General features: G+C 45.3%; 4 protein-coding genes, 2 long non-coding RNA genes, 1 other non-coding gene and 1 pseudogene across 17 annotated transcripts; 3 read left to right on the top strand and 5 right to left on the bottom strand.

Annotated features, from left to right (window-relative positions):
* Positions 1-814: 814 nt before the first annotated feature.
* LOC131818931 (uncharacterized) lies at positions 815-1,614 on the bottom strand. Its single transcript, XR_009348979.1, has 2 exons — positions 1,487-1,614; positions 815-1,349 (listed from the first exon to the last, which is right to left on the bottom strand). It is a non-coding gene; the product is annotated as an uncharacterized LOC131818931 (long non-coding RNA).
* A 24,087-nt stretch (positions 1,615-25,701) lies between these two features.
* Positions 25,702-29,529, bottom strand: SOWAHB (sosondowah ankyrin repeat domain family member B). The gene has a single exon (XM_059158839.1). It carries the CDS (start codon positions 29,367-29,369, stop codon positions 27,069-27,071), a length of 2,301 nt encoding a protein of 766 aa, XP_059014822.1. The 5' UTR covers positions 29,370-29,529; the 3' UTR covers positions 25,702-27,068.
* A 29,157-nt stretch (positions 29,530-58,686) lies between these two features.
* SEPTIN11 (septin 11) lies at positions 58,687-147,455 on the top strand. Of its 8 annotated transcripts, none has more exons than XR_009350044.1 (11): positions 96,617-96,694; positions 102,884-102,998; positions 112,554-112,749; positions 119,715-119,901; positions 123,456-123,617; positions 127,994-128,090; positions 129,310-129,478; positions 137,811-137,943; positions 139,279-139,466; positions 142,691-144,782; positions 147,293-147,455. XR_009350044.1 is itself a non-coding variant. In XM_059158183.1 (11 exons), the coding sequence occupies exons 1-10, from the start codon at positions 96,632-96,634 to the stop codon at positions 144,737-144,739; spliced, it is 1,335 nt and encodes a 444-aa protein (XP_059014166.1). In that variant the 5' UTR covers positions 96,617-96,631; the 3' UTR covers positions 144,740-144,782; positions 147,293-147,455. The 8 variants fall into 8 exon arrangements, 7 of the variants coding, with proteins under 7 accessions (XP_059014496.1, XP_059014166.1, XP_059014446.1 ...); XM_059158183.1 differs by having other exon boundaries at positions 144,715-144,782; XM_059158513.1 differs by lacking the exons at positions 96,617-96,694; positions 147,293-147,455 and adding an exon at positions 58,687-58,854 and having other exon boundaries at positions 144,715-146,235.
* Positions 147,456-152,467: 5,012 nt separating this feature from the next.
* CCNI (cyclin I) lies at positions 152,468-182,521 on the bottom strand. Of its 4 annotated transcripts, none has more exons than XM_059158621.1 (7): positions 181,998-182,521; positions 174,734-174,890; positions 162,481-162,609; positions 159,599-159,673; positions 159,303-159,443; positions 158,801-159,031; positions 152,468-154,028 (listed from the first exon to the last, which is right to left on the bottom strand). In XM_059158621.1, the coding sequence occupies exons 2-7, from the start codon at positions 174,845-174,847 to the stop codon at positions 153,579-153,581; spliced, it is 1,140 nt and encodes a 379-aa protein (XP_059014604.1). In that variant the 5' UTR covers positions 174,848-174,890; positions 181,998-182,521; the 3' UTR covers positions 152,468-153,578. The 4 variants fall into 4 exon arrangements, with proteins under 4 accessions (XP_059014604.1, XP_059014689.1, XP_059014756.1 ...); XM_059158706.1 differs by lacking the exon at positions 181,998-182,521 and adding an exon at positions 180,858-181,088; XM_059158773.1 differs by lacking the exon at positions 162,481-162,609.
* Positions 182,522-182,671: 150 nt separating this feature from the next.
* On the top strand, positions 182,672-207,209 carry LOC131822476 (uncharacterized). Its single transcript, XR_009350284.1, has 4 exons — positions 182,672-183,255; positions 195,336-195,455; positions 203,265-203,457; positions 205,187-207,209. It is a non-coding gene; the product is annotated as an uncharacterized LOC131822476 (long non-coding RNA).
* On the bottom strand, positions 207,028-207,134 carry LOC131822928 (U6 spliceosomal RNA). Its single transcript, XR_009350401.1, has one exon. It is a non-coding gene; the product is annotated as a U6 spliceosomal RNA (small nuclear RNA).
* Positions 207,210-252,904: 45,695 nt separating the features above from the next.
* CCNG2 (cyclin G2) lies at positions 252,905-261,854 on the top strand. The gene is made up of 8 exons (XM_059157997.1): positions 252,905-253,002; positions 253,909-254,046; positions 254,697-254,834; positions 256,274-256,524; positions 256,712-256,790; positions 256,880-256,978; positions 259,090-259,295; positions 260,423-261,854. Exons 2-8 carry the CDS (start codon positions 253,909-253,911, stop codon positions 260,541-260,543), a joined length of 1,032 nt encoding a protein of 343 aa, XP_059013980.1. The 5' UTR covers positions 252,905-253,002; the 3' UTR covers positions 260,544-261,854.
* Positions 261,855-286,859: 25,005 nt separating this feature from the next.
* The window catches only part of LOC131819490 (keratinocyte-associated protein 2-like), a 431-nt pseudogene continuing 35 nt past the window's right edge, over positions 286,860-287,255 (bottom strand).

Below are 287,255 nucleotides of genomic sequence, written 5' to 3'. Positions count from 1 at the left end.
AGGACATGGGGCGGCTTCTGAGGGAGAACCATTCTGGGAGAGCTAAGACGCGCCCTGAGACGGCCTGATCACTCTGCGGCCGTGGCAGGTCCAGAGAAAGGTCCGAGACACGCCGGAAGAGGCCCAGCGTTGGCAGCTGGCCTGGGGACAGGAGAAGCTACCGAAGCCAGGCTGCATCATGGGGCTAGCGCCGGTGAATTGCAGCACATATGCTGACATTCTCACCAGAAAGTAAACTTCACGGAGGACAGAGTGTTGTCTTTTTTGCTCATGAATTTATCCCAAAGGTAAGAAAAAAAATGCCCAGTGGCTCATAGGCACTCAGTAAGGATTTGTTGAATGGATTCATTAAATGGAAAGAATCATCAGGGAACTATGCGTTCAACAATTACGTATTAAACACTCCGTGCGTGTGTGTTGCCCAGTCAGGAGAGAGGCAGAGACTCAAGGAAGGATTACAAAACGAACTTTCCACTTGGAGAAGCTGCCACACACACACACCAGAAGCCCAAGAAGTCGGCAGCGGGGCAGACCACAGGTGCGCTGGGGGTTCAGAGGAGGGAGGACCGCCTCCATGTTGGATGAGGAGGGAAGACCATGGAGAGGAGGAGAGGAGAGAGATTTGGGAGAGGTCTTGCCGGATGCTGTAGTAGGGCCCTAGGGCTGCTGTATCAAATTACCACAACAGAAATTCCTTTCTCTCACATTTCTGGAGCCCAGAAGTCTGAAATCCAGGTGTCCGCAGGGCACCCCTTCCAAGGTCCCCGGGAGAGAAATCTTCCTTGTCTCTTCCAAGTTCTGGTGGCTCCTGGTGTTTCTTGGCTTGCCGCCACCAGCTCCAGTGTCGGCCTCTGTCTTCCCACGACCTTCTTTCCTGTGTCACTTTAGTTTTCTTTTTTTTTTTTTTTTTCTGTCTCTTATAAGGACATTCTGACGGGGGTGAGGGCTTGCCCTAAACCAGTGTGATCTCATTTCAAGCCTTATCGTAATAACATCTGCAAAGACCCTATTTCCACAACGCAGAGTACTAACCACTATACGATCACGGCTGCAAAGACCCTATTTCCAAATAAGGTCTTTTCCTGAGGTTCCATGACATGAATTTTTGGGTGACACTCTTCAAACCACTACAAATAGGTAAGACAACAATGGTGACACATACAAACAAACACAACTCAAAGGGTATGTGTTTGAGACCAGGATTGCCCCAGAACAACATTCTTTCAAAGACTCAAAGCTGTCTGAAGCAAACTCCAGAGGAACTCCCGATGCGTACACAGACACACAGAAAACTTCAAATTGTAGGGCTCCCCGGAGATATGTAATCTTCTGAGCTGAATTTCCAAAAACTAAAAACACACATCGAAGGCATAAAATGAGAAATTTTGCTTCAAAGTTAAATTTGGGCTTGACATGGGCTCCTTACTATTTAGAAAGATCAAACAGTTGGAAGCAGGAAGTCTGGGTTGGATTCCTGGTTTCTTACCTGACTACACGTCCCCGTGCCTTGTTTTCTCATCAGCGCGTTAGAGGATACGATGAAGGACACGGGTGAACTTCCAGGCGGAGGAGAGGCGCAGGGCAAGGCATGTGGGAAGGAGTGCGGAGACCGGGGTCTCCAGGGGACTGTGTTCACCCATCTGGAAGCTCCTGGAACTCCACGCTTTGGGGATTTTTATGAAAACTTCATCACGTAGGCACAATTAATCATTAATTCCATTTCCAGCCCTTCTCTGGAGAATGCGGGCTGGGGCTGAAAATTCCCAGCGTCTAGTCGTGGCGGGGTCTTTCTGGGGGCCAGCTCCCACCCAGGGTCCTGGCCAGAGTCGCCTCGCTAGAACAAAGGCGCTGCTATCACCCAGGACATTCCAAGGGCTTTAGGAACGGGGGTCAAAGACCAGGATTAGAACAAAAGATGCTCCTGGTGCTCTTATCACTTAGGAATTACAATGGTTTTACGAGTTCTGTGCCAGAAACTGGGGACAGAGACCAATATAGAAATATTTTCTATTATCTCACAGAGCGGTGTAAAGATGAAAGGAAATAATGAGTGTAGAGTGTTTAGACTAGGACCTGGCATGGAGAAACTGTTCAATAACTGTTAATGCATTATTTTAAGATGCTGATAGCCGCGGAAAATGAATTTGATGAGGCACTGGAGAGAGTGATGAAGCGAGAGACTTAAGAGAACAACAGCCAAGCGAGAGATTGTTTACATTCAAGAAGAAAAAATAATTTACGTTTCCCAGAACCTGGCCTATATTCCTACCAACTCTAAGATCTACAGTGGCCATTCTGGGGAACGTCTGGGAATCCCCAAAACCCCTTTAGGGAGTCTAGGAGGCCTTTTTCACTCTCTTTCTCTCAGGAGGCTGCTGTGGAGTTTTCTAGAGACTTTATGTGATATCGCACCCGACCCGACGCAGAAGCAGATGTGAGAATCCTATTGCCTTTTATTTAGCCAGACATTAAAGATACTTGCAAAAAATATGAAACAGTGATACTTATATCATCAAAAATTTTTAAAGATATTTATATTAACATATACATTTATGTTTAATGTATAAATGAATGAATCAAGCACCTAAAATGTTGAAGATTTCTGTTGTAATTCCAGATATAGTAAATATCAGTAGCTATAACCCACTACACAAACGCTATTTGGAATCCTCAATAATTCTTAATAGTATAAAAGGTCCTAAAGCTAAAAAGTTGGAAAACCTGTGCTCTAAAGGAGGCCATGACAAGCCGTTGCCCCAGAAACTCGGCAACGTACCAGGCAATCACTGCAGTGGGCTCTGAGTCTATATGCAGAGGTTACTACCCCATCTGCATGACTCTGAGGAATTTTACAGGGAGAACAATGTGGAATCGAAGTTTCTATTTTATATGATTTCCTTTCCATCCGAGCCATTGTTCCACTAAGGACAGCAACCCGTCGGTCGCCAAAGCCAGTGATGGACTCGGGAGAGTTCAAGCAAGGAGGAACAGGAAGGCTCACACTGAAAAGTCCGACTCGGACAGGCATGTGTGCTGCGGGGCTTCAGCTCAAGCTCGGCTGCTTTCACACCCTTCCTTGCTTCCTTCGTGCGGGAGCTGCCCGTTCCGTCTACAGCAAGATGAAGCCCACTCAAGCCTTTGCTCGAAAGTTAGGTCCCATCTTTGCTTTTTGTTTTTGCTACGGTTCCGCAACTGCTAACATTCCTTTCCATGATATACATGATCGTATTTTACACCAGGTGACCCTATCCTAACCAGCCACAGCAGGTGACCTGGGACTGGACACCCTTCATCCAAGGGTAGCCAGTCCACGGCTGATCGATGACGGGCCTGTTCTGCTGTGATGATGGCCTCCTTTTCCTGTTTTGTTTTGTTTTTTAATTTTAGCTAAGTCACATTAATTAATTAATTAATGTATGAATTTGAGAGAGAGTAGCACAAGTAGAGGAGTAGGGGCAGAGGGAGTAGGAGAAAGACTCTGCCCTGAGCGTGGAGCCTGACGCAGGGCTCGATCTCACAGCCCAGAGATCGTGACCTGAGCCAAAATCAAGATTTGGAGGTACTCAGCTTGGGAGGCAGCCAGGAGTGAGATGACTTCGTCCCATCATTTTGTTCCTCAGAAGCCCGAGCATGAAAATAAATGTTTTTGTTTGTTTGTTTGTTTGTTTGTTTTTAAATAAAAGGTAAGTACTAGAATGAGGTTAACTTTGAAGCAGATTCCACTCTCCCTGCTCCAGAGGAAGGTAGAAGGTGGTGAGGGGCCATGGGGAGCTGAAGGACGGGGAGCTCGGGGTCTGAGGCTGGAAGGCTGCACGGGAGGGACAGACACACGAAGCCCCGCAGTCCAAAATCTGCACCTGCTCCGCGCCGGACTCCAACGCCGGACACGTGCTCGCACGGAACAGCCGCAGGAGGTGGTGAAAGCCTTTATAAACTCCAGCTCCTACTTAGTCTCAGTGAAGACGGCAAATTTCAGCCTGGAGGCCCCCAGCCCCGGGCATCCCCTTGCGGATGTGACCCGCGGGCTGCCCGAGCCCCAGCCAGAAACCGGGGTGCCAGCCTCAGTGAGGAACGTTCGTTACCATCGACAGAGCACATCACTCATCCTCCAAGAAGCTGCAGCCGCACTTTGCTTGTCCTCCTTCCTGGAAAGAACTCAACGACTTGGGCCAGCTTGACGGGGCTAGTAGGTGTGGGTTTGTCCTCCCAGGAAAGGGTTCGCCCCCCTCTCGGGACTCACAGGGAAGCCTTAGCTCCTGCTGTCTCTCACTCCCGGCCACTGCCTTTCAGGTTGGGACCCACAGGAGACCCAAGACAAGCTTTATTTTGCTCTGTAGCCGTCTATCCCTATCTACCAAACTACACGTTGGCCCATTGACTTGGTTTTCCGCCTCCCTCTACTAGAACGTAAGTTGTGTATGAGGGCGTGATTTTAGTCTGTTTTGTTCCTGGGCCTAAAACGGTGCCTGGTTCTTAGTAGGCCCTCAGTATGTATTTGTTGGAAGGTTGAACAAATGGGTTTGGTTTTATCTCTGACGAGCTGGGAGAGGGGAGGGTAGAATGGGCTGAAGCTTGCGGAGCCGAAGGACACAAGAGAGTGATGGGTTCTCGAATACTCGAAGAAGATGATTATTTAAGGAAATAAGAGATACCCCGGGCAAAGGGGCGATGGGAACCAAAGTTCAGCCGTTTCAAGGCCCTAATGCAGTTGGAGAAACAAGACATGAAAACGGAAGGGGGGTGGTGAACAGGAACCCAGGAAGGGAGGTTCCAGAACCAGGATGGAACCGCAGAGCCCTGAGATCGGACAGAAGGTCAGAGGTGAGCAGGAGGGAAAGGGTGCGGCAGACGAGTCAGCAGAATCACACCTGACCAACCAAATTCTGCTTCCTACTGGTTTTCCCTTATAAAAGTAGGACTTTAAAAACTGGTTTTTGGTTTTGCTTTTTAACTTACATTGAAAAGTAGCGAGTTATTGGTATTAGATAAATGAGCACAGGAGCTTCTAAGTGATCTGGAAATACAAGATAGGTGAACTCGTAACGTGAGCCATTTCCCCCATGTTTTGTGCCATAAAACTTGACAAATTCATAACCATTGTGAGGCCTAGTTTGGATCTCAGAGTATTGTTTTACATATATTTCACTTTTTAAATTTTAAAACAATTACAGAAAAGTAGTAAAACAAAACAACAAAAAAAAAGAATTTTGGTACATCAGTTCCCCCAAATATTAACATTTACCGTGTTTATCTCACTGTTCTCTCTCTGTACACTTTTTAAGGAACCACTTGAGAGTAAGTGGTAGATATGATGTTCCTTCCTCCCTAATTGTTTCTGTGTGTACTTCCCAAAAACAAGGACATTTTTTGGACATAACCACCGTAAAATGATCAAAATTAAGTAATTAACTTAGATTTGCTACTGTATTTTAACTTTATACAAATGTTGCCAACTGTCCCACTCATCTTTTATAGCATCTTGAAGGAAGGGGCTGGGCTTTGACCCCTGCTGTGGTGTCACGGGCCGGGAGCAGCTCCGCACGAAGACCATAGCAGATCCGGACGGTTGGGCTGTCACCGAATTCTCATGCTGCAGTGGGAGACTGTGTCGTGAGTTTCCATGCCTGCCCAGAGCATCTTGTAACCAGATGAGGAAGGCCAAGAGCATCCCCAGAGGTCCATCCTGAACAGGGTTGGACTGTTGAACCCACGCCCGAAACTACATACCTCTGGACCTCTTGCTGGGCAAGAAAGTATGGTCATCTCCCCTTATCTCTGGGGATACATTCCAAGACTCCCAGTGAAAGTCCAGAACCACAGGTAGTACCAAATCCATATACATACTAGGTCTTTTCCTATATCTATCTATGTATCTATCTTTATGAAAAAATATATCTATTTATGAAAAGCAAAACTACAATACAAAGCCAAAAAGCAAAACTACAATAAGAGGGAATGACTGAAAATCCCTATGCATGTAAGCCGCTGTCAGTTAAGTTATTTGTTATTTATAGCCAAAAGCAGTCCTGACTGACATAACCCTATAGAAGTGGAAATACCAGATCTTTACAGCTATACGTGGAGAGGTGTGTCTACACACACACACACACACACACACACACACACACACACTGCTCTCAAGAAAAAAACTAATGAATGAACTACGTAAGATGTGAGTGCACCTGTTTCCTCTCAGCGTACCCAATATCTTCATACCCCTTTGATTTATTTTGATGACTTTTTAGGCATGACGCCTTTCTTGAACAATTCTCGCAGGATCACACGATGTTAGAAGAAACCTGAGTGACTATCTCCTCTAAACTCCTTCACAGTACATATACTTTCAAGAAATGTGTTTACAAGTAACAAAAGCAGTCACAGGACGGGGAGGAGGGATGTAGCAGCAGGTGGTGGGAGCAGCTGAACCCCAGCGACAGCACTCCAGGGATCCCAAGCCAAAAACTAAGGTCGTGCTTGTCAGTTGTTCGTGCACATTTTCCTACAATCCTCGCTATAGGCAGAGTCAATAAGCTCTTTGTTTCACTGATAATAGTAACTTTAAAGACATTTCTACTGATAAAAGTCCAGTATGTTGTTTTATCAATATAGTGTAATGCAGACAAGCAAATTCTTTGCTGTCAGCCTCCAGCGAGGTTACTGAAGGCTTTGCCACTTGCTAAGGGTGTCACCTTGGACAGATAAATGATTGGTCCTTTCTTTGTCTTAGTTTCTTCACCTATAAAATGGGAATGCTATAATGGCCCTATCTTTTAAGGTTGTTGGGAGAAATAAAGGAATTAACATGTGTAAACACTTAGAACAGGTTGGCTATTATTACAGAGTGGTAGTTTAAGCCGTATGCACTAGTTATGTCACTTGCAATGAACAGATATTATTACGTTATCCTGGCGATCATTGGCCTTGGGCTGTCCATCACAAAGGTAATGAACTTTGGCTTGTGTCTTCTGCTGGGCCTGACGGAGTACCAGCCTCCAGGCCTCTCCATTGTTGGCAGGAGGCCAGACCTCAGATCTTTGTACTTTGGGACCTTTGAACCTGAAATTGCAACAAAGGCAGGCCAGTTTATTTGGGGAGGTTTTATTCATGTTGCCATGGAAATTGATCCCTTTTCCAGCCTTCTGTCCACACCCTCCAAGGCAGAGTCATAGCTCCTTAATAGACTTTTGTAAGACACCAGCAGATGCCTCAGAAGCATCTAGAACACCCAAACCAGGGCCGGCCAAAGGCTTTCTGTGAAGTCCCTTTAACAATCCATGCAGATTCTTCTCGAGAATTCATGAAATATTGTAACTCCCTATTAATAAGCGGAACTATGTCTATACCCGTATCTGTATTTTCAAAAGGGAAACGTGTGTAATCTAAGTGTCCACGCCCAGCTGAGGTGAAGTTCATGTATGAAGGCAACAGAAATAAATTCTTGGTTATTCACAGGCTCAGACAATCTACTACCTTCATACCGTTTCTGAAGAAATTACTCCAAGGCATACTCAGCAAACTGAGAAATAAACTAAACTTCAGAGTAGAAAGATCACGGCGTAAAAAGGACGAGTGACAAATGTTGAGACCAGTAAATTAAGGCCAACGAATGTCATTTTACCTCAAAGGAAACCGTGCATTAGTTATACAGACTATTTGTGCAAAGACTTGCACTTTATAGGTTGAGTGGAAGCAAGGAATAGTAGCTTTTGGAAACTTAGTTTAGCAGCTATAGATTTCTGAGAAAATCTCCCAGTCCACTTTCTGCAGCCTACAGCTAACTATTTAAACAGAATTTTTGAAAAGCCAAATAAGCTCTTTACTTACATGTACTAAGTTGGGGCTAATAATGCTTCATTTTTTTTTTTTTTTCAAGTAGTCTTCACACTCTCAACATGGGGTTTGAACTCATGACCCCAAGATCGAAAGTTGCATGTTCTACTGACTGAGACAGTCAGGCGTTCCAATAATGCTTTAATTCTAAATAAAATTTTATTTTTAGCCTATGGCTTTGGGACAGATTATCCGTCTTTCTCTACTCTCTGTAAAAATAATACGTATGATGAGGAATAAGTTGTACCAAAAGAACCGTTATTCCCACTGCCCAGTCTTTTGGGAGACCAAGTAACATGACGGAACTAGGCAGTCAAGTCAGGTCAGGGAGTCCATCCTGAGTCTGCAAACTATGAGCTGTGTAATCGCGGACAGATCACTTCAGTGCTCTTTGTTTCAAATTCCTGACTTAGCCCTCATTCTGTAGCAACAGGAGACAAAGGAGCTTTCCCAGTTCTCTCTAATCTGGACTCAAGTGGGAGAGGAAATTCTCACTACTCAATCCTTTTTAAAGTGACAAATTGTTTGAGCAATCTTTCAGAATATGAGATGAATTCACATGCCGGGAAAGGTCAGAAAACTAAGATTGACATGAGCTAGAATGTAGAGAACTTACATCGTCCCTGACGAGGGGTTAGCAACTGTACTCATGTTCGTACAATTTTCTGTAGTTTTTTTGGTGGGCCTGTGTGTGTGTACAATTTGATCTTTACTATTCTCTGAAGAAAGAAATGTCTCCTTTTTTCCTTTTCAAATGAAGGAACAGAGACTCAGAGAAATTAGCTATTTGCACAAAAATAAATGGCAAGGGGTGTGGCTCAGCTGGTTGAGCTCAGTTTCAGTTGAGCAGCTCAGGTCGAGATCTCAGGGTTGTGAGATCAAGCCCGTGCATCGGCTATGGATCAAGCCCGATCCATAAGCAATGGTTTCTTAAATATAACACCAAAAGTGGGGCACCTGGGTGGCTCAGTGGGTTAAAGCATCTGCCTTTGGCTCGGGTCGTGATCCCAGAGTCCTGGGATCGAGCCCCACATTGGGCTCTTTGCTCAGCGGGGAGCCTGCTTCCTCCTCTCTCTCTTTGCCTGCCTCTCTGCCTACTTGCCTACTACTGTCTGTCAGATAAATAAATAAAATCTTTTATATATATATATGTATATATATATATTTTTATACATATATACAATATAATATATATATTATATACATATATACAATATATATATATATAACACCAAAAGCATAGCAACAAAGAAAAAATAAATTATACCTCATCAAAATTTAGAACTTATGTGTTACAAATGACACTACCAGGAGTGAAAAGATAATCCACAGAATGGGAGAAGATATTTTCCAATGATATATCTGATAAGAGACTAATATCAAGGATATATAAAGAACATACACAATGTAGTAATAAAACGACCAATAACCCAATTTAAAAATGGGCAAAGCATGAATAAATACTTTTCAAAGAATATAAACAAATCTCCAATAAGCATACCAAAGGATGTTCGACATTGCTAATTGTTAGGGAAATGCAAACCAAAACCACAACTGGATACACTTCTACCCACAAGTGTGGTTATAATAAAAACGACAGACAATAACCAGTGTTGGTGAGGAAGGACATGGAGAACCTGGAACTCTAACACCCTGCTGGTGGGAATATGAAGTGCTTCAGTGACTTTGGAAAGTAATCGGGAGTTTAAAAATACCAAATGTTGGGGCGCCTGGGGGGCTCAGTGGGTTAAGCCTCTGCCTTTGGCTCAGGTCATGATCCCAGGGTCCTGGGATCGAGTCCCACATCAGGCTCTCTGCTCAGCAGGGAGACTTCTTCCCTTCCTCTCTCTCTGCCTGCCTCTCTGCCTACTTGTGATCTCTGTCTATCAAATAAATAAATAAAAATCTTTAAAAAAAAATACCAAATGTTGAGTTACCCCCTTACTTAGCATTCTACTTCTTTTTTTAAAAGATTATTTATTTATGTGTTTATTTGACAGAAAGAGATTAGACAGAGGCAGAGAGGCAGGCAGAGAGAGAGGGGAAGCAGGCTCCCCATTGAGCAGAGAGCCCAATGCAGGACTTGATCCACTTCTAATTATAACCTTCCCCTCCAAGAAAATTAAAGATATGTTCACACAACTTGTGCATGAACATTCAGAACGTTATTTATAACAGCAAAAAACAAAAATAGTCCAAATGTCCATCAACTGATGAACGGATAAACAAAATGTCATTTATTTATTCAAGGAATATTACTCAGCCATGAACAAGAATGGAACACCGATGCACGCTACAGCATGGAGGACCTTGAACTCACGATGCTAAGTAAAAGATCCAGACACAAAAGGCCAGATACCACATGATTTCCTTCATTTGCAGTTTCCAGAGCAGAGTCATCCACACGGACTGAAGGTAGGTCGGTAACTGGCTAGAGGAAGAGGGAGGCTGCGAGGAAACAGGAGTCATGGCTCACACGGATGGTCATTCTTTATTTTAAAGATTTTATTTATTTTTATGACAGAGACAGATCACAAGTAGGTAGAGAGGCAGAGAGAGAGAGAGGGAAGCAGGCTCCCTGCTGAACAGAGAGCTGGACTCAGGGCTCGATCCCAGGACCCTGAGATCATGACCTGAGCCGAAGACAGCGGCTTAACCCACTGAGCCACCCAGGCGCCCCACGGATGGTCATTCTTTTGGGAAGGACAAAGGTGTTTGGAAGTAAGAGAGTGGTCATGGTTACGCCGTCCTATGAAGACTTAAAGCCACTAAATTGTATCCTTTCAGAAGATGAATTGTGGGTGACACAGGGAATTCTTAAATCACTATACAGATGCCTGAAATGAATCTAACGCTGTATGTTAACCCTACCAGAATTAAAATTTTGAAAATTCATTTCTTAAAAAAAGATGAAGTGTATAATATATGAATTATGTCTCAATAAATTTTTAAATTAAAAAAAAAAGGGAGGTGAAGCCAAGAAGCAGGTACTCCAGCTGTGAGATCAAGGGCCTCTGCTCCTCTGCACCAAGGGAAACGTGTTCGCCATCCCGAGATACTGTTAATGAAGATGGACCAAAAGGAAGGGGATCGCTCTTCTTCCTGGGTGGCAAGGGTGAGCAGTTGCAAGACAGTTCATGGTCCTTCCGTGGTCCTCTTAGAGTCTCACGACCCCCAGGACCGCACAGGGTAAGCTCTTAACCTGCTGATTGTGTAAATAAAGGAGGTCTTTGGCTCTGTACTAGAACAGTCTCATTTTGGAGGGTATGTTTAACGAATTCTTGGTAACCGTCACCCTTTCCTCCCTAGGAATGCTTAGGAAAAAGGAGAAAAACATCAAGAAGTGGAGTAAATTGGTGGTTTTTATATAGAAAAGAAATTGGGGCACCTGGGTGGCTCAGTGGGTTAAAGCCTCTGCCTTCAGCTCAGGTCATGTCCCGAGGTCCTGCGATCTAGCCCCACACTGGGCTCTCTGCTCAGCGGGAAGCCTGCCTCCTCCTCTGTCTCTCTCTCTCTGCCTACTTGTGATCTCTGTCAAATAAATAAATAAAATCTTTAAAAAAAAAAAAAGCAAAAAAAAAAAAAAAAAAAAAGAAAGAAATTGGATTGAAAATCTCCCAGGGTATGCGGCATATCTGGTTTATTCTAAACTACTCTCTGAGAAAAGTTCTTCCCTTGCTTCCAGGCACAACACAACGACTGGTTTTATGGAGTTTCTGAAAAGAAACTCAGCCTAAGCTATGTTTGCATGAGGCACTACTCTGCCCATAATCAAAATAGGCTTCTAGGGGCACCGGGGGTGACTTGGTTTGTCTGAGCATCTGCCTTCAGCTGAGGTCAAGATCTTAGGGTTCTGGGATGGAGCTCTGCATCCGGCTCCCTGCTGGGAAGGGGTGGAGCCTGCTTCTCCCCCTGCCTGTGGGTGGGCTTGTGCTCTCTCACTCCCTCTGACAAATACATAAAATCTTTAAAAAAATACATGCTTCTTTCCTTTTTAATGTTAATATTGAACAAATTATATATATATATGAAATATACCATAATTCTTTAAAGTGAAACTCTGAACCAAAAAATAATGAAAATAATAACTAAGGATAAAAGTTTGTTTTATACAGTGTGGAGATTCCTCAAGAGAAAACAAATAGAACTTCCCTATGACCCTGCAATTGCACTCCTGGGTATTTACCCCAAAGATACAGATGTCGTGAAAAGAAGGGCCATCTGTACCCCAATGTTTATAGCAGCAATGGCCACAGTCACCAAACTGTGGAAAGAACCAAGATGCCCTTCAACGGACGGATGGATAAGGAAGATGTGGTCCATCTACACTATGGAGTATGATGCCTCCATCAGAAAGGATGAATACCCAACTTTTGTAGCAACATGGACGGGACTGGAAGAGATGATGCTGAGTGAAATCAGTCAAGCAGAGAGAGTCAATTACCATATGGTTTCACTTATTTGTGGAGCATAACAAATAGCATGGAGGACATGGGGAGTTAGAGAGGAGAAGGGAGTTGGGGGAAATTGGAAGGGGAGGTGAACCATGAGAGACTATGGACTCTGAGAAACAATCTGAGGGGTTTGAAGAGGCGGGAGGTGGGAGGTCGGGGTACCAGGTGGTGGGTATTATCGAGGGCACGGATTGCATGGAGCACTGGGTGTGGTGAAAAAATAATGAATACTGTTACTCTGAAAATAAATTTTAAAAAAAAGTTTGTTCCATAGTAAGGACCTTTCTACTTTTATATGGAAATTCCGAATCTTTGCATTCTTCTAGGGGAAAATGGGGTGGGGGGAAAACTTCTTAGCTTATTTTTTATTTGAAGGGTTAATATGTGAAGACATTTAATTCAGTGTATGTGTTGGATGTCCTCTATGTTCAAAGAACTGTGCTGAGCATGGTAGAAGCTGTAGGAACATGCTAAGGACATGGTAGGCTTCAGCATCAAGGAGATGAGGGTCTCGGTGCTGCAGTGAGGCCTTCTCTGATCATGGCACAGAGAAATGTGAACCTCCAGCCGGCCTCTCCTAGTGTAGTTCCGTAAGACACTACCGTTGGAGACTGTATGTGCCTTGAGAGAGCCCAGCCAGGTGTCCATGTGACATGACCGAGTGGCGTGGCTGCTGTGACATGACCGAGTCGGTGGCTGCGTCGCTCATGGTCTCTCCCACTCTAGATTTCTGGAGCATTTATTGTCATCGTACAAAAGGAAACAGGAGCTTGACAACCTGCGGGTAAAACAACCTCTTTGTCTCCTTCCTTTGTAGCTTGAAGATCAGCGGAAAACACACGCCCCCGGGTCGGGTCACCACCGCACTGAGTGTCTTCCGAAGGCATCTTCGTGTCTTCGGGATAAAGGCAAACCCCCTAGCAGATCTGGAGCCTCCAAAACCGCTTCCTGTTCCTCGCTGAGAACTCTACGCTCATCCTCTGTGTTCGGGGCCCCCTGTAATTCAGAGCTGCTTTCAGGTTCTCCAAAGTGGCAGGCTCTTGCCTCAGATTTTGCTTTTTTTTTTTTTTTTTTTTTTTTTTTTTTTTTTTTTAAAGATTTATTTATTTATTTATTTGACAGAGAGAAATCACAAGTAGGCAGAGAGGCAGGCAGAGAGAGAGAGAGGAGGAAGCAGGCTCCCTGCTGAGCAGAGAGCCCGATGCGGGACTCGATCCCAGGACCCTGAGATCATGACCTGAGCCGAAGGCAGCGGCCTAACCACTGAGCCACCCAGGCGCCCCACAGATTTTGCTTTTTAATGTAAAAAACATTGATGTAAAATTCTTACAACGTAAAATTCATCACCTTAGGGGCACCTCAGTGGCTCAGTCCTTAAGCGTCTGCCTTCGGCTCAGGTCATGATCTCAGGGTCGTGGGATGGAGCCCCGCATCAGGCTCTCTGCTCAGCAGGAGGCCTGCTTCTCCCTCTCCCACTCCCCCTGCTTGTGTTCCTTCTCTCACTGTCTCTCTCTGTGTCAAATAAATAAAATCTTAAAAAAAAAAAAAAAAAACCTCATCACTTTAACCATTCTAAAGTGTGTAATTCGTGTTAGGCAACTGTCCCCACGACCTAATATTTCCATCAGCTCCAAAAGAAACCGCCCACGCACCCACTGGCAGCCACGCCCCAGTCTTTTCTACCCCCAACCCCACGACTGCGAATCTACTCCCCATCTCTGTGGAGTTACCTGCTCTGGACCCTTCGTGGACATGAAACCAAACAGCGTGTGGCCTTGTGTGTCTGGCTTGTTTCCCTTAGCATCGTGTTTTCAAGGTTCAGCCAGGTCATAGCATGTATCAATACGTCTTTCCTTTTTATGACTGGATAACATTCTATCGTGCAAATGCACCACATTTCATTTTTCCATTTACCTGTTGGTGGACATGTGGGCTAGTCTGGCTATTTTATGGATAACGCTGTCTTGAGTACTTGTGGGCAGGCTTTCGTGGGGACACCTGACTTCGTTGTCTTGCATCCATACCTAGGAATGCAATTGCTACATCACATGGTGACTTGGACGGGTGGCTCTTTAAGGAACTGGGCAACGATTTTCTCTCCAGGATGTTTGTCTTGTCCCTGGGATTATTTCAAATGTGTCATCCCTTTGTCTGGTGTTTTCAGCCTTTCACGTCCCAGCTTAGACATGACTTCCTTAAAGAAGCCTTCCCTGGGGCGCCTGGGTGGCTCAGTGGGATAAAGCCTCTGCCTTCAGCTCAGGTCATGATCCCAGGGTCCTGGGATCGAGCCCCACATCAGGCTCTCTGCTCAGCTGAGAGCCTGCTTCCTCCTCTCTCTCTCTGCCTGCCTCTCTGCCTACTTGTGATCTCTGTCTGTCAAATAAATAAATTAAAAAAAAAAAATCTTAAAAAAAAAAAAGAAGCCTTCCCTGACCACTTCACCTGAAACAAGATATCCCTGAAATCTGAGGTAGAGAACACTGTTCTAGGACTCACCATATTACTTCGTATTTGCTTGTTTCTCTGTCTTCACCAGCACATTCCAAGTCTCTGGATTCTGTTAGGAGGGGATATGTGTATTGTATTCTCTAGAAGTCTAGGAGGCACGCAGTCCACAGTGAGAAATGGTTACATTGAAAACTCACAGCATATTTTCCATTCTAAGCAACAAAAGCTGAGGTTGCATGACTCTTCCACTACAAAAAAGGTCTACATAGGGGCTCCTGGGTGGCTCAGTTGGTTAAGTGATTGCCTTCGGCTCAGGTCATGATCCCGGAGTCCTGGGATCAAGTCCCACATCAGGCCCCCAGCTCCATGGGGGTCTGCTTCTCCCTCTGACCTCCCCTCTCATGCTCTCTCACTCTGTCTCTCTCTCAAATAAATAAATACATTTTTTTAAAAAGTCTACATAAATGGATTTATGGAGCTATCATTGGAGAATGATAATTAATGAATTATAATATATATGTATACATAAATATATAAATATATATATATATATACCACTAATGTTCATAACTAATTATTTTGGTAGCTGGTTTTCCTTGAAGTGTTCAAGAATAAAGTTTAGGGACCCTCTGTTATGCCCAGATTGAAATTGCATTAATTGGTACGAATGTATCAAAAAAACAATTCCTGCTTTTTGAGCAAGTAATTTTATTTCTGAAAATTCTAAGGAAATAATTCTAAATGCAGAAAATGTTTTATGCATAAAAGCACTGACTGAAGAATTATTTATAAATAAAATTTAAAATTAAAAAAGTTAATTTTTAAAAATTTAAAGTTTTAAAAATTGGAAACAATTTCCTTCGATAGCCAATAGAGGAATAGCTACAAGGTCTACAGATATTTAAAATAATGTTCAAGAAGAATCTAGAATAATGTAGCAATTGTATTCTACTGTAACTACAACTATTTAAAGAGGAGGAGAACTCCGAACCTATAGTAAGAAATGTATTAAAATGCGAAATGGTATGGTTTATGTGGTAAGACAATATATAATTTTTCCCTTTTATTTCATTTTTTAAATTTTTTAGAAGATTTTATTTATTTATTTGACAGAGATCACAAGTAGGCAGAGAGACAAGCAGAGAGAGAGGAAGGGAAGCAGGCTCCCTGCTGAGCAGAGAGCCCGATGTGAGGCTCGATCCCAGGACCCTGAGATCATGACCTGAGCTGAAGGCAGAGGCTTTAACTCACTGAGCCACCCAGGCACCCCCATTTTCTAAATTTTAAATGTGATCCTTAAAGACTAAAGCTAAAGACTAAAACGTACATCTCTGATGAGGGTTTTGTTTAGGACTTCCGTGTTGAGAGTACAGGGATAAAGATTTCTGTGCATTATGCGATGCTGTAGGGCAACCGATAAATCAGAAAACACTTAGTCGTAATCAACTAAGAAAACTCTAAGATTCCCAGAAATATTGGTAGCCTTATCTAAACTTTTCCACATTCCTAATTAGTATACAACGTCCGAGGAACAGAGCAGAAGTCCGTCCTCAAACTTCCGTGAGCAGAATAATGAGCAGACCCCCCGGATTCAATGAGATTCCCGGGTGCTGGCCCCAGAGATTCGGAGATTGGAGTTCAGGCACCTGCCATGTTTCTCTAACAAGGAAAGGACGGATACAAACGAGCCAGGGACTACATGCTATGAAAAATGTGCTTTCCATCATCTTCCAAGGTCTTGACCTAGTACCTTTTTTTTTTTTTTTTTAAAGATTTTAAGAGAGAGTGCAAGTGGGGAGAGGAGCAGAGGAAGAAGCAGAGAATCTCAAACAGACTCCCCGTCCAGCCCAGAGCCCAATGCGGGGCTCATCTCATGTCCTCGACATCACAACCCCAGCTGACACCAACAGTGGGAAACCCAACAGACCAAGCCACCCAGGGGCCTCCGATCTACTTCTAATTCGGAAGTGGCCCATTGTAATGAACTATGCTATGGAGGATAAATTCTGCAAAATTCGCCAACCTATGGCAGAGTTGACCTCTGCAACCCCAGGATGGAAGTTTTACAGAGCACTTCACATCAGTTTGCTTGCTCTCAGGAAAAAATAGAAAATAGGAAAAAAAAGGGCAAGAAAATGCTTTTGCTTTAAATTTGAACCAGTGTCTCATGTCTTGCCACTTTGGGATAATAACAGGTGAGCAGTCACTTATATTGTTTCTGAATTGGCCCCTCTGATAGGTCCATTAATATAAAAAACTACAGAAGGGCGCCTGAGTGGCTCAGTCTGTTAAGCGTTTGCCTTTGGCTCAGGTCGCGATCCCAGGAGCCCCACATTAGGCTCCTGGCTTAGCAGGGAACCTGCTTCTCCCTCTCCTTCTGCCTGCTGCTCCCCCCGCCTGTGCTCTCTCTCTCTCTCTGATAAATAAATAAAATCTTTAAAAAAACAAACAGGCTAAAGAATCACTCTGAACTTCCATTCCTCATTTCAAGAGCCTCTGCTCTTCAGTCACGTTGCCCAGGGACTTTAGATAAAGTGACGATATCTCATCGGCGGCTCAGGGGGACCTTATCATCTTAAAACTTGGAGAGTCTGGCTGTCTGGCGAGGACTGGTCTCCCAGGGATGCCCTAACCGTGAGAAAATAGGACATCAGTGCATTCCGTGTGATCACAGTCCCAGCATTTGCCACATACATGCCCAACAGCTTGGATTCTGTGCTGGGAGGAAAAGCAGATCTTTGCTGGAAGCTTTCACCTGATTCTAAAGGGAGTTTTGTTCCCTTTGTAGCCCACCCAGCGTTCTACTTCTCTATCAGGCCTGGAAGAAAAGCACAGTGATTGCTCAAGGGTCACGAAGTAAAGCTTGTAAGGAAAAAAACTGCTTCAACAAACCCTTCAACTGTTGTGCTGCTATCATTGTCACACTAGATAATTGAACTTCTTCCTCATTTCTCCCTTTGCTTCTTACCTCGGGTTAAGGGGCTGGTGCCGTGTGTACCTCTACCTCTTCGCCTCTCCAGAGAGCATCTCTGTGAAATTGGTAGGACGGGGGAGCTGTTGGAGCAGGAGACTGTGGAGTCTTTGGAAAACCACCAGCAGAGGGGCCCGGGGCTCAAGATACCCCTTTAAAACTCAAGGGCTGCTGGGATAGACTTCCCGAAGGCACTTGCACCTTTATTCACCTGACCAGGAAACAGCCTGTGGACATCCTTGACTACCTTGTGCATTTCCTTGCTGCGGGGAGCCTGGATTTTGCCTAGTAACAACCCATTTGAGATTCCCATTGGCTGTGACTGACCTTATTTAGTGATATTGACAACACCCCCTTGTTCCATTGAAGGGATAACTATCGGTGGGCATTTAGATTAGAGGTAGTTCAAGAAAGGGATGGTCAGTAATATATTTAACGTTCTAGCTTGAAATAATTTCAAACTTAGAGAAAAGTGGCAAGAACTAAACAAAGAACTATCTACCCTTTACTCCTGTTCCTCAAATGTTAACATTTTATTATCTCTGCTCTGTACTTCCCTTCCTATCTAGTAATAGACTCATTAAGAACAACTTTAGATTTACAGAAAAATTGAGGAGCTAGTACATATGGCCTCCCCCCCACACACACAGTTCTCCTATTAGAAACATTTTACACAGGCATAGTACATTTGTTACAATTAATGAACCAACATTGAGAGTATATTGCTATTAACTGAAGTTTTACTCAGAGTTCCCTCATCTTTACCCTCTGGCTGGTGTCACTTTAACTTGATTCAATCTTTCTGAAATATGAGCTGGTAAATGTATCAAAAAACATGAAATTGCACCTGGGAAAATAGCCAAGGAATAAAAGAATCTCATAGTTATTTTTTACAAAGGTCAGTACTATTTATAAAAGTAAGAAATGACCCAAATGTCAAAGAGTAGGGGGATATCTAAGCAAACGATCATATATCAACATAGTAATATACTTCTGGCTATCCAAAATGTAAACTAAATTGCATTTGTTCTGAAAATTGTTTTAATATATGGAATATGCTGTTAAGAAAAACAGTGCAAAGCAAAATACAGTATATAAGCTGGTTAGAATTAGGCAACCCAAAGTTCAAAGGGAATGTAAGGATTGGAAATTATTAGAATTTACTCTAATTTATTACTCCATAGATTCTGTGACTATGTCTGAATTGCTTTTAAAATTTATTATTAAAAAATACAACGATAGCAATTTTTATCTTCAGAAAATGCTTTAAGTAAAAGATCTTGAATAAGATATACTCTAGAAGATAAGAATATGGCTAGACTCCCTTCTGCATCCTGATGTTGAGTGATAAAGTAGTTCCAAAATATTCCCTCGAACTTTCAGGAAAAATAAAGATAAAACTAGACCAGTGCTACTGGTAGATCTAGTCCATTTTGCGTTATAACCAAGTATAGTCAACGTTCTTCAACCTTATCTGTCCCACACCCGTCTCGTGTCTGCCCCACAAGCAAACAGAAAAGGTACAGGTGGGGAGGTGGGCCGTCACAGCTGGGAGTTCGCGCCCGGCTCCCTTCCGTGGGTGGCACCAGCGACCAGCTTCCCGGAGGCGGGGCCTCTTGCCTGACAGCTCCCGCACCCAGAACAATGGGCAAGGAAGCTGGGCAAAAACTAAAGAAAATCATTGCTTCTACTTACAACTAGAGGACTGTTTTGTCTTTAAAACGACTTCTAAAATAATTTAACACTTAATACATTTGGGATATGCCCCAAAACTGCCAGAGAAAGGAAGTGACCCTGATGCAAAAGCCTGGTCTGCAGATGCATTTTAACCTGTCCCACATTCAGCCGTCTGAAGACATAAACTTCTCTTTATCTGGAACTCAATATTTAATGCCCAACTCAAATGGAAAAACAACAATACCTTAAGTAATAAAACAAGCTGGAAACTACTATGCATAGCATGGTTTCGTTTTTGTTGTAAATTCTGGAAGGATACACACAAAATACTATCAGTAATTACCTTAAGGTAGAGAAATGAGGGCAGCTTTTGTTTTCTTCTTTTCTTCTCTTTACCTGTGTTATTTGATCTTTTTTGCAATAAACATGTATTATTTGTATAACTTTTAAATGCCTTAACATATGCAAATAGATGTAAAACTTATAAAACTCCACCTTTTGTCAACTGACTTTTGTTCCTTGCACCCAAAATGCAGCTATAATCGATTTTCAGAATGATGAACACAAAGCACTTAAAGATCCGCATGGCTTTTTGAAACACATAAATCACTTTCTGCTTAGTTTTAGACTGAATATATTTAATTAGAATTCAATTATCTTAAACTATTAATCATCTAAAGCATATGTGAAAAACCTTATTAACTAGGATAATTTGTTAGTGAAAGCAATCTATTTCCCAAACCTACCAGATAATGGGAATATTTATTGTGGTGCCATCCCACATCATGAAATACTGCTTCACGGATGCCTCCTCATCAAATGTTTCTATTTCCATTTATGAACACCAACACTCCATTACTTCAAAGCCATTTTCCATCATAAGCCAAAATCTAGATGCTGTGGCTTTACATTTATAGAGGATAGGATTTCCTCAACTTTTCTCAACTCCTAGAAAACGAATAAAGGCATAAGGAGTTTCGAATTGAAGAAAATACCCCACAAAAACCTCCAAAAGCAGAACTGGAGTCGGAGAGGTGCCACAATACAGAGGAAACCATGAACTATGGCCGAGTAAGACCATCTGGGCCCACAGTGCGGGATGGCCAGGTGACACTGGCCCACAGTGCAGGATGGCCAGGTGACACCCGCCCACCTGTTCTGCGCTCTGCTCTTCCAGGTGCCCTTGCGGAGGCTTTGAGCGGAAAACACCTGGACGCGAGAGACCACAAGAAGGTGTAAGGTGACCCGCATGTCAGAGAGAGTTATGGTCAGGTAGCACCTACTACAACTTCTGCCCCCAGAAATGTGTCTTTGTCCTGTGCTTAGAGAATTAATCCTTTTTTCAAAAAATCACAGGCTGTTGAGGATTAGGATTTAGTCTCTGGATTGGCTGCTTCATGCAGACGCTTTCCTTTACTAACACTCTGGAAGATGTCTTTTTTTTTTTTTTTTTGAAGATTTTATTTATTTATTTGACAGATCACAAGTAGGCAGAGAGGCAGGCAGAGAGAGAGAGGAGGAAGCAGGCTCCCCGCTGAGCAGAGAGCCTGATGCGGGACTTGATCCCACGACCCTGAGATCATGACCTGAGCCAAAGGCATAGGCTTAACCCACTGAGCCACCCAGGCACCCCTTGAAGTTCATTTTAATTAGAAACTCCAAATACTCTGATCTAGACACCCTTATGTGATTCGGCAAGCCTAGGTCCTTGTACCATTAAGGAAATGGGTCTATTTCTGGCCTAATTCCCACTGATCTCAGCACGACCTTGGCTGGCTCCATCTCTTAGGCAATGAGACCCCTCCTGGGATGGTGGTAAGTCGCTTGTTCAGTACATTCGTGTCCCTGCAGACCCACCTTACTCGACAGCAAAAGACAGGGGCTCACTAGAAAGCTAAATAGATTTGAGGACATAAGTAACCAAAGTCTCCAAGTCCCGTAAGATTAATGATTATGGTTTCAGATGAAGTAATAGCATTGAAATACCTACTAGAAACTGCTAGATTTGGGACTGTTTACTCATCTGAAGAAACAGAACACAGAGAAGGATTAGACCCTCTCAAAAAAGTGTGCACTTTGGCCCCAACATCATTTTCTTGCTTAATTGAGGCATAATTTACAGATAGTTAATACCTTTTTTTTTTTTTTTGAAACCCAACTCTTAAAAGTAGAAAAGAGGAATCAGATTTGGAGGTAGGAATCAAAAAGTACTATTTTTCAGATCAAAGAGAAGGACTAGTTTGATATGTCAGTATTTTTTTTTTTTTTAAGATTGTAAGTAATCTCTATATGCAATGTGGGGCTCGAACATGCAGCCCCGAGAGCAAGAGTTGGGTGCTGTACCAACTGAGTTGGCCAGGGGCCCCAATGTCAATGATTTTTTTTTTTTAAGATTTTATTTATTTATTTGACAGAGAGAGATGACAAGTAGGCAGAGAGGCAGGCAGAGAGAGAGAGGAGGAAGCAGGCTCACCACTGAGCAGAGAGCCTGATGTGGGACTCGACCCTAGGACCCTGAGATCATGACCTAAGCCGAAGGCAGCGGCTTAACCCACTGAGCCACCCAGGTGCCCCAACGTCAATGATTTTTAATCCATTTCAGTGAGACTTTATTTTGACCAAGTTAGTGGGATTCTGATAAAGTTTACTGCGTAGCTGAATGAGATATTTAAATTTTCAAATGATGGTGGCTTCACACAGCCACACACTCAACTCCCCATAAACCTCCCCTCCTTAGAGCTTTGCCTGGGTTTTTAGTTCCAGGCCAGAACAGAGCTGCTAATTTGGTAAGTGTTAGTTTATGTGACTTCAATTAGATATAATTGTTTAATGACACATCATAATAGCTAATGATCATTACACACGAGGGGTAGTTAAGTAGATGTTTTCATCAGAAATGAGAAATGCAAGCGTCTTTTTAATGTAAGAGTATAAGGAAAAATGTTTGATTAGCAAATCTTGTTCTTGTAGAATCTTTTTAATCAACTAGAGGACTTTTTTGTCTTCAGCATCGATGGAAATTTAAAGTGAACAGTATATTGTAAATGGTGTTTAAAATAGTTAACAGCTAACTTACTCAAGATTTGCTATGTGCCAGGTATTTTCTAAGGGTTTTGTATTAATTTACTTGATCACCCCCAAAAAACCCAAAACCCCAAACCCAAACCCAAACCCAAAACCAAACCATCTTAAAAACGAGAAAACTGAAGTTGAAGGTCTTGTCCAAGCCAGGACAGGAACCCGAGGCAACCTAGCTTCATTGTCATGAGGTTTAAGTACTACACTTTCCTATGCATTCATTACACATTTTTAATCTTTTGCTTGATGTGAACAAGTATGGACTCTGCCATAAGTGAACACATATGGACTCTGCCATGCTACCCAGCCTGTAGGGAGTTTTACACTCTTAGCGTCACCAGGAACCTAGACCCTCATCATAGTAATGAAATGGTGTAAGCACTGGACCAGGGCATTATACAGACGGAAGAAAATTGAGCCTGTTGGATCTTACCTAATTCTTTCTAATTCTTATCAACCACATCTGTGTCTCCAACTAGAATTTGCTTTGCTCGTTGCAGACTGCCGGTCTAATCCACCTTATCCAGATGCTCGAGTCAACATTCCTAATAGTTCCAATATGAAACCGAGACACCATAATAAACCAATCTCTGCTTCTCGCTTGTCTCCCTTACTACGCAAGAATGGCTCACGTCAGCCTACATCTGTCATTCCCGGCAGTCAGCTGTCAATGATTCCCCTCTGCCTGGGTCAGTGGTTCGCAAACTTGTGCGGGTTTTTACTGTGGTGATGGTTGTGAAAATACTAAAAACCACAGAACCGTTGTGTATTAAATAGGTCAGTTGTAGGGTATGTGAATTGTATCTCAATAGTATTTCTACAAATTTACAATCAAAAGCATCTGGAAATCTTGGCATACTATGTGTAACATCCTGAAATGCTGAACCATAAGCAATTTTATGAGTAGGAAATAAGAGTGTGGTATATACCATATATATTTGCTAGATTGAAATTCACTACTTTACAACTCTGTCTACAAAAAAGGCAAATGGTTGAGTTACAATTATCAACAGCTTCTGATGTTGCCTTTCATGGTAAATTGCCATTTTTACATTATTGTATTGCCTTCCACTACTTCCTAGCAAAGAAGCATTAACACCACTGAAGATGTAAGAAAAATGTGAAAGGGAAACTTGTAAACTGACTACATCCTGTGTACTACATTGAAATCTATTTTTATCTTCATATTAAGGCTTTAGGAAAGCATCTATACTTGCCGTAAGACTAAGGTTTTCTGGAAGAGTTTTGACAATTCATGGCTTCCAAGAAAATGCCTGTATTTCTTGACCTCGCACAAAAGACTGTTTTTCAACCTGGCCTTGAATTACCTTTCCGTCTTTGTCTCTGTCCACACCACCTCACTTCTGCCACACCACAGTGGCTGTGTGTTCCCCACAGCCCCAAGTGTCCAAGTGTCTCCCAAACACATCCTGAAGCTTATACTCAAATGAATATTCTGGAATATTCTTTCCTACTTTCTCCTCTTGGCCCTTCCAAGCCCACCTAACTTCCATTTTATCTTCTTGATTTCCCTGGTCCGGGAAGGTGCCGTGAAAATGGGAAACATATCTGTCTTACCGGATGTTGAATTTCCAGCTTAAGCACAGAGCCTAGTATAAAGAAATACCCCTTTCTCTGTATTCTCAGAGTCTAGATGCATCTATCCACCTACCTCGTGCTGCTGAAATGATTTCTCAGTGACCCTCCTTCCCCAGTAGACTGTGAGTTCTTGAAGGCAGGAATTGTATCTTTATCACATAGTAATGTGCCATACATATCTGCTAAATTTTGATGAACTGAAAATACACTCTCCAATCTCCAGACATTCAAAGTCTTCAGGAATGGGACGCCTGGGTGGCTCAGTTGGTTAAGCAGCTGCTTTCAGCTCAGGTCATGATCCCAGCGCCCTGGGATCGAGTCCCACATCAGGCTCCTTGCTCAGCAGGGAGCCTGCTTCTCCCTCTGCCTCTGCTTGCCATTCTGTCTGCCTGTGCTTGCTCTCTCCCCCTCTCTCTCTCTGATAAATAAATAGAATCTTTAAAAAAAAAAAAAAAAAGTCTTCAGGAAAAATAAAACATTCAAACAATTTCCTAAAATACCATGTGGCAAAAGCTGTAAGTGAGGTGTGTACACAGCATTATGAGAATTCTGATGTATAATGACAATTCTGACATATAACAAGAATTCTAAATAACCTTGGAGGTTATTTACCCTGGAATCTTCTTAGACACTTGACAGTTGATCTGTCCCTTGAAAAATAAGGGTAAGGTCAGCAGGTAAACAATGAAAAGGATTCTAAGCTGAGGGAATCCGGCACCTAGACAGAAACTGAGAGGGTAGGGCCATTAGCACTCCAACAGGTCTGGTATGGCTTGCGTGTGGGGTTCGTGGCAGGGAGTGGCTGGCAGGAGGCTGGAAAAATAGGCTGGGCCTGCCAGGCCTCCTCACCTGGACTTTATGACATGAGCAAGAGAATGACACAATCAGATTTGTATTTTGCTCTGCTCGAAGCACCTTCTTCTGCCCTGCCCCCTCCCAACATCCATGTTTACCATATGAGAGAGTAGATCAAAGTCATAGGTCTGATGTGTGGACAAAGGCCAAAGCAACCTGAATCCTCATGAGAGTCGATGTGAGACCCACACCGTGTTTTCACCAGTAAACCACCAGTCAACACCAGGGCTATGCAAATCATACGCTGAAGCAGATGTGAAGAATGTGGCAGAACCAATAAAGCTGGTTTCTTTGGAAAGTCAGCAGCATTCACTCAAACATTCCCCACCTCCGTGAAGCCCTCACTGATTTTCACAGCCCGAAGAAATCTCTCCTCTGAAAGTCTCTGCAGCACTTAGTTTTGTGCTTTGGACAGTTTACAAATTTTTTTCTTGCCTTGTGGTTGCTTTGCTCTCATTCCTGGTGTCACCTTTTTTCTCTGTCTCATTTTAAAAGCTTGTGTCTAAAACAAAGCAGCTTTAAGAGACACCTTGGGAGCAAAATAAGGTATAAATGAATCAGCAACAAATCTCATTAGATTTTAAGTTAAGATGAATTGTTAGCTTTTATATTTCAAGAAGGTGAAGTCACTTAGAATTATTTTTCATATCTATCTTGTGTTTGTTTTCTCACAAAACAGATATATTTATTTCAGCAAAATTCTAAGTAAAATTCCAAAGAAAGAAAAATATTTGACACTCACTGAAACACAATGTTGTAAAGAAAAAAGTGAACAATAATCAGCATAAGTACAGCAACTTATAAAGATGGGCTGATAGTTTAATGGGGGAAAATACTCAAAGAAACACACAAATATTGTGAAAATACAACATCACTGCCACAGCACATGAGAACATTCCATAAAAAATTAACAATTTCCGTATGGACATTTACTTTTTCAGTCCTCTTTAAATTTATATTCTGAAATCTTGATATTCTATTGCAGTGTACAGAGTAGCCATTCATTCTCTCATTCCACAGACCAAACACAAGCAATTAAAAGGAACACTTCCTGTTACAGATACAGCGCTTCACGGCTAATATTTAATCTTAATTGGCATAAAGTTGAGTGCAAATAAAATCATACTTTTAGCAGCTGAGAAAATTCCTGGGGGAGAAGCATTCACCTCTTAACCCTTGCTGCTTCCCCAGAATATGAACGGTGGCCCTCCAACCCTACTGAGAAGGACCAACGCTGATTTTGCCATTTGTTACACGGGGAGTTTCCATGAAAGATGGTTTCAGCAACTATGCAAATGAACCAACAGCTTTTACATTTGGAAAGTTTCCCTTAGGTTTCTTTTCTTTTTTTTTTTTTTTTTAAAGCAGGGCCTGAATGTCAGTCACAGCTGGATGGTACCTAACGGCTTCTCTGCCCCTGGAGCCGAGCCCCAAACCAACCACCCGTCATCTCCCACATCAGCCACCGGGGGCTGCATGCAAAGGCAGGCCAGAAGCCAGGGATGAGCAATCTCTTAAATCAAGAGCTCCCCTCCAGTAATAATTGTATTTTCACTGATTTGGGAAGGGCGTGAGGAAAGAAGGAATTGAAAGGGAGGGAAATAAGGGAGAGAGAGGGCAGGGAGGAAGAAAGGAGGAGGGAAGAAAAAGAGGAAAAGGAGAAAGCAGGAGCTACCTGATTTCAAACCTGGTGCTTCCTACTCTCAGCCAAGATTGACGCTCCAAACAAGCAGAAGCGGGAGAGCTACTGGCCAGAAAGGATTTTATCTGAGCTTCATCAATCCCTCAAATTGCCTCTCTTTTTCTTAGACATCTGTTCCCCGTGTAGTCAAGGCCTGGGGTAGCTGCTTTGGAGCACAGTGTGGCTCTGGGTGCCCAGGACTGTGCTGGCGGGAGGGGGGGGGGATACCTCCTGGGTTTGAAGCACCTGCCTCTGCCCCCTGTGTAGGTGTCGCTGGTGCCAAGATGTGGGCTGTCCTTAAGCCTAGATGACCCCTGCGGTCTGGGATGTGCTGACACAAAATCCAGGCAGGTAAACACTAGTTGACCCTCTTACGCGATCTTACCAACCCCTCAGGGATTTTTCTATGGCCCCTGCATTTTCTCACTGAACAGCTCAAGGTGTGGCAGCTGCCTGTTCCAAAGAGGGGAGCACCTCAGTCACTGTACTCTTCTCTTTCCCTTGGACTGGGGAATTTCTCATACTGGTTGGCCAACTTCCATTTGCTGTGCTGATTTTTGAGGAGTGCGGCAAAGGAAGTCTTCCGGGTGATATTTCTAGATATTTCCCGGCTCTTGGCCTTCCTGGTGGGGGAAGAGCTTTGGACTAAAGGATACACCTGGAAAATGGGCCTGCCCCGAGGGGCTTCGAGGAGCTGCCATATCTCCCCAGAGGTATTACTGGCCAGATACTGCCATGGCTTCTTCCCGCTGCTGTCCCGGATGTTCACCCGAGAGGCCAACCTTTGCACTAGCAATTTGATGACCCCCTGGTGACCATGGATGGCTGCAAGGTGCAGAGGGGTGTATCCACAACCGGACTTCACATTGACATCAAGGGTAATCCCTGCTTTCCGGGTGCTGGAGACGAAGTCCTGGAGTGCCCCGAGGTCCCCGTGTTTGGCCATCCAGTGCAAGGCCGTGTACCCCGTCAGGAAGTCTCTGTGCAGAGCCAGCTGCGGGTCCTCCCAAAACAAAGTCAACACCTGAATCCAAGAGCCACTGGCAAGCTTCACAATCCATTCGTGCTCCCTGGCGTCCAGGGGGACCACAGATGACTTGTGCTCAGAAGGTCTGTGCAGGACGGCAGCTGCAGACTCGTCCCCAGCCCGGGCCCAGGGGCTGTGTGGCCGACCCCGCTCAGCAAGAGAGGCCTTAATGCCCACAGGTCTGGGTGTCAGAGCAGCATCCACTCTCAGGCTGGGCCCTGCTCCTGCCTTGGAGGGTCTCCTGGACCGTGGTGGGCGACGGGTCCTTTTCAGCAAGTCCTGCTCAAGATGCTCCTCATCGGAAGAAGACAGTTTGGCTCTCCCTGCCTGAGAGCTCCTCCTGAGGGATCTCCTGAACTTGGGAGCTGGCCAGGGCAAAGACTCCTTGGGGTGGCCTGCAAGGCCGTTAGCCTCCGTCGAGCCCTGCTGAGAGCGGTGACCATCGCCTCTGCTGCCCTGAAGGCTCTTGCTGGGACTTCCCTCCTTGGGAGAAAGGCCTCCCGCTGCATTCCTGCGCTCTCTCCAATCTGGGGTTCCCAGAGCAACCCGCAGCCCCTCTTCGGAACCCCCGGGAGACTCTCTAGGCCCACTGCTGCTCTCCTCGCTGCCGTGGCTTTCTTGGTCCACAAAGCCATCCAGGTCTTGTAGGGACAGCTGACAACGAATACTGCGGAAGACCCCCAGCGGAGGGCTCTCGGGACGGGGCTCCGGGACGACAGGCAGGGCGGGAGGAGACGCAAGCGCGGGATCTCGAGGCACCGAGTCAGGTTCCCGGACCCAGAGGCTCAGCCCCGAGGGTAGCTGGAGGAAGCTGTCCGGCAGCACCGACCAGGCTCGAGTGGGGCCGCGGTCCCGGGCCTCGGGGATCTGGGGGTGTCTGGCCACCCACTCCCAGGTGCGCTGCCGCTGCTGCTGCGGGGTGGAGTCGTGCAGCGAGTCCGGGGCCCACAGCTCCGGCGGGTCTCCGGGGGAAACCGGGCGGGACAGGGGGGCCGGCGGGGAAGCCCGGCTCCCGGCAGCCTCGACAGCTGCAGGAGGCGAGCCGGGCGCTGCGGACCCCGGGCCGCGCTCAGCGGACGCGCCCTCCGGCTGCTGCCCCGGAGCCCCGCGGTCGTCCCGGGCCGGCGGGCCGCGCGCCGGCCGCTCCCCGGCGGGGCTGGGGCCCGGGGCTGCTCCGAGCACGGGCTCGCCCGGCGGCCCCTCCGGGCCGTTCTGCAGGCATTCCCGGCAGCAGCGGCCCCGCGCCTCCGCGGCGGCGCACCTGGCGCCGGGCCCGTGGCCGGAGCCGCCCCCCCGCCCGCCGCCCGCCGGGGCCGCCTCCGGGGCGCGTCCGCCGCCACCTGAGCGCGGGGCCTGCGCGGCGGCCCCCGCGGGCTCCTCCTCCGGCTCCTGCTCGCGCCGCCGCCGCCGCTCTCCCCCGCGCGCGCCTTGCGGGGCGCAGGACGCAGCCCCCCCTGCAGGGGCGGGCGCGGGCGGGTCTCGGGGTCGCTGCAGCTCCTCCTCCCCCACCAGGTCCCGGTACCTCCTCTTGAGCACCACGTACTTGGTGCCGTCGGGGTCCTGGCGCACTGCGGCGACCGAGTTGACGAAGCCCTTGAAGAGCTCGCGGCGGCGCTGCTGCTGGCCGGGGGGCGCGTCGGGGTCCCGCAGGAAGCTCTTGAAGTGGCTCAGCAGGGCGGCGTTGGTCACTCTGCCCCCGGCCTGGCACAGGAAATCCAGCAGGGCCTCCTGGCTCAACTCTCGGGCCATCCCCGCGTCGGCGCGTCCCGGCCCCAGGTGTCGGCGCTTCGCCCTTCCTGCGCTGCCCGCGGCCGGCCGAAACCCCGGCCTGTCGTGTGTCACCTGCGCCCGGGGCGGCGCCACCCGCCTCCATCAGCCGCGGAGGGCGGCGCTGCTCGCGGCCCCCGAGCGCGCCCAGAGCCGCACGGGCTCCCCGGGAAGAGGCCCCCCCGGGTCGGGCCCCCCCGCACGCAGCCCGGGCGGCAGAGGGCGGCTCCGCGGGCCTCCCGCCGCCGCTCCCCGCAGCGAAAGTTGCCGCGATAGGTCGGAGCCGGCTTCACCTGCGCGCTGGCGACGCCTCCCCGGCTCGGGGGGAAGGGCCCGGCCCGCCTCCGCCTGTCCTTCCGCCCTCTGAGGTCTGCCCTGCCCCGCCAGCCCGGCCGAGTCGCGCGGCTGCGGGCCGGGGGCGCGCGGGGGGCGAGGGGCCCGCGAGCCGGAGCCCGCAGCGACCGGCTGAGCCGAACGCGCAGCCCCCGGGGCGGGGCAGACCCGGCAGGTGAGCGACCGGCCGCTGCCGGGGGTCTCGGCACGGAGCAAGCGAAGGCGTGGACGGCCCGCGCCGGCCTCTCCGTGTGCGTAAGTCCTGGCGACAGCCGCTGGCGGGGAAGGTGCGAGTCCGCGGGCCTCTGCGGTCCCCGGAAAGGTGCCTTTCTGACCGCTCCGGGCTGGGAACTTCGGATTCCCTAAGGCCGTGCCGAGGTCGGGGGACTCGGTGTGCGCCCCCGACAAGCCCTTCTTCATCCCCACTGGCCGCGGGGCCGGTCCTCAGGCCCGGGCTGCAGAGAGCCAAATGCACCCAAGTGTGTACCGAGAAGAGAAATGAACTCTGCAAGTTACCGGTTGGCTTCGGCCTTTCTTCTTCCTAGCGATGGTCTCCCGTTACGGAGAAACCGGGTTGACAGCTGATGGCCCAGCAGCTTTAAAGGAACAGGAATCGTGCGGTGAAGGTGTTTGTTTCCTCCAGAGTCTGTGAGCAGAAGAGTTTTGGCAGGGTCCCCTCTGTGTTGGCTTGAGTAGTGGTGTCTCCTCTCTCCGAATGTGAGGTTCCCCCCCCCCCCCAATCTCCACCTCACCCCCATCCCCGCACCTTGGAACTGGTGAGAATATTGCAGTCTTGCCTGGTTTGACTCCACTGCTCCAAACCTGCTAATGGCCGCTTGATTCTCTTCCATTGGGAGTTTGGAAACTTCCTAATTCCGAGTCCATGTGTAGCCCAGAGCGGTCTTTGGGAAAAGCAGCACTTTTCCTAATGGCTGCTTTCCCCTTTCAGCTGATCTGTCCACTTCTAGGTCCGGCCCTTTCTTTAGTTGAGGTCTTTGAGTTGAGATCCTGTTTGACAGTCCTGTTTCCATGCCCAAGGTTCTTTCATGTTTTGTCTCTTAACCTTTCTGGTTCCATGCCCTCCCCCAGGCTACCTTCCCTATGGTGAAGTCTCCATTTCCTCCTGCTCTGTCCTAGCACTTACCTCTCCTGCACGGCCTCCTTATCTTTTCCCCCTTTCCCTTCTGCTCTACTATGTTTGGTTGTTTCATGAGTCCCTGTCCTATGTGCTAAGAGAGGTTATTGAAAGTACGTTGGCCTGACAGTTGTCAACAAAGACCAAGACCAACCTTAGTGACCACCACAGAAGCCACGTTCGCTGACCTTCATCTTAAGGCCCCAGTAGTCCCCTGGTACTTTTCCAAGCATGAACTGGAACCCTTGGCTATAAATTATCTAGGTCAGAATGAAGGACTGGGAAACATTTTTGTCTACTTTTGGGATTTTCTGTAATTCAAACCCAGGACTGGGTTGAGAGGGGGGATAGTGCTTTTCACTGAAGAGAAACATTAATATCAAGCTCTTAGGGTGGTTGTTAAAATAAACATTTTGTATTAAATTTTAGCTGCCTTTTGTGTTTATTTCCTGGTGTGGAGCCCCGATGGGACTGAGAGGCATGTCCACCCGCAGGGCAGGAGGGATTCCAAATGGAAAATGCAGGTGGGTATTCTGGAGGGGCAAGTGGAAAGGACCTCCCTTCCCCCTTTGGTATTTTTCCAAACTTCTGGTTAAAAGGGGGTTTTGTGGCAAGGAGGAGGGATGATACGGACTTGGAGCACTTGAGAGCACTGGGAGAAAGGAAGGGCTCATCGAGGCGTGGGTGTTGGAATCAGATTATCTTTACTTAAGGGTGGAATGAATAGGTCTGAGAAGCAGAAGCAAGGTAAAGGCAGGAAAAATCCCTTTGCTTTAGATTTCTGGTGGCACAAGGGTTGAGCCCCCAGAGCTCCTCTCCTCCTCTTTCTCTCTCTTGTCCCAGGTTACAGGATGGGAACGTAGAATGTTCTTCCCCTTATCTCAGGGAGCACTTTTATGCCTCTCTTATATAAAGTTCATTATTTCCAGAAATATTTATGGAGCAGCCATGCCATTCTGGCACTACTAGAAATGGATCTAAAGAAGAAAGCTTGCTCGGGAGCTCACTATGCATTGGGAGCAACAAACAAGAGAACTGGCATGAACCTGTTGTAAGTGACTTACCAGAGATGTGCACCAGAGGCTGGAGAAGCTGAGGGGTGGTGCATACTGGAAGGACCCAGGCTTAGCCTGGGGGATCAGGGCAGTTTTCCAGTAAGAGGCAACTTTGCGTAGAAGAGATGAAGAAGAGGCAGAGGAAAATTGTGCAAAGGTACAAAGATTTGGCTCAGCGTGGCATATTTGGGGAACTAACTGCGAATAGAACTACTTGGCTTTAAGGAAGACTGTGTGGACAGGCTGGAAAGGAGACTGGGAAAGTAGGGCAGAGTCAGAAAATGAGGGCCTGGAGCATGGGGTGGGGGGCAGGCTTTGAAGAGTTGTGGGGAAGGTGGTGGCCTGACCCTATTCATAATTTAGAAAGATCATCCCGGAGGCAGTGCTGCTTTGGAATCATGACCCATATTAACAAGTAAAAATAGTACATTGCAGAACAGTAGTGTATTTAACCAAAGATGCTGTGGGTTGTAGGATACATTTTGGTTTCTGAGATGTTAAATATTGGGCGCGGGGTGGGGGAGGCTGCCTCTTAAGGGAGAAGAAATACAGGGGCACCTGGGTAGCTCAGTTGAGCCTTGAGTTCTCGATTTCAGCTCAGGTCATGATCTCAGGGTGGTGGGATCGAGCCCCACATCGGCTCCGAGATCAGAGTCCGCTGGAGATGGTCTCTCTCCGTCTCTCTCTGCCCCTTCCCCTGCTTGCGTGCAGGCACACGTGTGCCCGTGCTCCCTAAATAAATAAATAAAATCTTTAAAGAAAATAAAATAGAAGAAATACAGCATGTTTAATATCATATTTTTAGGGGAAAAAAAGAGGTTTATTTGGGAGTAGGATTTGAGGACTGAAGTGGGGGTGACTTTTTTTCTTTATAACCTTAAAACTTTTTGGCTATTTCACAATGAGAGTATATTACATTTTCTTTTTTCTTTTTCTTTTTTAAATTTTATTTATTTATTTGACAGAGAGAGACCACAAGTAGGCAGAGAGGCAGGCAGAGAGAGAGGAGGAAGCAGGCTCCCTGCTGAGCAGAGAGCCCAATGTGGGGCTCGATCCCAGGACTCTGAGATCATGACCTGAGCCGAAGGCAGTGGCCTAACCCACTGAGCCACCCAGGTGCCCCCGAGAGTATATTACATTTTAGTTTGAAAAAGACAATAAAGGGGAACCTGGATGGCTGAGTCGGTTAAGTGTCTGCCTTTAGCTCGGATCATGATCCCAGGATCCTGGGGTTGAGCCCTGTGTGCTGGTCTCCCTGCTCAGTGGGGCGCCTGCTTCTCCTTCTCCCTCTGCCATTCCCTTTGCTGTTCTCTCTCTCTCTGTCTCAAATACATAAATAAATAAATAAATATCTTTTAAAAAGCAGACACTAAAGAAAAAGAAGACATAAATGAATAACAGTGACAAAGAAAGAAACAATATCCAATCTTTAGAGTGGAGGAGAGAGAGGGTGTTCCCAGCAAGGAGAGCAGTCTGGAAGTTATTGAGATGATCCAGAAAAGGATTGCTAAAGGTCGGACTTCAGTAGTGTCCAACAAAGGGAGATGAACAGATGGACTGAAGAGATAGCGGGTAGGTAAATTCAGCAGGATTTGGAGCCAGAGGAGCTGGGGGGGGGGGGGAGGGGGACGGAGAGGGAAGGAACAGCTTGGCTTCTCTCACGCAGTTAGCCTGAGTCACTGGATGGATGTTGGGTATCATCTACGTGGATAGAAAGTACAGAGGAGACAGTTTTGGAAATGGGAAAGATGATAAATTTGGTTCAGTGCCTGTTCAGGTTAAGTGCCTATAGGCCATGAAAACAGGAATATCCAGAAACCAAGATAAGGTTTGAGGTTCCAAGAATGTCTGAGATTAGCATATGTAAACGACCAACAGAGCCCTAGGCCATGACAAAATTGCTTAGAGAGCACAGAGGCAGTGGGAAGGCAAGGAGGTGGAGGGTGGATCCTCGTTTACCAGAGAAGGAGGAAAAGAGACGCCTTCGGGAGACTTAGAAGGAGCTGCTGGAGGGGAAGAGGAACCCCAGTGAGTGGGTGTGACAAGCAGAAGAAGGAAGATGTTTCTAGAGATGACGCCAGGTTTGATAAGAAGCGAAATGCGACCCTGGCCTGTTAGGTCACTGGAACCTGGTCTGGAGGAGTTTCAGAGTGTGGTGGGGACAGAAGTCGGGCTTCAGAGGGGTGAAGAGTGTGTGAGTGACACTGGGTGACAGACGTGGCCCCACAAGGCAGGAGAGACATCTAGACATGGAGAATATCAGGTCATGGGATCTAAGGTTGGTTAGTTGGCGCTGGTCGTTTCAAGAGATAATGGTCAAGTCTGTGTGCTTAGGGAACACCGCCAGGAAAAGATAAGTTGAAGACGAGAGGAGAGAGTAAATAATTGATAAATTAGGAGTTGGGTGTGGGGCGAGAGTCCAGAGTTCCGCTAGAGAGATTCCCTGGAGCAGGACAGGGCAGAGCTACTTTTCCTGTTGAGAATAGAGAGGCGGGGGGGGGGGGGGGACCCAAAGAACTGTTAGATTAACTGGAGGGCTAAGAGATGGGGAGGAAAGGTTTGAGGAGGTCTTGGCGGGGTTGAAAAGCAGGTACAGCGGGAGTAGTGACTACGAGAGCTAGAAGGTTGGGCAACTGTGAGCAGAGCATCAGATACTCTTAGGTCTTGGGGCTGAAGCTTTCCAAAATGGAGTCACGTTGAGGATTCGAGTCAGAGTAACCACGTGGATGTAGCATCCTGGAGCCGAGAGCACTGTAGACACTGGGGAACCATGTGGGGGTGCCGACTGAGACCCTGAGGTCACCTAGGAGAGAGAGGACACCAGGATCATCCTGGGAAACGCCCGGCATTGTGGTGTGAGTGACACGGAGGGCATCTCCCCGGGAGCACTGGCTCTGCTCCTGGGCAGGCACACTCAGCTGGGCGGTACAGGGATCACAGAGGCGAGCCACATTCCAGACCGCGCGCCTTCATCTGACCTCAGGACGCGGATGCGGAGAGTGTAGGAAGGAACCGTTCCCTCGCAGAAAGCAGCTCTGCTCCCTAGTCATGGGATTGTGTTGCTTGTAGGATGTGTTTGTTCTTTGTCTTCAGTCCAGACCTCCACTGGGGCTGTCCAGTGGGATCTGCATCCAGGAAGGCGGGGCTGCCCAGTGTCAATCATCCGGGTGGGCAGGGAGACTCCAGGTAAAACCAGAGCGAAGGTGAACCTTACAAAGGCCCTGAGAGTAAACCATGGGGCGAGGCCACCCTCTCTCTTTCCTTCCCAGTGTCGCGAGCTCTAGGAAGAGAAACAGAGTTCCATGACCAGCCCCCAACATGAGGGGTCCGGTCCTAAATAGTATCTTAATATGAGAACCTGTCTCAGCCACACTGTGGCAAAGAGATGTAAAATCCATGTTTTATCCCCCACCTGCCCCCCCCCCTTGCTGGCCTTGTCTGCCGGTTGTGGTTACAGCAGACATGAGTACACACAGGAGCGAGGTGAATTTCAGGGTCTGGACTCAGGTCCAGCTTCCCCTCCCCAAGTGGAAAATCTCCTGCCATGGCCAACTTTAGAAGGTACAGATTTGGACTTGTTAGAGGAGTCAGCAGATTTTCTAAATATATCCTGATTTTACATGTGGGAAAGCCAAATCTCAGAATTTGGTTTGTGGAACTGATGTGCAAATCCAGGTGACTTCAGACGTAGCACTTGACACCAGAGTCATAATCTTTCTGCAACTCTGTGGACTCAGTGGACCATTTTTTCCCTTTGAAATCCCTGTCTTGGTTCCATTACTCTTTTCAGGTTCTTCTCTTATCTCCCTGACCCTACTCTGAGTTTCCTTCGCTAGCTCTTCTTCCCATGTTTTTCTTTTCCCCACTCTCTGCGCATTCACCGCGCCCCTCCTTCAGTTACTTTGACTGTGTCCCCGAATTCACGTACCACTTCTGTTCTAACGATTTCCAGATCTATACATGAAGTCTTCTTGGAGACAGCAGAGACTTCCAATCGATTAGTCAAGTCTTGGCTCTGCCTCCAAGTATTTCTTTAAACTTGGCCCATTTACAGATGCTTCAGACCCGAGTGTGTCCACTTGTGCAGGGAGGAAATCGAAAAGATGATTCGGAAGTTCCTCCCAGGGCTCACGTTCGGAGTCTAAACCTGCTGCTACTTTTAATGATCTTAATAGTAATAATGACATTTATTGCCTATTCGCCAGACACGAAGCCAAGTACTTTCAGACACATTAATATGTTTAATTCTCCTAACACATTCCTGTGAGGTAGGAGCTATTTTTAGGCTGATTTTGCAGTTGTGGAAATGAAGATCCAGAAAATGTAATTTCCTGCAGGTTTATAACCAGTAACTAACAGAGCCAGGATTCCAGCCCGGATGATTTAAAGCCACAGCTGACATCATTGAGCCTCTACTGTGTACTTGACCGCTTCCCCTCGAAGACCCTGCTTCCTGTCCGCTCTCCCACTGCTGCCTGCCCCAACGCGACTCCTCCTGAGCGTCTCTGCCCTGAATCCGCACCCTCTTCCTCTCTTTACTCCACTGGCTTTTCTTCCTGGAGCAAAGCCGAGACAGACCCAGAATGAGCGCCTTGCTAGGAACTGCCCGTCCTCCAGTCGCTGCTCTCGCTCACCCTCGTCGCCCTGCCTAGGCCACCCCCTGCCCCTGCAGCCTTTCCTGACCATCTTGGAGAGATCCATGTCCCACTCCAGGCATCTGCAGGCATCTCTGTTTGGGGGACATCAAGTCCGAGATGCCCGCTAGACATTGCCGTCGAGATGGCGAGCGGGCAGTTGAATATAGGATTCAGAGCGTGACCTCGGAGCGCCTACCGCTCAGTGTCAGGAGAAACTTCCGTGTTTATCCATTCCTGTGTGGCCCTCTGGCGCAGAACAAGGACTGCATCTTGCTCACCATTAGCCAAGAGTCAGTTGTGCAGAGGACTCCGAATGACAGGGACTGTCAGCTTCCTGGGCTGCTGTGACACATCCTCACAGCCTGGGTGGCTTAAAATCGCAGAAACTGATTCTCTCGTCTGGAGGCTGGACATTGGAAATCGAGGTGTTGGCAGAGCTGCCCGCCTTCCGGAGTCCTCAGGAGAGAACCCTCCTCCTCCTCGTCTAGTTCGTGGTTCGGATCCACGTTCCTTGGCTTCTTCAGCTTGTGGCCACATCTCCCCAGTCTGGGGCTTGGTCTTCCCAGAACCTTTTCTTCTTCTGTATGGCTTCTCTTCTTCTGTCTCTTACAAGGATACTTGTCATGGATTTGGGGTCTACTCAGGTAATCCAGGACGATCTGGTCATAGCATCCTTAATTTAATTACACCTGCAGACCTTCACCTTTTTATAAATAAGGTTACATCCACAGGTTATATGGATCTGGAAATATCTTTTTGAGGCCCATCCGTCAACCCACTACACAGGGGATCAGGAAGAAGTTCTGGAATGTCTTTCTCCAAATCCACCAATTTCCCCTTATTTTGGCTGACTTAAAATTCAGCTCAGTTGCTCCCAATTAAGGGAGCCACACCCCTAGGCCCAGTACATGCCCCTCCTGTAATAATAGTTACTGCATATTCAGCACTGTTTTAAGGGTTTTATGTGCGGAACTCACTTAATTCTTGCTACAACCCCATGGGATAGTTCCTATTATTATCCATATTTTACTGAATCCCAATATTCTGTTTTATTGTCCCTGTTCCCCAGGAGATCTTCCCCAGGCCATCAACCAAGACTTAGTCATCTCTCTGCCCCCAGCAAACACCACTGCACATCCAGACTCGTTCTAAAGGCTGGTGGGTTGAATAGGAGACTGAACAAGACCGAGGTAGGCAAAAGACCAAGGAGGGTTTTGAGTATCTTTTTAAGACATTTTATCTTTTAGGGTGCCTGGGTGGCTCAGTGGGTTAAGCCGCTGCCTTCGGCTCAGGTCATGATCTCGGGGTCTTGGGATCGAGTCCTGCATCGGGCTCTCTGCTCAGCGGGGAGCCTGCTTTCTCCTCTCTCTCTCTCTGCCTGCCTCTCTGCCTACTTGTAATCTCTCTCTGTCAAATAAATGAATAAAATCTTTAAAAAAAAAAAAAAGACATTTTATCTTTTAGATCACAGATGTCCAGTAGTTTTAAAGCTGAGAAGCAATAGGATGAACTTGTCTTTCAAATTATCATCTCTTTTGGAGGAATCTCATCAAATACTGTTTTAATTATCACTTTGAAATAGGTCATTCCTTCCAAGCCTTCCTCCTGAGCTCTAGTCTCACATTGCCGGTTTTTTGCTGTGTCTCTCCAGACCCCGGTTCCGCAGGTCCAGACTAGCCCTCCTCATCCTTCCTTCCCCCAAAGTCACTCTTCCTGTATTACCAAGTTCACAGGCATCCTGATTAGACAGCTTGAACTAATCCCAGATGCTTCCCTCACCCTCGCTGCTTATCAGTCAACAAGTCTTACCAACTCCGTCTCCTGAAATTGATCTCCAGTTCCTAGTCTTCATCTTCTCCTCCAGTTAGTCCTCCGCTCGGGCCCTCATCACGTAAGCCTAAAATCTAGATCTGGTCATGCTGTTCTCATGTTAAAGCAATAACAAAAAACGGCAAAACAACTCTGCCATAGTTCTTCATTGCTTACAAGATCAGGGTCTTTAAGATCTACCTGTGAACACCAACCTCTCCTCCCTCTTCATTCACTCCGCTGGTGCGTATCGAATGCCGGCTGGGTGTCTGGTTCTGTGCTCCCCGCGTCTGTACACTAGTGAGCGAGGTGCCCCACACATTCCCGGGGGGGCATGGGGGTTCCTACTTGATCTGCTCTTGTTGTAGGCAGTAAGGGCCACTTAGTACCCTAAGGGAAGATGTAAACTGGAAGGTTGCTGGCAGCATCCTTACCTCTTTGCTCTCAGTATATACCATTACCATAGTGCGATTTGCATGCTTTTTGAGTGGATTTACAGACTATATTATCTCATTTTAAATTATTCTTCACCAAGGGGGCAAATGATTTAAAAGAATTCTCAAAAGAAACTACAAATTAAAGATAATACTGAATTTTAAACCTAAGGGGCTGGGATTACACCTAGTAAGAGCCTTAAGCAGCTTTAGACTTAAAACAGTAGGCATCTGACCACATCGGACCAGAACTGGCCCCCACATTGAAGATCATCATTTGAAATAGAGATGTATCTTCTCCATTTTACATGATGAGTTTCTCCTTAAGGGTGAGTGCAGGTCTGAAGTGTTAGTTGATAATAGTGTTAAAAGCCATCATGATTAATAATATCTCTTTTTTCTTCTTTTTTGGCAACATACACATAGACCTGATGTGACTGTAATTTTTGTGTTTATAGAAGGATGGTTCACAACATTCCAAAGTAGAGTATCATGCTTTTATGAGCTCTCACAACCTTTCCCAAATATCTCTCTCCTGCAGAAAGTAAAGCCCGCAGCCAAGCAAAAATAAGTTTCTCACTTTCAGACTATTAGTACAAAGTTAGAAAATAAATTCATGAGCTTTCAGTTCTTGCTGTTTCTACTACTTAGTGCTCACCACGGCCATGGTTAGCAATATCCTTTTATTTTTTTTAAAAGTCTAGTGAGTATTTTTAAAAAGGATTTCATTTATTTATTTATTTGTTTGTTTGTTTATTTATTTATCAGAGAGAGAGAGAGAGAGCACAAGCCCAAGCCCACAAGAGTACAAGCAGGGGGAGCATCAGGCAGAGGGAGAAACAGGCTCCCTGTTGAGCAAGACACAGGATGCGGGGCTTGATCCCAGCGTCCTGAGATCATGACCTGAGCCAAATGCAGAAGCTTAACTGACTGAGCCACCCAGGCATCCCATGATTAGCGATATTTTTACAATTGCTTATTTTTTCCTTATAATTTATATTTGTTTTTATAATATACATTAGTACAGTAGCACTGCATATAGTTTTTTAAAAATATTTTATTTATTTATTTAACAGACAGAGATCACAAGTAGGCAGAGAGGCAGGCAGAGAGAGAGCAGAGAGCCTGATGCGGAGCTCGATCCCAGGACCCTGAGATCATGACCTGAGCTGAAGGCAGAGGCTTTAGCCCACTGAGCCAACCAGGTGCCCCTGCATATAGTTTTTTTAAAAAATAATTTTACTTTATTCTTATTATGATGATAATACATGTTCATTATGGAAAACTGCATATAGTTTTAAATAAATAAATTGTCCTGGGCTACTTGTCATTCCCTAAGCCTGTTCCATTTTTCCCTACAGCTTTGTGTGTTTATTACTCTTTTTTGCAGTCTGGCTTCTCTTTTCTCCATTTGGCAGGGTCCTGAGGATTGTTCAAGATTTCTTCAGCATCCAGAGTCACAAATATCCCCTTTCCTCTCTATTCCCTTAGAACTTACTGCTATTATGGACTTCTCTCCTTGGGTTATACTTACCTTGTTAGCATCTTCCTAGTGGAGTGTGATCTCCAGAAAGGAAGTAATCATTCTTAGTCATTCTTCGTCCCTAATGCCATACAGCTGCTGTTAGAGGGTGTTGCGAGTGTTAATTGAATTTAATCATCTCAAAACATCATTATCTTAACTCTCAAACCAGTATGAGATACAGAGAAACATATGAGATCTAAAGAAACAAGAAACAGAGGGCTACAGATAAAGCGAGAGCCTTAATTTCAAACAACATTTTTTGGGTTTTGTTTCTATTGTTTGTTTTGTTTTAAGATTCTTTCTTTATTTATTTATTTGACAGACAGAGATCACAAGCAGGCAGAGAGGCAGGCAGAGAGAGAGAGGGAAGCAGGCTCCCCGCTGGGCAGAGAGCCTGATGTGGGGCTCGATCCCAGGACCTTGAGATCATGACCTCAGACTAAGGCAGAGGCCTAACACACTGAGCCACCCAGGTGCCCCTGTTTTGTTTTTTTAGACAGCATTTTATAAGGACGGTTCTCAAGGTATGGTCTGCAGGTCCTTCTGACAGACTGAATTTAACAAACGTCTGTCTTCATTCGTCGCACAGGGAAGACGTGTCATTCCATAGATTCTTATTTGTGCTGGCAGCTAAGGGCTACTTAGTGATCTATTAAATGAGTTATTAAAGTCTAATGTTTGTAAACCACAGTTGACACATATCTACAGATGCTGAAGATTCTATTCTGGTTCTCCACTGAAGATCCTGGCCACCAGGAACACACTAGGCAAATGCACACAGGAGTCCAGATCAGTGCCCTGCCAATCTCGAAAGGCCAGTTTCTTACTCATCATCACCGGTATGTTGAGGTAGCTGAGGTTCTGAGTATTAGTCATATATCGCCATTGCTTCAGTTTCATCATCACCGGTGTGTTCTTGGTTCATTCCTCTGTTGGTGTCTCAGCTGGACAGCTCCACACCTGCGCTCTGGAGGCCGTGTCTTCTCTGCGTACTCTGGGAACTTGGGCAAGCTGTTTGACTTGCCTAAGCTTCAATTTTCTGTCTCAAAAAGAGGGGGAGGTGGTAAGAGTCCCAGGACTTACTTCATTGGTATCGTGTGGGGCATCAGTGAGCTGAGGCATGTGGACTATTTCACGGGACGGCACCCGGCACAAAGAGAAGGTGCCCGGCCCACAGCGCGTGATTATTAGTTAGGATTCGTTTCAGCTGAACGTGGCAGAAAACCAGTCACAGTGACTTACTAAGATAAAAGTTTCTTTCTTTCCCCACGACGTCAGGCAGCCCAGAGTTGGTATGATGGGGTGCAGTCATCCTATACCCATGTTCCTCCTGTCTCGTGCCACCATTTCTCAGGCGGGAGTCCCACGTCACTGTCTAGCGGGCTGTTCCAGCACCATCCAGCACATCTGCGTTCCAGCTGGCGGGAAGGAAGAATAGACCCATGCCAGGCCAAATAAAATCTCTTCCCTGGTTTTTAGGAGCTGGAGCTTGGGCAACAAAGCAAATGCATATACAAGCCAGAAGCAGAAGCAGATCCCACAAGTACAGAGCACAAACTAATGACTGCCAGAGGGGTGGGGTGGGGGTACAACCAGTGAAGGAGAGTGGGAGATACAGGCCTCCAGTTAGGGACTGAATAAATCAGGGGTATAAACGGTACCGCACAGGTATTGTAACAGCATCGTATGGTGACAAATGGCAAGCTGCCCTTGGGATAATTGTAACATAAATGGAGAGACTTGTCAAATCGCTATGTTGTACACCTGTAACTTATGTAACGTTGTGTATCAACTGTACTTCACTCTAAAAAAAAAATGGAGTGAGAGGAAGAGTTTCAATTTCTTGCTGGGCGGAGAAATAAAATCTGGTGGTCTTCACATACTACTGGTAGGTACGTAAAATGATGCTGCTACTTTGGAAAACAGTTGTTCACTCTTCGGAAGGTTAAATATAGAGATACCATGTGCCATAGCAGCTCTACTCCTCAACTATCCAAGAGAGACGAAAACATGGTCAAATAAAATCTTGTACCCGAATGTTCATGGCAACATTGTTCATGATAGCCAGAAAGCAGCAATAGCTCCAGGGTCCATAGGCTGACAAATGGATAAAAATACGTGATTTCTCCCAACGGAATGGAATATTACTATTCAGTAAAAAGGCATGAAGGAATGATTCATGCTACGTGGATGAACCTTGAAAATAGCACGGCAGTCGAGAGCAGCCGGTCACAGAGACCATGTACTGTATGATTCCATTTATGCAAAATGGACAGTATAGGCAAATCCACAGGAACAGAAAGTAGGTTACTGGTGGCTGGGGGAGGCGGGAATGATGAGTTACTGCTCATCGTGTGGGGAAACGGAGTCCAGTCACACAGCTGGGATGTAATCAGTCATATCTGTGCAGTAATGAAGCTTTGATGAAAACTCCAAAGAGGTCCAGAGAGCTCCCAACCTTTCCCATTTCGGACCTGGTCTTATGTGTCTCTTCTGTTTGGCTGATCCTGAGTTGTAGCCCTTATAATAAAACAGTAATTAAAAGTATAGTGCCTTCATGAGGTCTTTGAGTTATTCCAGTGAATTTTGAAACCTCAAGAGGAGATCCTAGAAAGCCACAAGTTAGTAGTCAGGCTGGTTCTATCAAGCATAGGTAGCCCTCTGGGCTTGCAGCTGGTGTCTCAGTGGGGGCGGTCTTGTGGGGCAAGCCCTTAACCTATGTGGCCCACACAGTGTCGGAGGTGAATGGAGTTGTTAGGCACCCGTTTGATGCTGGAGATTATTGGATTGCTCTGGGGAAGGCAGCATTTACTCAGTGAGCCCTGGTCTCAAACATTTGAGAACGCTATGTTTGAGAACAGTATGGGGAAGTACTTAGTACAAAAGCACCAAACTTTGCACACAGGTAGAAGGTAGTAGTCATGCTACTTCGGGGGCACTTCTTCACGTGAGAGATAAAAGTGTTGACATTTTTAGAGTTGAATTGTACTTTACAGTACAAATGTTTACTGAGGGGTACTTTTCAAAAGACACTTCTCTTCTTATCAGCTTTTTCAAAGATACAGAGGCCTGTTTACCTAAAATTATCTGGTGGGGATGGGTCTGAAAGTGAAAGGATGAAATCAGAGCTCTTTTAGGGATATGAGTAGATATATTTCCATCAGGAGATCTCCCTGGATCTTGAAAAAAAACAAACCAACCCGCTGCTATCCAGGTAAGTCTGAATGCAACACATATTTTTTCAGGAAGTATTGTATTCCATTGTTGCTGTTGGGAAAATGGATTATGTTCCTACCTGCTCTGCACCGTCCCCTCCTCTCTGACCCTCTCCTTTGGTACCCCCACCCCCACTCCCGGACAGGGAGGACATTCGTAGAAATTAATATAGATGATGGCAGAAAGGCTCCCGGATTTTAAAGGGACAAGAAACAGTTCATTATGAAAAAAACTGCATCACTCTAAGCTTCAAAGCAAAACACGAGGCATCATGTAAATTAAATATTTATAAAATGAATATAAATAATGAGAGGAGTTTTCAAAACAGTCACTGTAGAAACAGGGCAGAAGATAGCTGGTCAATATGTGTGAACACAGGGTCGGTTTTACGAGGAATCATCATTTGTGTAACTGATCTTAATCAGAATCTCCACACCCGGCATTAATTCATAAGTAAAAATTTTAATGAAAGGTTTGTCTCCCCCCTGGACACAAGCAGTGGTTTTCTTGTTATTTCAAAATGAGAATATTTACTTCATTGAATTAGTTCCTCAAATCACGATAAAAGTGGTATGACATTTTTTCTCATTTTATTTTATTTTTTTAAAATTCTTATGTATTTATTCACCAGAGAATAAGTGAGGCAGAGAGGGAGTGAGGGAGAAAGAGAGAGCACGAGCATATAAACGGGGGCGACAGGCAGAGGGAGAAGCAGGCTCCTTGCTGAGCAGGGATCGCCACGTAGAGCTCGATCCCAGGACCCTGAGATCACGACCTGAGCCGAAGGCAGAGGCTTAACCCACTGAGCCACCCAGGTGTCCTATTTTTTTCTCATTTTAAAAGATTGCAGTTACAGTCTTATGATGGGTCTGTATAGGTTGCCTTTGGACTAGAGAAATCATCTTCTATTACTTTCCTAATATTTTAAAACTATAGGAGTCTCTGTTCATAGCACCTTGAGGAAATGGTGAACATGAATAAAATTATGGAGATCACTTTTAGTTTGCTAATTGAATAACACTTGAGCTCATCCAAAGTGGTTCCTAGAGACTGTGACAAGTAAGTAGTTCATTTATTTTTAATTGCTAATTTAATTTCAGCTTCTTTTATTTAGGAAGTTACTTCATAGGAGAACGTGTTAGGCAAGCGGAAATAATCAAGTATGTCGTCATCTTTTAAGATTCTTCGAGGCAGAATTCATGATACTCTTTAGAAGAAATGAGGGTGTTCTGTCATTTTAACTTTCAAAGGTAATATGTATTATATTCGTGATAGAAATACATATGCATCTTTTTATTTTCTTAATGAGCTAAATACATTGACAAAAAGAGCTGTGCGTCGTCGTGGAAGGAGCACACTGTATGGAAATCCAAGGTGTTGGTTCTAGGTCCTGCCCTGAAACCAGCCAGCTCCATAATCTCGAGACTTCTAAGATTGTGTAGCTTTCCTGATTCCTGGGGAACAGACTCCGCGATCTCTGCTGTACTTCTTGGCTCCAGATTTCTGTGATGAGCTCCGTAATCTTCAGGGTGTGCCTACAGCGTTCGCGGGCTCTAGGAGTAGTGCCGGGCGTGGGACTGTTATCACACGGAATGGATTCCCTGATCCGCCCCTAACTTGCAATGTAACCTCGGGCGGGTAACCTTTCTGAATTCCAGCTTATTCACTCTAAGTCGGGTTAATAATGCGGTAACAGACACTGTTGATGCCATGGCCCATTGCCCTCAGCCCACGGCCACGGCGCGGGACAGCTCCCAGGCCCTGTCTGCTGCCCGCGTCTGGGCCTGCCTCCATCTCCTTCACTGCCCCTGGGCTTTTTCTGAGGCGCAGGACCTTGCACAGCCCAGAAGTACAGGGAGTTCATGTCCCCCGGTGCAAACCTCTGCCAGTGAGAGACAGACGCTTCCCGACTCACATTAACGAGTTCCTCAGTGTGTCTCCAACTAGTTGGAGCCCCTGTTCCTCGCAGTGGTAACCAGCTCATTAGTCAGCCCTGCGCTGGCTGGTCCGGCGTACCTGTCTCCCTTCTCCCACTCTCTGCTTTGTGCTTCCCGAGATCACCTCCCAAATAGTCTATTTGCACACAATTTCTAGTCTCAGGTCTTACTTTGGGAATCCCATTCCAGAACTGCTGTGATGATTAGTTGAGAGCATGTGTACACATATTTCCTTACTCTGATAGCTAAGAGGGCCTCGAACCAACCGCACCCCAATTAGCAATGAGCACACCTAGTGCCAGATCTCAGTTTCTAAAAGCAGTTTCCAAAAAAAAAGGAACCAGAGCCTATTAGAGAAATGGCAGATTCTAGGACTGGAGAAGGGAATATACAAGGTAAGCTTGAAGTATTTTATAGTGCCGGAAAGTAAGAAAGTGCTAGAACAAACAAACAAAAACCAACAAAACTAAACATACCTAAAAACCAAAACCAGTGATGGGGTGTGTTAGAGGGACAGAGTAGCTAACTGAGAGGTCCCAGTGTCTTCTCCTCACTGCCCGTGAAGCATACCGGGCTGTCAACATGACTCACTGTTGATACTGACCTCAGTCACCCGGCCGAGGTAGTGTTTGTCAAGTTTCCACACCGTATGATGTAATTAGAACGGCATTTACCTCTTTCATCTTCCTGCCACAGGCTCCTGCCTAACCTTAGTCTAAGCTTGAGGAAAGTATCAAACAAATTCCACCTGAAAGGTGCTTGACCAGTACTCCTCTAAGCTGTTAAGGTCATCAAAAGCAAAGAAAGTTTGAGACACTGTCACAGCCCAGGGAAGCCTGAGAAGACGTGACAACCAAATATCCTGGAGTGGGAAAAAGACATTAGCTAATCTGAATTATCCACTGAAGGAAGTCTGAGTAAATTACGGATTTAAGCTAATAATAATAATGTATCAGTATAGGTCCATTAATTGTAACAAGTGTACCATACTCAGATAAGATGTTAATAATAGGGAAGACGAACTACGGGTTATATGAGGGATACCCTCTATAATTTTTCTATAAACATAAAAACATTTTTAATAGAATGCTTATTAAAAACAAAATGATAGCCAGTGAAAAAATAACTTTGCAACTGGGAAAGAATTAAAAGGACCCGTGGCTTGTGGTAAACAAATGCATAACACGGATCCCTTTCAAGGAAGGATTTGCTTTCGCGCCACTGGGAGTGCAGTTAGCAAACCAGCAGCTTCTTCAGAGTCTGCGCCAACTGTAGAGAGGTGCCTTTTACAAGGTCACAGCTTCCAGAAGCAGCCCATCTAGTGCCAGAGCAAGGTGGGCGTGAAGGCATGGCCGTCTCTGCCCACAGAAGGACAATTCTGATGACTGGTATTTGCTCTAGAACTCCTCCCTGGGTGGCTAACTCTTTAGTATTTGTTCTAGAACTCCCTGCTTTGTTGGGTCTGTATTATGGTTCAGATTCTCCCTGTGCCCAATCCTCCTTCATCCTACTTTTTTTCACAAGTTTTATCTCTCATAAACATCTTGCATCCCAAACTCCATTTTAGTATCTGCTCGCAGCTCACTATCTGCTCATCGTGAGTCTCCTCATTTAACAGAAGAATTTTACTTAATATTAGAAATAATTTCCCTCTGAGCCTTGACTGGATCCCCAACTTCTGCTTAAATATTGAGACATACTTACTTAATGCCTTCTCTGTTACCACGTAAAGAAGTTTGTGGGCATGAACTTACAGGAGATATTTCATGCCTACATTCTGATACGAAGAGCGCCCTGATAGGACTCATTGTTGCTCTTGCCTGTGCAGCAGCCCTTAACCCAGACTGTTTCCATCTTTCTTTTAGGGGCTAAATATGTCTGTGCTTTGGGATTTTGGTGGGATTCACGTGAACATGTACAGACTGACACAAGGGATGGGCACACAATCTCAAACAGGCCAACCAGACTTTTTACATGGGCATTCGAGTTTCAAGCAGAGTGATGGAGAGTTGGAAAAGGGAGCTAAAACCCTCCATTGGTGATGCCAAAAGAGATGGTTCTGTGAGGCCTGACTGTTCACTGGGTGAGCTACCATTCTGGGTGAGCTACCCCAGGCCCTTGTAATCAATATTGGTTTTGCTCACTTTTGCTAGTGTTTCTTTTGCTTGAGCTAAAGACAAAAGCCACAAAAAATATGACCCATGGATATATTTTTACCTCACCATCGTTATACATTGTAACCCACAGAAGTAAAGCGTCTTTGTGGTGACAGCTGGTCACCGCTGGTGACTTCACAGTGAACGGAGTCCACTGTATGAGAAGTGGAATGACTATGTTGAACACCCAAAACTCATGGAACACTGGGTGTCAACTCTGCTTACATAAAAAATAAAAACAAAAAAAAAATGCTATTTGTGCAACACTTCTGAAATGTGAAGGGAGTTATTGCAAAGCACTGAGCGCAGTTAGAGAGAGGTAGCCGCGGATGAGGATTTTTCTCAAGTCCCTACGATATCCACCAGTCCCACCTCCAGGAATTTATTCTAAGAAAGTATTTAAATAAGTAGTGAAAGGTGTATGTGGTAGGCTGTTGACCCCAGAGTTACTTGTAAAAATGAAATCTAGGGGCTCCTGGGTGGCTCAGTCCATTAAGCGTCTGCCTTTGGCTCAGCTCATGATCCCGTGATCCTGGGTTTGAGCCCCATTTTGGACTCCCTGCTCAGCCCGGAGTCTGCTGCTCCCTCTCTGCCCTTCCCCCCACTCATGCTCTCTCTCTCTCTCTCATGCACTCTCTCTCTCTCAAATAAATAAAATCTAGGGGAAAATATTCGAATACTCTTAAATATAAATAATAAACACACGAATGTTCACGTGTACATAATTTATCTAAACAAAAGTTAAAAAAAGTTTTTAATCCAGTCACAAATATAAACCCTGCTGTTGCAGAAGACCAGAGAAAGAGTTTATTACACATTTAAATTCAATCTCTTTCTGATTAGCTGGTTTCATCTGACTGGGAAGGATGTTGATAAGGATCAGAGAGAGAGAGAGAGATCAGATCCAGTCTGGGATTAACTCTAAAAAGAATAAACAGACTTGGCCTCTTTATTTCTGCTAGCCCAGTTCGATACATGCCCAACCACTCTTCTAGCTCCCTTTATTATTATTATTATTAATATTAATATTAATACAACTTGCTCCCACTGAAACTAGAATATCAATTAGGCATGCACAGTAGCCACATCAAACCTTTGTAAGGGTGCTAGCTCTTCCATTTTTAGAAATTAATTTATTGGGTGAATGAATAAATAACTATGGAATGTCTGCCACATGCATAGCCTTGTGATAAAAATGAAAAATTACAACATACGGCTGTTACCGAAAAATTTTTAAAAATGTAACAATGATACAACAATTCAAAGTCATTCCAGGAGAGTATGCTGTCACACTGGAAGCAGGATGACAGCAGAAAGGCAGAGATTGAAGAGTGACATTGTTGTGGCTTTCCATCAGTCTCCGCCACTTCCTTAACATATCCCGCAGATATGGGATACCCAGAGATTTGACATATCCCATAAATATACTCTACTGGCAGCAGTTTTTTCATCTGTAAATGGAGAAAATAATAGTTATGCATAGTAGTCCATTTTCAGGATGGTCGCTAGTGAGTCTTGATTCTTTTTTTTTTTTTTTTTTTTTTTTAGTATTTTATTTATTTATTTTGTTGGAGAGAAAAAGAGAGAGCTTAAGCTTAGCCCACTGAGCCACCCAGGTGTCTGGCTTCCTGCCACTCACAGCCCTGTGTCGTCACCTCTGACACCGAATGGAGATAACTCCATCATCCGTAGAACATTGCGGAAATGATCAGTGTGAGTTTCGAAAGCCAGGTCATAAAAGATCTCATGACTTGCCCTTTTCTCTGTTTTGCATCACTTCATTTTGGGAAGGTCAGTTGCCATGTATGTCATAAGGACACCCAGTCAGCCCTGTGGTGACGTGTACGTGGTGAAGAACCGTGTCCTCTGACCTACAGCGGTGCCAGTTTGCCCACACCGGAGCGGGCTGCCTTGGAAGCAGATCCCTTACCCTGCGGAACCTTCAGAGGACGGCGGCCTCAGCACCGTGACTGCAGTGTCTTCAGGAGACCCTGAGCCCAGAATCACCCAGACAGGCTGCTTCGGATTTCCTGACCCACAGAAACCATGGGATAAGTCAGTACATTTTGGGATAATTTGTTATACAGTAATAGCTAACCAAGATGTGATATCATAATATATTAGCATCTTTTTGTCTTCTGCTCCAACACCAGACCATTGAGAGGATAGGGTTTGAGAGCAGCGTCGTTGGAAAAGAGGAGGGCTGCCGAGGGCCACAGATACATGTGCCCAGTTGTGCATCAGGGCGTATAAAAGCCCTTCTGCTGGGAATATTTGGTTTTCTCTGTGAGTTAGAAGCATGGAGTAGCTGCTAGAGGAAATAAATGTCAGGCAACAGAAAAAACAAAAAACGGGAGTAGATGGCATAAATGTATAGAGATCTGATCCGCAGGGCTCCCAACATTCTCATCAGTTTCGTAGTGGAGGAGTAGAAGTGACGCAAATTGCCAGCAACTGGGGAAAACCCAAGGGGAAAGTTCATTGATGGCCAGAATATTTGGGGCATTGGCAGGGGTTACTGATGATGCCCTTGGTACTCATAGGCATGTAATTTCTTCTGTGTGAACCTCTAGTTAATAATTTATACTGTGAAATTGCCAATATTTGCCTTTTTTGACATGTAAATATGTCAACTTCATTTACTTCAAACTGTTTTAACTCTGTAAAGGGTAAATCCACAGGAAACAAGTCACTTAAGAAATTACATCTTAAGGGGCACTTGGCTGCTGGCTCTGTGGGTGAAGCTGGCAGCTCTTGATCTCAGGGTCGTAGGTTTGAGCCCCATGTTGGGTGTAGAGATTTTTCAAGATAAAATCTTGAAAAAAAGAAAAAAAATACATCTTGAGAAAAAAATTCTCAAGATTAAAGGGAATTTTTCTTGAATGTTCTCTATTTTCCAATTCCTGGAACACAAGGATCTGTCAAAATCCTTTAAAACAGTTGTGTGTGCCCATGATTAAAAAAGCAAAATACAGCAAGTGTATAAAAGGAAAAATGTCTCTATCTGCTTTAATTGTTTTCAGCGGCAAGTAGCAGAGCCCCTTAACAGTATGGCTAAGGACCCAGATTTCGTCTGTCTTTTTACTCTGCTCTCTAGTCCATGGGCTGTAGCCTAAGGCTGAATTTCTTTCATAGTTGTAAAATGAAAACACTTGGACCTCATGCTTCCTTGTTTGTATCCAACAGGAAAGAGAAACGCTGACCTGCAATGAATTTCTCATAAGAGTGAGAAAGCATAAACCTGAGAAGCTTCCAGCAAACTTCTTTCACTTCGTTAGACATAATTGGGTCACCCATAACAGGTCACTGTCAGAAGCACGGAACCATGTATATACCAATCTCCTCCCTGGAGAAAAAGTCAGTTTTCCAAATGCATTTGAATAAAATGGATATGGTTGAGTCACCCAGGGTTTATGACCTTGGCCACATCTGCTCCTCATGCCCTTTCACAGAGGCAAGCACTAGGGCCAGTTTCCTGTGCATCCTTCTAAAGATATTTTATGCATGTTCATTTTTAGAAACCCTCTATTTCTAGTCTCTTTTTAGAGAAATGGTAGCATAGCATAGTATACACACTCTTACATTTTGCTTTTTTGTGTAGTACATTATTGGTAAATGTTTGATAAACGGTAAGAACTATATTTCGTAAGCCAGATGGTTTCTGTCCTAATTCGTCACTTTCCTTCTTTGCCTTTTGCACTTCAGGAGCATTCAACTTTTTTTTTTTTTTTTTTAAAGTTCTAGACAATTTCTACTGGGCCAAGGGGGAAATAGGGGAGTTTTTGGCTAGACTGAGGCCTGAGTGTTAAATGGAGTCAGTGGACCGTGGGTGTCAGTATGGTAGTGGGGGCAGGGAGGAAGAGGACCCCAGGGGTCAGACAAAGTAATATAACAGGACAGCAACAGTGATAGCACATGTGTGTTGAGTGCCTCCTTGTTCCTGTTGTGCTGGACATACACTCAGTGAGAATCAGATAAGGTCTGCTTGATTAGGTCTCTTCACATGTAAAGATTCACCTTCAAATGATAACGCGTGTGTTAGTGTTTTAATAATGGAAGTTATTCTTGCTAAGTAAAGGCATTAAGAATGTTGTCAGTGCGAAGGAGAGACGCAGCATGATGATGGAGGACGTGGATCATGGAGTCTAACGAGCCTGAACTGGAATCCTGCCTCTGCTTCTCACTGCTGTCACCAGGATGACTGGACACTACAATATTCTCAATGTCTCTGTGCTTCACTATACTCATCAGTAAAACAGGGAGATATCAGAGAGCTATTGTGATGATTAAATAAGATATACATGCAGAACACCTTGCATGGTGCCTGACGGGGTAAGCATTCAGTACCTCTAAACAGAAGTTTAATGGTATGAGATGACTTCTAGAGAAAGAGACCTGCTCTTAGGGTTTTTGAAATAAAAGCAACTAGACTGGTACAGTCACTTTAAGAATAAATTTTATTGATATATAATTGATATACAATAATACATATTCTAAGTATACAGAACAAGGAGCTTTGACCAATTAATTTACCCCTATAATCACTATCCCAATCATAGGAATTTTCATTGCTCCAGAAATTCCTCCTGTGCCCTTTTCAAGTCAATCCTCCCTACCTGAGAACCCAGGTCACCAGTATTTTGTTTTCTATAACAATAGTTATGTTTTTAGAATTTCATATAAATGGAATCATATTGTACATATCTTTTCTGTATGGTTTCTTTCACTTTTTTATGTTTATCCACATTTTGCATGTATCTGTAGTATATTTTACTATTGAGTAGCGTCCAATTATATAGGAATCTCACAATTTATCAACTAACTAGTTGGGACCCTTGGATTGTTTCCATTTTTTGGCTATTATAAATAAAGCTGCTATCGGGTGCCTGGGTGGCTCAGTGGGTTAAGCCGCTGCCTTCGGCGCAGGTCATGATCTCAGGGTCCTGGGATCGAGGCCCGCATAGGGCTCTCTGCTCAGCAGGGAGCCTGCTTCCCTCTCTCTCTCTGCCTGCCTCTCCATCTACTTGTGATTTCTCTCTGTCAAATAAATAAATAAAATCTTTAATAAATAAATAAATAAATAAATAAAGCTGCTATAAACATTCTTTCTGTGGACACGTTGCCATTTCTCTTGTGTAAATACCTCTGATTGGAACTGTTGGGTTATATGGTAGATAGATATTTAGCTTTATAAGAAGGCGCTAAGCTGTTTCAAAAGAGGTTGTATATCTTCTATTCTAACAATGCGTTGGAGTTCCAGGTACAACACATCCACCCTAACATTTAGTATTGCCAGTTTTTCTGATTATCAGCAATCTAGTAGGTGCTATATAATTGTGGTCTAATTTGCATTTCCCTAAAGACAATGATGAGTGTCATTTCATGCACATTTGGCCAAACACGTATCTTCTTTTATGATGTGTGTATTCACATATTTTTGCCCATTAAGAAAACTTCTTTGCAAGAATTGCAGATATTTTTTTCCAGTCTGTGGCTTGCGTATTTTTTTTAAGATTTTATTTATTTATTTGACAGAGATCACAAGTAGGCAGAGAGGCAGGCAGAGAGAGAGAGAAGCAGCCCCCCCTCACCCGCCCAGAAGAGAGTCCAACGCAGGGCTCGAACCCAGGACTCTGGGATCATGACATGAGCTGAAGGCAGAGGATTTAACCCACTGAGCCACCCAGGCACCCTTGGCTTGCATTTTCTTAATGGTGTCTTTGGAGGAGCAAAAGTTTGAATTTGGGTGATGTTCAATTGGTTAATACTTTCTATGTCCTAAGAAATCTTTGCCTAATCCAAAGTTATTAAGATTTTCCTATGATTTCCTCTAGAAGTGTTACTGCTGTCCCCCCCCCCCCCCAACTTAAGTAATTGCTATGCCCAACACAGGGCTCAAACTCACAACCCCAATATTAAGAGTTGCCTGCTCCACCGACTGAGCCAGCCAGGTACTTTTAAGTGTTAATTTTAGTGTTAATATTTAGGTTTATAATCCATTTGGATTCAAGATTTGTGTTTAAGTAAAATGAGGGTTGAGGTTCTTTGTATCTATATGGACATCTAATGGTTCTGGTGTGATTTCTTGAAAAGACTATCCTTTTCTATGGAATTATCTTGTCATCTTCATCAAAAACCAATTGACTATACATGTGTGGATCTATATTTGGATTTTCTGTGCTCCTTCAAAGAACTATGTGACTACATTGGCCAATTCAACAATGTCTTGATAACTGTAGCTTTTTAGTAAGCCTTGAAATAAAGTAGTTTAAGTTTTCCAACTTTGTTCTTTTCAAAATTATTTTAGCTATGGTTGGTCTTTTGTGTTTCTGTATAAATTTTAGAATCAGGTTGTCAGTTTCTATTACAAAAGCTCCCTGGATTTCAGCTGAAATTACACTGAAGGTATAGATTAATTTGGGGAGAATTACATCTTAAAATATTGAGTCATCTAATTCATGAACATGGTATATCTCTCAATTCTGGTTTCCTTCAATTTCTTGCAGCAGTGTTATGTAAGAGTACGAAGCTTGTGCATATTTTGATAAATGTATCTGTTTTATGATTTTGATCCTGTTTTACAATAACTTTATATTTATTTATCATAATGACCCTATCTTTGAAGTAAATATGAGCTTCATTTTATAAGAAAATGGAGCTCAATGAGATCAAAAGACTGGCTCAATATCATATGATTGTCTAATCTAGAAATATTGTCTTACAGATAGGCTTTCTCATGTTCAAAATGACAAGCACAAGGTTATTGTCTCAGCATTGTTTGTAATGGTAAAAGATTAGAAACAACCCTGAATTTATCAATAGGACTGTTTAAATAGATGATGATACATCCTTGAAAGTACTAGGCAACAGTATAAAAGAATGAGGAAGATAACTAGTCACTCGTGTAAAAGGATGTACAAAGTATAATGTTAAACAAAACAAGGTGCATGATGATACACGTGGTTTTTCTTTTATGTGAAACATGGGATAGGGTAGGAAATTAAAATATATACATTTGCTTGAAGCTGCTTTAGAAAACCAAGGAAAGATATACCAGACACTAGTAAATTAAATTTATCTTTCAGGGAAAGGGACGGGGATTGGACAGATGGGAAATAGAGTGGAGACTTCATTCTATACAATTTTACTTTTTAAAAAACCATATAAATATATTACTGATTTCCTCCCAGTATCCATTTTTCATTTCTTCCTGTTCTAGGGTCATCTACCCAAGTTTTAGTGTTGGGCATGGCATTTGGTGCCATTTAAGAGATTACAAAAAAAAAAAAAAAAAAGAAAGAAAGAAAGAAAGAAAAGAAAAAAGAGGGAGTACATATCCTAGTTTCTCCTATAGCTGAGTACATTTATGTGACTGAGTTTTTGCAATGGATTGTGAGCAGAGGTGATGTGTCCTATGTCCAGGTCACTTCCTTAAAAGGAAATTGTTTCCTTCCCATTTCCTCTTCCTCTTTTCCATGGGCAAGACTATGGATGTGGTGTTGTTATAAGTCAGCTTTAATCAGAGTAGATGATGTAATAACCAGAAATTGATGGAGCGACAAGGTAGCAGCATGGAATGTGGACTCCTGGGTGAGCTCAAGAAGCATAGCTGCCCGGCCTCTGGTCTGCTCACCACCTCCTGGACTTTTCATGAGAGAAATAAACACCTTTCTCAGTCACTGAGTTTTGGGGGTGTTTCTGTTATAGAAATAGCCTGTACCCAAACCAGTGTATATAGCTTATGATATTGGGCAGCGCAGAAGCATGAACCCAATTGTTCTGATTCCCAAGCTCACGTTTTTCACTATGGATAAGTAAGGAGGCAGTCTTGCAGTGGATGATTCTTTTGTCCTCCTTAAAGAGTATAATGATGAGGCATGAAGCATAACCTGCTACAATTTATCATACCAACCAACCACTATCCACTTCTGTTAATGGGATGGACTAAATGAAACAGGAAGAAACTTGCAACATAGTGTTCGTGACTTTTGAAGTCAGATTGGAAAGGGAGAGTGGGAAAACAAATTGAACTGGGAAAAATTAACAGAAGGAAATTAACACAATCCAACAGATACTGGCAGATGAAGTTGCAAGGAACTTATGATTGAAGTGATTAAAGGATTTAATAATTTAATAAAGTGATTTACCTCATCCAAAAGGAGTAAGTTTACAAATGAGAGATGCAGGTGCAGAGTAACCCCATGCAACAGAATTATTCAGCTTGTGGAAACATAATGGGAGCAACATGTCCAGTAGCTAGCCAATAGGTTGAGACTGAAGACGAGGATATAGAAGGGATACTCTGCTGTCAGAATATGCAGGTGTCTGTGTGTGTTTCTCTCTCCAGTGGCAGTATCCAGTAGTCAGAGGGTCTTCTAATTTTTCTAGGCTCACAAAGAGAAGTAACTGGCATCACAATGACAGGCGACCGGGAGAAAGGAATTCCTGATAAGTAGAGGGGCCAGAATCAGGGGACTGACCCCACTCCAGGGCTGGCTGCCAAAGGGAGTGGCCGGAGGCCAAGTCCTCATATTCCAGGGACCACGTCATTCCACAGGGTGTTTCTTAACAAGATCAGATTTTCAAAAAGCATGTATTAAAGAGTAGCGCAAGGACTGGCACTTTCTTGCAGGCTTAGATAATTTTTGCTTTTAAAAGAATTTTTGCTTTTAAATTTTTGTGTGTTTATTTGACAGAAGGATAGCACAAGCAGGGGAGGGAGCACAGGCAGAGGGGAAAGCAAGCTCCCCACTAAGCAAGGAGCAGGATGGGGGGAAAAGGGGCTCAATCCTGGGAGGCTGGGATCATGACCTGAGCAGGAGGCAGATGCTTAACCCACTGAGCCACCCAGGCACACGGAAAGCCAGGATTTTCCAATCTAGGCAGTCTGGTTGTAGAATGATAAACAGCTTCATAATGAGAAATGATATTCTGAACTAGCCTTCCTTGGCCAACAGTAATTAAACTGTATTTTCATTGAATATATTTCTGCCTACCTGCCAAAACAAACAAAAAACGAGGAGGAGGGAATTTAAGGCATCGCTTCTTGTCAGTGAAAAACTTTAGGCCCACGTGGGGTAAAATTTGATGCTTTTGTCCTAAAAGGGTTACCTCCAACAGATGAGATGTTGGAGTAAGTCACCTTAGGCTTTTGTGATTGACCTACCCACAAAGGCAGGGAGTTCACATTCTTCTAACCTAATCCGAGGTTTTCAACATAAACATTTATAAACCAGAGACGTAAATAAAAACAAAAAAATTAAGTCCCGCCATCGGGTCTGGTCAGTATAACACAGAATGGAGAGCTGACTGCAATCGCCCTTTCATTCCGCGGGCCACGTGAGGAACCTCCCGGCTCGCCTGAGACCTCCGGTCCCCGGGCGGACGCAGTCTCGTCCCCTCCGAGGGAGAAGGAGCAAAATGGCCCTATACGGGGAGCCGCAGACCGCAGCGTCCCTGCCTTCCCCTTCCCTCTGCCCATCACGCGTCCACGGGGCAATCTTAATTGGACACGGAGCCTGCGGAGTCGCGACACCCAGGCTGGGCCTCGTCCTCACAAGGTCCGAGTCCGGGTGGGGCGCGGACACTGGCGGACCCCGACGAGGTTCGCGCGCGCAAGCCCGAGCCCGCCCACCACCGCCAGTCCCCGTTCAGAGACCCTCGTCCGTCTCCATGGCAGTCTCATCCCTGCGCGGGGGATCCGGCCTTGACCCCTCCCCGCCTCCCGGGCGACCCAGGCCCCGCTTCGCACCAGCCGGTCGCACCAGCCGGGTCCTGCGCGGAGCCCACTCGGCCTCTGAGGCTGCGCGTTCGGGTTCGGCGCCCCCGGGGACAGAGGCAGGCGCAGGCCCGGGGAACTGGCCGCTCGGCTCGGGTCAGACTCCCAGGCGCCGGCATCCCGAGGGGCGCCCGTCTGTCCCGCGATTCACCAGGCCCAGGTTTTCCCTGGGGGCGTCCTCGCGGGGCTGATCGCGGCGCTTCACCGCCTCGGCACACTGTCCCGCGCTCCGTCCCGCGGCTTCCGCACGCCCGGCCCCGGGCTGTCCTCAGTCACCTCGTCCCGGTGGGCCGCCGCCCCCGCTCCACGACGGGCCGCGGGCACCCGCAGCACCTCCCGGCCCCGCTCGCCGCCCAGCACGCGCCAGGCCCTGCCCTGCGCTCGCCACACAGGCAGCCGCGAGCCCCAACCTCTCGGCGAGGGCCCTTCCCCCCGCGGGGGGCTCTTCGGCCCCACGCGCGCCCGCAGCCGCCCCGCGCCGTCGCCGCGCCCCCAGCCGCAGTCCGGGCCGCGCGCCTCGGCGTCGGCGGGTCCGTGTCCCGCGGTCAGGCCGGCCGAGCCCCCACGTGCGACCCTCGAGCTCTCGCTGCCGCGCAGGCCGCGGCCCCGCGCTCCCGGCGGCCGACAGCGGCGCGGGGCGGCCTTTCCTCGCTCTCGGGCGGGCCGCGATCGGCCTCTGCCTCGCGACCCTCCGCCCGCCGGCACGTCTCGGCGACAGCTGGCAGCCGCCCGCCCGGCGGCCTCGCCCCGCGAGAGAACAGTGGAGGCCGCGCTTGCCCCCTGGGGGTGCCCAGCCCCGCCTCCGTCGCCCCCACCCCGGGGGCCGCCGCCTTCCAAACCGGCTCCTCGGGGGAAGCCCGGGGCCAGCTTTACGCGAGGTGATGTCCCCGCGGCCCCGCCGCGCCCCGCGGCCCCTTCCCCTCTCGCAGCCTCTCCGGCCGTCCGCGGCGGGAAGCGCGTGGCGGGACCCGGGGCTGGGACCTCCGCGCCCGGGATTGCACTCGGACTCCGGCACGTGGTGGCCCGGGGGGTGGCGGCCGGAGTCCGGGCTGGGGCAGGGTCGGCGGCAGCGCGGACGGCGGTCCGGGGGCCCCGGCTTTGGCGAGGGGCGAGTCCAGCGGCCGGAGCCGGCGGACCCCAGCGGCGGGCGCGCGCGTCGCCCTCCGTCCCTCAGCCCGGCGCGCGGACTCGCACCCCTGCCGCGGGAGCAGATGGTCCCTTCCGGGCGGGTGGCCATGTTGCTCCCATAAAGCGGGCGGGGCGGCGGCGGGGGGAGCAGAGCGGCCGCGGCGAGCGGGAGCCGGAGCAGCCAGAGCGCAGCCGCGAGCGAGGCGCGGGGGAGGGCGCGGCCGGAGCCCGAGCAGCAGCAGCCGCCGGCGTCGGCGGGGAGCACCGGGCGCAGCCGGAGCCGCAGCCGCCGCCGCGATGGCCGTGGCCGTGGGGAGACCGTCTGTGAGTGCTGGGGCCGCGCTCCCCGTGCCCGCCGCTCCTCCGGCGCCGGGTGGTCCCCGCGTTCGGGCGGGCGCGGGCGGGGAGTGGGGGGCCGGGGCGGGGGCTCCGGGCGGCGGCGGCGGCTGTGGGCGTGTGCGCGGGACCGCGCGCGGGTCGGGAGCGGAGCGGGGCGGAGGGCAGGGGCCCGGCGGTGTCTCCTCCGCGGTGCCACCGCGTGCCGCCCGGCGCGCCCGGGTCCGGAGCCGAGCGGGAGGAAGGACCCCTTCCCGCCTCCCTTCGGAGGGCTCCCCGGAGCCGCGCTGCTCCTGCCTCCCGCTCCGCGCGCACCTTTTCTCTCGTGACCGGCGAGACGCGCGCCGAGACGCGGTTTCCTCCGGGCTCCCGCGCCGAGGGGCCGCCGGTCCCGGGAGCGGCTCGCCCGGGCGCGCTGTCACGCGGCGCTGGAAGCGGCTCCGGGAGAAAAGGGTGGGATTTCCGCGGTGGCTTCCCGGGTGCGTGGTGAGGCCTCGGGCCCCCCAGGCACGCACCCGGCCGCCCCGGCCCTGCCCAGGATGTGGACAAAAGCCCCGGGCGCGCACACAAAGTTTGCACAAGGCGCCCTTGTCGGCCGGGTGGGAGCCCGGGGGCGGCGGAGCGAGGAGGCGGGAGCGCGGGGAGCCGGCAGGGCGGGCGCGTGGGGCGCCGGTGCCCCGAGGCTCGCAGCGCCGGAGGGACCGAGGGGACGCTCCCGCCGCCAGTCCCCGCGGCTGGGCTGCGCAACTCCGTGGCGACTCGGAGCCGGGCTTGGCGGGTGCGGGCTCAGCCCCGGCTGCGCGTCCGGTCCCCGAGGCAGGGAGGGGGAAGGGGCGGCGGCGGCCGGTCCTTTTCGTTGAGAGGAGCCGAGCGGGGTGGGGGCGGCGGAGTCCCCTCTCTTCACCCATTTCTTTGTCGTGTTCAAAGTCCACTTTCTCCCGCTGGTGTCGGGAGCGCCTCGAGCGAGGTGTTTCCCGCCCTCGCGTCCCCTTTCCGCTTCTCGTCTCTTGCCACAAGTGTGTGGCCGCAGGTGGTGGCTTGAGGGGCCTGGTGGTGACGCGCCGAAGTCGCGCAGGGATCCTGGGGGCTCTGAAGCCCCACGAGGGCCTCGGCTCCCGAGTCGTCTCAGATGCGGCGCTTTTTGTCGCCCCCGCCCGGGGACGTTCGCGGGGACCCTGTGCGCGCGCGCTCCAACGCGGGTCGGCGGCTCCGCTGCCGCTGCCGCTGCCGCTGCCGCTGCCGGGGTGTTTTCGGAGACGTTCCCCGAAGCGTAACTGTGGGTCTTTCCGGCGTTTTGTACTCGCACATTCAGTGACCCACGCTTGAGAATTTAGGTTTCCTCCTGCGCACAAGTTGTGCTCTTCATAGTGGTCGTGGATCGTTCCTGACGGAATTTACAGACTGTGCTGATTTCTTTATTTTTGCGGGCGAGGAAATTGAGGTCCAGAAAGGCCAAGTTTATCTGACTGAATTATTCCCACCCCTCTCCCCGGTCTCCACACTATACTTACTTCCAGGGCACAGTTTCCAATAACTAAAATAACAATATCTACTTGAGATCATTGGAGAGCGGAGAGCGTCTGGGAATGCAGATTTGCGAGGTGGGGGGGTAGTGTTCCCTAACACCTTTTGCTGGTGCATTCTTGAGGCTTGGGGGAGGTGGAAGAAATAATTTGCTGCACATTTTCTATAAATTAGTTAGTTCATATATGTCAGTTAAATGGGAACAGTGTGTGGATTTAAGATTTAGTTGTGTGGCCATAATCATATCCAGCACCAGGTCTGCCAGCCAGATGTGAGCTTAATCCCACAGAATTCTTGTGAAAGGCCTCTCTCACTCAAATAATAGGGGAGATTTTTTTTTAAAAAGTGTATATGTACAGAGGAGGTAACTGCTTTCTCTGCACATTCCCTGTTGTCACTGGAATTAAGATTAAATTACAGTTTAAAAACAGAAGACTTGGGCGCCTGGGTGGCTCAGTGGGTTAAGCCTCTGCCTTTAGCTCAGGTCATGATCCCAGGGTCCTGGGATCAAGTCGCACATGGGGTTCTCTGCTAAGCAGGGAGCCTGCTTCCCCTTTCTCTCTGCCTGCCTCTCTGCCTACTTGTGATCTCTGTCAAATAAATAAATAAAATCTTTAAACAAACAAACAAACAAAAAACCAGAAGACTCTTTTTGGACCAAGTTGTGGTATGAGTGATCGATTGACTCTACAGAGCTGAAAAGTCTTTTCATACATTTCCAAGGAATTGTTGAATTGTTTCACTTTGTTCATTCAGTTCTTGTCTTAAGTGCCTTTAGTATGTCTTCAAGACAGCTCGGATGAACGCAGAATATTTCTCCAAACCCAGATCCAAGGATCAACACTACATCCTTCATCCTAGAATTCCCTGCCCCTCCTATCCTTTATCTGTTCTCCGATTTGAACAAATGGAAAGGTGTGTTGAGAAAAGAGAATCACTCTAAAATTGGTTTGGAGTTTCCGTAGTTACTCCTTTAGAATTAGCCTTTTTTCCCCCTTGAAGTTGTTTATGAACAACTTCCTTGCCCTGCAAACTGCCTCTCCCATCCAGATTGCAGGAAGGTTCAATTCGATTAATTTGCTCTCAATTTAGGTTTTCTTGAACTTGAATGTCTTAGTGTGACCTTCTAGGTAAATAAGAGATTTTACTAGAGAAAAGTTCTTATATGTCAGATGCAGTATTTTCTGTCTTATGAAGTGGTTATATTCAGTTATGACCATTTAAACCTTAAGGCTCAATTCAGATGTTTCTTAAGTGTGTTTGTTGGCTGGAAAACACAGAGGCTTCAGAGAATTTAGGTTTTTGAGAATTTAGGTTTTTGAGAATTTGGTGTGATACTGTTTATTTCTGTTCTAATCTCCACCCATAGCTTCTCCATTTTCTCGTGGATGCTCTTGGTACTTGACTCTCAGGCGACCCTGAAGCACATCTGCTGTCCCCAGGATGTAACTCATGAACAGCAAGAGCATTTCTCCCTGAGGGATGTGTCCACATTTTGGATGAGTTAGTATTTTTGCACCCAAGTCCCAGGGCAGCTATTACCTTTATTTTAAACAGAGCATGGTAATTTGCTGTACCTGGGAATCAGGCTTTATGTAGCCGATCCAGTCTCTCTCAAGGTGTGATGTTCAAGTTACAGAGTCTAGGAGATGAAAGGAACCTTTAGAGGTTATTCGGGGGGTGCCTGGGTGGCTCAGTGGGTTAAGCCTCTGCCTTCAGCTCAGATCATGATCTCAGGGTCCTGGGATCAAGCCCCGCATCGGGCTCTCTGCTCAGCGGGGAGCCTGCTTTCCCCTCTCTGCCTGCCTCTCTGCCTACTTGTGATCTCTCTCTCTCTCTCTGTCAAATAAATACAATCTTGAAAAAAAAAAAGAGGTTATTTGGTTCACCCTTTTTAAATGGAGAAAATTTTCTTACTTTATCCCTAATAGAAGGTATGTATTTAAACTTTTCTGGTGGTGAAGTGTTTCCATGATATCCTTCAAGAAATATGTTTAATTATTCTTTTATCTGTTGAGCCAAAAGAAATGGAAAGCCCCTCAAAAAAAAAAAAAAAGGAAAGCCAAGTTCATTCGTTCACTGATGTAAAACTATTAATTGAGCTCCTCCTGCATGCCAGGTACTGTACCAGGAGCCAGGGTTACAGGAGTGGACAAGAGAGAAATTCTCTTTTTACCCAGAGCATTTATTTTTCTGAGAGATTTAGTATCTACGTGTATTAAAGTGATGAACTTCAGTGGAGTATGGAAGCCATTTAGGGAGAAAGGAAATTATGTGCCTCTTGCTGAGTCAACAGCTAAAATGCAGGTAAAGATCTCGTCCGGGAATCATGGACAGTTCCTGAAGATACGGTCTGTTTTCAGCAGGAGGGTGGGGACTGACCAGGAAATGTTATTTTCCCTTGTTATAAAATTGCCAATTACATCTTGAGGTTGTAGCCCCCCATGTGGAGGGCTCTGGCTCTTTTCTACCTGGAGAAAGATGAATGTAGCTGAGAAATGTCCAGAGGGGAGGCTGTCATCTAGGGAGACATTTTTAAAAATTAAAACTCTTGAGTAAATGTTAAAAATGATACACATTGAGTCTGTATAAGCAGTTATTAAGGAATGGAGGAAGTGCTTGATGTACAGTGATCTTTCCTTAAACATTTTGAAAGCTGTAGTTTTTTTAATCTTTTAAAATACCTTCTTTAAAAGGGGCGCCTGGGTGGCTCAGTGGGTTAAAGCCTCTGCCTTCGGCTTAGGTCATGATCTCAAAATCCTGGGATTGAGTCCCACTTCGGCCGTCAGCTCAGCAGGAAGCCTGCTTCCCCTCCCCCCTCTGCCTGCCTCTCTGCCTACTTGTGATCTCTGTCAAAAACAAAACAAAATAACAACAACAACAAACAACAAAAAGAACCCCTTCTTTAAAAATGATATGTTTAGGGGTGCCTGGGTGGCTCAGTGGGTGAAGCCCCTGCCTTTGGCTCAGGTCATGATCTCAGGGTCCTGGGATCAAGCCCCACATGGGGCTCTCTGCTCAGCAGGGAGCCTGCTTCACCCCTCTTTCTGCCTGCCTCTCTGCTGGCTTGTGATCTCTGTCAAGTAAATAAATAAAATCTTTTTAAAAAAAATGATATGTTTAGACAATGAAGAATAGACCCATGCAAATGATTAAAAGAATGAAACTACCCATTTCCACCATCCTGATATAAGAGCTCCTAGATTGTTAGTGTATTTTCATCGACTGTGTGAGATTTACACAGGTAACCATAACCTGTCTCATATAAACTGCCACTTAGAAACCAAACTGTGTGCCTGGTAGACCCTGTGTGTTTGGACACTCATACAATGTAGGAAACAGATGCTTAGTGCTTTCAAAGGGGCCACGCTGTGTCTGTGTCCAGACAAAGGAATGAATGATTTGGATGTCCTACTTTGAAGACCAGTGTTTATAGCCACCGATGATGCCACAGCTGATAATGATCTTTGGGTTTATAGTCTCTCTGGGGCAGGCTACAGTCAGAGCTTTCTATGCCCGTGTTTCTCCTTATAGGACCTTAAACTTGAATGGGGGTGGGGTGGGTAGGGGCTGTTGCTGGATTTTATAATTCATTGAAAATTCTCTTTCATAGTACTAGTTAGACCTGTCTCAACGGGGGTCAGTGAAGCAGAACCATTATTTAAGCAAAGACCCAAAAGATCTAAAGCTTCTATCCTGTTCCCCCACTAGACCTACTTTACGATTTAATTGATACCCCCTTTGTTGTTGTTGCTGTTTTTAAAACCCAGATTGATAGAAAACTCTCTTCAACTAAACAGTACCACCCCTGACCCACACAGACCTGCCGACAGCCCATCAACGCAACCAGTGTAAAACAGACAGACAACTTGGGCTATGGTGATGGAGACAGGCTTCTAAAAACGAAGCCTGGATGATGGGAAGTCAAATTTGCATCATCATAGGCCTGGTCTGAGGTAGAAATCAGGAGTCTGTACTGTCATGTGACTGGAACCCCAAGGCATTGGAACTGTCTTTCTTAGGATCTGTGCCAGTGAGTGTGAGTGCCTTGTTCAAGTCAAAGGGTTGAGGGAGCTGGCCTGTGTGGATGCGTCCTGTCCACCTGCTGAACTGTGCCCATGTGGGACCGAGGGTGCTGTGCTGAGGGAGGCGGCAGGCTGAGGCGAAGAGGTTGGAGAGGCTTCATGCTCCAAAAAGAATGTCTTCGGTCCCCAACAAGAAGAAGCTTTGTTCATGCCCCACTCCTTTTTTTTTTTCCTGCATTTTAAAAGCTGTGATAAAAATATATATAACATAAGGTGTAGGCCTCTGAGAAGAGCAGAGCTGGCAGCTGGAGGCTGGAGGCTGGAGAAGCAAAGCTGAGATGTTTGCAGCAAACGCTCTTGTGCTGAAGCTGGACCCTGAGATGAAAGGGAAGATGTGTGAGGAATGTGCTCTCCGCCCAGTGAGCTTCCTCCTCCGTGTGGCCCTGCTGTGAGCTGCACCTTTTATCCTGAAGAAGTTGGACGCGTGTGAAGATGGACATCCCATGTACATGGGTGACACGCAGAACCCACTACGGTTTCTACTCCCTGCAAATGAATAGGTCCCGAAAGTTGTAAGAGACTCTTCGATTGAATGGATGTAAAAATGCTACTGTTAAGAACAAATTTGTTTTTGGGCCTTCATAGCTTCAGCTGAAAACTACTTGGGAAGACATTCTGTAGGGGTAGTTGCACGCATGCGCCCGTGACGCTCAGCCTCTGGGAATGTTGATAAAATTCTAAGTGATGTCAAACTCCATTCTCGAGTGAGAATTAATTCTAAGGGGATTCTGTCTGCAAAAAAATAAAGTGTACCTGTTTGTTTTGATAATTAACATGACTTTGGGATGAATTTGTGATTTCACAACTTTCTTCTTACAGAAGTGAAGTAGAATCACAATAATACAGGTAGCTTAGAAATTTAAAAAAACAAAACAGTCCTCAACAACCTGAGCACATTTGCCATTATTCTTAGCTTCCTAATTCATCTTCATCAGAGACGTTTCTCATAGTTCCTCTTCGTGGGCGCTGACCTTATGATGTTGGGTACCGAGACGCCATCCGTGCCGCGCTCTTCAGATTTCTTGGAAGGATGAGCGAGCGGTAGGTCGACCGAGGAAGGAAAAGGGTGAGTAAGGAAGGCGAGGTGGGAAAGGTGCCGCCCCGAGGGACTAGCACCGGCCTAGCTCGGGTGGGAGGTGGAGCTTCTTCAGGAAATCCGGCTGTGACATCAGGGTAGGGTAGGGAGAATGCGTAGAGGGGACTCTAGGCAGGAGGGGGGAGACCAGATCATGTAGTGCGTTGTGAAGACCTGTGTATTTTCTACACGGTTTTCAGCATATTTTGTATCCTATGCAGCCTGTGCCCCAACTTAGGATATCTCGAGATTCTTGGAATTGGTTGGTAGAAGACCTTGAAAGTCTGTAGAGGATGAATTCTTTAGGGTTCAGTAGAATAGAGGAAATGAGAAAGCATAGTGGAGTTGATTCCTTTCAGGACCAAATTGAGCCCTTAAGAGTAGAGGGAGTGAAGACTGAGGCAGCACCCAGAGAGGAGGGGGTCCGGTGACAACATCCCCAGCGTAGCTCTTCCTCTCTGGCCTTCTATATTGAGGCCTTCCTCGATGTACAACTACAAATTCTTATTTTCTTAAACATTGAAGCAACTGAGTCCTAAAGGGTAGGAAATGGCAGGACTCCTCCAACCTTGGACGGCAGGTGTCAGTCAGTGTTCTCATAAAGAAAATTAAAAACCCTTCGGATTCTGTGAAAGTAGGAAACAAGTCTGTTAAAAGCCAGGGTTTTCTTGAGACTTAACACCTTTTTCATTCCCTTCTTCCCTTTGTGTATCGTTTCACGTCAGTATAAATTTTGTGGGTCTCATTAAGGGTGCCCTTTAAATTACTCAGACCTGCTGTTGAAAGAAAGAGGCTTAACCGAAGCCTCTGTGCATGGAAAGTCTGCCCACCATCTTGATTTTTTAATTTTTTTAAAAGATGAAAGAAATTGAAAAGCACACAAATGGAAATATAGACCATGCTCATGGATGGGAAGAACGAGTATTGTCAGAACATCCACACCACGCAAAGCAGCCTGTTGTGTAGATTCAGGGCAATCCCTGTCAAGATACCAGTAGTATTTTTCACAGAACTAGAACCAAAAATTGCTTTTTTTTTTCTTTAAGATTTTGTTTATTTATTTGACAGAGAGAGAGACACAGTGATTGGGAAGACAGCTGGGGGCGTGGGAGAGGGAGAAGCCGGCTTCCCACTGAGTAGGGAGCCCAACAGGGGGCTTGATCCCAGGACCCTGCCATCACGAACTGAGTGGAAGGCAGCCACTTAAGGACTAAGCCACCCAGGTACTGCTAGAACAAATAATCCTAAAAGTTGTATGGAATTTAAAAATACCGTGAATAGCCAGGGCAGCCTTTGTGCTTACAAAGCTGGAGGTATCACAATCCCAGATTTCAAGATACACTACAAAGTTATGGTAATTAAGACATTCTGGTACTGACACAGATCAATGGAACAGGATAGAGAACCCCGAAAAAAACCCACACTTGTGTGGCTGGTTAATCTACGACAAAGGAGGCAAGAATATACAATGGGGAAAAGGCAGTCTTCTCAATAAATAGTGACAGCTACTTGTGAAAGAATGAAATTGGACCACTTCCTTACACTATACACACAAAAATTCAAAATGGATTAAGGACCTAAATGTGAGACCTGAAACCATAAAACTCTTTAAAGAAAACAAGCAAGTAATCTCTTGGACATTGGCCTTAGCGGCAGTGTTTTAGATATGTCTCTTGAGGCAAAGCAAGCAAAAGTAAAAGTAAACTGTTGGGGCTACACCAAAATAAAAATTTTCTGTATAGCAAAGGAAACCATCAACAAAGCTAAAAGGCAGCCTACTGAATGGCAGAAGATACTTGTAAATTAAAAAGCTGATACGTGGTTAATGTCCAAAATATATGAAGAACTTACACAACTCAACAACAAAACAAAACCAAAAAAACCCCCAAAAACCCAATTAAAAAATAGGCAGAGGACCTCAAAAGATACTTTTCAAAGAAGACCTGCAGATGGCCCACAGACACATTAAAAGATACTCAGCATCACTAACCATAAGGAAATGCAAATCGAAACCACAATGAAGTATACTTTACCGCTCTCCAAATGGCTAGTATTGGAGCAAGAAATAACAAGTGCTGGCGAGGATGTGGAGAAAAAGGAGCCTTTGTGCACTGTTGGCAGGAATATAAATTGGTGCAACTATGGAAAACAGTATGGATGTCCCTCAAAGAGTTAAAAATAGAAACGCTACATGATCTAGTAATTCCACCACTGGGTATCTACCCAGAGAAAACAAATACAGTAATTTGAAAAGATGTATCTACCCTTACGTTTATTGCAGCATGCATTATTTGCAGTAGCCAAGGTATGGGAACAACCCAAGTGTCCACCGGTAAATGGGTAGGTAAAGGATATTGCGGCATATGCATGTGTGTGTGTATTACACATACATACACATACACAGACACACACACACATATATATTTCAGCCATTTCAGCCATAAAAAAGAGTGAGATCTTACTATTAGTGACAATATGGATGGACCTAGAATGTATTATGCTAAGTGAAATAAGTTGGAGAAAGACAAAGACCAAATGGTTTCATTTACGTGGAATCTAAAAAACAAGACAAATGAACAAACAGAAGACCAGAGTTGTGAATACAGAGAAGAACTTGGTGGTTGCCAGAGGGGAAGAGTGGGGGATGGGCAAAAGGTAAAGGAGTTGAAGAGGTGCGGACCAGTTAAGAGCAGCGAGGTCACGGGAACGAGCTGTGCAGCAGGGGAATGTAGCCAAAGATACTGTGACGGTGTCGCTGGTGACAGATGGTAACGCACCTCCGGTGAGGTGAGCGTAGCTTAATGCACGGAGTTACGGAGTCACTGTGTTGTGCACCTGAAACGAATGTAGCATTGCAGGTCCACTATAATTCAGGTAGAAAAACCCCCAAACCTCTGTGCACAGAAAGCTGCCTGGGAATCTTGATTTTTAAATTTCTAATTTAAATTATCGTCAAGATATTTATCTCACTTTAGCCTTAGTAAAATTCCCAAGAAGTAATATAGACAGGAAAACTGAGGACCAAGACGCCCACATTTCCCGGATGCGAGGTGGTGCCGCCAGTTGCTGGGACGACTGGCCTTCAGAGCCGAGGCTGGGACCAGCACGCATACGGAGCTACCATGCGTGTCAGTCTTTCAGACGAGGTTTTGCTCAGGTAACACGTTGCTCCCAGATTCTGGTGGCTTACACAGCAAAGGCTTATTTTTCACCCGCAGTCTTTATTCCTCCCTCTCAGATCTCCAGGCCGTATTGGCCCTGGGTCGTCTGGCGGCAGAGGAAGAGCATCCTGAACCCTGAACTACGAAGTTCTTGCACATATCACTTCTACACAGACTTCCTTGGCCTGAAAATGGTCATTCCTGAGTTCAGCAAGATGAGATGGACAGTCCTTCTGCAAAGAATGGCCATGCTGGTCACTTGGTCACGCTTGACCAGACCATGGATGGCGAATGAATCGTCTTCTAGAGAGGGCAGGAAACATTTTGTGTCCTAAGACTTCACTGTACTGTCCTAGTCAGGGCATCTACTGTAGAGCCAAGCGTCTTTATTATTTTTTCATATTGTTCCCGTTCCATAATGATTTTTCTCACTCCCTTTGTCCTTCTCTGACCCCAGTTGGACGTGGTCAGATGATGAGATAGAGTATGTGTGTGTGTTCAGCAGCCAGGCTGAGCCGAAGGCAGAGGATGTGATCATTCCTGTTGTTCCCGCACAGTGAGCTTCCAGTAGCATCTTCACTAAGGAAGGGAAGGGCAGTGACCTTCTGAAAGACCTTCTGTGCTGTTCCGTGGTGGCCCCGGCTCTGGGACTGTACTCTCTGGGAAATGGTTTTGAGGCCATTAGGACTTCCAGCTGCTTGACAGAATGATTTCCCTTGGGATGCTTCCAAATCTGTGCTTTCCCAGCCCATCTGTCCCTAAATGCAGATGCCTTGGGATGGCACCTTCTTTTCCTTGCTTTGTTCTGCTCGCTAAGAGGCAATAGTACTATATCACAGTTTGGTTAAGAACATGGGCTCTGGGGCCAGACGGCGCGGGTTCTAGGGTATCAGCGCTGCCATTTAACCGCCTGTGTGACCTTAGGCAAGTTACTTACCTTGTGTACCTCACATTCATCAGCTGCAAAATCATAATAGTACCTTCCTCAAACATTTATAGGACTTAACAAGTTAAGACACTCAGAATGTTTGCAGTGATGCATGAAACATTCATCCTCAATAAAAAGGAAATGACTCTGGAAATAATAGTGACTTTACACCAAAGACTGGGCTCCAAGCGGACTGCCAGTCCGTCCCACCCCGGCAGGGAGTGAACATTTGGCCTGTCTCCTCTCGCCCCCTGAAATGCAGTCCTCCCTTTTTCTAGTCAGAGCACACCTTGGAGGCACGGATCCAGTGCTCCCTCTCCTTGAAGAATTGAAGGTCTCCTTGAAGACCTCCGAGTCCGAGGTCTCAGTAATTGGCCCCTCTCGGAACTCCTGTGGCACTGCTGCCCTGAAACACTTGTGTGTCACCCTTAATAGTGTTCTGGAGTCTCCATACCAGCCCCACTCTCTTGCAGCTCCTCTTTAAAATAAATAGCCCCATTTCCAGGGGTGATTAGCTCTGTGTATACCCCTTTAGGGTGGCTGTGCCTCCTTCCCTGTTGTATCCTTCCCAGTCCCCGCTGCTGTCCCTTTGGATCACTTTCTCAAATAGCTGTGCGCAGGCTTGTAAGTCCTTGTCTCAGGACCCTGCCTTTTGATGAAAACGCTCTGTTTCCTGGTTTGGGGCTCTTACCTTATGCAAATAAGGGAGCATGAATGTTACTTTGTAACATATCAGATTACTCTGGACTTTAAAAAAATATGCTGAGAACAAACTGACCTTTTTAAATCAGGGTCTTACTGTTTATTGGAGGGAAGACTTCAAACTGTTGTCAGATGCTAGGCGCAGAAAAGAAAAAAACTGGGTATGTCATCTCATCTTTTCTGTAACTTTCATTTCTGCTTCCTTGAAGTGGAACCGAAACTCTCTGGATGGAAGTGCTTGTCTCTGAGTGTGTAGCGCTACTTTGTTGTGTGCTTTGTTCTGTAACTTCTTTAATGTACCCATTTCAAGTCAATTACATATTTTATAATCTAGAAACTAGATACAGAGTCTATGGGGGAGATAACGTTTTTGATACATGAACTGTGAATTTGGGCCAAAGCTTAAAACTCTTTTTTGAAAGAGAGAAATAATGTAGCTTACACTGCATAGATTGGGAAAAAATGGAGGTAAAAATTTTTTGAAGCAACTTTCAGTGAATTAATAATGTTGAGCAATTCTAAGGGCCCAGATTAACTTAAGTATCTGCTGGAGAATTATTCCAACTCATTAGAGTTGTTCACATCATCTTCACCGTGTGCCCATCCCAAAGTCATTTTCTAATAATGTAGGAGACATGGTTGGAAAACCACAAGTCAAAAAAATTCCTTGTTCAATTTTCTCAAAATCTGTTACCTTTGCTCTCACTCTGAAGTTTGGTCTGACTTTTTGTAGGGGTGAACTATGTAGGACTGTACCTCCTTCTGTTGCAATGCTGTGATTGTTTATAATACCTCCTGTTTTCAATGCCTTCTCTAGTCCTTAGGTTTTTGTTTCTTTGTTTGAATTCCAAATAAAGGGAATAAGAGGAGAAAACGTAAAAAATTGCATCCTGGAATGTTTGATTTCTCCATTTCTCAGACAAAAACTGGAATTAGTTTCTTTCTTTCTTTCTTTCTTTTGGTCTTTAAGTATACATTTGGAATGTTGCTGCTAATTTTCGCATTGGCTTTGCCACCAAACTCCTAGCACCCATTGCACAGATGTCTTAATTGAAGTTGTGCAGTTCCACCCATTTCCCTGGTGATTACGTTTCAGTGGTCAGCACTGATCGTCACGATTTTCTTGTGAGGTAGTTTGATCAGATACTGATCTTGAACCCATCCCTTCAGCTCCCATTTGATGAATCAGGACTCACACTTGCCCAGGATAAACAGTAACGATCTTAAGGTCAGGTTTTCTAACTGTTGTTTATACCTTCTTTCCAAGAGGAGATAGCACAGTAGTCTGCAGAATAAATGCTGTCAGAACTTGCTGAGATGATGGAAATATTCTGTTACTGCCTTGTCCACTGTGGTAGCCACCAGCTGTATGTGACCACTAAATACATGAAACGGGGCTTGTGCAACTAGAGATTTAGATTTTTTAAAAATCTTGTTTAATTATAATTAATGTGTGTTCAAATAGCCACATGTAGCTAGTGGTGACCACATGGGCTAGTGAGCTTTAGGAGTTAACAGTCTAGAAGTATGTATAATCTGATACTTCCTTTTCATTTTTTAAAAAACTTTTTTAGTAAGAAAATTCCAAAGTGGGGTGCCTGCGTGGCTCAGTGGGTTAAGGCCTCTGCCTTCAGCTCAGGTCATGTTCCCAGGGTCCTGGGATCGAGCCTCACATCGGGCTCTCTGCTCAGCGGGGAGCCTGCTTCCTCCTCTCTCTCTGCCTGCCTCTCTGCCTACTTGTGATCTGTCAAATAAATAAATAAAATCTTAAAAAAAAAAAGAAAGAAAGAAAATTGCAAACTTACACAAGAGGGAAGGTATGATGAGCCCTTCTATCCCATCACCTAGGCCAATCTTATGTCATCTCTTTCCCCTTCTCTCCCCCCTTAAGCCACCCAAGTTTGTTGGTTTTTTTTTTTTTTTTTAAGATTTTATTTATTTATTTGACAACAAGAGCCAGGGAACACAAGCAGGGGGAGCAGCAGAGGGAGAGAGAGAAGCAGGCTCCCCACTGAGCAGAGAGCCGGATGTGGGACTCGATCCCAGGACCCAGGATCATGACCTTAGCTGAAAGCAGATGCTTAAACTGAGCCACCTAGGTGCCCCAAGATTTTATTTTTATTTATTTTTATTTTTATTTTTTTTAAAGATTTTATTTATTTATTTCACAGAGAGAGATCACAAGCAGGCAGAGAGGCAGGCAGAGAGAGAGGAGGAAGCAGGCTCCCTGCTGAGCAGAGAGCCCGATGCGGGGCTCGATCCCAGGACCCTGGGATCATGACCTGAGCTGAAGGCAGCGGCTTAACCCACTGAGCCACCCAGGCGCCCCCCAAGATTTTATTTTTAAAGTAATCTCTATACCCAACTTGGGGCTGAGATCAAGAGTCACATGCTCTACGAATTTAGCCAGTCAGGAACCCCTCAACCCCCCAAATTATTTTGAAGTAAATACTGGATGCAGTCTGATCTCATTTTAAGAGCTAAGCTGGTGACCTGGGGGTTAGACGGAGCAAGGCATCAGGAAGAGGTATTCAGGGATCTTCAAGTGACTTTGTGATTATAAAAACAAACAAACAAACCAAACAAAAAATCCAACAAAACAAAAAACAAAGCCTCCAGGTGTATGGATGGTAAAAGTTGTGGTTTGACAAAGATGAGTAATGAGTGTACAGGTGAGTGATGTTCTGTGTTTGAGATATGTTCTCCCCGTCATGGTAATCGTCATCATCATGAAATGCTAAGCCCATGGATGGACCAGTTACTGCACCAGGCTCCCTTACATGTGCTGTCACTGAAGTTCGGGTTCAAGGGTAGTTCAGACGTTCATATGCAGTATTTATCGTTGAGCGTAACAGAATACCAGCAGTGCTCTGGGGTCACAGGGTCTTTAAAGGTGGAAGCAAACTGAGGTTCATTATTGGTTTTAGCCCAGTCCCCTCAGAATGCTTCATTCCAGAGAGTAGTAGCCTGTGTTGAGCTCCCTTTGAGTGGCCCCGCACTTCGTCCTGCCACACTGGCCACGTCAGCTGACCGGCTGAGTTACAGTCTGCGGAACTAAGTCTCTCCTACTATTTTTTTTTTTTTTTTTTAAATCTTTTATTTTTATTTTTTTTTAAGATTTTATTTATTTATTTGACAGAGAGAAATCACAAGTAGATGGAGAGGCAGGCAGAGAGAGAGAGAGAGGGAAGCAGGCTCCCCGCTGAGCAGAGAGCCCGATGCGGGACTCGATCCCAGGACCCCGAGATCATGACCTGAGCCGAAGGCAGCGGCTTAACCCACTGAGCCACCCAGGCGCCCAAGTCTCTCCTACTATTTTGTAAAACGGCAGACTCCAAGGACCTCTTTTAGAGCAGACCTTTTGTTTTTCTAAGTCTATTTGGGGTATCGCGATACTCTTGTTGGAAAGAAATGTTTTTTACAGTTAACGCAAAATTTTCTCTTTTGAGAATTTATGCCCATTACTAGGGTCCATTTTTATAGGAAATGCCTGTTTACTTTCTGTATTTCTGTTTATAAAAGAAACCTACCTTGTAGCAAGCCCATTTTGGTCATGTACACACACTGCAGGAAATAATGCTTGCATCGGTGATATTTAAAAGTGCATCTTTACTTCACAACATAAAGCAAGAATTGGTGCTGTGCCTTTATAGTTGGATTAAGGTCTTATAATGATTTTCTTCCTTATGATAGACTGCAGAATATGTATATTCTAAATTTGGAACTCTACTTAGGATCTCAGGATTTAAGGGGAATGAATTTGTGATGGTAAAAGGTTCTTGGATCATCAGAAATGCTCCCAGGCCTTGGCTCAGCTGTTTTATTGATGGAAAAAGATGATATGCTTTAGAATAAGAGCTATTAAAAATTTCTGTAACATTCTGAACAACGCAAGCTGCCTGTTGCAACAGGATACCGTTCCTTTTCCATGGTCAGGTCTCCTGTAGAGTCTGCCCTTTGTGTCCCCTTGGACTTTTGTGAACCACAGTCCTGGGAGAGAGGGAAGAGCTCTGCCTAATCTCATCATCTACGAGCAGCTCAGTAGGATTTACTGTTGCTGCGTGGTTCCTAGAGATAGTGAGTAGTTGGTGAGTACCCCATGTGTTAATGTTGCTGCGACTCAGGATTTGTGCCATTTCTTGCAAATAATCCTCCTATGAAATGAGCTTTCTTATCTCCAGTTGACAAGAAATATTTGAATCCACATTAGGGCAAAGAACAAGATTTAGGAAGATGTGTTTTGTCAAATCACACACCCTGTCCTTTTCATGAAGGGTAAAGACAACTATCAAGGCTTGTCAAATGACTGTGACCTGATTAGGAAAATACAGGACCTATTTTCAGCAAAGAGGGTAAAATATTAGTATGAGTAGCAGGGTTTTTTTTTTTTTATTACATTAAGTTTATAGATTTGAAAAAATTCAAATTTAAATCCAGCAATAATAACACATCTTGAGAAAGAAACTAAATTCATGTAATCTAGGTATCAATTAATGCTTATACTTTATCACAGTTAGAAAAATGCTAAATTTGATCTAGCCATTGCATTTAATAAGAAATAGAAGTTTACCTTATTATTTTTTTCTCTTTAAAATAGTTAATGATCAATGCCTTATCACAGCTTTGATAGGCCTTAGCTTGGCTCTGGAGAGCCGAAGTACAGAGGGAGAGAAATAACAAAAAGCATCTTTGACCAGGGTGAACTTCATTATGTGGCTCATTTATTGGATGGGGAAGAAAGTACCGAGAAGGACACTCCGATTCTCTGGTCGGACTGGCGTGAGTGGGACAACATGTGCCACCATTTAGCTCTGCCTGGCAACATGAGGACCTCAGTGGTGCCAGAGTTTTCACTTTTTCAGGAGAACATGGAATGGACATTTGGAGTTTGAGGAGAGATTTGCCCATCCGGAAATGCTGGCAGTTAAGTCAACTATTTTTAAAATACTGTGTGGGCCACATAAACATGTTCCTGGGCCAAGACCTGCCACTTTGCGATCTGATTTCCATTGAAAATTCATTTATTTTTTTCAGTATTTGAATAAAGAAACCATTAACTTTTTTTTTTTTTGCTATGTCTTTTTATATGCTTTAACATTTGAATAAGTAAAGTGCTTTTTTGTAGAAAATCAGCTTGTTTTTAAAACAGAAGTGAAGCAATTACTTGAACTTTGCCGGGAAAGTGTCTCGATGGTTTGAGGGCCGCAGCAAAGCCTGAAACTTGTTTCCTTAGCAGGAGAGCTCCACGCAGGCTTCGAGCTGCCGGAGACGGGTTGGGAGAAGCAGGACTCCTTGCAGAGGGTCTGGGGCCCCCGGCGGAGAGAGCAGGAGGGACTCGAGCGTGTGGCGTCCAGTGCCCGCGTCCCTCTTCAAGAACATGTGCTATATATAGGGAACGGGGTCGGATTTTTTTCTTCTTGGTTGAGGTCCAGTGACAGTTAATGACTGTTCCTTACAGGCTGTGAAATTATTTATGCGTTTGGCAGTGGGAGGATGTACCGTGCAAGTGGCGATAGGTAGAACAGGCTCTGTTACCAAATCCCAGTAAAGTGCTAGTTCTAGAGCCAAGAGGGACTCCAGAGGTCATCCAGTCCAGGGCCTGCCTTTGAGGCCAGGAAACCGAGGGTGAAAGTTCTCATTAACTCGTTCCCGTCCAGCCTCTCCCTTCTTTCCCTCTCTTCTTCCTGCCTTAGGAAAATGTGTCTGCCAGGAATTACTTGTGACAATTGGAGAGTCTCTCAGAAAAACAAAGGTCAGGGGCGTCTGGGTGGCTCAGTGGGTTAAAGCCTCTGCCTTCAGCTCAGGTGATGATCCCAAGGTCTTGGGATGGAGTCCCACATCGGGTTCTCTGCTCCTTGGGGAAACTGCTTCCTCCTCTCTCTCTGCCTGCCTATCTGCCTACTTGTGATCTCTGTCCATCAAATAAATAAATGAAATCTTAAAAAAAAAGAAAAAAACAAAGGTCAGATGTTTAGTGAACTGAATATTTACAAAAGATCTTCCTGGAGGTTGATTTAGCTTGTCTTTGTTTGTTTTTAAAGATTTTTATTTATTTATTTGACAGACAGAGGTCACAAGCAGACAGAGAGGCAGGCAGAGAGAGAGGAGGAAGTAGGCTCCTGGCTGAGCAGAGAGCCTGATGCGGGGCTCCATCCCAGAACCCTGGGATCATGACCTGAGCCGAAGGCAGAGGCTTTAACCCACTGAGCCACCCAGGTGCCCCTAGCTTGTCTTTGTTTTTTATTGACAAAATTTCTGTTGCTTTTTTTTTTTTTAAAGATTATATTTATTTATTTGAGAGGGAGAGAGAGGGAGAGAGAGCATGAGCAGGGAGAAGCAGGCTGAGCAGGGAGCCTGACCGTGCCTGATCCCAGGACCCCAGGATCACAACTTGAACCAAAAGCAGATGCTTAACTGACTGAGCCACCCAGGTGCCCCTGTTGCTATTTTTTTTTTTTTTTTTAATTTGACAGTAGATGGAGAGGCAGGCAGAGAAAGAGAGAGAGAGAGAGAGAGAGAGAAGCAGGCTCCTTGCTGAGCAGAGAGCCCGATGCGGGACTTGATCCCAGGACCCTGAGATCATGAACTGAGCTGAAGGCAGCGGCTTAACCCACTGAGTCACCCAGGCGCCCCCCTGTTGCTATTTTTATATGAGTTTTGATAGTCTTCTTACCAAAGCCTATTCTTCCGTGCTATTTTTTAGAAAGCAAGAAACAAGGTAGGTATTAATTACACAGGAAAATGTGGCACTATATTACCCTTCCGCAGTTTTCTAGTAGTGGGTTGAACCACATGAAATCGTTGATTTCATCTGTCTCTGAACTACAAAAATGGTAGTTTCCCATGATTCAAGATAGTAGCTTGAGCAAAAGGGTGGTGAATATTGAGGTAGGCGCCTTCCTCCTGATGACATTGTTGGCATTTCTGTGCTCGGAGACCTTTCAGCCCTCCCCACTTTATCCTGTCCTGCCGCAGCAGTTGTACTGAGAGCTGTGGGGTTCACAGCTCCGAGCGCATCTGTGAGCAGTTTTCCTTCCACGCGCTATGTTTGGCTTGAAAAGCCTTCCTTACCTTGAAGAGCAGACAACCAAACTCAAGTCAGAGGCTGGCTTTGTTTCTGGTTTTTCAGGCCAACAGAAGCAAGTTGGAATGGCAGTGATTGTCATCCTCAGTCTTGGTCAACAGCACGATAGTTGGATACGCAGTTATGTTAATATTGCACCCTCAACTGAGGATTGGAGACTCCGAAAACATTGTCTTGTGATTGTAATTGAAACTAATTGTGACTTGGGTGGGGGGTGGTAGTGGGCAGGAAGCAGACGGGCCCACAGAAAGAAATGTCATGAACTTTCGACCTTTTCTTCCAGTTTTCTGACTTAAATCCACTGAATATTGCTTTGTCAAAACAACTTTTGTAAAAGAAGTAGCATTTTGGTATTTTGGAGATTATACAAGAAGTATAAAATAAGAAACATTTGCCCTTAACTCTGATAGGGAAAATTTATTTGAAGGACGTTAGGACCTCTGAATCACATCTGAGACCCCTGACCAAATAAAATAAAACTTCTCACTTTAGGCATCAAAGAAATTATTAATAAATATATGCATACTTATTTTTCTTGAGAAATCAGAAAACAGAAATATGCCCCACATACAGTCAATTAGAGAAAGCCAAACTCTACAAAATTCATGATTTGTAAAGATCTTAGTGCACCACAGCTGAATAAATACAACTAAAGAGCCATCACAATCAGCAACTTGGAAATGTGATTTTTCTGTACGACTTTGAACTAGAAGGTCAGTTAGAAATTCACGTATGACATTTCAGGCCCCTTCCAACTGTTACTTTAAAATGGAGTCCTTTACTCTAGTTTTTAAAAAAGAACTATAGAACTAAACTGTAGTAATAAAGGGCCTTTTTATTGGGGTAAAAAGTTTTCCAGAGGAAAATAGTATTAGATGGGCTGAATCTGTTTTCTCCCCTCTTAATTTATTTCTGCAAAAACGCCCTTCCATGGTGTTCTCTTGGGGCTCCCCTTGCCAGGATGGCATGTGTGTCTCTCCAGGATTTGATGCCTTTCTTCCTATGATCTGCAGTAGGCACCAGACGTCCCCTTCTCTGACAATCTGTCTTTGCGCCTCACGTAAATGCCTTTCTCCTGCCCGCATCCACCTTCTGCGGCTTCTCTCCTCCTCGAAGGCTCCCCGGGCCCCTCTGCTTTCCCTCGCCCGGGCAGAGTTAGGAGGACTAGCTTTCTGCATTCCCATTTATCTTAGGCTCTTGTAATAAGCAGATACCGTGTTGTACCGTAGTCATTCTCACGCCTTGCTCATTTTTGTCTTGTACATTCAGCAAAGCCAGTGTCTGGCAAAAGGAAGTTCCCCAGGAAATGCATCAAAAATAACTGGCTGATAGGCCCAAGTTTCTGCTTGTGTAGAGGAATTTATCAGTAAAAATAACGGCGTAGCATCCTGGAAGGACATTATAGAGCAAGGAATTTAACGATCTGCTAGATTTCCCCAGGAATTCTTAGCGAGCGTTGTTTAACGGTTGACAGAGGGAGCTTTGGAGGGCGGAGACGTGAACACAAATGCAACGGGCTGAAGGTGAAATTTTCATCTCCCCCGTTTCTTGTCTCAGTCCACGCTTTCTCAGCCCTTGGTTGCTCAGACCGTAAACTTTGTTGTTGACAGAGCATAAGGTAATGTATTCCTGTTCATCAGAAAATAGTGTGGAGACCCCTGGGTGGCTCAGTCCGTTAAGCCGCTGACTTCAGCTCAGATCATGATCCCGGGGTCCTGGGATGGAGCCCCGCATCAGGCTCCCTGCTCCGTAGGGAGCTTGCTTCTCTCCGCCTCTGCCTGCTTGCGTGCTCTCTCTCTCTGACAAATAAATAAAAACTTTAAGAAAGAAAGAAAGAACATAGTGTGGAGTGCCCGGGTAAGCAGCCTCAGGAAATGGCAAAGCCCGTTCTCCGTGCATATTCTCTTTGATGCTGTGTTCGGGGCCTTCCTGAGGCTTATTTTTCCTAATTATTGAAATTCTGTGAATGTCAGTGACCCCTGAAGCTATTCTGTGTGGCAGTGAATGTGCTGCTTTGCCTTTCAGAGAGCTCCCAACATGCTTGGTGAAATGCTAGAGATTGTAGCATGAGAAGTGGTTTTTCAGAGATGCCTTGTGGAAGTGAGGATACAGAGTTCAGGGGAAGAATAGATATTTAGACTATTTTTAGAAATTTATGAGTGGGCGCCTGGGTGGCTCAGTGGGCTAAAGCCTCTGCCTTCAGCTCGGGTCATGATCCCAGGATCCTGGGATCGAGACCTGTGTCGGGCTCTCCGCTTGGCAGGGAGCCTGCTTCCTCCTCTCTCTCTCTGCCTGCCTCTCTGCCTACTTGTGATCTCTGTCCAATAAATAAATAAATAAAATCTTAAAAAAAAAAAAGAAATTTGTGGGTGATATGTGTATCTCTTATAACCACATTCAGCAGCTAGCAGAATTAACATTAAATTAGTAGAGAAGTAGGAGAAGAATCAATGAAACAAGATGGGATTGGGAGGGAGACAAACCATAAGAGACTCTTAATCTCACAAAACAAACTGAGAGTTGCTGGGGGGAGGGGGGTTGGGAGAAGGGGGGTGGGGTTATGGACATTGGGGAGGGTATGTGCTTTGGTGAGTGCTGTGAAGTGTGTAAACCTGGCGATTCACAGACCTGTACCCCTGGGGATAAAAATATATGTTTATTAAAAATTAAAAAAAATTAAAAATTAAAAAAAAATTAGTAGAGAAAAATATTTTAAATATTGTCTACTATGAAATTGCTTAAAGGAGACAAGACTCTACCAGGGGCTTTCTGTTGTGTCCGTTGAAACTACAGCAAATCTGTAATACAGATAGTGCCCCTATTTTACAATTAAAGAACAAGAGACTTAGAAGTATCCTGCCTCAAAGTCATTCAGCCCAAAAGTTGAAGAGCTGGAATTTCATTCCTGATTGATTTGTAGCCAATGGTTAGAACACTGTTCTGTCCTGCTTTATGTTTTGTATTAACTTCAGAGAGATTTTTTTCAAGCCTGTCACTTAAGATATTGATATTTAAATATTAAATCTAAAAATGTCATCAGAGACTTCATGCACACCACCCAGAGATGTGTGTTGGTGAAAGATAATACAAATTATTTTTAAACCTTCAGTCATTTTATGCATAGTTGTGGAACAGAAGATTGAAGTTGGTTATTTTAGCTAAATATTTCTTAATTATGATCATGGAATCTTGTCTGCACATAGCACAGCACCACTTGGGAATATACCAGTACTTGTGTGACCTTCTTGGAATAGTACAGGATTGGCTTAGATGTGTGGGGGAAAGAAAACCACCTTAACATGCACATGACTTTGGAGCTATTCAGTGATAATGCTGTTCATCTAAAGAATATTGGAATGAGCCAGTGAGGGCCTAGGTAGGAAACACCAAGTGGTTGTTACACTGCCTCTTTTCTGTCCAGCTTCACATGGGTCCTTTAAAAAAAATAGGCCTCTTAAAATATTTTTAAGATATTTAAAATATTTATATTTTATATTTAAGATATTTAAAAATTTATATTTATATATTTATAAATATAAAATATATAAAGTATTTTATATTTATATATAATATATAAAATATATGTAGTATATATGTTAGGTATTTTATATTTTAAATATCTTAAATTTATATCTTAAAATATAGGGATATAATTTGCTTTTCTATAAATTACTTTTCTGAAGTAATTCTTAAGCTGGTCAGTGGCTCTGCAAGACAACAACCACGTTGAGGTGTTATCATATCTAACTCCCCTGATTAGAGTGCGGGTGGACAGCTTCATGTGGGCACTGGCCACTTGTACTTATTTCGCTGTGAATAATCTATTTACATCCTTGCTTTCTCTCCCTCTCCAAGCCCCCGCTGGACTATTTCTATCTTGTGACATTCATTCTTTTATTTGTGCAAATAATCTTCTCCCAGCCCGCCATGTATCTTTACTTTTGTTTTTGGTGTCTTGTTGCACAGAAGCTTTAAATGTGCCGTCGTCTTTTTGGGTTGTATTTTGGGTCTTGTTTTAGAAATCTAGTTCACTCTTCACTGAAGTTCATTTAATTACGGTTAACAACTGTTTTGTCTTTTGCCCCGTGGTTTGGAGGGGACAGGAATGTGGCAGCTGTTAAGAAACAGAGAGCATTCATCCAGTGGGGGATGTCCTGAAATAATAAATTAGGAACAACTCAAAGAGGAGACAGAAAGGGAAGAGCTTGGAACCCAGGACACGAAAAGTAACAGTTCAAGAATCTGGTCCTTCAAGAGGGAGTCAGACATTCAGTGCTGTGTGATCTGAAGAAACTTTTGTGAGATAATTAATACCTCACTTGCGGTTAGCAAGTGAGCTAGATGGAGGACAAGCAAGTGGGCTTGGGTTAGTGATGGGGTCTTTAAATTAAAAGGTGGTTTTTGGGGGACAGGGTGGAGAAATCCCCTTTTAACACTCCTTTCAAGTGTCTTACTTCCATTTTTATAAAGTTCTGTAAGTAATAATAATAATATTGAAACTCACTGTACGGCAGGCACTGTGCCTAAGCGCTTTATATGCATTACCTCATTTAGTCAAACCAGGGAGTAAGTGCCGTAATTATGCCATTTTCCAGATGAAAACAGGCTCTAGGAGGTTAAATAACTTGCCCCATGTCACACAGCTGGTAGCTACATGGTATCAAGATTAGAATTCAATTCTTTCTGAACTCTGAGCCTTCCAGATGCGATTGTTACATATATTTTTAAAAATTTTTATTTATTTGACAGAGACAGATCAGAAGTAGACACAGAGGCAGGCAAAGAGAGAGGGGGAAGCAGGCTCCCTGCAGAGCAGAGAGCCCGATGTGGGGCTAGATCCCAGGACCCTGGGATCATGACCTGAGCCGAAGGCAGAGGCTTAACCCACTGAGCCACTCAGGCGCTCCTGATTGTTACACACTTTTTTTTTTTTTTTTTTTTTTAATAAAAAGTATTTATGAAGATACTAAGTGGTGAGCCCTTGGAATTGGTGATTGTGCCTGTTCTACTGGAAAATCAAGCTCTGTCGAATCGCATTTAGTGGAAGAGAGGAGATTTTGCAGGACTTTACTACTTGAAACCTTTACTTCTTATTTTAGTTCTTTGTTTTTTATGTAGGCTCCCTACCCAGCATGGAGCCCAGTGCGAGGCTTGAACTCATGAGCCTGAGATCAAAACCTGAGCTGAGATCAAGAGTTGGGCGCTTACCTGAGTCTCAGTCATTAAGCGTCTGCCTTGGGCTCAGGTCATGATCCCAGGGTCCTAGGACTGAGTCCCACAGGGCTCCCTGCCCCGTGGGAAGCCTGCTTCTCCCTCTCCCTCTGCTGCTGCTTCCCTGCTTGTGCTCTTTCTCTTCTCTCTGTAAAAAAAAAAAAAAAAAAAAAAAAGAGAGAGAGAGAAGAAAAGAAACAAAGAGTTGGGCACTTAGCCACTTGAAACCTTTAAAAACAAAGCAAAGCCCTTTCCTTGCCCGGGTCCCACTTTTCTGGCTTTGCTGCCTTCCGTCCGGGGGAGGAGGGCGCCGTCTCTCCTGAGCTGTGGCCTGGCTCTCTCCGGACCCTCCCCTTGCTCAGGTGACAGGCCAGCCTCTGTGTTGCTCCAGTGCACGGGGATTGGATGGACCTTGTTGCTGTGCCTCTGACACGTTGGTGCCTCTTGGGGAAGCAGCTGTGTCGCTGCGGCTCTGAGCGCGACCGTCTCTCCAGGGCTTCTCCGTCAACAGTCCGGCTGCCCCGCTCAGGGTGGATTTTGCCAGGCTTGACTAAACCCAGCCTTCCCGCTTCCGTGGAATTGTGACACGTATCAAGGAGACAGGAGAGGAACTGAAGTCTGTTTATGTGGAAGAAATGTTGAGGTGCAGCCCTGGTGGAAAGCAGCTAGAAACTCTGGGTTCGTTACTTACGTGCTCTGAGACCTCGTGCAGGTTTCTTTCGATCTCTGTGACTCACTTCCACATCTGGGAAAGGCGGATGCTAGTGTCTCTCTCACCAGGGTGTGGGGATGCGGACCGGGATGCGCATGGAGTAGCCTCCAGGATATTTAGAGACGCGCCCGAACGCTAGCGAGTTTCCTAGGTTAAAGCAGCGAGCCCGTCCTGTGGAGCGGGGGTCCCCGCACGGTTCGTACACTTCGTGCACATCTTTATGTGCTCACCTCGGACAGTTTGGGTGAACTGATAGCACTTTTACCTCCGCTTGTGGATGAAGCATTTCTTGGGGTCTCCAGACAAGTAGGGCTTATTTGAAGCCCAGGAATACTCCTCCTGGCTTTGGGTCTCTACTTTTTCACTGTGGCCATGTTCTTTCTGTCACCCGGACATAGTCTGCTCACCCCCCCCCCCCCTTTAAGCCTGAAGAATCGGGTTCTTTCCCTTGAGTGTTGGTGGTTGTACCTTCTACCCAGCAGCCAAACTGTGTTAAAACATGCTGGATGTCCCTTGTGGACGCTCCCTGTTTCCTCTTCCTGTTCTCCTCTTCCTCCTTAAAATTACCCCTTAGCTGTGCTGCTTGTCCACCGTTGACAGCTTGTGGGAACTCATGGCCCTCACGGACACTCGGCCGCACCCTGTCCTAGAAGCTGTGGCGGCAGACTGAGCCCCACAGGTTTTTGTTGCTTGGGCTCTCACGGAGTGTTTGAGCAGGAAGGATTTTAAAGAAGTCATCTCATCCAGCGCTTTCATGTTACAGAGAAGGAAGCCAAGACCCAGGAGAGTAAGTGACCCGCTTCAGGCCCACAGACTCAGAACTGGAGCCAAATCCTCTGACTTGTGCTTCTACTACAAATCCAAGGACAGTAGAGCCGAGGCGTTCTGGGTAGGGAGTTGGTCAGCAGATTCTTTGGTGGTTTCTAGTCTCCCAGAGGAGAAAACCTAAACTTCCTTCCCAGTCGGTTATCTCAGGCTCAGGATGCTGGTCACCCACGAATTCATTCATTCATTTATTTATTTATTTATTAAAGAGAATTTTATGTATTTATTTATTTGACAGAGAGATATCACAAGTAGGCAGAGGGAGAGGAGGAAACAGGCTCCCCGCTGAGCAGAGAGCCCGATGCGGGGCTCGATCCCAGGACCCGGAGATCGTGACCCAAGCTGAAGGCTGAGGCCCAACCCACTGAGCCACCCAGGCGTCCCATCACCCACTAATTAATGATGTAGAACATCCTGACAGTTTCAGAGCTGGGCTGCAGATGGTATGAACCTGGGTTAACTTAGGGCCTCCGTGCGCTTGGACATTTATGGGAGCCGCTCTTTGTAAAAAATGTGAGCCCTTGTAAAAGTCTTATGTAACACAGCTTGGGTTACTGTTGGCGCTGCCCACGTGTGCCTCTCTCTCCTGTGGACTAAAGAATAACCAGGGACTTAAGACAGCACAGAACTGTGCTTTGGAAAGCTCTCTCCGCCCTCCCCGAGCGCTCACAGGGACGTCGTTCAGGACCCTCTCGGTCAGTCGGGGTCCTTCACCAAAGAAAGTATGTCCTGTCAGCCGTTCCCAGGGGTTTTTTGTTGCAGCATCAGTCTACTTTTTTTTTTGTTTTTTTTTTAAAGTTTTAACAGCATTTGCTTATTAAAAATTACCATAATCACATTCTATAGTTTTATAAAATGTAATTACATTTCAAACCAAAAAATTAATGAGATGAGATGCATTGTTTTACATTTTTGCAACTCTTGATTGTCTGACTTAATAGAAGACAGCTGGGTCTGCAAATCTGCTTTTCATTTACTCTCATGCAGTGAATTGTTTTGGTTGAAGTCCGTGCAGATCCAGCCTCCCGGAGAGATGGTTAGAAAAGGAAGGACTTACAGACCCCTAAAAGATTCCTGGAGAAGTCCCAGGGACATCTGACCATGCTTTGAGAACTGCTTCTTTAAAGTAACTCTCCTAGTCTCTGTTCCCCATTCCTTGCCCTCTGGGGAAGAGCATTGGCTTTCCTGATTGGCAGCGTCTAGAAGAGAGTGGATGCTTGTACATTGTGAAGTTGGGACTCCTAGTGACTGTGCTAGGATGGTGTCTAAGGTACCGTTATAAAGGAAAACAAGAAACTGACTTAATGCACATCCAGGAGAGTGCGTCTGGTGGTGGACACGAGAGACAGGGCAGCCATCCTGTAGGGTGCTCCCGGCCATCAGAGCTTTTGGGAATGTTCAGTTACTTGGGCTGGCTATTGAGTATACCAGTGTGTGTTATATTTTCTCTACACGGTAAGGATATGTTCCAGACACATTCAAAGAAAGCTCTGGTTTCTAGCACTTGGGGGAAGCAATGAATCTGTATTTCCCCTCATTCAGTTCTTCATTTTTTGGGGCATGGATCTCCCGAATCTTCCTAGGTGTAAAAGACACCTGTTTGGATCCATGAGTTGGAACTGTATCCATCGGAGTCAGTTTCTGCCTCCAGCACTTGTGTCAACACAAGGTCTCAGGCGTGTAATTCCCTCATTATTATAGGAATAAACACAATGAGCCAGTCTGGAGAGAGGGGCTAGAACCCGGGGCTCTGAGTGTGGGGTGGTCGAGTGATGGCCTCCCCGGTACAGAGCCTTCCGTGTCTCACTGATCCGGGCCCACAGAGGCTGCTGAGCTTTCTGCTTTCTGCTAGAAAATAGGCTGCTTCTGTGGTTTCTGAACTGTGCTGAAGTTGTGCTTCTTGGACGGGGCAACCTGCTCTTGGACTGGTACTTGCCCCCTCCCTCTGCTGTTGCTCCACAGTCGCTTCGGGACGGTATACTTCTGTTGGTGACCCAATACTGCCGTGAGGTTTTATGTGCCGCTGGAGAGCGACGCTCACGCGGGCTCCGGCAGCTCCTGTCCTCCGCCCCCCGCGGTGACGGTAGGACCCCGGAATGTAGGAAGTGGACGTTATTCCCCTGCCCTTCCTCAGCAGCCCCTCTCCTCTGCTGTCTCTGTTACAGACGACACAGCTGAGGCCCAGACAGATGGCGGGCGTGTCCTTCCAGTAGCCCCAGCCTGGACCAGGGCTGGAAGCCTTCGAGGGCGTTTAGCTTCGGATCGCAGTGGCCAGGGTGGATTTGTACGCGTGCGCGCCTGCTTGCTTGAGGGAAGGCTCGTGCACCTGCTTGCGACAGCACGGGACCAGGTGGCCGGGACAGTCTCCGGAAGGCAGCGTGCTCGGTGGGAGAGAAATTGAGGCCGTGGGGAAAAGCTCAAGACAAGCCAGCTACCCCTTTTCATTGGAGGGGAAAAAGTGGTATTCAGTGAAAAGTAACTTTAGATTTACTAACATTTGATTCTCAGAATGCTTTGCCGTTTGTGGCCCGCACACAGATATTACTGCCTAAATCGATGAAGTCTGACCCGGTTTCCATGGGCCTGCGCAAACCCTTCGTGACGGCCTCACGGATTGTTAGGAAAAAACCAACAAAACGGGTGTCGTGTGTCGGTGCCGCGGCGGCTGGTGGTCGGAACACTTGTTAGAGCTCGTGAGCTGCCGAGAAGTCGCGTGAAGGAAGGGGGTTGCGGGTAAGACGCCTTCAGAGACGGGGTCTGGGGACACGTCCCAGCAAGTGGAACCGCGTAAGTGCCATCGCCCGCCCGTGCCTCCCTCAGGGGGGCTTCACCATGAGCAGCACTGGTCACCCCGAGGGCGACAACACTGGGAGCGTTAAAGGTTTCGTTTTTAATATAAACTCCGGATAGTGGACGGTGGTGCTCCGTGCTATACAGCCGGTACGTGTTTCTCTTCGGTCGTGAAGATGCGGGTGACAACTGTCTTCGCTGTCCCTGGACAGGGTGCCGGGAGGAATCTGGAGATGTCCACATCCCCAAAACTGCATCGTTTTTAAGCAGAATTAAGTCAATAACGTGGCTTGCTGGTTCCCTGCCCACGGTAGGCAGGGGCTCGGAAAATGTTTCTTCTTCCGTGGCCCTTAGTCCTGGAAGTTTTAGGGCAAACACGGCCGTATTTGGCTTCGCTCCTCAGCGGTGTCCGGGCAGCTGCGGTGGGAGCCAGTGGGTCGGTGCTTTAGTCCAGCGGCTTCCGTCAGCCCGGCTCCCTGCCCCGTGCTCCAGTCGGACATGTCAGCCCGGCTCCCTGCCCCGTGCTCCAGTCCGACGTGTCAGCCCGGCTCCCTGCCCCGTGCTCCAGTCGGACGTGTCAGCCCGGCTCCCTGCCCCGTGCTCCAGTCCGACGTGTCCTTCGTGTCTTCTGTAGGAGCTCTGGTCGGGTTGTCTCCGTGACTGGTCTTCCGGCGCTGCCAGAGCATAATTTCTGGTTTTTAGACCAGTGAGTGGGTGTTGTAGTCTGCGTGGCTGTGGTCTGCAGTCATTAGGTTACACTTGCTCCCTCTGTGTGAGAAAGAAAAATCCGTGTGGGCAGTTGGTCGCGGGGACACACCTCTTCTCGGGTTCCTCCTCCCCCTGCTCCCTGTTTCTGCGCTCCCTTGAGCCTCTGCTTTCCTTATGTGCCCCCACAGGGTGGCTCGGGGCCCCTGTGCGTGACCTCGGGAGGTGGTGACCTTGGGAGGTGGTGACCTCAGCGGTGCAGTGCACTTGTGCGATGCTGTAGTTGTGCCTTCATGGCCGAGACGCACGTGTCAGTCTGTGGCCTTGTTCACGCTGTGGCAGGTGCTTTGGAGGCCGTCTGTCTGGCTCTGGGCCACTGTGCTTGCTGCACGATCCTGACCAGCTCGGTCTCTGACCTTCGGCTGTAAAACGGGAATAATAATACTAGCCTTGGAAGCGATGGTGGGAGCTGGGTCAGATCCACGTAAAGTGCCCAGGATGGTGGGCGGCGTATGCCTACGGATATATGTAGGAACAGTGCAACTGCACATGCTTTGTCAATGTTAACTTGAACTTCAGCCGAGTAATTATGTCCGAGAGCAAGAGCCCCGATGATACCTGACCTCAGAGTAGGCACAGTTGCTTGCCTCGAAGTACGAGGAGGAGGCCACACTGAAGCGGGCACCTGAAGCCGTGGCTTCTCTTCTCCGTTCTCCGGTGAGCTTTTCAAATCTCCTCCGGCAAACGCGCATTGGGCGTTTTAGCCCGTTTAACGAATGCCACTCCTGAGTGGTAGTTCTTTGTGGTTGGAGGAGGCAGAGGAAGAGTGTTAACCCTGTGAAAATGGGGTCTCTGCACTCACCCACCTTAAATCTACGGCCCCAGTTGTGGGACCTTGTAGCAGGGCTCAAAGTAAGAGGAGTAGGACAGGTGTCCTGTCCTTAAGGGATCCGCGGGCTTCAGGGGCCCCCACCGGTGGACAGCCAGCCAGGTGCGGTGCTGGATGCTGGGGTGACGAGGGGCCCAGATGCAGTGAGTGTTTGTGCAGTAGAGAGTGACGGCGTGCGGCTCGGGGAACCAGACGAGGCTTAACCAGGAAGATGGGATTTACCGGGACTGTTAAGGGTGAGTCGGATTTGAGGGTAGCGGTGGGGAAGGAGGCATTCCCTGTGTAGAGGTGGCTGTGCCTTGAAAAGAGTCAGTTGTCCCGCTTCAGGTGTTGGTGGTGATGGCCTCGGAACCTGGCATCCCTGGTTGACATACTGGTTCCGCCATCGCATAGAGCTCTGGTTTATTTTCTCATCTATAAAATGGAGCCGACAAGATCTATTTCACAGTGTTATGAGGGTTAAGTGGAAAGATTTTTTTTAAGATTTATTTATTTTTGAGAGAGAGAGCGTGCATGTGAAGGCAGGAGAGAGGCAGGGGAGAGGGAGAGAGAACCCGCGAGCAGGCTCCCTGCTCAGCCCAGGCCGGGTGCGGGGCTGGATCCCAGGACCCCTGAAGTCATGCCTGAGCTGAAGTCAAGACTTGGGGGCGTGACTGACGGAGCCACCCAGACGCCCCGGTGGAAGGAGGTCTCATACAGGTCCAGGTGTGGCACGCGCGGCCGCAAGTACCCAGGGAACCGTTCTGTAGGTGCTGGTTGTGGGTGGGGAAACGCTGAAATGCTCGCAGTGTCCCGTTTGTTTTGGGGGACACACTTGGCATTGCCTTCCTTACAGACGTCTTCAATTACTGCTTCTTGGCTGATCAGTCAAGGGGCATATTACTCCCTCTCCCCCTTTTAAGTCCTCCGGCTAGAAAATGTGGCAGAGCCTCATCCCTCGTTTTGCTACTCTGGGTATTTGAACTTTGATTATTCGGGTACTGCGGGCCACTTACAGAAGACACCAGTCCGCTCTCCTGGATCCCAGGGTACCAGGCACACCGATGAGGGCTTTACTCTCCCTGAGGACTGGAGCTTCACAAATCATTAGCGAGTTTTCCCTGAGGTTCCGTGCGCCTGAGTAGCTGGACGACTTGCGGCTGTCACGCTGTCTTCCGAATTATTAATATCCGGGCTGAAGAGTGTGTAGGAGGTTGGCTTGAGCAGGAATCCTGGGGGCTGATGCCAAGCCTTCCTTCCCTGCTTTGGTGGTTACAGCTACCACAGTGCACAGTCCCCACGCCCGGTAATAGCCAACCTCAGTACGCACAGTTGGTGCAGTTGTGGCAAAAGGGGTTTAACTCTGTGTAGCCATGATTATAGTAAGATACACGGTCTGACCCTCTTTATGTGGGAGGGATTTGAGGCTTGGATTTTTCTCAAATCAAACGGCCAAAGTTGCTTTTCTTGTTTTTGCCGGTGTAATTATCACTTTTTTCCTCCGCTGCCTTTCATTTTCACCGTGTGAATAATAATTATTCTAATGAACCATTAGGCTTCGGGAGAGTTTAAAGGCAGCTAGCTACTTGGATCAGTGCCTAAGACTTTCTTTCACACCGGGGCCCATTGAACTTCGTCAGTTTCTCTTCCGTACAGAATATATGAATTAGAGCAAGGACCTCTTGCCAAGCTGTAATTTTTCAAGTTTCGATTTCAGCTTCATGCCTCCCTGCCATCATGCTATCCAAGACCGTCTGAAATGTATTCCCACACACGTTTCTAATTCTTAATCTGCTAATCTAGGAGCATTGAGGTGGAACCCAGCTCCATCTCGGAGAGAAGTCTGGGCTGCTGACCCAAGCCCTCTGTGCTTTGTGGGAACGAGGGACATGAAAGTGTAACCTCTGCTTTTTTCCTGCACATGTTTATCACCTCCATTTGAGAGCTAACGGGATTTTATATCAGGTTGTTGTACGGAGCATCCTCCTTGGGTCCTATTGACTAATCAGAAATGCCATGACTGTCCTGATCATGGAAATGCCCCTTTAAGAGACAGTGGAGAGGGGGGAGGGGGCTGTGGGAACATTCTTCTGGGGCCGCCTGTGAAAAGAAGGTTTGTTTTGCATTTAGCGGATTGGGACAAGAGAGCCAGCATCCAAAACCATCCATCAATAGCAAACCTTTGAGAGTAGAGGAAACTCATAGTCCCTTGGGTCTGCTTTCCTAAGCACACCAAGATGTGTGAGAAAACTCCTAAACCAACTTCTTCTTCTTCTTCTTTTTTCCCCACAGCGGGATGGATACTTCTGTAATATGCAGTTAACTTCTGTAAGGCAGAGAGTTGTCTGTTCTGCTGGTGGGAGTATTTATTATTATTATTATTTTTTTAGTGGTTACTTGGTTCTATTTTTTGAGAAAGAGAGCAGAGTAACAAAGAAGAGTGCTTTCGCTTTATTAGAATGGCAGAAATTACAGTCCGAACTAATGGGGTCAGTCTGTGAGGGTCTCTGCAAGATACGCTTTCTTAATGCTCTAAGGGAAGTTTGCGTGAAATCGCTTACCATTCGGATGGTCGCCCAGGCTTGTAATCTGGGTTAAAGCCTTGGCTGGAAGGCGGTTTTCTACTCTCGATCCCTTGGTCTCCGGCTCTGGTGAGAAGATAAGTTGGTAAGGGCCCTGGTGGGTAGAAATGAAAATCTCCCGTGATGTCGCTGCTTGGCGATGGCTCCCAGCTCTCGTCCGTCCACACTGCGCACCCAGGAGCAGAGCCTGGGCTCGCATTTAGCTATGTACTGTTTATATTGATCTTCCAGATACTTTCAGGGATAGTTCCAATAAAATGAAATGTGAACCAGTTTTTAAAAAAGTCTTAAACCCTCACTCTTAATTACTCTTCAGTTTTCCGGTTGGTTGATTTCCATGCCCTTCAGATCTTAATTTTCCTGCTGCTTCTCTGGACTAGTTCTTTCTCTCCTTCTGTCTCCATTCCTTCCCTGCAACAGTCTGAATCTTACTTTTATCTTATTTTTTATCATCATAATTATCATGATTTTTTATCAATTTATCATGATATTTTATCGTGACCTGTAGGTCGTGATTCGCCTGCGAGATCGGGTCCTCCTCTGAGAAAGCCTCATTTTTTTGCTGGGGCCCATGTCAGTCCCCGCTGTCCAACCTCGCTAACCTTTGTCCTGTATTTCATCACCAAACGTTTTGCACTTGTCTTCTGTTTTCTCTCAATGACTTTTCCCCCAATAAGGTGTAAGTTCCTTAAAAGCTTTTGCATTTCCTAGAATTCTTATTATGCAGAAGCACTGAAATACTTGTGCAGTTTACTTTTGTTAGTGGTTCACTTGCCTTCGTAACTTGAGGGAGATCTAGTTTACTTACTGTGCTCTTACTCATTTGTCTTTTTTTTTCTCCTGGAGACTTGTCTTTTGTTTTGGGTTCGATAAATGCTAATCTTACCATACCCTAAAGTTAAACAGGGAATGTTACAACACAGAACCCTAAAATGGCCCCCATCCCAGCTCCCTGGTGAGCACACCCCACCCGTATCATGTAACACCCAGAGCTTGGGAAGGTGGTGGGATCGTCGCCCCCGTGATTAAGTTATGTTATGGCATAGCTCACGTAAGGTACAAAGATTTTCCCGGGTGGACCTGACCTGATCAGTGCCTTGAAAGGAACCGACTTTCCTTGAAGATTTGAAATGTGAAGAGGGATATGAGAGGTTCCCTGTTGGCGGTGGAGAGGAGACGGCCACATGGCTGGGAACTCTGGGTGACCCCTGTGTCAGTCCCCGGCTGACAGTGGGCGTGGAGAGGAGGACCTCCGTCCTATAGCTGCAGGGGATTGAATTCTGACACCGACCCACACCAGCTTGGAAGTGGAATTTGCCCCCAGAACTTCCAGATCCAAACTCAGCTTGGCCACCGCTTTGATTTTAGCCTTGTGAGATCCTGAGCAGAGAACCCAGCCATGCCCCATCCAGACTTCTGACCTTCCCAACCACGAGCTGATAAATAAGTGTTGCTTCAAGCCCCTAGCTCCTGATGATTTGTTCCATGGCAATAGGAAATTAATAATGCCCCCAAACGTATGTCAACAACCCCTATGCCACCCTGGTAGTGTTTCATCCGGGGCTGAGACCAAGACGAAGTAGAACTCTTAGGAAGGCTTGAAAATTTTGGCCAGAATTGTTTCATAATACTTGGAGAGTGATATCAAATGTTAATTTTATGTTTATTTCCTGGGAATGTATTTGCCATGGCTCTGGGCATTTTTGGTATAGCCCCTCAATTTTCAGGGGCTGGAAATCTGCCACTGCACTCAGAGATGTTCTAGACCAGCCTGGGTTAGGGACTGAGTGTGGCCCGAAAATGGCAACCTTCAGTAGTCAGGTGGGGACTGACACGTTTCTGACCGCCTCAGAGCGGGTTTGGATTTTTCCTCTGCTTTTCAGGGACGACCATTACATGGTCATTACCATATCTGAAAGCCCCTTCCATCCGAAAGGGACAGAAATAAATGATATCTTTCAAAAAGGAAGTGGCTCATTTATATCCGGTGATAGAAATGGTGCCATAGGGAAGGAAGGGTCCCATCCAGATTTCATTAGTTGCCGATGAATGTACTCAGCAAGTAGAAACACACAGACGGAGCTGCGGTATTTCTCAGCGGGGAAGAACTAAGGAACTGACGTGTGACTATGAGGAGAGGAGACGTACGTAAGAAGTTGAGGGGAAAACTTCCAGCTGATAAGGGCCCTTAATAATCTTTGACCTCCTATTCATCGCTGTTCTGAGAAAATTTGCGTGGAAGCCGTACGACATCATACAGGCAGGGCTGATGAGTAACTGAGACTTCGGGTGCTTTTCTCCTCGGCCAGAGGGGTGGTGTGTTTGCCATGGGATCCGGGTCTTTGGGATCCCGCTGCGGTGCCCGAGGACGTTCGCATGATTATGCCCCTCCTCGGTGAATTTCTCATTAACTTTCCGAGGCGGCCACGGGAGGGGCTTCTCCTCATCTCTGCGAGGTGCAGGGGTGCGAGAGAGCAGCTGCCGCATCTGTTTCTCATCGGACCGTGCCTTTCTCAGTACTTCTCGACTGTTTGTCCCGCCGCGGCCCTCCCCCGCCCCCTTCCTCTGCGCCCAGCAGCGTTGGTCAGAGTGTCTGGAATGCACATGTGGGCCTCGTCCGTCCCAAACTCGAGACTTTCTGCTGATCAGCACTTTGTGATGTCAGGCTGTTAGAGGCATTAGTCACTTTGACTCAGGAAAAAAAAAGAAAGAGCCGTCTTCGGAAATTTAAGAAAATGTCTTTTTTGGTCGTTGTTAATTCTTGGCACGCAGGGAGATGGAATCTCTCAGAGTTCGCACGGACTTCTAGAAAAACATTCTGTCTGTAAGAAGAAAGTGCTTCCATTTTGTGCAATTTCTGCATCGCTGAAAGTCCGATTCACTGGTCATTCAGCCCTACCTCTCGCGCCCTCCTCCCCACCCCAGCCCACCCCCTTGGGGTCCCGGCTCAGGAGCAGCAGCTGGGGGCTCTGTTCACTTCAGATACCCACTTCCGTCGGGTCAGAGGTGCGACCCTCATCTAGGAGGCCGTGTGGGCCGTTGCTGCGATGGGCGGTGGGATGTCGAGAAGACGTAGGGAGCTGGGGGCCACCGGTGGAGAGCTCGAACCCCGTGTGTTTCCAGGCTTGGGGGTCAGGCTCCACTCAGCAACCACTGTGACTTCTCACCTTCAGAGCCAGCCCCAAGTGTGATGGAGAGAGGGTGGGCCAGGCTCCAGGGCTCTGGCTCTTCCTGTGGTCCTGTATCTCCACCTCGCCCGCCTTACAGGGGAACCCATCGGCTGCCATGTCTGCCTCCTTACCTGAGAACGAGGAGGCTGGGGAACGTGATTGTGTCAAACGTCACACAGACATGCACTCTGGTGAAGTCTGATGGGGGTAGTGCTAGGAGGAGCGGAATAGTCAAGTCATGAATCAGCTGATAGACGGGATTCAGTCTGTTAGAGGGTCAGATGGGAAAGATTTGGCTAAGAAAGGTGTGGGAGGCGGTTATTAGGTCTGGGTGCAGAGGAGAAAAGCCTGGTGGCACGGATGTCCTCAAGTCCTCCAGAAGTCCTCACTGTTGAACTCAGAGGCCAGCGGGGGAGCTTTCGGTTATACAGTGGACTTTTTTTTTCTTCCTGCAAGAGGGTGAAAGCGTATAAATTTGTGTACATTTTTAATCAGGGCTAGCGATAATGCATGCTGACCAGTGTTATTCTAGGGGACTGGGACTCTCTGATACCTTGAAGTAGAGGTTGCCATTTAACAGGAAAAAGTGAGGAAGGACAGATTTAAGTTGAATGGGGGATGGGGCAAGTTCCACTTAGGAGATGTTGGTTAGCAATGCCTGGGCCACGGATGCACCGGGGAGAGGAGGAGATGCAGGTATGACAAGCAGTCATTAGCCTTTGGAAAGTCACTAAAGCAGGGGCAGGAAGAAGTCATCTGAGAAAAATTACGTTAATTCTTGCAATGCCCCGTGAAGTGCTTTACCTTAAAGCTGGCAGACCTGAAGCTGAGAAGTTCCCATGACTTCCGCGTCCTGGGTCACACAGCTCAGTAACGGCAGAGTTGCCCTGAGTCCTCTGACTTCACCCGTCAAGCAATTTCCACTGCGTTGTTCTGCCTTTCTACTCACTTTGATCACTTTCAATATGATTTGGTTCTGCTATTAGAAAAAATAACTACTTATTCTATCACCTATTAGCCACAATAAGAATTGCAGGATATGGGGCACCTGGGTGGCTCAGTGGGTTAAGCCACTGCCTTCAGCCCAGGTCATGATCTCAGGGTCCTGGGATTGAGCCCCGCATCGGGCTCTCTGCTCAGCAGGGAGCCTGCTTCTCCCTCTCTCTCTGTCTGCCTGCCTCTCTGCCTACTTGTGATCCCTGTCTGTCAAATAAATAAATAAAATCTTTAAAAAAAGAAAAAAGAATTGCAGGATGACCTTCTTTAAAAGGATTTTTATTATTTATTTGTTATTTATTATTATCCTTTATAGCAATTTCTGATGTTTAAAACCTTTTATTTATTTTCTGTTTAAAAGGTGTGGGGTGTGTGTTTTGCAGTAAGTCAAATATTACGGAAATATAACACCTAGAAAGTAAAATTTCCCTATAGTCATACTATTCCCAAAGAAAACACCCCACATTATTTTTGCGAGGATCTGGAAAAGCAGAATTTGTTCCTTGTCTGGCAGTCCTTTGGAGAGCCTTCCTGTGAAGTGACACTTGAAACTGGGGCAGCTACTCAGTACGAATCAAGATCTTTTCTGGTTCCTGGGGGTGGTTTTGAGGCTGGCTCCCTGGGTTTGTCAGAGCTGATCTACCTGGCTTTCCGGCCGGGGGCTCGCCCGTGGACGCTCCTTCTCAGGCCCCGCTTCCAGCTGGGCTGCTCTCAAGTTCTTTCCTCTTACGGTTTTCCTCCTCACTGTTCCCTCTTCTTCCTGGCTCTCTCTCTTCTGCTGCTTGTGTGAGACAATTTCCTTGGGGGTTTTCTTGGCTCTGACCTTGGGATTTCATGTTATAGATGACAGGCAGAGTCACAAATGTTCTCCAAGTCATCCTTAAAGAACGCAGTCCTCATTGGTAATGAGATGCTTCAGACATTTTATATTATGGAAATGACCCCAGCAATGCCTGGCCTTGAAAACATCCCCATGCGGGCTTCATAGTTGTGGTCTGAGATGTTTCGCATTCCAGAGTTTTCCTTTTGCATGGGAACTAAGGGCGTCGCCCATCTTCCCACCAACTTCTCTTTCTTTCAGAGAGAATATGAAACCAGTTCAATGCTCTCTAAAATGTAGTTAGATAAGAGCGTGTGTTTACGAAAACGACCCACCAGGCGAAAACGACCCACCAGGCGCTCGGGTAAAACCTCTCCGGCAGTTTTGTGGGGCCTGGATTTCTCCAGTTCTGGCTGGTGCTCGGTCAAGGATTTCGTGTAAGGAACAGCATGTTCTTCGGCGAGGCAGCATTTGCACACTCAAACAGGACCTCAGACACAAGGCAGCACCTGTGGCAAGGAAGGGACATGTACCTGCTCTTCCTCGACGTTTGTTCATTCTGTTCTTCCCTTCGTGGTTTTTCTTTCTCGGTTAGTCTGAGGGTTTTGCTGACCAGGCATAGAGAGAGGTGGGGGGAAGCAAGACTCCTGCTGAGCAAAGAGCCCGACGTGGGGCTCGATCCCAGGACCCCGGAACCATGACCCAAGCGAAAGCAGAGGCTCTAACCCACTGAGCCACTCAGACGTCCCTATTGCTCAAGTTTAAAAAAATATATCATTTTAAAGGTGTGAAATCTTTCTAAGTTTAAATGGTAATATCAATTTTGAAAGGTAAAAATTCAGTCTAATAGCTTGCCATGTACATTAAAACACGTATCACCTTGGTAACTTGCTCCCTGGCTTCTGCTGGCTGATCAGATCAGCTGCTGGAGATCACCTGACCACACCCACTGAAGCCTTCAGTTTTAAAATTGGAGAAGAGTTGTCATTTCATTTTGAAGGTGGTAAATAGAACCTGTGGGGGGACACCCAGTTTCGGGAGGCTCTGGGCTGGCTTGAAACAGAGGAAAAAGAGGGGAATCCAGAATGGGTTCCAGCTGTGCAGGTGCTGATGCCTGCGAATTGGAACGTGATTCTGTGGCTTCCCTCCAGCTTTGTAAGTGACTTTCTTATTTGGGGTGAATTTTCTTCTGCTCGAATCTTCTCTGTCTCTCCTCGACTTTTTGTTCATTCTGTTCTTCCCTTCGTGGTTTTTCTTTCTCGGTGAGTCTGAGGGTTTTGCTGACCAGCAGCTCCTCCTGGCACGCGCAGCAGCAGCGGCAGAGCTCCTTCATGTAGAAGTTTACAATCCGTCCGCTTTCCTCCCACCAAATTAGAGAAAGGAAACCCAGGATTCCGAGGACCTGTTCAGTGCTGGGCGCTCTCATACCTACTGATTCCTTCACTCCTCCCATCCCCTGCCAAGTGCTCCATCACAGACGAAGAAAAATAGGAAGCAAAGCTGGGGTTCAGATCACGCCCATCCGACTCCGAACTCTTTGCTCTCCTGTCCCTGCTTAAGCAAGATCTGGAGTTGTGGGATTTTATTTTATTTTTATTTTATTTTGAGAGAGAGAGAGAGATTGAGTGCATGGAGGGGCGGAGGGAGAAAATCCCATCAAGACTGGAGCTGAAGTCAAGGGTCAGAAGCCCGACCGCTAAGCCACTCAGGCGCCCCTGTGGACCCTGTTCCGTTTTTTATTTTTTTATTTTTTAAGATTTTATTTATTTATTTGACTGACAGAGATCACAAGTAGGCAGAGAGGCAGGCAGAGAGAGAAGGGGAAATAGGCTCCCTGCTGAGCAGAGAGCCCGATGTGGAGCCCGAGGCAGGGCTCGATCCCAGGACCCTGGGATCATGACCTGAGCTGAAGGCAGAGGCTTAACCCACTGAGACACCCAGACACCCCCTTTTTTCTTTTCTTCTTCTTTTTTTTTAATGGTTGTTTTAAAGCAGCACACAGAAGGTAGGTGTTGGCACACATTCTTAAATAATTTACTTTATAATTATTTTAATGATGAAGTCAGCCAGGCGTCTTCTGAAAAAATTTGCCAATTATAAACTTCAGAGTATACATTCAGAGTAAAGTGACCCCTTGGGCATGGATGACTCTTACCTAGGAGGCTTCTGCAAGCTGGACTTTTGTTCCTCTGGTCATGTTGGGGAGCTTTGGCCTCCACATGGTGTTTTTGAATTTCTCTGTCCAAAAGCTGCTCTCTCCTCATATCAGCCATAAAGTCATGATATTTTATCACTTTAATCCTTAGTGGTATTACATTAATGATGTCCTGTCTCTACTGCTAGTGGTAAATCTCTTCCTTTTTTTTTTTTTTTTAATTTTAAGATTTATTTATTTTAGGGGTGCCTGGGTCAGTTGAGTGTCTGACTTTTTGGTTTCAGCTGGGGTTGCGGTCTTGGGGTCCTGAGATCAAGCTCCAAGTCGGGCTCCATGCAGAGCACGGAGTCCGCTTGGATTTCTCTATCCATCTCCCTCTATTCTCACCCACCCCCACCATGCGCGCTCGCTCTCTCTCTCTCTCCCTCAAATAAGTAAATCTTTCTTAAGAGAGAGAATCCTCAAGCAGGCTCCTCACTGAGTGCGGAGCTCAATGTGGGGTTTGATCCCAGGATCCTGAGGTCATGACCGAGCTGAAATCAGGAGTCGACCGCTTAACCAGCTGACCCACACAGGCGCCCCTAAATGGTAAACCTCTTACAGGCAGGAAGAGAGCTGATCAGTGAGTAACAAGAGTAACACTTGGTCCCTGAGTGCTTTGAGCAGTGAGTAGTTTGGAATGAGCAAATAAATAATTGTACCCACGTGAAAGTGACCTGAAAAGAGAAAAATGAGGCTGTTAAATTATTTTATACCATAGAGTTAGTCACAAGCCATTTCAAGGTGGAGTAGGCACAGAAATCATAAAAGTACAGCTCCTCCCTAGATAGAGCAGCAAACGCAGCGCTAAATCAACTAAGGTCTTACTGTTACTTACTTAGTGGTTCCATGTTGGCGCGTTCATTTGAGGGAATGGTCAAAACTAAGCCTTGTATTACTGGTTTCGCATGCCTTGGCTGCGGAAATCAAAGTCTGGCCTTGGCGTTGCCAGGACAAGTGAAAATACATGCAGAGCTCCTTCGTCAGTTCGAATTCTCAACTTACATTTCTCATGGTTGCCAAAGAATTAGGACTTAGGGAGCCCCCTCCCCCCCCCCCCGCACTTTAACATACTGGATTTTGGTAGCAGCTGAAACCATTGTATTGTCTGGGGCTGTCTGAGAAGTTGTAGGTCATCGTGCTGTACCATGGCTAAGTGCACAGTCTCTAGAGTCTAGAACCTGACGTCTGGGCCCAGATTTCAGGTCTTCAGCTTACTAGCTGTGCGACCTTGGGTAAATCACTAAACTTAAGTGCCTCTGTTTTCTCATCTAAAGTTGAGTTTGGGTCATAATAGTAACTATCTTGTAGAATTGTTAAGATAAATTAACTAGCTCATTATTAAGGCTTTTCTGGAACATTGGAAATGGTTGATGAATGTTAGCGGTTATTATGGTCATGGAATCCCAAATGGCCCGACCCATCTTTACCCAGTCATTATTTTCCTTGCATTGGTAAGGGGGATGTTTACTGAAATTCTCTCTGAGATTTAATAATAAGGATAATGCTGGAGATCACATTCTGCAGGATCTGGAAGGTGTGGATATGTAGACATTGGCTATCAGGTCTCCCCAGATGGAGGAAATGGTGTGAATAAACTCTGTTGGTGAGAAATGTGGGCCTGTCTCAGGAGTAGTAAGGGTCAGGGTTGAGCTTCAGGGCAAGGTGCCCTGTAGGGAGAAGTGGGAGATTACGTAGGAGATTTGAGATTAGCCCATGGAGGTCCCGAGATGGCAGGTCAAGGAGTCTGGATTGGGGGCCTTTGAGTTCGGAGATCCCTTTTGCAGCAAGAGAGAGAGAGGCGGGACCAAACGGAAGGTGGTTGAGTCGGTGGGAATAAAGGGGCGGAGGATACGGTCTTGATCACACTTCAGAATTTATGCAAGGGACAACTGGGTCTCACACATCGGTAAGATAGGGATAGAGAAATACGATTTCGGTTTCAGGAACATCAGTTTGAGGTGCTGATGGGATAACCCACGAGAATCGTCCCTTTGATAGAGATTCAGAACTGGAACTCAGGCAAAAAGTTCAGTAATAGAGGTGGAAAGCTGAGAGTCCTTTCCAGATGCGTGGTAGTGGTCGAAGACATGATAATACATGAAATTCCCAAAGACTGCACCCATTGACTCGAAAGAGATCCTACACTTTCGGGGGGAGAGATTAAGGCAAGAAGCAGTAAACACGGTGACATAAAATTCTGGGACGTAGGAATTCGGTTCAGCTGTTGTGTGTGACTTAGAGCCTCTACTTGCTTTTCCTACAGTGCTTTCTAGTTTTTAAACCTGCTGGTGAACCACAGGAGGGACTTCCTACTTCACTACTTCCAGTCGCATACTGATGGCCAGTGACCCTCCAGGTTCCTTTAATACTGGGCAGAGAATTAGGCTCAAATTATGGAATTTTAAAATGGCAATATGAAATGTACATATTTCATAGTCCAGAGTTAGAAGACTCTGAAGAAATACATTTAAATTTTAAAAACTTCAAGACCAAACTGTTTTATAACCCTTCATTTTGCATGTGGTTTTCAGTGGGTATAAAAATACTCAGTGGGTGCGTGGGTGGTTTCTCGTGTTTTGGAAATGGTGAGAATATGAGATGCTGTGCGTTGGGTTCTGGGATGAGAGCTATAATTACTGACTCTGATTCTTTCCCAGGATTGGCTCATGGGTGGGTATCTGTTTGATCTAAAAACCCAACCATGCAGAAGCCACAGTCATAAACTACTCTCCCTCCCCCACGCCCCCCCCCCCCCGCTGCCCCTCCTCCCCCCGGAAATGGAAAGAACTGTGGCGGGGACCAGGGTGGTGGCTCTTCCCTGCCTTGCCTCCTTTAGGCCGTTCGCTGGTGGTTTGGGTCAGAGCTGCAGGGCAGGGGGAGGCTGGGGGGCTGGCATCTCCCGGCCTGAGCACAGCAGCCACTAACAGCTGTGGCGGCAAGAGTTCTAAGTAGAACCCAGACTCCCTTCAGATTCTCCTCCCCCAAGTCTTGGAGGATGTGGTAAACACCCTAAAAATACCTGCTGTCTGAACCTTTGAGGTCTGGAAAAGGAAGGGGCAGGTGGTAGAATTAGGGCCGTGTGGTAGTGTGAGGAGGCGTGGCCAGCGACCAGGCCTGCTGCCCATGGGGGTCTGCTGCCCGTGGGGGCCCACCTCCCGTGGGGTCTGCTACCAAGCTGCTCGGGGAGCTGTCGCCCGCGCCATTCTGTTCAAGGATCAGTGCCTCCTCTTGAGTCTCCTATTCGCTGTTGGCAGGTTTCAAGGAAACTATTCATAGACCAGGCATCTGCTCTCTATCCCATTGACCTCATACCTGCAGTGGCCACCATGGGACTCGGGCAGTGTGCCGGGTTTTAGTTGTATTTCACAGAATTAGAATTTTAGAGCGGCAAGGACCTTAGCCATTACATTGTTCGTGAAACGTTCCTTTAAACACACTGTATCGAGGGAGGCCTTTTTCTCGGCCTAGATAGTGACCACAGGGATGTGAAAACGGAGTCTCGGTCTTCGACAATGAAGAGAAATCCCAGTTATCATTATGTAACGCAGAAGAAGGAATCCGATCTTTTTAAAAATATCGATGAAGCGGTCCTCTGCAAAACTTCTTTTTTATGAAAAAAAAAAATAGTCTTACTCAGACTTCAGTATTTTGAATAACAAAGAACATGGTAACAGAACCAGAAAGAACACCAGGAGTCTTGCTTTCAAGGGGACTTTGAATATCTAGATTAGTTTCAATATCTAGATACCAGTATCTGATTTCAGTATCGGTAACCATGATGTTGTAATGGAGGGACCATAGCTCACCTCTGTTTTCTTGGGAAAGGGGATTGTCACAGATGACCGCCCAGTACATCCGAGACGCATTCAGAGTCATGGAGGCAGTCAGCACCATTATAAAATAGCATAAATCACCCGCATTTTTAAGTGTATGAGAACTCTCTTACCCCAGTCTCCTCCAGTAACTGGAGGAGGCCCAGTGAGTGCAGAGCCCATGCTGGGTGCTCTGGAGGCGGAAGCAAAGATGCCCCCAAACCCCGTAGAGCTGATGGAGACAGGACCACTTCAAGCGCTGAGTTGTTTTAAATATGTTGTATTTATGGTGGTTACAGAACTTTTATAGTGTAACAAGTATGTATCTTCCATTCTGAGGGTCTCAGAGTTCCTTTCTGTGTCTGGAAGAATGTTCTTATTTTATACTCTGGGTTGAAAGTAAATTGAAAGTTTTTCTTGAATTCTTGAAAAAACAACATCATGGTGGGTTTTTTATGTCACTTCATGCCTGTCTGCCAGGCTGGAAGCGGGTATTTCCCCGGACCAGTACACTTGGAAGCAGAAGTGAGATTCCTTGGGAGAGAGTCTGCTTTGGGAGTCTGTGTGGTTTTGTGGAAAGAGTGTGGCTTTGGGATTTTTAGTTGCTTCAGTTTGCAGATGGCAAGGAGGGTGTGGGTTTAGAGGGAATCTTCTTTTTCGACGCATGTCAGGAAGAGACGCAGGGAGAGGGTCACAGCCACAACCACAGCGCGGGGTAACTCAGGTGGCATCATTGCTGAATTCTCAAATGTTTCCCTCTGAAATTCCAGAATGAAGAGCTTCGAAACTTGTCCCTTTCTGGACATGTTGGATTTGACAGTCTCCCGGACCAGCTGGTCAATAAGTCTACTTCTCAAGGATTCTGTTTCAACATCCTGTGTGTTGGTAAGTGACTCATCTCCAGCTGCTCAGCAGGCTGCTCTGATCCTGAAGTGTTGGCAGGTGACTGTCAGAGGGACACATTTCGGGGAAAGAGGGGAATGGTACTTGTACTACTCTTCTTTCTCTCATTAGTAAGCCTGGGCAGTAATACACTGTGGATGTCACAGAGTTACAAAGATTGGGACTTATATGTGGTAAATGTTTCATGAACTTTGTGATGTTACTCAAATTGGTATTTTTATGTGTGTCACACTGTCAGGTGGTCAGTTCAGTGTTATTAAAACACTTACTTTCATTTTTGGTGGGGTGAGGGACTTAGAGCCTGGCAAGACTATAAGAAGGGACTGACAGGAACACGCATAGAGGGAGCATTCAAAAGCATTTTTAGAATTTATTTCTCGGCTCTTTGACTACCGTGCAGTAGAAACCTCCACTGAAGTCTTTTTAGAGGTATAAAATCCAAAATTACTCTAACTTCTATAATAAACCTAATGTTTATATTTCTGGTTTTTAGAGCAAAAGAATGTAGAATTCTGTTTTATATCTGGAGTAAATTTTCTGCCTGAATTACAGATTAAATACACATTTAATCTTTAAATTGGCATCAAAAACTGACCTTTAGTGTTTTCCTGATAGATCAATGGAAAAAAATCCAAGACAGTGGATTTCTCTACCTCCTCAGTGTGTTTTATTCGTATCTTGCAGATGTGCGTTCATCTGGGCCTCTGGCCTTGGTGTTTTTCTTCTCTCTGGCCATATGCTTTTTAAAGGGAAGGCAGAAGAGATGGTGAGGAGGAAACCAGTAGTCTAAGTCTTGGTTTGAAGCAGAAATGCTGCTGGGAGCGGTGACGACCTTCCCCTCACGGCCGCTCCCGGTGAGCGGCCAGGCTGCACGGCAGTGAAGTGGCTCGGGCTGTGTCGTCTTGCCGTTGTCCTCTTGTCCTCCGGTGTGTGCTTGGGAGACCTCACCCTGAGACAGACCGGGAAGGTTACGTGTGTGGGCACGTGGACCGTCCTTTGCCTGAGCTTGGCTGAATGTACCAGACTTCTGTTGTCCAAGTAAAATGAACTGAATTTTAAAAAGGTAGATGTTGAATATAAGAACCACCATTTTAAAAATGTTAGTTATTAGGGGAAGGGACAGATATTTTCTTTTTCAAAAAACCTGAACATATTAAATGTAGCCCCTGTACTGGGGGTTCGTTGGTAGAAAGCCACGCTGACTTGTGCACTAGACCAGCTCACTCAGGCATTATGTCTTAAGTGTCAGGTAAGAGAAGAACTCGAGAGAAACATGACCAAAGCAGCCAGCTCTTTCGCATCCCCCTTTTCCTGACATGAGGCTGTTTAAAATTCAGCAGGGGAGCCCCCGAATGGCAGCTGGTTCTACAGAGTGGCATAAATGAGTTGTCCTTTCTCCGAGGGTAAATGCTTGTTGCAGAGCAGGGCAATTCTTCATTAGCGTAGCAATTTGTTGGCAGTTTGTTGATTTTCTATTGAAAAGTGCTCTGAATTATAGGCCAATTACTACTCTGGCTTCTCTTGCCTGCCTCCCCCAGCCCTGTCTCCAAGATCAGCTTCAAGAATACATGTAAGAGTTATGCCCCAGCCCCTGCAAGTAGGAAAAAGGCTTCCAGTGGGAGTGTGCTTGCTGGAAGGACCTGGTTTGAGCCGATGGGTGGTGTGCGGTGGGTGTGTTGGCTCCCTGGCTGACCCCGTGTACGTAGCACGATTATGAGGCTAGTTGGAATTCATCACAAGCCACATCCGCGCTGCCCGGATGGATTTGTAAAGCAGCTGCTATTCTGACTTCCCCGGGTAGGTGAGAATACCTATCATTTTTAGATATTTATTCTGGGCTCATTCTTAAACAGGTTTAAAATTAGTTTTTTGATTTAATTAAAACAATACATATGTATATTTTGATTAGGAGCTCTTCCCTGCCTCCCCCCCCCCCCCCGCCCTCAGTTCCATTCCATAGCGTAGCCCTGTGGAATCCTTCTGCAAATCTTAACATTTTTCTGTACTCAAAAAATATTTTTGGTGGCTTCAAACAACACTGGCTTATTATCTTATAGTTCTGTAGAAGTCCTACCAGGCTAAAATCAAGGCATCCACAGGGCTGAGTTTCTTGCCTCAGGCTGTGGGGGAGTGTCCGTTGCCTTGCTGTTGCCAGCTTCTAGAGGCTGTCTGCATCCTTCGCTTGTGGACACTTTCCTCCATCTTCAAGGCCGGCAGTGTTGTGTTTCTCTCTGACTGTTTTTGTGTTAGGAAAGTTTCCACAGAGAATTCCAGAAATCCAGTTGAAACTAACTCAGTTAAGAGGCCTCCGCAGCTCCAAAACACACTGAAAGAGTCCTACACTGAATCGTGTAATTAAGACCAGCTGGCTCTGGGCATTCGCAGAGTCTTCTGGAGGCCGTGTCTGGTTCTTGGTCCTGCTTGCTTCTGCGGGGCCTCATGTGCGGGTAGCGGCGTCAGGTGGCCGGTGTGGCTCCCGGCAGCAGGTGCGGCTCCCGGCAGCAGGTGCTGGCCTAGCGGCCCCTGAGGACAACAGAGCCATTCCTGATGTGTCTCGCTGAACAGTCACAGGATGTCTCTGACGGACCAGGCCGGAGTCACATGCCTACGCGGGCTGGGATATGGGGTTAGTTCAGCATAAAACACCACAGGTGCCCTGTGAGGAAGAAGATGTGATGGGAGAGGAGGTTGGGCGTGGAGGAGATGCACTCTGGGCAGATAAACAGCTCCGCACAGTTATGCAGGTACTTCAGTGCTTTGGTTTTACACCAACACCAATGAGATCACACTGTCCATATTCTTCTGCACTTTTTTATTTTTTTATTTTTTTTTTTTTTACGCTACAGTAAGTCCTGGCCGTTCCTCCATGCCGGTGTATCTAGCTGGCCAGGTTCGCTTCCATGACCCTTTGGAACCTAGTTGGAGCCCACATGAGCCCTTCAGGAGACCCGGGTCCCGGGGTCAGCATTAAACATTAAGCATACTTGTGCACAGAGGGCAGAACACATCAGATCCCTTTCCCACAAATAATTTACAGCAAAATATCTATCAGAGAACTCTCACTGCCATCTGTCTGTCTATCTATCTATCTGTTCATATTATTTCAGTTCAAGTAGCCAACATAGAGTACATCATTAGGGTCAGATGTAGTGTTCAGTAACTTGTCAGTTGCGTATAACGCCCAGGGCGCTCACATCGCACGCCCTTCCTCATGCGCCTCACCCCAATATCCCAGCCCCCCAACCTCCACCCTCCAGCCACCCTTCTGTAGTTACAAGAGTCTCTCGTGGTGGTTTTCCCTCTCTCGTGACTTCCCATTCAGTTTGCCTCCCTTCCCCTATGGTCCCCTGTGCTGTTTCTTAGGTTCCACCTAGGAAGGAAGTCCTGGGATGATTGTCTTTCTCTGATTGGCTGCTTTAGCTCAGCATGATACCTTTCAGTTCCTTCACAAGGGTCCATCTATTTTTAAAGTCAGAGTCTGTGGAAAAGTATTCTATTTGATCAAAATATTTGACAGCCACTTAGAGGAGTAGGTGTCATTTAATTTAAGTATATCCATGCTACTTTTCACCTTGTCACTCTACTGTCCTTATGTATTTTTTTTAACACACTATGCACGTGTGTGCTATTTAAAGCATCATTATTTTATTTTCATGTGATAAATATGGGAGGGAAATGAGAATTTTAAGAAGAGAGTTACGATCCTAGTAAGGAAACTGATCGTGTTTAACAAGAAAGCCTTGAATTTTAATTTTATTTTGTAGCAGGAGCTTTTAGGTTGCGAAGAGGGGAAACAAACCAGGGCCGTGATTCATCCTGGCATGAGCTAGTGGTAGAGGCCACGAGTTCAGTGTCTGGTATCAGAACCCAAACCTGCTGAATCCTGAAAAGAAGTGTAATGAAGAGGAGAGGAGTGTTCACTTAATAGGGAAGGAAACTCTTTTGGTGTTAAATTGGATGCCAGACCCCCACCTCTCTCCTGCTGATGACATACTAAATCACCCTAAAGCTGTACTTTTTTTACATAAAGCCTTTTCTTACCATGCTGTAATTCTCTAGGGAATCAGAATTATTCAACCTTTCTTCACAATTTTAAATTCATGCACCTTACTCATTTTCCAAAATGGCATTAACTCTGTGAGAACCTTCAACATCGATCCAGAAGTATGTAAGTTCTTTGACTATATACACAGACGGATAAAACACTGTAACATCCCTGCGTTTGAAGAGCCACCGGTTCAGTAGGGTCAAAGTCAATTAATAATACATCTGGAAGATAGAAATCTTCCTTGTAAACCCACCACAGTTGTTTTGAGAGAATGACAGGAGTAGAAAACATGCAAGTTTAAGATCTTTATAGCCAAGACTATAGTATGAACATAACTGTGGAATTTTACACTTAAATCTTTTTTTCGCAAGAATTTTATTAAAATTTTTTTTATTTGGGTGTGGCTGACACATGTTACATTAGCTTCAGGTGTACATTTGTATCCCATATTGCTTTTCCAGGAAAGGATATGAAATGATTTACAGGGTGAAGTGAATGAGTAAATGAATAAAGATAAAATTAACCTCAGAAAATAAAGAGAAGCCAGGACAAGTCAGAGCTAAAGCTATCAGGTCAGTCTGGAGCAGTTCCTTCAGGGGTGGACTTGCCTCTCAGCCCGTGGTCAGAGCATGGAGTGAATCCGTTCACCCAAAAGATACTCACTGAGCACATACTACATGTCAGACATCAGCTAAAAGTTGAACGATGACAGATTTATGGTATGTGTAAAGTGAAAACAAAACAGTTGCTCCAGATGAAACGGTTTTGTCTAGAAAAATCTCCCCCCGGGATTCTCAGCAGAGATGCGCTCCGTGTCACTGCAGTTAAGTCTAGATCTCTAAAACCCCCAGATCGGTGCAGTTGACCACACAGTGCCAAGGGTCACACGCTGCGCTTTCACGCCCCTCACTAAGGCTGGTGGCACTAGACAAAGCTCTATCATCGAAGGTGATTTGATGAGGAGTTAGAACAACACAGCTTAGGAGCAGAGCTCTTTGATTATCCGGTTTCATCCTAGAATAAGATTCTGGAATATTTAGAGGAGGCAGGCCGACCTTCATGCACAATTATTTGGATAATTAAACAAGTTGCCAGACCTGGCATTCAGTAAAAGATGCTGAATCATGGATTGGCTTTTGATCAATCTACAATTACCTTCTAATTAAATGTAATCCTGCTGGGTCTTTTTTTCTTTTTTCTTAATTTCTTCCTCCCTCCTTCCTTCTCTTTCTTTCTTACACACACTCTCTCCCTCTCTTCTTCATTCTTCTTTTTCTTCTTCTTCTTCTTTTTATTTTAACGTCCAGCTTAGAGCTTGTGGTTTAAATAAGCCTGTGAATAGAATGGAAGAGTTAGAGTTGGACTGGATGTGGGTGTCCTGTCCACCAGACTTGGCAGGAGCAAAAGAAGCAGAAGCTCCAGATAGAACTTGAAGAGCAAATCTCTGCTGTAACAACGGAATGTTCAGGCAGATGTATTTATAACAGAACAAACAACAAACGCCAAAAAGTCTACCCAAACGACAAATCTCAGTATAAATGATCATCATGATCATTTTTTTCCTTCAGCTAACTTTTGATGAATGCCTGTGTTGAGCCAGATACTCCACTAGGGAGTTCTGAAATGCTTCAGAGCTGGTGTTAGTCATTTATTTTCTCAAAATATTGTTGTGGTTGTTGGGTTTGAATCCAGACTTACTAGGCTTTCTGTTACTCAGAATGAAGCCTTTTTTGCTCTTTTGGGTGGCTCAGAATTCTAGAAGATGCCCTACTTTCTGAGGATAGAGAGAGGCCTGACGAATGATGGACTCCAAACTCCCCTCGTTCTGTAATTCCTTGTTCCAAAATTTGTCATTCCTTCTCAACTGCCTTTGGTGAATCACACTGCTGCGAGAGTAGCCGTGTCTAATTATGGCCCTTAAAAGCACAGAGCATAGAAATGGAAAGCAGAGCACTCTGAAATTTAGAGGAACAGTGGTTTTTCCAAGCCATTGATCAGCCCTGTGCTATAAGTAGTGCCTGGAAAGCTAATTGTTCATTTGTTCATAATTTCCACCTTAATGTAAATGATAATTAAAATTACCTTGCGTTACCAAAAAAAAAAAAAAACAAAAAAACACACAGTATTCCTGATTCACATGGGCTTAACGAATTCTCAACCTAGTAAAATGGATTGGGCATTTCAGTCCTGTCTAGGTAACCTGGGATCCTTACCATGTAAATTGAAGTCTTCATTGCTGTTCGCAGGGTCACTGTGTACTGAGGGACACTTTAACCTTGTGCAGAGACCTTTCTAAAATAGTTCTGCTGCTGTTCCTTTGTCTGTGTTCTGAAAATGGGTAAATCTGGAAGAGAACTTTGTGGCACTTGAGAAAGTTACAAATGTAGCAGACACGGAAAATGACTCTGGTGCCGGCAGCATTGAATTGCCTACAGATTCTAAGTGTCCGAGAGCTACAGCTCTGTTTGTTTCTGTGTCCATTACAACGTAACTTTGTTTTGCTCGAGGTTCTTTTGTTAAGCCGTGAATCACAGATACCAGCTGTTGGCTCTGTCCCATTAGGAAGCGAGACTAGTTTAGATATCTTTTATTGATGGGCTTTTTTTTTTTTTTTTTAAGATTTTATTCATTTGAGAGAGAGCACGGGGGACCGGGTGGGAATAGGTTGGCAAAGGGAGAAGAAGAAACAGACTCTCCCCGCTGAGCTGGGGCGGGGTGGGGCGTCCGTCCCGGGACGCAGAGATCATGACCTGAGCTGAAGGCAGATGCTTGACCATCTGAGCCACCCAGGTGCCCTTTGCTGAGCTTTTTAATAAGAACATCCAGGAAAATAAGGAGAACCGGAAACAGTCTCAGCAGTTACATATCCAGACTTGGCAGAGATCTGGAATGACAGTCAGGATATTACAGAGGCTCAGTCAGTGTCAGTTGTCCGTTTTTATTCATCATTTTGTCCCCAGCACCCATGCTCATCACAGAGGATGTACTTAAATATTATTAATGAGTACATTTCAGGCACTAACCTCTACTGTGTCTCTGTCTGCTCTCTTCCCCCTGTATTCCCTGCTGAGGGTCGATCAGCAACACATCTTCTATTTCCCTACAGTCTTTTCTGCCTCAGGGCCTCTGCCTACTCACTTCCCTCTGCGTGCCTTTTCTTTTCCATGCTGTTGCTTTGTGTGTGGGTTGTGTATCTCTCATTCAGACCCCCCACGGGAGAAGTTCTGATTGGACGGACAGGCCACTGTCTAGTGTGGAGCACTTTCTTGGAGCATAGTGACCAGGCTGCTGCGGTGCCTCCGGTCAGGGGCTAGTCCTGGTCCTGTTACCTGTGGTATGGTCTTGCTCGTGAGAGGAATGTGGTTATGAGAGACACTTAGAATGGTTCCGTAATGCTGAAGTAGAGTCTGCTGTTCTGTCACATTCCAGGTCAGGTTCCGAGCAACAGCGGGAGAACACCGTGTCAAGCTAATTCGTTGTTGTGGTCCCAGAGAGTGGCACGGAGCTCGGCACGTTGTAGGCACTGGAAAAAGTACTGGCTGAGTGAGGCCTGGCGGAGGAGGACATTCTTTGAGCTTAGGTGTATCAGGGGCCTAATGGGAAAGGTTAGAGAATGAGGCAGATGTACTTACACAGTTTCATTCCAGGCAGTGATAAGACACAATAAAGCTTCTAAGGAGAGAAGCTCAGATCCAGGAACGCTCCAGCCTCCTTCAGTTTCCCGTGGCGCTGGGAAGTAATGAGTGTCACAGGGGCGCCTGGTGGCTCAGTGGGTTAAGCCTCTGCCTTGGCTCAGGTCATGGGCTCAGGGTCCTGGGATCGAGCTCCACATAGGGCTCTCTGCTCAGTGGGGAGCCTGTTTCCTCCTCTCTCTCTGCCTGCCTCTCTGCCTACTTGTGATCTCTCTCTGTCAAATAAATAAATAAAATCTTCCCCCCCAAACAGAAAGTAATGGGTGTTATAGAAGCTCTGATTGGTAAGTGAAAAGTGGATTCTGTCACACAGTGGGACAGTTGCTTTTTTAAAGCTACAAATCCCAGAGCTCTTTTTCCCATAGAATTGTCACCGTCCTAAAAGTCTTCACAGCAACCCTTTAGAAGAGGAACCTCATGGGGTTTGGATTTGTTGGAAGAGTTGCAACATGTTGGCATGTTTAAAGTGAACTGAAAGTGTAATTGGGAAATACTCCAGATTGGAAAACTGAAGGCGTTCTTACGGGTCCTGCCTCTCGGTTTCTGCCTCCCTCTCCCACCGTCGCACTCGGTTGCCACCACCGCCACTGCCACCACCACCAAAGCGTAGGTTCTTCCTCCTTGCCAGCCGCTTTTAACTCGACATAAGAATTAGGATTAGGAGTCTTGCTTGGTACTGTTTGAAGGCCTGGCTGACGTGCTTGCTGAGCATTTGGGGTCCGCATTTGCTTAGGGGAGCGGCCTGGGGTCCCTGCCGCTCACGTTCACAGGCGTCGGGGCTTCAGTAAACGCCGAGGGGAGTTCCCGATGTGAATTAACAAGGCCCTTGTTGCGGGCTTTTTCGCCTCATTAACTTTGATCATCGCAGATTTCACCCGGAACCTGGAAGAGCTGCCGAGTAAATGTTCTTCCGTCTTGACTCCAGTCGTAGGGAAGGGAACATGGGAGTGATAAGGAGGCGTCACGCAGACGGGTCCCTGCGACCGGAAAACACGAGGCGTGGGTTTTCTCTCTAATAGGAAAGTCGGGACGTTGTGTTTGTTGAGTGGCGGTGTTAGAACCACGCAAAACTTAGGTGGAGACCGTGGCTCTGCCACAGAACAGTGTGACTTCAGGCAAGTTCCTTAAACTCACCAGGCCTTACCTGCCCCATCTGTGAAATGGACGGGACAGAAGCGCCTGTTTCGTGGGGGGTCGTAGTAGGATTTAAATGTGGTAATGCACTGGAAGCCCTTGCCCTGGGGCCTGTCACAGAGTAAGCCCTCGGTGACTTCAGCTGGTCTGCTGGGGTCGCTGTCACTGTCACGAGTGTTGTCTTGGAAATGTAATTCTGTTCAGCAGCATTAGATAGTGTCAGATCATTTGATGACTTCATGTAATATAAATGAGATTGGTCTTTTTCCCCTGGTAGCAGAAACAAATAATATAGTATTTTTAAAAGTAAGGTAATTTTACACACCAGTATTTAGGAGAGGAAGACGTACAGTTTATGTCTTTATAATGTATAAGCTGACACAGGCAAGCTTACAGGTTCTTTCTCCCTATCCAGAGGTTAAGAAGAGCATCTCGATCTGTAAGTACAAGATCTTTTATGCTAAATGGTTCCTGGAATTCATTAAGGCCTTTCTAGGGAGGTCTTTGATAGCTTACACATGGAAAGAACTATCTTTTCGTAATGGAATTTCTGGTGATACTTTTATGAAAATTTTACAAATATGAGTGAGAATTTTCTGACGAATTCAACTGATGTCTGAGAGGCACTGACACATTCTGTCCTGTCTCCCTTGTGGTCATCAGGTGAGACGGGCATTGGCAAATCCACATTAATGGACACTTTATTCAACACCAAATTTGAAAGTGACCCAGCTACGCACAACGAACCAGGTGTCCGGTTAAAAGCCAGAAGTTACGAGCTTCAGGAAAGCAACGTACGGCTGAAGTTGACCATCGTGGACACTGTGGGATTTGGAGACCAGATAAATAAAGACGACAGGTACATCTTGGGGTTTCGTGGGGATATAGATGGACCAGGAGATAGCAGGGCCTGTCCTGGGTACATTCAAAGGCTAAATGTTCCCTAGTTATGGGGTTGGTCTTCTGTTACCTAATAGAAAAGACATTCTTGTTCTCTGAGAAATTTTCTTAGAATGTTCTTCCCTGAGGTCTGGACCAGGCAGCACAGTCGGCTCCAGCTAGTCTAAGGGGAAAAAAAAGCTTAACGGCGTTTTCCAGGAGGGTCATGGAACTAGATTTGGGGGCTTTCCCAGCAGGAAAAGCAGTCTAGAGAAACACACAGTGGTTCTACAGGACAATAGGCAGACGCCGCTGCCACCAGTCACCTCATATAATTTGGCACCCATGGCACGGTGGAACGGTCTCCAGAACCACCAGTTCAGTTTCGGATAACCGAGTGCTTTTACCGTCACTCGCAAGGAGAACAGGTGTGGCCTGCGTGTGGCCTCGGTGGTGGGTTTCTCGCTCCCTGCGTCCAGGTCTCGTGTGGCTGCCTCTGCTTGTAGAAACCAAACCGCTTCTAGAACACTAGCCCTGAGACCTTGTTTTTTGCCACTCTGCAAAATAAGAAGGCGTTAAAGAGGAGAGGAATGTGGAATGAGCTTAGTCCCTGAGGCGGACTGGGATATTTGACTTAATCCCCAAATTCTTACAGATTTCAGTGAAAGCTGAGAGTTGATGAGAAATCCTCTGTGAGAAGCCACGCCCCAGGATTTAGGAGACCTGGGTTGTAGCCTGGATTCTGCCAGTGACAGCAATGGGACCGTGGCAGTTTGTCTCACTTTAAGGGCGCGTCACTGGACGTGTGATACCGTGTATAGTCCTGCTCTTCGGCAGAGGCCTGAGGACGGACACTGGGACGGGGCGTGGTCATAAGGGGGTCGTCCTGCATTTTGAAGTCCTTGGTCAAAGTGGTACCAGCTCCTAAAACCTCAAAGTGCAGAAAGCATTTTAATGGCAGATCTGTTGAAAAAAGTCTTGATTTCCAGGTGGGACTAGATCTTGCTGTTGAGGGGAGTGCTTGGTGTGAGGCACTGTGCGTCCTTCTGTGAGGTGTGTGGGGCTTCCTCGAGGCCTGTGGAGGGGTGGGCAGCCTGCGGATGCAGAGCTGCCCGGTCGAGTCTGAATGACTGTGGCTTCAGTCCAGCCTGATGAGGAATGTAGGTCGACTGGGTTAAACCCGCCCTCTCTCTCCAGTGGGGTTTGTTAAGCTAATGAAGTCATAGATCCAGTAAAGTATACTTGTGAAAGAAAGGACGCGTTTAACCTGATTAAGAAAGAAAATATTTTCTAAGAATTGTGTTCCACTAGTTTGTACGTAGAAAGGGGCTGCCACCTGCAAGCGCGTCTTACGTGGGAACCCGTTCGCGTAAACTTGACGGTATAATTATAAAATAATACAATTGGTTTTTAGTTTGATAAAGCACATACTCAATTTATAAAGCCGAGGAAGTTTGGCTCTTCTCTGTGAGTTGCTGTACGCCTTTATCTGAGGGAAGCCATTAATCTTGAAACTGGTGCTCCAGCCATACGTCTGCCTCGGAGACTGTTCACACTTCTCGAGATCATCCTCCTCTTCATCATTCTTAACACCAGATGTCTTAGGACTATTTTAAATATGGTGCTCATTTTCAGAAGAATTAGAGAAAGTTAAAATTCTCCCAGTTCCAAAGATGATTTTAGAAGGGGGCTTCCAGAGACATTTTTGTGCAGAGAAATTAAGGGAATAAAACACCAAATCAGTGAGATACGTTTACTTAGGGTTTGGAAATTGTATTAGTACCAGGGTTTATTTTTTCTTTCTTTTTTAAATTTTCCTCAGAACTGTGTATATTATATGTTTTGTAAAGAGGAACTTGAACTACTTTAGTCTAGAATGTGTATTGCCTAGAGATACTTTAACTATCTCAATATGTATGAGCACCACAGAAATTAGGAAGAAATATTTAATTCATTCTCTAGCTGAGCTCCATTTTATCTATAGAGCAGTTTAAATGTTCTTCAGTAAACATTGTCCTATAATAACAGCAGTGATTGTTAGATGTAGTGAGAAGGATTTCATCCCGCATCTGGTCAAAATGAACTGTCTGTACATTGTGTCGGGTGGGGGACAGTAAGCCCAGACCCTGCAGCTGAGCTGCTGCTCTTAATTTATGGCCTCAGTGCCAGAGAATGATGGAGAGGTTCCCGCCTGAAGGCTGTTTGTAACGCCAAGTGAAACAGGAAGCGGAAGCCTTGGCAACAGCAACAAGAGCACAGGTGCATTTTGGGGCCGGGGAGAGAGCCGGGCTTCCCTGTCGTGGGGCCATCACCGTGTGCTCCGAGCGAGCCGTGTCTCCGACTCTCCAGCCTGCACGGGTTTCTCCCCGGGGTTGGAGGATGTCATGCTTGTGCACCCCCTGACCGGAAGGCAGTAACCGGACCTTCCGGCAGGAATGAGAACAGTCTTCCAGCATCTTTCTGCTCAGACTCCGTGTGCTCTTCCCCGCTTAGAGTCACAGCCTCCGTGGCTGCATGACTTGCGTCCCCCCAAGTGGGGGTTGGCCTTCAGCCTGCTGGTTTGCACGGGCCGGCACGGACAGCGAGTGGCTACTGCGATACCCATTCTCACGTGTGCAGCTGGAGGCCTCTTTAAGAAATGAACTGACTCATTTGGGTCAAATAATAGTTTCCAAGGAGATTTAGAAGAGAGGAAGTGTGATACTAACCTAACCTAGATACCAAATATTTTTTTTCTTCTGAAATTTCTTGACAGCTGTTGCATAACCTCTTTAAATGGCATTTGGAACTCTGTGCCCCAGAAGGCATTGTTGACAACTGTTGACTCTAAACCCAAATGACTATTGTTTAAAAAAAATTTTTTTTTTTTTCGGACAGTCTGCTTCCATAAAAGAACTGGAAGTGGGGCGCCTGGGTGGCTCAGTGGGTTAAGCCTCTGCCTTCGGCACAGGTCATGATCTCAGGGTCCTGGGATCGAGCCCCGCATCAGGCTCTCTGCTCAGCAGGGAGCCTGCTTCCCCCTCTCTCTGCCTGCCTCTCTGCCTACTTGTGACCTCTCTCTCTCTCTGTGTGTGTCAAATAAATAAAATCTTTAAAAAAAAAAAAAAAAACCTGGCAGTGAGGTATGCATTTTTGCATTGATATGTAACCATATGGGAAGCAATGTGTTGTTTCTCTAAACCTGTGATTATTTTTACTACTTTGGGGATGAGGCAAGCTTTTCAGCCATGAAAAGCTTCTCGCGGGACTTCAAGAATGTCCCGGCGTGTTTATGTAGGCTTCAGTCATGTCCGCGTTCCTGCATGAGTGTCTGCCTGGGACAGAGCTGGCTAGAAGGAGACAGGAAGAGAGATCTGGTAAGGTTTCCTGTTGTGTTGAATAGCAAGATTAACTCTTCGTGGTTAAGGCCTTCTTCGTGTTTCTGTCTGTATTCTTCAGTTGAGAAGGGAAGGGGTCTAGAGAAGAAGGTAAACCAAGTTTTGTCGCACAGCTGGAAATAATTCACGTGCCCCACATTTGGGAAATGGGAGATACAGTGTCAGTGGCGTATCCTGACTGTAATGGTGGTCAGCCCTGAGGGGCACGAGTAACGGAAATCCGCAGACTCCACATCTTCGTGTCAGAGTTATAAAATGGTAGCCAAGTGGACCCTCTGGTCTCTAATTTCTGTTTTTACCACACTTTCTGATGGAGGTAGTTGAGAGCTAAGGAAAGCTAACTTTACCAGCAAGGCAGAGAAAAACGAGGTGGTAGGTGTCTGCCCACATGTAAAATGGGGAGTCGGCCCCTGAACTGCGGTGTTGGTTCTTCTGCAAGAATGATCAGGGTAGCTGGGGTGGGTAGAAAATACCGTATAAAATATTTTTTCCCATCAGTTTCAGGGTCAGCCTCTGTATTTTATTGTGAATTTTGTGGCTGGAGGTGAATTGGAAAAATGAGTTATGGGTAAGAAGGACTATCCCCATGCCTTAAAAGGAGACGATGTGACAGTGTAAGGACTTCCTCCACTGTCCTCTGCATGGCAGGACTACAATCCAGAGGAGTTGAAATTGGTCAAACAGAAAATAAATCGGTGTCCCTTCTGTAAGAATGGGAACTAGCAAAAGGAAGAATTGGGGTTAAACTTCCTTATCTTTGTGACGGTGAATGTCGATCAGAAGTGAAAAGGAGTAGGAAGAGAGGGGCCGGTCGTTTGTTTAAAGGATGGTGAAGGGGAGTGTAAAGCTGCTGGCTGACTTAAACCCAGGGAAGAGTGATTTTAATAAATAGTTCTCCTGGAATACATTTCTTTTAATTTGTTGTAATGGTAAGAAGTTAAAGTTGGTGACATTTCTTGCTTGACTCTCTGTGTGGACGCCCTTCACCAAGTGAAGGAATCCAGGGAAGTGTGGGTTTGGGGCCAAGGGGAGGAGTCCCGTCTTGGACACGTTTAGTTAGAAGAGCCGATAGAGGTACCTCTTCAGCAGCTGGATGGATGGGCTGAACCTCAAGTGAGAGATCTGGGCTACTAGCAGAGGTTTAAACCCAGGAACAAATGGGATTTTTCAGGGAGCTCATGTAAAGGGAAGAGGAGGAGACTGGAAGATTAGCCGGAACTCCCCGGAGGGCACGGCAGAAGGAAGCCCAGGATGTAAGAGAACAGAAGGTTTCTTGGGCTCTATAGACTCCAGGGCAGAGAGCGTCCCTCACTGGAAAAGGGGAGATGTTATGCCTCCCATAGTCTTGGAGGATCAGAATCAACACCAGCGGCAAGAGGGAAATTAATAGAAAGCAGAAACATACTGGGAGCGCTGCTGGGGGGAGCTGCTGAGAAGCTCAAATTCAGGAACCCGTGAGGCAGGAAGGAGCAATGGCTTTCGAGCTGCTTTTCCTTTCCTTTCCTAAGAGGGCGTTGGGGAAAGATCCCTGTTCCCCAAACGCAGGACTCAGTGTCGGGAGACGGAAGCATCAGGCCTTGTACGGGCACAGGTGGACCTCGGCGGAGTGGCTGGTGCACTTCCCTGCAGGGCACCGCCCAGCGGCAGAATGGTTCCCCGGGTGCTGGGTGCGGGTAGGGTTCCTTTTCCCCCTTCTCTTTCTGAAAAGTCAGGCTGGCTTTTCTCTTATTCGTTACTGTTTTTTATTATATTACTGTGAAATAGTTACATCTTACTCTTCTGTGCTAGTGCTTTACACACACCAGCTTATTTGTAACAGTAGCTCTCTGGTAACAGATGCTTCTTTGCCCTTGATTTACCTTTGAGGAAATCGAGACACGGAGGGGTTTAGTAACTTGCTCCAAGTCACATACATACTCGGTTGTGGAGTTGGGACTGGTTTGGCTTGAATCCATGCTTCTAACCACTATCCTATGATAATTCATATGATTAATATTATTATTTTATACCTGCCAGTGTTTTAACGTGGAAAACAGAGAAGGAACTTCTACTTGCTCATTCTTTCTATTAGATTTTATTGGGATTTCTGTTGTTATATTTAGAACCTTATCATTACGGAGGCATATTCTGTTTTTTCTTTAAACCACTAGAGGTTTTGTCTGCTCACATTGAATCAGTGGACTGTGATGAATCACTGAGGAAAAATATCAAAAAAACTTCTTTTTCTGAGTGCTTCCAGTGTTTGGTTGTAAACGAGCTTTGTTTTGTTCGTTCGCTCATTCTCTCCGGTGTCTGCTGTCGTCTGCATTATCCAAGATTTCTAGTTCCCTTTCACGGACTTCAATTTAGTATATGAGTCAGGAGACCGTAGTGTTGAAAGGTCTTTCTTTCTTTCTTTTTTTTCTTTTTTAAGATTTTATTTTTATTTATTTGAGAGAGAGAGTGAGAGAGAGCATGAGAGGGAAGACGGTCAGAGGGAGAAGCAGACTCCCCACAGAGCTGGGATCCCGATGCGGGACTTGATCCTGGGACCCCGGGATCAGGACCTGAGCCGAAAGGCAGTGGCTTAATCAACTGAGCTACCCAGGCGCCTGGGTTTTTATTTTTCAGCAAGGTGGTAAGTTTGGGGAGAATGAACCCATTGTGTTCCCAGGAGACCCATCTCCTTGCGGCTAATGCTGACTTCTGAGGGGTCCCCTGCGGACCTGAAAGTTTACAGCTTTTCCAGTGACCCGCTGAAGGTACTGCTGAGCCCCTGGAGGAATCTGGTGTATGGAACGCGTGTTCCCAATGTGCCATCCGTGATGGTGGTCAGTTAATAGGATCATACGTAGTCATTCAAAACAGATTTGAATTGTGGCTTGGTGAGAAGCAAGAGTTCAGAGTTGACCTTCGGAGCATGACGTGGGAGCTGGAAGTGATCCTGAGGCTCCTGACCCGGGGCCCATCAGTGTGTAGACGGAACCCGGGGAGGAAGCCGGGGCTCGGTGAGAGCGGGGAGGGGCCCTCCCGCCGGGGGAGTGGGGCGGACGGCAGCCGAGCTGCCACGGCGATGGTGATGCCGCCGCGTGAAGTACAAGAACCCCGAGCCCCTCTCCGTGTCCGCACGGGTCGGTCCGTGGCGCGACGGTCCGAGCCCTTCACTGAGTCAGACTTGGAGACCGCGTTTCGGCCCCGCGGGAGGGCAGGTCGCGCGCTCTCAGCGGCGTCTTCCGTGGGGGGTGACGGTCGCGCGGTCGTCGTCTCTGCTCGGAAGGACAGACGGACGAGCCGGGAGAGCGCCAGGGGGGAGAGCGCCGGAGAAGAGTTGGGGTCGGGGTCGGGGTCTGGGGGCGGCGGGCGGGGGGCGCCGGCGGGCGAGGGCTGCGAGCGTCGGGTCAGGGCGCGCCGGGGAGGTCGGAGAGCGGAGCCGGAGAGCGGCGCGGGGAGCGGGCCGGGGTGGGCGGCCGGGGCGCCCAGGGACGCGCGGGGCGTGGGCGTCAGCGGGGGGCTGCGGGGGCGTCGCGCCGAGCCGCGGGGGCGGGAGACCCGACGGCCGAGCTGAGCCGAGGCCGCTCCCGCCGCGCAGCTACCGGCCCATCGTGGAGTACATCGACGCGCAGTTCGAGGCGTACCTGCAGGAGGAGCTCAAGATCCGGCGCTCGCTCTTCAGCTACCACGACTCCAGGGTCCACGCCTGCCTCTACTTCATCGCCCCCACCGGCCACTCCCTGAAGTCCCTGGACCTGGTCACCATGAAGAAGCTGGACAGCAAGGTACGCCCCGGCCGCCGGCCGCTCGCGGTTCGCATCCGGTCCCGGTCACATCCCCTCTGCCGGGAGGCCCTGGTCTCGGTTCCCCTTTGCATGTCATTCGGTGCAGTTTGTTTGCGGGGCCGTTTCCCGCAGCAGTGGAGGTTCCCCGCGGGGTTGGAGGAAGGTCCAGAGATGCCCCCGACCCCTGCCCCGCACCCACACGCCCGCCGACCCGCACCTTGTTACCACGTGGGCGCTCAGCCCGCGAAGAGCTGTGGGCTCCGGGGCTCCCCGCTGCCGGCGGACTGGCCGGACTCCTCCAGAAAGAGCTGTACCTCCTTAGAGCACACGGAGCCCTTTCCTGCCCCGAAACTCCTCTGTGCATCCTCCGAGCTCCTGCCTGTCCGCCCTCCCCACTTCCTCCAACCCCGTGATGGTCTTTTCTGGTTTACAGAACAGTAGGGTTTAGCGATGTGAGAAAAAGGCTTCAAAACCTCCAAAAACTTCAAAACAAAACAAATAAAACCCATGGTGTTCTTTACCAGGTATATTTAGTTCTTAAATTAGCTCCAGTGGGTGCTCTGAGGAGGGCCGGGGAGTTACATAGTGGAAGCACCTAAAACGTCATAGGAAGGGTTAAATTTAGGGAGATTGAAATATGAAGTCACAATTTATTTTCTTAAAAGCTCTAAATTTCTTTTTTCTTTCTTTTTTTTTTTTTTTTTAAGATTTTTATTTATTAGAAAGTGAGCACCGCACAGGGGGTGCAGAGGGAGAGGGAGAAGCAGTCTCCCTCTAGGAGCAGGGAGCCCTATGCAGGACTTGGTCCTTGGGATCATGACCTGAGCCAAAGGCAGATGCCTAATCCACGGAGCCACCCAGGCGTCCCTTTCTAAATTTCTTTTTTAAAGACCTTTAAAAGTTTGGCTTTAATAATTAGGAAGTTTTGAGTGGGGGGGGGGAAGGTGTTAATTTTTTTAAAAAAACTTAGGTGATGAGGACAGTCCAGCTCCTTCAATTTAAAACTGAATTGCACCCTTGTGTTTTTATGTTTTACTTATTTTTTAAAGATTTTAATTATTTATTTGACAGAGCACACAGCAGGCAGAGCAGCAGCAGAGAGAGAGGGAGAAGCAGACTCCGCACAGAGCAGAGAGCCTGATGTGAGGCTCCATCCCAGAACCCTGAGATCATGACCTAAACCAAAGGCAGAGGCTTAACCCACTGAGCCACCCAGGCGCCCCTGCCATGTGTTTTTAAAAAGTAGTTTCCGTTTGTCACCTGAGCTTTCCACATTAATAACCTCTCCCTTTTACAACATTTTGAAGGAAATGTACTGACAAGTTTGATAAGTTAATGGTCTGTTTTACAATTATTTTGATTTTTCATTTTGAAGTAAATGGAGGACAGGAAGTTCTGAGACCAAAGAACCACATGACCGTGGGAATGACCACAGAAAGAAGTCATGGTGTTTTCTCTTCTAACCTCCTTTTTGAGTTCCATGGAGAGTCTTACCAGCTCCAGAGGGTTTTGTTGGGTGTTATTTTTTGTCTAAACAAACACTGTTGGAAAGATGCTTTCTCTCCAGAGGAACATGATGGAGAACACTCAGGAGACCAGCCTGTCCCCAGGGCCTCTGTCTGAACTCGATGGCAGAGCACCGGCAGAGGCTGACGCAGAGCCAGGCTCCTCGGCCTCCAGCACGAGCAGACACACGGCTTTGCTGAGACAGTCTGGTGGCATGAGGGACCACTGCAGCCGGCGTGTTCTCCTGAGAACAGAGAGAAGCCCTTCTCCGTCGCGTTTCTTTCAGCTGCAGTTAGCCACGGACGGTGGAGGGATCTGGGCCGTGAGGCAGGCTCCCTGTGCTGTCCTGTCCTGGCGGCAGGGCTGGGCGATGGGCAGAGAAGGAGGCTGGTCCGAGGGCTGTGGACCAAGCCCACAGCCAGGAGGATATTAGCAACAGGGTCCTGCTTAGTAGGGTTGAGTTAAAAAGGGAGAGAAAATAAGGCAAAGCAAACCCAGCTGGAAACCAACAAACAAAGTACCCAGAAAGCAGATTAGACGCTTTCCGAGACCGCTGTTGCTGTGGAGCCAGGCCTGCCGGATAGCATCTGCAAATGGTATTTGCAAAAAGGTTTGTTGATAGAAGCAGAGTGAAAAGTTCAGGCTCTTAACTGTATAAATCACAAGTCTGTGATAATTTCAGAAAAGATTTTTAAGCCCTGCCACTGAGGACGATTTCAAATCTAGATTGCTGGATTCATCTACCTACTCTGATCAAGAAACTGTGAAACTCGGCCATTCTGTGTGTGTGATGGTCCCTGAGTGCTAAGCACGTGCAGAGGCGGCCGGGGAGAACAACAGGGCAGTCCTGGCGTCCGACCCACACGTTTCCCCGCCACTAGTGTCTCCCGCAGTCTGGGACTTGCTGGGTGAGCCCAAGCAGGAGGGTCGGACTGGGTGGGGAATTGGGGAAGAGGAGGTTTTTCTCTCCACACGTCTTCTCATGGGGGTGGATCAGGGATTCTCATTTGGCTCTTGGAATAAAGGAAGAAGCAAAGGAAGGCAGATGTGACCAAGAAACCCTTGGGAAAGACCCCCTCATTCTCTTGCTGGGAAGACTTTCTCACCGAGTCTGACCCCCTTCCTCCCGAGTTGGGCGGGGAGCATGACCCCAGGTCCTGGATGTCAGTAGCGTCTCACTGAAAGCTCCGTACCTACCATGGAGTGGAAGACAGTTACTCCTAAAAATGGAATGTAAAAAAATGTGCCTTGTGGACAGTGCTGGGGAAGGTTGGAAGAATGACCGACGTTGGGGTTCGGGGTTTGTGCTGGAGGACGTCCCTGGCTCTCAGCGCTGGGCTTCCTGCCACGGTTGGCAAACTCTGCCTTGTTCCTGGTCTGTGGAGCCCCTATTTGGAAAGTGAGCCTTGTCTTTGGCGCTAGGTCTCGTTCTGGCATGAAGAAGTAACGTGCTAGAAGCCGGTGTTTCAAAAGAATTCGTTGGTGTGATTTTGAAAATTTTAAAAGTAGTTGAAACTGGTTTTGTTGGTGAACATGTTGGTTCTTCACCTCTAGCAGTCATTAGAAGAAAAGAGAGGATGCTACTCTGGGAGAGGGGGCTGCTCCGCTGTTCTAACACAGGCTCGGCTGTCCCACTGTAGGGGCATGAAAAAATCCAGCTCCGGAAGTAGCTGGGAGAGGGCTAAAAGGAGTGGTTGGTTAGTCAAAGAACAGGCTTCTTTGTTACCGCTATTTGTCATAGAGTAACACTTCCTCTACTCGGTAAAAAAAAGGAAAAAAAAAAAAAAACCCACGAGGTAGCACAGAAGAGGAAATTCCAAGTACGCCCTCAGTGCCGGATGGGAGGAAGTACGAGTGCTCCCAGACGGAGCTCCGAGACTATCCCGTATCGTCGTCATGTTGCATCTGGGCAGAAAGTCTGATTCTCCGCCTCGGCTCTGTTTTTTTTAAGTGAAGCTTTACAGTTTTTGTTGTTTATTATGTTTCATTCATTTGTCGTATTTTTCTTCCATGGGAGTCGTGGCAAAGCAGGTGTGTTTGTTTCTCAGGTGAACATTATTCCGATCATTGCAAAAGCCGACACCATCGCCAAGAACGAGCTGCACAAATTCAAGAGTAAGATCATGAGTGAGCTCGTCAGCAACGGGGTCCAGATATACCAGTTCCCCACGGATGAGGAGACGGTGGCAGAGATCAACGCGACCATGAGCGTAAGTCCTTGGCTGCGGAACGGCTCCCCGTAATGTCCCGGAAGCTTTTCTTGGTGGCAGTGCCGTAGGGTGACTAGAACCCGGGGCCGGGAATCTCATGCGTCCATGTGGCCCAGCCTGGCACTCTGGCAGGGCCCTTAGCCACCTGTTCCCCAGGTCCCCGTCCGTCAGCGGGGGAAGCCAGGCAAGCCGAGCTCCACTTTCCTTCCCACTCGGGCAGGTGGGGTCCTACGGCGGATCCCACGGGAAGGGCCTGCCCGCCCAGCGCCACCTCACGCAGAGCAGCTTAGAGCACGCAGATCTCTGCTCGTTTCTGGCATTGCTGGCAGAACTACGTCCACCCGCCTCATTCCGGTTCTGCGACGGGTTCCTGCCTTTCCTCCCTGATTCTCCTACCTTTCCTGCCCGCGGCTGAGCTGGCGGTTGAGGTGTGAGTTCTTCACCTCACAGGCAGGGTGCTCGGGAGAGAAACGACTGGAGAAAGCTTCAGCAGGTCTCAGGTGTGTCTGCGACACGGTGTCTCGTGGTGAGCCTCCGTGCTGCCCGCAGAGAGCCGAGTCTCTCCCGCTGCCTCTTCTGGAGCCCACAGCCGTGGCTCATCTCGCGGCCACGGTTACTACACATTTATTTTTTCTTTTAGGACTGCGTAACTTCTGTAGGAGTCGTGTTCTTGCACATAGTAAATGCCCAGTGATGGTTTTTGGAATTCTTAAAATTGTAGGTTAGATTCAGTAAAATGTAATTAGAAGCTATTAAGTAAGTTGCCTTTCCCTGGATACATGTTTAAAAATGATCCAAAAGTATGCTAGTGGCAGCAGAAGTCAGTCTAGATCTTTACATCGTGGTAGGTTGAATTATGTTCTACTTCCTTAGATCTGGTCATGAAAAGTGTCTAATGTCATTAAATGCACTAAAGACACTTTTTAAAAAAATTAACAGCCTTATAATGAGAGGTAATTGATATACTGTACAATTTACCCATTTAAAGCATGCAATTCAGTGGCTTTTAGTATTTTCAGAGTGGTACAACCATCGCCACCATCAGTTTAGAACATTTTCATCACCCCAAAGAAGAAATTGTGTACCTTTTAGCCAGCAGCCCTCTAGGCATCCCAGCCCTAGGCACCCACACTCTGCTTGCTTATCTCTTACATTTGCCCGTGCTAGACCTTCCCGCCGTCCACCTGGAGAGGTAGATGACTTGGGCAAAGCTAGGAGCAGCCCTGAGACTTCAGCCCTGGCCTCGCATCTGTGTTGTCTGCCGTCATAATTTAGGAGAACAGGGTTAGTCCACAGACCTCCCTCTTTTTTCATCAGTTCAGCTCACAGACTCTTCTGGATACTGCTGTTACCGTTCAGGGAGGAATTTCTTCCTTAAGTTACTGCCGAGGTGACCAGGACTTTGGAAGCCAGTGCAGCTCCTGCCCTCTCCGGGCTGCTGTGTGGATTTCAAATGTCGGAGCTCAGGAAAGTGAAGGGAGCCCGGCCCCACTCTGCTCCAGTCTGGTTGCCCTCTGAGTTGTAAAACCCACGGCGGTGGCCATGCTCCTGGGGTCAGGATAGTAAAGGCTCTGGAACTCCTGGAAACTGGAGATGCTTCCTGGGGAGATGGCCTGAGGGGCTGTGAAAGGAAGGCCATCCTAAGGGAGCGTGACTGTCCCTATTGGGAAGACGGAGCTGAAGCGAGCCGGGGAAGGGCAGTGAGGGGTTGGCCATCGGGACCGCGTTGTAGCAAGCACAGGGTGCAGGAGCCCGTTCCCGTCCCGGTGGACCAGAGTCCGTGTCCGTGCCCTTGGCAGAGCTGCGGCAGAGCCGCCCCTGAGCAGGACGGAAGCGGGCAGCGTGTCGGTGTCTCCGTGCCCGGAGCCCTGCGGTCGTGGGCACCTAGAGCTGCGGAATGATCGCCGCCTCCGGTGTTCTTGACATCCGTGGAGCATTTGCCGCGCGGCAGCTGCTAGTCCGGCGGCTGGGAGCTGTTCCCGCTGCCTCGTGTTGGGAGGAGGCTCCAGCCCGGGCCATCTCGGGCCCTGCGGCCGCTGAACCACGAGCTGGTGTTACCCATCGTCGTGGGAAGTTCGCCCCGAGCCCCTCTGCTGCGGGGCGGCGGCCTGGGAGGTCAGTGCAGGAGTCAGGAGCGAGTGTCCTCTCATGTTCTCTGTCCCCCTCCCCATCCTTTTAAATCATTTTGGATGGTCGTGCCCCTGGATTTGCGTTAAATTCTCAGAAAGAAAATAGCCTTGGATCTTGGCTCTCCAACTAATGGAGATGACGGTCCCAGATGAACCTTGTTGTTCCACAAGAAACTGTCTTTTTAGGCTCCCCATTGCAGTGTGCCCCGCTGGTACAGTCCGTAGACCATACCGCTCCGGATCTCGAGGTCATGGGTTCGAGCCCCACACTTAGGTTCTCCTTTGCAAACGTGGCAGTCTCCGGTTAGGTGTAGGAAGCTGCTGCTTATCAATTAGTAATTCAACGTAAGGACTTTTAAAAGAGGTGCAAACAATTTGGGGTGATGAAATCTCACAAGATGGGTAAGAAACACATTTCTTTGGCGGTTGCTTTTGTCGCTCAGGGTGAGCGGAGAAAGCAGTTTTCTTGGGTCGTTACCCCAAAATGTTGGTCAGAAGGGCCCTGTTGCTCCGCAGCTCCAGGGAGCACGTCACAGTTCCAGACTCAGTCTGAGAAAGAGGATGTGCTTCCTCCCTACAGAGCGTGGGATGAACCAGAAAGTAGAAGTATCTTGAGCATCAGTGAAATCCCACTTGGGCAGCCGGGCTCAGGGTTGTGCCCTCTATGGGAGAGGGTTGGGCTTGGAAATGTGCTTGTCTTTCTCAGCTTGTCTGCAGTAGACGGGCAGCGGCTCAAGGAGCTCGCGATAATCGGTCTCAGGACAGCCGTGTCAGATGTTCGAGCTCTGGCATGCTCGTAGGGAAGAGGTGGGTTTACTGACGACCCCTCATCCTGCCCCAGCGCCCGGGAGAGGCAGAGCCACTGCATGAGTCAACGGGGGGGCAGTCTGGTATCTTGAACGCCACCTCTGCTTGAGAGGAGTCTGGGCTGCAAGCCTTAGGCCAGTAATTTGGGCTAAAACGTATTTCTGACGTGAAATTTGCGCAGTGGCCATCTAAAGCCGTGCTGTTCAGTAGAAATACGAGTCACACAAGTAATTTAACACTTTCCAGTCATCACATTTAAAAAGGTAAAAGGGGGGTGGGGTGCCTGGCTGGCTCAGTCTGTTTAGCATTGGATTCTTGGATTCCGCTCAGGTCACGATCTCAGGGTCATGAGATCGAGCCCCATGTCCAGCTCTGTGCTCAGTGTAGAGTCTGCTTGGAATTCTGTCCCCTTCCTGTCCTTCCCCCTCTGCTCATGTGCCGTCTCTCTCTCTCTCTCAAAATAAATAAAATCTTTTTTAGAAATGTGGCAGAGGGGTGCCTGGGTGGCTCAGTGGGTTAAAGCCTCTGCCTTCGGCTCAGGTCATGATCCCGGGGTCCTGGGATAGAGCCCCGTGTCGGGCTCTCTGCTCAGCAGGGAGCCTGCTTCCTCCTCTCTCTCTGCTTGTCTCTCTGCCTACTTGTGATCTCTGTCTGTCAAATAAATAAAATCTTTTAAAAAAATAATGTGGCAGAAGTGGCATTATAAAAAAGAAAGTAAAAGGAAAGGTGGAATTAATTTAAAAGCTTAACTGACTATATTCAAAATATTATCATTTCAACTTATAATCAATATAAAAATTAATGAGATACTTTCACAATAAGTCTTTGACATCCAATGTATATTTTATAATTACAGCACATTCCAATTTGGATGAATACTCAAGTTGTTCCTAACGTACTCCAAAGTTTTTCAATATGAAATAAGTCCCAAAAAGATAATTTTCATCTGTGTTTGCATCCACATCAAGCAGACAGGTTCTTTTTTTAGAAGATTTGAGTTTGAAGCAAAAAAAAGACAAGAAGTGATGTCCCCAAACAATAGAATTTTATTTAATGGAAAAAATTTTATCTTCCATTTTAAATTAAATGTAAATTAATAAAAAGTCAAGTAAAACTTGTGTCTTAACCCCCCAAGCCCCATTTCGGATGCCCAGGGGCCACAGTGTTCACGGCTGTGGTCTGGTGCGGTCCGTGTCCGCAGCTTCCTGTGTGGGGCAGAGACTCCTCCCGCTGCCCTCGAAGCTGGCTCCTGTCACCTGTTCCCGATCCCGGATCCCGTGGTAGAAAGGATGGGGACGCGCAGCCCAGGCCACCGACCTGCAGAGCACCCCCACCCCCCACCCCCCCGCCCCGGGCCCTGTGGCAGGGGACGGGTGAGGCCTGCGGCAGGGGCTGGTGCTGGAGAAGGTGACTCATCTCTGGGCTTGTGTCCCTTCCCAGGTCCATCTCCCGTTCGCAGTGGTTGGCAGCACGGAAGAGGTGAAGATCGGCAACAAGATGGCCAAGGCCAGGCAGTACCCCTGGGGTGTGGTGCAGGGTAGGTGCATGTTACGGGGAGGGGCGTCTTCCCGTTTCAGCCCTGCGGCGACTGTCCCCATCTTCCCCTCCCTGCCGTGTTTGGGGGGTGCTCGGCTGCAGGAGGGCGGGAGGGGGCGGCAGGGCTGTGCAGGAGGCAGTTGTCAAGCGAGGAAGCAAGACATGGTGGCCCCGTGGGTGGCCCGTGGGGAGAAGGGACCTCGCGCCCCTGAGGCAGCCCCTCAAGAGTGTGGGCTTGTGTGGCTGCATCATCGTATGTTCCTAGTAGGAGAGAGATCTGCCCCAGCAATTTCACCCCTTTCTCCCTCTTTCAGCAGCCAAGTGTAAGAAAACGACTAAACGCTTCTTGTCAACGAGAGGGTACTTGTTTCTCTATTATCTCTGGAAAACTTGTCTCCCAGTGAAGCGTTACCTGACTGCATATCGGAGAACTTTGAGGCTGTCTGACCTGTGCTTGGCACTGCGGGACATGCCCACAGTCTCTGACCTAAGGGAGCTTCCCATAGGTCGCTTTGTTGGGCAAGGACTGTGTTCGCTGCCCTCGTGCCTTTTGGAGGAAGATGCCCAGTGCTAGAGGTCAAGTACAATCACTGCGGAAGGTTCCTTCACTGGTTTAAGCCCTGTCGGTCCTCCTTTTCTGTTGTTCTGAATAAAGGCCATAAATCTGAGGAGTGAGACAAGATTACACCTTTGGGATCCCTAGGAAAATGACAATTTTTATGAGTCTTACCCGTTTTCTCTACAATAAAACTTTTCCTAGTGTTGATAAAAATTAACGAAGTGGTATGTAAAAACTGCCTTGGATTCCTCCTGGGGCCACGGAGGGGTAGAAATGACCTGGCTTTGCAGCCAGATGTTGGGGTGTTTGAATGTAGACCTGCTACCTCTCAGGTCAGCGTGTCTAGCTCAGCCTTGCTTCTGCATCTGCAAGACGAGAGTCACGACGCCTGCTGGGCAGGATTATCCTGAAGGGTAAAGACCGTATCTGTAAGGTCCGTCCCCCGGGCCAGGCCCCAGGGCTCACCGTGGTCATCGGTATTGCGGCCCGCACCGTTAGCCGCGTGTCCTCGCAGGTGTGAGGCAAACCCCGCAGGGGGTCTGCAGCTGGCCTTGAGACCAGGGGTTTCAGGAGCCAAGGTGGTAAACCTCTGGAGAGCGTCACTTTGGATTTTCAGGGACGTCACTGCTCACAGCCACCCCCACCTTGCCGTGTCTTGCAGTTGAGAACGAAAACCACTGTGACTTCGTGAAGCTGCGGGAGATGCTGATCCGCGTGAACATGGAGGACCTGCGGGAGCAGACTCACACCCGCCATTACGAGCTGTATCGGCGCTGCAAGCTTGAGGAGATGGGCTTCAAGGACACGGACCCCGACAGCAAGCCGTTCAGGTATGAACACGCCCCGCAGCAGCCGGCCGTTCAGGTATGAACACGCCCCGCAGCCCGCTCCCAGTGGCTGGAGTGGCGTGTTGGCGCATCACGGAAATGCTAACTGGAGTAGGGCTCCTGGTGGCTCAGTTAGTTCGATGCCGATCCTTGGTTCCGGCTCAGGTCATGATCTCCGGGTTGTGGGATTGAGCTCTGAGCTCCGCGGTGGGCTCCGTGCTCAGTGGGAAGTCCGCTTCAGGGTCTCGCCGTCTGTCCTTCCCCCTGCAGGGGCGTGTGTGTGAGCACACACACACACACACACGCACGCACGCACGCTTACTCACTTGAGCTCTCAAATAAATAATCTTAAAAAAAAAAAAAAAGATACCGGTGACAGAGGGACCTGGTGGGGACACGTTAGCAGCGTAATAGCCAGGCACTGTGATCCGCGCGTCACTGGCATGACCTCAGCTGACGCACGTCGTCGGTGTCATTATCCTCCGTTTTACGGGTCGGCACGTTAAGGCACTGAGAGTGTAAACCACCTGCCCAGGGCACTGTGGGGGGCGTGAGCCCCGGCTCTGGACCGCCCCCTCCCGGAGGACGGAGCCCGGCCCAGGCCGCTCACTGCAGCGTTCTGCGCTGGGGCTGCCTGCGGGGTCTCCCTCCCCAGGGCTCTTCTGCCCTCGGTGGCTCAGTGGCAGCCACTCCTGAGGACGAGAGGGAGTAACTTCCAGAAGCCGTCTTGTGTGTCTTCCCATGTCATCAATGGGTGGAGATGAAGGGAGGCACGACGTGAAGGGGAGAGTATCAAAGTCATTGTGGAATTAGCGGCCCAGAAAGGCCCCGTCCAGGTCAGGACCGGGTGGTGGGGCGGGCTGGCAGGGTTGAGTACGTTGGCAGCGGAGTGGTGATGGCGGTGGGGGGGGGGGGGGGCAGATTCGCCGCCTCTGATAGCCTTGTCCGTCCTGGCCCGCACGACACCTTGGTGGGGATTTCAGGTGAGGAGACGCTGTGAGGTGTGTCGGCACAGGTTAGGGCTGCAGTTCCTTGGAAAAGACCGTTTCCTCTCCTGCGAGCCCACCAGGAGGCCGGGTTGCTGGGCGGTCCGGCCGGGCTTCTGCAAGGCCTGGCAGAGCTGGGTCGCTGTCGCCTCCCCGCCTTGCGGGGCTCCGAGTGGTGGCAGATGTCATCCAGGCCTTCTGACCCGCAGACTAAGCTTCACCCCTGCATCTCCCGCTCCCCATTTGCTTCCATTTCTTCTGGCCTGAGGTTTCCTCGTTTTGCTTGGGCGTCTCACTGTGCTCTCACTGCATTTATTTTTTCATTGACGTATAATTGACATCCGATATTCTATGGATTGCAGATGTACGACTTAGCGGTGAGTTCTGTACAGTGCTCAGCGCTCCCCAGGAGAAGTGTGGCCACCAGCAGCGTGACTGCAGTATCACTGACTGTATTCCGTCTCCATGACTGATTTATTTTACCGCTGGTACAAGCCTGACCCGCCCCTGTCTTCCTTTATTTATAAGGAATAATCGCCCCAGTCCCCCAACCACCAGTTTGTTCTTTGTATTTAAGAGTCTGGTTGGTTTTTGTTACTTTGTAAATTCATTTGCTTTTTTTTTTAGATTTTTAAATTCACTTAGAGCAGAGGGAAAGGCAGAGAGAATCTCAAGCAGAGAGTGAGATGGAACCCGGTGGAGCCCGACTTGGAACCCGATCCCACGAGCTGGGATCATGACCTGAGCCAAAACCATGAGTGGGACGCTTAACCGCCTGAGCCACCCACGTGCCCCATTTATCCCTTCTGTTTTTTAGATTCCCCATGTAAGTGAAACCATACGGCATTTGTCTTTCTCTCTCTGCCTTATTTCACTTAGCGTAATCTCTTCTAGGTCCATCCGTCTTGTCAGAGACAGCAAGACCTCATTCTTTCTTCATAGCTGGTTACTACTCCACTGTGGGTATATGCCACGTTTTCCCTGGCCACACACTTACTGATGGATGCTTAGGTGGTTCCCTATCCTGGCTGTTGTAAATAAAGTTCAAAAAACATAAGGTGCGGGCGCCTGGGTGGCTCAGTGGGTTAAGCCGCTGCCTTCGGCTCAGGTCATGATCTCAGGGTCCTGGGATCGAGTCCCGCATGGGGCTCTCTGCTCAGCAGGGAGCCTGCTTCCCTCTCTCTCTCTCTCTCTGCCTGCCTCTCCGTGTACTTGTGATCTTTCTCTGTCAAATAAATAAAATCTTTTAAAAAAAAACAAACCATAAGATGCATAGATCTTCTCAAACGAATAGTTTTGTTTTCTTTGGGTTAATACCCAGTAGAAGAATTGTTAGATTATACAGTATTTCTAATTTTGTAGGAACCTCCACACTTTTCCAGAGTGGCTGCCCCAGCTTACATTTCCACCAATAGCATGTGGAGGTTCTCTTTTCTCCACGTCGCCACAAACACGTTATTTCCTGACTTTGTGATACTAGCTATTCGAAAAGGCATGAGGTGTATCTCACTGTGGTTTTGGTTTGCATTTCCCTGATGCCGAGTGATGTGGAGCATCTTTTCATGTGTCTGTTGGCCATCTGGATGTCTTCCTTGGAAAAATGTCTGTTCAGATCCTCTGCCCATTTTTCAATTGGATTTTTTTTGGTGTTGAGTTGTGCGAGTTCTGTATATAGTTTGGTTATTAACCCCTTATCCGCCACTTCACTAGCAAATATCTTCTGCCACCCAGTACATTGACTTTTAGTTCTATTGGTGGTTTCCTTTGCTTTGCAAAAGCTTTTTAGTTTGATGTAGCCCCAGTACTGTTTATTTCCCTTGCCTGAGGAGACATGTCTAGAAAGAAAAAACAAAGCTGGAGGTATCACAGTCCCAGATTTCAAGATAGACTACAGAGCTGTAGTAACCAACACACTGGCATGAAAAAAAGACACATCGATCAGCGGGACAGGATAGAGATCCCAGAAAAACTCAGACTTATGTGGTCAGTTACTTTATGACCAAGGAGGCAGGAATATGTGATGGGAAAAGAGTCTCTAACGAATGGTATTGGGGAAACTGGACGGCCACAGGCAAGAGAATGAAACCGGACCGCGCTCTAACAGCACACACAGAAATAACTCAAAATGGATTAAAGGCCTAAATGTGAAACCCAGAACCATAAGCTCCTTGAAGAGACCACAGGCGGTTTCTCTCCCACTGGCCGTAGCAACATTCTGTAGCTCGGTCTCCTCAGGCAGGGAAAACAAAAGCAAAAATAAAGTATTAGGGGACTGAGGTTTCCTTTTTGATAATAAAATGGGGGAGTATATATTATAAATACACATCCAAACTTTGACTCTTTTCCCTATATAAAAAAAAAAAAAGTAGACAAAAGTAGACCTTTCAAACCTCTTGCCGTCCCTTTGGTTACTGGGAACACTGGAAGTGTTTCGTCCCAGGAATCCACTCGCTTACGCTCCGGGTGTCCATGTCGGTGCGAGCGAAGACGCCGGAGCATGAGAGCCGGCTTTGAGCAGAGAGGAAAGCGGAATCGACCGGGTTTCCCGTTTCCGGAGAAGCACTGCTGGGAAAAGGGCTCACACTTCCCCTCCGAGGAGCCTCCGGCTTCCCGGGCACTTGCCGGGCACTTGCCGGTGAGCCTGGGACCGCACTGCAGGGGCGGGGGTTGCGGTGAGGGGACCCCGGGAAAGATGCCGCAGTTCAGGAGAAGCAAAAGCTGCGGCTGGTCGAGTGGCTCCCGGAACGTCCTCTTCCGAGCGCTCACTCTGGACGCCCTTAGATCTTTTTCCCGCGGGAATTTTGGGTGCACCGAGGGGGGTGAGTGTGATTCTCAAAGCGGAGGGTTTCCGCAGGTGCGCGATGGAGCCCGTCCCTCCCTTCCCGCATCCCGTGTCTCTCTCGGTCCTCCAAGCCCCTCTTGCATTTTCAAAGCAGACAATGACCTCTAAAGCCAAGGCTGGGAAGGGGCCGCGTCCCCCGAGTACACTGCGCGGTGAGAGACAGAAGCCGGAGCCGGGGGAGCCCAGTAGCCGGCTGCGGGAAAGCCTGGGGAGGACATCGGCGGCCGCAAAGCTGAGGCCGTCCCTGCCTGTGTCCTTGAACCTGATCTCCCTGTCTGTCCACCTGTGTACCTGTGCGGGTGGCAGCCTGCTGTCCCCTGGGCCCAGCTTGGCCACCTGCTGCCCTGCAGTCAGCCCAGCCAGAGCAGCGCGCCGCCTCTGGGCCCGTCTCCCTTCCCTGGACCGCAGTGGGGGGGATTAGGACCTAAGTGGGGTCTGGACCCCTCTTGTTCCTGCTTCTCTTCTCCTGAGACGTCCCTGCCCAAACTGCCCCTTCTCATCTCAGAATACCACCTCTTCCTGACTCTGTCAGCTCACAGAAAGAGCCTTGTTCTCTCAAGAGATCTCTCGAGAGATCACAGAGTTTTCAGGTTCGTGAGACCCATTTGTTTTGGGGGGAACACGGAGACTTGGTTCCCCAGCTGTGCGGTGTAGTGGGCGGGGCTCCAGCGTGAGCGGCTCTGCTGGGGGACCGCACGGACGACTACAGGCTGTAGCCGAGTGTCTTCATCCAGGAGACGGGACGTGGGTAGCAATACCCGCCGGTCCGGGTTCTTGTGAGCATTGATGGGTTCTCGCGTGTAAACGCTTCACGAACGCTGGTGACGTGCCGTTCTCTGGCACGGCCTGCGCCAGGTCGTTCCTGGGGGTCGGAGCAGAGAGAGGACTGTGCTGCGGGAGCTACCAGAGGGAAGTCGGGACTGAGCTACCCGTGCTCAGCTCTGCTTTCCCTCGACCTCCGTGAGCAGCACCCACCTCTGCTTGGGGCTGTTGAGGAAACGAGAAGAGGGCAGCGTGCCGGCCGGCTCAGCCCGAGGAGCGCGGGACTCGTCATCTCAGGGTTGTGAGTTCGAGCCCCACATTAGGTGTAGAGAGGACTTAAAAATAAAATCTTAACTATAAAAGTGAGAAAGTGAGAAGGTAGAATCTGTGGTTTCAGTCCGGCTTAAAACTGCTTGAAAAAATTGCTTATTACTTATTGAGAAAAGGGTGTTAATAACTACAATTAAAAATTAAGTCGAGGGGCGCCTGGGTGGCTCAGTGGGTTAAAGCCTCTGCCTTCGGCTCAGGTCACGATCTCAGGGTCCTGGGATCGAACCTCACATCGGGCTCTCTGCTCAGCGGGGAGCCTGCTTCCTCCTCTCTGTCTCTTCCTGCCGCTCTGCCTCCTTGTGATCTCTGTCTGTCAAATAAATAAATAAATAAATCTTTAAAAAAAGAAAAAAGAAATTAAGTCGAAGAGCTAAAAACGGCCAGAGACGTCATCCAGTGGGTATCTGTGAGTGGATGACACAGAACTGGTTCCTTCCCAACTGGTTTGTACTGACCTAAAGCATTAGTGAGGGCTTCTGGTGTCTCATAACTCCACTGGCAGAGGCTTCTGGGGACGGTGACCCCATGAATGTGAATGTGTGGTGGTTCCAGGTCATTCGCAGGATTCCACTGGGGTTGTGACTCCTTGGAATTCAGGCTTAAGGTTTCCTAAGTGTTGCTCATCATTTCCAGGGTCAGTGTTCGGAGGCTGGTTCGTGTCCTAGGACACAGTGATGGCACGAGTGGCATTTGTCGAGCGCACTTCCCTGTTCCAACCCGGATGCCAAGACTGTGGCTGGGTCTCCACGGCCGAGGCCCTCCAACTGGCCGCAGCGTTGCCTGATCGCCTTTTTCTAGGACACAGGCTTTTTGACTTTGGGTGGCAGCCTTCACTGTAAAACGTGTTCTCTGTATTGTGATCCGGTCTGCAAATTTTGAAGTACATCTGTTCTTAGTGCTTGCCCTGCACTCTGGTATTTTCTGTTCTATTCTGTTAAACTTTTTCATTGAGCATACTGGTTAAGACTGTTGTTTGGGTCATGACCCCTAGTTTGAAATGTATCTCCAGAAACTGGAGCATGGGTAGGTTTTGGCTGGGACCGGATGAGGCAGAGTCATCGTGAGGGCTCTCATACCCTAGGTAGGTAGCTGTGGGTTACTTGAAGAAGTTTCCACGATTAAACAGATTTGGGGAGCTCTAAGCAAATAAACAGGTGCTTGTACGTAAGGACTTTTAGAGCATTTAAGACAAGCGGTTGTTGGTGGACGAGTTTTATCAAGTCACCTGGAAGCATTTTAAAAATACAGATGATGTCGTGTTCCCCTGACATCCTGAATTAGCCCCTCCAGGATTGGGGTTAGGAAACGGTTCAGGAAAGTCCAACAAAACGGGCCCAGGTGATCCTGATGGGCTCCCGTGCTTGGGGGACATGCGCGTTGTGACTCTGCAACAGGAGACCTCACAGAGCATTTTCCCTGGACTCTGTTGCCTCGGGAAGCCCTCTTCTGAAGATCCCTTGAAACCCAGTGATCTCTGAACACATGTGGGAAGTATTTCTGTAAAATGTGTTCCACTCCTCGTTAGGAAGAAGTGGGCACTTACATTCATTATCGTAAAGTTATAAAAGTTTCCCTCAAACTTTTGTACCAGAGGCAGGTCCTCTTCTGCCCTTGGGAACTCTGATCCAAGTAAAGGTGACCAAGAGTTCATGGGTGCCAACAAGCAGAATCCAATTCATGAATTAGTTCTGAGAGTACACTTCCATATCTTAAATTTCAAGTGCAAATACTGCTACTAACATTAACCACGTCCACACTGGCCAAAGTTGTTTTTGTTTCCAAAGATAACATGCAAGCGAAACGTGCCTCTGGGAACTCATAAAGTACTTGATTGTTCCTTAACAGTAGTGTTGACACTCGTGAGGGCAGGAGCACTTTTAAAAATTATTTATTCATTTATTTATTTGGGGGAAAGAGTGTGCGGAGCGAGAGGAAGGGAAGCAGGCTCCGCGCCCAGTGCAGAGCCTGACTCGGGGCCCGATGACCTGAGCCCAGGTCACGAGTGAGACACCCCACTGACCGAGCCCCCCCAGATGCCCCAGGAGAACTTACTTTTAATCAACCAATAAAAGTGTTGGTCAGAGAATTACAGGCAATCCCGATCGATGCACGTTCCGGTTGTCCGTCTGCGCGCCTCCCTGGCCCTCACCTGGGCGTCCTTTTCCTCCTGTGAGAGGACGAGTGTGGACGCAGGAGGCTCCGCGCGGCGGCCGGGGCTGTCCGGGGCTGTCCACGGCGCTCGCCACGCGGAGTCCGCAGCCGGGAGGCACTCAGTCCGCAGGTAAGGGGGTCATCCTGCGGCGCTGTGTTCCTGTGACAAGGCTGGCTGTGGGGCAGCAGCAGGGGCCTAGTGGGAACAGCACCTCACCAGACTCAGTGCTGGTGTGGGGACGGGGGCGTTTCCTTAACTCGTGTCCCCAGAAGCGCCTTTCCCGGCAGCGTATCTGCTCTGACGGACAGATAGAGCCGAGTCTGGCATTCAGTTCAAAATACTGGGCTCAAAGTTCTGTAGCTCGTCAGGAGGAGGGTGAGGCTTCAGATAAAAATAAAACTCCTGCCCGCTTGGTTTACCGTTGGTAATGGGACTTGAAAAGTAGCAGTTTTTCTGTAACATCTGTAGATAGACGGTTGTCTCTTTAGGTGGGTCACGGCATCGTTTTCTGAATTGGGGAGTGGAGGGGCGTGCATGGGAGGAGGGAGGTGTTTGCCCCTGGTGGGGTGTCCAGTGCTGTCCCCGCTTGGCCCCCATGTCACTCCCATGATCCTGTCCCGAGGAGGTAAGTGCCGCCGTATCCGCCTCTTACAGACGACATTGAGGCCTAGGGACGGTGCCCTTCCCCGAACCGGCCGCTGAGCTGCTGCCGCCCGAGTCCAGACCCTGCTGAGGGGTTCCTGTGCCGGTGCGTGCTCTCCGCCGTGCTATGTGGCCTTCATGCCCTAAAACTCTGCCTCTTGCTTGGTGCCTGCCTTATTGGCTGATCTGGGAGCTACGGGCCAGCCCAGCCCAGGCGTCGCCTCTGCGAAGACACTCGGGGAACGTGGCCAGAGAGTCACCCATGGAGAGCCCGATCGCGCCGCTGACTCGGCTCCGGTTCTCTGTGGGCTTGTCTTTGTCCTCACTGCGTGACTTAAAAGATTTTATTTATTTATTTGACAGACAGAGGTCACAAGTAGGCAGAGAGGCAGGCACAGAGAGAGGAAGAAGCAGGCTCCCTGCTGAGCAGAGAGCCTGATGCGGGGCTCAATCCCAGGACCCTGAGATCATGACCTGAGCCGAAGGCAGAGGCTTAACCCACTGAGCCACCAGGCGCCCCTGCCTCATCTCTTTTTTGGGAAGCAACGAGTAGGAATTACATGAGCTGAAATATCCTGTTCAACTTCACAACATTGTCCTTGGTTTGTGGCTTTTGAACAGTCTCCAGGAGACCTACGAAGCGAAAAGGAACGAATTTCTGGGAGAACTTCAGAAGAAAGAAGAAGAGATGAGGCAGATGTTTGTAATGAGAGTGAAGGAGAAGGAAGCGGAACTTAAAGAGGCAGAGAAAGAGGTAAGCCGCCTGTGTCCTTCGGGGAGGGCACAGGTCAGCAAGGTGTGTGACAGGCACGTCCCGGTGTGCAGAACTCCGTGCGCTCCTGCGTGCTCTCCGCATGTGTCTTAGCGCACGAACAGCAGACGGACGTGGCAAGGATGTGCCGGTCAGGTATTCTTAGCCCCATTTCCCAGATGATAAAACCGAGGCCTGGAGGTTAGATGATCTCTGCAGTCACATAACCTAGTATGTAGCGCAGCTGAAACTAGAACTAGACCTTAGGTCTCGAGGTGAGGTCCCGTGTTCTCTGTACCTCTGTATTTTCTCAGTTTTAAGTCTTGCAACGGAAGAGTTGGGATTCTGGGACCATTATTACAGTCTGTCCGCCAACCCGGTGAGCCAAGCCGTGGAGGGGCCCTGGGGCGCCCGCTGCTGGGTGACGGGTCTGGCTGTGGGCCTCTTCTGGAGGGGCTCACACTCGCTGCTCCAGGGCCTCGAGACTCCGTGTCATTGCCTGTGACCAGGCCCCGCTAACCGCCTCCTGGAAGTCCGCACAGATTCCCGCTGTGGCACACATCGCACCGAGACGGGGGCGGGCGGGGGGAGACGGTAATCTCCCTGAATCCGAGGGCCCATCACGAGCATCTCGGGCTTGTACATTTCCGAACTGCACGGTTTCCTCATCGTTCCTTTAAAGTGATCTTGATCAAGACAACTGAACTTCAGTGGCTGTTTAAGGAGCTAAGCCCTCGGTATAGTTTTGCTGCCCAGCAAACTTGATCCTGGCTTATTGTTGGCCATAGGTACAAAGTGGAAGCCGGAGAGAAAGCTGGAGTCACCCAGTAAGAGCTTTTCTCTTTCTTCTTTCTGTCCTCCCTTCGTCCTCGCTTTTGTTTCTGCCTCGTGATGATTTTCTAAATTCGATTTATGCCAGAAACCTCCCAACAGATTCTTACTATTCCAGTAGCCTGTAGTGTCTGTATCACTGTGTGTGTCTGTAGTGAGTGAGTGTATGTTACACACTGTGAAAAAGGACCAGAAATCCAGAAGGACTCTTACCACTTGGGTAAATGGCTAGTTTGGAGCGCGGATAATTTTTTTCTTCTTTATGCTTCTTGCAATGACCATGTATTTTATTATCAGTAAGAATGAACAGGATTCCCGTCAGTGTGCTGGCGTCCAAGTCCGAAGGGTGCGTCGCCGGGCTTGGGGGCCGCTCTCGGCCCCCCACCCCGGCCCCCCACCATCGCAGGTGCAGCAACACGGAGCGGCGGTTGTTTTTGCACAGACGCACGTGGCCTCCAGCAGTGCCGTCACTCCCTCACCCGGCTCGCCCCCTCTTTCCCTCTCCAGCTCCACGAGAAGTTTGACCTCCTGAAGCGGACCCACCAGGAAGAGAAGAAGAAGGTGGAGGACAAGAAGAAGGAGCTGGAGGAGGAGGTGAGCAACTTCCAGAAGAAGAAGACGGCGGCTCAGCTCCTGCAGTCGCAGACGCAGCAGGCGGGGGCGCAGCAAACCAAGAAGGACAAGGACAAGAAAAAGTAAGCGGGTGTCCCCCACGCTCCGGGTGTCCCCCACGCTCCGGGTGTCCCCCACGCTCCGGGTGTCCCCCACGCTCCGGGCCTCCTAACCATTTATTCCTCTTGCATGTTTCCGCTTTCCCCGTTGACAGACTGGAAGCTGGTCTGTGACCAGAAAGATAAAAGCAAGTCTGTTCTCTGCAGTGCAGGGGAGATGGTACAGGTTTCTAGCGTGTGCGTAAAGGGTGCGCAGACTAACGTATAAAACCGGACCGCGCGGCACGCCGTCGGGGTGGAGGCCCCTGCCGTCCTGCGGCGTCTAATGCACCAGCGCTAGGACTGGAGAAGACGGTCCGTTTCTCTTCAGTGCTCTCTGGAGACCGTCCTCGAGACTCGATGAGGGCGTCCTGGACGGACGGTGGCGAAGGTCGTTCTGTTCTGTGTGGCGCGGCCAGATACGCCAGGCACCGAAGGTCTTGTTTCCGAAGGGGAAGACCGGGACAGCCGGCTAGGGGCCGCCGCGTTTTCCCCTAAGTGCGACCGGTGAACTGTGGGTCCGTCCACCTTCCCGTCCAGACGCCCCGCGCCCCCATCCTCGAAGCACAGGAAAGAGTATCTGAGACACAGCCTGGATTTCCCGTGCCCCCGGGTCGGGGCCTCTCTGGGTCGCTGCTTCCCGCCGCAGCGGCAGCGGCGGCCGCCTGGGTCCCGCGGGGGGGTGCGGGCCGGCCTCGGCCTCTTGCGCCGGCCCGTCCGCACCAGCGCGGGGCATCCCGGGTCGCGGCCGGCGTGGCAGGCGCAGGGGCAGGACGGGTCTCCCGGGTCAGCCAGCCCAGGGCGCCGCCGTCCCGCGTCTGCTGAGCGGGTGGGGCTCTCGGGGCCGCGACGGGGCCGCCGCGACGGGGTTCTTAGTCTTGACCCTGGGGGCCAGGTTCCCGGTTCTAGGGGACGCGCTGGGAGCGAGCGCGGGGGAGCTGCGGGGCGGGCAGAGGCCGGGGCCGGGCTGGGCCTGGCCGCGGGGTGCGCGCCCCGACGGGCGTCGTCCAGTGTCCCGATGCTCTCGCCCCGCGACCGCGCGCACCGCACACGCGGCCTCCGGGACGCGGAGCCGCGGGACACGCGTGCAGAGGCCGAAGAAGGAAGCGCGTTCCCTGGGCGACGGCCCGGCGTGGGCGAAGCGCGCTGCGAGCTTAACAGTCGGTCCAGACGCGAGTGAGGGAGCCCCGGGGCCGGACCGGGTCAGGCCGGACCGAGTCAGGCCGGACGGAGCCTGAGCGGAACCGCTGCCGGCACCGCGACCCCGTCCGGGACTGTGCGCGCTGGGAGCCGCGGCCACTCGCGGGGACGGTCCGTGCGGCCGGGACGCGGCTCCTCCAGTGCGGCCGGCCGGGAAGTCGCGGGGCCTCAGTCCCCTGCTGACCCGAACTCGCCCGGGATCAAGTGTGTGCGTGTGTGCGTGTGTGTGTGAATGTGAGTGGGTGCACGCACGTGTGGGCGCACATCCGTAGGTACGGATGAAACAGCTGCCGACTCACGGCTTAGGAGACCCAGAGTCAAGTTTTTCTTACCCCGAAGCACTCGGGTGCGTGAAGGTCCACGTTTTCTAAAATCTTTTTAAAAGACCAGCAGCGCTCCGAGGAGATGCCCCGCGCCCTGGACGTGCCTTGAAGCCACACAAGCCACACGAGCTGCTCAGCACTGTGCCTCCGTTGGACAACAGTCTGTGTAGGGACAGACTTCCCGGGGAGGGAGGTTTCTCCTTGCCCTTTCGATCATTTTAGGTTATTTTCATCCCAACCTCGGGCCTTAGCGTTGTAAAATGCCTTTCAAGTTCACACAAAATATGTGTAAATTCTATTTTAGCCTTATTTATACATTCCCTTGTGTTAGTGCTAGAATTAGACTTCGTTTGGTGCACAGCAGTGAGCAGATTTCATACCTGAGAATGGCACATACTTTTGGCTAGGTTCTTAACCTTTTCTACAACTTCCCCATGTGAAGCCAAAGGCAGCTGCTGGTCGGAGGCCTGGGTGTGGAGGTGAGGGGACCCCCACCTCGCGCCTGAGGGCCCCGGGGGCTGGACAGGACACAGGAAGATGGTCACCGGAGCAGCACTTGGAGACAAATGGGAGACTGCGTGTTCTCACGTGGCCGGAGGCGATCCCGGGGTCCCCTGTGTGCCCCTTCAGAGCTAGCTTTGTTGCGGGGAGAAAACTGTTCTAGAAAGAGATGCACACTTATTTACTCGCTATGCTTCCACCTTGAAAATTAACTTCGTGTTTCTAATAGTTTCAAATTCTGTTTTGCTCTTCTGGGGATACGCCCCCTTTTAACGTACATAAGGTTTTATACTTCTTGGCCTGTGGTGGCTCGAGAGTCCACATTTCCTAAGGTGACAGGCAGAGTAGAGCCGACCGGGGGCACCTCCTGCCCTCCCCAGCCGGCGCCAGGGTGAGGCCTTCAGCGGACCGCGTTCCTCCTTTTGGAAAACTCGGCACCACTGCCGTTGCCGGGAGGCCTGGGTGGTGACGTTTCATCCACCCGGAAAGAAGGTTTTAAAATCCATCATTTACAAACGGTCGCTGGCATCCGAGAACGACAGGTTCCGCAGCCGTCCGCTCCTCTGTTGTAGAGAAAGTTTATTTTCCCTCCTCGCTAAGGAACGAGGTTGCATGTTTCGGACGCGCCTGCGGGGAGGCCTGCGGCTCTCGGGGACGGTGTCGCGCTCTGCCCCCAGCGCTGTGGACACCACCACCCAGTGCCGGTCCTGCTTCTCCTTCCCGAGTGCATGCGTGGCCCGTCCCCGTCCCCTGCACGCCAGTCCCCGAGTCAACGGCTCAGAGACGGTGCTGCAGATTTATTCTCTGACTCCAACCGCCCAGACACGGAACGATGCGCTTCTCTTCAGCGCCGAGGGGAAGCCGAATTAGTGGATAACGTTCTGTGTTATTTGAGAAAAAGAAAACCTTCCATATAATATGGAGTGGTTTCAAGAAGTCAGTCCTAAAGTCTTAATTACATGCAAATGGAAACTAACTGTGTGTTCTTTAATTCAGTATTAAAATGTTGCTTTTGCTTGTCCTGTAGAATAGCTTCTTCCGATGCGTGGTTTTAATTTCTGTCAGTTCCATAATCATTGCATGAGCATTCACCATCACCGAATGCTGGTGCTGGCGCTCCTAATTTTCCTTTCTTTTTTATTTATTATTATTTCTAACTTTTTTGTTTTGTTTTTTAACTTGCAGTGCAAGCTTCACATAAAGCCTGGCAAGCCAAGGACGGTCCCGCATTCACCTGCTTTTGCAGTAATATTGTATCTCTGCCATGTGTGTCCTTTTGTTTTATTTCGTTATTTTTTTTTACCCTTCCCCAGACACCAGTAACTATTAACTCATTTTGCTGAATGTTGTTGGGTAGCGGAAAATGACAGAACAAGAGAATGACACCAAAAGCTGTGTGCCGCTGGACTCTGTTTCTGGAAAGTCAATGATTTGCCTTTTATGCCTGTTCCGAGCAGCGGGAAGCATGCCTGTTGCTTGTGTGCCGCTTGGGACCGGGGGCCGGCGGGTTGCTGGCTCCGTGTACGTCTGTCGGGAGAACTCGTCACCGCCTCAGCAGCCGAGCGCTCGTCCCGATGCCCGTGACGGCCGTTTGCTCTTCTCTATTCCTCACCCCCGGTGGCAGGAGCCCACCACCCACTCTGCCCCTCCTCCGTCCCCGCCCCAGCCGAGGTGGCCTCCTGTGCAGGTGGAACAGGGGCCGGCTGTCAGGACTGTCACTCCTGCGTGGGATTCTCCTTATTACGATAACATTGTTGGACCCGTGCTGGGGGTCTCTTCAGACCATCCCCTCTTATGGCTTTAAACACGTGTCCAATCCCCCCCTCTCCAGTCTTGGCCAAGTTGGACCGCAATGAGAAAGCCCATTGTGTTCCCTTTTATCAGCACGACCTTGAACCTGTCCCCGTGGGGGATCTGCAGGGTCAGGTAGTGGAACGTGGCCAGAAGCTGCGTCCACGGGAGGACGAGCTCCCACGGCCTCCTGCGCTCGCAGCAAGCGGCGCTCGCCCTGTCCGTGGCGGGGCCGGCTCAGGGCTCGGTGCTGGCTGCTGATCACGCTGGGCCCTCGTCGGGGACAAGGCAGGTAGGAAGTCTGTGACCAGCTGGTGTCCTCTGCAGCCCCACTTCTGGGGGCCTCGCCCATTCCTGGGGGCAGAGAAAGAAGGGCCAGAAGGGCTGGGGTTTCAGGTCCGGCTGTCCCAAGGGTCTCCTCCCCCTGTCTCGGCGCTGCGGCGCGCCCGTGGCCGTGGCCGCAAGGGTCAGGGCCGCCCAGGAAGGCCACGCAGACCCCAGACCACACTCGGAGGGAGGGGGTGTGTGTCCCCGCCTGTACCGCCCCTTCGGGGGCTTGTCCCTTGTCCTCCCGGCCTGCCCTGCTGCTGACAGCCCCGGGGGCTGCGGGTCCTCGCCCGCGGCCGCTGCCCTGAGCCACCCCCGCTTCCTCCGGCCCCCGCCGGCCACACGCGGCGTGAAGGGGACAGACACGCTGGGACCCCCGGACCCGCACGCACCCTCTGTGGTTTTTGTCACAAGCCTCTGGTTGATTCCAGCAGTTTCGTTCCTTGTCTTCATGCTTAAGCACACGCTCGGGGCAAGGAAGTGAGCGTCTCCCCGGACCCAGGTCCGCCCTTAGCCGAAGTCCGGATTCGGTTCCGCTGAAGGCCGACCGGGCCAGGCTCGGAGCCGCGGGCTGGGACCGCGATGGCGGCGCGAAGGCCCCGGGGGGAGCCCCGGCCTCGTCCCGTCGTCGTGCTTGTCGCGCGCCCGGCCACTGGGCACGTCCGCTCCCGCGAGGCTGACCGGGCCGTGGCCGCGCCGAGGCCTGACGCCTGTGTCGTGTGCGCTCCGGCTGCTGCTTGTGTGTGAGCTGTCTGTGCCTTCTAACAAAACAGCTTCTCGGTTCCGCAGTGGTCCCCGCAAAATGACCGTTTTTAATGCAGTGCTAAAGCCTTTCTCGAAAGGGAGCCTCGCTGCGACTTTGATCCCAAGATTGTTGACGGATTGATCCCCCCAAAGAAAATTGTCACAACAAAATAAACCACATGGAGAGTCAGGGAATAAAAAGTCAAAAGAAAGTTCTAGAAGCTCGCTCTCCCCTTTTTTTTTTTTTTAAACAGCGTTGCTTCTGAACTCTCTGCCCCGCGCCCTGGCCCTGTTGGGTTGGTGTTGCTGCCCTTCTCTTCTCTTTGTGTCTGTGCCTTTCTTCACAGTAGTCCTTGGCTCTGCACGGAATAAATGATACCCTCAAAGCTAATTGGATGTGCTTTCACCTTTGCATGTAAGTACAGTACTAAGAAAACTTGGAGAACTTTCTGACTTTTTGAAATTAGAGAAACAAACGGGATAGATGCCCCCCCCCCCCTTCTGGAGGGAACGGGGGAGGGAAGGTTAGAGTAGCCTTTGTTTATGACGAGAAAAAGGAAACACTAAATATATTTAAAATAGCCACATGTGTACCTTCCCCACAGTAAATACAAATTTGGCTTTCCCTTGATGCCATGTGGAAGTCAGAAGTTCCTGTTCCAGGCTGCGTTTCGCACCTGTGGGCATCCCTGGACATTCCAGAAGGTCCTCGGTTCTGACTGTGGAGTAAAACTAGAATAAGAAATGACCACCTTCCTTTGGAGAAAACCAAGAGGGAAATATTTTTTATGTTAGGTTGCTTAATGTTTTGAAGATCTCGGTTTGATGGTCTTTCCCTCCCGCTGACCGCTGGCCGTGAACACACCTTTTTTTCGGCTAGACAGCTCTAGCTGGCCTCTCCCTGTATCTTCTGCTCAGCCACAATGACCATTGCTTTTGGATTTTAGGTCCGTGTAATGGTTGTACGTGCCGTAGAATGATGGAAAAGCACGAGAATTTTCTGGCAGTTAGGGACTTTGTTTTCCCAGCTTAGGCTCCTCATTAATTGGTCAGAGTTTTGTCCAGAAAGGGCATCTCAACCAGGGGAACATTGAAGGTCACACTGGGCACAGGTTCCTTATTGTCTTCCTTCTCTGCTTTGTAATCTCACCAGCAATAACACTTACTCTGCATTCTCGTGCACCTCAAATGGACGGACTGGGTTTCTTCACTTTCTGACATAGTGTTGCACACACACACTGTTGAATCTGGGTTTCAGCTGTTACCGACCCGTGTCCTACTGTGTCTCGTGTGGTCCTTCCAAACCCGTCCTTTTAGATCTCTCTGCTTTGCCGTTTGCAAGTGTCTGAAATCGTCAAGTCTCAGCTTCCAGAAAGTCTTGGTTCCACTGACAGGGTCCATATGCGATGAGTTTTTAGTGGAAACTGTAACCTACGAAGTCTAGATTTATGTAGGTCTGAGGGAATTTTTTAAATAAACGAAAAGCTGTGAACAGCATTAGAACTTTGTCTATTTCTTAATTTTAAAATATGCTGATATGCCTTAAATTGTAGTTGTAGGTCACTGTCATTTTGCTGTTTGAAAATAACCAGTGTGTTTCTAGAAGTGTTGTGTAACCTACTTTTGGTGTTAATGCAGAATTGTTTTATGTGTAAGCTGCATGTTAGACACTTGTCTTTTTTAAAAACGAAAATAATTGTATTGATATGAAGTATACCACTTTTTAAGTACGAAAGTAGTCACGTAGCAACCATGCTCAGTAATTTGGCGTCTGTTAAGGTAGGAGCATAATGATGGGCAGGTAATCTATGCATTTATCACTAGTGCCAAGACACAATGTGGGCGAAAATATATTTTTACCCAAACAACGTGTGCCCTTTTGTGAGTTCTTTCAGTCCGTGTTTGCTGTGCGCATGTACACACGACTCTCGTATTGGATAAAAGCAAAGGGAATGGAGTCTCGTGCGTTCCTGCCTTGTCTGCTGGTTTCAGACGCTCCCGTCGGGGCAGCAGCACCTTCTCCGAGATCATTGCCTGTGGTGTCCTGTCCCTCACGTGTGGCCGCTGCCTCCCCCTCCCCCATCCCCTTCTGTCCGCACGGCTGTCCCCGGCCCCTGCCCGGCCCCTGGTGTCGGCGCCGCCGGGGCTGCTCCCAGAAGTGAGCCCAGCTGTCGTGGAGAAGCCCCCGCTCCCCCTTTTTTCCAGCTTTTAAGAATCAAATTTGAATCTGAATCTTTCTCTTTTCTCTTCTGTAGCTTCTTCTTTATGTAACCATCCTGTTGACAAGCCCTCCTCTCTCCTAATGGACAGAGAGCATTAGCCGAGCAGGAGCTGTCTGTTCACGTGTCGGGGAAGAGTTACCTCATTTCCACCGTCGCTTCCTGTTCTTTTAAAGTCCGGGTCAAACACGCGTCGCTGTTTGTACTTGTCCATGTCTGTTTACCAACCACTGCCCGCGGTGCTTTCCAAAGGGACTTGTCACTACCCGAAACGGTAATACTTAATCACACTCACAAGGAGATTGAGTGGAAAAGAGAACGTGGGCCAAGACCCCAGGTAGCCGTGTGTTGGGACCCTGTCGCGTAGCTGTCCTGTTCTTGAAGCTGCCGAGCTGAGAACTCACGGACTGAAGACGGCACGTACCCTACCCTGGGCTGGGCAGCACCTCCAGGGCCCACAAACTCGATCTCATGTTAACTCCAGACCTCTCTGTCCCGTGAGCGACCTTCTGAACAGCCCCATCGGGACCCTCGGCCACCAATCAGGCCATAAGAGCTGGGCAACATCCTCTTTGCTTTTGTTAGTTTTTATGGGTTGTTTTGGTGTTTGGGATTTTTTTTTTCAACTTTTGATATTGCATGAACAGAGATGGCTACAATTTTTTTATTTGGAGTGTTCTATTGATGCAATGTTTTTATTTTTCAGCTGACCATCTGCCTCTTGAGAGAGAGAAGTGGGCATCCTTCCTTTAAATTCAGGAACCACTGTTGTTTGATTTCACTCCTTTTCTGTGACCTGCATCCCTTATATAAGTTGTTTTTGGTTTGGGATTGTTTTTGAAAAAAAAAAAAAAAAAAATTTCCAGTTAGCCAGTTCTGTTTTATGTATTGGTTATTCAAACTGAGTTTGGTATCAAAATTATGCCAGTTTTAAGATCAAGGGGAAATCTAAGTGAAGTTTAAGTCACAGAATTCTGTTTAAGAATCTCTGCTGATCTCAGATACAACCACGAAAACCCCTCGGGTGTCACTAGCGTTTTGACCTACAAGTCTTAATCGTGTTTAAAATGTGTCAGTGTTGGGTCAAGGACTTTTCTGCCTCTAGGGCTCAATTTATACTTAAAGCCACCTTAAAATAACTTTCTGGCCCATCCCTGCCTTTCTATTTATTGTGAAGCTGTACTTTCCCTTGTTTCCAGACTGGCTTGTTCGCTGGGCCGTGGGAACAAACCCCAGGGACATACACAACCCCTCCCCGACTAGCATCGTTACTAGTTCTGGTACACATGGTTCTAGTTCTAGTTCTAGTACAGATGCTTCTGACCCCCAGTCTTCTCAGTCCCCCAGGTGGCTTTCTCTACCATGTCTGTGGGAAAAAAATAAAATTCACTGGGATTCACTTAAAATACACCCAGCATAGGAACACACACTCTGGCAGCAGAGGCTGTGATTCCTAACGCTGACACTTTTGTGAGGGGGTGGAGAGAGGAAGGGCCATTGTCGCTTAGCAGTCACCTCTTAGGGGCACTTTTCATCATCAAGGGACGGCTTTCAAATTCAGCTCTATTTTAGAGCATGAACGTGCATTTTAAGTTACTTTATAATTTTATTACTTGTCGATAGTCTTCGCTTATTTCCATCATTTTGCAGCCCCAGAGTCGTGTTCGGTGGACATCCCCAGGAGTTCGCGCTGCTCGAGACTGGTAGCGCAGGCTTCTGTTGGCAGGTGGCACGGAGTCCTAGGGCCCCGGTTCCCGGCTCTTCAGTCCCTTGCTTCTTGGACGGGTCCTTTAGGGCAATTGGATGCGCATGCTGGCATCTAAGAAAGAGGCTTTCCTTGAAAGAAACTAATTAAATGTAATAAAGTCAGGTTCATCTGAGCCACTAAATGCTCAAAATAAAAGCGTCCAGAGCCCCCCTCCCCATGTTATATTATAATCCATAAAGGTAGAAATCTGCTGGTCTGGTCAGCAGTGGCTTTGCGGTGGATGGGTGGGCGCCAACTCTTAACTGATGCCGGAGCAGGACATCTGCTTTTTAAGTCAAACACAACCAACCTTTTGTGTGAAAACACTGTATACACTAAGTACAATAACTGGATTGTTAGTATTTTATTTATTTTTTTGTTTTTTAAAGATTTTATTTATTTGACAGAGAGATCACAAGTAGGCAGAGAGAGAGAGGAGGAAGCAGGCTCCCCGCTGAGCAGAGAGCCGATGCGGGGCTCGATCCCAGGACCCTGGGATCATGACCTGAGCAGAAGGCAGAGGCTTAACCTACTGAGCCACCTAGGCACCCCGGATTATTAGTATTTTAATATGAACTTAACCCCATCACTCATTTAAAAACAAATTCTGCATCAGGTTGTAAACACATCATTTGAGCAGTATTTAAAAATCAAATCAGGCACTTTTTTTTTTTTTTTTTTTTTAAGTAGAGAAATGTGTAGCCTGTTGTTGCTTTTCCCTTTTATTCTCCCGTGTGGGACAGGTTACTGTAAGCACGTTGGCCTCTGTTCAGCTCCTAGGGAAGGCTGACCACGGACACCACTGGTCAAGTGAGTTCACGGGCCTCGCCGCTGATTCGGCCTTTTACTTTGGGGAGTCCTTTTCTCAAGTGTTGACAAAACTGCTAAGTTCTCAAGTTCTCCTGGCTCACCAGTGAAGAGCTGTAAAGCCATCCCAGGGCTGATCATCATCACTAATAATGATCTGCTTATCCCAAGCTGGACTGTTGAAAAGCAAAGCAAGAACTGAGTCATCAGACCCGGTTTCCATGGGTAATGGGCTTTTTAGTTTGCATTCAGTCTTTTAATAGGTGTCATCTGACTTTCAGATATAGACTGCCTGATCACTTGTGACCGCTATAGTCTACACCACCTACTTGAGGTTGGTCCAGCACGTGTATAAACATCTTCTGAGTCCGTATTTGCTGAGCTGGTGGGCAGAAAATTAGGTCATCTTCCCAGTATGCTGGGCCCGACTCCCCCACCCCACCCCCAATCAACTGTATCTAGAACATGAAACTTGCCTTTTAGTTAATGATGGTCTTTGCCTATGGGCCCAGCTTCTGAGTAGAGAGTCCGGGCACCCGAGGAAGTCAGTACCTGATTCTCCCTGTGTGTAAGCGAGGCTTCCCCACACGACCGTCGGCTTTGCAGAGGCCCGTCCTCTTCTCGCTCTGCAGACTGGCAGGGGTGTCCGCGCGGCTCGCTTGAAGACCCTGTGCTTGAGGCTTTCGGATCCGTTTCTAGCAAGTAGCTGGAGCTCCCCTGGCTGGAGAAGCGATTGGATGTGTTCATCTGGAAAGACCAGCCGGGAGCCTGGGCGTCCGTTCACCTCCCTCCCAGCCGTCCCACGCTGGCAAGTAGCTGCACACAAGTGAGATCTTTCCAGGCCAGTGGACCACCGTAAGGCACAGATCACACACACAGGCGCGTGCACGCGCACACACACGAGTGCATGGGGAAGGGCGTGCAGGGTGACACGCTAGACTTGGGCTGGACGGAGCACTGTGCGTGCAGCGTTTCCAGACGGAGGGCGCCGTGGCAGCTCTCCCTGCCCCTATTTCCGGGCACCCGTGCACCTTCCCCACCCGCTTCTGGTCTCCCTTCCCGAATACTTCGTTCCCCGGGCGGCCCCAGGCCTACACTGGGTGCTGGGGATGTAGCCCCACACCACGAGCCGCCCTGGTCTCTGTATTCCTCATGAACACAGCAGATCTGGGGAGCAAAAGGTAAGCCCTTTCTGTGCTAAACTGCTAAAGCCGATCGTGTTCTGACAAGCAGGAGCCCTCTCCCACCTCGCCCAAGTTCCTTTTCCGTGGTTGCTTAGGGTTGCCCTTCATTCTAGAGTGTCCTCTCGCCCAACGAAAGCAGCAGTTTCTAGGAAATGAGAAACCGGTTCACTGGGCCTCTCCTGTACTACCCTACAGTTGTGTCACACACGTCCGTTCTGCCATCTGACACGCTAGGAAGATTTATCGTATAGTCAAGAGAAAGGGGGAGGTTTTTACTATTTTATCTTAACTCAGAAGTTCCTGGGAACTAAAAAACGAGTTGGGAGCTTTCTCCAAATTTCTCTGGTAAGACATCCTTGGTTACCTCTTATTACGCCTTTTCAATAATCCAGAGATGGCAAGAGGGTGGTCTCTGACCTACCCATAGGCCGGTGGCACACCATACACCATAAAAATCACTAACTCATTATGGGGAGTGAAAGCTTCTAGTTCCTTGATAAAACCTATGCTGTCTAAGCCTGTACTTTATCTTTTACCCGTTAATGAATTTGGTCAAATCCAACTCAAACTGAAAGCAGCATTTTTGGGAACTTGAGGACAAAATCTTCTCAGTTGCATTTCTAGGTTATTGCGCAGGGCTAGACAACTCAGAAAAATTAGTTTTGCAAAACCAGTTGTTTTTGTTCTTCGTAAGAGAACTGTCTGGACACAACTTGCCCCAGACTGCGGCCAGTCTTGCTCATCTTCCGAGTCCCAGATACACAGTCCCCCATGCCTTAAATGACGTGAACTTGAACTGCAAATGATGTTAGTGTTTGGCAACAAGAGACAAGTGTTCAACTGCTCGTTCTCACACAGCCTAAGGAACTCCGCTTTCCCCCGAAACTTAAAAAAGATGCTTTATTTTCCGAGAAGCACCATCTAGTGGCCCAAGCTCAAAGCATTAATACTGGGCATAGATGGGAGACCTTCTCCTCTTAACAGTTTAAAGGCTAAGTTCTAGAATTCTGCAGGCTTCAGAAGTGACACTTTAGAAAGCTTCATGATAGCGAATATAAAGAGTAAACTGGAGTTAGAAATGGAGCCTTAACTGTTAACAACAGTTCTTGGCCGTGCGGCCTTGGACCTCTAACCCTCAACTTGCTAATGCAGACCAAGAATACAATCTTTCAGGATGGTTGTGAGAACAGGGGACACAAGATCTTCCCTTTCCAGCTGAAAAATGTACGAACTACCCTACAGATGAAGATGAGCTCGTCACCATGTTCCCAAGAGTCAGCAGCTTATGCACACGCTCCAGTGAAAGGGCGCTGGGCTGCCCCGGGCAGCTTTGCTCAAACATGACTGACTCCAGAACGAGTAAATTAAGCTTGAAAATCCAGATGCGCGGAGTACGGAGGACACACACACGCTGTTTCTAACCCAGGAGAGAAGAATCGCTGCTACGTAGGGTGTAGATGCCAACGTCTTCATCCCTCCACGGTGCGGGTTACTAGGCTGAGTCTCAGCTGGGTGGAGTGCGGGGCGAAGCTCTAGCTAACCTCAGGCCAGAGGCTGTGTCAGGAACATTTCTGACAAATCGTTTTACTTTTTATTGGGATGTGGGCGCACCCTCCCTTCTCAGCCCTCTCCCCACTAACTCATCTGTAGGAAAAGATCCTCTGCACCAGTCTTGTAAACTGAACGGAGACTTACTGCTTCACTACGGTCTGACTTTCAAGAGTCAGAGGGTGCACTTTTTTCTGTTAAATGGAAGATCAGAGAAGAATTTATCCTGATCATCAAGTTCATTCCCTTGCCTCTGTGGAGGCTTCCTGGAATGACAGGCCTTCCGAGCATCAGGAGCCACCGAACAATTACCCGCAAAGGTCCGGTTTCCCCGTCTTGGAACAGTCTGTGAGGTGATGCCCTGCTCTCAGCAGCTGTTCCGTCAGATGAAAACAGACTATGTGGAAGGCGAGGAAAGGACACAAAGGAAACACTCTCGGGCCCAAACCTACACCCCCCGTCACACTGAAGTCCCCTTTTCATGTTTGATTTTCCGCGAGCATGTACTTGGGATTTTTATCATTTCTGTAGCAGAAATAGCAGCGTCTCACAGGAACTAGTACCACTTTGCAAGCAGAAAAAAGTTAAAGATACAGAGGTTTCAGGACAACTTTTATTGCTACCAGAGGCTTTTCTCATCAGTACATGGTTCTGACTGCAGTGCCTTCCTCAGCCTGCACGGGGAGCTCAGGGTCCAGAAGTCACTGAGAGAAAGGTAGGGCGAAAACTCTGGTCAGGAAGATACAAAGAGCTTAACAGAAATCGAGGGCACTGAATTCCGTCATTATGTGTTACAGACCCCAACCTCAGAGCTGCTCCGGTATTCAGACAGTCTCTCCTGATTACAAATGAGTGAAAACGGGTCAGTTCCCCCCCCCAAAAAAACCCTCAAACCCTTCGTTGGTCCACGTTTCTTTGGCGAGCGCCCGGGTAATTCACTGTATCACGAATCCTTTTATACGAATGTCAGAAATGCTTTTAACCAATCTAGGAGTGTCCTAATTACATGCCACTTTTAAGTTCCAATTTGAGATAAACAAAAAATGAAAACGATAATTTTGTTTCCAAACTGCAGGAATCGAAATTAGACCAACACAAAATGCACGTGGTAACACCAGTCCTTTCCCCTGACCACCTCTCGCTCATATGCGGCGATTCTGCAGGACCCTTTCGGGACGAATCTGAATCATGGATTAAACATGGCTGTCACAATGAAATAATTTATTCACTAAATTGCTAAAAAATGATTTTGAGGGTTTCCTAATCAGTGGAAGTCAGGCTATAGATCAACATGCATAGAAGTTCATTAAGTATTCAATAAAGAAGCAAGCAAAAATGAGAAAAATTAAATCAGGATGCTGGAGACAGGGTGTGCCAGCTGTGAGTTTTAGAACTTTAAAGAAAACACTGAATAGCACTTTTGAGATGGGTGAATCGCCATTACTTTTAGTAGAGAAAAGATGGAACTGACAAAACACTCCAAAATTTTTTTTTTACTTTAAAACAAATTTGGATCTTTTGAATTTTACACTTTTCTTTTGGTCTTTAAATGCTTAAATGATGTTGACTCTAATTTGCCACACAAGTAAGTGGGGATTTTTTCTGGCTCACTTCGACGGGCCTGCTAAGGTACACACCTTCATACAGCCTTTCCCGGTTTCCCACGCTCCCGCTCCCAGAGTAGTCTGCCGAGTCTGCACTCGAAGTTACATGACAGAAACCGGCTGCAAAGGCGGACAAGGGGAAGCGGGTCCCTCCTGCCTCGATAGATCAGTGCCACAGACAGAACCCACGTTCTCTGGCGCACTGTCTTCGTTGTAGAGCCGCTTGATGCCGTCGTAGAAGTCATCCACTTCCATCTCCTCCACTTTGCGCTTGGCCGACGTCTGCTTGCACGCCCCGGCCGCCGAGAGATGGTGGTAGAAGGCTGCTGGGCCTCTGACCGGCACTTCCGGTTTGCTGTTGTCCTTGGAGAAACCTAAATCTGGGCCTGGGACAGAGGAGGGCTGTAATCTGAACACTCCTTTGTCACAGGTCACCAGGGTGTGCTTGAGGGGCCGGTAGACATACACGGAATTGAGAGGCAGGCAAGACTGCAGAGAGGAAAGGTGATGTGCCACGAGCTCCCGGCAGTGGATCAGCTGGGAGCTCTCCATCTGGGCCAGGAGGGAAAAAACCACAAAGTCGCTCATTGCCGAAATACAGACGACGCGTCGTTCCGCGGGCTACTTCCCCGCCCCGCGCCCTCCGTGCGCCCCAGCCTTCTCTCCTCTCCCCACCCCTACGTGAGACTGCTCTAACCCTCCAGCCTACCCCTGATCTTAGGAAATGTGTCCAGATCTGTACTTCTACTGTCAGGCTTCGGAACTTAAATTCTGTATTTGCAATTATATGCTGAACACCTTCATGAAAACAGAAACGGTTCTCTTTTGTTCACCGAACAGACCCAACACCGACTCCTGTTCACATTCCCTCTGTGGAGAGAACCCTTCACCTCACCCTCTGCCTCTTCTAACCTCTTCAGGAAGACAAACAGATAAACACAAAATTCATCAAGAATTTAGGGAAAAAAACAGAGGCATGAAAAAATTTAAATAAGGGATGGGGAACATCATCTGGCTAAGAATTTATAACAACTTAAGTGTCTCTTGTTTTTATTATTTATTTGTTTATTTATTTATTTTTAAGATTTTATTTATTTGACAGACAGAGATCACAAGCAGGCAGAGAGGCAGGCAGAGAGAGAGAGGGAAGCAGGCTCCCCGCTGAGCAGAGAGCCCGTGTGGGGCTCGATCCCAGGATCCTGGGATCATGACCTGAGCCGAAGGCAGAGGCTTTAACCCACTGAGCCACCCAGGCGCCCCAAGTGTTTTGTTTTTAAAATACCAAATGAGAACTTTTAAGAAGTTCTTAAGAACTTGAAGAAGTTCTTTTAACTTTTAAGAAGTTAGCAGGCTTGACAACATTAACACGAAATGTTTTTGTTTCATTTGGAGGCTTCACTGATTCCTTCTTCTCTTTCAGGATAGTTATCCTGTCTAAAGCCATCCTTCACTCCTCCTGGCCCCACACTCAAATTCCAGGGCCATCTGTTTCTATTTCAACCTGTCATCGTATACCACATCATATTAAAATAATCTACTTAACCATTTAGCTTTTCCTTTATAGACGATAAGCCACCAAAAGAGAAGTACTGTATTGTATTCATCTTTATTTCCTAAGTTTCTTTCCTAACAAAATAACTACACATGGGAGGCTTTAAAATCGTACCTGTTTTAGACAGTACAGATAGTCTCTGTTCTGCTTTCCCTATAATTATAGTTCCAGTTAAAATCATCTTCATCTAGCAATATACATTTCTCCCCATCCAAATATTTTAGCAGCACCCCAATGCCTACCAGAAATAAGCTAACGTCTTTAGCTTGGTATAAGGCTCTCCACAGTCTGACCCCAACCTTTTTCAGCCTTATTTCCTGACAATATCCAAAACTGTGCTCTCCTTTCTGCCAAACAGGCCTGTCTATGTCTACCTGCTGAAACTGGATTACCTATTCCTTCCAGGTCTGGCTAAATGCCTCCATCTCCAGAAAACCTACACAGACATCACTTCCTGGTCTTGTGTATTTTATAAGTCTTTTTGGACATTTCTTAACTACATCTCATTCATACCTATACAACTTACAGTACACAGCATTACTATTTGCAATACCACAGAGGAAATAAAGGAAAATATGCATGGTTTGCAAAAACAACGAATACACTTGATCACGAGTCTATTTTTATCTCTAAAAATATTCATTGCTTGTTACCCAGGAAAGTACCAGCAGGAAGAAGAATGGAAGGCAGGTATTATCGTCACAGTACAAACGTTAGAATGCCTAAAATTGTCAGAAACAATATTCGAAAAGGACCCATTTTTAATTTCTACTATTTGGTTCACTAGTTTTTTTTTTTTCCTTGTTTGAAAGACACTAGATAACACCCGAAGGGTAAAACACTAGTAGCTAGTCTTAGAATTTCTTTTCTTCCCTTAAAAGAATCGGTGATACTTTAAGGTGGTCCCCAACTATTAAGGTTCCGACTGCAGGCGAGGGCGCACGGCGTCCCAGGGGTGTAGAACAAGCTGCGCCGCGCTAAAAACAGGGGGACAAAGAACACGGGAGAGATGGGGCTGTCAGGCTCTTGGCTCCGACCCCTCCACGGCCGAGAACAGCCCCCCGGCGGCCGGCGGGAGCCCGGGGAAGCGAGCCAGGCCGCAGAGGCCGGAGGGGGCCGGCCGGGGCGAGGGCAGCTGCAGGGGCGGGCCGGGCGCCGAGGGCAGCCGCCCCAGGGCCATGAGAGGGAAGCCACGAAGTCTCCCGCACCGGCGCCCTCGCAGCCCGGCCCGGACGCTGGGCCCCGGGTCCGAAGCAAGGCCGGCGCCGTCGCGCCACGGCCCTGCAGCAATGTCCGGTACTAGAACCGAGAATCGGGGGGGATGTTTGACACGGCAGAGCCCTGCCACACTTCTAATGACAAAGGTATCAGACCCGGTCCTCCTACCCAAATGCAGACTCAGGACCCCCCAGGTCCGGGCCACATACGCTGCCATCAGTCCCAGTCTTTAAAGAACTGTTAAGACCAAGTCTCCAGGTTTGCAATCTTGTTTTTAACGAGCGTCTCCGTTATAACTTGAATACCACATGGGCCAGAGATCTTTTTCCATTTTTTACAATCACAGGATCCCCAGTGCCCAGATCACAGATTTTCCACCGTGTCTGTGGCCCGTAACTACTCAACTGCACGCTGCTTTTCACACTATGTCCAAAGAGCCGGCAGAAGCACGAGGCCGGGTGGATCAAGGCGGCGCCCAGCAGAGCTCGGCCTCAAATACTTAGCAGCGGTATTACTTTCCGAACCACATTCTGGGATTCTATATGCACAAGATTTTGCCAGAGTCAAGGGAAGCTTTCTAGTTCTCAAAGAAACTCTGAAAACCACCGAACTAAATCTTTAGGGTGTGTACGGGAAAGCACTGGTTTTCTACTAAGCAGTCCTGTGTGTCTCTGAGAAAGCCCCAAGTTCCCCGAACTATAGGTTTAAAATAAAGAGCAGCTGAATGAATTGATTTCTAGGAAGATTTCTTCTAAGTCTGTAATACTCCGTCAATAAGAAGGGAACAGATTCCAGGGAACGTTCTTACGGCACCAAAACTCCAGAAGACTGATGAAAGAGAATAAGCATACTCTCCAGTATTTCCTTTTTTTAGTAGAGAACAAATTCTCAAAGCTACAGAATACAAATGCTAGTTACGACAGTCTTCTTATTTATGCCTCCAAGTCTGTCCTTTCTTCGTGACAGTAACACTTCATACAGCACATTTTCTCTGTACTGGCTTTGGGAACAGGCACAGAGACCAAGTCAATTGTTCCAATAAAAAGATGAAAAATGAAATGTAGAAGATTTCCATGAATATCCCTTCCCCCATTCCCATAGTCTAATGTAAATGATTAATATTCAGCTTCACATAACAACACTGTAGGTAGGAAAGTAAATTTCCTGTGCCACACTACTATTCTATTTACATGGTGGTTTATGATAATTTCTAAAAATTCTCACTAAATATATCTCCTGAATTTATTTTCACTATAGCATTTATTTCAATGGGAATATTTCTCAATTACAACAGTCTAAACATGCTATTAAAAGAAAATCTCTCTTGTATGGGAGAAACGGCCTGTCTTACCACCAACATCCTCTGCCTGTCCCAGGGATGCAGAGCAAGCCGAGCCCCACTAAAAACTGTGGAACAGAGCACAGAGAAAAGGAATGGGCTTCTAGCTAATATATTGCTCTGATCTGTCAACCTTTTCATAAAAAGACCCTCGATCCTTCTCTGCTCACAGACTAGGGTCTAAAATTCTCCGAGCTGAGAGGCAGTATGAGGTACTTCCATGTCTGCTAACTTTTACAGTTCATATCTATGAGATATCTTACACCAAATTCAAGTATTATTCTACTTTTCTTTTATAGTATTCTAAGTTTTGTAAGTTCAATAACTACAGTTCTTTGCTAAAATTAGTTTTTATGATAAAATGTAATTACTTAAGCTCAGAATTTAACGGTCTTTTCTCTAAATAAAATCTGATAAAATAAATCAGAAGAACTATCACCAAATAAGAATAAGTAGGGACATACAAAGGCAAAGTAGATTCCTAAGTGTTTTATGGACTCAGGTGGCAGAACAGTATGGTCCTGCAGCAGACATAAACTTTTAATTTTTATTCAGTGACATGAATAGAACCAATAAGCCTATCCAAAGTAGATGCTAACATATAGTACCTTTACGAACTTTCCATTTCAATGAGAAGTTTCTCCCTTAAAACTCCTACATTTTATATGCATAGCTAATAAAAAATTTAACTGGCCTATTAATGTTTTAAGCCAATTTGCAGATAAAAGTGATGGAATAACCGTAGGCAATAATAGGAACTACCAGGCAGAAAGGACACCTTCTACTTGCCCATGTCTAGTACAAATACTTCACTTTCTAGCCAACAATAAATTACTTGTCTAAAAAACAACTTCTTGCCATTTATGTTTTTGAATTTGTTTTTTACAAAGTAAGTGAAATGCAGAAGTACTATAATGAAATACACAAATGGTGGTAGAAAGGTTCTTCATAAAAAACTAAAGGACAATGTATTATAGAGAATCTTACTAATTTCTCAAGATTCCTACAAAAACTTTATATGTAACTAGAAGGGTTGAAAAGAAGATAGGCTCTAACCTTTGTAAGAGATAAGTTTCAAGTGTGTATTACTTTACTCTTGTCTGTTCTTCAAAGTGGTCTGCCATTATGAGATGAGACATGTCTCTTCGCTTTATAACCATCTAGTAACCGTACATACCCTAGCCAGAGAGAACACTTACTTTGACTGACACCTACCTGTGCTTTCTGAAGCAGCTCAATTGTCAGAGGAAGCCAATCAGGAATAAGTTTCTCCATTTCCAAACTAACCATGGCCAGAGCAAGCATGGATCCTTTGAATTGCAGAAGTTGGCTGCAGGCCATACAGTGAAGGAGTTGCTTGGTAAGGACAGCCAGATGTTGAGATGGGCTCAGTCTGGGCAAACTGAAAAGTAACTGAGGCCTAGTTGACACTGCAATGGCATGAAACTGGGGGGGAAAAAAAAAAATCACAAGAACATCATACTAGTTTTTCTTAAAGTTTTAGGTAAATTATGTATAGAAATTGATGTAATCTTAGGAATGACTCAAGTTTCTTAAGTTTTTAATTTTAGCTTCATGAAATTTGACATAGGATAATATCCTAATTTCTAATTTTTCTTTTTCTAAAAATCACAACAAATGAGTGGGCAATCTACTTTCCTAAGTCACTGAGACTACATATTCAAACAGGTAACTAAGAGACATTAGGTATATTTACAATGTGAAGAAAATCCAATGGTGTAGCTGTGTGAAGATCCCAGTTCAACTTATCCAGAATAATTCTCTCCATCCTCAGAATTTCAGATGAAGAACATCCACAGAAACTGTCTCTTGCCAACACCTTCAGTACTGGAATTCTCTGTCCCAAGCAAAGTGGAATGGGGCAGAGTGAAGAGGGAGGAAAAAAAATAAACTAATTTTCAATTTGTGTTCTGGTAAACAGAAAGCAAGTTAATAAATGGAGAAAATTTTTCAAGAAAGAGACAAAACTAAATTTTGAAGGAGAATATTTACCTCCTCCTCCTCCACAGTCTTGGCAGCTAGGAAAAAACAGCTGATCGCGATACAACTCAAGTATTTTGGATGGGCCTAAAATTTCGAAGAAGGAAAAAAGCAACTTCAGTGATTTTCAAAAAATTAGAGTTTATTTTTTAAAACTAGCTATGCATGTGAGACAAATACGGATACAATTCCAAGGAATAATCAATCTGATTCCCACCTATTGCTTTCTAAGACCAGAGCTAACTTTTAACTTCACAAGCCTAGCCATAATCATATTCTATGAAAATACTAAGATACCACATTGTTCAAAGTTCAACCAATGCTAGTTAGCCAAAGTTAAATTTCCATCTAGCAGAGAAGAGCTTAATTTTAGAAGACAACTTATTTAATAAATAAAATTCCAAAAATTAAAGATCTCTTTGTACATGTGTGTGTTCTGTAAGCTAGTTTTACTCTCTTTAACTGTCACACCAGTAATATTAACATACTAGATGTTAGGGGAATTAAAGAGAAAGAATATAAAGAAAAAGACTATAAATCTATTCCCGGTGCTTTATAAAAACCTACAGGGTGATAGCGGGGCAGTAGAAATTTTCTAATTAAGTGTCCACAAAAACAAGTATATATTCAAGTTCCATGGTGAGAACGAAAGGCTCCTACATTCCTACAGAATCAATCAGCAGGAGGAAGTAACTTTCTCAAGAGTCTGACATGCATAGGAGGACTTGAATTTGCCTATTTTCCTTATCTAAGATAAGGCAGGAATACTTTCTACCTTATTGGTAGAATAAGGGTTTGCCAAACCCAGAATCAGAATCCAGTTTTAAGTAAACAGATCAATTAACTCCAATTACATTAACTGATACAGAGGTAAGTTACATAACACACAAAAAAAACCCCGTTTCGATATTTACTTTATACTTAAATATTACATTCTTGTGAAATCAGGGAACCCCTCTGATGACCTGATGTGGCCCTGATTAATTAACTTATTTAATAAACACACCAGTGACCACTGCGCCTCAGTGTTAAGTGGCATACTGTGTAGGAACCTTCTAGTTCTCTGCCTATATGAAAAATAAAAGCTGGTTCAATACTGTCAATATTTTTATAATTATTAATAGTAATCAGACATTATGGTTTAGAAAGTACTTCCAAAAATACTGTCATGTCTATTATGTCTCCGAAGTTAAGGGACACCACATGAGTGATTTCTGTAGCTAACAGTTCCAGGATCCCTGATTTTCCCAAGTATACAACAGGGCAAATGCCTGAGGTCATCAGAGTTCACTACAAAGAAGAGCCCAACTGTTAACAACTCACTCACGGTAGGTAATGCAACTAAATCAAGGGCACCAGAGTAAAAGAATCCCAATAGCAAGTGTGTGTTGTTTTTTTTTTTTAAACAAAGAGTAGTTCTAATTCCTCGATGTACATCAAGTCATTTGTGCAGTTTGTTTTTGCTTCTTTAAATACAGACATTCAGATCTTACCAACTAGAGATTCAGTAGCTCTGGAGCCGGGCTCAGGGTGCAAAAGTTTTATTAAAGAGCTACATAGCATTTCCCTCTGCATAGCTAGGACTGAGGATCTAGACACTGCTGCAGCCTTGTATGGTCCGCTTTAAGACCCTTTATTTAAACTATGAATACACTTTAGGTATTGTTTCAATATAGATTAACCATTTAATTAAGAGAATTTTAGGCTAATAACATGACAGGACCCATTAAATAAGAAATACAAAAAAATGAGATACGTGGCAATTTTCTATCTGATCCAGAAACTTCCCCAAATCTGTTTAAACTGTTTAATACGGTAAGAATCTCTTCTATGACAGCAAATACAAGAAGGTCATTAATAATTTGTGAAGAACCTAGAAACTAAGAAAGGACACTAAGCCTAAACTCCTCTTTCTCTGCAAAAGGAAGGTCAGCTATAGTCAGAGGATTGGGGGGGGGGGGGGGGGCTTGATAGTGAGATGAACTCAGCCATGTCAGAGAACATAAATTTCAGGCAATTACTATCATTATAATTAGGGTTCTTTAAGTCTCTTAAGAATACAAGTGTGAAACATAAGAGATTAACTGAGTGGCCATCCAAATTCTTCCACTCCGTAATTTTTTTACTTCTATTTTTCACGCCTAGTAACAAATGAATTCCCAGTTCTCCCAGCACACATATTCTTAGGAATACAAATGACAACAAACAAACTGTTTTTCTACTTTTTCATGCCTTGCCATTAAAAAAATGCTAATTTTCTGATTTAAATCCATTGAGAGTCTACTATGAATAATTTCACATAATATAACCAATGCTATACCAATAAAAACCATATAAAACTTATTCATATTTTTTTGTATGTTGTTGTTCATGCTGTTGTTACTAATGCTGTTATTCAACAAAAATATACCAAACTTATTTTATGCTCAGTTCATTTTATTATACTCCAAATGTATGCCCCTGGAAATTATTTATATATTTCAAAAAAACAACAGTGTAAATATTCAATAACTAAGTAGTGGCAGAAAAAAATGTGTAAAAGGCTTATTATACTTTTCTAGTCTAGTTCACAACTAACATCTAGAGTATACCATGTGTTAAAAGATGACTAAACGGATATATGGTTTGTATTAAAATCAGGAAATCAAAAACTTCACAGATTAAGTATATGTTATGAATACTGGTAGCAAAAAATTATAGAATACGATTCAAAACAAATTCTAAAAATTTACAGCAATAATAGAAAACATCATGCCTTCTTATAGGGACACAGATCTTGTCCAAGAAGGTTTTTCACTCCTTGTCACTTTCTAGAATGTTTACTACTTGCCCCTGGTTTAGTACATAAACCCTCAAACAAGAGGTTGTGTTTAAGTGTATCCTAAAATATTTACCTTTACAGTAGCTAAAAACCTGTCCAAAAGACTGCTAGCCAGAGCAAATGTTTCTGGGTAAAGGTTGAATTGGTACTTGAGTTTGGCCAGCCACTGAATCACTTCATCTCTCTGGGATGGAGAAACACTCTACAAGGGAACAATTAAAAGATAAAATAAAAATAAAAAAGAACAAGTGAAGCTCCAAGTTATCAAGAATGAATTTTCTCTTAAAAGGTTAGCAAATGCTATGGAATACGTTTATATGTTAAAAATGTTTTTAAGTTTACTCAAAATCTATCAAACTTAAGATGAACCAAGATAAAACTTTATGTACTGGTCAAAACAATTTATCAATATCCAATAGCCTCTTCCTGTTTATTAAATAAAATCTTCACAATGTCATCTCACCATATACCTATATTTTATTTATTTATTTATTAAGATTCTGTTTATTTATTTGACAGAAAAAGACACAGTGAGAGAAGGAACACAAGCCATGGAAGAGGGAGAGGGAGAAGCAGGCTTCCCAGAGCAGGGAGCCCAATTTGGGCCTCAATCCCAAGACCCTGGGATCATGACCTGAGCTGAAGGCAGACGCCTAACAACTGAGCCACCCAGGCATCCTCAACTTATATTTTAATTAAACTAAGGTGTTCAGGGAATATAATACTTTAAAGGTTAGGTAACACTATTATCAACGGATAGTAGTTTTGGAATTAAGTTTCCCAATTCTAGAAAGAGGAAAATATAAGTGAATTTCTTTCTAAGGCAGCAAATAGCCATTAAACCATCTTAGAAAATGTAAATGGAGTATGGAGGTAGAATGACAGCCCATTAAAAACAAAAGTGAAGTCAATAGGAATAAATTAAAGATATCAGGGACAACAGCTGAATTATATATTCAAAGATCATGGGAGAATACTCAAGGGGAAATTCACCTGAACTAAGTTACCAATGGAGAGATTATTATACAAACATATAACATCATTGCTTCCTACATACTATTTTAAACTGCTGAGTACAGGCTTAATTTTTAGAAGGTACACACTTTAAAGCAGTAATGACTTAGCTCTCTTTACTCTTGAATTTTGCAGGCACCACAAAAAACAACAAAATACAACAAACATAGTAATAATCTACTTATAGTAAACACAACAGAGTACAGAAATGACTCTGTGATTAGTGGAAAGAAGTATTTTCAGTAAGTGAGGGTTCTAGACAGGTAAAGGTTTAAACCAAGCACTGTATCTTTTTAATTACAACCATTTCAGATGGAAAGCCTTCCTGAGAAAGCCAAGAGGCCATGGCTTAAACCTCTTTCCTGATTACTCTGGGTCAATTTTATGAAATCAATTCTTCTATCATAGAGAGATACATCAGGATCTATAAAAGCAGGGTGGGCTGCATATCTTAATGTATCTCCCCAAACAGATATTACAGTTGGAATTTCTTCTCTCCTTCCTCTTGGCTTTCTTTTGTGTTGTGAGAACTACAAGACTTCGTGCTCATTATAATCTCTGCAATTGCACTGGCAAGCTAATTTCTCATTTTTTCCCCTTCCTCTGTCACTTTTCACTTTGGCACAACACAGTAAAGTGTTACTTAACGTTGGCCAGACCAACTAATTACACATACCATTTTTACACGTAGCTCTAAACTCAGTTATAACTGGTATTTCAGAAGGTTAACTGCCACATATCCACGTTCTAGTCAATTCCTTTTGTCCAATAAAGACTGACCCTAGACTACTGCACAAGAAATACTGACAAGAAATTGAGATTAAAAAAATGGTTTACAACACCACCAAGCTGGTGTTAAAACTATGAACAATAATCTAAAAATATCTGACAGTCAAAACAATTCAGTTCATATTACTATTCAATGCCCATCGTGCGACAGGTGCTGGGAATACAATGATGAATTTAAAAACTCCGTTTAAACTTCTAAACTTAAAGTCTCACGGGGAGGCAAACAATCAGAAAATGTCAATCCCCCATGTTTAGTGTAACAGAAAGGTACGCGGAGGGTGCGAAGGGCACACCCTGGAAGGGCGCTCAGTCCCCTGTGGAAGGAGAGTAAAAGCTTCTTATAGGAGGTAGCGATGAACGTGTACCTTACAGTGAGGAGAGGATGTGATCATTTTCACGTCATGGGAAAAGATCTATTTTTTTAAGCCTGTGAAAAACTAAAAAACAGGAATCATGTCAACCTGGAGGCAATCACTTATTGTCAAGCTCTTCTTTTTTTTTTTTTTTTAAAGATTTTTATTTATTTACTTGATAGAGAGAGATCACAAGTAGGCAGAGAGGCAGGCAGAGAGAGAGGGGGAAGCAGGCTCCCTGCCGAGCAGAGAGCCCAATGTGAGGCTCGATCCCAGGACCCTGAGATCATGACCTGAGCCGAAGGCAGAGGCCCAAACCACTGAGCCACCCAGGCGCCCCTTGTCAAGCTCTTCTGACTCTCAAGTAAAATCAAGGTGGGTAAGAAAGATGCCAAAAACGGGTACTTGGAGAATCAGTGTAGAATCCCAGTGATCGAGACAAAAACACAGGCAGCTCACTAAACTGAAGCTGTGGGCGTGACAGGTTCTGGGTGCGGACAGCAGCAAGGGAATTTATGTCCTGCACAAACTGCTGTCCGACAGGACAGAGGAACAGAGGAAACCAGAGTTGGGCAATTAGAGCAGAGGCTAAATTCTCTCTCTTGAACTGGTGGCCAATTCTAGCCTGAAGCTGCGGCTTCCTGAGAAAGGTGGCAGGAAGCAAACACAGACCGACAACTAGGGCCACCGTCAAAGAGCTGTTACTGGTCCTTGCTTCTGGAATATATCATTTTCCACAGAGCCCTGAGCTGCTGCCCCTGGATCCAGCTCTGAACTAGGGGCTCCGAAAGGTCCCCGGGAAGGGCGTGAAGGCAGTCACGGGATTTCCAGAGGAGCTCAGCATTCAAGAGAAATTAGATTCCTACCTAGAAGAGCTTTTATCCAAAATGCCAAAACAAACAGAAAAGTAATGTTAAGCGAGGAGACACTGAAAACAAATCAGTGTAAGGAAATACATTTGCACAGGGGGCAAAAGACGGTCACAGAGTCCGATAAACCTGGGGAGGCCGGAGGAGGTGAAAGAACAATGGGCCAGAGCAGCCGCGAGCAACAAGATCATCAACTGCACCTTCAGCTCAGAGATGCATACAATGGGGACAGAGGAGAAAAAGATCCCTGAGTGACAAAATTATATATAATGTACCTATTTGGTGTCTGACATTAAATAATAAACATATAATTGTAAGAAGTGCCACAGAAGATGGACGCGATGTGCTTGCTGTGAGAGTACGTAACACAGGGAACACAGTTGTGCAGAGATTTCCATATCATGGTTATAACTAAATGATCCAACTTCTAGAAAGCACATGGAATGCAAAAGGCACTCAAATACTAGTTTTGTTCTTTCCTACTTCTAAAAATACCTGATGCTCTAATGATGCCAGAAAAAAACAAATTTACAAAATACTACATACAAATAATTATTTTAAAACAATTATAATACAACTAGTTATGAAAGAGATCATGAAATACAGGAATAGGGCCAAGAAAGCATTCCCGCATGACTAGTAAAATCATCACTAGTCAAAAACTAGTAAGAACAACAAAAACCCACAAAAGGTTAACAGTTTAAAAGTCACTCTTAGGGAAATCATACTAAGATCACTTTTTCAAATCAATTCAAACATGTACTCAACAGTAGTATCATCAGGGCAGCTTTACAAAAATGAAGTTCTGTGTCTAAGTAATCCAAATCAAAAGGCAGGCCAGGGGAAAGAAAGGAAAGCAGAACTGCCTGCCCCCCTAGATGGTATGTCCTGGACAAGGAATCGGTTTCCTTTTTATGGATTCCTCAAATAGGGTTAAGCCAGTTCAGAAGCTGAACAACTAACTAATCCTCAAGAGAGTTTGGAATGGATTGATTCAAGCTGGTAAAACACAGGGTTTTGTATTTCACAAGCTACTATTCTGGTCATTTAAAATACAAATACTCTCCAGCTTTAAACTCTTCAAGGCTCACCATTACCTAGAACAAGTACAAGCCCCGAGGTGTGGCGTACAAATCCCTATGACCCACTTCTCCAGCCTCACTTACCTTCCACCACTTTCTACCTTAAAATTCATACTGTGAGAGCAGCACTTGCATTTCTGGTCTTCCTTGCTCCTCCTGTGCTATGTTATTACATCACTTCTCTTCTGTTCATACTGCTCCCCCTGGTTGGTACACACCCCCCTCTCTTGTTACCTACCTTATTATTTATCCTTCAAGAGCTATTTCAACGGTCACTCCTCACCACACTTTTCCTAATAACTCTAGTTGGGCTAAGTACCTTCCTGTGCTCCCACAGCCTCTCGTCACACCTGTAAAGTTCAACATTTAAAAAAAAAAATTACATTTCTGCTTTTGGGTGTGATAGAGTAGGCAGCAACCTACACAACAGCTGAGAACTAGAAAAACCACTGACCACCACCACCACCACCACCACCACCACCACCAGTTTTGAAGTCATCAAAACTGCTAGGACAACCAGGCTTTGCAGAACCAAGAGTCTGGAAAAGAGGTACAACTATCCCCCGATTTCAAAAGTCCAGGTTACGTCACTTAGCTTTAACTAAAAACCTACCTCAGTACCTGAAAAATTCCAAAGATTTTCACTTACATGAGAAAAGGCAAAAAGTAAGAACAGCCTTCGGCATTCATTCCGCAGCAGTTAGAGACAGTGACGCACCCAGAGCAGCAAAATGGTACCGCCGCCTCCGTCCCCCAATCCACACTCAGCACCTCAGCCACCAAACTTTGAACTGTGTCTGTGAGCACCCACCAGGGCTTTATCTTGATTTATTCTGCCCATCTGTTAGCAAGATGTGTCCTAAGATATCAGAAAAGCCAAACCGAGGGGTCTGGAACACTCAAAAAATTGCCCTTATAAACTAATGGTAACTGCTTCTTTGCCTTATAGCATCTCAGCTCAGACACGTTTCCACAGCGATGCTCCACTTGCAAACACTGGGGAACCTGGAACTGAAGTGCTCAACTAGAGGAAAGAGCGGCTTTTCCTTTAGGGCACTTGCCCACTCTCTTGAGTATGGCCAGAGGCTCAAGAGGCTGAGAGGAAGGAAGCCTACAGAGCTTCTGAGACTTTTATGGGTGGAGACACAAAATTTGGAGCCTTAGGAGCCAAATGGGGAGAGGAAGGGTCAGAAAACTGAATGTGACACTCAGCTGATTTTCCCCTTAATTTTCTGAATGACACTCTGAAGCTGGGAAGGACAGGGATCTAAGAAGCTGACCCAGAGCCTCTGAAAAGCAAGAGTGAGCTCGGCACCCTTTAGCACCCTCCCAGTGCTCAGGTGAGATCCCGGACTGTACTCTGGGAGTGGGGCACACCAGGGGCAGAAGCAGCCATACCCAACTGCAGCCCAGATGCCAAGCAGCACGATCCCTCAGCGGATTCAAGTGATTAATCTCCTACTCAGTCACCTACCAAAGGCCAGACTGAACCCTTCCACAGCAAGATGACATCTAGAACCTTCACAATTTTTCATAATGTTCAGCATTCAATTAAAAATTACTGGGCATGCTAAATAGTATGCTAGGTAAAGTCAGTCAATCAGAGAAAGACCAACACTGTGTGATTTCACTTACACATGTAATTTAAGAAACAAAACAAATGAACAAAGGCGGAAAAATGAGACACAACCCAAGAAAAGGACTCTCAGTTACAGAGAACTGATGGTCACCAGGGGCGAGCCTGGCGCGGAGACGGGGGAGAGAGATGAAGGGGAGTAAGAGAGCAACAAAAAGACCTAAATCTTTGAATTATCAGAAAAGGACTTAATATACAATAAAGGAAAAGTGGGAAAAGAGATGAAAAAATGAATTTCACTAGAGAAATGATAGCTATTAAAAACATCTAAAAGAAAATTCCAGAACTGAAAAATATCATAACTGAAATTAAGAACCCAGTATGTGGATCCAACAAATCAGACATGGTTGGACAATTATGCTTTGAGGAAAACTTAGTTTTTAATGTATATATTAAAACACAACAGGGGCACCTGAGTGGCTCAGTCGGTTAAGCATCTGCCTTCGGCTCAGTCATGATCCCAGGGTCCTGGGATGGAGCCCCACACTGCGCTCCCTGCTCAGTGAGGAACCTGCTGACTCTGCCTCTCCCCCTGCTCCTCGGCTTGTGCTCTCTCTCAGATAAACAACATCTTTAAAGAAATAAGATAAAAGAACAAGTGGAAAGTCATTTAAGCATCTACCTCAGAATAAAAAACAGCAAATTACACAAAGTAAACAGAAGCAGATAAGAACAAATAAGAAAAAAATGTAAAAAGAAAAAAATGTACAAGAGGGAAAATCAACAGAACTAAAAGGCTTATCAACAGATTCCTAGAAAGACTGATCAAGAAAGGAAACACGTATCACCAACTAAGGAAATGGAAAAGGGAACATCAGTATGAACCCTTCTGATATTAAAAAGGTATCATAAATAACTTTACACAAATAATTCACAATTTAGATGAAATAAATTCCTTGGGGGGGAAAATAATTTACCGAAACTGAAATAAGATTTAAATGAAGACCTGATCAGTGTCACATTTACCAAAGAAAATGAATTATTAAACGCTTTCCCACAAATAAATCTCTAGGCTCCCAGTGGAATCTTCCTACACTTTAGAAATAACAACCCAAACAGAGAGTACTTTTTAAAAAAGCAGAACACTTCCTAATTCATTTTAAAAGCCAGCATACTTTATTATGAAACTTGACAAAACACATTATAAACCAATCTCACCCATGAACATAAATGCAAAAACCCTAAGCAAAATGTTAACAAAATCCAATGATGTAAAAAAAAAATTAACACTTATTTATAAAAAAAAAATCTCTTGACAAATTAAGGCAGATAATCTTCTTAATCTCATAATGATAAGAAATATGTAACAAATTTTATACTTCATGGTGAAACACTAAAAACTTTCCCTCCAACTGAAACTGAGATAAGGGTATCTGTTGCCGCTGTTACATCCAGTGGGGTTCTGGAGGCCTGAGCGAATTCTACAGAACAAAAATAAAAAGTATTAAGAACTGGATAGGAAGAAATAAAACCATGATTATTCACAGTTAACATGTCTATATATAATATACAGAAACCCCAAAAGACTCTGGAAGCAAATTTAATATAGTCAATATATAAAAATCCATTTTATTTCCATATACCAGTGTATAGAAACATACTTAAATGAAAAATCTAAAATACCATTTGTAACAGCCTCAACAAGACTCAAATATCTAGGAATAAACCTAAAGTACCAAATATTATTAAATGAAACTGAAGATCGAGGCTCCTAGGTGGCTCAGTTAAGTGTCTGACTCTTGATTCTGGCTCAGGTTATGATCTTAGGGTTGTGGGATCAAGCCCCACACTGGGCTCCAAACTCAGCAGAGAGACTACTTTTTCCTCTCCCTTTCTCAAATGAATACATAAAACATTTATTTAAAAAAAAAAAAAAAAGACATTTAAGACCAATTTAAAGAAAATGAAGCAACAGTCTATGTTCTGAATTGGAAGACTCCTATTATAAACATGTCAATTCTCCCCTAAATTAACAGATTCAATAATCCCTTCAATTTTTTTAATTGACAAGTATATTTTTAAATATATATAGAAAAACAAAGAGTTAAGAAAAGCCAAAATAATCTTGAGAAAAAAAAAAAAAAAAACCAAAGTTTATGCCACCAAACACTTATTATAATGCTGTAATAATTACTGCAACATGGTATTTAAAGAACAGCAAATGGGCCAATGGCAAGAAAAGAGGCAAGAAACAGACAAATACATTCACAGGTTTATAGTAATCACTTCATTTATAACAAAACTGCAGGGAAATAGGAAAAAGTACCTTTTTAATAAATGGTGGCAGGTCCCTATGGAATAAATGATGGGACTCCTACACTTCACACTATACCCCACCCCACCCAAAACCCCCACTAGAATGTAGATCTAAATGTGAAGGGTAAAACAATCAACTCTGCAGAAAGAAAATCCAAGAGAGTATCTTCGTTACATTGGAACAGACAAACATTCCTTTAAGAAAGGAAAAAAATTTCAATAACTTGGTCATTAAAAATAAAGGACTTCTATTGATCAAAGGTCAACACAAAGAGAGTTGAAGGCATCTGTAATACAGTCTACAAAAGAAAGAGAACTCTTACAAAACAATTAACAAGACAACTCAGTAGAAACCCAGACAAAGATCTGAATAGACATTGCATCAAAAAGTAAATCTAATGGCCAAAAACACATGAAAAGCTGAACTTCATTAATTATTAAAAAAAAGCAAATTAAACTCAATGTGATACTATAATACACTTACCAGAATAACGAAAATGAAAAGACAATAACCAAGGGTTGACAAGGATATAGAGTAACTTGGGATTTTCATACTCTGCTAGAGGGGGTCAAAACAAAACAAAAAAACCTCACAAAAAATGGGATATAACACAACATAACAACTTTGGGACAACTGATGGTTATCTACTAAAACTGATATACACATATCTAGGTTCTACCAATTCCATCCCTAAAAATACATTAAAAAAATACACATATGTTCACTGAGACATGCACAAGAAGATGACACTAATGACCATCAACAGAAGAGATAAATTCAAAGAATTGTACATGGCAGTGAGAATAAATTATGGCCACATGAAATAACACAGATGAATCTTACATAAAAAAAAATACTGAACAAGAGGCCAGTACATACTCTATGATTCCATATACATGTATGAAATTCAAAACCAGGAAACTAATCTGTGATATTAGGACTGTTTTTTTTTTTTTTTTTTTGGGTTGGGAGGCAGACGGTAGTCACTACAAGAGGACAGAAGGGGTCTTCTAAGTGCCAGGGAAGTGGTGTATTTTACACCTGTACAGTTACAATCTGTGTACTTTTCTGTACATTATACTTCAAGAAACTGCTTAAAGGAAAGAAAAAAGAGAAACCAACCTGCAGGGTAATATTTATTTATTTACCAAATTCACAGATTATACAAGAATGACAGAAAATCAACAGATTAGATGACAATTATAATTTTAAAGCCAGAAAAGTGGATCAGAATCAACAATTTTAAATTAGAAATAAATAACACCACACTTAGGTCAAAAATTAAAATCTATATCTAGCACAGAGGAACATTTGCTTCAAAACTAAACTAGTTCAGTAAGTCAGTATGACACTGCTGCCAGAACAATAAAATTTAGGGCTAGCTGAATGAAATCATCAAGCGAAGATAAAGTGAGGTAACAGTTTCACTTCACTGCTCATTAATGACTACAAATGAAATGTCACAACTTTAAGAAACACACTGAATGAGTGTATCTGGAGTGGTAAACTCTTGTCAAATAATGGTTAAAAAAACACAGGATGTTCAATCAGGCAAAGAGGACTTTGTGGACTTACCACATCTTTACATAGATAAAGGGCTGCCATTTAAAATAAACAGATGTATTCTGTATTGCTCCAGTGGACAAAACTAGAACTACCAAGTGGCCACTAGAAAGAAGCAGTTTGCAGGTGCAATGTAGGAAAATCTTTCCAATAACTTATAGTTTTCCCACAGTAGACCGGACAAAGTATCCAAAGCAGAGAATAGCTTTTCAGAGATGTCAGAAGAACGTTACTACGATGTAGTTAGAGTAAATCAGTGTCTCTCAAACCTAATGCATATTAATAAAACCATGAAACTTTTTAAAACACCAATTTCCACTACTGCTACCACAAGCCCAGTAGGTCTAGATAAGGCCTGGAACCTCTGTAAGAGCCTTCCCGGGTGATTCTGACGCACTCAGCAGCCTCGCGGCTCAAGATCCTGTATTCAGAAACCACATAATTATATGGCCTTTAAGACTCCTTACAGTGTCAAAATCCTAATGAAAAGCTTTTTAATAGCTTGAAGCAGTTTAATCTTTGCATATCAAAAGCACATTAGCAAAATAGAGAATATATGAAAGTGCATGTCACTTTGACCAGTCTTCCAATTTTTTCTCCCAAATTCATGTAACCAAATTATTGTGTACTTGAAAATACAATTATTATATAAAAGAACTTCTCTAACCTGGGCTAGTTATAAAGAAATGATAATGCTCATTTTACAGAGGTTTACTGAAGTCTATTTTATGCCAATAAACAAAAATGACACAACTCAACCCCAAGGGAACTCACAATCAAATCATCAGGAAATCCTAATACTGCATACTATCACAAAGGAAGTAAAGAGTGCTGTGGGAGCACACAGAAGGGGAGTGATGGGTACATAATGTTCTTGTATGACCACTCTGTCCTAAACTTGAGGATAGGGGATGCAAATTAAAGGAGAACTTTGAGAGAATGATCCAGAGACAGAGCTTAGGTAGAAAAAAGACAGAAAAGGAAACTGAAGGATAAAAGCATAAAAGAAACCTTTATAATATTTTATTTTTCCATTTTTACCAGCACTCAAAAAATATTAGAAAAGCTGGAAAAGTATGTTTATGGCTTAATGACAAGACTGTGTTTCTTTTCTGCAAGGAATCAAGGAGCGTAATCATGGTTAGAAGCAATAGTGGGAAGAGAACTCGAAAAGCCAGTCCCTAAGAGAGGGGCAGAACAAAATCAGGAAATTAGAACTAAATAGACAAGTGTCCCTCGGGGTTACTACAGCAAGCAGCTGAGCTCCTACAGCTCTTAACTCTCACCCCACTCTTCACCCCTATCCCCATCTGAACAAGCCCACCCACATTTTATAAGAATTGACTTTGGCTTCCACTTGATATTACTATAGGCAAATCCTTAAATGGTTCCCTCTCCAAAGTTCTAACACTGTTCTATTCTCTTTGGGACAACTGATGGTTGTTAAATCACCTACAGATATAGGCCAGATTAAATGATAATAAAGCAATACACTATAATCTTGGTAGAATATCATGTTCAAAGACTATGTTGTAGAAGAGTATTATCACTGGTTACACGCTGACTCTAGGAGACAGCAGAAGGAAGAAGTGGTTCTAAAGCCAGCTGTATTAAAGCTTTGAGGCTTACCAGAAAGTCAGAACGTAAAGGCAGGAATTTCTATTTTTCTCACTGATGTATGCCCAAATGCTAGAAGTACTCAGCATGTAGTAGATACTTAATGAACATTTACTGAATGACTGAATTCCCAAGTATCTAAAAAAATCAAACACACACACACAAATAAAAACTGAAAAACAAAGTACAATGGGAAGAGAACTACATCAAGTTCAAATTACACCTCTACTATTCACATCTTGAGCAAAGACGGACTGCTGCCTATTTCAAAGACTACACTAAGAGAGTAAATGTGACAGAATATGGAGATGCTCCTAGCTTGAAAGATACTCACCCAGGTTAACTAATTTTCAATCGGCTAAACAACAAATAAGTAACAGTAAATGCAAAAACATATTTCTTCAGCTTGTGAGAAAGGATGACAGAAGTAGGTTAGTAGAAAATGCATACAGATTTTAATAACCTAAACAAAGGTTAACCTAAACCAAAGGAGGAACTAAGATATTTGCTATTCATTTACCTAAAAATCAAAAATCCAAATTTTCTTGGCCACTATTCTTTATCCCAAGCACAGTGCTAAGTACTAGTGATAAAAAGAGCTTATACAATAAGCTTTAGGAGTGCATAAACTTCATAGTTATTTGTCAAAAATAACAGGATTAAATGATAGAAGCATAAAAATTTCTAAAAGAAAAGGCATTTAACTAACAGTAACAGAGAGGTAAGATGACTATTTCCCTACAAATATCCAACATTAGCATTACCTTAGTAGCTACTTGAACTCCTTATAATTATCCAAGAAATACACAACAATTTGTTTACTAAAGATAATTTCAGCCTCCATAGCTAACTATATACCTAGAAATAAAGAAAGCTTACTACTGTTAGTACTGGATTACAAAGAGAACGTATCTTCCTAAATCTGTAACTCAGATAACAAAACAAGCAAATAAAAACAAAAAAGTCATTTTTGTCCGGTTTCAAAATAAAACAAGGGGAGGTTTCCCCAATAAAGAACATAGCACATCCTTTAATGATATAGAGTTCTCCCATGCTGTGTCAAGACACCAAGATACCAGTACTTTGTGACAGTACACTTACTGCTGAAAGAAGTCATCTATCTGGAGTGATGAGAAAAATCCTTACCTGATTTGTAGGCATTTTCGGCACATTCACTTTCCACATCTGGGCTTCCCTAGAGATTGCCTTTTCCAACAGGAAAGACAATCTCTGGTTTTCCAAAGGCCCTGGAAACTTCATGATAGCCTTTGGATCTGCCTGCCTCCCAGCTTGATGTAGCTACCTATAAAATCAAATATAAAACAATGCTTTTTCTTTCATTATAAAATACATGTAGCACTGCATAAATATGTTGGTTCTTATTAAGCAATTCATAAAACAAAATAAGAATGTTATGAGGCAGGAGAGGGTTTTACAGCTCTTTAAAATATCATATATTAAAATATTACAGTAATAATCAGTTACCTAAACATATTCACTTTAAATTTGAAACTAGGTCATAAAGAAAATAAAAACATGACCATATAATTGATAGAACCAATAGACTCCAATGAAAATATATTATTGTGTCTCAAATTATGTCAACAAATCTTAAATTGTGGGCTTTTTATACAAGCAATTCTTAATAATTGTCCCAAATATCCCTCTTAAAAATCTAATCAGATAAGGGCTATTAACCTTTTTCTTCATTAAAAAAGTTATATCCATTACATTAAATCCCACCCATTCCCGTATAATTAGTATGAAACCATCCCCATAAGTATAAAACCATCTTTATTTGTGCTTCCAATATACAGTGTCTACTAGCTACACATATGACCATTTATATTTTAACTGAATATAAAGTTAAAATATAATTCTTCAGTCACACTAGCAGCAGCATTTCAAATACTCAATATTACATGTGGTTAGTGTATCAGATAGAAATATTCCTTTTCAGCACTGTCACTGCAGAGAAGTTCTACTGGAAAGTGTTGATGTAGAAAACTCAATAATCAGCTGACTGGCCCTCTAAAACGAGCAAGCCTAAGGAGTAACAGTGTAGATCAGTGCAGGCAACTGAAAGTCCAGGAGAGATGCCTTTAGGTTTATAAAGAGAAAAAAAGAAAGAAAAGAAACTAGAGATTTGAGAAGTACAACCATGTACAGAGAAGTAGATTTAGAAACTGAAGCTATGGCAAGATTCAACCAGATTTGATGAAAGCTAAGGAATTAAAAAGGTGATTGGCTTCAGAAACAAAGATTATGCAAGAAGGTAAATATAATAATATATCACAACACTCACATAGCAGTAATAGTGAAAATACTGAGTAGGGACTTCAATAAATAGATTAAAACTGCATTGGGAAAATGGGAGGGGTAAGAAGGTAAAATGAGCACTGCGTCTTTACATGTCACTGTAGGCGAAACATGAATAATACCTAAAACTGAAATATCAAAAAACAGTAGAGCAAATTATTTGAAAATTATGATCTTAAATACAAGAGAAACAGATAAGCTGGGCGCCTGCGTGGTTCAGTGGGTTAAGCCTTCGGCTCTGGTCCTGATCTCTGGGTGCTAGGATCAAGCCCTTCCCCTGCATTGGGCTCTCTTCTCAGCAGGGAGCCTGCTTCCCCCCCTCCTTACTTGTGATCTCTCTGTCAAATAAATAAATAAAATCTTAAAAAAGAGAGAGAGAGAAAGAGAAACAGATAAGCACTCAGAGGTTAACCTGTGAGAAAAGCTAGAAAATCCAGCAACAGAAGAAGGCTCTTCTTCATTATAAACCTCATATAACTATTTCAGTTTTCAACTATGTACCTGTAGTATTCACTTCATATTCGTGAGATTTTCAAAAAAGTAAATATCTAGAATTAACAAAGAAAAGTTCTAATTTTTAAATAAAATTTAAAATTAATTAAAAACAAACAACAAACTGCCCCCTTGACCCCCAACTCCAGGTCCAATCCCTTTCTTAGTCACACTTCCCATGCTTCACCTACTTGCTACAGAATCTACTGCAGATTACCTCTGGTTCACTGGATACGGATTTTTATTTTTTTTTTTTTTTTCATTTTGCTTCTTTGAACTTCTTGAGTTTTTGCACATTTCCTATAACGAGCATTAAGTACCTTTCATACCAAGAAAAAATGGTAAATAACACAGAAGGAAAAGAAATACTACCTAAACTCAAAGGCCCATTTCAAAGGTTAACTTCTTCCAAGAATTCTTGATTCTCTAATCTGGTGTGATTTCCGTCTGAAAGCAGCTTCCCACTATTTTCCCTATGAAATGATAAACATTATGATACTAAAAAGATTATATACTATAATCAGTATTATTATTTTTTTATCACTCACAGAATCCTCGTGAAACAGGGACTCCACCAAAGACTGGTTTCAATCCTTGGGGCCAAAACCAAAACAAACCAATCCAAGCCTAAACTCTTTCATAAGCCAATTCTTGAAAAGTCTGAAGGTGGCTAGCATGCCCACCAATTCTTCTTTCATAGCTGAAGAACTGCTCAAAATTTCCCCACATGACATGACTTTTGCTCTTCTAAATGCAGTCTAAGATCATTAGCTGCTTTTTTGAGTCCATACCACACTATGAACTCTTAACGCCTTCTGAGGTACACTGAGGCAAACTCCCTTTCCACGTGCCCCGCCATGTACATAGTTTTGGAGCCCCTTTTTGGGGGGGAAAGGGGGACAACCCTGTTCAGGACTATAATTTTTTTTTTTTAAAGGTCATCTTGTTATATTCCATCTACTGTTACATTCGGCTGAGATGTTCGGATTCCAATTTTGCTGCCTTGGTACTTTTCTCAGATTTTCCATAACTAGATAAATAAACCCACTATAATTTCATCTAAAACAGATGGAAATATTAACCTTAGAAATAGAGTGTAAACTAGATGGCCATTAGTCAAGAGATCTTTAGGAAAAAACACCTATATTGGATGGAGATTAAACTTGGTTTATTTATTGGTTCTAAGGTTTTTTCTAACTGAATTTTAGTCTGTAATTCATTAACTCTTGTCAAAACATACCAAATTACTTCAATTCATTAGTTTCACCCAACAGGTGGTTCCTCAGAATCCCTCAGCCTTCTCAGCACACCAAAGGCCGGCTGCCCCTGTGATTACTCTTCCCTCAAAATGCTTCCTCTGAAGATTATTTTTAGGAGGGAGGGGGGGAGGGATGGGAACAGACAGAGATAAACAAGACAGAATCATGTAGAGAATAAGAAGGTTCAAGAGATTCCTGTTCTCCAATTTTCTACAGTTAAGACCCTAAGTAAGATTTTCAAATACTTAGATGCTTAAAAAAAATTTTTTTTAAACAAAGAATCCAGGTCAAAGAAAAAAATCACAAGGAAAATTAGAAAATACTTTGAGGTAATGAACAAGGAAACATACCAAAACTTATGGGATGCAAGTAGAGCAAACTATACCTAAAGCAAACCAGAAGAAAAATTAAGAGTGGAAATCAATAAAGGAATAGAAAAATAGAGAAAATCAATGCAACTAAAAGTTGGTTCTCTGAAAAGATCAAAATTGGCAAACCTCTAGCTACACTGACCAAATAAAAACAGAAAGGATGAAGTACTAAAATGAGGAATAGAAGGAGACATTATCACCTATGTCGTAGAAATAAGAGATATTATAAAGGAATCTTATGAACAAGGGTTTGCAAATAAATTAGACAACTTTGCATGAAATGGACAAACACCTAGAACCACAAATTATCAAAACTGACTTTAAAAAGAAGCAGAAGGGGCGCCTGGGTGGCTCAGTGGGTTGAGCTGCTGACTTTGGCTCGGGTCATGATCTCAGGGTCCTGGGATCGAGTCCCACATCGGGCTCTCTGCTCAGCAGGGAGCCTGCTTCTCTCTCTCTCTGTCTCTCTCTCTGCCTGCCTCTCTGTCTACTTATGATCTCTCTCAGTCAAATAAATAAATAAGTAAATAAATAAATAAATCTTTAAAAAAAAAAGGAAGCAGAAAAGCTGAAGAGCCACGTAATAAGAAATTGAATTAGTAAACAACTGTGAGAGAAAAGCCTATGCCCAAGGGATCTCACTAATGAACACTGCATCTATAGAAAAATTAAAATTCTTCACAAACTCTTCCAAAAAGTAGAGGAAGAGCACTTCTCAACTCATTTTATGAGGCCAGTTAAGCAAACAAAGAAAACAGCATTAGAAAACTATGGAGAACATCTCTTCTAAATAAAGATGTAGAATTCCTCAAGAAAATACTAACAAACTGAATCTAGCAACATTAAAAAAAGGATTACATACCATAACTGAGTGGGATTTGCACCAGGAATGCAAAGTTGGTTTAACATTCAAGAAATCAATTAATGTAATATACCATATAAATAACTCACACTAGGGGAATGTAACAAAGGATAAAGAGTTCAAATTTCCTTTATCTTTTAAAAATAAGATATAAATAATCCGAGTGAAAGAAAAAAGGATGGAGAAAATATTTCAGATCAAATCAGACTACAGAAAAATGAAAGTTCAATATGTGATGCTAAAACTCAATCCTCTACTGGAAAGATAAAATGCCAGAAAGGTCATTATTTGACCAACTGACATAAAGGGAACATGGACAAATTAAAGTAAATGTATCAATGTTAAGTTTATTAAATTTGATGACTTGACTGTGATTCTGTAACAACATCCCTCTTAGAAAATACACACTAAAATCCTTAGGAGTAAAGGGCATATGCCATATACATATATATGAGAGAGAGAACAAATGATAAATATGCAGTGAAATGTTGATGATAGATGAAATGATAGTTTCTTTTTGAAATTATATACAAGTTAATCCCCACCCCCCAAGGCTGTATTTATGGAAGTGCTTGTATTAGAGGGATACCTTTGACACTCCTTTTTGAAATTCTAGTAAGACAGGGCACCTGGGTGGCTCAGTTGGTTTTATTGTCTGCCCACCTGGGGCAAGAGCTCAGGGTGCTGGGATCAGGCCCCAAATTGTCACTGTTGCACTGTTGGGCTCCCTGCTCCGTGGGAGTCTCCTTCTCCCTCTATACCACCCCCCATATAAATATTAAAAAAATTTTTTAATGATTCTAGTAAGACAATGATACAGTGAAGAAAGCATTGGCTTGAGTTTTACTTTTCTTACTGATAATGTACTAGCCTGTTTTCTAATGTGTAAAATAGACTGAGTTAGGTTAATGAAACCTGAATAAAATACACTTAAAATATAATTTTACTGTTTTAAATAGTAGACCTTTATAGTTGCATCTTATTACTTCACGCCATTCTTTAGGAACTAAGAAACAGAGGGGTGTTTTAAATGGCATATTCCACACACTTCTAGCTTTATGACACTTCAACATTTCTCCTGTCAATCTTTCAATTACTTCTGCTTTTTTCTCCATGTTTATCAAAGAGCTTAATGCATGCATGAACAGCTTTATAAAGTTACTGCACAGCACAAAGTGTATTAGAAATCTACATACAGGGCCTCCTGCTATTCTATTCTAAGGAAAAGTACTGCAGTCTTGGGTAAACACAGAAGTAACTTCATCCATACAGAATTATTACAGCTATTATCACCGTAACCCCAACTCCGTTTACAATTCTGTGCTGGTGCAGACTTCTGGATCTTAGCTCCTATTCTAAAAAGAAGCACTGATTATTGTGACCATCTCCCCGAGTTCATGCCGCTAAGCTAATCACGAACTACAGGTCCCTTCTCTCCCGGACAGCCATCCTGGTCCTCCTCCAGCGGGCACTCCCCTTCCTACAGAGCCGTCCCGTGCAAACGTCTGGGTCTAGTCCCCTGCCTCTGACATCTGTGCTGAGACAGAACTCTACTTTTGCATTTAATCGCTCTGTGAGAATCATCTGGGGACGCGTCTCCTACAAACCGTGTTCTCCGAGGGCGCGCACTCCCCGGATTCCGCAGGACCGTCTAACCAACAGCGCACACGCCAGCCCACGAAGTCGAAGCAATGCGTGCGCCCCACCGAGCCAGCTCCGGTTCGAGGTGCCCTGCCACCTTCTCCCTTAATCCTGACGCAACCTCCTGAAGCTGGTATTACCGTGAAGCCGGTTCTGAAGAGGAAGACGCACGCAGAGAAAGGGAGCCTCCACTGTCATAGTGTCCACTCCACACGACAGCGACTGTGCATCACGACAGAACGCACACTCGCAGCTTCCGACCTCCACCAAAAACCCGAGCCCCGCTCCGCCCGACCACGAGCCAAACGGGCACGAAGCGCGGTCACCTGGAACTGGACACCAGCTCCGCCGGCCCTCCCGGCTCGCCGCGACGACTCTGCTCTCCGTCGGGGCTGCGGAACGCGGCCAGAATCGCTCCTCTCTGCTCGCAGATCTGCAACTCTCACCCCGAGTCCCTCTTCCGAAGCCCCTCGTCCACTCCCTTGTCATCCACCCCGAACCGTGCGCGGGAGCTGGAGGCCGGGGATGCCACCTCCAAGTTCCCAACAACTGCACTGCTGGGACGCAGACGACAGGGACAGCCGGACGGCCCGGTCCGCACGCCGCCACCGGCCCCCAGGTGGGGGGGGGGGGTCACCGTCTGGCCTCACTCTCCCTCCCCCGCGAAATGAGGCTCCGGACCACCTGCCTCCCACCGCGTCCTCGCGAGGCTCGGGAGCTGCGAGCCACCTCCGGCGTCGCCCGCCAGACAAGCGGCGTCCACAAGGGCCGCCAACAGCCCGCTCCGCTGCCCGGACGCGGACGGACGGAGAACTCAACTCTTCGGCCGGACGCTCAAGGCCTGGCTGCTGTCCACCGCCCCGCACAGACCTTCCCGACGCGGCTGCCCGATCCTCCACGCGCCCGACCCCCCTACGGAGACCCTCTCGCTCCGGAGAGGACCGTCCCGCCCTCTTCAGGATCTCGGTGCCTTTACCTCCCCGCCCCCTCCTGTTCACCCTCGGGGAAGCGCCCTTCAGGGGCCACTCGGCGCTCACCTCCGCTCGGCCCCCGGCCTGGGGTAACGGCCGCTCCCCGACCTCCCGCGCGCCCGCGCTGCCCGGCCCGCCCGGCGGCCACTCCGCGGTGCCGCGTAAAGGTCGCCCCCGCTCCCGCGGCCGCCCCGGACTCCGACGGTGGGGGTGTGGCCCCTTCTTTGTGCGCCGCACGGCCCGCGGGCCCCGAGCCGTCGCCGCCCCGAAGTTACTCGCGGCCACCGGAACCGGACGACCCGGGCAGGGGCCGAACCGTTCCGGCGCGGAGGGGCGGCCGGCGGTGGTCCCGAAGGCGGCCTTCGGGGGGCGGCGGGGTCCGCCCCGGCCACGGAGCGCGGCGCCCGGAGCTTCCCGTCGGGCAGCGCGGGGGGCGGGGGCGGCGGGGGGCGCGAGCGCGGGGCGCCGAGGCGCCGCGAGTCCCCCCGCCCTCACCTTCTCCTCCTCTTCCTCCTCCTCCTCCTCCTCCCCGGCGGAGCTGTAGGCCTCACAGTGGCGATGCGGGGTCATCCGGGGCCACGTTACCACCCCATCTTCCTCAGCGCGCGGCGGCGGGGCGCGCGGGACCGGACGGCACCGACTGCGGAGGGAGAAGAGGGGGCGCCGGGCCGGGCCGGGCGGGGGCGCGGGCGAGCGAGCGGGACGCACGGCTGCGGCCGGGGGCTCAGCGAATCAGTTCCATGACTCCCCCGGGCCCGCGGCCGCCGCGGCCAGCGCCGGTCCCACTCCTCCAACGGCCGCCGCTAGTGCCCGGGTGGGGAGGGGGTTCCCTCTCGCCATAGGGCGGCGGGGGCCGGGGAGAGGCGGGGGGGGAGACCGGCTCTGCCCCTGCCCGGGGGAAGCGTCTCCGAGGGGAAATGGTGAAAAGGGGGGAAGGGGGGGAAAAAGGAAAAAAAAAAAGGAAGGGGAAAGGGGGGAAAATAAGAAAAAGCGAGACAGAGGCGCTGCCGCGTCCGCTCGCGGGGAAGGCTGGGGAGGGAGGGGAGGGGAGGAAGAAGTGCCGGCTCCGTCGGCTCCGCCCTCGCGGACCGATTCCTAGACCCGCTCACTCGCTGTAAACAGCGCTGAGCTGATCTCCCCCCTCCCCCTTTTTTCTTTTCCGTGGCCTTCACCGTCCAAAGAGCGTACAGGGGAGTGCGGCAAGAGGCTGGGCTGTTGGAGACGGGCGGGCGAAGTCTTTAGTACTGGGGTCGAGAAGGGAAGACAGTTCCTACAGGCCAACATAACTCAAAGGTGCGCGATCTCGTTTCCCTGGAAGAAGCGGAAGGGCACAGCGGCCGCTCTCGGTGACGTAAGCGCCGTCCGCTCGCTGGCCGAGGCGTGCGGTGGCCGGAGAGTGCGCTGCGCATGCGCCCCGGGGAAGAAAGCAGCCGCTGAGCGCTCCCCTTGGGGGCGGGGCTCGTCCCGAGGCTCCCTGTGCCACCGCGAAGCTGCCAGATGTGATCCAGACTGAGGAGTGTCTAGGGCTTGTAGGAAGGGTTTATTTGGAAGGCGCTGGTTTTCTGTTGTGTTAAAGATTTTGCATTCTTTGTTGACCTCGCAAAAAATTGTCTATTGCATATAAGTAGAATTGCGGCTTTTTTCTGGTGGCACATACCGGATGGAGGTAGGCGGTCGAGCACTTTAGAAATCTGGCAGTTTGGAAGATCCTATCCTTAAGCATCGTCTTGGGTGTTAAAGGCCTTTTAAAACGGTAAATTATACTATCGATGGCAGGGAGCATGCTTGGTAATGCGCCAAGGGAATTGTGTCCACTGAACCAACACACCTATTGGAGCAGGTTTTATTACCAGGTGTTTAACGAGTGTGTGGTGACATATAAATGTGTTTTATTTGAGGCTCTTTTACTCACCTGTGGTAATTTCTGGCTCGTCTTTTAATTGTTTTAATTAGAGAAAGAAGATGTGAAATTAGAGTTTTGAAAGAGGAAAGGGGGGGAAAATCCCAAACTCAACCATTTACAGGAGTAATCTCCTTTGTGTTTTCCATTTCTGTTTTTTAGATGCCTGTTTTGTCAGTCATTGAAAAAAATTGTATTGGGCTTATTCATCCGACCAGACTCAGTGGTAGGCACTAGCGAGCTGGAAGGAACCAAGACAGAAATAGCTCCTGCCTTCATGGAGTGTGCAATGCAAACAGAATAAATACTAAGCTAATAATCACAATCTAAAGTTACCCGGTACATATTTACCAAAGAACAGGGAAACACTAATTTGAAGGGGTATATGCACCCATAAGTTTATTGCAGCCTTATGTACAATAGCCAAACTGTGGAAGCAGCCCGGGTATCCATCTATAGACGAATGGATCAAGATGTGGAATATTATTCAGCCGTAAAAGGGCAGAATCTTGTCATTTGCAACAAGACTGGCTCTAGGGAGGATAATGCTAAGTGATAAGCCAATCAGAGAAAGACAAATGTATGATTTCACTTACTGGGGAATTTAAGGCACAAAATAGGTAATGAAGGAAAAAAGAGAGAAACAAACAAACAAAAACAAAACAAAACCAGACTCAACTATAGAGAACAGATGGCTACCAGAAAGGAGACAGGTGGGGGATGGGTGAAATAGATGAAGGGAATTAATAGTACATTTAACTGATGAACGCGAACTAACGTATGGAACTGTTGAATCGCTATGTTGGTGTGTAGTGTACACCAGAAACGAGTATAACACTGCATGTTCACTACACTGGAAGAAAATGAGTTAAAAAAAAAAATTACTCAGTACATTGATCTGTATACGTATGCTGAGTTCACTCCCTAGAATACAAGGTCTAGGATCTTGTGTTTTGTTCTCACTCTTCATCCCTGCATGTAGTAACCTCTCAGTATCTGATTACGAAGCCAATAAACAATTACCAGTATCAAAAGTATTAAGATGGAAAATTGCAAACTGCTGTGGAAATACTCAACCTTAGACTAGGTAGGAATATCGGAGAAGGATTTTCTGAGGAAGCGACATTTAAGATGAGACTTGAAACCCCTGGGCAAAGAAGTGGGGGGAAAAGTGATACAGGCAGGGGAAAACAACAAGTACAAAGGTTCTGAAGCTGAGAGGTTGTAAGAAGATCTCTGAAAGGTGGTGTATCTAGCTGGTCCTGAGAATGGAGGAGGGGAGAATTGAGGTCCTTGGGGCCATCGGATGGAGAAGGGGAAGGGAGGCGCAGGAAGGATTTTAAGTGGGTTTTACCCTTTTGTTCGTTTCATGGAGCCTTTTTCCATATTATTATGTGGTTTTCTTTTTACATGGCCAAAATTTTTCTGTAGAGTACTTTTCAGAGTATAGCATTTCTGCATAATACCTCTGGGAGTGCAGCATCATTACACTGTCGGACCATAATTTTCACTCCTGTAAGAATCATATAAATTCTACTTCTAGGTAGATAGCCGAGAAAAATGGGGGCATGTCCAAGCAAAAACTTGTCCATGTGGGGTGCCTGGCTGGCTCAGTCATTAGAGCATGTGACTCTTGATCTCAGGGTTGTAAGTTTAAGCTCTGGGTTGGGTATAGAGATTACTTAAAAACTAAAAATTTTAAAATTAAAAAAAAAATTGTCCATGAATATTCATAATAGCATTATCCGTACAAGCCAAAAGGTGAAACGGTATGTACGTCCACCAACTGATGAACACATAAATTAAATGTGGTATATCTACGCAATGAAATATTTGGCCATAAGAAGGATGTGTTGATGATATATGGTGTAACATGAATGATCCTCGAGAACATAGGAAGTCTTTTGTGGCAGGTTTCTTTCACTTAGCATGATGACTTTGGTGTTGATATATGGTGTAACATGAATGATCCTCGAGAACATAGGAAGTCTTTTGTGGCAGGTTTCTTTCACTTAGCATGATGACTTTGTTTTTATGAAATGTCCAGGATACGTCCAGGATAGGCAGATCCATAGAGACAGAAAGGATTAATGGTTGCATAGCCCTGGGTGCAGAGATGGAATTGGGGAATGATAGCCAAAGATTGTTGGGTTTCTTTTTGAGGCAAATGTTCTAAAATTGATTGTGATGATGGTTGTACGACTCTGAATATACTAAAAAACCATTGAATTGTATACTTAATTGGATTGAATGAAATGTGAATTATATGTCAATAATGCTGTTATCAGAAAAATGAAGGAAAGAAACAAAAATAATCCAATTAATTGTCCTTCAGAACCTTTTTTGGATTATTCCTGGGTCCAATGGTCTTTGCCGTTTTATGGATTTTGTTGAATACCAAATTTGCCAAGTTGTTTGGCAGTGGGGTTAAACCAATTAAAACGTAACTGGGAATATTCAAGAGCTTCTACTTCATTATATATTTAACCTTTTTGAAGTTTAGGTTTATTAAAAGTATCTTACTGTCTGTGAGAGTGCCAGTGACAATTTAGTCTATAGCACTATAAATGTAATTTTGAGTAATTAATAGGTGCTAAGGAACAAGTTCCAACTGTCCTAACAAAAGCTATCAGCATTCTTCTACACTGTTCACTCATAAGAACTTACTTTTAATCCACGTCTCTTTTTCCTTAATAACTGTGACGTTGATATTACGATGGTTGTCGTTGTAAAAAAGCCTTTGAAATTACCTGAGAAAATAAATAAGGCATATGAAGAAAAGATGTTACTATCCATTTATTGGTAAGGAATTCATATTTTTTTCATTTTTTCAGTCTTTTTTAGAAATGTTTCCTTTTTGTCCTATTGGTTAAAAAATAAATATCTTTCTACATGGCACTTGCAACTAATAATAACTAAAATGTGTTGATTACTTACAATATACCAGGCATTGCACGTTTGGTGCATTCTCTCATTTTTATCCCCACAACACTCCCCTGTAGTAGGTGTTTTTGTTGTCCCCATTTTGCAGAAAATATAGAGGTCAAGTAAATCTGCAGGACTGGTCACACAGCGTGGAGAGGCACAGCCGGTGTGCAGACCTTCCTTGTCTGACTCCAGAGCCAGCTGTGCTTTCAGTAACCACTCTTCCCTGCTTCACCCTGTGGGTATTTCTGGCTTGCATTAAATCTTTGAATAAAAATACTCGCCCTCTGGTTATTTTTGTCTTGCCTTTAATCTTAGAACACATTTTTTTTTTTTAAAAGGTTTTAGTTAGCAGTTTATATTTGTGTTTCCAGAGAGTTGATTTTTTTGCTTAAAAGGAGGTTATTCAATTTTCTTAGCCTTGTTCTATTTCATGACTGGAATACTGAATCTTGAAATAATAAACACGCCTTGTTTCAAATGCGGGGTGGTAGAGTAAGGAAACACCTGAGGAACGGTGCTACCATCACAGGAAATGACTGCTCTGAAATGCAAAATGGTGTCAAGTGAGACCCTTTGGAAAGTCTAGGACAGCTGAAGGGAATCAAGTTGGTGAGCACAAAGTGGTTTGCCATCTTTAATAGTCCAGGAAAAATAATTAGAAGTGCACTGCATACCTTTTTATTTTTTATTTTTTTAGATTTTATTTATTTATTTGACAGGCAGAGATCACAAGTAGGCAGAGAGGCAGGCAGAGAGAGAGAGAGGAGGAAGCAGGCTCCCCGATGAGCAGGGAGCCTGATGTGGGGCTCGATCTCAGGACCCTGGGATCATGACCTGAGCCGAAGACAGTGGCTTTAACCCACTGAGCCACCCAGGCACCCCACACTGCATACCTTTTTATGAGTATAGAAGACAGGGATATTACATCTTAAAGACAGAAATTTCTGGTCTCCTTTGTCTTAAATGAAACTTTTAGGGTAACGTTCCCAGCAGACAATTTATGACGGTACTGTCTTGTAGGAGAAATACGGAGGCCTCCAGAAACAAAGGAAATGATTTAGTGTCACTATAATCACTTATCTTTAGAATCTGCTTACATTTAAGGATCTTTTTACAGCTTCCAAAATACGTTTTCATTAATCGCTACAGTGATAGAATATAAGAGGAGTAAACTTCCCAAATAGACATCAAGAGGGAATGAGTCCCCATTCATCAAATAGTATACGGACCTCCTATTTACTAGTAGGTGGGGGAAAGTGCTCAGGCAAAACAAGCCAAAACTTCTAAAATAGAAAACCACAAGCTGCTTTCCAGACTTTACCCTGAATGTCAGCGGGATTTAGGCTTCTTATAGTTAGGTGTCTATTTAGAAAGACCTCACCTGAAGGGATCATTGGTTGCATGTTTCATTAACAAGGCCTCAGAAGTCAAATAGCAGCCACCTATTTGAAATTTGTAAGCCAAAAGGTCTTCAGCAGAAACATTTTATCCGTTTCTTATTGTTGGAAGAAAAATACAGCATTTAAATAACATCACTTTACTCTTTCACAAATTGTTTTTGAATTCCTGAACCACCAAATTTAGTGAATTCAGAAAAAAATCCTTTTTAATTTTTTCAAGATTTCATTTACTTGAGAGAAAGAGAGCACAAGCAGGGGAAGCGGCAGAGGGAGAGGGAGAAGCAGGCTCCCAGCTGAGCAGGGAGCCCGCCTGTGGGATCCAATCCTAGGACCCTGAGATCATGACCCAATCTGAAGGCAGACGCCCAATGGACTGAGCCACCCAGGTGCCCTAAATATATCTTATATAATCAAACTATCAATACACGTAGTTTCTTGTCAAACATTTATGGGAGATGTTTGGAGAGAAAGGTAAACGTCTTCCAAAGTGTATTTTTAGTCTCATCACAACATGTTTACTGCAACCCTTATTTCTTCTGAGTAAAGGAAAAGAGCTGTTTGGGGATCAATTATCCACAATCACGGTTTCCAAGACTTCTGTCTCACACAACTAAGCTACTTTTATTACCAGGCAGTGATTTAGTAACTACTGAGTCCCAGTTGCATACTGGGCTTGGTACTTAAGGGATTGGAAGGCATGTTATACATAGTCCTGTTTTTAAGACACCTATTCATTCAATCATTGTGTAATTCAACAACATTTATTAGCTGTGTGTCAGTGAGCATGTGAATCAGCTTCTCTATAATTTGACCTCAGTTTCATCATCTGAGAGATGAAGGTAATAAAATATCTCCTAGGTTTTTATGAGAATTAAATGGGACAATATTTGCAAAAGACTTAGAACAATGTACAACACAGGAAACACTAACTGTTGTCCTAACTTAAGAGTCCTTTATGTGCCAGGCTTGAGTTTGATTTTTTTTTTTTTTTTCATTTAATACAGTTAAAGATAGCCCATCCTCAAGCAGCTCTCAGTCTTGCAAAGGAGACACACACGTTAAGGAACATTATTAATACAACAAGAAAAGTTTTATAACAGTTACATGCAGAATGCTATGGGGAAACAGAAAGGAGAAATTCTGTAGGTTGGTTAGAGGGTGCTTCTACAGACTTGCATGCACCATGAATTATTTGCCAGGGGTCAAATTTACAAAATTAGACTTAGTTGTGGTGTCTCACACAGTTTCTGAGGCTCAGGAACCAGGAGGATCTTAGGTGGGTAGTTCTGATTCAGGGTCTCTAATAGGGCTGCAATGAAGTGATTTGCTGGAGCCGAAGTCACGAAAAGCCCGCTTGTGAACAGGCAGCTGGTTCCCCCACAACAAGTGATGAGAGAAATGGAGACGGACAGAAACAGAGAGACAGAAGCAACTCACAACAAGTGATGAGAGAAATGGAGACGGACAGAAACTCACTAAGTCCAGGCTATACTGAAGGAGAGGAGGATTAAACGTCAAGGGAAGAGTATCAAAGAATTTGTGAACATATTTTTAAAACTACCACAGGTATGGAAGGGAAAGTTCAGGTTTAGCTACATAGATGGGAACAACCTTAAGACAAGAAAGGAAGTAGCAGAAATGAAAGAATAGAGCATCAAGGGGAATGAGATTAACATTTAAATTGGACTTTAAAGCAGATTACCCTGTATAAAGTAGGTGGGCCTCATCTAATCCGTTGAAGGCCTTCATAGAACAAAGACTGACCTCTCCTGGGCAAGAAGGAATCCTGTCAGATCATTGTTATTCCCATTTTAAAGATGTGGAAACAGGCTTAGTTAAAATAGCTTTGCCATCATGTGTTAAACAGTAAATGGCAGAGCTAGGATCTGAACCCATATTTCTCATTATAGAATCCAGATCTTATCATTGCCTATATTAGTCAAGGTTTCTCAGAGAAATGAATCAAAAGGATGCATCTATGTTGATATCCACATCTTTATATGGAGAAAGAAAGGGACATTTATCCTAAGGAATTAGCTCACATGATCATGGAAGCTTGGTAAGTCCAAAATCTGCAGAGTAGGCTGGCAGACCAGAGACCCAGGGAATAGTTGCAGTTCAAGTCCAAAGGCAGTCTGCTCACAGAATTCCTGCTTGCCCAGGAGAGGTCAGTCTTTGTTCTATGAAGGCCTTCAACTGATTAGATGAGGTCCACCGACTTTATACAGGGTAATCTGCTTTAAAGTCCAATTTAAATGTTAAATCTCATTCAAAAAAACACCTTCTCAGAAACATCTAAAATAATTATTGACCAAAAGATGAGCACTCCAGCCCAGCCAAGGTGACAGAGAAAATTAATCATCATACTACCCTATACAGTAAAGGTAATTTGGGATTCAGATCGCAAAGGGCCCCAAGTACCATACTAAGCAGTTTGTTGAATTTACAATTAACCAGTAACTTTCTCATGGCCCTGTCATGTCTAATCAGACATGACCTTAAACATCTTATAATAGTGAAGTGTTCCCATAGAATATTATAATTCTTTTTTTTTTTTAATTTTTTATTTTTTATAAACATATATTTTTTATAAACATATATTTTTATCCCCAGGTCTGTGAATCACCAGGTTTACACACTTCACAGCACTCACCAAATCACATACCCTCCCCAATGTCCACAATCCCACCCCCTTCTCCCCAACCCCCTCCCCCCGGCAACCCTCAGTTTGTTTTGTGAGATTAAGAGTCACTTATGGTTTGTCTCCCTCCCAATCCCATCTTGTTTCATTTATTCTTCTACCCACTTAAGCCTCCATGTTGCATCACCACTTCCTCATATCAGGGAGATCATATGATAGTTGTCTTTCTCTGCTTGACTTATTTCGCTAAGCATGATACACTCTAGTTCCATCCATGTTGTCGCAAATGGCAAAATTTCATTTCTTTTGATGGCTGCATAGTATTCCATTGTGTATATATACCACATCTTCTTGATCCATTCATCTGTTGATGGACATCTAGGTTCTTTCCATAGTTTGGCTATTGTGGACATTGCTGCTATAAACATTCGGGTGCACGTGTCCCTTTGGATCACTACATTTGTATCTTTAGGGTAAATACCCAATAGTGCAATTGCTGGGTCATAGGACAGTTCTATTTTCAACATTTTGAGGAACCTCCATGCTGTTTTCCAGAGTGGCTGCACCAGCTTGCATTCCCACCAACAGTGTAGGAGGGTTCCCCTTTCTCCGCATCCTCGCCAGCATCTGTCATTTCCTGACTTGTTGATTTTAGCCATTCTGACTGGTGTGAGGTGATATCTCATTGTGGTTTTGATTTGTATTTCCCTGATGCCGAGTGATATGGAGCACTTTTTCATGTGTCTGTTCGCCATCTGGATGTCTTCTTTGCAGAAATGTCTGTTCATGTCTTCTGCCCATTTCTTGATTGTATTATTTGTTCTTTGGGTGTTGAGTTTGCTAAGTTCTTTATAGATTCTGGACACTAGTCCTTTATCTGATATGTCGTTTGCAAATATCTTCTCCCATTCTGTCAGTTGTCTTTTGATTTTGTTAACTGTTTCCTTTGCTGTGCAAAAGCTTTTGATCTTGATGAAATCCCAATAGTTCATTTTTGCCCTTGCTTCCCTTGCCTTTTGCGTTGTTCCTAGGAAGATGTTGCTGCGGCAGAGGTCGAAGAGGTTGCTGCCCGTGTTCTCCTCAAGGATTTTGATGGATTCCTTTCGTACATTGAGGTCCTTCATCCATTTTGAGTCTATTTTTGTGTGTGGTGTAAGGAAATGGTCCAATTTCATTTTTCTGCATGTGGCTGTCCAATTTTCCCAGCACCATTTATTGAAAAGGCTGTCTTTTTTCCATTGGACATTCTTTCCTGCTTTGTCGAAGATTAGTTGACCATAGAGTTGAGGGTCTATTTCTGGGCTCTCTATTCTGTTCCATTGATCTATGTGTCTGTTTTTGTGCCAGTACCATGCTGTCTTGATGATGACAGCTTTGTAATAGAGCTTGAAGTCCGGAATTGTGATGCCACCAACGTTGGCTTTCTTTTTCAATATCCCTTTGGCTATTCGAGGTCTTTTCTGGTTCCATATAAATTTTAGAATTATTTGTTCCATTTCTTTGAAAAAGATGGATGGTACTTTGATAGGAATTGCATTAAATGTGTAGATTGCTTTAGGTAGCATAGACATTTTCACAATATTTATTCTTCCAATCCAGGAGCATGGAACATTTTTCCATTTCTTTGTGTCTTCCTCAATTTCTTTCATGAGTACTTTATAGTTTTCTGAGTATAGATTCTGTGTCTCTTTGGTTAGGTTTATTCCTAGGTATCTTATGGTTTTGGATGCAATTGTAAATGGGATTGACTCCTTAATATCTCTTTCTTCTGTCTTGCTGTTGGTGTAGAGAAACGCAACTGATTTCTGTGCATTGATTTTATATCCTGACACTTTACTGAATTCCTGTATAAGTTCTAGCAGTTTTGGAGTGGAGTCTTTTGGGTTTTCCACATATAGTATCATATCATCTGCGAAGAGTGATAATTTGACTTCTTCTTTGCCGATTTGGATGCCTTTAATTTCCTTTTGTTGTCTGATTGCTGAGGCTAGGACCTCTAGTACGATGTTGAATAGCAGTGGTGATAATGGACATCCCTGCCGTGTTCCTGACCTTAGCGGAAAAGCTTTCAGTTTTTCTCCATTATATTATAATTCTATTAGAGAATGTATATTGGAATATTTGTCTATCAGGTTTCATCTTCAGTATTTTTAAAAAATGTTTTTTATTTGACAGATCACAAGCAGGCAAAGAGGCAGGCAGAGAGAGAGGGGAGGAAGCAGGCTTCCTGCTGAGCAGAGAGCCCGACACGGGGCTCGATCCCAGGACCCTGAGATCACGACCTGAGCCAAAGGCAGAGGCTTTAACCCACTGAGCCACCAAGGCACCCCTCATCTTCAGTATGTTTTGACAGATGAAAAATTTGGTTTTATTGGCATTGTACTTTTTCTTTTCAATATTTTCCGTTCCAGTCCACGTAGTTTTAGCAATTAGCCTTTCACATATTTCAGAATGTTTACTCGTTTCAAAAATATTTTTCTCTATTATTTATTCTCCCCACTTGGGTTTTTTCTCTTAACTTTTTCTTTTGTTTCCATGCCTTATTTCAAGGATTCTTTTTAGCCATGCCTCCTACCAGAGTGAAATATGAATTTAGGAAGGAAGACAAAAATGTAGGTGGGAAAAAAAGAACCCAGTTTGTATACCAGCTGGGCTTGGTGGCTCTTAAAGTATAAACATTGTTGAAGCATCATCTCTTTGCAGAGGATGCATAAAGCTGAAAAGATGTTTCATCCTTTCTGCTGGAGAGATTTCTCTCTGTAGCTCATATAGAGCAAGGAACTCTTTACATTTTTGCTGGAGCCTCAGAATTTAAAGTCTTACGGTCCCAGCCTGTTCTTTTGGCCCATTCCATTCTGGGTCCTCTGTCCCCTCGTCCATCAGAGGACAAGACACAGATAGGATGGGCAGGAGAGTCTCGTGAGACTACTCGAAAGTGATCTGAATTATAGGTTTATGGTCACATCCCTCCAGAGCAGGAAAGAACAGAAAGCAAAGTCTAGAAAACCAGCAGAGTAAAAGATCCGATAAGCCAGAAGGGAAGCAAAAATGAACTTGCACAATTAATGGGGACAGAGACCTGGTGGGAAAGCATAAAAAAAGGGAAGAGAGCTTGGCAGTTAGTTCCTTGGAAATAGCCCACTTTTCACTTTCCCTCTTAAACACAGTGTTATCGAGTTTATGGGTTTCAGAGTACCTATGGGTGGGTAACACCACTAGCTGGTTCAGTGAATTCTATTAAATGAGCAGATTTTGTGGGTGAGTGACGAAGACTTCAGCATCATTCGAAGGAGATGCTCGTTTCCTACAAAAGAAACATCTAATGCATCAGAGCTGCTCTGTGTTCCTTTCCTTCCCCACCATTTCCTCCTTGCTACTGGTCATCCTACGAGCCTGACCCGGTGTGGCTTCCATCCTCAGTGCTCTAGGGAAAGGGCTTCATTAACAGCATGAAGAAACAAAGGTTTTGCCCAAATCAGTTTCTTTTTTACTTTCGAACATATCAACACAAATATTATGTTGATAAATAAAGGAGTTTATCTTCTGTCTCTAATGAAATTAAATGAAATTAAATCCAACTTGGAAAAATAGTTTTCCTATTTTACCTTGAAAGATTGCCACTGGAAGAAGTATGCCATAAATTCTCTAAGTAATCCATCCACAGGAATATTCTCTACCATTTCATTGTGTTCCTTTACATATTTCAGGAAGCTATTCTAAATATACTCATTTGAACTGCCTGATAGCAGAAATTAAGACCCCCCAAATCTAACCACACAAAAATACTCTTTGGATCAACCCATGTAGAAAATGATCAGCTAATTTTGACTTAAATCTTATTTATATTTATAACCACTTGTATTTTAAAGTAAAAAAAAAAAATACATACCCCAAATTCGCTACTCTATGAGATAATTTCCATTCCTGAATCCATAATGTCTTCTAAATGCTTGAGGACAGGGTTGGGTAAGGAGGAAAAATAATGCTTCAGAAATATGGTGAGAGGAAGCAATCTTTGTGCTTAAAAAAATCAGTATTCTTTGGGGACTTCCCTTCCTCCCACAATATCAGACCTTCTCCATCATGTCTCTCGGGGAGCGCTACTGATCAATTTTTATAGGTCCATTGAAACTTGGCCTCCTGACCACTATCAGGAATTTATAACATACATATAAATAGGTAATGAATATTAAAAGCCTGATTTGAATGCCAAGTCAGGTTTTTTCCACCCAGAGAACTGTTGAATAGAACAGACTTCCTTTGACAGCTACTCCCACATACGTTATAATATATGCACCATATTCGTTACTGTAGAAAGTTACCGTTAAGGCCACAGAAACTAGATCTTGTCTATATGAAGAAAACAAGGCTATATATGTTATTAATAATATTATTTTGGTATTCATACATAGTATCTTGCTTTTTGCCTTTGCCTTTAAAATATATTTTATATATTTGTGCTTTAGTGTCTAAAACTATTCAAAAGCCAAGTAGTTATTCACTAAGTTCTCATGAGTCACTGAATTCAATTTACAAAAATTTTACTGTCAAGTAGTAGCTGTAGACTTTTTTACGTTTGATATACATTAAACAAAGGAACCAAGACAAAATGTAATTTCTATGCTAACAAAACCAGGATCTTCTATCATAACACTAAAATTAACCCTAATGTTAGGAGTTAAGTTAGAGTAAAATATTAGAAAATATTTTCAAAAGGCTTTTTTGGGGTGGAGGCCTTTTTTTTTTTTTTTTTTTTTTGCAGTCAGAGTCAACCATTTTACATTTAAAAATTCCTTAAAGTTTGTAGCAATCAATACATACTCTCATCTTCCACAGCAGCTTGAGGGGGTATAACCCAAGGCGTAGAGGTCATGACAACAGGAATTTCTGGTCTGAGCATCCCCTGTGTAAATCCTGGTACCCCATTCCTCCTAGGACTCAAACTTTCTCCTTTCCCTTGGCAGGTCCTGGAAGAGTAAACTTGATCTGCTTGACAGCTGTGGAAAGAATTTCATCTCCGTTCTCTGCCTGATTGCCCTGGCACAGCTGCCCCGCTGGCATTCTTCAGATGGGTAATGACCTTGGTATGACACCTAGGGGTCACTGCTTCACAGTTTGTGCTTAACCAACCGTCACCGTCCTCACTGCTCGTACTGGATTAGGTCCCTCTTAGTCAATGTCTGTTATTCTAGGTGAAGAGGGAGTGGAGTGAACTGGGGGTCTGTCTCTGCTGGTGTTATAACCCTTGCCGTGAATTTCCAAATGGGGTGGTCCTGCTTTCCATTTTTATAACTCGCAGTTTCAAATTTTACATTGACACATTTCCTTGTGATGCTTAGCTCTTATGCTCTGTCTCTGTCATCAACTTCTATGGCTCTGGATAAGGTAACATTTAAAGTGATCCCGTGTAACTCCTGAAGAGTCTGGACACTTTGACTCCCAACTATTCGGAGTGAGGTCACTCCCAAAGAAGTTCGGGGGCAGTCTCTCTGCCTCGCCCGATCCCTTCCTGTGGAGACTACTGTGAGTTCCAGAATATTCTCTCTCTCTCCCTCTCCTGTCTCTGACCCTCTCCCCACCTGTTTCTCAAGATCTGGAAGAACATCTGGTGGCCTTATTTTTCAAAGTGCAGAAGTAAAGAAAGACCTCGTGTTAAACGTAACTGACTTTTTAAGAGAAAAATTCACTTTCTGTCAACAAAGGAGTAGAAACATAAAATTCTACTTATAAGAGACTTACAATGACTTATGCATAGAATGTTAATATAAATAATAATATGACTCTTCATTTAATATTATGGTTCGTTCAGAAAGAGTTAAGGAGAAAGCATTGCTCCTGAAGATTATATTTAAAGTCAATCTTTACTCTTCAGTTTTCTCAGTTTTATTTTTCTTATCAGAAACCATTTTGTATCTAGTTAGGTCAGCCATCTTGGTTCTTCAGAGTTGACTACGTTTTTATAAACTGTTATTCACAATCATTCACCAACCTGTGTGTGTGTGTGTGTGTGTGTATGTGTGTGTGTGTGTGTGTGTGTGTGTGTGGAGCCTGTTTTCTGAGTAGGCCCCTCAGAGAAGCTGTTGGGAAGAATTATTTCCTGGGATGAAATATCCTGGCCAGAGCAACACACTCCGTGTTGTATTTGCCATGAAGTTGATGAAATTTTGCCTGATCACCAGAGTCCCCCACTTCTCCTTCTTTTAAGAACAGCCATTTTCTTTCCTTTTTAAAAATGTTTTTAAGAAGCTTTTGGGTTTTTTTGTTTTTTATTTTAGAGAGAGGGAGCGGAAGAGAGAGTGGGAAGGTCAGAGGGAGAGGGAGAAGCAGGCTCCCTGCTGACCAAGGAGCCTGATGCAGGACTCGATCCCAGGACCCTGGGAGCATGACCTGAGCTGAAGGCAGATGCTTAACCCACTGAGCCACCCAGGCGCCCTGAGTGCAATAAACTCTCGAAAGCATATTTAAACACAACCTAGTACATTGTGTGATGCAGACTGAGGTTAATGTCAATTGATTTTTTTAAGTCACATTTGCTAGTAAAATCTGTGGTTAAATGGAACTGTATCTGATTCAATAAACAAATATCCAAATGTTTATTGAGCATCAGCTATGTACAAGGCCTTGACCTGAGTTAAAATACTAATCTGAACACAAACTGACCGCAGAAGCAGGAGAAAATGATACAAACACAAGTGTGCTTATTGGGAAATATGCAGTGATCATAATTTAAAGGGAAAACTGAGGGCAGCTCTGCAAATATTTTGCGGAACTTTTTTATGTATTCTTGGGAAATACTTAGAGTTTCCACTTTCCTAATATTCTTTTATTCTGTCTTTTATTCTAAGATCCCGGTAAAATCTTTGTGGGTCGATCTCAGGCTCTTTTTATTGTCCCAATACAGGCTCACTGTGAAGTGCCCCTTCTACCATCCCTCCAAACATGTTCTGCGCTCGTCCCTTAGATTTATGGCAGGTTCCAGGACTCAGGGAGAGAATCATCAGAGGGGTCTGCACAACGAAGGCCTTAGTTAGGATAATGCCTATGTTGTTGACACAAAAGACTCAAAAAATACAGATACCAAAGTGGTGGCTCTGTAATATGGGGACCCGATTCTGTCCACCTTGTCACTTTTCCATCCTTAGGGAGCTGGCTTCGTTTCTGGGCCTGACAACACCTCCTCGCCACACCCTGATTCCAGCTCACCGGAAGGAGAAGGAGGGAAGGAAGCCCCTGACCCAGCATATGTCGCCTGGCCTGCGTCCCATGGACCGTGCGTTGTTAGCTGAGTTTGGGTCTCGCTTAAACGATCGTTAGTACGGAAGATGAAGGATATCGAGAGGACCGTTAATAACTCTGCCACATGCTAATATGGTCTGGAGCTCTCAAACTGTCCTTAAAAAACCACCAGCAGTGGGTGCTCTGGCTGGTACCTCGCTCCCATCCATCTCCGTTCCCTGGAGAGTCTTACAGTATTTAGAGTACGGGGCGGGGGAGCTAGGAAACAGGGAAGGAGAGCTGAGGGCTGATCTCAGCTCACTTTGCAGCAAGTGTCTATGCTGTCACTGCAAGAGAGTGTGACCCCCGCACGGAGTGCCCCAGAGAGCCAGTCTAGATGACGGTGCTGACCTGCACATCCGAGCGCGCACGGATGGAACAGTAGGTTCAGGACAGAAGGCAAGTACGACTCTGAAGCTGAACATAACCCTTTCCCATGCAGCTGAAATCTCGACATTCAAATGCCCCCCCACTTCGCTGTTTGTAGGTAAGGGGTTGCCTCTTCGGCGGCCCTGCCATCTTGGCTTCATGCCCTGTTGACCCACGTCTGGTCTCCTGCATCCTGATGCCCGTCAGGCAGAGCCCCAGCGTTCCACGTGCACCTGCAGGAAGCCCCGCAGTCTGCAGCACGTTCCCCAGGCCATGTGCTTCCTTCCTGAGCGACTCTGGAAACTGGCTGTACCTCCGGATTGTCTTGATTAAGGATCTTGGCTGATGGGAACAGAAACCTACTCCACTCAGCTCTGTCGGTGTGGGAGGGAGGGTTGATGGTTGAAGGGATTCGGGGGATCTAATTTCAAGAGGTAGAGGACTTTTTCACAGGAAGTAGGTAACCATCCCCAAACTACTTTTCCTGGTGTCATGTGACCTCTCATCTCTTCCCCTCGGGGTATGTCCGTTTGTACCCTCTCTTCTACCCATCGATTTCAGATCTTTCTAAGGCTTTTGAGGTTCGATCCCCTGTTTCTTATGTGGGACTTTGATTTGCCGCGGTGTTATGGTGGCCGCAATCCTCCCACGGCCAAGAGCTCCTCTGCACAACGTGAAGAGCCTCAGTCTCTGTGTTTTGGTTCAGTCTCTGAGATGAGAACGTCTAATTGGCTTAGGCTGAATGAGATGTCTACCCGTGGTTGAACCATTTGTAGCCAGGAAAGCAGAGTTCCCTGAGACAAGCATAACCAAAGGCTAGAAGGCAGGTTCTCCTACAGTAGGAATGGGAAGGTGACTAATACATCTAATACATAATGCATAATAATACATCTAATACATAATACAATCTTCTTAATATTTTTAACCCCAGTCCAAATTGGGCTGCCCAAGTTAGTCCTGGAATAGTGTTAAACCTCTGATTAGTTACAGAATGTCATCTGACCAAATACCATGACTGGTACCAGGGGTGAGCCCCCAAACATACTACAGGTCAGCTACTCCCGTGACCACATAACTTGCTGCCTCTTGCCTTCATCCACTTATGCTCAAGAACTGGCAGCTTCAGACTTCCATAGTGGTCTCGGCTTAAGGAAATGTGGTATATCTCAACACCAGGATTTCTTCTTATTTTGGATATGACTTCTTCATATCTCCTTTAGAAATTTTTCATGATTTCCATCATGTTCCTTTGAATTACATGATCTGTGAGTATCATTTAGAAACACAAAAATATACTTTATGAATTGACCTGCAGCAGGAGTACATTGAGGTTTCTGAAGCTTACACAGTTTTAGAGACATTTTTTAAAAGAAAAAAGAATATAAAATTATAAGACAAAATTAAGTATGAAGTTGATCCTCTATTTCAAATGAAATAGGAAACACAAGAGATATCTGTTTAATAAATGGTTCTTACATTTCATTGGGCATAAAAATAACATGGCAATCTTTTCAAGTACAGATTTCTAGACAAGGATGCCTACTCTCACAACTTTTACTCAACATAGTACTGGAATTCTTAGCCAAAGCAATTAGGCAAGAAAAAAAAATAAAAGGCATCCACATCTGAAAGAAGTAAAATGATCTCTGTTTGCAGATGACATGATACTACATATAGAAAACCCTAAAGACCCACTGTAAAAACTGTTACATGTAGTAGACAAATTCAGTAAAGTTGCAGGACATAAAATCAGGCATCAAATTTCCTGATTTTGAGCTATAGATAATAAGAACAGTATGGTACAAACAAAAAGACATATAGATCAGCAAAACAGAATAGAGAGCCAGGGAATAAGCCCACACAGTTAGTTAGTTTCTGACAAAGTTGTCAGGAATATACACTAAAAATCTGCATAGCAGGGTGCGTGGGCACCAACTCTTGACTTCTGCTCAGGTCATAATCTCAGGGTCGTGAGATAAAGCCCTATGTAGTCAGGCTCCACACTCAGCAGGGCGTCTGCTTCTCTCCCTCTCCATAAGTCCCTGCACACTCTCTCTTTCTCTCTCTCTCTCAAATAAATCTTGTAAAGAAAAGATTTCATAGAATAAAAAAAAATAGTATGAAAATCTGCACAGCAAAGGAACTGATCAACAAAATGAAAAGACAACCTACAGAATAGGAGAAAATATTTGGCAAAACACACATCCAATAAGGAGTTAATATCCAAAATATATAAGGAACTCAACTAGTTAGTAAAACAAAAACAAAACAACAAAAACCAAAAAATGAAAAACAAAACAAAACAAAATAAAAAATGGGCGAAAGACCCGAAGAAGACCTACAAATGGCCAACGTCTGAAAAGATACTCAACGTCACTCATCATCAGGGAACTGCAAATCAAAACCACAGTGAGATACCACCTCACGCCTATTAGGATCTCTCTTACCAGAAAGATGCTTATCTTTACCAACCTCTCCCCATTTCCCTCACTGCTGGTGGAGATGTGGAGGAAAGGGAACCCTTGTGCACCGTGGGTGGGTATATAAATTGGTGCAGCCACTCTCGAAAACAGTATGGAGGTTCCCAAAAAATCAAAAATTGAATACCATTCGACCCAGCAATCTCGAGGAAAATCATCATTATCTTGAAGTGTTATATGCACTCCCATGTTCATTGCAACATTATTCACAGTAGATAAAGTGTGGAAAACCCCAAGTTTCCATCAACAGATTGATAGAAACCTAAGTCTCTGTCAATAGATGATATATATACATACACATATATGTGTATGTATATATAGATATAGATTTGATGGAATATTATTTAGTCTTTAAAAAGAAGCAAAGCCTGGCATTTGAAGTAATTTTGATGGACCTGGAGAGCATCGTGCTAAGTGAAATAAATCAGACAAAGAAAGACAAATACTGCGTGGGTCGCTTACACATGGAACCCAAGAAAAAAAAATCAGACCCATATAAACAGAGCAAAATGGTGGTTGCCAGGAGGTGGGGGTGCGGGAAATGGGGAGAAGTTGGTAAAGAACACAGAACTGAAAACCTCTGTTCAGTTATAGACGAGTAAGGGCTGAGGACCTAAAGTACAATTTGGTCACTATAATTCTGAACGCTGTATTATATAATTAGAACTTGCTGAAAATAGAACTCTTTTTTTTTTTTTTTTAAAGATTTTAATTATTTGAGAGAGAGAGAAAGGGCATGAGCAGGCGGAGGGGCAGGGGGACTTGACCCCATGACCCTCAGGTCATGACCTGAGCCAAAGGCAGACGCTTAACTGAGCCACCCAGGTGCCCCTGAGAGTAGAACTTAAGTGTTCTTAGGAAAAAAAAGAAAAAAGGTAAATATGTGAGGTAATGGATGTGTTCATTAAGTCAAATGCAGAAATCCTTTCACAATGGATACATATATCAAATCACTTTGTATACTTTAAATATCTGTAATTTTATTTGCCAATTATAGCTCAATAAAGCTGAATAAACACACGTATGAAAAAGATTTTGTAAAAGTGCCACTTGTTTGCTACATTGAGGGAGAAAAAAAAAAAAAAACCCAGATTCCTGGGTCAACTCTGACTTGCAAAATCAGAATTTCTGAGAGGAAGTCCTGAATCTGCATTTTAGCAGCTGCGTCCTCAGGTATCCGAGGACCACGTTTTGAGATGAACCTAAGTGACCTCTGTAGTGGACTAATAAGGTTTTAATGATATATTTTCTTTTTTGTACATTTACTGGGGATTCCAGTTATTATCATTGTCAGAATACAAATTTTGTACACATATGAGGACCTTGTCACAAATGTATCTTTTCTTTTTAAGATTTTATTTATTCATTTGATAGAGATTATAAGTAGACAGAGAGGCAGACAGAGAGAGAGGAGGAAGCAGGCTCCCCTCTTAGCAGAGAGCCGGATGTGGGGCTCCATCCCAGGACCTTGAGACCATGGCCTGAGCCGAAGGCAGAGGCTTAACCCTCTGGGCCACCCAGGCGCCCCACAAATGTATCTTTTAAGTTAGCTGTTTTGTTACCAGAAAGAATAAGCCAATGAGGAGAAGGAAAATCAGAAGCTTCAAAAGGTAACAAGGAATATCATAATGTGTCACAGAATATTTACATTAGTTGGGGAAGAAAAATACTCCATGGATGTCATTTTTCCATATCGTAAAATGAACACATGGATACAACCTTAAAAAATGAGATTAATTTTTAAAAATTACTCCAAAGACAGTAATGACTGTGAAACAAATATAGAATATGTTTTTAAAATACTAAGTATTTATGATACATGTATAAAGCATCACACACACAGATTTAATAATAGTATAAATATACTTTGGTTAACCTTATGAGTTAATATTTTGAGTGAATTAATTGCTGATTAATTCACAGTAACTGAATGTTAATATGCATAATGTTCAAAATATCTATACATATCTGGGGGCACCTGAGTAGCTCAGTTGGTTAAGCGTCTGCCTTCAGCCCAGGTCATGATCCCGGAGTCCTTGAATCGAGCCCCACATCAGGCTCTCTGCTCGGCAAGGAGTCCACTTCTCCCTCTCCCGGCTGCTCCCCGTGCTTGTGCGCTCTCTCTCTCACTCTTGTTCTACCTCAAATAAATAAGTAAAATATTTTAAAAAATACATATCTGAAGAAATGACTTACACATTTGTGACAGAAAAACAAAATCAGTCAATGGATCGACCAAATTAAGTTACTGAACTAAATCGACAGCCAAACTGTAATACTCATATTTCATATTTACAGTCATTTCATATTTACATCATTTCATATTTACAATCAAAACATTCCTGAGTTTGGGGGGAAAACGCCTGACTTTATAGCTTTAGGAAAGTACCGTTAAGTAAACTTAGGGGACTTCCGGAGGTAGCAAAATGGGGTGGGGAAAACCGTAGAATGATCACACTTTTCTGGTAATTGGAACTCAAACTCCTGGAACATTGCTGTACAATTTCTACCCTGAAAGACCTGTTCTTTCTGAGGGTCCACATCCCCTTTCCTTGCAAATAAAAGGCAGAGGTATGACCTCAGAGCTGGGAATCCGAAATCAGATTCAAAGGGGTTGAAGAGGTATAAGTCAGCCCAGGAGACAGAGTTTTCTAGAATGGAGCTTTCTTGGGACATGAATCATGTTTTTTAGACACAAAACTTTCTATCTCCAAATAGAAAAAGAAAAAAAAATCATTCTTACTTGATGAAAAAATGTCTCTGTGCCAGAATGCTAGGAAACAACGGAGTCGTCCAAGCCCCAAGGCTCTGTGGCTCATTTGCAAAGTTCCCCTCTTCATCTGCTGTCAGTGCCTCCTCCCCGGCTGCGTGGCCACCGCAGATTCTCAGCTCCACCATTGTGCTAAGCTCAAGCGTGTGTCTGTACGATGCATTCTCCCGTGACTTTCTCATCCTACCCCAGGTAGGTCCGTGTCACTCAAGACCATCCTTGGGACACAGAGGCATGTTGTGCCGGAGGAAAGTGACTCTGCAAGCCCGCCGCAGAACCTGTCATTAGTCCATACTCTGCTACAGGGGAGGTTCCCACACGACAGTTAAAGCAGCTTTATGGTTTATAGCTTTATTAGCTTCAGCTGCAAACGTGAGCACATACACAACCTCTATTTGCCGCTAGCAAAGGTATGCTGCCCTGAGTGGGGGGGTCATATTCCTTTGTGCCGTTGCCATGCACTGTAGCATTGTAAAGATAAATCCAGGCTCTTAAAACTTTCCAAATTCCTGCAGAGCCTCATTTAGACAGTACCGGTATATTTACCACGACCACTTTTAAAAATATATATTATTTATTTATTTATTTATTAGAGAGCATGCGTGCGAGTGGGGGTGGGGCGGAGGGAGAGACTCTTCAAGCAGACTCCCTGCTTAGAGCGGAGTCCCATCTGGAGCTCCACATGAGGCTCCATGTCCCGACCCCCAAGATCATGCCCTGAGCTGAACCCAAGAGTCTGACGCTTGACTGAGCCACCCAGGGGCCCACCACTGCTTATAAAATTAGTTCCCAGTAGAGTTTGAGTCAGTGGATCTGGAGTACTATAATCCGATTTGCTTCCCTAAGACACCAAGATGGAAGCATGTGGTAGCCTTTATGGGGAACAGGATTTCCCAACCTTGGCACTACTCATGCTTGGGGCTGAGTAATTCTTTGTTGAGAGAGTTGTCTTGTGCCCTGAAGGATGCTTAGCAGTATCGAGTTTCCACTAGGCTTGGAGCTTGCTAGATGCTATAGCTAAAGGTAGTCAACAAGTTTTTGTTTTATCTCCCCCTCCCGACAGTAGGAGCTCATCTCCTGCATCTTCCCTTAAATGGAGAGCTGTGAGCTCCTATTTTCCTTTAGGATCCCTAATCTAATTATTGCCAGCTTCTGAATCTGAGCTCTCCACACACCAGGAACTTCAACACACTCTTACTTTTTGCTTTTCATTCTGTTCTGTTGCTACCCCGTATCCTTCTAATGAATTCATCTTACGCTGTTGATTCTTCCTCCAGTTTAGGAAACAGCAACTCCCCTCTTTCAGATGTTCAGACTGGAAACTCGGGAGTCATCTTGGACTCCTCGTCACCCCCCCCCCCCGCCATCCTGTGTTGCTCAGGGTCCCCGCAGGATACAATAGCACACTCAAGGGGTATATGAGGAAAATTCAAAAGATTCTTTAGAAATATGTGGTCCTCGGGGCACCTGGGTGGCCCAGTGGGTTAAAGCCTCTGCCTTCGGCTCAGGTCATGATCCCAGGGTCCTGGGATCGAGTCCCGCATCTGCCTCTCTGCTCGGCAGGGAGCCTGCTTCCTCCTCTCTCTCTGCCTACTTGTGATCTCTGTCTGTCAAATAAATAAATAAAATCTTTAAAAAAAAAAAAAAAGAAAGAAAGAAATATGTGGTCCAGTTAAGGGAAACTATTAAGAAATGGTGAAGCACCCAAGAGGTAGTGGGAAGACTTCACTAACCCAGGCCAGAAGGAGCCCAGGGTAGGGAGGGTTTGCCAGCACCTGCACGAGCTGTAGCCATAACAGACCGCTGCCTACTAGGAGCTGTGGCCTTAGGTGGAGAAGGACAGTCCCTGCCAAGCTATAGGTGGGCAAGGAAGGAGCCAGGGGAATAAATATCCTGGTCTCCTTCTGCTTTTGCCCTCCAGTGTCCAACGGTCTGAACACAAGCAGAGGAGGACGGAGAGTCCAGGCATGTGGTCTGTGGAGGTCAGGCTCCAGGCTACGGGGAGGGACGGAGCGTCGATCTGAAGGGGCAGCTGGAGTCTTTGCAGGCTCGTCAGTGGATCGGTTCGCTCTACCTTGAAACGCATCCAGAATCTAAGTCTCACTCCCGTCACCCTTGTTTCCTTCCTAGCCCCCGCGCTGTTGCTCACGTTGACAACCGCATTAGCCTCTCATCACTATCCCTTTACCCGGCTTTATTTTTTACAGCATTTATGACTCTCTAAAATATTATGTATCATTTGATAATTTGCTTATTGTATATCTCTCTCTACTAGAATGGAAATTCCGTGAAATTATAAACTTAATCTGTTCTATAATGCTATTACATTCCTTATACATTACAGGCAGTCAATATCTTTTGAATTAGCTGAGTAATTAATCTGAAATGAATCTGATTTGGTTTCTGTTACTTAAAGCCAAGGAAACTTAGGTGATTCAGGTGTGTGTAAGGTAATCTCATTTTGGTTTTTTGAAAAGTTTATTTGTGCTCATAGAAGAGAATGTAAGTATATTCAAAATTAGAAATGATTACCACTGGAGAGTGGGACTTGAGGTCATTTCCAGTTTCTTCTTCAGTTTAATACTTCTGGAATATTCTACAATGAATGTGTATGATCCTTGTAATCAGATAAAGAGAAATCCCTTTATTTTGAAGTACAGACTAGGACTAGATCAGTCAGACGCAGGGAAGCTGGGTAATTCTTTTTCCTCTCTTGGCTCCCTTCCCTTCCGTACCGTGTCGTGGCCAACCCTTTTCTGTTCTTCCGAAGCTCTTGTGCTGAATCCTTCCCCCACCTCATCTTCCCTGCTCTGTGCCTAGGGAGGTGACCATGAGATTGCGACCACCTGGCTTTTGCCCTCTGGCTTCCGGCTCCGATCAGCGAATGGTTTTAGCTGAGATCTAGAGGGTCAGATTATTTACTCCCCAGCACCCGCGTCACCAGCTCCCTGCAGCGGGATATAGCCCTTTAGGTTAGGGCTAAAGGCCCTAGTTCTGGTCAGATGGTCCTCTCCAAACAGCTGTCTCTAGCCACCCCCAACCTTCCTCTGGCTCCTTCAGGCCCAGGGATGGTTAGAGCCTCCCCTACTGCCAGCCCTGGAGTAATGCACCATCCCCTGTTCTTCCTAAGCCCTGCTCACAGCTCTAAAATCTCCCCTCAGATTACCCAGTTCTGGGGTTCCCTGTCTTTTCTTCAAGGTCTGAGCGAAGCATTCAACCTCGTCCTCACTCACTCTTAGCAAATGGCCTTGTTCATTAGTTTTTACTGAGAAGGTTGAGGCCTTCCACCAGCTTTCTTGGCATTTCTCAAATGTCTGCGCCCCATCACTCCAGTAACAGTGGTCCATGTCATGGCCCACGGCCACCTCCACTCCTCACTTCTGAGAGCACAGAACACATCTGGGAGCAGGGCTCCACCCTGTTTTTTTCTTACTCTGAGAACTTTCCATAGAGAACAAACTGATGGTTACCAGAGGTGGGCGGGAGGTGAAATAGAGGAAGGGGACTGAAGAGTATATCTAACAGGGTGAGCACTGAGTGATGTACACAACTGTTTGGTTGTTTTTAAAGATTTCCTTATTTATTTTAGAGGGAGAGCATGCTGGGAAGGGGCAGAGGGAGAGAGAGTCTCAAGCAGACTCCATGCTGAGTGGGGAGCCCAGCCTGGGGCTCGATCTCACCACCCTGAGACCATGACCTGTGCCGAAACCAAGAGTCGGATGGTTAACCAACTGAGCCACGCAGGTGCCCCGTTGCTGGGTTTTGCATATGGAATGCGTCACGAATGTGCGTGTCATCTTTGCACAGGGGCTGTGCCACTCTTCTCTGTCTTGTTCCAATTTTAGTGTATGTGCTGTAGACATGAGCCCTCAAATTGCTGACTCACTGTATTGTACACCTAACTAATACCACACTGTATGCTCACTGTATTGGAATTAAAACTGGAAAACTAAATAATAAAAAAAGGAACTTTTCTCCTGCATGGGCTCTTCTCCCTCCTTGCATACTTGAACTCCGTATGTATCTGATGTCTCAAAACTTGGTTTGATGCTATGACAACGTTTTTTTAAAGAAGAAAGCATATCAACTTGTACTACTTTATCACTTTTGTGCAGATAATTTTTCAAATATATACTTGCTGTCCTATTTATTTAACCTAACTCTGGTCCCTTATCTCTCCAATCAGACTTACACACATTTTACATGGATTTCCAATGATCTCCTCAAATGCAGTATTATTTCATCCTTCCTCTCACCTTCCCCTGCACTGGATTTTGTCCCATTTTCTGTATTTGTTTCCAATGGCACCTATATTCTTTTGGGCTCAAGAGTGTAAAACAATTGAAATTATTTTTTAATGCATCTATTTTCTGTGCCCCTCGACTGCAGTTACTTCCTGAATTCTATGGGTTGTGGTTTTTTTTTTTTTTTAAAGATTTTATTTATTTATTTGACAGAGAGAGAGAGAGAGAGAGATCACAAGTAGGCAGAGAGAGAGGCAGAGAGAGAGGAAGGGAAGCAGGCTCCCTGCCTAGCAGAGAGCCCAATGTGGGGCTCGATCCCAGGACCCTGGGATCATGACCTGAGCTGAAGGCAGAGGCTTTAACCCACTGAGCCATGCAGGTGCCCCTGTTTTTTTTTTTTCTTAAACTAATTTCTCAGAGTTTGTTTTTTTCACCCTCACTATTGATTTTAATCAATGCCCTTTATATTTTAGGCCAAGATTGTTTCAATAGTCACCTAACTTATCTTCAAAATTCAGGTTCTCCTGCTCCTACACAAGGATTAATATTTCTAGAATATTGCTAATATCATGTGGTGTTATAATGTGACTCCAATGAATAGTCACACCAACAACTAATATTCACTGAGTACTCACTATGTGCTGGTGGACGCACTAAGTTCCAGCAAGGACTGATGGTTTTCATCTTCAGAGGAATCTACAAATACATAATTGTACAGGTGGAAGATTTATTTGTTTATTTATTTATTTATCTCTACAATTCGAATTTATTAGATCAGTCCACAGTCAGCCATGATGATCTTCTCACTAGTCTTGCCATTTCTGGACCCAAAGCACCCTGGCTTCTACGATACTCATGCTCTCTTTCACCTTGCTGAAGACCATCCAACCACTCAGTCTCAGTACAGTCGAAAAGTTGGTTTGTCTTTGGTCCACCATTTGCAATGGACAAGATCGAGACCAGTGTGATTCAGGATGAAATTTTATTCAGTAAATTTCACCCCGTAGATGGACTTACCTCCAGGGCGACTGTGAAATGAAGTCACCACCTGGCACATAAAACCCAGAATAATTCTGTGAAAACAAGATTCTTCCTCCCCAGCGCTCACAACGTGGAGGTTTTCTGCTATCTTTGGAGATTCATCTGCAAACAGCTGGAAGGAGATAGAGCCTAAGAGCTCGCCACCGATGCCACATTGAGGAAAGTGGTAGGGTTGACCGTGGCTGGGTGAGAGAGATGGTTTCTGCAAGGCAGGAAGAATTTTCAAACATTTAGGAAACTTCCGCAGTCACCCAACTGCTAGTGCTTCTGGGATGCGAACTCCACATGAAACTAAAGTCAGCTCTTAGTCTCGTTTTTTCTCTGCTGTCCACATCCCGCAACATGATTTCTAAAGCATCCCACAAATTGCTCCCACCCCTCTGAGCTAATGTCAGCTTTTATGTCTCTTTACATTACGCTGAGTTTGCTAACACACTTAAGCACGCCATGTTCATTTCAGCTGTTTGCTCGTAATGTTTGCACCTGTAGCTTTTCTCGTGCCATCAAATTAAATCTCTGCTTGGGTTAAGGTCTCACTCAAGAGCGCAACGAAATCTTCACAATTGCCGTAGTACACCTGGATGTTTTCTTGGAGCCTCTATGAGCTGCGCCATTAACTTTCACACTCACTTATGGGGCACCGTAAGTTTTTATTTAACTGATGTATGTACAGTTGCTATTTATTCTTCCCAGAAGAAAATACTGAGCCCTTGTTATTTGCCAGGCACTGTGTAAGTGCTGGAATACAAAGACGGGTAAGAGTCAGCCTCCGAAAGAGTTTAATCCAGGGGGCAATAGAAGTGTTAGCTGAAATATTACACTACACACTAAAGGGTAGTATTGGAACATTGTATTGCATAATGCTTTAGTACATGAATTCCAGAATTGTCCAGACCTAGGTACATTTTGCAGCTCTGCTCTTCAATAGCTACGTGAGACTTACACAGCCTCATTCTGCTTCCTCATTTGCAAAATGGAGATACTAACAGTAGCTACTTTTTAGTAGAATTTACAGAATTAGAGTTTATAGAATTAAAGGAGTATAAAGTACTTCGGACAGTGCGTCAAAGTCTGTATTTGCCCCTTTCCCCCATAACAGGACATTGCATTTATTCTATACGTTTTCCTCAGTGGGAATAGAGAAGCTGGAATGAATCCCTGAGCTTGGGTAGTCAGGAATAGCTGAGGAAAGAAGATCGAATTTGAACATAGTCTTGAAGGATGAGAAGGAATTCACCTTATTTTGATTTGGTTAGACTATAGGAGAAGAATATGGAGAAATATTAGTGGAAGGAATCTGGAAAGAACATAAGCAAATTGTAAAGGGCACTGTGCATGCAAAGGTATTGGTTTGCTACCTTCTTGTTCATGAATTCCTGAAAGGCTCTGGTGTTGTGCCAGCAGGTTCCAAAGCCATGGAGCCGCCAAATACCTATCAAGAAAGCATCGTAAATCAGACACGTCTTATGATTCTTACAGATAGTAATTGTTAAAATATCAATGTATTTTAAGGGATTGCTGAAATAATAGTGACTTTTTGGCACCCTAGCTCTGTTAATTAATGAGTTCTAAAAGAATTAATATATGCCTGGGGCACCTGGGTGGCTCAATTGTTAAGCCGCTGCCTTTGGCTGAGGTCATGATCTCAGGGTCCTGGGATCGAGCCCCACATCGGGTTTCCAGCTCAGTGGGCAGCCTGCTTCTCCCTCTCCCACTCCCTCTGCTTGTGCTCCCTCTCTCGCCGTATCTCTCTCCATCAGATAAATAAATAAAAACTTAAAAAAAGAGAAATTATTTTATGTCCTATGTCAGTGATCAATTGATCACTTCTCAGCCCCAAATTCACCCTTCATAGCCTGCTCCACAAAAGTGGATGTAACTCTCTTCAATGTTTTCCCTCTGCACCTGGCACAATGTAGAACTTGGAGAGACGTTTCAGGAGAAAGCAGCACGAGTCTCTCTGGCTATTCCATTGAGAATGGACGGGGGAGAAGGACTGTACTTACAGAAAGACCAGCTCGCTTGTTCATTCATCCTTTAACTTAACAAAGACTTAGGAGAACCCACTCAAAGTCAGGCCACGAAGATCGTCAGCTCAGGAAGACACGGTCTCTGCTTCGAGAAGCTGAGCAGGGAAGGGGAGAGGATGGACACCGAGATGAGGCTTGCGCTCCGCACCGGTCAGAGGCCGGGGATGCTGTGCGCGCCGGAGGAACAGCAGTCACCGCTGGGGAAGAGAGGACAGTGCTCCAGCGGAAGTCGTTCCGATCGAACCTTGAAGGAAAATGAAAATCGTTCGGATGCAGCATGGAGTAGAGGCTAGCTAAAGTGAACCACCTGTGTAAGGGGAGAGAACACTGAAGCAAAACGTGAGGCTTGGAAGGGGCTAGTGCTGGGGGTTGGTGAGAGATGAAGTTAGAGAATTTGGAACCACATTATGGAAAGCTTGCCGGACTATTTCATATTTAGATTGTTTCTTTGTTTTAAAACTTTTTACTTGGAAACACTCTCAACTTTATAGAAGAGTTGAAAGAACAGAAGGAAGAACTTTCCCCCCTGAATCATTTGAGGAGAAGTTGCCAAAATGATGTTTAAACATCTCCCCCCTTAAATGCTTTAGTGTGTATTACCCATAAACCAGGACATTTTCTTACGTTACCATAATACAACCACCAAAATTAGGAAAGAAAAGTGGACCTATTACTACCATCTCAGTTTTACACCTTCCTCAGTTTTCACTAGTTGTCCCCCAAATATATTTTTTTAATACTAAGAGGGTTCAGTCCCAGAATAAAGCACTGTGTTTAGCTGCCTGGTGTCTCTAGTCTTGTTCAATCTGGACACTTTCTCACCCTTTCTTGACTTTCACTTCCTTGATCCTTTCAAAAATTAAAGTTAGTTATTGTGTAAAATGCCCCACAGTGTGGGTTTGTTGGATATCTCCTCATGATTAAATTCAAGCATCCATCTTTTGTAGGACATGATTGGATTCAAGCCATCCATCTTTGGTAGGCATATTTCAGAAGCAATGCTGTGTTCCTCTCGTTGTGTACTATCACTAGTAATGTTAACTTGGATCATTTTATTAAGGTGGTATATCCCAGACCTTTCTACTCCATGGTTACCTCCCACCCCTTATAATTAATAAATATTTTGTGAGGAGATCTTGGAGACTATGTAAATAGCCTTTTCAAATGGTCAATCTCTTTGTCTAAAGCACGTGTTTGAGTACAGACCATGTTATCATATTTTAGTCAGCGACTTATGTGTCGTTTTGAGATATTCCCATTATTTCCTGAACCCTTCCTTACCTTTTGGTACCAGATGCCCCAGCCTCATTGTACATTCCCTGGCCCAGCACTGGGATCCGCTGTTTCTCCAAGGAAGACTGTTTCCTTTCAGAAGAAGAGTATTTAGAAACCAACATTTGGGCGCTAGTGGGCTCGAAGCTATCAGGGTGGCACTGCTCCTAGACCCTCAGAATGGAGATATATACATGTATATACACATGCATTTATATGTATGTTTATTTTTATTTTCTGTTTCTATTTCCTTGTATTGAAGGCCATGAGTTCACAACCAATTTCCCCAATTCTAAGCCAACACGTCATCTTATTTTCTTCCTTGCTATAATTATAACTTGTTTCTCTGGCAGTGGGAAACCCGGCCAGACCCTTAATATATTTACTTATTTCCTCAGTCCTCTGTCTGTAATCTTTGCCGCTAACCACTGTCATCCTCTCACCCCTGCGAAGACCCTCCTCACTCTGACTGCGCTACGACAGCCGGGGCCGGGCTCCCCCTTCACCCTCCCACGGGTGCTCTTCTGTCATCGCTGGGCCTCCGGGCCTGAGTCTTCCTCTGAATAGCTCCTTTCCCACTCCGGGGCACCTTGCCATCCCAGGCGGCTACCATGTCTCGTCCCCAGCGACCCCTGGAGACACCTACCTTGCTGAGCCCCCGTCTAACGGGTTTTAGACTGAATTGCTCTGGAAGTAAACAGTTGAATGGAGGGGAGCCAGAGAAGGGAAAAGATAGAGAAGAAGAAGAGTATTTCTCCTTAAAAAATATTTATTATAGGGCGCCTGGGTGGCTCAGAGGGTTAAGCCTCTGCCTTCGGCTCAGGTCATGATCTCAGGGTCCTGGGATCGAGCCCCGCATCGGGCTCTCTACTCAGCAGGGAGCCTGCTTCCTCCTCTCTCTCTCTCTGCCTGCCTCTCTGCCTACTTGTGATCTCTGTCTGTCAAATAAATAAATAAAATCTTAAAAAAATATATTTATTATAAATAACATTCTCTCTTTTTAGGAAAAAAAAAAAGATTCTATTTATTTCTTGACAGAGAGAAACACAGCAAGAGAGGGAACACAAGCAGGGGGAGTGGGAGAGGGAGAAGCAGGCTTCCCCTAGAGCAGGGAGCCCCCTAATGCAGGGCTGGACCCTGGGATCATGACCTGAGCTGAAGGCAGACGCTTAATGGCTGTGCCACCCCGGCGGCCCAATATTCTCTTTTTATACTTGAATCTTTTTCATTAATTTAGATTTTCTCAGACAGATTCCCAGAAACTACTGGGTTAAATGTTATAAACCAAATAACTTGTCTTAATTTTTACTTCTACCAGCAGTACATGACAGTGTCTATTTTATCCTAGATAGCTTTTGCATATTATATTTAAAATTTTTTGTTAATTTTATAGATGAAAATAACATTTTATTTTCATTTTAAAATTTCATTTCATTGCTAAGATGGTTGAACTTTTTTTATTTGTTTATTTAGCAATTTTTAGCTTCTCTTTTATAAATTATTTTCTTATCCATTTACATTTGGGAATTCTTACATTTTTCTTAGGGTGATATATTAATATTAACACTTAATCATATTTATTTCATGATTAGCTTTTAAAGTAGCTTCCTCTGGCCTCTTTCTTCGGAGAGAGTTCATGGAAGAGAGTTTAATTTGCCTTTCTCTGCTGTCAATCAATATTTTCTAAGATACATGCAAACTAAGGGTAATATTAATCTAGAAAATATAAAATTTGGAATATAAATGACCTGTTATAAAGCCATTCAAAAATATGGTGTACTTTTTTTAAAAATAAAGATTTATTGATTTATTTATTTGACACAGAGAGCGAGAGAGAGAGAGATCACAAGTAGGCAGAGAGGCAGAGGACAGTGGGAAGCAGGCTCCCCGCTGAGCTGAGAACCTGAGGTGGGACTCGATCCCAGGACCCTGAGATCTTGACCTGAGCCGAAGGCAGAGGCTTAACCCACAGAACAACCCAGGTGCCCCTATGGTGTACTTTTTAAAAAGCACTTATTTGTAATTCATTCTTATCTGTTTTTAATCTCCATTAGGGTGACAGATTTATCTAATTCTTCTCTCAATTTTTTTCACTTCATATAATTTGATGCTATGGTAGTAAAGGTATATTACTGGTAAAGTGATTTTTTTCATCATGTATCTTTCTTATCTCTAATATTTTTTAATCTTAAAGTCTATTTTAGTATAGTGACATCAGCTTTTTTGTTTGGTTTTTGATTGGTATTTGCGTGCTATAACATTTTCAACCTTTCATTTTCAGCCTTTCAGTGTTATTATGTTTTGGGTGTGTTTCCTGTTGTGAGTCAGGATTCTGGTAGGAAATAAACAGGCAGTGCACTCAGAATGTTCATGGAAGAGAGTTTAACATGAAATTCTTCACAGAGGCATAGACAGTATTAGCAGAACAAATAAGAGATGATGAACTACTCAGACACTAGAAACAGGGTAAAGCATTTATACTCTAGCCCCGACTGGTCAAAGAGAGGAGCACTGTTAGTAAAACCCAGTATAGGGACGCCTGGGTGGCTCAGTTGGTTGAGCAGCTGCCTTCGGCTCAGGTCATGATCCCGGCGTCCTGGGATCGAGTCCCACATCGGGCTCCTTGTTCAGCAGGGAGCCTGCTTCTCCCTCTGCCTCTGCCTGCCATTCTGTCTGCCTGTGCTCACTCTCTCCCCCTCTCTCTCTCTGATAAATTAAAAAAAAAAAAAAAAAAAAACCCAGTATAAGCTGTTGCTGAGAAAGAGGGTACCTGCCATCTCTATTATTTTAGTGGTTACTTCAGACGTTTATACTCTCTTGGGCACCTGGGTGGCTCAGTCATTGGGCATCTGCCTTCAGCTCAGGTCATGATCCCAGGGTCCTGGGATCGAGTCCTACATCAGGCTCTCTGCTCAGCGGGGAGCCTGCTTCCCTCTCTCCCACACCGCCTGCTTGTGTTCCCTCCCTTGCTGTGTCTTTCTCTGTCAAATAAACAAATAAAATCTTAAAAAAAAAAGAAATTTATACTATCTTTAACTTCCTTCTAAACAATAGGAAGATCTTTGGAACACTTCTGTTCTGAGTACCTCTCTCCTGACTTACATATAATTGTTGTTGGGTATTTTAACCCAATAACATATTATTTGAATTTTTTATTTATATATATTATATTTAGATATAACATAACTATACGTTAATAATATAGAGTTATTAATATTTATTTAGATTGATTTACTTTCTTTCCTCACCTTTCATCTTTGTGTTTTAGACTTCCCATCTTGAATCACTTCTTTTTTTTTTATTTTTTTTTATTTTTTATTATTATTATTTTTAAATATTTTATTTATTTATTTGAGAGAGAGACAGTGAGAGAGAGCATGAATGAGGAGAAGGTCAGAGAGAGAAGCAGACTCCCCATGGAGCTGGGAGCCCGATGCGGGACTCGATCCCGGGAATCCAGGATCATGACCTGAGCCGAAGGCAGTCATCCAACCAACTGAGCCACCCAGGCGTCCCTTGAATCACTTCTTTCAATGTTTTGGAACATTCTTGTTAAGGTTTATTGGTGATAAACTGCATTTTCTTTTCTCTGAAAATGTCTTAATTTCACCTTTTTGCTAGATATATAATTTTACTAGATATAAATTTACTAGGTATATAATTTTAGGCTGACATGCTGGAAGATGATATTCTATTGATTTAGGGCTTTCATATATCTGTTGAGAAGTCTGATGTCAGCATTATTGTCATTCTTTGGAAGGATAGATTTTAAACTGTTTTTTTTTTTGTTTGTGGATTGCATAAACTATGATATGTCTGGTGTGGATTTCCTCCTAATACCCTGCTTAGGATTCATAGATAACTCGAAAACTGTTGACTGGTGACTTTCATTCTTGACCCACAGAATCCATGAGTATAATAATATCACTGTTGTTTAAGGATACCAAGTTTGGGGGAGTGTGGGTTCTTATTTAGCAACCAATAACCAGAATACTCTGCCAGTTACCTGAGGACAAGGCTAATATAAGACTTTAACTCAAAGTCTTAGCTTTAAGTCCTTAACTTAAAGTTAAAAAACTTTAGAGTTTTTTGGGGAACAAAAATAGTGTAATTCTGGCTACAGACCCTTTAGGCTGGTAGAAGAGGTATTTTCCTCTCTACCCAATGCCATGGTTCAAGAGTGGCAGTTTCCTTGTGGTTCCATCCATGGTTTGGTTGTATGCGTAGGAGACAGGTTTATTTCTCGCTCACCGTTACACTGAATGCTTATCCCTTTGGTTTAAGGGAACTTTTATTAGGTTCCTCACTTTGGGTGGGTCTTGTGTTTCATCTCCTGTTCTCAGCTCCCTGTAAATTAAAAAAACAAAAACAAAAAACTGACATTTATATTTACCAGGCTTTGACAAGCACTCTCAAAATGAAACCAGTTTCACTGCTCCCTTTATTATCTAGTGTCCCACTTCAGTTTTTGGCCTGTGTGTATAAATACATATTTGTTCGTTCAGCCCCTTGATGCACTTAACAAGATGCTTTGCATATTATAAATGGAGTTTTTTGTGGTTTTCAGCAGGTGGCTTGCTTGGAACTCTGTTATAAATTTTATGGGGGACACAATACAGTTCATATGTTGAAGTCCCAACACCCCGTACCTCAAAATTGTGGCCGTATTTGAATATAGGGTATCTTTAAATAGGTGACTAAGTTAAAATGAACATTACAGTGAGTTGTAATCCAATATGACTAGTGCCCTTTAAAGAAGAGTAAATTAGAGCTGCAATAATATATCACCTCACACTTGTTAGAATGACTAAAATAAAAAACGCAGGAAACAACACATGTTGGTGAGGATGTTAGGGGGAAAAAAGAAGCCGTCTTGCACTCTTAGTGGGAATGAAAGTTGCAGCCATTCTGGAAAATAGTATGAAGTTTCCTCAAAAACTTACAAATAGAACTACCCTACAATCAAGCTGTCACACTACTGGATATTTATGCAAAGGATACACAAATCCCTTTTGTGTACACTAATTCCACTAATTCCAAGGGATACATGCACCCCTATGTTGCCTTCAGCATTATTTATAAATAGTCAGACTAGCAGCCCTGGTGTCCGTGTATAGACGAATCGATAAAGCAGGTGTGATACAGATAAATCACACACACACAGTGGAATATGACTCAGCCCTAGAAAGAACGTAATCTTACATTTGCAACGATGTGGATGGAGCTAGAGAGGGTAATGCCGCACGGCGTAAGTTCCGTCAGGGAAAGACAAATACAGCAGGTTTCATTCAAATGGGGAATGTAAGAAACAACAAATGAGCAAAGGAAAAGAAAGAGAGAGAGCCAAACCGAGGAACAGAGGAGGAACAGACTCTTAGCTCCAGAGAACAAACTGAGGGCCACCAGCGGGGGGTGGGGGGGGTGTATGTGGAGGGGACCCTCGTCACCAAGAGCGCAGGGTGACCTATGGCACTGTCGAATCACTTTACTGTACACCCGAAACTAACAGAATGCTGGATATTCACGATACTGGAATTAAAATTAAAAGCTTAATAAAAAAGAAAAGGAAATTAGAACAGAGACGTACAGAGGGAAGATGACGCAAAGACACAGGGAGAAGACCATCCTCTACAGACCAGAGAGAGGCCTCAAGAGGGAACCAACTCTGCCAGCACTTGGATCGGGGGCTTCTAACCTCCGGAACTGTGGGGAAGTCTGTTGTTGAAGCCTCCGTTCTGGGCTGCTTTGCTCTAGCAGCCTTAGCAGACTAACACAGGAGTTCCCTCCCCGTTCGTTAGTTTGGTTAATTGGTAGTTGAGAGCACCAGAACCATCATTAAGGGACTGGTTATTGAATTTATTTATTTTCTTGGGACTGATGTTTCTTCTCCCTCCTCCCTGCTGTCTCCCTTTTGACCATCTCATTGCTCTGCGACACTCATCCACACCGTGAAAGAGGACAATGGAGGCAAGAAATCCCCATTTCTTCTGCTGTACCCCCAGCTCAAGTCTCCGGTTGCTTGGTGTGATGTTGTCGGGAGGAGAACATGTTTGGCTTGGTCAAGTTTTTGTATCACTCCATTTATTATTCTGGGGGATTCCACATATTTTAATAACACAGCCTCTTGTTGTATTGTTACAAATGATACTGCATAGGCCAAGGTGTAATCTATGCTGAACAACAAACTTCAGTTGAGTAAATTTTAAAGATCAAGTTGAAAGCATAAGGTCGAACAAAAGTCAAAATGGCTGCCCTAATGCCTCACCGAAGCGGTTTCCCTCTCTCCTGCAAACCTTCCCTCCTCCCTCCTCAGCATTTTGTTTCAGGAACCCCGTACTACCCTGAAAAACTACCACCCAGCCTGACAACACATAAATAATTCCTGTCGAAACCAGCTAGAGCCTGTGTTTCCTTATAAAACCTTCCAGCTCCTTCTTCTGGGCAGACCTGCGGGCTTTGAAGGCCGCAGGCGGCTGCAGCCTGCTCTCTCTGGAAAAGCAATACAGACAGACATTGTTCCTCTTTATCCCAAACTCTGTCCTCGAGTTTTATTTTGGCTCTGAAGCACAGAGATCGGTTTTCAACAACATTACTGGCTTTATTCAATAATTCATAAGTCAGGCGGCATCCAGAAAGGAGCTCCAAGGAGCTGTACAAAATGAAAGACTTTTATAGACAGATGGGAGTTGGAACAAGGAAGTTACACTAGACAAAAAAGCAAACGGTTATGGCAAGTTCACTTTCCTTGAGGGATGGCAGGGCTCTATCAGGCAGACTACCTAACGAGTGATTTCTGATTGGGTGGTTTGAGATTCCATTTCTGGGAGAGCTGAAACTGTAATTCTCAGTTGGTGACATGGGGCTTTAGCATTAAGTGACTCCATTTTGGGCCTATTGTCTTGTTTTTAACATCTGCAGTATATTGTATATTGCCCAAGATCCATAGGTTTTTAAGCTACTCAAATAACATAGCAAAGTCAAGTCACAGGGAAACCATCAGGGTGGTTTTATCAAGTAGTTCTATTTTTTGGACATTTTAAATTAAAAAAAACACCCCCTAGTCCATCTAATTTTTGTAATTTTACTTCCAAAAATAAATACTTAGCAAAGTAGAAGGGATCATTATTTATTACTCAAATTAGTTCAAATTTTACGACACAGGCAATGAGTCAATTTTCCTCAGTGGAAATCTCATGCAGGCTTTTCTAAAAATTTTAAATTATTTTTGGAGATAATAAGATGTAGCACAGAAACAGATGGAGAATCAAAAACAAATACTTGTTTTAGCAAAGTCAGTTGGACTTGGGTTTAAGTACCAAGTGAGTCACAATGTCTGTTCTGTCAGACCAGTTTAACTTCATTATAATTAATATAATTCAGGCCTAATGAAACAGTCTTCACAATGTATGTGTGATACTATGACTTCAAGAAATATATTTTGGTTCTCGGAATAGCCAAAATGTGTTTCTTAAATATATTTGGGTCTTCCACAGTCCCTGGCTCGCAGCTGCCCAAACCCTCCTTAGTTCCTCGGGGTTGAAGAGCAAGGTGTCTTTTGTTATGTAAACGAAGCGACTTTTCCACGCATTTGAAGGAAGGGGCTCAACGTCTGGAGAAGGGATCCTATGACCCGAGGGGTGGCACTTTGAGCTCCACACCCGGACCCTCAGGAGAGGAGCTGGAAGTTGAACAATCCAATGGCTAACGATTAATTGGTTGTGCTTATATAGGGAAGTCTCCGTAAAAACCCAAAAGGATGGGGTTCAGAGAGCTTTTGGGTTGGTGAGCGCACGAGTATTTGGGGAGAAAGTGTTATGCTTGGAGAAGGCATGGGCGCTCTGTGCCCTTTCCCCATACCTGGCCCTGAGCATCTCTTTGATCTGGCTTTTCTGGGTTTTATCCTTCTATAACAAATCTGTGACCCAGTAAGTAAGAAGTTTCTCCAAATTTTGGGAACCACTCATTCAAATTAATGGAACTCAAGGAGAGGGTGGTGGGAAGCTTCAGCCCATAGCCAAGGGGTCCAAAGCACAGGAGACCACCCAGGCTTGCATCTGGTGCACGTGTGGGAAAGGCAGGCTCAGAGGACTGAATCCTTAGCCAGTGGAATCTGATGCAATGTCTCCAGGTAGGTAGAGTCAGAATTGCTTGTTGGCCTTTGGGGAACCCCCACACGCACTGGAATTGACACCAGGACTCATTTTAATGCGAAAAAGGTGTGTTGTCACATATATGCATTTGGTTGGGGGACTCTGGGGATTCCGGGTCCTCTAAGGATGGATGCGGATGCGGAGGGAACTGGAGGGACACTGAGGACAACGCAGAGGACGACGCCCTACGCCCGCCCGCCATGGGATGTATGTGCCATTCCTCAGGCACTCCTGGCTGCCCTGAAGGAAAAACAAATGGTTAACTCGTAGAGATCACAACCCTGCAAGACCTGAGTCTCCCCCCGGTTTACAAACGTCCTTGTGGTTTACAAAGAAGCAGCTTTCCTACCAACAGCCTAACTTCCAGAGAGCCAGGACTCAGTTCCTGAAGGCCTGACATGGCCCTCCCCTCCATAAAATTGCGGGAAGCTGAGGCAGAAGGACATGTAAATAACGCTGGATTTCTTCTAAACCTAAAGCTCATTGACAATGACGTGTGATAAGGAGGAGTGTGACAGCCCACCAGGAAACTCCCAGCTGTCTTCATGTTGGTACCTCATTAGAGGGAAAACAGCTCGGCTTGATCACAAGCAGCTCTCCATCACCCTGAGCGTCTTCTTACCATATGACGGTCCTTCTGGACACCCTCCCTGTCCTCACCTCCCCAGCTTCCGAGGGTATAGTCAACCGCTCGTCCAGGTTGCAGGGCAGCAGCTCTTTCTGCCCACAAGTCCTGTCCCTGTGCCTTAATAAAACACCATTTTGCACCAAAGACATCTGAAGAATTCTTTCTTGGTCACGGGCTCTGGGCCTCACTTATATTCTAAAACTTCATCACTGAAATGAGGCTTTAAAAAATATAACAATGTTGGGGGCCTGGGTGGCTCAGTGGGTTAAAGCCTCTGCCTTTGCCTCAGGTCATGATCCCAGGGTCCTGGGACCGAGTCCCCCATCAGGCTCTCTGCTCAGCGGGGACCCTGCTTCCATCTCTCTCTGCCTGCCTCTCTGCCTACTTTGTGATCTCTGTCTGTCAAATAAATAAATAAAATCCTTTAAAAAATCCAATATTAAAAAAAATAACAATCTCATTCTTTTGTAGTCTGAGTACCTTAGGCATTGATTAAATCAGAGCATTTCAAATTTTTCAGAAAAGAGGTGGTATAAAACTCAATTTCCATAATGAAAATAAAATCGGACTCCCTAGAAAAGTAAACTATGCTTCTTAGTTCTTAAGAACATAGGAAGGGGAAATGTTAACATTTGGAAATAGAGAAGGCAGTGGAAACTCCTGCTCAGCCGGCTGAGAGAGGGGAGGCCCAGGGGTAGAAGAAGGGGTGTTCTAGACAGATCTACACAAGGGGAGAAAACGTGGCTACCCCTGAGGACTCCTGCGGACAGGACTCCTGGAAGCCTATCAGATCCTCATGTAGGAGAGCACGGTGCATTTTGAAGGCAGACTCATGGAGCTGTAATTTTTTTTTTTTTTTTTTTTTAAGATTTATTTATCTGAGAGAGCAAGAGAAATTTATTCCTACCCAAGTATGAGCAGTGAATCAACAGAGGAGGAGAAATTACTGATCAGAGAAGTTTGCATTGTTTGGTGAAGAGGGCGTTCTGCACAGAGGGCAGGAGAGGTTGAGGCCAGAGCGGAGACCGGAGAGCGCAGGGTTCTGGCCCAGCCGGGTCTCCTCCACTCCAGTGTTTCCTGACAAGTAGCAGAGTCTGTGAAGGCAGCTTGCGGGGGCAGCCTTGGGAGTCCTGCCCCTAGGCCCCATTCTGCTACCAAGGTTGTGAAGCAGAATTATGAGGCTGATTTTATGGTCGTGCTCAGTCGCCAGCGGGGTTATTAATAAGGAAGGTCATCTTTAAAGAGCCCAGTGAGCTGACGTCCCGTGGACCGGATTCAAACGAATTTCTCTAACTTCTTGTGCTTTATTCAACAAAGTGATCATCCCACATTTCTTTTTATCTTAACAACTCAGTAGCACTTACTAGGTACGATCTTATTTTACTTGATAACCTACCTCCTCCCACAAAGCCTTTCAGGCTGCTAACAGGAAATACGCTTGATCAATGCAAACCATTGCATTTTGCTTAAGAAGGGTTGGGTCTTGTTGCTTGTCACTGAGAGGGAACAGAAAGCCCGGGTTAGCCAGCTGGAGGGAGAGAGGGAGCTGTTCTCCACCACCGGCCAGCCTGAGGAAGCTGCTGGGGCGGGGGCGGGGTGACTGCGGGCACCACAACCAGCATTTGTGATGCAAACCATTCAAAACTCACTTTGTTTACCTGCCTCCCTGAGTCATTTTTTTTTCTTCTTTTTTAATGGGTACTTGGTAATCCAAATAAATCTTCCTATAAATGGAGGAAACATTTTTGAGGGATGTGGAGGTCTTCCAAATTCCTCATTATGAAGCCTTCTTAAAGTCGCCTAAAGACTTTTCTGGGTAACTTTTTATTTTAAAAGTTGCATAGGAAGTACATTCTTACTGTAAAAGTGCAAAAGCAGATATTCAAGTCCATCTTCACTGAAGTTCTTCTGCCTTTTCTAGAACTGAGGGCTTTCCTCAGGGCTCTGGAGAGTGGTGAGGAGAGCAGGGCTGGCTGGAGGCACCTCCTTGCTTCTGCTTCTGCATCGTTCTCTGGATGAGCAGGACAGGCTCTGCAGCAACAAACAAACCCTAAACACTCACTGGGCTCACTCACTCAGGCCAAGTGCACTGTGGTCTCGTGGCTTTTCAGGGCAGCTCCCCTCCAAGTGCTGACTTAGGAACCGGGTTGCTTTCATCTTACAGCTTCTCCGGAAACACAAGTCTTGCAGCAACACTGAAGCAGGGGGTGAGCGAGAGTGAGAACACGTATGTGCTCTCCACGGCGATAGACTGGAAGTGACACATCATTCCCACTCTCAGCAATTTGGCCAGAGCTCATGCATGGCCCCTACTTAAGTTCCAGGGAGGCTGGAAAGTGCCTCTGTGTGCCCAAGACCAAGAGTGAAACCAATTATGATGAGCTCCACTAAGATTCTATCATATTTTCTTTCTTCCTAATGTCCTTTGCACGCAGCAGTGATGACCCCAAATGTCCTCAACTTGTTTGCAGGTATCTCTAGACCCATTCCCGAGAACTTTCCTTAGCAGGAAGCTATCTGAGGTAGGTTAGAGGCTAAAGAAGGAGAGGGTTTGGACAGTGTGTGTGATACCTATAAGGAACGAAATCTTTCAGAGGATGAAATTCCGATGCTTGAGAAGAGAGAAACCAGTAGAGACCAGTTTTCCTGGCCCCAAACCCATTTGTCATCTAGCCCTACCGGGATTATAGTGGGGGTGGTGGTATTCTCCGTCTGCCCCTGCCATTGAGTAATGACGGGATTGGTCACTTTCTTCCCATGAGCATCAATTTCCAGGGAGGAGAATCGAATTGCTGCCTGGTCTGTGAGAGAAAAAGAGACGACAGTGTAGGAAATTATTGGAAATACTTAAGATTTATTCTCAGAGATCTATGAACTTTCTGCTTTCTTGCTTCCAAAGTATCCTATGCCTATCTGTCCCTGGCTCTCCAGGGACAGATAACCCAGCTTTCCCTCCCACTTCACACATGTAGGTATTTACACTCGCATTTAAAAAACACACATATGCAGAGTCGACTTCAGAAATACTCTCAGGACCTCTGGGTGGCTCAGTCGGTTAAGCATCTGCCTTCGGCTAGGGTCATAATCCCAGGGTCCTGGGATGGAGCCTCATGTTGGGGCTCCCTGCTCAGTGAGGAGTCTGCTTCTCCTTCTCCCTCTGCCTCTCTCCCTGCCTTGTAATCTCTCTTACTCACTCTCAAATAAATAAATAAAATCTTAAAAAGAATTCTCTAAATCATTTTCCAAAGCCTTTCTACCCCTAAGTCCTCAACCCTGACGGAGCCAGATGATTATCTGTGAGTTAAATATCTGGCATAATTTGTGGTTATAAGAGCCTTTTTAAATTTGTAATTCAATCTAGATGTAGTTTATCAGCACACATTTTAATTAAGCTATTAATTCCAGTAGTGTTTGGGTTTATACATCCTATGCAATGAGATCTTTGCATTTTTCTGATTGCTCCCTATTCCCCAATTTGCTCAGATTTAAGACCTTCAGTTACATAATTTTTATATCATGATATTTTGGCCAACCTATTTCCAATCTTTCAAAAAATTAGGACTTTCTAGAATGATCTGGCCCCCACGCTGTAGGTATGCATGGTCAGATGATCATAGACAGGGAGAAAGTGGTCACCAGTTTCTCTAGGTTTAAGGAACAGGATAGCCAAAACCCAAAGCAGAGTCAAAGAGGCCCAGGGCCCTTGCTAAAGAGGAAGTAATGTCCCTTTGGCAGTAACCTCGTCAGATTCAGCACTCAGACCTCTCCGCCCACCCCCTCTCTATGTACATACAGAATGAGACCAGTTTGCCCGTGTACATTAAGGTGGATAAGCAAAGACAGGCTCATCTGAGCTCTTCTCTACCCACGACAGAGTGTGGAAGCTGATTCTAAGTGTCCAGGAATGTGTTCTCTAAACATGAGAGCTTCTAGACTCTTCTCTCCTGTGGAGAGGTGTTTAAGATGGTTCTCATTCACAACGTGTAACATGAAAAGGGTTAATAGAAGAAGAGACATTCGAAGATGTAGTTCATCTGAAGTAAAACAGACCATTTTAAGGATTTGTTATTTTGCCTTCCCAAAACGAGAGGCTTTGAGAGGTTCACTGACTTCATTTGGATGTCCGAGAGAAGAGAGGTCATGCTAGCATCTCTGGGTTCTCAAGTTGCTCTCACAACCACAAGACCACAATTCCTTCCTCTCTCACTGATCTGCAGAGAGCGATGCAAGACGTCCGCAGCTGCGTGGGAACAAGGACAGGAAGGAAAACAGCACAGTGTTACTTAGCAAGTGTGCAAAATAAAATCTGAATTTAAATGACTCTTTTCAGGCATTGCTTTGTAAATTCGGTAGACGATTGTCACTATGTATCGTACATCAATGAAACGGTTTATTAAAAGCCTACCATAGCTAGGAACTGTGAGACCAGGCATACAAAGCACGCGTAAAACGAAGCCCCTGCTGTCAGGTACTAAAATCATCACTGAGGAACCGCGAGGAGCAGTGTGGTAGACGTTTCCCAGCCCAGATCCCTTTTAAAGGCGGGGACAGCCATCCTTTGGCGGGTGAAAATGCCTGTGCTAACATCTTAGAGCCGTGACTTGCTCCAGAGACCTGACCTGGGCTAAGTGGGGCTATTTCACTGGAGACCTCTGAGAGGTTAGACCCTCCCTTCTCCAAGGGTGACCGAGGACTGACTCATTTCCACTCTTTCATATTTTCCCCAGATTTTTGCCTGGGACCCTATCATGATGCAGCTCTTTCCTGTACTGCTCCCTCCTCCTTACACTTAGGTTTTTCCTAAAAAGTGTTCGCTCAGCAAAGGAGACATATCAGAATCCCTTCTTGCGCTCTGCGACTACAAAACCCGACAGGTGTTGTTTGAGGTGACTGGATAGGTTCCTAGATGTGTTGTCTAGGGGAGGATTAGGAACATTAAGAGTTTTAATGGAGATCCCAACATTTAACATGCTGCCTCATATCCCCTCTATTTTTCTTCTAAAGACTAAACAGTCTGGTTTTTCAGTGCCACTTTTTAATATTTGTTGGCACTTAGAGATATTCTCTGGGAGGCAGACTAACAGAGCAGTAAGTATGTATGTATCTACCTGAATAGTATGTGTTTTTGCACTTTCCCACAATTGTGTGCTCATTAAAAGCCCTTCAGTCAAGAAATGCTTTTTGGGGTGCCTGAGTGGCTCCGTCATTGAGGGTCAGCATCCTGGGATCAAGCCCCGCATCGGGCCCCTGCGCCATGGGAGGTCTGCTTCTCCCTCTGCCTGCGTGTGCCCCCTCTCTCACTTGTGTCTCTGTCAAGTAAATAAATAAAATCTTAAAAAAAAAAACAAAAAAGACACGTTTTCCCACGCTCCTTACAGATTAATAGAATAGAATGTATCTAGGGGGAAACTGGTAGCCTTCCTACAGAGGCAGTCTAGTTAGGAAAGCTCTTACAAAGTGTTGGGAGATTTAGCTCTTGCATCCATTATTCCTGCATCTCAACAAGTGAGTTTATGACCACATGATAAAGAACAGAATCAATGGAAACCTTTACTAAAATTGAAATTATTTTTATGATGATGCCAGGCTCTTTCTGGTGGAGGTACTTCCCGCTGTCCCTTCTCCTAACTCTCACAGGCTGGTCCCTCCCAGCAATCACGTGCTCCTTTTCAACTCTCCTGTGTTGTTACGGCATAACCGTTGCATCACCAAATCCTAAATATTAACAAGTTAGGTTGAATTATTAGAGACAAATTAAAACGTAAGAGCCATCTCAAGGATGTGTTTCTCCTCCCACACTGCACAAGAATGATTGATTTTCAAGACAAAAACAGGGCAGTGTTAAAGAAAAACTTGTTCATGCTCTTGTTCGAGATGGTAAGGCAGACTTCACTCAAGTGGGGACTACCTCGTTGGAGTTCTGTAGTTGAAGAGATAGATCTAACTCAACTTAGACTCCCACAAGGACAAGCCAAGGGAGGTGAGGAAGTCAGTGGATGGAAAATTACCAAGAGGAAACATTGTAGGTCAAGGAGGATTCTTGCAGGCAGGTTTAATAGGATTCTTGCTACAGGCAGGTCCAGGGGATAAGATATCAGTAAACTGAGGTAGCAGGATTCTTGTTCAGACTGGGTTCTACAAGGACAAAGAGGGAAACCTGAGGTCTGGCCTCGTCTGGCAGAGAGCTCATGGGAAGCTGGTTAGAATGAGGTCAAGGAGACAGTCTTCATTGGCAGTACCCAAGAGTCAGCGGAGGTTATAAAGTTAGTGTGATAATAACTAACCCTTAGTATGGCCAATGCTATTCCGAGGGCTTTGCAATGTTAATTAATCTTCACAATAATCGTGCGTGGATAATGTTACCATTCCCATTTTGCAGGTGAGGAAACCGAGGCACAGAGAGTTTAGGCGACTTTCCCCAAGCCTCCCAGCTTTCATCTGAAGGATTTGGACCTAGGAAGTCTGGTTATGAGTCCATAGTCTAACCAGTAAGACGTACTGTCTTTTTGTGCTAGAGATAAATAGAATCCAAGTCTACGATCTGATTATAGATGTTATAACTGACAGAATGAGCCAGAAGCTCTGACAGAATAATTTATAATCTCCTTTCATTGGCTACTGTACCATAGTTACAGACAGAATTTTAAATAGGTCGGTTTCTTAGATGAGTTCCAACCCCTTGAATGAAAAGGGAGCTGAAAGTATGGTTAATACTTATGAAAATACTTATGAAAAGGCATGTGAACATCAATGTTCCCTTTTAAGAAACCAATTCTTACTGGATATTTGTATATTTGCATTTTCAGAGGACAGAAACCGCAAGTTTTGGAAAACTCCCATCTTTGAAAACTCTCTTAGGGCTCATTAAAAACTGCATTTGTTCATTCTCTAGGATGTTAAAAGGTATTGCACAAACACAGACTCCTTGGCATTTTGCATGCGGTGCCTCTGATTTATAACAGTATTTATTCTGCAAGAACACAGTGTGATGGCTAAGATGTGCAAACACAGAGACAGCAATTATGAAGTAGGTCTGGAAAACAAGACTACTGTTTGAAACGGAAACAGAAGGAAAGGTCAAGATCCACATTTTTGGAGAAATGGGTTGCATTGTAAGTAGCACTTTGATGGGCCTCCTTTCTTAAGGTATCCTCTTTTTAAATTGGCCCAAGGTTGTTGCTACTGTCAGAACCACTTCTTTAAAATGAGAAATTATATACATCTAATAAACATTGATCTTATCTGGAATGGTTAACAGTATCAGACCATTAAAACTGTAATACAGGTTACTTCCAGCTGTCATCATGAAACAAACGGCTGTGATACAGAGACACAGATAATACTTGGGTAAAGGACAGGAAAGGAACAGGTCTGGGATGTGGGACATTGCATGAGGAATGGCCAGCCCAGGTCTAGTAAAGAACAAAGCATATTGGAGGGGGGGCAGTCTGCAAAGGGAGAGTTTTCTCAAATCATATTTTGGCCTTATTGTTGGGTGTCAGAAAGTGGTTTTGTTGTTTGTTTGTTTGTTTGTTTGTTGAGGGTGGTAGATCTGGAATGTCTTTTTCCAAGGCCGTGGGATGGAACCTCATCAATTCGGAATCACTTAAGAGTTGCTTTGGTGAATGTTATGGTGATATATGGTTCATCTTCTGTTGGAATCTGCCAATGAGCACCACCCCTCAGCTAACTTCCCCTTCTGATGATGCATGGGGATAAAGCAAACAGTCCTCACCCTCACATCCTTCCACCAGCATTTCCGTTTTGAGTTCAGTAGTTCCTTGGCTCTGCCAGTAGGTTGCAGTTCATTGTACCAAGGATGAGTGTGTGACCGAAGCTAGACCAATCAGAGTCCTTTCTGAGGTGGATGGAGAGTGGAGGCAATGAAGAAAGCAATGAAAGAGGAAACTGAGGCCGGTTCCCTGGGAAGTCGATTGTGACCTCCATACTCAGGAGTTGCTTACTCTGCCGGACAGTCCGAGATACAGGAAGGTAGGGTGCGCAGACGGAGGAATGCAGTGGTTACCCAGAGAGAAACGCGATGGAGACACGGAAGACATCCAGGCACTTTCTGAGGCTGAGCATTTCTTTAAGTCCCCACAGTTTATAACAAATTCTCCCTGTTTGCTTAATTTAGTTCAACTGGATTCATTTTTTTGCAACAAAAAGAAAACCCTCTTGTCTATGACTCTAAAGGTATGTAGTTCAATTACTTTTCTTTTTTTTGAACCAAGAGGAAAAACAACAAATTCTCCAACTGCACAGTTCCCTCTGGCCTTATCGCCTCTGCGTGGTGCGTGTTTCATGGCTTGTGGAGAAGGAAATCGTCAACTTTGTGTGCTCCCGTCACACCGGTTGTGTGGGAGCGTTGCTGGTAAACATGCTTCAGGGAGAAAGAGGACTTAAATGGAGATAATGATCGGAAAGCACTTTGCATGATGACTTCCCCAGTAGTTAGGAATTCATTGGGCCCCAGTGGTTACAAGGAACACTCAAGTTATTTTAAAAAAGAAAAAACAAAATAGCTCTTGGAAGGAAATACATAAACGAAAAGAACCTTGGCCAAGAGCTGAGGTCTGGCATGGCAACTCTGAGAACTGGATTTTCTAGTCAGCCTTTCAGTAGGAGTTGGCTGCCCTCTGCCATCGGAGACTTGGTTCTTCTTTGTGTCTTCTGCTTCGCCAGCTCTACTGACCACCTCGTTCACCTGTCTTCAGCCCGCTTTTCCCACCTCCGCGTCTGTCTCTTTTCTTGTAACTTCAGCTTATTGTAGCTCGTATATGCTTCTGACATACTACGGTCCTGACTACCCATTTCTTTCTTTCTTTATTTAAAAAAGATTTTATTTATTTGAGAAAGAGCACGAGTTGACGGGGGGAGGGAGGACCAGAGGGAAATGGAGAAGGACACTGTCCGCGGAGCAGGGAGCCTGGCTCAGGGCTGCATCCCAGCACCCTGAGGTCATGACCTGAGCCGAGGGCAGCTGCTTGACCGACTGAGCCACCCAGGCGTCCCCTGACTACCCCATTTCTGATCTGAATTTTTTTTTTCTCCCCCTCAGCTTCTATGTCATCTACACTTGCTGATTCTTTTCTCTCCTCTAGTTACGTTTTTCTCTTTTTTTAAATTTATTTTTTATTTATTTTCAGCATAACAGTATTCATTATTTTTGCACCACACCCAGTGCTCCATGCAATCCGTGCCCCTGTAATACCCACCACCTGGTTCCCCCACCTTCCCCCCCCCACCACATCAAACCCCTCAAATTGTTTTTCAGAGTCCATGGTCTCTCATGGTTCACCTCTCCTTCCAATTTCGTTTTTCTTTTTTTAAGTTTCCATTTAAATTCCAGTTAGTTAACATGCAGTGTGATATTAGTTTCAGGTGTACGATAGAGTGATTCAACACTTTGAGAGGTAGGTCACCCAGTGCTCATCACAGCAAGGGCGCTCCCGTCCCCTAGTTAATCCCCCACCCTCCACCCACCTCCTTTCTAGTAACCATCTAGTAACCATCTCTTAGCGTGGAGAAGCAACCAAGTAGCGTTGGATCTCCACGCTAAGACTCTGATTCCTGGATTACCTCCCTCTCTCTTTTTCCCCCTTTGCTCATTTGTTTCGTTTCTTCAATTCCACTTATGAGGGAGATCATACGGCACTTTCTGTCTCTGATTTATTTCACTCAGCATAATACCCTCTAGCTCCATCCATGTCATTGCAAATGGCAAGATTTCATTCTTTTTATGGCTGAGTGATATTCTGTTGTGTGTATGTACATACCTTCTTTATCCATTCCTCAGTCAGTAGACACGGGAGCTGTTTCCAAAATTCGACCATTGTTTCCATATACTGCTCTAAACATTGGGGCGCAGGTATCCCTTTGAATTAGTATATTTGTATCCTTTGGGTAAATACTTAGTAGTGCAATCCTGGATCATAGGATAGTTCTATTTTCAACTTTTGGAGGAAACTCCGCAGAGCTTCCCAAGGTGGCACCACTGATTTGCATTTCCACCAACCGTGCAAGAGGGTTCCTTTTTCTCTACATCCTAGCCAACACCTGTTGTTTCTTGTGTTGTTGATTTTAGCCATTCTGCTAGGTGATATCTCACTGTGGTTTTGATTTGTATTTCCCTGATTCTGAGTGATATTGAGCAACTTTTCATGTGTCTCTTAGCCATCTGGATGTCTTCTCTGGAAAAATGTCTATTTATGTCTTCTGCCCATTTTTAAATTAGATTATTCATTTTTGGGGTACTGAGTTTTATAAGTTCTTTATGGATTTTGGATACTAATCTTTTATCAGATATGTCATTTGCAAATATTTTCTCCCATTCCATAGGTTGACTTTTAGTTTTGTTGATTATTTCCTTTGCTGTACAGAAGCTAGAAGTTATTGTCTGTGTTCTCTTTTAGGATTTTTATGGTTTCAGTTCTCATATTTAGGCTTTTCATAATTTTGAATTTTTTTGTGTGTATGGTGGTAGAAAGTGGTGCAGTTTTATTCTTTTGCATGTTGTTGTCCAGTTTTCCCAGTTTGCTAAAGAGAATGTCTTTTTCCCATTGGATATTCTTTCCTGCTTTGTCAAAGGTTAATAAACCACATAATTGTGGGTTCACTCTGTTCTATTGATCTATGTGTTTATTTTTGTGATTCCTTTTTTTTAAATTTTTACTTTGAAATTTTGGAGAGAGGGAATCTAATTTCTCATTAATCTCTGTTTCAGAGAGTTCGTGCATTTAACGTCCTTATAATATTCTGGTTGCTATGAGCTTCTATGTCGGGTGCCCTCAGTCCAAAGTGATAGCTAGACAATAACAGGGATGCCAGCTGTTACGAAAGGACTGTATGGTCTCATGGTAAATCATGGAAGCCTAGAGCTGTTCTCTCTTAGGACACTGTGGACATAATTCATTTGTTTAATAGAGCTCTCAATAAGACCTTTCTTTCTTTCTCTCTTTCTTTCGTAATGACTGGGGAAACATCTTTCCAGAAATGTTTAATCTTTCACATTTGTACTGTCCTTATATATATATATGCAAACTTTCCAGAAGATGACCTGTGGCTAGGTGTTTTTCCAGTTGTCTTGTGCAATAGTTCTCAAAATGTGGTCAATAGACTTCCAGGGTGAGTGTCTCTGAAGTCTGCGAGGTCTAAATTATTTTGATTATAATACTAAGACGGTGCAATCTTCTAACGCTGTTTCTCTGTGTCAACATTTGCACTACTGGCATAAAGCAATGGTGGTTAAAATTGCTGGCATCTCAGTAGGACTCAAGGCAGCTGTGCCAAACTGTACTAGGAGTCATTGTGTCTTCTCACTGCCATGTCCTGGCAGGACAAACAAAACAAAAAAGACACAAAGAGAAAAAGATAAAAGAAGGAGAAGAAAGAAAGCCAGTTTCCACTAAGAATGTCCTTGATGGGGGCGCCTGGGTGGCTCAGTGGATTAAAGCCTCTGCCTTCAGCTCAGGGCATGATCCCAGAGTCCTGGGATCAAGCGAGCCCCACATTTCTGCTGTCTGCTCCGCGGGGAGCCTGCTTCCTCCTTGCTCTCTGCCTGCCTCTCGGCCTACTTGTGATCTCTGTCTGTCTAATAAACAAATAAAATCTTTAAAAAAAATTTAAAAAAAGAATGTCCTTGATGGAATGAGACAATAAATTGCATTTATCTTAATACTTGTTTATATATTTTTAAATATCCTATGTCAAAAATGCAGCACGTCTCCTGCAGAGAGAAAAATACAATAGTTGCCTTGAGCAATTGCTGGAGATGCAAGCTGAACTAGTTGCTTTTCTTAGGGAACATCATTTCTTGAAAAAATGGCTAACATAAAATGATGGTTACGTAGACTTGGGCATTGACAGACATTTTACTTAAAAAAATGTATGAAGTGAACCTGTCACTTACAGAAAAACAAATGATGGTGCTTTTGCCAAAGAGAAAAATGAGAGTGAAAGTTAGAGTTTTGGGAAACTTGTCTCCATCACAATGAGCTTGATAGTTTCCCAGTAATTTAAAGACTTCACTGATGAGATTGGTGGTGGTATTGGTGAAAATAGTTTTTGACATTATATAATGAAAAATTAACATTTGGAAGATCTGCATAACTAAGGGAAGCAATACTTTCCAAGTAACCCATGGTTTATTTTACAAAATCATGCTTGGTTAAAGATCCACTGAAAATGCAAGATAGACCAATGGATATTCTTGTAACAAGTTTAAATGTATGGTTTCGGGTTCCACATTATGACTAACCTTTAGGAAATTGTCACTTTTTGAGTATTAGTGTATTATCAAAGAAAAGTGTCCTCAATTATCTGAAATGTCTATTAAAATACACATTCTTCCTCCTTTTTCAAATAACATATGTGTGGGGCCACATTTTCTTCACATACTTTACACTACATATCACAACAGAATGAATGTTAAAGGAGATATGAGAATCTAGCCGTCTTCTCGTAATTCATACATTGAGAGATTTGCCAAAATGCAAAACAATGATCTTCTCACTAAGTGTTTTTTGTTTTGAAAAGTATAGCTATATTTTTAAAAATGATATTTATGTTAAGTAGTGGGATTATTATTGTTGTTATTATTTTTTTAAAGATTTTATTCATTTATTTGACAGAGAGAGAGAGATCACAAACAGCCTGAGAGGCAGGTTGGGGCGGGGGGGGGGGGCAGGCTCCCTGCTGAGCAGAGAGCCCTACATGGAGCTCGATCCCAGGACCCGGAGACCTCGATCTGAGCAGAAGGCAGAGGCCCAACCCACTGAGCCACCCAGGTGCCCCAGATTATTATTTTTCATAGAGCTAACAAATAAAAATTTCAAGAATTTCTCAGTTCTAATTTCTAATGCTATAAATGCTTGTAGATATAATTTACATAACCCAAAAGTCTTTAAGTTTCTCAGTAACATTTAAGAATGGCAGGCAATGGTGCATTGGAGTTGGCTGGCACCAGCGCGTGGAAACCAGTTGTAGGGGTCTCCGTCCAGCTCTGTGTTCAATGACATCATGCGGAGAGCTTGAAATCGGCCCCGGAGGAGGTGTTTACAAAACAAACATCAGTAAATGCTACCAATCAGAGCTTTTCTTTCTTTCTTTCTTTTTTTAAGCTGTTTATTCAACATTTATCAGTATATTACTCTCCAAAGGAATACCAAGATCAAAATATTGGTGAGCCCTGGCCTGTGACTCCTCTATCTCTGTCCTCTGTCATTGGGGAAATTTCCTAGTTTACTCTTTTACTCCTTTGATAAATATTCACCGAGTGTCTCTATTTTTTAGGCATTATCTTGAGAAATGGAGATGCCAAGATGTATAATTTGAAATACAGAATTCTCCATTTAGCAGTAATGTGAGCAAACCGGCATCCACAAAAGGATACGACGACCGTTGTGCCAGGGAGTTGCGAATGGTAGCACAACGGGAAGGACATCCCCAGCCTGGAGCGCGGGACGGAGGAGGTGATGAGGTGATGGAGTGCCGGGAAGGAGCCTGTATCAGTCAGCATTCCGGCGGGAGACAAACCCGTACCGAAATTTAACCCAAGGACTTATTAACCACATACAAAGTTGCTGACTAGGAAACTGAAAAGACAAAAGAAAAACACTAAATTGTTAGGGAAGTAACAGTGGCTGGGACTAGCCACCACTCCCAGCCGGGTGGAATAAAGAGACGTCGGAATTATTAATTTAGAAGACCGGCTGGGGCCCCATGGAGCTGAAGTTCAGACCGTAGAGCCCGAGATACTGCCCAGTCAGTGCTGGTATCTCTCAGGTCTGGAAGAGGAGCCCTTTGGACTGGAAGCCAGACCTCTGAGGAAGGGGTGCCTGCTGCCTCCTTTGTCTCTAAAGTAGAGCAAAATATAGGGATGTTCTGCAAGCAGAGGAAAACCTGCAAGTGGTGTTAAGCTGCTGCTCTGGGAGGAAAAGAAATGGTGCCGGTAGGGTGAAGGATTGATGCTAGGGCAATGCGCCCACGTGCAGAAAGCAGGCTGAGAGAAAACACGCAGCAAGTCCCCGCGTTCTCCTCCTTCTAGAATACTTCATCGGCGGAGCCTAACAGGAACCAGCTGGCGAAGCAGCAATGTGGGGGCTCCTGTCAAAGCGTCCTGAAGCAAGAGTATAGATGGGTGCGTCTGCAGTTGAGGGAGAGCAGCTTCCTCACTGACACAGTCTGCCCCTGGCTACACAGCATCCAGGCTTCTGCTGATTCCGCATCGGACTGACGGTGAAAAGAACTCTGTGTCCACTGCGCAAGACTCAACTCTTCTTTGTACGAATGAAGATATTTTCCCCTTCCTGTCAATCGAGGAGACACATGGTGCTAATAATCGTGGAGTCACTTTCTGGGCGTCGGTCACATTGCCTACGTCTGGACCATATCAAGTCTTCCTCAAACTCGGTAATAGTCTCACCAGACGGTTCTTCTCCCGAAGACTAACTTGTAAAGTTAACCTGCAGCAAGACGTGTGCAAAATGGTGAGGGCAGGAAGGACAGAGAATGAAATCGTCTCTCTCTGTCTCTGTGTATACACAGAAGCACAGCACACATTCATAATAAGCAGGGCAGAGAATGTGCGAAGCTGCCACAGTCTTTATTTCCACAACTGGTCACGGGACCATAGATATTATTAATATTTTCTCTCTTCCTTTCTATTTCTCATTTGTCCTCAGGTAGGATCTCAGCTGCTAGGACTTCCTGGCTTGGTAGGACAATCTAAACTTTCAGTACTGAAGCACCCGAATATGCAGTTGTCTGTCCTGATTTTTCTGTATGGCTGCCATTTTCTATTTGATGCAGCGAGAGGCTCCTCTAAGAACCCCCTGGGTTCTGCCTCCACTGGGCAGCAGCGGTTCCGTGTACCTCAGTGCTCTGGGAGTATCATTCCCGTAGTCTGAAGTATACATTCAGCAGGAGCAAGAAGAGGCCCAATGAGTTAGGTGTCGATCTCAACTTCTTCTTCGCTGGAGTCATTGTTATGTGGCAAAAATCTTCTGCCTGTTGGAACCACGATCTCCACATCAACAGAACTGAAAGACTACAAGGATGGGTAGCCGAACTTCTGGGAGTGGTCTTTAAGTGTAATATTGAGGGGAAGCATTTTTGCTTCCTCCTTGGTTCCTGAACCCATGTATTTTGGTTACAGAAGGGACAGCACTATATAGTAGTTGCTGATATAGAGTATTTTTACCTTGTATGCTAGAAGCCCACCCCTTAGTAGACATTGTGAGTTCAGGAGGCTCTCCACCACTCCTGTAAGCTAACTGCTTCTGAGTGACAGTTGTGTGGTAAGATCAGTGAATTCCACGGACAAACCCACTGGGGTGCTTCTTCAGTTGTGAAATGAATTCTTTGACCAGGAGCAACCTTGTACAGAACGCCATGATGGTGGATAAAGCACTCTGAAAGTCCACAAATGGTGACACTTGCAAAAGCCTTACAACCAGGGAAGGCAAATCTATATCCAAAATCTATGTCTATTTCAGTGGGGAAAAATCTGTGCCTCTCCCGTGATGTAGGGACCCACTGTCAGGAGTCTGCATCTGATAGGTGGCTGGTCCCCCAGGGACTCAGTGTGCATCCTTTATGGCGGCCCGTTCTGCGCTCATCCACAACTGTGGCTAGGTCAGTCCACGTTGTTAGGTTCACAGCCTCCAATCTTGCGACTGCGATCACATGACATGTGGGCCCGGTGAGCAAGCCCTGTAGTGGCTGGTGAAGGAAGCTGATCGGTAGATACAGACCGCCCTGCCCATTTTTCCTGCCTGCATGACCACTGCAAGCCTCCTTTGTGATAGATGCTCTTTGGAGGGTTTTCACCGACAACTTCCCTCTCTCTGCTTCTAATGAGAGACCCGTCCACATGTCTGCCACAGACCCCTCCTCCTCATCATGCCAATCCTTTTTTTTTTTTTTTTTTAACAAGTCCCTGAACCTCTATCCAAGCTGTTGTCGATCACCCACGAACTATGGTAAGTCCATACTCTGGCCATCTCTCAGTTCAGAAAAAGTGGTCAACGAAATATGTGACTCGAAGTTCTGCCTTTGGGGTGCATTTTCCTTTACCGCTGACCAGAGACTCCCCCTGAGTAGAACTATAATGCTGCGACTGTCCGTCCCAGTTTGTCCCGGATATGGTTTCACTATCCGTAAATCGGGACTCAGCTTCTTTGTCCTCAGTCCACTGGTCCTAAGAAACGCCCCTGTGTGGCTGTAGATACGGATTGAAGACGGGCCAGGAGTTGATGTTGCAGGAGTGTAAGCCACCTGCTTAGGCAATTTAATTGTGCCTTCTGGACCTGCCTGGGCTCAATCTCTTACATACTATTTCCGTCTGATGACAGATTGCTTCTGTGTAGTCCCAGCCTTATGGCTAGAAAGGTCACTTAGTTCATAATGGGAAATTCAGAATATACGTAAGGCATTCAGTTCTGATATCACACTAGAAGCTGTTTCTGAAAAGACTTTCATCTGCAGAAGAGGCCTGGATTGGCTTCAAAACCTTGAGTTCTCCACTTAATTCTCTAACTGTTGCTTGCCAGCAACTTCACGCAGCTTCCCATTTGCCAGAGAGAGTCCACGTGTTGCCGAGTTTGCCGGGTCACAAGAAGAGCGGCTTGCCCCCCAGCCTTGCTCTGGTCCCCCACAACACTGGCAGCTTTGCAGACTACTTGAAAGTGGAACCTAAGTAGCCCACTCACACAGGTGTGTATCACATCTAAAGTCCAAAAAGGCCCACCCAGTGCCTCTTCTTTAGAGGTAGACTGTGCAAGCTGCGGCAATTCTCTTCCACTCCGAAGGAGACCCTGAGGAGTTCCGTAGCATTTGATCCCCGGGAACTTCACATATGCAATGAGTCCCTGAATTTTCGTGGGGTTTAACTCCTATTCTCCGGCTAGGTCTGTCTAAATTACAGAAAATACCTGCTACTTCCTCTTCAGGTCCTGGTCAGGGCCAACCAATATAACACCGTCAATGCAGTAGATGTGATTTCATGTGGACTGTCAAGATAAGCACAATCTTTGCAGACTCTGGTACGGCAGAGAGCAGGGAAGCGGACATAGCGCTGAGGCTACATCAGGTAAAAGCAAATGGCATCTGGTACAAACTGATATGGGAAAAGGAGCATTTTCGAATCAATTGCTGCACACCAGGTGCCAGGGGCTCTTGATTTGTTCCAGGAAAGAGATTCCATCTAAAGAGCTGCTGCATCGGAAGGGCCCTGATTAAGTCTGCCGTACTGCACGGTCATTCCCAAGCATCCATCCAACCTCCCTAGGGCTCAAATAGGCAAAGTGCATGGGGATACTACAGGTCTCCTTATACCTGCCTGTTGTCAGATCTTTGAGAGTAGCCTAATCTCTGGAGTTCCATCTGGGAGGAGGCATTGCTTTTAGATTACAATCCCAGTAGTGATGGAAATTTCCAGGGCCTTCCACTTGACCCATTTTTGCCATAATGGTCCTCACTGTGCAGAAGTTCAAAGGAATGGTTGTAGAACATATGACAGAATCATCCGATCTCAGAATTATCCTACCTGCATTAAGAGAGAGCTGGGCTATGTACCTCCCATCCTGTCATTGGTTGAGGGTTTTTCTCACGTACAGCCTGAGCAGACTCTGAGGGCCAGAGAAAATGAACAGGGCGCCTGCAGCTTCTGCTACAGAGTTATTGGAATGGGACAGTTTCTAGGTTCTCTTTCCAACATGCTGTGAAGTTAATGATATCCAGTAGGCTGTCGGGTTAGTGAGTCAGAAATTCAGTAGAGAAGATTTTAGCTCCTCCTCTGCATGTCCATGGCCTTGTGCTCATTTCTATTATAGCATTTACTATATTTTATTTGAATGACCTATCTATGTGTTGCCTTTTGGCCAAACTGTAAGAGCTGTCTCTTTTTTTCCAGTGCCCATCAAAATACCTCGTGCACAATAGTTGCTCATGAAGTGCTCATTGAGCCAAAGTGAATGTTTTCTTCCTCATCATTTTTCTTTGTGCTGTTTTAGAAAACTTTCCAGAAGTGCCAGAGTAAAAACTAATATATAATCAAGAGGATATCAACTGCATTTTGGATACCAGTATCATGCCTAGCAAGTCCCAGTCAAGCTCTCTTTGGGCAGTGGGGAAAATCTTCTTCCAAAAGAAAGTTGAAGCAGTCAGAGTCTGTAATTAATTTAGAGTGTATATGCTAATATATTTCTAATATTAGGATACGATGTGATATAAGCGCATTTAATTGATTGTCTCGCACCTCAAAGTAATGCCAAGTCATTTACTGACACCATATACCATTCTTAAAACTTAAAAACTGGCTGATAATATTCATACAGGATTTATTGTTCCCTGAGAACAAAAACAATGAATTATCATCAGCAGCTAGGCAAATATATGAGTCACACCATTTTTTTTTTTCAAATAAGAAATTGATGATCACAACAAACCCATATACAAAAGGAAATAAAACATGTGGCCTAAAACAGAACACATGTGTACACTCTAGAGTCATTGAAACCCAACGATCAAGTTTCTTCGGTTGCATTAACAAATAAACAGGTGTTTGATTCTCAATACTTGTGCAACTGGCTGGGATAAGATCAGAAGTAGCCATGATCCGGTGGCTTCTGGGAACACACAGTTGCTACATATTTATGGAGAAATAAAACAATATCTACTTGGTTTACAGTACTGTCATTTTATATGCCACATACTACAATACACCAAAAATTTTATACTTTTTAATTGTATATCACTTAAGTTTCTTTCTTTCTTTTTTTTTTTTTTTTATGGAATCACATAAATGGTTAGTATCACTTGGAGCCAAATTGTCCCATACAGCTGTCTGCTTTCCCTGGCACGTCGCTAACCCGAATTTGGGTCATGATCTTCCTGGAGATGTCTGACCTCGAGGGCTGTAGGGGAAGCTGAATTAAGCCTGTGAGAAGTAGCACATGGCTTTTCTCCATGGTTACCCACTTTGTCCACCTCTCAAAAACCATGGGAAGAAGACGGCTGGGTGGAGACAGCCAAACCCATTTGGTTGTAGAAAGGGGTAATGAGGAAGGACATGGCACAGATTTGTATTCTGAATAAGAAAGAAGTAGGTCACGATTGAATTGTCCTTATAAGAAGTAAGCAAGCTTTATTAATTCTTATCAAACATTTTATGAGTGATCATAAAATAATAATAATCATAAATAAACTAATCATCAAATAATAGTGATGTTGATCCTTGGGCTTTGCAACAATATTCTCAGCACACAGAATCTGTTTACATAGTTTGTGTCCAGATTGGCTCCCCCCGTTAACTAAGAAGAGTAGGCTCATTTTTCCTAACGGCAGTTAGCTCTGGAGAGAGGAAAGATCTGTTCTCTTGCCATGGCTTCATGGGTGTCCAGTTTGGGTCTCTCTCGAGGGCAGGTTGTTGACCGTGTGGACAGTTCAGTATAATCTATTGTGAGTATTTGAAGAGTGACTCAAAGCAATTTTCCCCCTGATATGGGTAATAAGATACGATAAGAAATAATAGTTACCCTTCTAAGTCCTCCCCATCCATGCTGTGCTCAAGTTTTCCTTACATTATTTCATTTAATCCTTATAAAACTGTGATTTCCAGGTAAGAAAAAAGGCTTTAAAAAGTTCAGTCACTTGCCATGTAAGTCATAGAGATATTAAACAATAAAGCTGAAGTTTGAGCCCCAAATAAAAAAAAACAATAATAATAACAATAATTTACATTTGTTTAGCACTTTATGGTTTACTGATGGCATTTATATCTTTTCTTTCACCTAATCTTCCCAGACAACCTTGTGAGATAGTCCGGAGTTATTTCCCATTTTTGCAAATGTGGGATTGGAGACTTTGAGAGGTCACTCAGCCAGTAGGTGACAGGGACAACATACAGGGCTAAGTGTGCTGGTTCCTGGTTTCAGGATCTTTGTTTCTTTCAGGATCTTGGTTTCTTTCTTTCCTTTTTTTTTTTTTTTTAGATTTATTTATTTATTTGAGAGAGAGAGAAAGATGTGTACGGGCACACACGCATGCATCTCAGAGGAGGGGCAGAGGTAAAGAATCTTCAAGCAGACTCCCTGCTGGGCAGCGCTCCAGCCCACATCCCATGAGATCACCACCGGAGCTGGAACCGAGAGTCAGATGCCCAGCCCACTGAGCCACCGGTCGCCCCTCAGGATCTTTCAACTCTTAGACCGCTGAGGTCAGGCATATGCATATTTATTGTGAAATGAAAGTCTGTACAATACAAAGAAAAATGTAGATCTTATAATTAACCAGATTATTCAGGCCCTGTCAGTCCCAGCCACCCCACTTTTGCTTAATGAAATTAAAAAGAGTAAAGGGCTGTTAATGAACATTAGCATATATATTTGAAATATGAGACCCAATACAGTTCCTCAGGTATGATCCTAGAAAGCTTATATTCTCTGATACTTATTTCATTATCCTTCCTAACTGGTGAAACACAATTTCTCTGCAATTGAAGTTTCTGAAAAGTATTGTTAATTTTTCTCAAAAATGTTAGATAATGAAGGCATTTATCTCACTCCTTTTAATGTATTATCATTCAGTAGTCATTTAAACTTTAGATAAAAATCAAGTATTTATTAAGAAATGGCTTTCATTATTTTTAACTGTTATTTAAATTTTTAATATTTTGCCAATTTTGAAATATGTCAAAATTGCATAAATACACTGCTTTCAGCTTTAAAATTCTCAAAGTTTGTCTCGAAATTGATCACCTTGATAGAGGAGCAACAGTTTTATATTTTTAAATAAACTTGGTTTCAAATTGGTAGGGATGGCAAGAGGATGAAAATCTGATATAAAGAGAGAAACGGTAAATTTAGAGTTTCAAATGATTCACCAAAACCATTAACCATTCTTCTTGGATATCTGGATATTTAACCTCACTTCAAGCTATGTATTTTTAATTTGATTTCTACACAAATTGACAATTGAGAACTTCTAATCAGTGGCTTCAAATGATGAACTTGTGAAATGGATTTCTATATTCAAGTTAGAGTGTTTTAGTATATGTGCTGCCGAAGTGAGCACATCGAGTTAGAGTGTTTTAAAACCCATTTTATTAACGGATACAAATATCTAAGGAGGAACATACAGACACACGCGTGCCCACATATGCTTTGTATATACACATGTGTGTGTGTGAGGCAGAAAACTTCAGGATACCTTTTTAACTGAAGAAATAGTATTCCTTGCTCCATGTCTTGTGTTAATAATCAAAGATGACATATTATTGTGTTTCTGAGTGTATGTACATATGTATGTATGTATTAATTTAAAAATAAAAGCAAAGCTTTGTCCCATAAAGCAATGATATGTTTAAGCATAGGAGCCTTGAATTTTCTAGAATGTAGTCTCCAAAATCAAGCAACCAGAGAATTTTTATCAAGCATCTGCTCTGTGGTTAGCTTTATATAAAGAAGAAAATACAGAAGTATGTCATTCTGACCCTTATTTTTATGGATCATGAAAACAGGTAACATATTGGCGAGGATGTGCTACCACAGGAACTCTCACAGAGACAGCTGATGGGAGTGGAAATTGGTTCAACTGCCCTGGAAACCCACTCATGCTACTCAGTCCAGTTGAAAATGTTCATGCCCTGAGATCTCAACGTTCCACTTACACGAATCTAATATAGAAAAACTCTTGGCTGTGTGCACAAAAAGGGGGGAGGCATGGACTGCAGACATTTTTATAACAGTGATGAACCGGAAAGAAACCCAAATCCATGGACAGTAAGCTGATAGAGAGTGGCATGTTCATAAGATGTGACATGTCATTGTACTTGCTCTAGCTGTAGGCAAACCTGCAGGTAGCTCAAAAACATGAAGTTGAGCTGGGGAGGGCAGCAAAAACTGACAGCATTCAATGTTCTGAGGCTGGGCTCCCACTCAGGTTCTCTCCTAAAAAGGAAAACAAACACACGATTTTGTTAAAAGAGGTCACAGAGAAATGATTCCACTTACATAAAATTCAAACACGAAACAATATATATTATTCAGGGCTATATAAAAGGCAATCTATTTTTTTTTTTAAAGGAAAGGAATGATTAACTGAAAATTTAGTACTAGAAGTACTTTTAGGGAGAGAGAGAGTGGGGGATGTGACCTGGGTAAGACATCCAGAAGTTTCAAAGGTACCACTTATATTCTACATATTGATTTGATATATATGTGATTTGTGCAACTCTAGCGCTGTGTACAAAGTATAGCAGCAAGACCCCGAAAGAAGTTGTATCAGGAGAGGGAAAGGAGATTAGGTAAATCTGTACAGAGGAGCGGGATCTTGCTTGCTTCTAAAAAAGTTGTTTTTACCATGTGACTTTATCTACTGTGAATATTGCTTGTTTTATCAAAGGTCTTTAAATTGCGTGTCAACTATATATTCTTTCTTGTATGTATATTTCACAGCACGATTGGAAAAAAAAAGTCAGAAAAGAGACCAGCAGATTTTTACGTCACCACAATAACATTAGTTGTGTTGGATGGTTTGGTTATAGGTGATTCCTTTTTCTACATCTTCTGTAATGTGTTTTTATTATAGTCATAGTGAAAATATATTAAAGTACTCCATTTATAGGGAAATGGCAATATTCTGACTTAGCCTAAATAAATCATAAAATGTAACTTGGAGTAGTTTTAGTTAAGATAATGAATCTCACAAATATTTGAGAGATATCAGTGTTAAAAGAACATCCTGAAGGTGATATTTCCACCACCATGTACTCTTGAGTAGTTCAGACGCTGCTCATCTGTTCTTAGGACAGAAGCAGCTCAGTTTTAAAGATGAACATGTTGTGGCACCTCGGTGGCTCAGTGGGTTAAGTCTCTGCCTTCAGCTCAGGTCGTGGTCTCAGGGTCCTGGGATCAAGCCCTGCTTCGGGCTCTCTGTTCAGCAGGGAGCCTGTTTTCCCCTGCCTCTCTGCCTACTTGTGATCTTTCTTTCTCTCTGTCAAATAAATAAGTAAAATCTTAAAAAAAAATGAATGTAACATTTTGGGTTGAAGGAAGTAGATATCGTCACATGCTAAAAGCAACTATTTTAGAAGCAAGCAAGAACCCCCTCTTCTGTACAGATTTACCTAATCTCCCTTCCCTCTCCTGATACAACTTCTTTCAGGGTCTTGCTGCTATACTTTGTACACAGCCTTAGAGTTGTACAAATCACATATTAATATAGTTATTTATAGACTTGGTTCTCCCCTACTAGGTTCTGAGCTCCTTGTGGGCAGTGTCTAACTGTAGCCACTTTGTGTCTTTTATTTCTACCACTGTGCCTCCAATAGAGCAGCTGCCTGGTTAATGTTTTTTTTTTTTTTAATTTTTAAGAAAGATTTTATTTATGTATTTGACAGAAAGAGACAAGTGGGAGAGGAAACACAAGCAGGGGGAGTGGGAGAGCGAGAAGCGGAGCCCGATGCAGGGGGGCGGGGAACGCTTAATGATTGAGCCACCCAGGCGTCTCCCCTGTTAATGTTTATTAAACTGAACAAAGAAGCAGCAAACATCTAAAATGCAGTGTGGGCATGTATTTATAAAATACATGGCTCCAAAACCCTGAATATTCTAGTAAGCTAATCTTCATGCAGAATGAGTCAATAAATGTCTATAATGTTTCAAGATCTATAGATAATGTTATTCTGCCATCATAGCACTTACAAACACTGCACAACACAATAAGCACGGTAAGTTGGTAACCTCTGGGTTCATGCCAAATGAAGTATCTTCCAGGTATTGTATTTGTGCTACCCCTCTCCATCTCCACCTTCCTTCTGTCCAGGAAGGCTGTAAGGCTCAAAACTGCTATTTTTAGCAGTTAATGATCAGAGAGCTTGACTTCCTCATCAGGTTCTGAGAATAGGAGAGCATAACCAGCCATGGTAGGGCAATCAGAGAGTTTGCTGCTCACAATCTCCTGTTTTGATTTTATTTTAATTAATTAATTAATTTAACAATGGATGAAGTGAAAATTTTTTTAAAATTTTATTTATTTGACAGAGAGAGAGAGATCACAAGCAGGCAGGGGCAGGCAGAGAGAGAGAGAGAGAGAGAGAGAGGGGAAAGCAGGCTCCCCACTGAGCAGAAAGCCTGATGCGGGGCTCGATCCCAGGACCCTGAGATCATGACCTGAGCCAAAGGCAGAGACTCAACCCACTGAGCCCCCCAGGTGCCCCATTCTCCTGTTTTTATAAAGATAAAATTACTTATACGTCATAAAATGGACAACAGCCCAAATGTCTACAAAATAGCCCAGTATTAGGACCAATAAGAACATAGCAGCAATTTCCCTCTGAAATACTTGCAGGCTACTGCCAGTATCACATAGTATTTCAAGCCTTTAGACATCCCCCTGCAATGTCTAAGGAAAGGCAGAAAGAAAAGAGCCTCTTTTTTCTTCCCTTCTTGGCTTTCCTGGGATTTGAGTAGTGCTCAAAACAATTGGCGTGCTTTGTTAGAAACACTTAATCCAAACTCCAAGGTGAAGGGTTAATCCTGATAGGCCTGGTCTCTATCTGGATACTTTCTTTTCAGATTAGTTTGGTAGAGAAAAAGCATATTTCTCTTGCTATGTAAGAGAACAACAACAAAAGAAAAACACATTACAAAAGTATGCAGGTGCGTAAGTTATTGATTAATTTTACTAATAAAATATCCAAATCCAAATTGTCTTGGTTTAGCCTAATCTAAACTACTGATGCAACCATTTTACATGAGTTTAATAAGAAATACACTAAGTGGTGAAGCTTATGTCTGATTTGGAGTTTTATTCTCTTTCTTCCTGATACCAGAGTAACTACGGAAAATAGTGGTTAAGAGCGTGGGTCATGGAATCAGACTGTCGCTAGCAAACACTGAATCTGCCACTGTCTGGTGTGGAATCAAGTTACTTACACCTCCCTTTCAGCATCTGTATGTGTCACAGGCATTAGAATTATGTCGATACACATAAGTCACTTAGTATAATGCTTGACCGGTAATTAATGATTACCAAGTGTGGATTTACGGTGAAGCTAATGAAATGTAGCTCACCCTCGCAGGTTCTTTCTGAGGTCTCAGGATGGGCTCTAGCAGAGCGTCTGCATACATTTCTTTTCCTAGTTTTGCAAAAGAAAAACATTTTAACGGTACTTGGTTAAGGCTGCTGTCTGTCTCTATGTCAAATTCTGCTGTTCTATGTTCTCTTGTGTTTGGAATTGCTGGAGTGTCCACCAGTATTTTGGGATGTGGCTAAGGGGAAGTTGATCTGGGGACACCGATCAGAACTGGGGACACTGTTTTAACTGAAATTTGGAAACATGCAAATATTATGTGTTAGGATTGATGTAATATTTAAGAAAAACTTTATCCAGTCTTTTCATGATGTATTATGATGTCCAGAATGAGTTGTAAAACTGAAAGAAATGTTTTAAGATACCAATAATTTTTTTTTTTAAATGATACATCATCCTAGAGGAAAGGCTAAATTAAAAAAAAAAAAAATTCAATGGGAAATTGTAATCTTGTGAACAGGTAATCAGAGTTTGAAGCCAGAAACATTGGCAAAAAGTTTTATAACTACGCCTTAGCTGTTTATTGATAAAAATTTCTCTTTTTAAAAATTTTTTATTTTATTTTATTTTTTAAAAGATTTTATTTATTTATTTGACAGACAGAGATCACAAGCAGGCAGAGAGGCAGGCAGAGAGAGAGGAGGAAGCAGGCTCCCTGCTGAGCAGATGTGGGGCTCGATCCCAGGATTCTGAGATCATGACCTGAGCCGAAGGCAGCAGCTTAACCCACTGAGCCACCCAGGCGCCCTATTGATAAAAATTTCTTGCTGGGGTGCCTGGGTGGCTCAGTGGGTTAAAGCCTCTGTCTTCAGCTCAGGTCATGATCCCAGGATCCTGGGATCGAGCCCCACATCGGGCTCTCTGCTGAGCAGGGAGCCTGCTTCCACTTCTCTCTCTGCTTGCCTCTCTGCCTACTTGTGATCTGTCAAATAAATAAATAAAATCTTTAAAGAAAAAATTTCTCGCTGATTTGGTATAAAATATTGACACTGATTAAGATAACATAAAACATAAATATGCTTCTGCAATAAGGAAACAGACAAACTAATTACTGAATATGACCAGTTTTCAGTGATGTCCTCAAGTTTTACAGCTCATACTGTGAATGAGAAAGGTCACAAAGATCTTTGTAAGTGGAAAAGGAAATCAAAAGAGTCAGAGTTGAGAAAGATTAGAAGATTCTACAATGCCGGCTTTGAAGATAAAGAAAGGGGCCACGAGCCAAGGAATGTAGTTCTCTCAAGAACTACATTCTTGGGATGTCCCAAGAACTACATTCTCGGGAAAAGGCAAGAAAATGTATCATCCACAGAGCCTCTAGAAGGATTATAGCTCTGCCGACAACTTGATTTGAGTCTAGTGAGACTCATTTCAAATTTTTGGCACCCAGAACAATAAGATAATAAATTTGTGTTATTTTGAGCCACTAAATTTGTGGCAATCTGTTACAGCAGCAATATGAAATGAGTATAGAAATGATGTGATTGCCAAGGATAGTTCATGAAAGGAGATGCTGTGTTCACCTGGTTTTCTTCAAGCTTTGTCACCAAGCCATGAGGAAACAGAAAGACCACGCAGAGAGACCACATACGTAGGTGTTCTGGCCTCCAGCCTCAGCTAAAGTCACAGCCTTCTTCAGACACATGAGTTGAGCCACAGGATGGCTCCAGCCCAAGCACCATCTCAGTGTAACTTCATCAAAGTCCCCGAGAAAGGATAGCCTCGCTGAGCTCAGCCGACCCTAGAACCATGAGTGATGATAATAAAATGATTGTCGTTTTCAGCCACTAAGTTTTAGGGTGATTTACCTCAAAGTCATAAATGACTGGGAACAGTTAATATATGTAAACTTTTAAAAAATTTATACTTTTTCTTGATTTGCTTCATGATAAATATTCATTTTCATATCTTATTTCATATTTGTTAATTCTACTCTTTTTGCTAGAGAGAACTCCTCCCAACTGTAAAGCTTCAACCCGTTTCTGGTCTTGCATGTAGCCAGAATTTCCTATTCAGAACGTGGTTAAATAGCATACTAATATATGCAATTAGGTAGACATGAGGATCTTGGCTATAAAGCTATCTTTCTTTTTAGAAATTAAAAAAAAAATTAAAAAAACAACCTTTATTTTGAAGACACTTTAAAGCATTAACAAAACCAAAATTTAAGCTTATTTTACTTATTCATATCATCTTAAATGTCAATTGTCTCTTCATTTGAGATCAAAATAAGAGATAATTACTTTCACAGAAAATGAAAACTTCCTTTAGGATTAAGATGATACATTCAACAGATGTCTCCTAAATGATTCTTTGCTGACAGTATCAACTTCCCAGCATTGTGATGGTTGCGGTTATGGTGCTCAGAACAAATCATAAAAGAATAATGTGTTATGTAAATTCATGGCCAGGGCCCGTGAATATTAGAAGGGCATCTCTTTGTCACTTGAAATATATTTGCTTTGCGACAGACCCACCATTTTGAGATAATCGGCTCTTATTTCAAGCATTGTTGTATTATCAGTGGCATAATCCTTTAGCAGTCTCTTGATGCCCTTTCAAAGCTACTCCATTTATTTCAGTTAACTTTTAGCATAACAGAAAGGGTTCTGGATACTAAGGTAATGAGTTGGGACACTGAGGTCAAATGCACATTGAGTTTGAGGGTTTCAGAGATGGTTTGCAGAAGGCTAACTCATGTGCGGGCTAGTGGAGCTGGGAGGGTCTAACCTGACTGGCTGGAAAACCTGCTGTGCTCATCCAGAAGGTCTCCACGGTGTGGGTAAGTCCCACAGTTTCAAGACCGAGCACATTACTATCTCAGAATTAACTGTGTTATGAATGTCACTAACCGTTGCATTGATAAACACTCCCTTGGAAAGATACAACATGCTTCCATCATTGACAACAACAAAAGAACCCATGAGGTGTTCCCTCATTTATTCTTCTGATGGCTTGAAGAAAGGGATGAATTGTCTGCCTAGAAATTATCTCATTCTTTCAAGTTCAGATTAAAAATGTGAGTACTTGGTTGAAAAAGCTGAATCACTTCAAGATGGCACTGCAGCTTCGTCTGAGCTTGCCCTGTTCCTCTCCCTCCAGCAAGCATTCCTGTCCTCTTTGTCGGGCTCTGCTGGCAAGGGTGATGTAAACAGGAAGTTTGGGGCTGCAAAACACCTCAATGAGAAAATAGCCAAGACTGGAGCCAGAAAGATTGAATGGAGGGGAAAGGGAATGCGGCCTTATGTCAGCTTTACCAGTCTTGATCCTTCCTTTTGGGCCTGCTTTCTACCGAATTCCTTTGGTAAAGTTAGGAATGGTCGCTTCCTTTTCCTCAAGAAGTCACAACATTGTGCAAGTCCTAACAGGGAAGGTGTATACAGTAAAAGGACTTTTACAAATGTTTTTATTTAGGGATGCCTGGGTGGCTAGGTAGGTTAAGCGCCTGCCTTTGGCTCACGTCATGATCTTGGGATCGAACCCCACATTAAGCACCATGTCGAACCTCACGTCGAGCTCCATGTCTGGCTCTGCACTTGCTAGGGAGTCTGCTTCTCTCTCTGCCTGCCCCCCCACTCATGCTTGCTTGCAAGCTCTTTTTCTCTCAAATAAATAAATAAATAAAATCTAAACAACAAAAACAAAAGTTTTTATTTGATATTTACATATGAAGAAACAACTACCCCCTGGTGACTATTCCTCCTTATCTGTTTTTTGGATTGGAAAGTTGAGGTTCAGGACAACTCACATCATTCAAGGTATTTAAGGTGCTGTTTCTATTAAGTGAGAAAGCTGGGTCTCAAAGTCAGGTGTTCTGATTTCTTGCTTAGAGCTTTTGCCTACACTTCCGATGTACCAGGGCATATTCTGGGACTGTTTTTTTGTTACGTATTTTTGTATCACTGAGGCCTAGAACCATGCCAGGCATCAGATATATATTCATTAAATGTTAGATGAAAAGTTAAGATTTATTGTTTAATACTTTCCCTTGTGAGGAGAAAGATTCTATCTCACCTTTGTAAGGGAATTTTGGCGCCTTACTCAGTTCGGGAAGTCCAAGTACGGAAGGGAAGGAGGTTCAGAGCTGCTTGCCCACACTCTATTTTCCTTCCAAGGTAGACGCTCAAATGTTGAGTGGTTTGAAGGACACTCCTCAGAAGTCAAGAATTCACTGAATGATGGTACTGTTTCTGTGGCTGTGCTACTGCTTATTTCCTGCTCTGTGCCCACCTTCTAGGTTCACAGTCTCAGATGTCACTGAGGACAACAAGTTCCCTGTCTGTCCTTCACGAGGTTACTGGGGACAGGGTGTCACCCAATCCCACTGTGCTGTAGGAGACCAAGTATTTTATAATGAAAGTCTTTCCTGGGGACTGCCAGATGCCTGGTTCCCTATTTTGTATGGGTGTTTGATGCAGGAAAGTGACCCCCACGAAAGCTTAGGAAGGCCTGAAAGGCAGCTGACAGGTGCCTAGGGGAGAATGTCCTTTAAATAAATAAGACTCACAGCTGTAGCAAAGTAAACCAAAGTGATGACACAAAAATAGAGCCTGGAGAAAGTCTGTCATTTAAAAAAAAGTGAAAAATGAAAAAATAAAGGCTGTAATACCAACCAACCAAAAAAATCAACAGAACAAAAGGAGAAAACTCGCATCATTTTCTGTCCCAGAATATCATCATTGTTGAAAGGAGGTGTTTTGAAACAAAGGATGATGTTCAAGTAGTTACAGTTGACCAATATTTTTTAATGATCGCCATCTCCTTTATCTTAGAGAGGTAAGTGGACTGAGTGGACAAGGGGCTCTGTTTGGGACCATTGGATCCTTCTTTTCTCCTGTACTGAACAGAGTCTGCCAAGACCAGGAAACTGAACACCACTTAGCAAGCTTTCTTGTTTTATTCTTAGAGAACTGCTCATCTTTGAACAGGCTTCCTGATAAAAGATACAAAAAAAAAAAATTACCAATTACAAAATATCACATAGTATACATTTTGTATAACTTTCTAACAGTCAGTGATTTCAGTCAAGGACAGTTTCTTGATCTCTTCCTTTTGGCCTTATGCCATTTCTATTTAAAAAATCTACCGCACAATTTTACATTTCCTCTTTCACATCCCTTATTTTATATCTTTTGTTCCTTTTCTACCTTGGCCCTCCTACTTGAAAAAAGTCCCCAAGCTCCGTTGTGTTTTGGCCACATACTGTCCTTACTCTCATGGTGCATGTTTTCTGTCCAGCTGCTTTCTGTCTCTCTCTGGAGCCTCTTTATACACTGCAGTGAGCTGCCGTCTGTGCAATTCTAATCTTAGTTTTATTTTCCATGTTAGTTGCATACCCTCATTTATGTTTTTCAGCATAGATTTCCAGCAAAAAAGTTCATGTCAAATAAAAACAATAGCTTTAACGATGTTTAAAAAATCACACAAGTATCGCACAAAATTAGGCCACCTGCAAACCACTGAAAAGTAACCTGTTAATGGAATTTTCATTCTTTTCCAAAACCCCGAACAAGGCCCGGTCTCCGCAGGCAGGATTTGCTCTCCAACGCCCCTCCCCCGCCTTGCGGCAGACCCCCGCGGCAGTCCCGGCTCCCGGTCGAGGCGGCCGCGCTGACACGGCTCGCGCTCCGGGGGGAAGACAGAAGCGCGGGTAAAGCTGTTGGGCGCCTTCGTGCGTTTTACACGGAACAGGACGATTCACAGAAGACGCGGGAGCAGCCAGCGGCCCCTCGGCCCGACGACAGAGCTGGGTCCGTGCGCCTGGCCGGCCGCGGGACCGAGGAGCGCGAAGCCGGCGGCCGGGAGTCTGGGGTCCCCCGGGACACTCGGTGGGAAGCGGTCTCTGGCCGAAGGCACCCCTGGTTCTGCTTCCGGCTCCTCCTCATTAGAGCTGCGGCCTCTCCACGGTGGCGTTCATTAGGATGCACGGCAAGGGGTCACTTAGGGGCGGCCGAGGCCCCGGAAGCCCCGCGGGTTCCCGCAGGAACAGCAGCGCCACCGCCCCCTCCGGAGGCCGGGGCCGGGGCCGGGGCCGGGGTCGGGATGAGCCGCGTCCGCGCGCCCTGTCCGCGCGGGCCAAGCCCCCGTGCGCGTCTGTTCTCCGGACGGAGACACGCCGAGGTCCATCCGTCGAGGAGCTCCGCGCCGACGAGCCTCCTGCGCCCCACCCGCCGCCCGACTCGCTCCGGCCGCCGCCCCCATCCTCCGTCCCCATCCGCCGTCCCGGGGTGAGGCGCCGAGAAGCGCACGCGGGGGACCCGAACACTCCTGCAGGCGCCCCACGGCCGTGGGAGAACGTGATAGGTTAGAGCAAGACGCACCGGCAGCACGGAATAAAGGCTGTGCCGCTCCCACAGCTCTCTGGGGGCAGGAGGGGGACACCGCAGGGACCCGCGGCGGCGGCCGCCCAAGGCCTGGACCCCACGGTCAGGTCCCTCTGCCTGCGGAGCTGCACGCATGCGCCATCCGGGCCCCAGCGTTGCTAAGGCCCCTTGGAAGATAGAAGCCCCGGATAAGACGAAAGCCAATCAGAGGGCTCGAAGACGAATCGGCCAGCCAATCCGCATTCGAGATTGCATCAGCTGCTCCGCGTTCTAGTCGCTCGACCAGTATCCAATCGGAGAGCGGGCTGCTTTGGGCGGACTTTTCAAAACAGCAAAAGCAAAACAAATGGGGACCTTTAAAAGGTGCACTGCGACCAGAAACTGTCTCCTTCCGCCTCGCCAGCCTACCGGTCCCTTTCCTTCCCCGTTCCCGGATCAGTCTCAGAAAGCCGACTTCCAGCTCTCCACCCTCCGCCCGGGATCGAGAGGGAGAGGCGGCTCGGTCAGGCCCGGGGGGGGAAAGGAGGGCGCAAACCCGGCCGCGGACCCGGGCCCAGGCGGGACTCTTTTTCAAAGGCTTCAGCGGCACCGCGGATCCCTCCGCGGGGAGTCACGTGCCCCGCCCCCTTGGGGGCGTCGAAAACTCAAAACAAAAACACGGGATCCGCTCGGGCCTCGGCGGTGGAGGCAGCGGTGCCCGCCGGGGACTGGCTCGCGGGGTCGGCGCTGCGCCCCAGCGGGAGGGTGGGCGCCGCGGGGCGGGATGAAGCGCGGGCTGTGAGGCGGCGGCGGCAGGGGCTGGGGGAAGGGTCCGATGCGGGTCCGGGGGCAGCGCTGAGGCGGCGGGTCCCCGGCCTCCGGACACCGGTTCGGACGCCCCCGCCGCGGCCCGCGGTCGCCGGTGGTCGCCGGACCGCGACGCCGCGGGCGGGTGGAGGCGCGGCTCCGGCGCGGTGAGTGGGCTCGCGGGGACCGCGGGGTTTCTTTGTTCGCGGTGGGGCCTGGGCCGGGGGTGCTGTCGGCGTCGCCCCTCGTCAGCCCGGGGCGACCCCAGCCCTGCCTCCGCGGGCGGTGCTGGCGGGCGGGGCGCGGTCGGGGAGGCCGAAGGCAGGTCTTGGGCGCGCCCCCCCACTTTATCGGGGTCGCTGCGGTGGCGCTTCCGGATGGACAGCCCCGGGGTCGGCGCGGCGGAGGCGCCCGGGCGCCCGCGGACCGACGGTGTCGTCCGGGCACGGGCGGGCCGGCTGACGGGCCCCGCCGCCCTCCCGCTCTCGGGCCGCGCTCTCGCCCGAGGTGGGTCCGGGGTAGGCTCCGCCGCGGCGGCCGCCGCGGACGGCTCGGGGGTGGACGCCGGCGAGAGGGGCTCCGGGAGCGGGGCTCCCCGGGCGAGGCTCCCCGGGCGAGGCGGGGCTCGGCAGTCTCCTCCCTCCGCTTCTTTGTTCGGTCGCGAGACTTTCTCTCCCCGCCCCCCCACCTTGTGCCGAGCGCCCACCCCGGCCGCGGCGGCCCCGGGGGCTCTCTGCGGGGAGAGGCCCCTCCCGCCGCGGCCTCCGGTGGGGCGACCGCCCGGACGCCGCGGCCCGGGGCCGCCTTCCTGTTTGCCGGGCGGCCGGGAGGCCGGGGTGGCCGGTCCGACCCGGCGCTGGCCGGCCTCGGGCCGCGGCCCCTCCCCCTGCCACACCTCCCCGGAGGCGGGGGCAGCCTGCGCTGGGGCTCGGGAGGACGTGACGGATCCCCTCGCCCGCTGCTCCCCGGGGTGTGCCGGGCGCCTCCCGCCCGAGCTACCGGCGCTGGCCCCGTCCTGCCCCCAACACCCCCCGCCCCGGGTTCCCCCTAACCGCGCCGTGTCTTCGCTGCAGATGAAGGACCTGGGGGCGGAGTACTCGGCGGGTCGAGAAGGGGTGCAGCTCTTCGGGTTGCTGAGCCTCTATCTGGAGCAGGAGCAGAGATTCCAACCTCGGGAGAAAGGGCTGAGCTTGATCGAGGCTACCCCGGAGGTAAGCGCCCGGAAGGGCTCCTTTCTCAGGCAGCTGACCGGGCTCGGAGAAGGACGGCTCCCCCTGCCCGCGCCCCCAGTTGATTTAAGGTTAAAGGCTGCAGAGTTTCTTAACACCAAAATCTGTCTTCTGGAATACGGAGCTGCATCTTGCAGGTTATGCAAGAAGGAGAGTGCCCTGAGCTCCAGAGAAGTGTTCCCCGGACGTGCCGCCCGCAGCCTGCCGCTTCTGGGTGGGGGACTCCCCGGGAGGCGAGTGCTTCGTTTGTGGGAATCCCCTCTGCCCCTGAGATACTCCACAGTGGGCTCTTAGACTTTTTATTTAAATAAAACAAACGATCTCTATTATAGGGGAATTATTTCCGCTATAATTCTCTGGAAGTGTGACAACAGTTCACTTTATGTTGGGTTGCTGAGGCATTTATGCTGTGCATATATATGTATATTTTATGCTGTGTATTTTTACAAAGCCTTGATAGAGATGTGTGTCTTGTATTTGAAAAAGTATCATTAGTTATATGATGCCGCTCTTTCTTCCCGTAGTCTTGAAGGTTAAGGAAAAAAAAATGACTTTATTTGATTCTAATTGTGTGTATTTATCCATCTAGTTCTAGGAAAGTCGTTAATTTTGGTTCTTGGTTTTAATTGCAGGATGATAACACTTTGTGTCCAAGATTGAGAAATGCCAAAGTAGAAGATTTAAGGAGTTTAACCAACTTTTTTGGATCTTGCACTGAAACTTTTGTCCTCGCTGTCAATATTTTAGATAGATTCTTGGCTCTTATGAAGGTATCGAATCCCTTTTGTATACGCATCTTTATCTTCCTAAACCTAGTGCTCAGCACAGTGCCTAGCGTATGAGTGTTCGATAAACGTTTGACAAGTGAATGTAATTATGTCACTACATAGAAACATTTTTAATTGGAATTATGACGTTCAGTGCCGGAGTGAGGGACTACAGAATTAACTGTGTTGTAGTTTATGTCTCGCTGTTACGGTTGATACAGCTTCTCTTTGATGATGTGACAGAACGGAGACCGCTGTTTTTAGGTATTACTTAATGTACCTATGCAGTCCTTAGAATGTGGTTTTTGTATTTTTATCTCCCATCATGTTTCTCTTGGAGCTTCGTTGTTTCTAATACTGGAACATGACAAGTAGAAGTATAAGGGTATGTTAAAGATGATCTACTGCCTTCCCTGCGAGAAGTCTTTTCAAAGCAGGGAGCCATGGTCTTATTAACCGGCAACTGTTAGAAAAATGTGGTGATTCTTGGGCCAATAGGATTGCTGTCAGCTGCTGGGTCAGTTTTCAGGACACAGAAAAGAAAAGGGCAGCCATCTGTCCACGGCAGCTTTACATATGCTCCGCTCTGCACAAGTGATGCAATATTTCTCTTGGGCAGATTTGCACTGAAATGTGGGTTGATACCTAAATAGAGAATATAAAAAGATAAGTCACATGTATTATGTTTATATCCAAAGAAGTTTATATTGTCTTGGTGTTGAAAGGCTTAATTTATTTTGGGTGAGGCTACTCTTACGAATTTCATGTTTGAAATACAAAATATGATTCAGTGTTAGAAACCTACCTTCTGGGGTGCTGGGTGGCTCAGTCGGTTAAGTGTTTGCCTTTGGCTCAGGTACTGACCTCAGGGTCCTGGGATGGGGCTCCTTGCTCATCAGGGAGTCTGCTTCTTCCTCTGCTCTCCCCCTGCTTGTGCTGGCTCTATGTATCTCTCTCAAGTAAATAAATAAGAAATCTTTTTAAAAAAATTTTTTAAAAGATTTTATTTATTTATCTGAGAGAGAGATCACAAGCAGGGGGAGGAGCAGAGGGAGAAACAGAGCCCTTGCTGAACTGGGACCCCTATGCAGGGCTCCATCCCAGGACCCTCGGATCATGACGTTAGCTGAAGACAGAGGACGATTAACCAACTGAGCCACCCAAGGCTCTCATGTCAGAAATCTTTAAAAAAAAAAAAAAAAAGCTACCTTTTTAATTTGCATTTAAATTACTTAATTTAAATGCTTAAATGCCTTTTTAAAATGGGAAGTTAACTCAGTTTAAAATGTAAAGATGATTCAGTATAATTGTGAGTAAGAGTAAGTACTTGAAGCAGCTAGATAGTGTTCTAAGAGTTAGGGACATCATTGTAATATCTTGGGGCCTGGTTTGCTAAATCAGAGTGATGGTTGTTAGAAGCAGCCTTCTTTTTTGTTTTTCAGGTGAAGCCTAAGCATTTGTCTTGCATTGGAGTCTGTTGTTTTTTGCTGGCTGCTAGGATAATTGAAGAAGAATGCAATGTTCCATCCACTCACGATGTAATCCGGATTAGTCAGTGTAAATGTACTGCTTCTGACATCAAACGGATGGAAAAAATAATTTCAGAAAAATTGCACTATGAATTGGAAGCAACTACTGCCTTAAACTTTTTGCACTTGTACCATACTATTGTCCTGTGTCATACATCCGAAAGGTCAGTGGGATGACAAATAAAAATTTGTACTTCGCGTCGCTGTAGCTAACAGTTACAGTGCCAGGGAAATTTATAGTTTTGCTCTTCTAAATTTTCAGCTTGGACTTTCAACAGCAAATTCTTAAAGTCATTTACATCTTTGGAGGTCTAATAAATAAATATTTTGTCTTATCTTTTGATTGTATAGGAAAGAAATCCTGAGTCTGGATAAACTGGAAGCTCAGCTGAAAGCTTGCCACTGCCGACTCACCTTTTCAAAAGCAAAAGTACGTTGATTTCTTCCTTGCATATGTCTTGCTGTTTCTATTCTGATTAAAAAACAACAACAACAACTTTTTCTTTTTTCTTTTTTTAGCCATCTGTGTTAGCTTTGTGCCTTCTCAATTTGGAAGTAGAAACGTTGAAGTCCATTGAATTACTGGAAATTCTTCTCCTTGTTAAAAAACATTCTAAGGTAAGTTATCTTCAGTTCTTGTTCCCGAAAGCAGATTTCTCTCCTGATGTTTCGTTTTCTTTTCCCTTCTGATGATTTAAACATTAAGTAATACTTTTATGGGGCTTTGAACTTTTGTACTTTTTCTTGTCTCTCAAGTGTTGAGGTTGTCAAAATGTAGCTTCGTCGCAGACAGTATGAAGCTGCGGGGGATCCTGAGTACTTAGCGTCGCTTCTTTCTGTGTTCAGAAGTTGTCCTTCTCTGGCATTCTCGCCAGTGGGTGACATAGCGGTTCACATTGCTCCATGCGCATTGTTCTAAAATACGCAGTAGTTAGCAGACTTAGTAAGTACGCTAATGGCAGCCGTTACATCTGGAGGGCTGAATCGTCAGTGCACTAGTGGCACTACCAAAATAACTTAGCCATGTTTTTCCTTTTAAACCTCTTAGTTTGGCCCACCCGAGAAGTTTTGCAGTCAGGGGTGTTAGCGCCCATAGGGAGTGCTTTGGCTTTTGTTAGGACAGACTCAAGCACTGGGACTGCGAGTCCAGTTGGACCAATAGAATCTTCAACAATGATAGTTTGGGTAGCAAAGGCTCTCGGTCAGGAAGCTGCAGGACTAGTAGGGTTTGGGAAACATTTAAATGTGGGCTTACAGTGAGAATGTCTAGGGGCTAGTCAGCAGCAGGAATAAGGACATCCTGCTCAGATAGTTTTGGAAGCCAAGCATGGAAATGAGTGAGGGAGTCACAAATGACCCAAGATTTGAACCTGATGATGGGAAGAATATTGATGCCATTGAGGGAAGTTTTGGAGAAATGAATTTGTGATCAAAGCAGCATGATTTTAGGTTCTTGCAGGTCTTTCAGATAGGTAGGTATTCAGCAGATACTTGGCAGCCTAGAATAAAACTCAGGATAAATTATAGTTGGAGATTGACATTTGAAATTTCTCATGAAGAAATAATAGTAGAAACCATAAGAAACTTGTGGGAGTTCTTTGCTTAGGGGTCATTTGAAACTCTGGGTTTTCACTGTTGGTGATTTCCCCCTTAGGAGGCGAGGGGAGGAGGGTCCATGAGACAAGCGCACTGTCAGGTTGGAAGAAGGTTTTCGAGAAGTATTGCTGCTCAAGAGTGTGGAATTTCAGTGAGTGACCAGCGTAGAAAGAATCGAAGGAGGCTGTTAGGTGCGGCAGCAGGAGGTGTCTGTAGAACCAGAAGCGAGCCAGCCGGCCTGCAGGGGGGTCAAGATGTAGCTGGATTAGGTGCTGATGGAGACCAAGATGATAGAACATTTTCTGTTGGCGATGAAAGTATTCGTGAAGCATTTTTTTTTTTAGCAAATAACTTCTTAGTTTTCATTTAAATTTTGAACTTACTCATAATTTAGACCTTTAGTAATATTTGAAGATACCTTTTTTGGAAGATTTTGCTTCTTTGACATAGAGTACACAAGCAAGGGGATCTGCAGGCAGAGGCAGAGGGAGAAGCAGGCTCCCCACCCAGCAGGAAGCCAGTCGCAGGGCTTGATCTCAGGACCCTGGGATCGTCACCTGAGCTGAAAACAGATGCTTAACCAACTGAGCCACCCAGATGCCCCTATCTGGAAATACCTTGAGTGAAAATGTATTCATTGAAATAAGTTGGGGCAGTCCTCAGTGGGGGAGGAACTGTGCTCTTTGGGGGAAATGCCTTTTCTGTCATGTTGCTAACTTTTCCATTAGCATATATCTGGTGTCCTAATGTAAATGCGTATTTTTGGCAGTCCACATAGTGCTATGTTATGTGAAATTCCTTTCACTGAGACTGTTAAAGAACATATTTAATAATAGGTTGATTAAACAACCTAATGTTCTTGGGTCAATGTATTTCCTTAAAATAGGCAAAGATTTTTATTAGGGTCCATGTAAATTATTTATACCTATAGTGCTCCTCCCTTAAACCATTGGTTACCAGATTTTGACTGTATATTAGAATCACTTGGGGAGCTTTAAAAAAGTCTTGACGTCCAGGTTACATTCCGCATCAGAAAGGAGCACCTGCTGGTGGGCGCTGAGCATCAGCGTATTGTAGGCATTACAGGGTGAGTCTAAGGTAGCAAACCTCTTCATTAAATTATGTTTTTCCAGGTTAATGACACCGAGTTCATTTATTGGAGGGAGTTAGTTTCTAAGTGCCTCGCCGAATATTCTTCCCCTGAATGTTGCAAACCAGACCTAAAGAAATTGGTTTGGATCGTTTCGAGGCGCACAGCCCAGAACCTCCACAACAGCTACTACAGTGTTCCTGAGCTGCCAACGATACCAGAAGGGGGGTGTTTTGATGAAAGTGAAAGGTAAGCAGGTTCCTTGACTAGTTAGACTTCCCCGTAGTAAATAATGCTGATTTTATACTCAGAATGGAACCTGGGAGTCTTACAGGGTTTTAGAGAAAGCCCCCACTCCAGTAGCATCATTTCTTCGGGTGAGAAAACAGCTAGAGGTAGAGGTAGGTGGTGATCGAGAAGTATCCCCTCCATCCCCCCTCTTTTTCTTTATTAAACAACAACAACAACCGGAGGCTCTGCTACTGCGCCCCCAGGATTTGTACCGGGAAGTTTGCCTCCGCTGACCACTTCCCCTGCTCTCCTCTCCTGCCTCTGGCACCCACCGGGCTGTGCGCTGTGGCTTTTGTGGTTCTCATTTTTAGATTCCACACGTCAGTGAGATCGTACGGTGCTGGTCTCTCCTCTGTCTGACTGACTTCATTCCTTCCCTTTTGGAAAACTGGTTGCCTCACATCTCCCTTGCTCTTTGAAATAGAGTTCAGTTTAAAAACAAACAAAACCTGAAGTGGCTCTCTGGGCTTCTCAGGGGGGGCAGGATTCCTCACGTGGTGCCGTGAGGTCGAGGACCGGAAGGTGAAGGGAACCCCCACTGCCGCCGCAGACTTCCCGGGATACTGCGACCGTTGGGTCAGATGCCACTGTTCTCATTCAGTTAATTTTTGTTCATAAAATGAATAATTTTATTTGGTTATTTTATGCTCTAGTGATAAAGAACAAGAAGTTTTCATTTTTATAGCTGCTGGTTTCTTGGTTTGAGCGTGGCAGGGATACGGTTACTAATGCGAGAAGGACCCAAAACTGTGTGGTGGGAGACACGCTGTCCTTTGTGTCCACTTACTGGATTTGAACTGCTTCGAATTGTATAGTTGCTGATGCTTATTAATTGGTACAAGAATAATAGTTTGGCCGATAATAATTTGTCTCAGCCTCTTAAAATATGTGTTTTCTAAGGAGATTATAATAGATGACAGTTGATTTTAGGAAGTCCCTATACATTAAATTTTGTCTCCGTAAGGCTTAAATTTTGAATATAAAAATCCTGAAACTGGAGGTACTTGTTCAGTAGTTTATTTGGCTTCTAAAATCTTTAAGTATTTTCTAAATGGAATCTTCTTTGTCTTTCTCTCCCCCTTCAGTGAGGACTCCGGTGAAGATACGAGCTGTGAAGAGAGTCTGAGCAGCTCTCCTTCCAGTGACCAAGACTGCACTTTCTTTTTCAGCTTCAAAGTGGCACAGGCACTGTGCTTTCCATCTTAGAAACCCAGTTGTCTGTGTCAGCATTCAGTGTGTGTACAGATTTCAAAGCAATAAATGGGGGAGTAGGTAGTTTTCTGGTCCGTCCCCCCTTCTAGACAGGAATCGCTTAGACTGGGATACCTACCTTCTATTTATTATTCAGATCAGATCTGGCCTATTTTCATATTTAATCCTAAGCCATCAAATGGGTTAGTGCCTCTTAAACGATTAACAATGTTTTACACATTGGCACTTTATTTTTCTCATCGATCTTTAGCTGTTTGGGGGAGGAGGGAAGGTGCTGATACCTTCAGTTTGTTACTTTTCAAGAAGATTTTTAAAGATGAATAGTGTAGCTTATCTTAAAACTTTTTATACAGCCTTCACCTGTCTATTTAAACCGATTGGGAGTGTACGAGTACTTCCTTCGCAGGGACTGGGGGTGACCCGTGAATGGTTTATCATAGATCTCCCCTACTCTCCGGTCTCCAAACAGAGAATATACTCTCCAGTGTCGTACACATTTTGTTGTTTTGTTCCTCTTTAAATGATCACTTACTCTCTGATGCAGACTCTATAAACTTAGGAATTATAATACATTTCTGTGAATTTTAGTATGTAATGTGTTAATTGAAGTTTCTGCTGAAGCAGAAATACTTGACAGGCTATGGTTGTTAGATAGTTGCATTTTTAATGCCTAAGTATTGTCAGACTGTAGTATTATTTTAATGTTATTAAAACAATCCATAATCTTTAGTTATGCATGCACCTGTGTGAAAGCAGTGCAGGAAGTTGAAGAGAACTAGGTAACTGTGGAATTGATAAATGTTGATCTAGTAACCTATATTATTTCTTTTTCTTCTATTCAAAAAGTCTGCATGATTATGTTACTTCCTTTGTAATTCACATTTCAAAAATAACGGTATGAGTGTATGGGTGCCAAGACTGAATATGAAGGTTTAAAAAAAAAAAAAGTTAAGTGTTTGTAGTATTCTAGTTTTAAGCATATCTGTGTGGTGGTACAGCCATAAGAATAGGGATTTACAAACTCTGTACACATGAGATTTTGTACAGAGAATTTTTTTAACTATAAATTGTATAAAAATGTAAATCTTAAAAAATGTACATAAAAATACTGTATTTTTTTACCCTGTGTGTGTGGTAGTCTAGTCTGATTGCATGTAAATATAATTTATTGTGTATTCTGTATTATAAATCTTACATTGATGACTTTTTTAATGGTAAGTCATCATTCATTGGATGTTTTCTGAAGTGGATCTTTTTGAAGTAATGATAGATTACAACTTAAAATAAAAATGTTCATGAATTCTACTCTTTGTTTGCAGTTGTATCTTAATATCTTGGTTCAAAAGAAAAAGTGCTTGCTGTGTTTGCATGGGAAGGCTTGGAGTGAGGCTGGAGTGCCTCCAAGATAAGCTCTCTCTCTGGTTACCAGAAGACCTCTAGGTAGTGTTTCTTCATCACAGTTTGGCCCTTAGCCTTGGAGATCCTGAAAGCAGGTCTGTCACTTGAGAATTGACCTCTCCCTGGAGTGGACTCACACGAAACAAAGGAGTGATGTGTTGACCTGAAGGCCTATTAATTTATAGTGAAAGGCAGCAGGTATCAAGTACAGCAGGATTCTCAGGTTGGAAGATCAGTACGATTTCTTTCTGCAGACAGGCCATGCTCTAATCCGAAGGTTGCTAGGCAAGTAAACGCGAGAGTGCTGTGACTGACCCTGCCAGCCTCTGGCTCTTTGACCCTCTCTTTCCAAGACTTAGGCTTGTTTCACAAGTCATGGTGGGGTTTATTTAGATGAGGGGGGATATGTTCCACCTCTGGTTTGATTTTGTAGAACTTGGTTTTCTCTAGTTGGTTGGAAAGTCATATACTAAATGAGGTTTTCATGTAATACTAATACCTCTTCTTTCTTAGTGATCCAGCCATGTTTTCCTAACTCTCCCAGTGGAGACTCTTGGCTTGAGAATGACCCTTCCCTTCTTATTAAGCCATTAGGGTGGATAGTAGACAGTATATTTTGCTTTCAGATTTTGTTTTGTTGAGATGTGAAAGTCATTTGTGGCTTTCCAAATCTTAAAGCCCTCTTCAGTTCTCCAGGATTTTGATTGCTTTGCTTTTCTTTTTTTAAAGATTTGCTTTATTTGACAGATCACAAGTAGGCGGGGCGGGGGGGGTAGATGCAGGCTCCTGGCTGAGCAGAGAGCCTGATGTGGGGCTTGATCCCAGGACCCTGAGACCATGACCTGGGCCGAAGGCAGAGGCTTTAACCCACTGAGCCACCCAGGCGCCCCTTTGATTGCTTTTCTTAATAGATGCACTTAATATGTAAATCTACACGCATGGTTTCATGTGTTCCCCTTTATGGTTTTCAGCATACTTAGTCTAGCGGCCTTTACTGAGCTCCCAACTTGTTTTTTTACAACTGGCTACCTGACCTGGAAGTTTCCGATTCTTCCCAAACCTGCTCTTCCTGTATGTCTATCTTGATGGAATAGTATCGTCACTCAAGGTGGGAACTTAGGCGATCTCCCCACCTCCTCTGACCTGTTTACTGGACATTTCCACTTACCGTTTATATGGTTTCATTTATACTGTCTGGCTCTACTCTGTCTCCTGTTTTCTGCCACTGGCTCGGTTCAGTCCTGTTCTCTTTATCAGCAGGGTCATTGTAGTATCCTAGTCATTTCCTAGGATGTGGCAGGCACGCTTCGGAGCTTCTGCCATTCCGCATGCGGTAGCATCACTGCCTGGTCCCTGGCTCCACCCAGGGGACCCCCAGGAAGTGCGACTGGACAAACAGCCATGCTGTCCTCGCCTGTCCCCTCTGGATGCATTCGTCGCAGAACACTTCTCTTGACAGTTTTAACCATTTTCTTTGTCAAGGATTTGTCTTCTTTCATTTCCTTTCATTTCCACACTCTAACATGATGTTCCTCCCCCTTGCCTCCTGCCTTCCCCTGTGCATGTGCAAATGGCCGGCTTATTTAGGCAACCCATTTTTATCAGATTCCCTAGGGACAAAGACCATGTAGTCTGCATTTGTCATTTCTGAACCGAGTTTTTCTAATTTTTTTGTACCAGAAATGGGTGAACAACCTACTGTTCTTGTGTTCAGCAAGTCAGGTTGTGCAGTAGATAGTTTCCCAATAGCTATTGGGTCTTCCCAGCCCTGTGCACACACACTGCTCTTCCCGGCAAGAGAGGTGGAGTCTGTTCCCCTTGAATTTCATGTAATTGTCCTTAATTTTACTTGCCCCTAGTTTTGTCCCTAGTTTTACTTGCTAGAGTGGAAGCAGTTCTGTGTATGTCCAACCCCATGCTTTAAGAAGACTGGCAGTCTCCTGTTCATCCTTGGAGGCTGGCCAGATGCTGCAAAGAAGCTCAGGTTGGATTACTGAAAGATGAGAGGCCAGGTAGAGAGAGGCTCTTGAGGACAAGATCATCTCAGATGTTCTAGTTTGCCATGAGGTATCTTCAGGTACAACACACACAGCTAAGGAACTGCCACTCAAGCCGCAGACTCATGAAAAATAAGTTGTTTCAAGCCACTAGCTTTTGGGGTGGTTTCTTATACAGCAATAGTTAATCTAGACAGACTGCTTGTTATTTATAGTCCCATGGTGTTTATCTCTGAGTGATGAGATTATGGGGATCCATCTTTTAATAATGCTTATATCTAGTTTCCACTCTCCTTTAAAAATGGATTTAAATTATTAGTGTATTAACAGAATAAAGAAAGAACTAGAAAAAAGCACACACTGATTATGTCCTTTCTTTGATTAAAATCCTTTATGGCTTCACATTGGTCCTCAGCATGAAGTTCAAACTCCTTACCATGGCTTCTAAGACCCTGCTTGATTTGATCCCTGTCCAAGCCTGTCCCTCACGGCCCCGCACACAACTTTCCAGCCTGACTGCATATCAGCTCCTCCCGTTCATTGTGCTTTCGCTCGCCACAGGAACTTCATGCACACTTTCACACCTGTCTGGCACACCTTTCCTGGCACCCTCATCTGGCGAACTCCAGCTTTCCACTGTAGCACTCTTTTTATTTATCCCCTACGCATCCGAGCGCCTCTTACGTGGCAGGTGCTGCACTAGAAGTTTGATACATAAAACCAAACACAACACACTGTGTCCCTGCCCTCATGCGACTTACATTCACATGAACAATTCACAGCACAGAATATCATTTTTAAAGGTGATGATGATACTTTCTTCCAAGAAACCTTTCTGGAACGCCTTTACTTTCCTATCCCAGTGCTACATGCTTCCATAAAGCTGATTTTTCTTATCCTAGCAGTTAATGCCTTGCTTGTCTCTCTGTGCGCTCACCTTACCTGTCTGACTGGAGGCGGCAGGAACTGTGTGTCTTCCTATTCATCCTGAACCCCCGCCCGGTCTCTGGCTCAAAGGCCTTCTCCTGCAGCTGTTCTTTACTGACCTTACTGCTCACTTTATACATTTCAGGAACCTTGTAAGAACTATTTAACTTTCACCACAGCCTGTTAGACAAGTACAGCTATTGGTCCCATTGTACAAGGAAAGAAGCGAAAAGATTAGAGAAGTATCTGGATGACATAATCTGCTGAGTGGAGCTGAAATTCAAACCAATCTGTCTGGCAAACTCTATGTTCTTTCTTAAACCACAATGCTAAAGTCCTATCCAGATGCTGATGGTGCTCATTGAACAGCTACTGAATGAACGAAATAAAGTTCTTATAAAGAAAGCCCTACTCACTGCACCAGTAAGATAAGCCACAGTATTCTCTTCGATTTTTAAGTGCTTTTACCCATATAAGGAAAAAGCAGCTAAGAGAGTTAAAATACCTCGTGGTAATATAAAAATTCAAGACAGTTCAGTGTAGAGAAAATGAGGTCTCATCAAAAGCTGGGGATTTGGGGACACCTGGGTGGCTCAGTTGGTTAAGCAGCTACCTTCGGCTCAGGTCATGATCCCAGTGTCCTAGGATCGAGTCCCACATCGGGCTCCTTGCTCAGCAGAGAGCCTGCTTCTCCCTCTGCCTTTGCCTGCCATTCTGTCTGCCTGTGCTCACTCTCTCCCCCTCTCTCTCTCTGATAAATAAATAACATCTTTAAAAAAAAAGCTGGGGATTTTAATTTTGCCCAGAAACTTCTTTGTGCTCAGGCATGTGGGCCCTTCCCAATGCCTAGTTCCTTTTCATGCTTAAGTTATAGTTCAGACTTTAACATTACCTTGGGTTCCAAGGCCCACAGTCATTCGATGTTCAAGGGGGTAGAACCTTGTATTAGTCCAGGACTATTTTGTTAGAGGTTTGCTGGCCCTTCGCTACCTTACTGCTCTCCAACGCGAACATCATTTCCCACTTACTCACTTATGTTCTGGGATTTTTCCCGGGAATTATGTCACGTGCCTGTGGTTTATCCTTTCCTCCAAACTCTAAACTTCTCTTGAGAAGACACCGTGTGTTACGCTTCCTTTCCATCACTCGCCGTGCCCAGCCTAATGCTGGATGAAGCCCGTGTCAACATTCTTCTACACGTATCCCACCGGATGCTGTCTTTGCCGTTCCTGACTGCAGTGATTCGGAGTTCGGAAACATGAACTTCCACGCGAGCAAGGATGGATTCACGCTCTCCAAAGGTAGGATTTCACGACAACACTGAGGCAGGCAGGGGGCCGTCACCCATGGCTACCCAATTGTGCACCTTCCTCCTGAGTAAGACGTAGTGATCAGAAACACTCTCCCTCTCACCAGACGGTCTGGACGGTCTGGGTTTGATCCCAGTTTGGCCTCTCAGTATGTGACCTGACTGGCTGTTATCTAAAGTGTTTGTGCCTCAGTTTCTCTATCTATGTAAAGGGTCAGTAACATTACCTACTTGTATTGAACACAGAAATGTGTTGCCTAGATGCCCCAGCTGTTGGGAGAGCTTTTGGCACAAAACCTTCAGCTAAAAACCCCTCCTGGGCAACAACACCCCGAGAGCAGCCCCAACCAAGGTCGTGTCTTGCCCAGGAGGGCCCGCATCTATGGCAAATTAAGGTGAGAGGATGTGGAAAGGTTCGGTCACCTCGGTCCAACCCAGGACAGCCTGGTGGATGATTTTGGTCTCGGAGCTCCCTGTGGCTTGGCTGAGGCTACCGTTGGGCCTGCCCTGAGGCTCACTTTCTTGCACCCAAACTTGCTTCTTTCCCTTCTCTGCCATGGATGCGGGTCCTGAGCGTGCTTCCTAATGAACACGCTGTACCCTAAAGTTTGTCTCCGAGTCTGCTTCATGGACATCACCACCAGCCAACACTGCCTTGTGGGGTTACCGCGTATACTGAATGACATGATGATACATGACGAAGAATTTGCAACAGCGCCCGATACACACCCAGTAACTATTAGCTCTGGTAATTATTACCCCACTGTTGCCCTACCTTCTTACTTCCCTAAAGTGAGACCCAATAATTTATTCAACTATTATTGAGCTACTATGACATACTGACTTCTGTTCAAGGGCTGAGGATGCAAAAATGAATCAAAAAGTTAAAAATAGAGCTATCCCATGACCTGGCAATTATACTAAGTATTTACCCAAAGGAACAAGCAGTGATCTGAGGGGCGCCTGAAACCCAGTGTTTAAAGCAGCAATGTCCAATGGCTGAACTATGGAAAGAGCCCAAGTGTCCATCAACAGTTGAATGAACAAAGAAGATACGGTACACATGCAGGTGCACACACACACACACACACACACACACACACGTGTAATGGAATATTACTCAGCCATCAAAAAGACTGCAATCTTGCCATTTGCCACAAAGCAGATGGAACTGGAGGGTATTATGATGAGTGAAAGAAGTCAGTCAGAGAAAGTAAATTATTATATGACAGAAGAAATTGTATGATAGAAGAAACAAAACAAGACCCTACAGGAAGGGGAAAAATAAAACAAGATGAAATCAGACACGGAGACAAACCATAAGAGACTCCTAACTATAGAAACAAACAGAGTTGCGAAAAGGGAGGTGGGTAGGGGGTGGGGGATGGGGCAGCCGGGGGAGGGACACCAAGAAGGACACGTGATGTGATGAGATGAGCCTCGGGAGTTGCACGCAGCTGATGAATCACTGGGCTCTACCTCTGAAACGAAAACAAATGAAACAAAACAAAACAAAAACCAGGTCTTACATTGAGAAGCTCATACTCCGAATGCAAGGCAGCCATGCCAGTCGCTATGCAATATAGGAAGCACAATGACAGAAATGTGTTCAAGGCTCAGTGTAGCCTCCTAGCCTTGCCTCTGAATGGATTCTCTAATCTTCTGGGTGGAACTAAAGACCATTTGGTGGGATTTCTGTCATTCCAAGGAGGCTCTGATGGTGCAGCCTCTTTCCTGTGCCCCTCACATCCCGGCTTCCCTATAGGGCATTCTGTCATTCCCACTTTTAGAAACTCTTTCCTTTAGCTATAGATTTTTCCATCTGACTAAATGCAAATGTCTTGAACAGGGTTTACACCTTAATGAGATTCAGAAACGATGGTTTGAGTACCTTTTCCTTGAGAGGCTGGTGTTGAACGAGAGCATGTGTGCCTTTGGGTACCTGAGGCAGCAGAGGTTGAGACGAAGCCAGAAGAGCAGTGGGTTTGTTCGTGGGTGGCGCCTGTGAACCAGAATGTGGGAGGGCGGGCTGGCAGCGAGAGCCCGGGGCTGTGATGCGGACCTGACAGAGACTCGCCCAGCCTGGGACTGCGGAGCACACCTTGCCCATGAGAACAGCCCCATGTTGTGTGGAAATGGCCAGGCTGAGCGCTCCCCGTGCTCAGTCACTGACCACAGTCTGTTCCCAAAGAACGTGGCTTCAGCGTGGATGCTCGGGTGGCCCTGAATGGGCAGCCACTGGAGGCTCTTTGGGTGGCCTCGAGGCAGCAGAATGGCGGGTTCTTTCTGGAAGGAGATCCACGTGGTGCATCTCCAAGGTGCGACAGCACATAATTTCTCCAAGCATATTTTTTAATCTGGAAAGGGGAGATCCTGAGAATTGCAAAAATTCTTGACAAGACAACTCCATCCGAATCCCTGCACGAAGAGACTTGAGCAAATTTTCACAGGCAGCTTGAGGCCATTCGCCAGGCCATTCCCCATTCCCCAGCCCCGGTGGCTGACAGGAGAGTTTCCTGTCTGTTCTGGCCAGCCGCTGACCTCCCTTTCCTACAGCACTTACTACAAAGGACTGACAATTGCAAATCCTTTTTCTAGCCTTTTGATATGTGCAGTATCCTTGTAACTCGGGAGTGTCTTTCTCAGTGATCTGAAAGCCATTCCTCTGTGAGGTAATCATGAGGTAGGGGAGGGCCGCCATCTCCCAGCCTCTGCAGGAGGATAGTCCTAACTTCCGTAGCTGCTGGAGCGTGGACAGAGCTGGCCACAGCACGTTTGCACTCACCTGCTCTGTGATTTTTCATTGAGCCTCTGCTCAGCTCCTTCTCCTCCTACTGTCTCTTTTCATCATTTGAATTCATGTCTAGTTTTTTCTTATTAACTTATTTTATTTCCATTCAGTTAGTGAGCTTACACTGTATCCTTACTTTGAGAGGTAGAGCTCAGTGACTCCTCAGCTGCATACGACACCCAGGGCTCATCCCATCACGTGCCCTCCAGGCCCATCACCCTGTTACCCCACCGCCTCCCCACCCCCCTCTAGCAACCCTCAGTTTGTTTCCTATTAGTCTTGCTTGTCTTTGACAGTACTAAGATCGGCCTTTCCTACCTCACGGTGCTGTGAGGGCTGGGCAAGTTAACGGAGAAAATAAAAAAGTATTTTGCAAACTGCAAAGTTCTTTACAGATACAGGTGGTTGTCAGTGTGAAGGGATTGCGTGTATTTTCCTGAGAGACCGTTTTAAAAAAAATACATCAAAATATTTTTACTGTTAATATATCTCCTTTCTAAAAATGTAAACAATATAGAAAAAGTGATAATACCTACAAGGCCACCCCTTGCAGATACCAGCAACCAAATATTTATCATTTGATTCTTTTTAGGCAAGCATAAGCATATAAACTTTTTAAAAACTATGTAAGTGGGATTCTACTTCTATAACCTACTTTTCTCACGTCACGATGCGTTAGGCCATATATCAGGGGTAACTGGTATGGGTCTCCTTCCTTATTTTTGACAGCTGCGAGTGTTTCATTGTGTGTTCATGTGACTAAGAGCCTCTCCTAACGGATATTTTGTTTCTAATTGTTCAGTATTTTTAATAAAACAGCAATAAACATTCTCATCCATACATTTCTGTGTACCCATATAATCATTTTTTTAGGACACATGAAAACATTTTTTTCAAGTTTATTTTTTCAGTGATCTCCACACCCAGTGTGCTGCTCGAACTCACAACCCCACTGTCAAGAGTTGTGTGCTCTTCCGACAGAGCCAGCCAGGCGCCCCTCTTTAGAATACATTTCTAGAAGTGAAATTCCTGGGTGTATTCTAAGGAAATGTACATTTAAACTTTATGTATTGTGGGTTTGTTCTCCTGAAAGTTTGTATGGATTTACTCTCCCATCCTTGAGTGTGTCAGGGAGTTTCCCTACTTCTGTACCCCGGGGATTCTGATGGAGATGGGGCAGGGGGAGGTTAGAAAGTGTGCCTGGGATCATTAGATTCCTAAAGGGCTCATGGGGTGTGGTCACTGTAGAAGACACGGAGGAGAGGAGGTAAGCATTGATCCCGAAAGCTGGGTTTAGAAAATAACTTGCTGCCTGCTTTCCAAATGGTTCTTTTTGGCTCCAGGTCCCAGCTTGCCTGCTGTTGGGCAGCACACATGCCAAATCCCCAGAAGGCCAGGACACCTTTTCCTAGGATGTAGCAGGCCAACAACCCTAGGGCTCTTCTTGGGCCTGGGCAGAAGAAAAAAAGCCTTTCTGCCCAGCATTGCAGAGAGCCCTGCCTGCAGCTGTACCTGCCTGTCTCAAGCTCTTGTCCCATCTTGTACATTAAAGAGGCACAAGGTTGACGTGTCCCACAAGGAAAGTTGATCAAAGGTAAGACAGGGTGCCAACTCTCAGAGGTGGTACTGTGCCTGAACTTGGGGCCTGCCCCCAGGGGCAGACGTTTATCTTGGTTGCTCCAGGGAAGACTTTCATGCTGTTTTTGCGTGGAGTGCCTGGGCAGAAGAAGGAGCGGAGGATGACAGGGAGCCGCGTTGTACCCGCTTCCGTACTTCTGGTATACCAGCAGCCATAGTTCTTCCCTTTCTTCCTCTCTCTCTCTCTTTTTTTTCTCATTCATTTTTGGTTAAGTTGAAAAGATTTGAGTGCATAACTTTTATGGAAAAAAACAAAATACAAATCAAAAGTTCATCCATTACCATTCTAATGCCATGGATGTTTTCATGATATATATTATCTGTCAGAGGCTGTCTCAGGGGTTAGTATTCTTCACATAGATTTGGAATCCCCTATTCATTTGCATCTTACACTAAGCAGCTTTGGGGCACAATGGCACAGCTGCTCAACAGCTGTGGCCTGGACTTAGGGCAGGAATCCTCTTTGAGGTTCAGTGACATAGCTTCTGTATGCGGTTTCCAGGGCTCTGGGATTTCAGGGACAGCCAGGGCTGCTAAAGCAAGAAGTGAGGTGGTCCTACAGGATATGCTTCTCCTCTGTCTGGGGAGCAGAGGGAACTTGGTTTGCTTACCTGTGGCCAGTCCCAGCATGTCTCAGGAATACTTTCCCTCCCTTTTTTGATGTTACTAGAAGAATGTGAAAAAAGATGGCACAGAGGCATGTAGATCTAATTATCTGTTTCCTCAAATCTTTAGTACCCACTACAAAATCAACAAGGTTGTGCACTCTTGAAGGGCAAATAGCTTACCAAACCCAAAGCCACAAAATCATGCTCAGGAGGTATTTGGAGGTTTATCAAGTTGCAGAAGCTGGAAAGGGCCCCAAAATGCTAAAGGAGGAAACTGGCTAGACATTAGGGCCATGTTCATGGTAACAGTACTTTTATGGGGTCACCGGGATGTGGGAAACAAAGGCCGAAGAAAAATGATGAAATGTCCTTACTACCTACAGCCCACTGACGAGTCCTTGAAACAGGCAAAGCGACATTCCTCTGGGGACTCACTCAACTGCCTCAAGTGTTGACACTTTGTTAAGGGCAAAGGCAATCCCAGCCTGACCTCCACCCCTCCCCAGGATCCTGTAACTCCAACATATACAACTTCCTTTATCTCAGCCCCTCAAGATATGTGCTGGCAATCACCCTCCAAGCACATGACCAACTGATACACATCTGAAGGGTCTCATGATTAGAGTTATTAGTCGGTAATACATGACCTTTTCCCAACAATGGCTAGCCCTCTCAAGGTCCTGGAAACCTTGCTCCCAAAATTCCTTAGAGACTTATGCTGTCCCTAACCCCTTTCCAGCTTGAAAGTACATAATGGACCACTCCTCGTGACCCCATCGCAACTCCTTCTGCCCACGGGTCCTGCCCCAGGTTTGCACCAAAGATGTCTCAAGAATTCTTTCCTAGCCATCGGCTCCGAACCCTAACACCTTTCCTATATCAACCGGAGGTCGAGGTCCAGGTCAGAATATCAGCTCCGTAGGCCCTGAGCTAGAGTCTAACACATGGAGTGCAACAGCCTCTTAGTGGAAGGAAACGTGTGTACCAGATATTCAAAGATTTCCCTTCCTTGGATCTAGAATGTTAATGCCTGCCATCAGACGCATGCCCTTCCTGCCAGCAGACCACCCAGGAAACTGAAGCGTGGACTGAGAACAGTGGTTTTGGTTCTGTGCAACATCCCGTGCAGCCCTGATAAAATTTGGGGCTCAGCTTGTCTCCAAGCAGCTTTCTGCAGTTAATGTGATGGGACTTCGTTGTTTTGTTGTGTATAAAATTCTCCTCAGTCTTCCATTTCCATGGCTACGCTATCACCCATTACATTTTGATCTGATTATATTACAGAAGACAGTAAGTCCCCTACAGGAACTTGATATCTTTCCTTGAAGTCCTGAGGGCCCCGTGCAATCATTTGAAAACCTACTCTGCTCTCCCAGACATGCTTTCGTATGAAGCCCTGGGAATTCAGTAGCATTATTTTTCCAGGAGACTTTCTAGTGTATTTGTAGAATTATAATTTTAAAGATAGTTTGGAATTTCTATATGCATCAAGCTTTTCTTTTTTTAGTACTAAATATAGAGGATACAAAGATAGACACACATACTGGTTTTCTTCCTCTACTGATCACAAAGACAGGGAAAAAAAAAAAAGTTTCAGGGATAGGAAACACGCAGGACTGAGAGGAATGCAAAACATCCTGGGACGGGGAGGCAAGAGAGAAGGAGAGGAAACTGCAGAGGACAAAAGATGAAAGAAAGGGGCTGCACGGTGGGTGAAAATGTGGACAAAGCCGGATTAGCCGCGGCGGCAGCCAGTGCAGCCGGGCAAACTCCGCGTGCACAGCTGTTGCAAAGAGCCCGACTGAGAGTGAGGAATCTGGGGTGTTCGCCCTGTATCTGTCAAGCTGTCTGACCTAAGCAAGTTACTCTACTGCTTTGGAGCTAATTTTCCACTTTCTAAAGTGAAGAAATTGGGCAAGGGGACTTTCTGAGGTCCACTGTAGCTTTGTCATTCTCATTCCAAAGCTTAAGAAGAAAATGCAAAAGCAACTTAAAACTCTTGTCTTCTGGGAGAGTGTTTCCCAAATCCTAGACCAGAGGACTGTCATTATTTCTAGTTGTAATCTTCTTAAGGATTATACTCAGTCTTTGATCCAGTCAAGTCTGCCTTGGGCTTTGTTAATTTTTACTTAGAGGGACAGAACTGATAAATGATTATGTAGATAATTATGGTGGGAAAATGGAATGATAAACATTAACAAATGGAAATGAACACATTTAGGACAAACACAGTCTGAAACCAAGTGCTTTAACACAGACATCCTTGGGAGCGTGCTGCCAGTGTGCCTGTGCAGAAATAGTCACCGTTTGGGCAGCTCCATCAAGTTTCAAGCCCTGGTGAGAGAGAAGCCATCTCAGGCAGGCAGCTATCAGCAAGGCCATCAAAGGGTGGCGACAGACAATGACAAGCAGCATAGATTGGCAGCAAATAAGCTACATCCATATTTAATATCCAGTGCATGTAGGGAGGCTTATCACTCTGAAAATCTCTGAAGTTGTATCTCATAGAGGATGGGAAACTTAAAGTATTTAGGTTGCGGAAAAGCTCTGATGAGCGATTCACGCTTCTTTTGGCTTACATCTCATCTCTTCTGGCCTTTTTTCTAGTTTTATTTCACTCAAAAACAGCTTCTGTGAGATTCTGGGGAGAATGCCCGTGTCTTCCTCTTTGCTGTATGCCCAGCACCTGCCAGAGGACCTATCACATCGCACCTGCTTAATAAATGAAGGTTGAGTGAACAAACAAACAAAGGAAGCTACTTGAGGGTTCCTCAGAGCAAATTTCGCTCTAGAATGGAAGCATTGTAAAGGGCTGCAGTGGAACTAGGAAAGACGTGAGAGGGAGTGGCAGTGGGACTTCTTCAGAACCCGGAGAACTGAAATTGTAGAGTCAGTACACGACGGAAGAGTGTTTGGGAGGTTTGGAAGGTTTTGGAGAATTATCCTGAAAGCAATAACAAAATAAACAAAGAATTGAACAAAAAACAAAATAGAATGTCTTCCAGGTCCCAAGGTGAGAAAACAGGGCTTGGCTCTATGGCATTCCATGTGGGAATCAACATTGTTAAGAAAGCAAAAGCCAACAGAACAGGGTTGATTTGAATGGAAACTAAAAAACAGGAGTCAGAGAATTAGAGATCAACTCTCTTCCCCAGTGTGGTCTGGGAGTCTGGATGTCCACACGCAAGAGAGGTGTGCCTACATTACAAATATCCTCATGGCGAAAATGGATTAGTCAGAGGAGGCTGGTCTGTTCTCATCTTATATTCTCTTAGCACAAATATTTGATTTCCATGGAGATTTCCTTATAGGGAACAGTTCTGCTGATGTATCTTTTTCTCTCAGCTCAACTCCTGTAGGGAGCAGATGCTGAGAGAGAGTTAGGAGTACAGAGATGTATTTGGGGGTGATGACCATGAACGATAAAGGGAGAGGAAACAGGACTGGGCAGGGGAAGTCTTCAGGCCGCAGTGCCAATGTGACACCTGTGAAAAGAAATGGGGAAGGAAGCAGAATTGTGCAGGGAGAGCCTCAGACCATGATGTCGGATCTGAACAAGCCTCGACCAGCTCAACAGGGCGCACTGGAGCAAAGTTGAGAGAAGTCTTGCATTGGGTAGACACGCCCAGACCCTAGTACTCCCAGTTTGCGCAGTACTGGCTGGGGCTACCCAGGAACAGCATGGCCTTGGCTTGAACATGAAGCATATCCTTAAGGTACTGCGCTAGAAGCCGTCAGCCAACTGCCCTCTCAAAGCTGAGCAGTGAGCTCTGTTGAGGGGAGGCCTGTGCAGCACACTTCCCCCGCTGGTACACTATCCAAGGTCATTTCCAGATCTTGTATTCGGTGCTGACCCAACTACTACTGAATAGTAGTTGGACAGTTAGATGTTTGCTTTCTCAGCCTCCCTGACAATTAGAATGGTCATGAGACCCGATTCTTGCCCATGGGGCCGCTGGGAAGCTAACTGGGGTAAAAGACAAACAAAGCCTTTTGAGAAGAGATCATTTTCCCTCTCTTCCAACCAGCTATTTGTTTTCTGATTTTGAATGCAATGTTGATGTCTGCGGTGGCAGCCCTCTTGTAACCATGAGGCCATAAGCAAACATGCTAAATGGTATAATACCTTGGTGATGTTGATGAGACTGATCAACCTTGTTGAATAAACAATAAATAATGTTCTTATGGTTTCATTATTTTTTGTTTATTTTTTTGCTGTTATTTGCAAGCGGTACCCTCATTCCCCAGTTCTCATAATATAGCATATATGATGTTCCTATATCATACATATTTTAAATTCTAAGCCGGCATTATGCCTTACATATCAATTTCTTTTTACTTTGGTTAGAGCGAATCAGTCCTTGTGAAATAAATATTCACTGAGTACACTGAGAAAATTCGTTTCGAGGCCTGAAAAGCTAAAGACTAACCCTCGAAAAGAGTGACAATGTATATTCACTCAGTGTCTTCCCTTAGTTTGAGTTTCCCAATCTTAGCAAAGAGAAATGCCTTTATTAAAACCCTAGGATAAAGGAAGTCTATATGTTCTAGTCAGCAAGAAATTTTAAAGCATGAAAAGCTTGAAATCTGTAACCTGTTGGGTTGGTTTTTTCTGTAGTAAAGGAATGAAGCAGAAAAGACTTGTGAGAAGATCCGTGACCTCAGTTGAGGGGACACAGTTCACTTAAAAGAGGGAGTCAGGACCTCATACTCCTTCGTCCCTTTGCTCTCTGCAAGGGCTCCCTGTTTGCCACACCAGAAGCCAGAGAGCAGGAGAGCCCGGTCACACAGCCCATCAAGCCTGCTTTCTGGGAAGAAAGCACAACTGGGAAGCATGGAGACTGGATCTGAAAGACAAAGGGAAGGTGTCCAGTTCCTTCCTCTGTCCCTGGGCAGAGAAGGTGCTCAACATCTTTAGGACTAAAGCAAAGGAAGGGAGAGAAGGAAACCAAGGCTGGATCATCTGCAGAGGATTATGAGTTGTTCTTCAAAAACAGAGTTTCTGAAAACACAAACGGATAAAAACTTTGGGCTTTCAAGTAAGACCCCGATTCAGCAGGCTCTCCAGGGAGGCGCTGAGGAGGTTGTTTGCAAATGTACCTTTGACTTGTATCAAAGGAAGAAGAGTTCTCCTCTAACGAGTTATTTCATCCATGAGATAAGGTAATGAAAATGCATATGGAAAAGAATATTCAAGTGCTGAAAAAAAAACAAAAGGGAAAGTGGAGCCAAGTGGGAAGGAGAAGTTGAAGATTGGCGGGGAGGCCAGAGGGCACTTACTGAAGGAAACAGAGTTTTCCAGAAACTCTCAGCTTATGAGTCATTGCCCAGAATTTTGTCACATGGGCGGTAGGCACCGTAGCTGTGAGGGAGTTGGAGAAGCCAGTGTTTCTACCTGGCAAACTGATGCTCTGAGCTAAGTCAGCTTTCTGCTAGAAGACACAAAGGAGAGTGAACACTGAGCAGGTAACTAGCAGGGTCGACCATCTTCTAGAAACGAAAACTCACAGATGTGAAGGTATTTGTCCCCAAATTCAAAGATGGAGCTGGGATTTAAATTCTGCTTTTTGACTCCAAAGCAAATGCTTTTGTCCACTGGGCTATGGAGTTGTAATGGAAGGATGATGCTTCTTCTTACCTTCACATACGGCATGAAAAAAATGCTACTTACTAGGTACCAGAATCTCATAAATACGTAATAAGCATCTATTTAAGTGCTGGTATTTATTCCGTAGGCAATAGAAGCTTTGAATATTTTAAGGAGATGAATCAATCTCATCTGGAGTCAGGAACACTGGATATTGGTCCCAGGTTTGCCACTGACTTTGATGTAGATAAGTCACTTACTTTTCTAGGTGACATTTTCTTACCGTCTATGAAATGAAAGTAACAATGCCATCTCAAAACTCAGATGATAGGAAATGTAACAGTGATGTTAAATGTCTACTAAATGTCCATGGATAGAGTGTTTTAAAGATTTATTTATTTATTTTAGAGAGAGGGAGAGTAGAGTGAGGGGAGGGGACGAGGGAGGAGAGAGAAACTCCAGCAGACCCCGCGCTGACGTGGGGCTCAATCTCACTTCCCTCAGACTGCAACCTGAGCCGAAATCAAGAGTTGGACACTTAATCGACTGTGCCACCCAGGTTCCCCCCTGGATAGAGTGTTTTAGGGAAAACTAAGACATGTCAAATCAGTGTCTTTGACCATACTATTCATTAAGAACATTCCAGATAAAGACTAGATACTACCCTTACTGGATGAAGTAGCACTGGGATTAAATACAACCAAACCCAAGTGATTGGAGAACTGCCGCTAGGAACGTGCACCACAGAGAAGAACAACGCTCCCTCCTCCTTTTCTTCCCTTCCCTCCCTCCCTCCCTTCTTCCCTCCTTTCCTTCCTTCCTTCTTGAAAAACTTTCTGCCTTTTTTGAGCTCCTGGATCTGAAGCAGGTTTGTGGTGGAGAGATGAGCTGCTGCAGAGGTCACTGTAGGGAACCTCTTCCAACATATGGGGCCTTGAGGAAGCTCTGTGGGATTTGAAAGCTGCCCCAGGTTGTCTCATTTCAAAGAGCACTGTTGGTGGGAATGCAAGTTGGTGCAGCCTCTTTGGAGAACAGTGTGGAGATTCCTCAAGAAATTAAAAATAGAGCTTCCCTATGACCCTGCCATTGCACTCCTGGGTATTTACCCCAAAGATACAGATGGAGTGAAAAGAAGGGCCATCTGTACCCCAATGTTTATAGCAGCAATGGCCACGGTCGCCAAACTGTGGAAAGAACCAAGATGCCCTTCAACGGACGAATGGATAAGGCAGATGTGGTCCATATATACTATGGAGTATTATGCCTCCATCAGAAAGGACGAATACCCAACTTTTGTAGCAACATGGATGGGACTGGAAGAGATTATGCTGAGTGAAATCAGTCAAGCAGAGAGAGTCAATTATCATATGGTTTCACTTACTTGTGGAGCATAACAAACCGCATGGAGGACATGGGGAGATGGAGAGGAGAAGGGAGTTGGGGGAAATTGGAAAGAGAGGTGAACCATGAGATCCTATGGACTCTGAAAAACAATCTGAGGGTTTTGAAGGGGTGGGGGGCGGGAGGTCCGGGTACCAGGTGGTGGGTATAATAGAGGGCACGGATTGCATGGAGCACTGGGTGTGGTGCAAAAAACAATGAATACTGTTATGCTGAAAATAAATTAAAAAAAAAAAAAAGAGCACATGTGAAAAAGACTGTGGCAGCAGCTACTGTGATATGCAAGACAGCGGGAATTAGGGCTAAACATCAAGAGAGACACTTGATAACAGATCCATAGTATTTTAGAGCTGATGGCAACCTAGCATCAAAAAACACCTGGATTTGTAGGTTTTCGTTTAAAAGAATATAAATGCTCCCTTTGAAGATGTTCAAAATGAGTAAATGTCCTCACAGTTGTTGAGATAATTTATGAATACAGACAGGCAGAGTTGGGGTTCTGAATTCTAAGTCTGCACTTTGGGAAAGTTGTCTCATCTTTCCAATGTATTTCCATGTCAGTAAAATGGGATAGTAATAGAAGCTCTCCTGGGTTACTTTGATTAGACAAGATAATCCACGTAAAGCTCTTGGCACATGGTATGTCCTCCATAAATTCTAGCCCTTAATCAGTATGTATCTGTAAATGATGAGAAGTACACAGCCATGGTTCCTAGGTCTTCTCACTTGCCCTTAGAGCCAGAATGGAAGGAAACAGATCGACATAGGAAATGCCCAAAAGTTAGAACCAGACAGCCTAGGTTTTTTAATTTTAAAAAATTTTATTTTTTATTTGTTATTATTTATTATTATGTATTATTTTATTTTTATTATATTGTTTTTATATTACATTATTATATGTATTATATATGTTACATATTATATATAATTATATTTATTATATTATAGTAAGATAATATAAGATCTGTTCTCTTAACAGATTTTAAAAAGATTTTATTTATTTGTCAGAGACAGAGAGAGAGCACAAGCAGGAGGAGAATAGCAGGCAGAGGGAGAAGCAGACTCCCTGCTGAGAAAGGAGCCTAACAGGGGCCTTAATCCCAGGACCCAGGGATCAAGACCTGACCCGAAGGCAGACGCTTAACGGACTGAGCCACCCAGGCACCCCTCTTGACAGATATTTAAGTACACAATAGGATTTTAACTATAGACATAACATTATCTGTCAGGTCTCTAGAACTTAGTCATCTTGCATTACTTAAGCTCTAAACCCATTGATTAGGAACTCCTGATTTTCCCCTCGTCCTTCTGACCAACCCCCAACCAACAACCACCATTTTGCTCTCTGCCTCTGTAAGTTTGACCATTTGAGATATCTTACATAACTGGAACCATACAGTACCTGTCCCGCGGGGGCTGGCTTAGTTCACTTAGCAGGTCTTCCAGGTTCACCCATGTTGTTGCATGTTGCAGGATTTCTTTTTTTTCAAAAGTTTAATAGCTTTCTATTGTATGTATATACCCTGTTTTCTTTATCCCTTCATTCGCTGGTGAATAAAACAGATAATGTCTAATGGACAAAAAACCGTCTCTTCAACAAATGGTGTTGGGAAAACTGGACAGCCACATGCAGAATAATGAAAGCGGACCATTTCCTTGTATCATGCACAAAAAAAGACTCAAAATGGATGAAAGATCTAAATGTAAGACAGGAATCCATCAAAATCCCTGCGGTGAATACAGGCAGCGACCTCTTCGACCCCAGACAGCCCAGGTTTCGAGTCCTCCTCCGTCTCCTCTAACGCCGTGGTCTTCACTCAGTCTCTTTACTTCTCGGGACCCCAGGCCCGTCTCCGACTGAGAAATGTGTCTTTCCTCTTGGGCCTTTGCTTTGGCACCCTGGTACTAATATTGATCAAAATAAACCCAACCCCTCCGTTAACTTCCACAAACAATCCATTCACAGGGAGCATATAATGATCTTTAAAAAATTCTGACTCTGGATTCATAATGACCACGGAAAGATACTTTGCTGCACAGAGTGCCCACACTCTCACTTGGAAAACCTCCATTCGATTGATCTCTCCTCTTCCCTCCCAGTCCTCAGTCATTGTCTCCCTCTTCAACTTGCCCCAAAGAATGCATCCAACCCCATTTTCCTTCCCCTTTTCTCCTTTATTATCTGGAGAAAGGTGCTTCTTCTGCAACAGGTGCAAAACTATTGCTCTCTTCTTTGTAACAACTGGTTTATCAATGGCTGGCTTATTTCTCTCTCCTTAGAAGCAATTCTTTTACCAGCTACAAGGAAGATAAATTTTTTCTCTGATTATTGTTATTATTGAACTTCTTAACCTTTAGAATTCCATCAATGGTTCTATTCTTGGAAACATACTGTATTGGATATGTTCCATTTGCTTTTCCAAATCTCTCCCCACCCTGCTCTGTGTGTGGGGAAGTTGACCCATGTTGATGGCATCAAGGGCCCCCTTGCCCTGTGGCTTTTGGTGGTTTGGCTAGTGAGAGGCAATAGCAGGGGGTTGGAGTTTGGGAAGAGAGAGACTTTAGGGCATTTACTCTCTCAGCTCCCATGGCTCCAGGTCACTGTGTGTTGGATACATACTCTACCAAAGACTACCACAGAGCTTATCCCTTGTCCATCGACCCTTCCCTGTGGTGACTCTTTTGGCATCTGGGAGGTACTTTCTCTCCTTGTAATTTCAGGCCTAGAGATGGTCCCAGCTCCTGCTGTAGCTGGCCCCAGAGATGCTTCATTTTTTCTTATGGTTTTCCTTCACCTTGTGTACATTGTTATTAATGGTGGGCTTATTAAACTCCTCTCAACATATTATCTGAGTTTGCCATTTATTTCTAGATTCAGCAACCTGGACATTTATCTACAATTTCATTCCTTCATTCCCTCAAAAATCATGGCCAGGAACTATTCTAGGGGCTGGGTCGTAAGAGTGAGTAGGAAGACATATTTCCCATGAGCTCGATTTTGATGAAGGAAAGAGACAAGTGAGCAGACGGTAACAATGGAGTTGTAACGAGAAGTATTCGCTTCTTTTTTCCTTTCTTTGAGAGAATATGAGGGAGGTTCTTAACTTACTCTGGGGAGTCTGATAGAGAAATGCTTTCTGAAAGAGACAAAGCTTGTGTGGATCCTTGAAGGATGTGTGGGAATTAGCCAGTTCGATGGGGAGGATGGAACAGTACGGGGAACATGCTAGGAGGGGGCCCGTCAAAGGGGACAGAGTCGAGGTGGTTCTTGAGTGATGGAAGATTGGATCAGCCAGTAAACGACCTCTCTTTAAACTCTTAACAATGGAGAACAAAGTGATGGTTGATGGAGGGAGGTGGGTGAGCGGATGGCATGGATGGGTGAAGGGCTTGCGGAGGGCACTTTTTGTGGTGGGCACTGAGTGTTGTATGTAAGTGATGAATCCCTGAATTCTACTCCAGAAGAATGTATTGTGCTATAGGTTAAGTCAATATAATTTTTTAAAAAATGACCTCTCTCCCTTCTCTCTTTCCTGTTTGTTTGTTTTTAAAGATTTTATTTATTTATTTGACACAGAGAGATCACCAGCAGGCAGAGAGGCAGGCAGAGAGAGAGGAGGAAGCAGGCTCCCTGCTGAGCAGAGAGCCCGATGTGGGGCTCGATCCCAGGACTCTGAGATCATGACCCTAGCCGAAGGTAGCGGCTTAACCCACTGAGCCACGCCGGTGTCCCTGTTTGTTTTTTACTAAGCAAGAATTTTGTCTTTATCCTGAACATGATGGGGAGCCAGAGAAGGGTTTGTCTTAGAAAGACCTCTCTGGATGTAGTGTGGAGAATGGTCTAGAGGGTGGTACCTTGAAGGTAGTGAAAACAGCAGGAAGAGTAGAGAAAAGGAATAGGTGAGAAATAAGGGCTTCATCTACAGTCGTGGCAGGATGGATGCTCAGGTAGGAGGACTCAAGAGAAAGTCTATGTGGGTGGGCTTTTTACTACACTGGCCATGGCTTTCTCATTTCAAACAGGGGACGTAGAAATATAGGCATGATGGGGAGCTGGAAAGTTCTAAGCCTGTTTATTATATTCTAAATTAGGTTTGCACATTCTGAAAGTTCAATATCATATGAACGCTGTGAAAGATCAAATAATACTATGATGTATCTGTATCTGTAACACCATCAGCCCCAACCAAGTAATGAGTTATAGAGCAACAAATCCAAGCTTCCAAAGGGCAGACCACCAACACAGAGAGTTCTTCTGTGCTGGTAGGGACGGTGGCCACCTTCCAACACCTGTTCCCTGGCTGACTTTGTTCTTCAAAGAAGAGGCACAGGATCCAAGCAGTCATCAGAATGCCGTGAGAGCGGCAATTAGTTCTGGTGAACCACCTACTGGAATCCGTCCAGCTGAGAATGAGTTAGGAAAACTGAAACTGGGATTGTTCTTCGCACAGACCCTGTTTTTGCCTTCACTAGTTCAGACTTTGGCGGAAAGAAAGAAGACAGAAAAAAAGGAGGTTGAGTAGGGTCTGGACTCTGTAGCAGTTCACCTTGGTTCAAAAGTAAAAGAATTGAAATGAAGCTGTTGAAATAAAAACTGGAGTGCTTTTCCTGAACCTAGTCTCTCTGTGCCTGTCCCTAAGGATGGTTCCTGTGATGGAAAGAACATTTTCATCTTTATTCTCTTGTGGGCGTGAGGGATGTCGCATTGGAAAAAGGGATCATAGGGCCATGACAAGTTGTTACTGGATCTGCCCTTCAAATACGCTCTCTTGACAACTTCAACTGTGTAACTTAGTGCTGAAGAGCAGGGCCTTGTAAGTCGAACGGTTGGGGTTTAAACCCTGGCTCGGACTCTTGCTAGCTGTGTAACTTGGGAAAAGTTGCTTAATCCTTCTGAACCTGAATTTTCTCATTCATAAACGACAATGTCAATATTTAGCTCACAGGGTTCAAGGGTGAATTAAATGAGTCAGAGTAGAGATTACCTGGCCCCGAGCAAGGACTCAAGGGGTGGTAACTTCTACCATGGGAACAGTAAATGGGAGATGAAGTTGCCAAATTAAGAGCCCAAGCCGGGCCTTCATTTTTATGGTTGCTCTCTACCTAGGCTGGGAAGCAGTGGAAGCCTTGAAGAACGTTGCCTCGGGCTTGGGCTGGCTTTCACCTTGAAGAAGGATGATTCAGTGTGGAATGCTGGCAGGCTCCTTCGCAGTGAGGATTCTCATGGGTCTAGTTTTGAACTGGACTATCTGGTATTTGAGTTTTCTGTCCAGGAAATCAACTGAGAAAACACTGAGATAAGCGTCTGGCGAGAGAGCTTCTCTAATTTGGTAAGCTGTACTTTTAAAATGTTTACATGACTTAGAGAAATGTTCTTACTGACTTCAGGGCCTGCAGAAGCAAGTGCTCCCACTCCAATAGTCTCTTAGCCATGAACTTGGTTGGTATCAGTCCCAATTCATACGTGCATTATTTATACCTTTGCAGTGCCACAGGAGAACCAACCATTTCTCTCTTTAGAAGGTACCTCTTTTGGACTTCTCAGCATGCCATGTCCTCTTTCTTCTTCCTTCTTTTCTGATAACAGAGAGGCAATACAGTGTGCTGCCGAAAAGCAAGGATTCTAAAGTCCGGCCGCTTGGGTTTGAGTCCAGCTCCATCACTTACAGGCCATGTTGCCTGGGCCCAATTATTCATCCTCCCATGGCTCAGACTCCCCATGTGGAACAGAAAGATGCATAATAGGATTGTTGAGAGCATAAAATGAATCAGTACGCACCGGAGGTAGAACAGATCTGGGTAAGGGAAGTGCTGTATGGTGTTCATTATCATGAACTATTCTAGATGTTTTTAGTACATAGTACTAATCAAGCCTCACAATAATCTTATGAGTAAGTGTGATTTATTCCTATTTCACAGGTGAGCAGCTGAAGCTTACAGTGGTTAACTAGTGTGAGAGCACAATGCTAGTAAACAGAGAAGTAAATCTAGTAGAGAATTAAACCCAGGTTTGTCTGCCTACTTTCAAAGTCCATGCTCTTTCTTTTTTAAAGATTTTATTTATTTATTTATTTATTTATTTATTTACAAGATTGAGAGAGAGAGAGAGAGCGAGCGAGCAAGCACACGCACGAGAGTGCACACACAATCAAGGAAAGCAGCAGGCAGAGGGAGAAGCAGACTCCCTCCTGACCAGGAAGCCCGATGTGGGACTTGATCCCGGGACCCCAGGATCAAGACCCAAGCCAAAGGCAGATGCCCAGCTGACTCAGTCACTCAGGCGTCCCCAAGTCCATGTCTTTAACCACTAATGACCCTGTCTCCCAGAGTAGGTGCTATGCTTTGTTTTTGGATTTCAGTATTGTTTTTTATTTTTTCAAAATTTTTATGTATTTATTTACTTGAGAGAGAGATAGCTAGAGAGAGCACAAACAGGGGGGAGGGGAAGAGGAAATGGAGAAGCAGCCGCGCACTGAGCATGGAGCCCCACACAGGGCTTGATCCCGGGATCCTGGGATCATAACCTGAGCTGAAGGCAGACATTGAACTGAATGAGCCACCCAGGTGCCCCTAGTGTTGTGTTCTTTCCTTTTTAAATTCACTTAGCCAGCATATAGTACCTCATTAGTTTTTGATGTGGTGTTCAGTGATTCAGTAATTGTGTATAACCCCCAAAGTTCATCACATTATGTGTCCTCCTAAAATGCCCATCACCTAATTACCCCCTCCTCCAACAACCTGCCTTTTCACAATCCTCAGTTTACTTCCTGGAATTAGGTCTGTCATGGTTTGTCCCCTCTCTGATTTCTTCCCGTTCAGTTCTCCCTCCTGCCCCTACGAGCCTCTGCGCTGCTTCTTATATTCCACGTATGAGCGACGTCATATGATACGTGCCCTTCTCTGATGTATGTTTTGTAAAAACACATTCTTCTCCAGTGTGTTTGGCAATCGTGAGGGGACCGGGCTACCTGAGAAGAGAATCTCTCTCCTGACTGCGGATTCATGAACGCTCAAAATGAAAATGGATGACTGGAATTAGCAAATTCTCAGAAAGCACTGGTAGCAATCACAGGAATAATGAAGTCAATTTGTTTCTAGTTATTCACCGACTTACTGCCTTCGACTTGGATATATCCCTGCCCGACTCCAGCCGGCCTGTGAGCCTCTAGCCTTATCCCACCCTTCAGGCAGCTTTGGGATTCATCTAAATTTTCAAACTTTTGCTCTAAATCCCCTAAACATGGAAAAGTGCTTCTAGCAAGTCTAGGGGAGGCATAGTTTAAAGCAGTCTGCTATAAGCATAAGATGTCTTTGAAGACTTGCATTTTATCTTAAAAATCCATGTGGATTTTGCTTATCTCCTTATCTTTTCTTTCAAATGAATGTTTCATTTATGAATGATTTTAGATTCACAGAAAAGTCACAAGGACAGTTAAAGAAACTTCCTGATTCCCTTACGCAGTTTCCCCTCATGTTCACATCTTATATAGTCATGGTGCGTTTGCCAAAACTAAAGATCAACATTTATACATTGTATGCACCAAACTCCAAACTTTATTTGGATTTCCCCAATTTTTCCACTAATATACTTTTCTCTTCCTGGGTCCTACCCAGGGTACCATGTTGTATTTAGTTGTCATATCTCCTTAGTCTCTTCTGGTCTATGACGTTTTTCAGTCTTTCCTTATTTTTCATGGCTTTGATTAAACTGTTTTGAGGGTACGAGTCAGTTTTGTGAGCTGTCCCTTAATTTGGTTTTGTCTGATGTTTTTCTCATGATTATATTGGGGTTATGGGTTTTGAGGAAGAATACCATGGGATGTAGTGTCTTCTCTTTATATTGAGGGTATTTAACAGCAACATGACTTATCAGTGACGATGTTAACCTGGATCACTTGGTTAAGTTAAGCCAAACATTACCAGGTTTCTTCACTATAAAATTATTTTTTAAGCTTTTTTTAAAATTACACTTAGTTAACATAGAGTGTGATATTAGTTTCAGGTGTATGTAAAATGATTATTTTTTTCCTTTCCCTACTCTGTTCTTAGGAGCCTGAGTCACTAAGCTCAGCCCACACTCACAGGGAGGGGAATTAAACTCCACCTCCTGTACTGGGGAATATGGACATATATTATTTCAAATTATTCTGTAGGGAAGATGTATCTCCTCTCCTCTATTTATTAATTAAATCACTTATTTACATCCGTTTGGCTCAGTAGTGTCTAAACATACTACTTCCTACTTCCACATCTGTGAATGGAATCAACTTTTCAAACGTGTATCCTGAGGATTCTGAGAAACACAGAGAAAACCCATGCTCTACTAGTCGCTTCCTTGCTTCCTCTGAATCATAGACTTTAATGATGGCTGTGAATGAAAGAGGAAGTGAATGACACAGGTGAGCGTCATCATTAGTGCTGTCTCAGGGTAAGGATGTTTGACTCTAACACCAGTGTGTGACCAAATAGCTACTCATATTTCCTTCCTTCCTTCCTTCCTCCCTTCCTTCCTTCCTTCTTCTTTCCTTCCTTCTTTCTTTCTTTCTCCTTCCTTCCTTCTTTCTTCTTCATCATCCCCTTCCCCTTCCACCTCCTCCCCCTCCCGCTCCTTCTTTTGCTCCTTCTTCTCCCTCTTCTTCAACAAAGAATCACCTTTATTGAACACCAGGGTCAGTTTCTCTATTTGTCCTTCCCGGGATCTTGGCTGCTGTGAGGAATGGAATCGTTGTCTGGCACAGAGTGGAGGAGATCTTATTGGTGTGGGAGAGGCCAACCATAGAGAAGGTGAGGCAGAGGGTAATGCAGACTTGGTGGATGAGGCCAGATGCAAGGAGAGCCAACAGGAGACAGGGAAGAATCTCCGGGAAGATCTTTGCTTGGAATCCTTTGCCAAAGACAACATTCTCAAGATTCCTGGTGGCGTGAGAGAGAAGACTAAAAGGCTGGAGCCCAGCAGGCCCCCCTTGATGGTGAGCTGTTGCGTGCAGGTCAGCTGGAGATTATACATGTGCATCCCGAGGAAGAACAGCAGGGACAGGAGTGGGGAGAGT

The sequence above is a fragment of the Mustela lutreola genome, chromosome 1, assembly GCF_030435805.1.
Source record: "Mustela lutreola isolate mMusLut2 chromosome 1, mMusLut2.pri, whole genome shotgun sequence".
In the NCBI taxonomy this organism is placed as follows: domain Eukaryota; kingdom Metazoa; phylum Chordata; class Mammalia; order Carnivora; family Mustelidae; genus Mustela; species Mustela lutreola.
The sequence above is the reverse complement of the archived record's forward strand: the minus strand, read 5'-3'. Positions and strand labels throughout refer to the sequence as shown.

Coding starts and splice junctions, on each gene's coding strand:
- SOWAHB (XM_059158839.1), bottom strand. CDS start 29,369: ATGGCCCGAGAGTTGAGCCAGGAGGCCCTGCTGGATTTCCTGTGCCAG.
- SEPTIN11 (XM_059158183.1), top strand. CDS start 96,632: ATGTACCTGCTCTTCCTCGACGTTTGTTCATTCTGTTCTTCCCTTCGT. Junction 128,091..129,309: donor CCCCTGGGGTGTGGTGCAGG/GTAGGTGCATGT, acceptor CGTGTCTTGCAG/TTGAGAACGAAAACCACTGT. Junction 137,944..139,278: donor TTAAAGAGGCAGAGAAAGAG/GTAAGCCGCCTG, acceptor TTCCCTCTCCAG/CTCCACGAGAAGTTTGACCT.
- CCNI (XM_059158621.1), bottom strand. CDS start 174,847: ATGAAGTTTCCAGGGCCTTTGGAAAACCAGAGATTGTCTTTCCTGTTG. Junction 159,674..162,480: donor GGTTTTTAGCTACTGTAAAG/GTAAATATTTTA, acceptor TCGAAATTTTAG/GCCCATCCAAAATACTTGAG. Junction 159,444..159,598: donor AGACTGTGGAGGAGGAGGAG/GTAAATATTCTC, acceptor TGCTTGGGACAG/AGAATTCCAGTACTGAAGGT.
- CCNG2 (XM_059157997.1), top strand. CDS start 253,909: ATGAAGGACCTGGGGGCGGAGTACTCGGCGGGTCGAGAAGGGGTGCAG. Junction 254,835..256,273: donor GATTCTTGGCTCTTATGAAG/GTATCGAATCCC, acceptor TTTGTTTTTCAG/GTGAAGCCTAAGCATTTGTC. Junction 256,791..256,879: donor TCACCTTTTCAAAAGCAAAA/GTACGTTGATTT, acceptor TTCTTTTTTTAG/CCATCTGTGTTAGCTTTGTG.